At 53.1% G+C, this 275,539-nt stretch overlaps 19 protein-coding genes and 5 long non-coding RNA genes across 48 annotated transcripts in view; 11 read left to right on the top strand and 13 right to left on the bottom strand.

The window, feature by feature from the left end:
• UBE2S (ubiquitin conjugating enzyme E2 S) overlaps window positions 1–4,030 on the bottom strand; it is a 4,883-nt gene extending 853 nt beyond the window's left edge. The window contains exons 1-3 of the mRNA XM_032487927.1: window positions 3,598–4,030; window positions 2,880–3,027; window positions 1,251–1,441 (exon numbers count right to left, since the gene is read on the bottom strand). Coding sequence (XP_032343818.1) covers window positions 1,251–1,441; window positions 2,880–3,027; window positions 3,598–3,600 — 342 coding nt within the window. The 5' untranslated portion in view covers window positions 3,601–4,030. The remainder of the gene's footprint in view (window positions 1–1,250; window positions 1,442–2,879; window positions 3,028–3,597) is intronic.
• A 12,445-nt stretch (window positions 4,031–16,475) lies between these two features.
• Window positions 16,476–30,280, bottom strand: SHISA7 (shisa family member 7). Of its 2 annotated transcripts, none has more exons than XM_006187023.3 (6): window positions 30,236–30,280; window positions 22,784–23,502; window positions 21,117–21,271; window positions 19,552–19,617; window positions 18,961–19,110; window positions 16,476–17,744 (listed from the first exon to the last, which is right to left on the bottom strand). In XM_006187023.3, exons 2-6 carry the CDS (start codon window positions 23,467–23,469, stop codon window positions 17,101–17,103), a joined length of 1,701 nt encoding a protein of 566 aa, XP_006187085.3. In that variant the 5' UTR covers window positions 23,470–23,502; window positions 30,236–30,280; the 3' UTR covers window positions 16,476–17,100. The 2 variants fall into 2 exon arrangements, with proteins under 2 accessions (XP_006187085.3, XP_032343656.1); XM_032487765.1 differs by having other exon boundaries at window positions 22,784–23,520; window positions 30,236–30,269.
• A 306-nt stretch (window positions 30,281–30,586) lies between these two features.
• On the bottom strand, window positions 30,587–37,131 carry ISOC2 (isochorismatase domain containing 2). Of its 2 annotated transcripts, none has more exons than XM_006187021.3 (6): window positions 36,975–37,131; window positions 33,683–33,820; window positions 33,224–33,433; window positions 32,838–32,908; window positions 32,576–32,693; window positions 30,587–30,997 (listed from the first exon to the last, which is right to left on the bottom strand). In XM_006187021.3, the coding sequence occupies exons 2-6, from the start codon at window positions 33,815–33,817 to the stop codon at window positions 30,917–30,919; spliced, it is 615 nt and encodes a 204-aa protein (XP_006187083.1). In that variant the 5' UTR covers window positions 33,818–33,820; window positions 36,975–37,131; the 3' UTR covers window positions 30,587–30,916. The 2 variants fall into 2 exon arrangements, with proteins under 2 accessions (XP_006187083.1, XP_014416669.1); XM_014561183.2 differs by having other exon boundaries at window positions 30,591–30,997; window positions 33,683–33,838; window positions 36,975–37,114.
• A 95-nt stretch (window positions 37,132–37,226) lies between these two features.
• On the top strand, window positions 37,227–58,982 carry ZNF628 (zinc finger protein 628). Of its 4 annotated transcripts, none has more exons than XM_032487645.1 (2): window positions 37,227–37,349; window positions 55,676–58,982. In XM_032487645.1, exon 2 carries the CDS (start codon window positions 55,681–55,683, stop codon window positions 58,855–58,857), a length of 3,177 nt encoding a protein of 1,058 aa, XP_032343536.1. In that variant the 5' UTR covers window positions 37,227–37,349; window positions 55,676–55,680; the 3' UTR covers window positions 58,858–58,982. The 4 variants fall into 4 exon arrangements, with proteins under 4 accessions (XP_032343536.1, XP_032343534.1, XP_032343533.1 ...); XM_032487643.1 differs by lacking the exon at window positions 37,227–37,349 and adding an exon at window positions 52,119–52,317; XM_032487642.1 differs by lacking the exon at window positions 37,227–37,349 and adding an exon at window positions 52,119–52,330.
• NAT14 (N-acetyltransferase 14 (putative)) lies at window positions 37,227–62,234 on the top strand. Of its 4 annotated transcripts, none has more exons than XM_032487943.1 (3): window positions 37,227–37,349; window positions 60,162–60,277; window positions 61,082–62,234. In XM_032487943.1, the coding sequence occupies exons 2-3, from the start codon at window positions 60,206–60,208 to the stop codon at window positions 61,628–61,630; spliced, it is 621 nt and encodes a 206-aa protein (XP_032343834.1). In that variant the 5' UTR covers window positions 37,227–37,349; window positions 60,162–60,205; the 3' UTR covers window positions 61,631–62,234. The 4 variants fall into 4 exon arrangements, with proteins under 4 accessions (XP_032343834.1, XP_032343831.1, XP_032343832.1 ...); XM_032487940.1 differs by lacking the exon at window positions 37,227–37,349 and adding an exon at window positions 59,654–59,792; XM_032487941.1 differs by lacking the exon at window positions 37,227–37,349 and adding an exon at window positions 59,724–59,802.
• LOC116666017 (uncharacterized protein C19orf85-like) lies at window positions 37,356–44,306 on the bottom strand. The gene is made up of 2 exons (XM_032487939.1): window positions 43,955–44,306; window positions 37,356–38,788 (listed from the first exon to the last, which is right to left on the bottom strand). The coding sequence occupies exons 1-2, from the start codon at window positions 44,125–44,127 to the stop codon at window positions 38,329–38,331; spliced, it is 633 nt and encodes a 210-aa protein (XP_032343830.1). The 5' UTR covers window positions 44,128–44,306; the 3' UTR covers window positions 37,356–38,328.
• On the bottom strand, window positions 58,983–59,658 carry LOC116666031. Of its 2 annotated transcripts, XR_004322882.1 has the most exons (3): window positions 59,573–59,658; window positions 59,242–59,413; window positions 58,983–59,108 (listed from the first exon to the last, which is right to left on the bottom strand). It is a non-coding gene; the product is annotated as an uncharacterized LOC116666031 (long non-coding RNA). The 2 variants fall into 2 exon arrangements; XR_004322881.1 differs by lacking the exon at window positions 59,573–59,658 and having other exon boundaries at window positions 59,242–59,535.
• A 151-nt stretch (window positions 62,235–62,385) lies between the features above and the next one.
• Window positions 62,386–83,559, top strand: SSC5D (scavenger receptor cysteine rich family member with 5 domains). Its single transcript, XM_032487637.1, is given in 14 exon segments — window positions 62,386–63,272; window positions 63,716–63,742; window positions 64,033–64,118; window positions 64,120–64,342; window positions 65,026–65,145; window positions 65,338–65,451; window positions 65,809–66,117; window positions 67,738–68,055; window positions 68,298–68,423; window positions 70,153–70,470; window positions 71,601–72,167; window positions 72,249–72,563; window positions 72,726–72,893; window positions 81,600–83,559. Coding segments are annotated over 14 exon segments (4,980 nt in total). The 5' UTR covers window positions 62,386–62,839; the 3' UTR covers window positions 83,456–83,559.
• Window positions 83,560–90,114: 6,555 nt separating this feature from the next.
• On the bottom strand, window positions 90,115–99,302 carry SBK2 (SH3 domain binding kinase family member 2). Of its 3 annotated transcripts, none has more exons than XM_032485469.1 (5): window positions 94,965–95,118; window positions 93,873–94,127; window positions 92,502–92,528; window positions 91,597–91,799; window positions 90,115–91,280 (listed from the first exon to the last, which is right to left on the bottom strand). In XM_032485469.1, exons 2-5 carry the CDS (start codon window positions 94,123–94,125, stop codon window positions 90,699–90,701), a joined length of 1,065 nt encoding a protein of 354 aa, XP_032341360.1. In that variant the 5' UTR covers window positions 94,126–94,127; window positions 94,965–95,118; the 3' UTR covers window positions 90,115–90,698. The 3 variants fall into 3 exon arrangements, with proteins under 3 accessions (XP_032341360.1, XP_032341361.1, XP_032341359.1); XM_032485470.1 differs by having other exon boundaries at window positions 94,908–95,047; XM_032485468.1 differs by lacking the exons at window positions 92,502–92,528; window positions 94,965–95,118 and adding an exon at window positions 99,170–99,302.
• On the bottom strand, window positions 95,894–101,145 carry SBK3 (SH3 domain binding kinase family member 3). The gene is made up of 4 exons (XM_006177131.3): window positions 100,614–101,145; window positions 99,897–100,047; window positions 99,170–99,372; window positions 95,894–97,751 (listed from the first exon to the last, which is right to left on the bottom strand). Exons 1-4 carry the CDS (start codon window positions 100,656–100,658, stop codon window positions 97,065–97,067), a joined length of 1,086 nt encoding a protein of 361 aa, XP_006177193.1. The 5' UTR covers window positions 100,659–101,145; the 3' UTR covers window positions 95,894–97,064.
• A 9,126-nt stretch (window positions 101,146–110,271) lies between these two features.
• On the top strand, window positions 110,272–134,053 carry ZNF524 (zinc finger protein 524). Its single transcript, XM_014552772.2, is given in 3 exon segments — window positions 110,272–110,292; window positions 132,997–133,527; window positions 133,529–134,053. Coding segments are annotated over 3 exon segments (828 nt in total). The 5' UTR covers window positions 110,272–110,289; the 3' UTR covers window positions 133,823–134,053.
• On the bottom strand, window positions 115,234–118,441 carry ZNF579 (zinc finger protein 579). Its single transcript, XM_032485466.1, has 2 exons — window positions 118,288–118,441; window positions 115,234–117,335 (listed from the first exon to the last, which is right to left on the bottom strand). The coding sequence occupies exon 2, from the start codon at window positions 117,331–117,333 to the stop codon at window positions 115,660–115,662; it is 1,674 nt and encodes a 557-aa protein (XP_032341357.1). The 5' UTR covers window positions 117,334–117,335; window positions 118,288–118,441; the 3' UTR covers window positions 115,234–115,659.
• On the bottom strand, window positions 126,545–130,784 carry FIZ1 (FLT3 interacting zinc finger 1). Its single transcript, XM_032485467.1, is given in 4 exon segments — window positions 126,545–127,421; window positions 127,423–127,890; window positions 128,775–129,125; window positions 130,638–130,784. Coding segments are annotated over 3 exon segments (1,509 nt in total). The 5' UTR covers window positions 129,087–129,125; window positions 130,638–130,784; the 3' UTR covers window positions 126,545–126,692.
• Window positions 134,054–135,611: 1,558 nt separating the features above from the next.
• ZNF865 (zinc finger protein 865) lies at window positions 135,612–145,664 on the top strand. Its single transcript, XM_032487497.1, is given in 4 exon segments — window positions 135,612–135,792; window positions 141,959–143,034; window positions 143,037–143,175; window positions 143,178–145,664. Coding segments are annotated over 3 exon segments (3,198 nt in total). The 5' UTR covers window positions 135,612–135,792; window positions 141,959–141,984; the 3' UTR covers window positions 145,187–145,664.
• A 1,581-nt stretch (window positions 145,665–147,245) lies between these two features.
• Window positions 147,246–150,506, bottom strand: ZNF784 (zinc finger protein 784). 2 transcript variants are annotated; one of them, XM_032487599.1, is made up of 3 exons: window positions 150,362–150,506; window positions 148,342–149,147; window positions 147,246–147,755 (listed from the first exon to the last, which is right to left on the bottom strand). In XM_032487599.1, the coding sequence occupies exons 1-3, from the start codon at window positions 150,437–150,439 to the stop codon at window positions 147,584–147,586; spliced, it is 1,056 nt and encodes a 351-aa protein (XP_032343490.1). In that variant the 5' UTR covers window positions 150,440–150,506; the 3' UTR covers window positions 147,246–147,583. The 2 variants fall into 2 exon arrangements, with proteins under 2 accessions (XP_032343490.1, XP_032343491.1); XM_032487600.1 differs by having other exon boundaries at window positions 147,716–149,147.
• A 5,432-nt stretch (window positions 150,507–155,938) lies between these two features.
• LOC106728727 lies at window positions 155,939–158,073 on the top strand. Its single transcript, XR_004322835.1, has 3 exons — window positions 155,939–156,404; window positions 156,929–157,012; window positions 157,131–158,073. It is a non-coding gene; the product is annotated as an uncharacterized LOC106728727 (long non-coding RNA).
• A 5,799-nt stretch (window positions 158,074–163,872) lies between these two features.
• ZNF580 (zinc finger protein 580) lies at window positions 163,873–168,976 on the top strand. Its single transcript, XM_032487601.1, is given in 5 exon segments — window positions 163,873–166,651; window positions 166,654–166,713; window positions 166,716–166,766; window positions 166,769–166,818; window positions 168,006–168,976. Coding segments are annotated over 5 exon segments (1,011 nt in total). The 5' UTR covers window positions 163,873–166,332; the 3' UTR covers window positions 168,537–168,976.
• Window positions 168,977–169,106: 130 nt separating this feature from the next.
• On the top strand, window positions 169,107–171,173 carry ZNF581 (zinc finger protein 581). Of its 3 annotated transcripts, none has more exons than XM_032487616.1 (2): window positions 169,107–169,294; window positions 170,085–171,173. In XM_032487616.1, the coding sequence occupies exon 2, from the start codon at window positions 170,104–170,106 to the stop codon at window positions 170,695–170,697; it is 594 nt and encodes a 197-aa protein (XP_032343507.1). In that variant the 5' UTR covers window positions 169,107–169,294; window positions 170,085–170,103; the 3' UTR covers window positions 170,698–171,173. The 3 variants fall into 3 exon arrangements, with proteins under 3 accessions (XP_032343507.1, XP_032343508.1, XP_006195800.2); XM_032487617.1 differs by lacking the exon at window positions 169,107–169,294 and adding an exon at window positions 169,317–169,361; XM_006195738.3 differs by lacking the exon at window positions 169,107–169,294 and adding an exon at window positions 169,371–169,504.
• On the top strand, window positions 170,718–176,609 carry CCDC106 (coiled-coil domain containing 106). Of its 7 annotated transcripts, none has more exons than XM_032487604.1 (7): window positions 170,718–170,896; window positions 171,884–172,752; window positions 173,433–173,508; window positions 173,620–173,727; window positions 173,815–173,991; window positions 175,061–175,273; window positions 175,680–176,609. In XM_032487604.1, the coding sequence occupies exons 3-7, from the start codon at window positions 173,478–173,480 to the stop codon at window positions 175,994–175,996; spliced, it is 846 nt and encodes a 281-aa protein (XP_032343495.1). In that variant the 5' UTR covers window positions 170,718–170,896; window positions 171,884–172,752; window positions 173,433–173,477; the 3' UTR covers window positions 175,997–176,609. The 7 variants fall into 7 exon arrangements, with proteins under 7 accessions (XP_032343495.1, XP_032343497.1, XP_032343500.1 ...); XM_032487606.1 differs by lacking the exon at window positions 170,718–170,896 and having other exon boundaries at window positions 171,312–172,043; window positions 172,686–172,752; XM_032487609.1 differs by lacking the exon at window positions 170,718–170,896 and having other exon boundaries at window positions 171,312–172,043; window positions 172,686–172,756.
• Window positions 176,554–177,234, bottom strand: LOC116665992. The gene is made up of 2 exons (XR_004322841.1): window positions 177,100–177,234; window positions 176,554–177,002 (listed from the first exon to the last, which is right to left on the bottom strand). It is a non-coding gene; the product is annotated as an uncharacterized LOC116665992 (long non-coding RNA).
• Window positions 177,235–178,088: 854 nt separating this feature from the next.
• U2AF2 (U2 small nuclear RNA auxiliary factor 2) lies at window positions 178,089–193,505 on the top strand. Of its 2 annotated transcripts, none has more exons than XM_032487593.1 (12): window positions 178,089–178,287; window positions 182,058–182,193; window positions 182,865–182,909; window positions 183,200–183,303; window positions 183,580–183,731; window positions 184,980–185,096; window positions 185,264–185,402; window positions 188,895–188,974; window positions 189,074–189,196; window positions 189,483–189,569; window positions 189,803–190,051; window positions 192,743–193,505. In XM_032487593.1, exons 1-12 carry the CDS (start codon window positions 178,239–178,241, stop codon window positions 192,875–192,877), a joined length of 1,416 nt encoding a protein of 471 aa, XP_032343484.1. In that variant the 5' UTR covers window positions 178,089–178,238; the 3' UTR covers window positions 192,878–193,505. The 2 variants fall into 2 exon arrangements, with proteins under 2 accessions (XP_032343484.1, XP_032343482.1); XM_032487591.1 differs by having other exon boundaries at window positions 189,483–189,581.
• Window positions 193,506–194,037: 532 nt separating this feature from the next.
• On the top strand, window positions 194,038–208,323 carry EPN1 (epsin 1). 3 transcript variants are annotated; one of them, XM_032487563.1, is made up of 12 exons: window positions 194,039–194,298; window positions 195,932–196,031; window positions 197,117–197,446; window positions 202,226–202,475; window positions 203,711–203,835; window positions 204,166–204,240; window positions 204,694–204,777; window positions 205,443–205,746; window positions 206,142–206,252; window positions 206,363–206,449; window positions 207,378–207,632; window positions 207,719–208,323. In XM_032487563.1, exons 3-12 carry the CDS (start codon window positions 197,219–197,221, stop codon window positions 207,925–207,927), a joined length of 1,728 nt encoding a protein of 575 aa, XP_032343454.1. In that variant the 5' UTR covers window positions 194,039–194,298; window positions 195,932–196,031; window positions 197,117–197,218; the 3' UTR covers window positions 207,928–208,323. The 3 variants fall into 3 exon arrangements, with proteins under 3 accessions (XP_032343455.1, XP_032343454.1, XP_032343453.1); XM_032487562.1 differs by lacking the exon at window positions 195,932–196,031; XM_032487564.1 differs by lacking the exons at window positions 195,932–196,031; window positions 204,166–204,240 and having other exon boundaries at window positions 194,038–194,298.
• On the bottom strand, window positions 206,949–240,717 carry LOC116665994. Of its 2 annotated transcripts, XR_004322844.1 has the most exons (5): window positions 240,290–240,717; window positions 238,310–238,427; window positions 210,438–210,586; window positions 208,531–208,651; window positions 206,949–207,069 (listed from the first exon to the last, which is right to left on the bottom strand). It is a non-coding gene; the product is annotated as an uncharacterized LOC116665994 (long non-coding RNA). The 2 variants fall into 2 exon arrangements; XR_004322843.1 differs by lacking the exons at window positions 206,949–207,069; window positions 208,531–208,651 and having other exon boundaries at window positions 208,811–210,586.
• Window positions 240,718–263,530: 22,813 nt separating this feature from the next.
• On the bottom strand, window positions 263,531–273,927 carry LOC116665995. Its single transcript, XR_004322845.1, has 3 exons — window positions 273,116–273,927; window positions 272,270–272,380; window positions 263,531–264,641 (listed from the first exon to the last, which is right to left on the bottom strand). It is a non-coding gene; the product is annotated as an uncharacterized LOC116665995 (long non-coding RNA).
• Between the last annotated feature and the right edge of the window lie 1,612 nt (window positions 273,928–275,539).

The following is a 275,539-nucleotide window of genomic DNA, read 5'->3' as shown; positions in this document are numbered from 1 at the left end:
GTGTGACCAGCAGCCCCTGTGGCTCTTCTAAGGTGGCCCCTAAGCCACTGTGTTCTACCTCCACTTTTTTTCTGAAAAGGAACCCTGAACATGCCTGGCCTTGAGCAGGTGAAATGATCTCTCGCCTGTAAATGGGGGTGGTGACAAGATGCCCCCAGGGCTGTTGTGACACACGCAAAGCACCTGGCACAGCAGACACCACTGATGATCACAAGGGACCCAGGATCACGCCCTAATCCTGACCACTGCACCCCCAAACAGAGGTCTGGCTGCCAGTCCTTCCTGCAGCTGCCCTCCCACAGCTGCGCCCAGCCTGGGCCCTGCACTGCAGGCCCCGGGGCTCACTGGGGACACCTAGAGTTATTCTGTGAGCTCATCTCCCCTGTCCCTGGCCGCCACCACTGACACTCCAGGGAGAGGAGGGGGAAGTTTGGGGTCTGTTTACCTTGGTGCTCAATCCTCCCCAGGGCCCTGCAGGAAACCCCAATTCCCCTTCCTACCATCTGCCCCAGGGGCTAATTAGAAATTCAGTTTTCAACAAGAACTTAAATTTGTGAGGGGTGGAGGGGCAGTCGGTACCCTACACACTAGACACCCCACAGTCTGGTGTCCCCACCTCACCTGACCCGGGCCTGGGTGGTGCTGGGGGGTGGGGCCCTGCACTGCAGACTGTGCAGCAGCTTCCCTGTCTCCCCCCTGCAGGTTCTGGTAGCACCCTCAGCTGTGACAACTAAAAATGTCCCCAGTGGAGCAAAAGCACTCCTGGTTGAAAAGTAATGGTTTATGAAAATATTCTGGGATTACCAGTGATAATAGCTGCAAAAGCTGTAACTACTGAAACACCAATGAACTGCATACTTCAGGACACTGAATTTTGACACATAAATCATATCTTAACCCTAGCCAGAGTGGGGGTGGGTATAGCTCAGTGGCAGAGCGCATGCTTAGCATGCATGAGGTCCCAGGTTCAATCCCCACTACCTCCACAAAAAAACAAAACATCATGTTAACCCTAGCCAGACGCTTGTCTTGTACCTATCAGAAAGTCGTCCCACTACACAAACCCATCACTTGTTCTGCAGGGAAGATGCCTGGGGAACTGTCCACTGTTCCTTCCAGAAAAGCTGGAAACCTGGATTCTTCCATGGAAGCCCCCAACCACTTGAGTTGATTTTAAAAAAGAAACAAGGCTCTGTGGCTGGGACATCATTGGGAAGTCAGGAGGGAGGCCCAGTCCCAGCCAAACTCACCAGCAGCACATGCCGGATGCCCAGCTCAGCTGTCCAGTCCCTCTTGAGCACATTGACACAGATCTCACCGTTGGCGCCCACGTTTGGGTGGAAGATCTTGGTCAGGAAGTAGCCCTTGGGCGGGGAGGCAGGAAAGTCCTTCCCCAGGAGGAGTTTCATACGGAACAGGCCTCCGGCGTATGGGGTCCCCTCTGGAATGCAGGGAGGGGGACTGGGTCAGGAGGCTTAGGACTCCCAGGCACCCCGAACAACCCCAAAGCCCAGTCTCCACAGTCTGGCCCTGAGGCAAGTGCCCCACTGCCTCTTCCACCAGACTGGGGGATTCCTGAAACCAGGATGGGGCTAGGCTTCCAGAGGGTCACAAGCACACATCCCCACCTGAGTTAACCCTTTAGACTCGTGTCACCACCAAGCCCTGGTCTCCACCCGCAGTGCCTATTCACTCCTAAGCAAGGCACGGTCGCACACCCTTCCCAAGAGACACAGACACTGCACACCCTCTCATCTTCCTGGAAAAACGTCTACCTGGCAGCCTCTCAGGCCCATGTCAGGACAGTTCTGTGAACTCCACGGTCTTCCCTGCTGCAGCTTCTCATTCACCCACTTGGATCAGGTCAAAAAACCGTGGGGAGTTGTTCCAGACCCATGGCTATTCCTCACGCCCCAGCCCCCACATCCAACCAATCAGTAGCCTGGGCAGCTGAGCTCCAGGTCCCCTCCTGAATCAGACCCCACCTCCAAGTCCAGCCGAACGGCTTTTCTCACCTGATGGCTGCCAGCAACGGTCAAGGGCTTCCTGACCAGCCTCCAGCCAGCTTCTACCCCAGCCCCGTCCCCACTGAAGTCAAACTCTGAAGTGATCTGTTACCCCTGCTTTACACCCACCAATGGCTTCCTTTCCAAACTCCTTGAAGAGGCCTACAAGTCCTAAAAGCTCGTCTTTTTTCTCCTTTCTGTTCTTATAAAGCACACACTGCGCCTGCCACGGGCCTTGGGGGATCCCCACCCTGCCACCCACATCAAGGCCAGCAACTCTGAAGTCTTCCCTGACCCACACCCCAACAAACCCAACTCCAGACTAGGTCCTTCATCACACACTCTTGTAACATCTTCGCTTAAACTGTAGAAATTCAACTGTTAGCAACGGAAACGTAGTGCGTGAAGTGACACGCTGAACCACTCTGCATGATCACGTGTAATCATTTGGCTATGGTTGGTATTTCCCCTAAGTCGGCAGCTGGCTCCTTCTCGGTTTGGTCCCCAGAGCCTCGGACACTGACGGCAGGAAGGAGTTTGAGATCATCCAGCCTGCCCTCCAGGCCTTTGCTAATATGATTCTCATCACCTGGCACCTTCTTCCCACTCCCACACTTCAGGACTGAGGAACACCCAAACCCAGGTAAGGCCCCCATTAATTATATTCTTTCCTGGCCCCCAGGATTTTCTCACAACACTTACAGGAACGTATACACAATTATTTGTCATTTCTCATGTCCTTCCCTGCACACCATGAGCACAAGGACTAACAGGTGTGCCTGTCATGTCCACTTATACTGGGGGCCCCTAGCCCTGCTCTCAAGATGACAAGGATCTAGGAAGTGCCCTCCTGCCTCTCGTTCCCACACTCACCAGGGCCCTCAATGGTGACTTGCAAGTCGGTGAGGTCTTCCTCGTTGGGAAAGACCTTGATGCCATCAGGTGGGTCAGCTGTCAGCGTCGTCACCTCCTTGTACACCAGGCGGATGATGTGGGGGGGCAGGTTCTCCACGTTGGAGTTCTGGGTAGGAGAGAAGGGGGTGAGCCGCGGGCAGAGCCGGGGCCCAGGACCTTCCGCAGGATCTAGGATGCGGTGGCAGCCCTAGTCTTGTCCCTGCAGGCCCAGGCTGTCAATCACCCCCAGCTCCCAGATCCCCTCAACCCGGGATGCTTCCGGCGACCGTCTCAGTCTGGTCTCCCACTAGAAATTGGGCGGATTTCCGAGGGGCTTGAGGATGACTCCACCTTCCCCAAAAGCCCCCTCGTAGCCCCTCAATGATTCCGCGTAGGGCGGAGGCCTATCCTGGTTCCCTTCCCCACCTAACCCTGGAAACCCCAGCTCGAGCATGGAGACGGCGGCGGAGCGTAGTTGCTCCCGGAACACCTACGGGCGGGCCAAAAAGCTTGGAGCATTTCCCGGGGCTCAGCCGGGCCTTCCCCTTCTGCACCGCTACAGGAAGGCCCCTGTGCCCATCCCTGGCCCGGGACCCCCCCAGGTGGATGCTCCAACGCCCCAAGCCGCCCGCGAGAGGCTCCTGAGGCCCCGCCTCCGCCCCCGACCACTCCTCCCAGGCCTGGACACCGCGCTCACCATGACTGCGGCTGGCCGGGGGCGGGTCCCCCCAGCCCCCTTCCTGCGCTTTCCGGCCGCCGGCCGGGGCGGGGGGCCCAACTGCTGCCGCTGCGGCCCTGGCGAGGCCCCAGCGGCCCCGCTCCGCTCCCCGCTGCCTCCGACGCCCGCAGCGTACCGCGGCTGCAGCTCCACCCACCCCGGTCCCCGGCCGCACTAAGCCGGCCGCGCGCGCACCGCCGCCCTTTTATATCCAGCTGCAGGCCACGCCCCCCCCGCGGCCCCGAAGCGCCGCGTCCCGACCCGCGACGTCAGCGCGCACGGTCCTTGGCGTTCGACGCGCTCGCTCCCTTCCCGAAAGCGGCAGGCAGAGGCGGGAGAAGCTGGGGAGGGGGCTCGAAGCAGGCCGGCCAATGGGAGCGCGCAGGGGTCGAGGAAGGGATCCGGGAGAGTAGGGCGGTGGAGAAGGGGAAGTTGAGAGGAAGAGGACGTGAAGAACGACGCGACCGTTGATTGGGCGGTTTGAATGAGACGCCGGCGTACGCGCGCGCGCCCTGACGCCTAGGAAATCGCGCACGCGACTAACGGTCGGCCTGGGAGCCTGGGCGGGGCGAAGGGAGGCGGGACTTGGGGGGGTTTTAAAAGGATGATGGAAGGTACCCCGGCCAATAGGGACGCATATTCGTGGCGTAGCGTCACGAGATGCGCTCGGGCTAATCCTTGACGGAGAAGGCAGTACCAGGTGGTGGGGGCGGGATAGACGGAGAGCGACCAATGGGGACCCTGCCTAGCGCGGACCTAGGCGCTCGCAGCCAATTAAGTTCGTTGGGTTTTATGTATGCAAATAAGTGCGCGCGGACGCCCGCGCCCCTTCCTCAGCCCGCAGTGGTGGTGGGCGCTGGGAATTGAGGTATGTTTGTCAGTGAGGCGCCATTTTGTGCCAGGAATGACATGTGACCTGCGTGCTGTGTCGCGGAGGTTCCAAGACCAGTCAGCACGGCGTTGAAGGATTAGACGCCTGGCCCGCAAATGTGTGACCTATGGCCCCGGCCAGGCCCCGGGCATGACGCCGGGCCTCAGTTACCTCCTGTGAGACGTGGACGCCGCAGTCCCTCGTGGTGCCGAGGAAGAAGGGAGAGTCCCTGGGCCTCCTTTCAGGGCCCGGCCTTGCCTGTGACTGACTGTGGCTTCCAGCCAGTCAGGCCTTCGCCGGGACTCAGTCCCCGTATGGGAAGCGGACACACAGTTGCCTGAAAACGGGCCCGGAACGCCCCGGGCGGCCCGGTGTCGGCGCTTGGAGAGCGAGGACCGGAAGCTGGACCGGCTTTCTCCTGCTCACCGTGCGGGGGGTCGGGGGCCCCTCCCAAGGCCTCGCAGCCCGGCAGGATGGGCCCCAGCCGGCCCCCGCATCCTGACAAGCCCTCGTGGGCCTCAGCTTCTGGAGAAGGAGGCAGGAAGGTGCAGAGACACCCGCAGCCGAACAGTCATAGTAACTAGTTTGTGGCAGATGGGCCTGTGGGGGCCTGGCACACGTGACCTTCAGTCCTAGCACGCAGGGTGCAGATTCTGGCCCGGTTAACACACAAGGACACTGAAGGCAGGAGGGGTCAAGTGACTTGGGACGCCCCCCGTCCCCCCAACTTGGGACAAGACAGAGGTGGTGGTCAGACTGAGCTGTATCACCAAATCCACCCAACAGGCAGAACGATGATGGGAATGGTTATTGTTTACTCTGGGTGGAGGCCCTGTTCTAGTTTGCATGCTTGAGCGCATTTAATCCTGGCAGGTGGATTACCTTCTGGACCCCCTCATTCACTCAGTACGATTTAATTTGAACACCTACCATGTGGCAGGCAGGATGTCTGGGGATATGGCAGAGAGTAAAAGGGGCAAAACCTCTGCTCTCAAGGAGCTTACGTCCTCGTGGGGAAGCCAGACAGCGAGTAAGTATATGCCATCATCAAGTGGGCGAGTGATGACGGCTTTGAAAAACACGAAGTCAGGGTTCGAAGTCAGGGTCCGGGGGATAGAAAGGGAGGGGTGGGCAGGGCAGACCTGTCTGAGGGAGTGTCATTCGGGCTGCAGGAAGGTCTATGGGAAAAGCAGCCCGAGAAGAGGGAACAGCAGGTGCAAAGATCCGGCAAGGGGACCGTGCTGGCTGAGTTATGGGGGCCACCAGGAAGCCAGCCAGGCTGGGTGGGAGGTGCTGAGGTCAGAGGTAAGCGGTCAGCAGTTCCATCACTGGCCTAGGCTGAGGTGGCCAATGTGTTGTTTACTTCAAGCACTAGGGGGCTCCTGGGTGCATTGACAGGGCGGTGGGCAGGCACGTAGAGGCCATGAGCAGGCTGGTGGCAGTGGGGATGGGTGAAATCTACAGGACCTTAAGGTTCTTGATATTGCAGGCCCTGGGGGTTTCTGTCCCAACCTACTCAGTTCTGCTGCCTTAGCCCCAGAGCGGCCTAAGGCTTAAGCATGGCCATGTTTCAGTCAGACTTTGTTTACAGAAACGGGCAGTGGCTGGAGGAGTCAGAAAGGGAGTCCACCCTTTATGACTCCTGAAATCCCAACAGGCCCCACCCCTGCTAAAAAGCTTTCAAGAGCCGCCAACACACTGCATTTTGAATACATCCCAAACTCTCAAAAGATCCATAAGCACTCTCCCTGAGGCCTCCTGGGCCTTCTTTCCATCTGTCCCTGGTATACACCAAGCCTTGTCTGACCTGGGGACATTCGCACGAGAGTGCTATATGCCTGGAGAGCTTTCCACCCCATCTTCTTTCTTCCCCAACCTCCTCCAGTCCTAGGCCCGCCTTAAAATGTCACCCAGAGCATCTTCCCAGTCTCCGCTCCCATACTCTGTTCACTTCACTGTCTGGTCTTCACGACCCATCGAAATTTATCATTATTTGTTGGCTTATGTGTTTGTCTCCATCTTGCCTGATGAGTACAGCCCCAGGAGAGCAGGGCGTCTGTCCATCGCCCCTGGCAGAGTGCCTGACAGAATGAGGTGTTCATTCAACAAACATCGTATTTATTGAGCAGCTACTAAAGGCCAGGCAGCGTTCTGTGTGCTTGGGATTCGTCAGCAAACAAAGATCTTTCCCCTTGTGGGGCTTATGGTGGCGAGGGCAGGCAGACACAAAAGCGAAATGTAATAAGTAAAATACATGGTATGTTAGGAGGCAGCAAGTACCGTAGAAAAAGTGAAAAGTAGAACAGGGGTAACAGGGGTGCCAGGGGTTCAGACGCCGTGGTAAATTTTAAGCTGGGTGTCCAGGGAGGCCTCACTGAGCACATGTCATGTGAACACAAGTTTGAAGGCAGGGAGGCACTGAGCTCTGTGCTTATCAGAGGAAGAGCATTCCAGGCAGCAGGAACAGCTGGAGCTGGAACACACTCGAGGAACTGCAAGTAGGCCAGTGTGAATGCAGCAGAGTGGGCAGGAGCAGGGTGTGGGGAAGTGAGGTCAGAGAGATGTCTGTGTGGTCAGGTTGGGGAGGGGTATCACGGAGGGCCTTCAAGGCCATGGTTAGGACTCTGGTTTTGTCTTTGAGGAAACAGGGAGCCACTGCAGGGTTTTGAGCAGAGGAGTGCTGTGGTCTGACTCTGGTTTTTCCAGGTCATTCCGACTACTGGGTGGAGAAGAGAAGGAAGGGGGATGAGGATGGAGGCAGGGAGGCCAGGGAGGAGGCTGTTGCCCAGTAATTCTGAGAAGAGATGGTGCCAGTGGTCAAAGAAGGTATGTAAAAGGCCAATAAACACATGACAAGGTGCTCAGCATCATCAGCCAGGAGGGAAATGCAAGTCAAAATCACAACGAGATACGACTTCACACTGCCAGGATGGCTGTAGTCAAGAAGTGAGATAACAGTGTTGGAGAGGATGTGGAGAAATAGCTCAGAGAGCCAGTGGGAATAAAAATGGTGCAGCTGCTTTGTAAAACAGCCTGGCAGTTCCTCCAATGGTTAAAGCTTGAGTTACCATGTGACCCAGCAATTCCACTACGCAGTATGTACCCCAGAGAAATGAAAACGTGTCCACACAAAAAATCATGCACAGATATTCATAGCAGCATTATTTATAATAGCCAGTAAGTGGAAACAACCTGAATGTTCAGCAACTGGTGAATGGAGAAACTGTGGTGTATACTTACAGTGAAATATTACACAGCCATAGAAATAAATGAAGTACTATTACATGCTACAAAGTGGATGAACCTTAGAAACACTGTGCTAAGGAAAGGAAGCCAGTCACTAAGGACTAGGTGTTGTATGATTCCATTGATACAAAATGTCCAGAATAGGCAAATCCATGCAGACAGAAAGTAGATTAGATTGCTTGGGGGATGGGGAGGTGATAGCTAATGGGTAGGTTTTCTTTTGAGGGGCGATTAAAATATTCTGAAATTGATTGTGGTGATGACATAGATGCCCAACTTTGACTATGCTAAAATAATTCAAACTGGTGAATTTTATGTATGGTATGTGAGTTATATCTCAGTAAAGCTGTTCTTTAAAAAAAATTGAAAAAGAAGTACTGAGACGGGAGGAACTAAAAGAAGTCCAGAAGGTAGGGAGAGGAGAGAGGGAGAGAGAGCACGCTGAGGGAAGAAGGATCTGAGCAGGAGAGGAGGGCGTGTAGAGCGCCAGGGCACCAGTGAGGAATTTTGTTGGGGAGGTGTGATAGATTTGGTATTCCCATTGAGACTCTAGCTCAGGGCTGCTGGATAGAGAGCTGACTGGAGGGCCCAGGGTGGTAGCAGAAACTCTAGAGCTGGTTGTGGCTTGGGCTAAGGGGGTGGCCATGGGAGAGAAATGGGTGGCTTTGAGAACTCCTTGGGAGATGGCCTAGTGATGGGCCTTCCCAGTTAGTTTGGGAGACTGGAATTGGCAGGGGATAGGCTGGGGAAGGGGTGTCCTCCCTTTGCTAAACATTGGAGAACCAGAAACTTAGTTCTACTCAATGAAAGCCAGATTGTCCCTTCGGCTGGAATTCTAGCTTCAGAAATGAATCTTCCTTTCTTTTTTTCAGCTGTATTAACTTACTCAAGAAATACACGCTTGGAGGGAAGTTTGCGCAGTTACTGCAGTGTGAGAAGTGAAAGTAGGAGGTGCAGCTCTAGCCCTTCTTCACCTCCCACACTTGCATTCCCTCCCCCTCAGGTATCGCTGTTAACCTCGTTAACCTCGCTAACCTCGGGTGTCTTCTTCCCCACGCCACTTGGACGGTTACGTTCCCACACATCCTCCCTGGGCAGCCTGCAAATTGGCTGCTGCGGGGCAGTGGTTTCTAGTATTCTCCAACTGCCAGGCGTTTCCACCGGGTCCAGTCTGCGGCTCAAAGCTGCAGTGAGCATCCTCCCAAATTTGTCTTTGGGCAAAGGTGTGAGCTTTTCTGAAGGAGAAATTCCTAGAAGTGGAGTCGTAGGATCAAAGGGCACGTGTGCTCACAGTTGTGCCAGGTAGCCCTTGGCAGGGCTCTGCTTAATTGGATCTCCACCAGCAGGATCTGACCCATTCATTCAGCAAGTATTTATTTAGGACCAACTGTTTGCCAGGGATACACCAGTGACCAAGAAAGGAAGCAAGACATCGCCTTCCTAGGGCTTCTGTTCTGGTGGAGAGACAGGTAGTAAACAGTAAGCATTAAACCCATGGTGGCTGACCATCCCAGGTTGCCTGAAATGCCGGACTTCAGTGCTGATGATGGGAAAGTCCAGGGCTAAGTGAGAGAAGCGAGAGAACTAGTTTTGTGGGTATCCAGAGAAGAGGAAGCAGCCGATGTCAATGTCCCGATGCAGAAATGAGCCCAACTGTTAGCAGTCTTCAGAATATGTGCCAGTCGTGGGCAAGCCAGGGTGCCCTATCTTTCAGCTGCATTTCCTTTCTTTCCAGAGAGGCTGAGCATCTTTGCTTGGGTAAGTGCTTCCATCTTCATTTCTGAGTCCACAGTCTGTGGTTGCTGACATGTTCCCCGCCCCTTCGTGGCCTTAATACTTTTAAGCTCGCCACCTGTACGTGCCATCGACAGGTAATTAACAAGAACCACTTTCCTTTTTCCCCTGAGCAGAGGTTAGCGCTCTCCTGGCGGGAGGGACCCTGATTAAGTGGTAACCGTGCCCTGCAGTGGACCAGGTGCTCCCTCTAGTGACGGACACAGCCTCAGTGAAACGCACAGCCCGTCTCACACCCCAACTCCAGAAATGCAGGGCGGAGTCTTCGCACAGGATGAAAACATAGTTTAGCGTGCTGGGGGCTTCCTTTAACCAAAACCAACACCTCTGATGTACATCAAGATTGAATAGAGTAAGGCCTGATGCTGGCGAGGTGGGAGCAGGCGGCCGTCCTCACATACAGGGACTGGCATGGCTTTCAGCATTGCATCTTGGCATCGTGTAGCAAAGGTCTTAAAAACACCCCTACCCCCAGAATTTCACCCTGCTAGGAGGTCATCCTGGGGGAGAAAGTGAACGCTCCATGTGGTGTGCAAAAGATAGTCCTCAAAGTATTGCTATAGTAGTGAAAATCAGGAAAAAACCAAACGTCTAGCGGTAGGAGCTGAAATAAAAATTATGCTGCGTGGACTCCAAAAACATCAGTGTTAAAGGAGCCCCGAGAGACTCAAGAACCAGATGCAAAACCTAATCCCGGAGTAGCAGCAGCTGAAAAGAAAATTGCTCCAAAGGACAATATTGGGACAGTTGGTGAAACTTGAACATGGACTTCACCAATGTGAAGTTCTTGATTTTGATAACTATACTGTAGCTGTGTGAGAGAAAGTCCTTGTTCTTCAGCAATGTCCCTTAGGGGGCGGCCTGCTCTCAAGTGCCCCTGAAAAAAAAAGAATATTTATATGGGAAGAAAATCATAAAGCAGTGTGATGAAACCTTAACAAGTGGTGAATTGATGAAAGCTGTACTTGAACTTGAGAACTATTTCAAAATATAAAGTTAAAAAGAAATTAAAAGGGAGAAAAGGCAGGTGCACAGAACATCTGGTATAGATTTCAGGAGTTTGCAAGCCCACCCTGTCAAACGGCAGTTAAAAATAGCTGCTCAGAGGCTGTATTTATCAACACGGAGCTGCACACTGAGCAAGTGTTAGGGTACAAAGGCAGAAACACTTATGCCAAATCTTATCCTTGACTTGCCCACCAAAGCACAATACATATGGGGGCCCGATTGTTTTTTTTCTTGGTTGAACAGAAATGAAGTAGTGGACAGGCACGTAGAGGCCGTGTTGAATGAAAAACGCATACATTTCAGCCCTGGCTTTACACCTCAGAGTGGAAGCTAACCACCCTGCATGCGAGAGGAGTGAGGCTGGCGTCTCCCTGTCACGCTCTCCCTGGGCATATGCTCGGCGAGGAGAATGGCAGTCAAGTCCTGCACCGTTTATGTTTAAATTTAAGCTTTACTTAAAAAAAATAGATACTACACCTACACAAGAACTCAGAAGTACAAGAGTGTGCAGCAGAAAGCTCCCCCTCACAGGCAAGATGCACCGCCCGGGAGGGCTGCACCAGCCTGCAGTAACAAGTGGCCCCAAGGCCCCAGGGGTTAAAGCAACAAGGGTTTATTTCTCGCTCGCGCTACCTGTCCATCGAGTGTTGGCTCCGGCCCCTATTTGGTGTTATCCTTACTCTGGGGCTCAGTTAACCTACTTGGGACCCAGGCCAGAAAGAGTAGCCCTTCCCTGAAATATCACCAGTGACCATGGCAGAGGGCAGGGAAGAGCATGGGGATCCACACACCGGCTCCCAGACGCTTCTACCTGGAAAGGCACTTCTGCTCACACCGCCCAGAGGCCATCTAACCTCTAGGGAGCAGGGAAGTAGGGTCCTACTGTGTGCCCGGGAGGAGCGGCTCCTCAGTGATCCCATACTAAGAGGCATGGCATCACCACCCTCCCTCCCCACCCACCCCCAATTATCTGTAGACTAAGACTCCAACACAAAGAGGCAATTTCTGAGGATGTGCAAACTACCGTCACATGCACCAGGAGGGGGCACTTCACAAATGATCCGAACACCAGTACTTGAATGCACCCCGCCATTAATCTACAGTCAAACAAATGAAACTGAGCAAGTGAAATCTAGCCAGTGGTGAACACTTAACTGCACTGAAAGGGAGGAGGCTTTCTTAACCCTAGATCACACTCCTTCCTCCAGCAAGCACCTCCCTGCCGGGATGGTTAAGCGGCCAGGCTACCATCCTTGGGTTCAGACACAGCCCAGGTGTTGCTGTGAAGGTATTTCGTAGATATGATTAGCCTCTGCAGTCAGTTGACTTTGAGAAAAGGGGATTCTCCTAGCTCATGTGGTGGGCCACATCCAATCAGTTGAAGGCCTTAAGAGCAAAAGCTGAGGTTCCCTGGAAAGAAGGAATCCTGCCTCAAGACTGCAGCCTAGAAAGCCTGCCTGAGTTTCCAACCTGCCTTACAGACTTTGGATTTGCCAGACCCCACTGTCACATGAGTCAGTTCCTTAACATGCATCCATACCCACACACCCTGTTGGTTCTGTTTCTCTGGAGAACCCCAGCTAATACAGAATAAAATCCAGTATTTGGGAAGCAGACACTTAGTGCACTAGAGAGGAAGCAGCTTTCTTAGCGATAAAATTAATGCTGAAATGCCCTGCACACACAACCCAGAGGGACATGTAAACTGAGGCTTTGATGCAGAGTGAGTCTGCAGTTCACAGACACTTAGATGCTGCTAGAGGAGAGCTGTCCTAACATTTCTAAAACCAAGCCTTAGAGGCACCTTCTGAGAAACGTGGGGTGGGGGGGACTGTAGTCATCACTATACAAATACTGTAGTGCACTGGGTGGGAGGAGAGAGGTGGGGGAAATGCCTCCTAGCTATAAAAGCTGATACTTAGACTGTATCCTGTCATAACCCCTGTTATGGGTTGAGTTGTGTCCACCCCTCACAGAGATGTTGAAGTCCTAACCTCCGGGACCTGTGAATGTGAAATTTGGAAATAGGATCTTTGCAGATGAAATCATTGGGGGTGGGCCCTAACCCACCATGACTGGTGTCCTTATAAAATGTGGAAGTTCTGACAAGGAGACACACACACAGGGAAGACGCTGGGTGGAGGAATGCCAGCACGGCCACCAGAAGCTGGGAGAGAGGCGCAGACAGATTCTCCCGCACAGCCTCTGAGGGAACCAGCCCTGCCCGCACCGCCCTCTCAGGCTCCCAGCCTCCAGCACCTGGAGAGAAGACATTTCTGTTCAAGCTGCCCCAGGAAACTGATGCATACCCCCTCCCCCCACCAACTTCAATGATATTCAGCCAAAGAGTTCGAGGATAAGGAGGTGCCAACAAATGGAATCTGCAAACAAATGCTTACATGCTCAGAGGGAAGAGAGGCTTTCTTAGGAAGAAACCAAGGACTTAAAGGCACCTTCACAGGGCATCACCCCCGTGCCTGACTCCTCTCCTTGCTTGGTGTCAGCCGGCACAGCCATGACCACCTGTGAAAGACACTTAGATGCCTGCCCCTCTTGACCACAAAGGGGACTCCACAGTGACCTGCAAATGCAGAGGTGGAAACCCATCCCTTCCCAACAGTAAAACTTGAGACACGGGATCAGGAAAACATCTGTTTATTCAAAAAAATACCAAGTTGCAGCTCAGCCGGCTGTTCTCACCTAGGAACTGGGGCAAGAATTTGGTGTTGGGGGGAGAGATAAGGAAGGAGGCAAAGCTGTGGAAGGTCTTTTGGTCCAGAATTGTTTATCTTCTCCTTTCTGTACCGCCCTCCACTGCCCGCTCACCAGAATGGGGGTGGGGCTTGCACGCAAGATCCTGTGTCTGTGTTTATCGGGCAGCAGGGGAAGACTCAGATGGTGAGGTCCCAGCTCTGGAAGCATCAAGGGGACCTGGCAGGACATGCCCACTTCCTCACCCCCTTGAGACCTCTCCCCACTATGGCTTATTTGAGATAAGAGGTCAATGCCCCAGGATCAGGCAGCCTGTGAGGAGTGAGTCATGAGTCGGGGGGGGGGGGGGAGCGAGGTACCTGAATCCAGGCTGGTGAAGAGCAAGTTGAGGGGGGCATACAAAAGCTGAAAGGCCCCAAACCCCCCCAATTGTGGGGGCTGGAGAAAGCTGAGTGCTCCTTGGGGGTGGTGAGCAGAGGGGAGGGGGTCTGGGAAGGGGCAGGCACCCCAGCTGGCTCCGCTTGGGGGAAGTCACAGTCTGCCATAGGGGTACTGGGCAAGGTGAGGCCTTCGGAGGGACTGGGGGAACCCACAGGAGCAGCTGTAAGCGTGGATGTGAAAAACTGGCAAACTGGCACTGGGGCCATGGTAGAGTCAGGGTAACACCCCAATTTCCTCCGTGTGGTGGGAACAGAGGCCAGTTACCTATCCCAGGCGCCCGATGAAAAAAGATGAGCTGAGGTGCCAGTATTTGGGGGGAGACAGGAGACGGAGGGGGACGGCCCAAAAGAGGGAGAAGAGGCCCCCGCACCCTGCCCTGGGGGCCGGGGAGGGGGCATGTAGCCCTTTAAGAGTCGGGGAATGGCCGCCCCCCACATGGCTATGTACAAGGAGAATTAGGGGTAAATTGTGCATTGGGTATTGGGGAATCCCCGAAACCCTAGAGGCTCCCTAGTGTGTGAGAGGGACATGAAGGAGAGAACGCTGCTTCTTTGCCATCTTGGGATGATGCAGAGCACCACCCTGCCCCCACAGATGGCACTGGCAGTGGCCATGGCCCTCCAGATGTGCCTGCCCCAGGACCAGGCCAGCAGAGCACGTGAAAGCCCCAGGGAGGTCGGCAGCTATTGGCCCAGCCCACAGGGGTCTCTGTGGAGAGTTTGGCCCAAGCCAATGGAGTGCTGCTCTGGGTGGGGATCCAGGTGACAGGGATTAGGCAAGGGGCAGTGACATCACCTGAGGACTGGAAAGCTACCCTCTGGTGATGATAAGAGGTCCCTGTGTTGACCCTGTCACCGACCAAATGGTTGGGTGAAGGGCAGTGAGTTATCAGGAGGGGTCCAGGTGCCCTCACCAGGGGGTGATGGGGGGCCGGCCAAGGCCAAGTCTGTGGTGAGGTTGATGCAGGCATCAGCCTAAGTTGGGAACAAGGCAGTGACATCATCAAGAAGGGCCAGAATAGGATGATGTCATCGAAGGTGGCCCTCCCCACTCTGTTTTTGAGGGAATGGGAGAATAATGTGTATTGTGCTGGTTCCCCTTAAGGGAACAACTGGAAGTGACCCCAGGAGACAGTTGAAATACAGCTGTCATAGTGCTTGGCCCCAAGATGATGGATACTGGAAGATGGTGATACATGGCTGAAGTGGATCCTGGTAAATGACACTATCATTGGGTGTCCTGGATCCTGGGAGTTGATGATGTCATGGTTGTGGTGGATCCTGGTAGATGGCACCATGGTTGAAGTGGATCCTGGGAGATGATGATGTCATAGTTGAGGTGGATCCTGCGAGATGATGACACTATTGGGTGTCATGGATCTTGGGAGATGATGATGCCGTTGTTGAAGTGGATCCTGGGAGATGATGATATCAGGGTTATGGTGGATCCTGGGGTGTGAAGACATGGTTGAAGTGGATCCTGGAAGATTGATGACACCAGTTATGGGGGACTATAGGAAATTTTGGCATGATCAGTCCTAGTGGATCCTGGTAGAAGATGTTACCATCAGCTATAGTGGATTCTGGAATGACATCATTGGTCATGGTGGATTCTGGGAGATGATGACATCATAATTGTGGAGAATCATGGAAGATGGTGACACCATTGACTATAGGGAATCTTGGGAGAAGGTGACACTATAGTTATGGTAAATCCTGAAAGAGAATGATACCTTAGTTGTGGTGGATTCTGGGAGATGAAGACACTATAGGTCATAGGGAATCCTGGGAAATGATGTCATCATTAGGCATGGTTGACATTTGACCCCAGGTGCAGTGCCATCAGGAGTGGTGGAAGTCTTGTGGTGCTGCTGATGTCATCAACTAGAGCAGCAGCAGGCATATCCTAACCTCCCCCCACCCTGCAGCCGGAGGCCAGGACTTGTTTACAGAGGCGATGGTGTCTGTAGTTTTGGCAGAGAGAAGTGGCGCTAGCCTTTTGGCCACCTATGAGTCTGAGGACTCCAGGAGCCTGGTGGGCCAGAGTGGCCTCATTGGGAGCAGAAGCCAGTCTGGGAGTGCTGTCCTCCGGGAGTCACACAGGAGGTGACCTCACTACACAGGGGTAGGACCTGTGGCCCAAATTCCCTTTAGGGGAAGGTCTGGTGGAGCTCCTGCAGGGCATGTCCGTGGGGTCAGGAGAAGGAGCAACCAAGCTAAGTCACGGAGGGACAAGGCAGAGACCGGCGATACCATCACAAGTGACGGCCTTCCAAAGCAGGCGGTGTCTCTGGGGATGACATCACAGCGCTGGGGCAGAGCCTCCAGTGGTGTGGCGGCTCACTACCAGCAACCCGGAGACAGACCGTCATCTCTGGCAGAGACCTCTCCAGATGGGGCAGCCTTCCCAGTGATAACATCCCTCAGATGACATCTCAGGCTGGGGCACTTTCTCTGGTGCCCCCAGGATGGCCATGGCCTCGGCATCCCCTGCCTTTCTGTGACATGGCAGCAGCAGTGGCGGTCTCCTGGTGATGTCTCAGAGCAGGCAGAGTCATCTCAGAGATATCGCAGAAGGGGCCTCATCCTGGAGATGTCCCAAAAGCAGGCTGTCATCTCCAGTGATGACATCATGGAAGAGGCAATCCCTCTCATGACATCATAGGGCAAGGCACCTTCTCTGGCAATGGCATCACAAAAAGGAAGCAGAATCTCTGTGATGATGTCATAGAAAGGAGGCCTTATGTCTAGTGAGGACACAGTTGGCCAGGCTTTTTCCCCTGGGATGTGTCCCAGGAAGGTGGCTTTGTCTGTAGTGATGACATCACAGACAGAGGCATCTTCTTTGGAAGAAAATATTTTCCTGGTGATGATGTCAAAAGAGGACTTCTGTTGCCAGAGATGACATCATAGAGTGAAACTTATCTATGCAGTGACATCATAAGACGGACTCTCTGTATCTAGGGATGACATCATAGGACAAGGCATTATTTCTTTTATGACATCACAGGAAGGAAGTCTTTGTGATGACATCATGGAACATAGACATAGCCTCTAGTTAAGTGTGGGCCTGTTCCTCTGTGATGACCTCATGGGAAGGAGTTTTTGTCCCTGTGATAAACACAGACATCTTCCATAGTGATGACCTCACAGACATCTTCCTCTGTGATGACATCACAGGAAGGAGGCCTTGCCTCATACTGTGATATAGAAAGAGGGATCTTGTCTGCCATGACATACAAGAAAGAGGCTTTGTCTCTGGTGACGATTTCATCCAAACAGTGTCCTTGAAGGCAGCCCCCTACCACCTCTGATCTGGGCTCCAGGCCCCTGGAGTGTGCTGGGGGATGCAGGCTGGAATGGGGGCCCGGGAGGCTGCAGCCCCCAAGCCCCGGGCCCGGCCTCAGACACTCAGACAGTCACCTCATTCTTGCTGGCAGTGCGCAGGTGTTGGGGCAGGTGATGGCCGGGGATGAACTGCAGCTGCTCCAGTGTGCCCTGGCGCTGGAAGGGCGGCCTACGGGCCAGCGTGCCGCCGCCTCCGCCGGTGTCTGACATCCAGGCGGGCTGCGGCGAGCCGTGCAGGCCGTGATGGTGGTGCGCGTGCAGGCTAGGTGGTGGAGGCAGCCCGTGCAGGGGGGTGGGGGGCCCCCCGGGCCCCAGCAGCAGATTGGAGTGGGAAGCGGCCAGGCTGGCACGGGCGGTGGGCTCCGGAGGCAGAGCGGGGCTGCGCGGGGGTGACAGGAGGTGCTCGCGGCTCTGGCGCAGGGCCTCCGGTGAGGACAGAAGCAGGTGCTCCTGGGACACGAGGCGCGCTCGCGGCAGTGTGAACTCGTAGCGCGAGCGGCCCCCGTCACCCAGCAGGTGCTCCTGGGACATGACACGCCGCGGGTTGGGCGCAGGTGCCAGGCCCAGTTCCTCAGGGCCACCCCAGCCATCCATTCGATAGCCGCCCCCTGTGCCAGGTCGCCGAAGTGTGTGCAGGGGCAGCGTCCCGCGGGGCATCTCCGCCAGGTGCCGGCGCTTCAGGTAGGCCTCATCCAGATCCTTCTCGGCTGGGGGAGAATGGAAGAAACCACAGAGGTGGGCCCACAGCCAGCCCAGAACCTGCCCCTCCTCTAGGGCATCCTACCCCAACACTGACTCCCACCCTCACAAGGACCCCAGACATCACCTGGAACTTCCTGGTCATTAGCCTGGGCAGAGGCACAAGTTTAACCAATCAGAACATTCAAGCCAGCTAGGTAGCCAAAGTGCAGATTCCGAGGCCCAGCTGGCAGTGCTAGGATGGAAGATGGGGCTGGACTTCCTTTTTTTTTTTTTTTGGCCTGGAAACATCCCTTCCTTTGGGAGTAGAACCCAACTCTTGCTTTTGAGGAACTACTTTTCTTTCCCTCTCATCCTCTAGCAAGTATTTTTCAAACCTGGAGATTTGACCCATTCGAGGGTTGTGAAGTCGATTTTGTGAGTGGTGAGTGACCACCATTTTGAAAAGTGAAACAGTAGAAAATGATCAGAAAGTGTCCCATAATAAGAGGATAATAAGTTTCAAACCTTTCCTGTAATTAAAAAATGTGCATATATATGTATATGTGTGTGTCATGCGCCATAATATAAACATAATTTCTTACTGTGGATCTCAGTTTTAAATGCTTGAAGTCTACTCCACTACCAGGGATGGGCCATTGACCCAGAAATGTCCAGTCAGAGTCTCAGTGATTGGTTCAGGGACAAGCATGTGACCCATTTTTGGTATCCAGGCCTGGGATTTTTGCTGGAATCATTGGAAGACTCCTCTCCTGGTAGAATGGGAGCCTGAAAATTCTCAGGGCCATCATTGCCATCATAAGGGGAGGGTCTGTCTGAAAATGAAATCAGCCCACTGTTTAGGAGAGCTGAGAGATGTGGAATTCTGGAGACACTTTTGAGCATCTGGATTCAGCCACATCTGAAGCTTGTGGCCCATAGACTTTCCATTATCAAACCAGCATTGTTACCTTTTTTAAAAAAAAAGTTATATTTCTATTAATTGCAAATCAAATTCTGATGAATACAATAGATCTTGTGGGGAGCACCATGAATTTGCATTTTAAAAAGGCACCCCAAGTAATTCTGCTACAATGTTACCTCAGGTAATTCTGGAGCAAACTTGGAGGAAAAAACTAAGGGCAGAGCTAAATCTTTAAAAGGCCATGGGCCACTGTCCACGGTCCTGAACCGAGGCCCTGACCCGACCCCATCCCCCACTCAGCTTCCCTTCCATGGACTCACCCAGCCTCTTGAGGGAGGAGTAGCGGTTGAGTTCAGATTTCACTGCGGCCTCGTAGGATGGGGGCAGATGCGAGAGGTTGTGGAATGACCGAGAGCAGGACAGCGTGGAGTAGTGCAAGGAGGGGCTGGGCGGTGGAATGGCCCTCCAGTCTAGGGCAGAAGGACAGGGCGGGGGGGGTGGGTGTCAGTCCAGTCCCTCCTCTGTCAGACCCAGCAGTTCTTGCCCTCAGTCCCTTTAGGACGTTAGAAATCTTAGACTCCAACCCCTCAAAGCTCCAGCAGTCCAAGCTCCCTCTGCTCACTCCCCCTACCCACTTAGGGGCTCTTTGCTGGGAAGAGGAGGAGGAGGGGCTCAGCACCTACTGTACACCCAGCCCCAGGCTAGGAGGGGTGCACTCTGGGTAGGAGAGAGATGACTACTTCTGGCAGACACGTGAGGAAACTGAGCCTCACTCGGTTACCTGGCTAGACTGTGAGGACTGGCTCACAGAGTCTCACCCCTGCTCTATCCCGGGCACCTGACTCCAGCTCAATATAAGGGTGGGAAGAGAAGGAGTCCTGCCCTCCCTGCAGCCCTGCCCTGGTCCATACCCAACGTGGCAGCATGGTGTTTGGGGCTGTTGACGTTGAGGTGCAGGTAGTTGTGGTGCAGATTATCTGTGGGGATAAGAGAGGAAGTGGATCACTGCATTGTCTGCTCCCAGCTGGCACTGCTGTCCTGGTCTTTTGGAAGGATCCCCACTCATTTCAACTTGGTCTGCAACTCTAGCCCCTCCTGCCTCCTGATTCTTTGCCCTGACTTGCTTCTCCCTCCTGCATCATCAGACCAGCCTTCTGGCCACCTGGCCAGCCCACCTCCAAGGTCAGCTGCACTCTGGTACTCCTGACATGTATACCTACTCCTGCCCCTTAGCTGCTCGAACTCTTCCCAAGAGACACAGTTTAAAGTGGGGATGGTGTTTGAGGCCTGTGTGATTTGGCTTCCAGCTGACATCTGCAGCCTCATCTCCCATCCCTCCCCTCAAGCCATGCTTCTCTCTGATACCCAAATGAGTCAATCTCAGTTATGCCACCGGGCCTTTGCACATGCTGTTATGCTGTTCTCTCTCCTTTGAATCCCTTCTTTCCCTGAAGAACTACTCATCCCTCAAGATCCAGGTCAGGTGTCTTCCTTATCACTACTGTTCAAACCCATCTGCTCCCCTCCATTCCTGACTGCAGATCAGGCCCTGTATTTACTGCCTGCATCATCATCTCAGCCTCTTCCTGAGCCTTCTTCTGCTCACCTCTCCCCCTTCACAGGGGTTCCAGTGAAACAGTTCTTCCAACCTCTTCTGACTTGGCTGCTCCCCTGCTCTAAACTTCTCCATGGCTCCCCATTGCCCTCAGGACAAAGGCAGAGCTCTTCAGCTCAGCCTGGAACTCATGGGACTTCCTGAGGTATCTGCCCACCCCCTCCTCTGCCTCAGCTCTCTGGCCACTTCACAAGCTGTGCTCCAGCCACTCAAAGCTCCTCCTGCCCAAGAAACTTCCCTCACCTTCCCAGCCACTGCTCCAGCATCACTTTCTTTGGGAGCCGCCTCCCCCTCACACCAGATGAGATCCTTTTCACCCTTTCAGCTACCTGGACTTCTCCACTTCTCCATCATAAGCTATAAGAATAACCATAATATGAAATGAATACTGTTATGATTCTCATTTTATGGATGAGGAAACTGAGGCCCAGAGAAGTGAAGTCACTTGCCCCAGATCACAGTGGTAGAGTCAAGATTTGAGTCCAGGCGTCTGGCGCCCAATAAATTCTCATTAAATTACTAAATGTGTCCTTATGTGTCATTGGCTGTTGGGTGTTCTGACATGAATTTCTCAAGTGCAGGGGCTGAGAATGTCCAAATCTAAATCACCGTGGTGCCCATGGGGCCCACCCAGGGGGTCCACTGGAGGGCAGCGGGGAGGTCTGGCCCACTGCAGAGTCCGGTGTATTACCTGGAAGAGGTCTCGGCCACAACGGTTCAGGGAAGGCAGGGGCAGCAGGCTGAGGCTAGGGGTGGGGCCTGGGCAATGAAAGGCGGGGCCATCCGTGGTGGGCGGAGCCACAGGGACAAGGGGCGAGGGCAGAGGCAGAGGCTGCAGCCGCAGTCCCACTTCCTGCTCACCGAGATTGGAGGGCTTCACTGTGTTGTAGATGTTCTTGGGCGTCCTCGGAGGCATGCTGTCGGGACCCCCGACCCCCGGGGTTAGGGAGCTGCTTCGTGCCCGGTCCGGGCGGGTACCAGGCCCCGACTGATGCCTCAGAATGTCCACCAGAGCCCTAGAAGCGGCAGAGGAATGGTCAATGGCCTGAGTGCTGGCGGTGGGGGTGGGGAGAGGGCGAGCGCAGGCCTTTTTCCCCTCCCTGTTCTCACCTTTCGGGGTGTCTGTTCGCTCAGCTCTGCTTCTCACCTTTGGCCAAGCTCTTTGCTAATGTCAATCTGAGCACTGCCCCACTGCCACAAGGTCCCTCCGGCCACACTTCCGGCTTGAAGCGCCCCTTCCCTAGTTCATTTGGACTACCCCTTCTGTGGTCCCTCCCACATCGTCCTCCCTGTGGCTCTGTCCCACCCTGAGCCTGGAACCTCAGTCCTCTTCTTTTTGCTGGCTTCCCCATGGCAATAAAGGGTGCTATGTGGACCCCAAACCTTAGACTCACTCTTGACTCCTCTTTTTTTTTTTTTTTTTTTCCCTCCACAGCCCTCAGCAATCCTGTGGATTCAACCTCCAAAATCTATCCCAACTTGGACTACTTCTCAACACCTCTACTGCTACCAGCACCATCTCTTACCATCAGTGCTATAGTCTCCTCACTGGCCTCCCGATTTCTGCCCTTGTCTCTTGCCCACTAGTTTCACACGCACAGCCCAGGAATCAGATGGTGACACACGGAGCTCAGGCACTCCAGTGGCTCCCTCATCACAGTTAGAATAAAGCTGGCTTCTGCCTGCTTCTCGCCCACTGCACTACTTCTCCTTCTCAGCTCTGGCCCACTGCACTCCAGCTGTACGGACCTCTTTGCGTCCTGCAGACACTCCACCTCAGGGCCTTTGCACTTGCAGTTTCCTCTGTCTGGAATGCCCTTCCCACAGACATCTACTTGATTCTGCCTTTCCCTTCAAGTCTCTGCTCAGAGAGGCCTTTCCTGAGTGCTCCGTGTAAAACAACACCTTCTCTCCCACTCACAGCTTGTTATGCTGCTTTGCTTTCTTCGCAGCAGTCATCAGTATCTAAAGTATATTGCATATGTGTTTGCTTGCTTACTGTCTTGGTAACAGTAGCCAACATTTGTTGCGGGCTTACCATCCAGGACGCCACATGAATCAACCCAGTTAATCTTCATTACAATCCGAATGAGTGGAGAACAATTATTAGCCCCATCTTGTAGGTAAGGAAACTGAGGCACAGAGAGGTTAAGCAACTTTCCCAGGGTCACACAGCCTGCAGGCAGCAGACCTGGGATTGGAAACCAGGTTTATCCATTAGTGCAGGGACTTTGTTTTGTTCACTACTATATCCTCAGCTCCTGGCCCACAGAAAGTGCTCAGGAAATATTTGTTGAATGAATGAAGGCCTGAGCCTACCCCGTCACTCTGTAGCCTGCCACTTCAGTTACATGCATTCTCAGGCCCCGCCCATCTCTCTAAAGCGTTCACTTCTGCGCTCCTGGTGGCTGCCTCCTCCGTCTCCAGCCACGCCCGCAACATTGCCCAGCACTCCCCAATGGCTCCGCCTCCCGTTGCCCAGGGCCCGTCCCCAGACTCCTCACCCTCGGGCCCCAGAGCACACACACCTGGGCACGTTGATTTCCCGGTGCGCCCTGGGCGCACGGGACGCCTTGCTGAATGCCACTTTGGCGCCGACGCCCACGGCCAGGGCGAAGCTGATGACCCCGCACACTACGTAGGCCGTGCTGCCCCCGGGGCCCTCGCCCCCACGCACCCCGGCGCCCCCCGCCCGGCCCCCTTCCAGCCATCCGGCTTGGCCGGGCCCGGGACCCCCGCCCGCACCCCCAGCGCCCCCGGCGCCCCCGGCCAGCGGCGGTGGCGTGGTGGCCCAGCGCGGAGTGTCATAGTTGGAGCAGGAGGCCTGAGCCAAGCGCATGTGGCGGTGCTCGCAGCAGAAGCGGTAGTGGCAGGTGCCGCAACAGAAACGGTAGGAACCAGTGCTGCAGTTGAAGGTGGCGTCGTACTGGCCCATGACATCGTAGTAGCCGTGGCAGAGCTCGGCAGGAGGGGGCGCCCGTGCCGCCGCGCCCGGCCCACTCTGGGTGCTGGTCCTGGTGCCGGTGCCATTGGCGCCTGGGCCCGCTGCGCCCCCGCCGCCAGTCAGCGCCCCGGTCAGGCGCCGCAGGTGCGCCAGCAGGGCGGGCAGCGGACCCGGGGGCTCGGCGCTCGTGGCGTTGGACGGGAGTGCCCCCGCCTGGCCGGTAGTGGAGGCCAGGAGCAGGAGGGTCCCGAGGAGCAGGAGGGCTGGCATGGGACGCGCAGGAGGTCGGACCAGGCCGCCAGGCTGGAGGGAGAACGGAGGCTGGAACGGTGGGCAGGAGAAAGATGGACAGAGACGGAGAAATGTGGAGGTGGGCGGCGGGAAGGATGAGGAAGGAGGGCCAAAGGAAGGTAGAAGGATGGAGAAACGCGAACCAGAAGACAGAAAGGATGGAGGGAGGGGAAATGCATGGGCCCAAAGTTGGTGGTCCCAGCGGCAGTGTACGGTGGTGGGGAGCAACAGAAATGTACGCAGACACCGCAGAAGGAGAATAGAAATGATAATGGAAGGACGGAGAAAGAGTCAAAGCAAGTGATGAATGGGAGAGGGAAGCGTGGGAAAGTCGTCAGTGACGTCAGGGATGCCAAGAAGTAAGAGGTGGACCAAAAACCAGCGGAAAGATGTGGTGGAGGGAGAAGAAACCACGGAGGCAGGTGAGGGAGAGAGGGTAGAGGGGAGGGTAAGGGGTGAGATGCGAGTGAGCGAGGGCAGAGATGCAGAGAGTGAGAGGTGGGCAGAGTGGGGAGGAGGTTGGGATGGGCCAGTGGGTGGGGGGAGGGAATGAAGGGAGACACGTGGGGAGGGCGAGGTGGGAGGAGTCAGGAGATGAGGAAGAGAGAGAAAGAAGAGTGGGTGGGGGGAGGAGAGAAGGAGAAAAAGAGATTGGAGTTGAGAGTCTGAGTTTATAGCCCAAGAGGGGTGAAGAGGCAGTGCAGGGTTTCTCAACCTGGGCACTACTGACATTTGGAGACAGAATGTACTTAGTTGTGGGGGCTCATCCTGTGCACTGCGGGATGTTTCTCAGCATCTTCCATGCCGGGAGCTTCCTCATTCTCCCGCATTGCGATAACATAAGATGCCTCCAGGAATTGCCAGATATCCCCCTGGGAGCCGCAGTTGCCCCGGGTTAGAACTGCTGGCTTAGACCCATCTGGTCCTCAGTTTCCTCCAGTGCTCATTTCTCTCCTTTGTTTAGGTCTGGTAATCAAGGGATCTCGAGCCTCAGCCCCCTCACCACCACGTCCACACACGGACACACACACTTGCCCTCTTAGAGTGTCAGATCTGAAGTGTCTCCTTGCACAGCTGGAGAGTCAGGGTAGCAGTGGTTTGTCTACAATCTCCACCACGTGCCAGGTGCCTGACACTGGACAGGCTCTTACCTAAGTCCCCATGTGCCTCAGTTTCCCCCATCGATGGGGATAAGGATGGCTATCAGTGGGTGGACAGAAGGATGAACTGAGTTAACATGTGTGGAAAGTTTAGGACAGTGCCTGGTCCAGCGCAGCTGCTATACTTCTATGAAAGGAGGGTGACACAGGATGAGGAGGAGCCACATGGGACAGGTCTGCCCAGCTGTTTCTAGGCAACAGCCCAGTAGGCGGGCTTCCTTCAGCCCTGTTTACTGAGGCTGGGGATGCAGCGGTGGATGAACCACAGGGCTCCACCTGTCTTTATGGGGTTTGTGTTCCAGAGAGGGTAGACAGCCAGTACACAAATCAATGGGATGCATGTTGAAAACTATTCTGACGAAACATTAAGAAATTATGAAGGGAGTCATGAAGGAATGAAAGCAGTATGGGGGGTGTGAGAGAGGGTGGGTGGGTGGAACTAGTTTAACAAATGTTGTTCGTTATTATTTTTATCCTTTGTTCCTTTCCGCCGAGTGCATGTGTAGCTAGGCACCACACCGTTATCAACAAAACTGCTGGGGGTTGTGATGGGGGGAGAGTTATGGGGAGCTGGGGCTCCCAAGCCTCAATCCGCCTCTACCCTCTTCCACATGGGGCCTCAAATTTCCTTTTTGGCTCTGCCCTGGCCCCTCCTCTGAACTCCCCACAAGATCGCCTACTGGATGCCTCCAGTTGGTGTCAAAAGAGCATTTTGGAAGTGGCTTGGCCCACACTCTGCAAAGCAGTTTGGCAGTTCCTTAAAAGTTAAACATAGAGTTACCACATGACCTAGCAATTCCACTCCTAAGTATCTTTCCCAAAGAATTGAAAACATGTTCACACAAAAACATGAATGTTCATAGCAGCACGACTTATAACAGCCCCAAAGTGGAGACCACCCAAATGTCCATTTGTTGAAGAATAGGTCAACAAAATGTGGTCTATCCATACAACGGAATAATATTCAGCCATGAAAAAGAATGAAGCACAGATACATTCTACATCACGAAGAACCTCAGAAACATTAAGAAAAGCCAGACACAAAAGGTCACATAGTGTATGATTCCATTTATATGAAATGTCCACAACAGTCAAATCCATGCAGACAAAGCCAGTAAGTGTTTGTCTGGAGCTGGGGGTTGGAGGGAGGAGTGGGGAGTGACTGCTGAATGGGTTCAAGGCTTCCTTTTAGGGTGAAAAATGCTCTGGAATTAGATAGTGGTGGTAGTTACACAACATTATGAATTTATTACATGCCATTGAACTGGACACTTAAAATGGTTAAAGTGGTAAATTTTATGTTATGTGTATTTTACCAGAGATTTCAAAACACCACTTACATATGTCAGTTGATGTCACTACTCCCCTGTTCAGACCACCCACTGGCTTCCTGTCACATGAGAATGAAACCCAGACCCTTCTCCCAACTTCTTGTTCCTTCGTGCCCTCCTAGGCCCTGTGCCCAAGAGGCTCCCAGCTTCCAGCCTTTGCATTTGCTGCCCCCTTTGCCTGGGACCCCCTCCTGCAGATGCTGGTCTGGCTATGCCCTTCCCTTCCTCAGATGTCCCTCACGTGTCATCTCCACGAGCCTCCCCTGCCCTGTCTAAATGGCCCCCCAGACACTTCCCACTTTTTCACAGCTCCCATCTCAACTGGCCACATTACATGTCTTCCCCACTAGATTGTAAACTCCACAAATCAGAGATTTTTAGACAAAAATAGTACGTGCTCTGTAAGTGTTTGTTGCATGGATGAATGTTGAAAGAAGTGTGAGAGGTTGATCTTCTCTCTCTTCCACACACACACACACACTTCAGATGAGGATGCTAAGGTTCCAAGAGGTCCCATTATTTGTCTGAGCCCCTCAGTGCAATAGAGCTGGGCTCTGAACTCAGGCTTCAGGGCACCACTCATAGACATGGGTGCCTTTATCCCACACAGAGAAACATGAGCTGACAAGCACATGGACACACCTCTTCCCAGAGTGACACATGCACGTGGTGATATGGATTCTTTCATTCATTGAGGGCTGCTACATATGGTTGGGCAGGTTGTGCACTGCACAAAGGGGTCTGGCTAAGAGGCTGGAATTCAGCTGGGCTCTCCTTCCTAAGGCATGCTGGTGGGGCTGCATCCATCTGCAGGAAGGGGCACGCTTTTGAAACATACACAAGGGTACCGTCTGCCTGCTAAATCATAGATGCTGGGGAGCTGCCTTGGGCCAGGAGAGCCTTTGTGTCGTCTGCCCCACAGGGGCTAGCAGTTTGCCTGCTCAGTTCCCATGCTGTGCCAAGCCTTCAGCACAGCACAATTTCTCCCTTGGCCAACAGAGTCCCAATATCTCTTCCAACTGCACACAAATGTGCATGCCCAGGGAGACACAGCTCCAGGCCATTGACAACTCCGGGGAGTGAAGCAGGTGGAGAAGTGGTATACATCCCCTCAGACCCAGCAACACACCCAGACACAGCACACACACACACACACACACATGGCTCCTCTACCATTGGGGATCCCATAGCCTCCTGCCCCTGCCCCATACCTCTTGACATAGTTGCTGATCCAGACACAAGGATACAGGGCATCAGTTCTTCCTTTATCTCACACAAAACTCTGCACAGACACACAACAGAGCTTGTATACACAGTGACCCAGAACACAGGACATCCACACAGTGTCCCAGACACAACACACAATGACACCCAATATCATCCTGGTGGCACACCTGAGCCTCCTCCCCACATACATGGACATGCACAGAGCTCCATGTTGACACACAATCATGCCTTTTTGGGCATTCCCACCCACAGTACACAAGACCCAGATACAATCTTAGACATCCTGACACACCAGGACCACACACAACTCCAGAACATGGCCAGGGGCCTACCCCAGCTGGCTGCACATGGACACGCCATGGCACACATCACAACCCACCTCATGCAACCATGGGCACACACACCAGTGGGAACTGAGCTTTGTTGAGTCTGGGAGTAGGCATGTGACCCTCCACAAGACACGCCCAGATAGCCCCGCCCCCACTCCACCCCTACCCTTCCCCAACCCCGATCTCACACATCCAAAGGCATTGTCCTCCTCCATGGCTGGAGAGAAATGGCCTCCCAACCCCAATCTCCTCCCTCCCGCACCATGCACACCCAGCTGCTCAGGGCCAGAGGTCTGGCTCTGCACCCAGCCCAGCCCAGAACCTGAAAGATACAGATGTGGGTACAGAGATCAGGGGAACCAGTGTGAGGAGGGGTCCCAGGTTAGGCCCCGCTGGGTCCCTGAGCTCCTGGAGAACCCCCTTACCCACCTGCTCCCCTGAGCAGCACTGTGCCCCACCTCTACCCCTATCCCTGACCCTCCTCTGGACCCTGCCAGTGGGGGGTAGGGGTGGGGCTGAGGGCTGCCTTCTGAGATGCCTGGGAGCAAAGAATGAGAGATACAGCAGGACCCAGGAGGAAGGGAGACTCAGGCCAGAGAGAAGGGGATAGAGACCCAGGGAGAGGAACAGAGACCCAGGGAGAGGGGGACAGAGACCCAGAAGGAGACAGACAGAGACCCAAGGAGAGAGGGAACAGAGACCCAGAAAGAGCGGGACAGAGACTCAGGGGGAGGGGGACAGAGACCCAGAAGGAGGGGGACAGAGATCCAGAAGGAGGGGGACAGAGACCCAGAGAGAGAGGGACAGAAATCCAGAGAGACTCAGGGAGAGAGGGATGGAGACCCAGGGAGAGAGGGACAGAGATGGAGAGAAGGGGGGTGTACAGATACCCAAAGAAAAGAGCACAGAGACCTGGGAGGGCAGAGACCCAGTGCGAGAGCAGTCGGGGAGCATTGAGGGAGACAAATTCTGAGAGGAGGGTCAAAGACCCAGAGAACTGGAGTTCAGAGTTGGAAGGAGAGAGAGAGGGAGCGAAAGAGAGAACCAAAGAGGGAAGGCAGAGACCCGCAGAGGGGAGGAGACCGAGTCAGAAGCCCAGATCTCAAGCATCGAGGGGCTGGAGAGGGGTCCACAGGTGGCGGCGGGGTGGCGGCTGATGGTGCACGGGTGTCTAGGTAGAGAGGGAGAGGCCACGATGCACGGGGTCCGAGTACAAAGGGAGGGTCTTCTAGGAATATATCCAGGGTTGAGAGTGGGTTTGGGGTAGGGCTGTGGAAAGCGGGCAATAGGAGGCGTGATTTGGGTTTAAGAGGAGGCGGACCCATCAGGTGGAGGAAAGCTGAGGGAGAAGGGGAGGTGTCCAAGTGGGGGCGGCGATCCCAGTTCTGGGCTGGGGGAGGCTGGGTGGAGGGATCCTGCGCCGCCCCCAACTTGCCACCCGGGAGGCGGGAGGCGGGGACTGAACGGGAGATGTGGACCCTCCCCACGTACTCCCCGCGGCCCGACCCCCCACCAAGTCCCTAGGCCTTCCTGTCTCTTGTGTCTCTGTCTCTGCGAGTCTCTGCGCCTCCCAGTCCTTCCTTTCTTCCGGGACCCCACCTCTCGCCACCCCTCCCTCGGCCCGCCTGCGGGCCTCTCACCTCTAACACGAGGTGCCCGGGTCACGGTCTCTGCCTCTCTCTCTCTACGTGTCTCATCGCATCTCTGCGTCTTTGAGTCGCTGCCCGACGTCTCTGTCTATCGCTCTCCCCTTTTCTGAGTCTCAGTTTTCTGTGCCAACATTCCCTCCTTCCCTCTGCCCCTTCAGTCTCTTTCTCTACATCTGTGTCTGCACCCTGTCTCCATATCCCCATCTCTCTCTACCTCTTCGACTCCATGTCTCCATCGCTGTGTGTCTCTTTGCCAGGTTTGCTGTCTACAGATCTCTGTCCCTCTGAGTGTGTCTCCCCCGACCCCGGAACCCCAGTCTCCCTCCCTGGGCCCCCCCACTCTCACTCAGGCTGAGGTTGGAGGGGCGGGGTGGGGGGGCGCTGCGGCGGGAGCTGTGTGTTCTCAGCGCAAAATAGACTCCTGTTGCCATGGCGACGCGAGCGCGGCCTCCGAGACGCGAAGCTTCAGGCTGGGGGGTGAGAAGGGGGGACACCTGGATCCGGAAGGCGGGGGCCGGGGGCCCCGATGCCCGCTCCCAGGGGCTCCTGGAGGAGGGGTGAGGCTGGGACTCCTAGGTCCCTGCAGAGAGACGGGGGGTTGCTGGGAGCTCTCATGCCGAGGTCCGGTGACCTGACCTTCTGGGAGGGGTATGGGATCCAGGGTGGGGTGCTCTGATTCTCTGATGGGTGGCAGTCTGGCTGCGAGCTCTGACGCCTGGGTCCCTGAGGGAATCAGAGATTGCCTTTCTCAGCCCCCAACGTTGCGGATCGGTGTGGGGACTGAGATCCTGAAGGGGCTGAGAGGCTCTGACAGGAGGGTCCATAGAGTCCCGACTCCCAGATTTCCAAGGGGGCTGCAGAATTCTGGGAGCCCCCATGTGGATCCCCGGGCTTCTGCGTCTTAGGGAAGCAGGGACCACTCTGATGAAGCTGTCTCTCCTTCCCATCCATTCGTCCATTCATCCGCATGCTTGTCTCTTCCTTCCTCCCCGTCCCTAAGTCCCTCGAGCCTCAGTTTCCCCCTCCGCACCGGGTGCGGTCACGCTCACCTCACTTTCCGGATGCGGGACCCTGGGGGAGTCGGGGTGGCGGCGGCGTCGGGGGACGGCCGGGGGAGGCAGAGCGAGCGCGTGTCTGCGAGCCAACCCGGCTGGGCGTGCGCGCGCGCTGATAGGGGGGCGGCCGGCAGTGTTGGGCGACCCCAGGCCGGCAGTTCTTTTCCGTGCAGATGTGTGCCGGCTTCGGTGCAGACGTGACAGTCACCGGCCCTTGCTGCCTTTGCCTCGCACGGGCTTGGAGCTGGGAAGAGGCACCTCCCCCTCCACCTGCTGGGGTCCCCTCTTCCCCACGCCTGCAGCCCCAGGTCGCCCCCAGGATACCCCCCAAGCCCAAAATGGTTCAGTCCACAGTCACATCAATGTTTATTCTCTGAGTCCGGGTCCCACACAGTCTGTGACACTCCCTCCCCCTCCCCTTCCCGCCCCTTGAAGTGGCCCGGAGCCAAGCCCCACCTCCAGCTCAGCTCAGCCAACCCCTGTCCAGCTTCCAGGAGCCTTATTTACATTTCCGGGAGCTGCTGCCCAATAGAGAAGCAGCACCCGCCTCGCCTCCTGAGGGGGCGGTACTCCCAGTGGACTGCACCACTCTTGGGATCCAAGGATGGGGGAAAGCGCTTCCACGAAGGTCCCAAAGACAAGAGGGTGGTCTCCCTTCAAGGCAGGGTAGGGAGTTCAGTGGAAGAGGGGGTTCTGGCCATTGAAGAGGCCCAGCAGCCCGCTGTCTGGGGTGGGATCCTTGATGATCTTCTGGATCTGTAGGGGGAAGAGGGGGAGTCAGGAAGAGTCAGGGGTCCCTGTCTCCATAACAGATCCATGACTTCTCCATTTTCATCTCCCTCGCCCTTTGGCAGCAACTGGCCAAACTAATCTCTTCCTCTTTGAAAACTTTACCTGGGGCCTCCCTTTCACCATAACCACCAGGGTTGGTTAGCTCTTGGTCCACCTTGCTGGTTTGGATCACTAAGGGTGAATGGCTCTGTCCTGGGGCTCCTTGTCTGTACCTGCTTCTATCCCTCAACTCTCAAATCCAGCCTGCACTTTGCCCCTCAAATCTGGGCTCACTCATCCAACTGCCTCTTAGCTGTCAGTTGCCACTTGACCTCTCAACGTCATCGCCCCACTCCTACCCCCATCAGCAGACAGCTTGAGCATCTGTGCTCAAGCTGCAGCCTCCCTCTAGGCTGCCTTCTCACATATTGCACCCATCAACAATGCCTGTCATGCCTGTAACCTCCAGAAAGTAAAAAGTAAAAATAAGCAAAGCCTGTATCCCCTCTGCCTCCACCCTGATCTCCCCTCCTTTCTGCTACATATCCATTGGCCACCCAGCACCAAACACAGATCAGACAGTGGTCATCTCCCCAGCGCAAAACCCCCATGGCTGTCCCTCCCCACCACACCAAAGTCTTTGGGAAGACTCTGCTCTGGCTCCTCCCTGTCTCCGCTCCTGTACTCAGCCAGGGCTCACCATGCCTCACTATGGTTCCTGGAATAAGTCAGGTTTAGTCCTACCTCCAGGCCTTTGCCCTAGCTCTTTCCTCTGCTAGGAACACTTTTTGGATGACTGGCTGCTCCACCCCTTCCAAGAGGTGCCTCCCTGCTGCCAGCCACCATCTGATTTCTCACACACTCCACACATTCCCTCCCCAGCTTCAGGGTGCAATGTATAATTGAATGCAGATGCTTTTGCTATTGCCCCTGGACCTGCCACAGTGGCTGGCACATAGCAGTTGCTCAATAAATGCTCAACAGAACTGAACCAAGAGGATGAGAATGGACAGACCTCAGAGGATCTCAGAGGAATTTGATATTCCAGGACGTCCCATTACCCGAAGGGCCAAGGGTGTGAAGCAGCAGAGGCTACCTGGTCAGACCTGGGTACTAGGAAGGCCACGTGGGTGATGGGTGTGGAGGCTGGACCTAATAGCCACAGATTGGAGGGGTTGGGTGGGTAGGGGTCAAGGGCTCCCATCTGCAGGGCCCCTGCTAGACTGTTCTTTCCCCTGTCTGCCTGGCTCCCACTCATCTTCAACTTGCTCTAAAATTGCCTTCTTCCAGGGGGCCTCTGGACCACCCTAGGCACCCCCTCCTCTGCACACCTTGCCCCCTCCCCTGATTTATCTCTCTCTCCAGTCCTCATGGCCGTAGTACAGCTCCCTTCACTGATTTATGATGTTGACCCACAGTCTCTCCCACTAGAACTTAGCGCCACTGGAGGGGGCAGCCTGCTATGTTCCTGGATGTATTCTGCAAATATGCTACGGGTGCTAAAAAGATACCTGCCCTTTGCCTGGGGGGTCAGGGAGGTGTCGGGAACAGGGGGGTCAGTACCTCCTTGAACTGGGGGTGGGCGGCATCACCCACGAGCTGCAGAATGAGTCCTTCACTGGTGGAGAGGAAGGCACCGCTCTGCCGCATCCGGGACAGTGCCACCAGCCGGTCCACCTGGCTGCAAGCGGGAGGGAGAATGCCAGCAGTTTGATCTAGACACTCAGACACCTGGCAAACTCAGCAGGGATCCTGCCCACTGGTTCTTCCTGGGTGCCCCAAACCCACCCCACATGCACCCCACCCTTCTGGGGGACCCTCTCACCTGCGGGAGGTGCAGGCATCCACCACCACATGGACCTGCAGACCCCGGTCCAGGAGGTCCAGGGCCGTGTGCTAAGGACAGAAAGAGGTCAGGGCCGACCCCAAACAAGAACAGGGGTCCTGAGTGAGTGAGTGGGGAACCAGGATGGGGATGAGGGAGGCTTGGATCACAGCAGGAGGTCCCTAGATTACAACATGATCCTAGGAAGGATGGGAGCCACTGGTAAAGAGAGGGGTCCTGAAGGAAGGTGAAAGTCCCAGGTCCAGAGGGGAGTCATAGGTCAGGAAGGGGAGGACAGAGGGTTCTGGGTCAGGAAGGACATCCTTTTTAGGTTGGGGAGGTCCCAGGTGTGAATGGAGATCCCAGCGGTTCAGTTGGTGTCTCACCAAAATGCAGGCCTGTGTTTCCAGGCCACAGAGGAGCACAGAACACAGCTGGGGCCGCATGTCCAGCTCCTGCTGCACCACTGGCACCATGCTGAAGCAGGTCTTGGGCCATGGCTGTAGACCCTCAGCCCCCAGCTCGGGCACCGTGGGGCCCAGGCCTTGTGGGTACTGTTCAGTCAGCACGGCTGGCACACCTAGCAGCCGGGCCACCTGTTGGGGGGCAGGGAGGAGGGGCTGTGGGATGGACTCCCAGGTCTGAGGGAAGAGGGGTTGAGGGTCTGAATCCCTGGGTGTGAAGGAGGAGGGGCTGGGGGTTGGATCCCTGGGTCTGAGGGAGGAGGGAATGGGGAACTGGACCCCTGGGTCTGAGGGAGGAGGGTCTGGGGTCAGGACCCCTGGGTCTGCGGAAGGAGGGTCTGGGGTCTGGATCTCTGGGTCTGAGGGAGGAGGGGGCTGTACCTTGAGCATGCGGGCAGCCACAGAGACGATCTGGGGGAAGTACACGGTGTGGCGGAACTTCTCCTGCATGTCACACAGGAACAGGATGGATGATCCAGGGACAACTCGCCCCAGGCCGGGCCGCACAGCTGCCATGTCCTGGGGTGGGCAGAGGGGCTGAAGGAGTGGGATCAGGCAGGGAGGGCGATTCTCTGCATGTCCAGGGTCCACACATTTAGACCCTAGGCTTCAACTGTGATCTTTCCCCAGGGGGAATCCAAGGTCTTAGTGGTGAAGTGTCCCGCCCAGGGGCCCACTGCCTGTGAAAGGGAGCAGGATGTGAGCCCTGAGGCAACAGGAGCTGCATTCCCCCAGCTGCACCACCTCCCTCTTTCCTGTCCTAGCGGCAGTGGCAGTGACCTGGGATCCATCAGTCTGACTGCCTTCTCTGCGACCAGTTTACCCCTGTGTAAAACACACCGAGCAGAACTCCCCTCCAGGTCTTAGAAAGGCTGGTGTACCCATACAATGGAATATTATTCAGCCATGAAAAGGAGCGAAGTGCTAACACATGCCATAGCATGGGTGACCTCACCATGATGCTTGGTGAGACAGCCCAGTCACAAATGACCCCACCCAGGAGTCCATTACATGAACTGTCCATAATGGTTGAGTCCATGAGGACAGGAAGCAGGCTGGTGGTGCTTCCACCTCGGGGTGAGGGGTGGCGGAGGTAATGAAGGGTAACTGAAAGGGAGTATAGAGTTTCCATTTGGGGAGATGAAAACATTCTGTAACTAGATAGTAGTGATGGTTACACAATATCATGGATATACTAAATGCCTCTAAATTTTACACTTTAAAATGGTCAAGATGGTAAATTTTAGGTTATGTGTATTTTACTGCAATTTTTTTAAAAAGAAAGAAAAAAAATTAAGGGGGGCTGGTAGAGCCACCTGACCAGTAACCCTTTTAAAGGGAGGGACACTGACTCCCAGGGGTCCTGCATCCTGCAGGGATTAGAGGCATGCCTGCCTCCCTGTCAGAGCATCTGAGCATCTGGACCCTGGACTCGAGTCTCGCATGTCCCAGCTCATGTACCCAGGAGTCTTGTGTCCTTGGGTCCCCAAGTTGCTGCACAGATGGAAGTTCCAGCTCCCTCTCTGCATACTTACTCATTTATTTATTAATTTATTTAGGAAACAGAGACTCTGCAGACCCAGTAGAGAGCAAACTAGATGACACTCCTTCCTGGCAAGCTTTAAAGCTGAGTGATGAGTCCCTAAGATGTTTGTGATTGTTCTTTAAACTGAACACATCTACCACTGATAATGTTTTCTGTGTGTGACATAGCTAAAATTTAAATAAAATCTTTGAAAATCCAAAGCTGACCCTATTAACCCCACCACCACCACCTCAGCTCTCCTTAACACCCCCTTGGCTTCCTCAGGACTAAGGTGTAAGCTCCTCCCACAAGACTCTGGGGACCATTCCAGCCTCGATGGCCCAGTCCCACCTCAGGGCCTTTGCCCATGCACTTCCCTTCACCTGGAGTGCTCTTCTCACTCCCTTCAAGGTGTTAACTCTTCAGGAGACAGGAGGGACAGGGTCAGGTTGGGGAAGGGGAGGGATGGAATGTTGGAGAGCCTGTGACAAGTGTCTGTAGTAATGAAGAGCTCCCCTATGGGCTGGTAGGAGTGTGGACTACAACAACCCCTAGGGATAACCACATGGCCGCATATCTCAAAATTACAGAATCACAAACCCTGTGACCCAGGGAACTCACTCCTAAGTATTTATCCTGCAGACATGTGACACAAAGTTATTCATTATGGGACAAAGTCATTCATTACAGAACAAGGTTATTCATTATGGAACTCTTCCCAGGGCAGAGGACTAGAAATAAATCTAAACATCCACATTTCAGGTACTGGTTACATAAGTTATGGTATATCCACACTATGGAATTCTTTGCAGCCAGGAAAAATCACAAGGAAGATCTTTAAGTAACAGTGTGGAAAAGTGTCCAAGAGATGTTAACAGTGAGGGGAGAAAAAGCACATAGTGTGTATAGCACTGCTCCCATCTGTGCCAAAAAACAAAAGTTTCTTAGAAGTTCCAGTCTATGTCTGCTCTCTCTGGAAGCCATTTAAGGAGCAGGCTCTTCCTGCAAGGACAGGCCTCTGAGGGGCAGAGTGTAAAGGACATTTGATTTTCACTGTGTGCAACTCACAATTTTGGACAATGTGTAACAAGTTGTCTAGTCAGGAATAAATACAAGAAAAAAAGATTTACATAAGGTGAGAACCTATCAAAACCAATCTGTGGAGTTAAAGTTATGATAATGGTTACCCATGGGGGGCAGTGAGGAAGGAGGTACAAGGCAGGCATCTGGGGTGTGGGGGATGTTCAACCTCTGGATGGATGCTGCTCACACCAGAGCGTTCTCTTTGTGAAGTTACTTGAGCTCTGTACCCGTGGTTTGTATGTTTTCCTATGTCTGTGCTATATATATACCTCCATAAAAAGTTTTCAAGGTATAAAATGGGGAAGACTCGCTGGCCGCCATGGGGCTGGACTGGAGGTGGAGGCCAGGGAGAAAGTGGGGGCTGGGATCCAGGTGGTCAAGGGTGAGGCCTGGGCTCCAGTTTAGGCAGAGAGGACAGAGAAGGGCAGGAAAGGGAGCTTCAGGGGGCAGATGGGCCTGGCTGTGGGGGAAGGAGGAAGAAGGAAGATCCTTAGGTTTTCGTTTGGTCCGAGGGTGGCAATTCCCAGGGACTATTTGGGGACCTGGAGAGGGGAATTGACTTTAGGGATAGATTGAAAAATTTGGGGGGGGGTGTGAATGTGAGCAGGGGGTCTGGGCTGGAGACAGAACTAGGGGTTCTCTCGGGGAGTGATGAGAAACCAGAACGCACCTCTGAGTGGAGGGAGCCCAAGGCCGGAGGGGGAGGGGCGGCCCGAGGTGGGCGGCAACCTGAGGAGCGAATGGGGCTGTTTAGATCCCCACGTGGCCTGAGGAATCCGGTTCTGCAGCCAAGACTAGCTGTGTGACCTTGGGCAAGTTTCAGGCTCTGTTTGAGCCTCAGTTCCCTCCTTGGGGTCAAACCGACCCACCACGCAGGGATGATGCGGAAACTTAGCAGAGCGGGCGGAAGTGACCCGGGGGTTGGCCGCGGCCGGGGAAGTCCTGGCAGTTTCCCCACCAGCCTGGGGGGAGGTCGGTCCCAGGCAGCGCGGGAGGGGCCTCACACCGAAGGCGCCGGGATCGAGCCGGGCCCGCCCTCCGTAGGTGAGGCCTGGAGTCACTCACCTCTCGCAGCCGGGACTTCAGCGGCTCCGGTCCTCCCTCGGGGTTCCCAGGCCGGGTTACCGCTTCGCACCGAATCGAAACTTGCCCCGCCTCCGCCCAGCTCCGTCTGCGTCCCGCCCACCCAGGCCGAGCCGCCCAATAGGCACTCGCCTCGCTCTGTTCAGCCCCCTCTCCCAGCCAATCCTCAAGCGTCGCTACTTCAGCCTTGTTGGAGGGGATGTGTGGGCCCCACTGAATGTCCTGAGAGCATTATTGATCCGCCGGTGGCGCGGCGGGGAAAGAGCGTGTCCGGCCAATGGAAAGTCGTGAGAGGCGTGAGAGGCGGGCCTAGGGAGGAGTGGCACTGTGTGTACGGAGAATGCGGACTCGAGCTGGGTGAGTGCGTTGCCATCTGACCAGCTGTAAAGTTGGACTGTTGGGGCCGGGAGAGAGGGAGGAAGGAAGGGACCGTGCCCAGGGCAGGGGCAGGTCTAGGATTCGAACCCTGGCCCTTCAGTCTTTAGACAGAAACTTACAAAGAGACCCAAGCATTTTCCGGGAAAGTGTTAAAAGTGCGAAGAAGCTACGAGCTTAAGTCCCTCCCTGTCTGCGCCCGTTAGTTCTCTGTGCAGCCTCAGTTTCCCCATCTTACAGCACCTGCCCCCCCAGTGTGATGTTTGCAGTATTTAGACTGTGCTTGGAAATGGGGTTGAGAGAGAGATGGAGAGAGAATTTCCCATCAGTCTTGGAATAAAATCCACACTACTCCCAATTCATGTTCTGCCTTGTCAACCTTGCGTCCTCACCTCTTACCACTCTTTCCCGGCTCACTCCACTCCAGCCACACTGGCCTTCTTTGCTGTTCCCCCAACAGCCCACCTCAGGGCCTTTGCACATGATGGTCCCGCCGTCTAGAACCCCAGACCTTCCCAGGGCCAGCTCCTTATCATTCAAGGCCTTCCCAGACCACCCTTCATCAAATAGTCACTCGATCAGGTCGCTGTTTTATTTTCTTCACAACACTAATTACAATCTGAAATTAGAAATTTATCTTGTGTTTAAAAAACGTATGGATGTAGTCATTTATTTTCTATTGCCCGCCCCCCGCCAATTTTCCCTCCCCCATTCCAAATGTGAACTCCGAGAGGGCAGAGATCTTGTCTGTTTTTATTCACTGCTGAATCCTCAGCACCTAGACCCAGGCCTGGCACGTAACAGGTGCTCAGCAAATTTTGGGGAATAAGAAGAGACCAGCACTAGGCAGAGATGAACCAGGGTAAGACGGAACTGGAGGGATAGTCACCGAAGAGGTGGGGCTGGGAAGAAAGAGTGAGAAGCAGAGTAGGGAGAGAGCAAGGCCTTCCTTGATTGAATGTCATGGGGGACAGGTCCCCCCGCCTTCAAGGGTCCCCTGAGAATGGCAAGCCCAAGGCGTCTCCCACCTGCCTCCCCAACCCCCATGGAGAGCCAAGAGCTCCCCCGCTCCCCCCAGGGCATGCGGGGTAGGGAGCAGGGGATCACAGAAGTATGGGTCCTGCCTCAAGTCTAGCTGGCCTGGCAGTGCACAATGGGACTGTTCAGATGGCACTGAGGGACACTCTGGGGTGAGTGCAATGTCATCAAAGAGGTCGAGGGTGGAGGCATCCAGGGCAGCGAGACTCAGGCTGGGGCTGGCATAGGGTGCCTCAGTGGGGGCCACAGCACAGGCCACCCCCAGGAAGGGGGATGGAGGTGGTGGGGGTGGCCTTTGGGGTGGTTGTCTCCGGGGAGGTGCTTCCTGGGACAGGATGGACATGGTTAGGCGCTGAGTGGCAGCTTCAATCTTGGCAAACTGCCTGCAGAGAGAGACAGGCATTAGCCAGGTGACCACGAAAGAGTCCCCTCCTGTCTGCCATCCCTTCTCTCCCTTCCTACTTTTCTTCTCTGTGCTAGTCTCCCTGCCCCTGGGTCCATTTTCTTGAGTCTGACAATTCAGTCTTTCTAACCCCATTCATCAGGAAGCTCTGAACAGCATGGAGTTTGTGCACTGGACTAGTCCAGCACTGTGCACATTTTTGAGATTTAGATTTATTACTGACCATATTCCAACATATAAAAGTATAAAATGTCTTAAGGAAGGGGTGCCTTTAAAAGAATTCTCACACAAAGGCATGAACTATGGAATAGCAGTGCATCAGCAACGTGGATTCTGCTTCCTGTTTTAAACAGCTGTAAATCTGCATCTCCACCAACCACTGGTTGAAGTCTCCAGCCTCTCCCACCTGGATGACTACATCAGCCACTGCACGGCTCCCCCCTCCCCAGCATTCCTGCCCCCTCAATTAACATGACAGATGGATCTCGCAAACTCCTGTGGGATGAATTGTGCCCTCCTAAAATTCCTATGTTGAAGTTTTAACCCCTAGTACTTCAGAATGTGACTGTATTTAGAGATAGGGTCCTTAGAGAGGTGATCAACTTAAAGTGACATCATCAGGGTGGTCCCTAATCCAGTAAGAGGAGATTGGCACACAGAGGGATGACCCTGTGAGAAGTCTAGGAGAGAGGCCTCTTGCTGCCTGACACCTTGATCTCAGACTTCAGCCTCCAGAATTGTAAGAATGCACATTTCTGTTGTTTAAGCCACCCAATCTGTGGTGTCTGATTATGGAAGTTCTAGCAGATTAATATAGAAAACATAATGTTGAGCAAAAGCAGTGAGACTTAGAATTAGTGGCTCAGTAGTAGAGCGCATGTTTAGCATGTACAGGGTCCTGGGTTCAACCCCCAGTACCTCCATTAAAATAAATAATAATTTTTAAAAAGTAAATAAATAGATAAAACTGATTACCTCCCCCCCAACACAAAATAAAACAAAACAAAAATAGAATTAGTGGCTGTGTGACTCCATTTAAATAAAGTTCCAAAACAGCCTAACTCGGTTGACAAGGAAGTCAGGATGGTGGCTTATGGGAAAGAGACACCGTGAGGGCCTTCTGGGCAAGGAACACCCTGTTCCTGGATCTGAGTGTTGGTTACTTTAGAGGGCTCCCTTTGGGAAAATTCATTAAGCTCCACACGGAGGATATGTGCCTTTTTTGGTACTATGTTGCACTTCCAGGGGAAAGTTTATTTTAAAATGTAACTGATATTGCATGATTCCGTTTATATGAAACGTCCAGAATAGGCAAATCCCTGGAGAAACATAGAGCAGCTTGATGGTTGCCAGGTGCTGGGGGGAGGGGAGCATGGGGAGGGCCTACTGATGGGTACAGGGTCTCCTCTGGGAGTGATGAAAACATTCTGGAACTAGATAGAGGTGATGGTTGCAAGACGTTATGAATAAACAAAATGCCACTGAATTGTACACTTTACAATGTTTAAAGTGGTTGAATTTTATGTTATGTGTATTTTATCACATGAAAAAAACATATATATCTGGCTCTTAAATAAATTAGCGAGAGCTGCCACTCTGAAGCTATCTTCGATGCCAAGGAGGATAGTTATGCTCTGAGTGCCCCAGGGAAAGTTTTCAGTAGTGGGAGGTCAGGTTAAATGATGGAGAGAGAGAGACTGACAAGATCCACAACGATTTCATGCCATGTATGGTCCTTGACTTGAACAAACTAAGTATAAATAGCATTTAGGGCTGAAGAGTTGTGACATTTGTGATTTATTTTAAACTATTTAAAAAATATAGATGAAGGAAATATGCTAAGATGTTCTGGACAATCAAATCTAAGAGATGGATTACATTAGGTGATTCGTGATCCTCAAGCCTGCGGTTCTCAAACTTGAGTGCACAACAGGACACCCAGGGGGCTTGTGGAAACACAGGTTCCTGGGCCTGTGAGCTTCTGCTCCTGCAGGTCTGGGTGGGGTCTGAGAATCTGCATTTCTGACATGTTCCCAGGGGAGGCTGAGGTGCTAATACTGCTGGTCTGGGGACCATCTACCTTTTGAGAACTGCCGCATCAGACAGCTGTCTTGACTTTTCTGGAGGTTTGCAAGTTTTCACAAAAAGTTAGAAATCCATAGCATGGGTGGGAGGGGGTTCTTGAGGGAACAGGGCCTGAGGGGACCTGGAGGGAGAAGGAGGGCGTGGGTGGGAAGATGCTGAGGAGAACTTGTCTCTGACCTGGATCTTCTCAGGCCAAGCCTAAGTGCCCAGGGGAATGTGCTTCAGAGCTGCTGGGCTGCCCTCAGGGCCACTGGTGGGTGGCCGGGGTCTCTGGGGAGCATGTGGCAGAGCCAGGCATAGGGGTGATATCTAGGATGCTACGACAGAGAAGCTGGCCCTGGGGAGCAGGGAGGAGAGACAAGAAGCCTGGGAGATGAGAAGCTGACATTAGCAGAGGGTCCAGATCGGGGAAGGACGGCTGAAGAGGGGGAGAGGTCCTTGAGCAGTCGATGGCGAGGCTGAAGAGGAGTTAGGAGGCTAGCTCTGGAACATGGGGCTGGACCCTTTTTGGGGGGAGGTGCCTGTTTTCCTCTGCAGTGGTGGGTGGGTGTGGAGGGTGGTGGTGAGCATTCTGGGCGTGGCCAGGGCCAGGCATCCTGTTGGAAGGTGGCTTGCGACGTATGGGGGCAGTGGTTAGGCTGGACCAGACTCCCATTTACTCAAATCTGGTTCCAAGACCTCCAGGAGCAAGGACCTGGGCTGGCTGGGAGGAGCAACCTACTTAAGAAAAGCAGGTCCTTGGGCAAGTCACTCTATCTCTATGTGCCTCAGATTTCTCATCCGAAAAATAAGGATTATAATAGTGCCTATCTTTCCTAGGGTTCCTGTCAGGCATTAATGAGTTCATACTCATTGTGAGTATTGTGAGTTAAAATGAAAGTACTTAGAATAGTGCCCAGTACATAGTAAGTATCAGATGCATTTCAGCTACTATCATCACCATCACCATTGTCACCTCCATCACTGTCACCATCACCATCACCATCATTATCATCATCACCACTATTGTCAGCATCACCACCATCACCATCATCACCACTATCACCACCATCACCATTACCATCACCACCATCATCATCATCACCATCATCACCATCATCATCACCACCATCATCAGCATCACCATCATCACCATCACCATCATCATCACCACCATCATCATCACCACCATCATCAGCATCACCATCATCATCACCACCATCATCAGCATCACCATCATCACCATCATCATCATCACCATCATCATCACTACCATCATCATCATCACCATCATCACCACCATCATCATCATCACCATCATCACCACCATCATCAGCATCACCATCATCACCATCATCACCACCATCATCATCATCACCATCATCATCACCACCATCATCAGCATCACCATCATCACCATCACCATTATCATCAAGTCCCCGAGATGCTGTATCCAGTTAGGACTGCAAAGTGGTCCAGAGCATGGGCTCTGGACTAAGACTGCCTAGGTTTATATCAGCTCTCTAGCTGTGTAGCCTTGGACAAGTTATTGAACTTCTCTAAGTTTCTGTAACTACAACACAGGGAAAAGACGCAGGTTTGTTGGGAGCATTAAGTAATACAGCCCATGTTAAGGCCTTAGTACAGTGCACCTGGCACACAGTAAGCTCAAAAAATGGTTCCCATCAAGGGGAAGGAAAGCACAGGGCAAGCAGGGGTGGAGCTGGGTAGGGTGTAAGAGGTAGGACAGGCTGAACAGAGACCTGAAGGAGCAGAGGTCTCCATCCACACTCTCAGAGACATGGAAGGGCATTGCCCTACGAAGGGAAGAGCATGTGCAAATGTTCAGAGGCTGAATGGTGAAGTGCTGGACGGGGAGCTGAGGCTGGCAAGGGAAACAGGTGCTGATGGGGCAGAGGCTTTGTTCTGAGAGCAATGGGGAGCCACAGGAGGTACTTGAACAGAAGAGGGGCTGAGTGTGGTGTGTGGGTTAGAAAGGGCTGCTTGGAAGCTGCTTTCCAAAGGTCCCAGAGTCAGGCCCCATCTCTACACCCCCTACCTGATCCTGGTCTGAGCCACCACCATCCCTCACCTGGATTACTGCAGTAGCTTCCTCCTGGTCTCTCATGTCTGCCCTCGCCCCTACACAATCTCTTCTCCTTTAAGATCCCACCACATCCCAGCTCAGAGCCCAAGTCCCTCCAGAGACCCCCCAGGCCAGGGCCATGTTTCCTTTGAATCTAATTCCCTCCCTCTTTCACTCTGCTCCAGCCACCCCAGCCATCTTACCTCCTCCAAACACACCAGGGATGTTCCTGCCTCCGGGCCTTTGCACTTGCTGTCCCTTTCCTACAGTGCTCTCCCCTCAGGTATCCACAGGGCTCCTTCCCTCCCCTTCCTTCCTCACACCTTCCCTAAAATAGCAGCCCTCCCCCAGCGCGCCCTCTGCGGCACTTGGCACCTTCTAACCTACCATAATTGTAAAAAATTGGGGTAAAATTCACATCACTTAAAATGAACCATTTTAAAGTGTGCAATTCAGTGTCATTTAGTCCATTCATGATGTTAGGCCACCACCACCTCTCGTTAGTTCCAGAAATTTTCATCACCCCAGAAGGAAACCCCCTACCTGTTAGCAATCTCTCCCCCACCTCCCCCAGCCCCTGGCACCCACTAATCTACTTTCTGTCTCTGTGGATTTGCCTGCTCTGGACATTTCACATTAACAGAATCACACGATACATGGCCTTTTGTGTCTGGCTCCTTCCACTCAGCACATCTTCAAGGTTCATCCACATTGTAGCATCATACTATAACTGTCACTTCTTTATTTTGACTGTCCCTTAGCTGCCTCCCCACTGGAACACAAGCTCCACAGAGGCCGAGAATTTTATCTGCTTTGCACTATGGGTCTCTGGAGCTGGCACACAGATGGTGCTCAATAAATGCATGCTGAGTGTTGATTGCATCCAGCCCTGGGGTCCACGTCTCCCTGTTCTGTCTGGGCCTGGTCTCCCCCCATACTGAAGGCTCAGGCCCGTCTCTGCTTCCCTCCGCCCATCCTCACCCCACCCCACCTCACCTGCAGATCTGGTTGTGCAGGAACCTCCTGTGGTTGGGCCTCCTTTTTGGGGGCCGGGTCCGACGGGGGTGCAGGGTGCGCAGTATGTGGGCAGCTGCCCCGCTCACAAAAGCACACAGCTCCCGGGGCCCTGGCTCAGAGATTCCAGGGGCTGCAGGAGCCCCGGGGTGCATGGCCCTGGTGATCTGGAGTAGCTCCCCACAATATTCCTGCCAATCTGAAAGCAGCCCCCCAAATCTGTGAAGAGAGAGGAGCAGCAAGGGCTGGGGCTCAAGGCTGGGGAGGGGGACAGGGCTTTGGGAGGAGCAGGTGGATCTGTGGGGAAGGGCACTACCTGGGCTGGCGGAGGCAGGACACAGGGAATTAGGACAGGTCGTCCCACCTCTGCCCTAGCCCAGTCCCTGCCTCCAGTGAGCTGGACTCCAAGCTTTGAGGAGCCCGTGGGCGGGGGGGGGGGGGGGGGTTGGGTTTCCTGATATAGGAAGGCAAGGGGGCAGGGAGGGGAGGCGTCCAATTAGCACATAGTTGGACCTGGGATCTGGGGCCTGGCAGCGTATATGGGGGGCCAGAGAAAAGCGCCTGGAGATGGCCAATTAAGGGGACAAAGCCCTCATTAGGGAGGCGAGGCCAGGAGCCGAGTCAACCGCAGCGATTAGTGTGGAGGACCTTTAATTGCAGTCGCGGGAAGGGGGGGTGGGAGGCTTAGGTGCAGGCTGGGAGAGTGGGGAGGTGGCCCCAGGAGGCACGCTGGGAGCCTCCAGCTGTGGGGCAGGCACCCACATCCGCCCACCCACCTGCAGACACACCTACCTGTGCCTCCCTGCCTCCCTCCGCCCCAGGCCCAGCATCCTGGGGAAACTGAGGCTCAGAGAGCAGCGTGCTCATGCTCAAGGTCTCCCGGCCTGCAAAAGGGATTAGCTTCTGGGGGGAGGGTTGACTTCCAAACCCTGCGTCTCACATCCAAGCTTCTGAGTGAGCAAGGGTGAGGGGAGGGGGAGCACCTAGTTGCTCAGGCGGTTGACACAGGTGACAGCCAGGCTGTGGCAGAAGGGGAGGAGGAAACATGGGCATGGTTTCCCCCAAGGCATTTTACTGAGGGACTAGGGGACCCCTGGTGTTTGGGGGAGGCAGAGAACAGACTGGGAGGTGGCAGGGGGAGGGGCTGGCTGCCAGGGCTGGGAGTGGGGTCCTCTTGTCTCCGGCAGAGTGTTGGCCCAAGTGGGGGAACCCAGTCTGGGCTGGTGAGGGAGGCAGGTGTCTCCGTGTCTGCTCTGAGAAGACCGCATTGGAGGTTTGTGTTGGGAGGTGTCTGTGCCCTATGGATGCAGGAACACGTTACCACAAACCTGGCAGCTTAATACCATGTACATCGATTCTCTTGGAGTTCTGGGGGTCAGAAGTCCAACATGGGTCTTATGGGCTAATGTCAAAGTGTTGCTTCTGGAGCTTCTAGTGAGGAATCTGTTCCCATGCCTTTTCTGGCTTCTAGAGGCCACCCACTCGAATTCCTTGCCTTGTGGCCCCTTCTTCTGTCTTCAGAGCACATTACTCTGACCTCTGCTTCTGCTGTCCCATCGGGTCTCTAACTCTGACCCTCCCTCTTATAAGGACGCACCAGGTAACCCAGGGTAATCTTCCCGTCTCAAGAGCCTTAACTCCATCACACCTGCAAAGTCCCCTTTGCCATGTTAAGGTCTCAGTCACTGCTTCTGCAGATTAGGACGTCAGCCTCTTTGGGGGGCCGTTATTTAGCCGGCCACAGAAGGGGAGGCTTGGCCCCAGCAATGGCTCCTCCCAGGTGGCCCTCAAGTCCATATTAATGGGGCCAGTTGTTCCCGCTGCTGGGGCTGAGCCTGGGGCTGCCCTGGTTGCCTACAGCATCCAGGCGGGGAGAGACACAGACAGAACAGTGAGGACGTCCCCTGCGGCTCCCCGGTGCCCAGGCCCTGCACCTGACGTGCTGTGTTTCGAGGAGGCCCCCCTCCCCTGGGCACTCACAGGAAGACATTACTGTCCCTGTTTCTTGAAGGAGAAACTAGGGTTAGGGCACACCGTCACCCAAAGTCCCAGTAGCAGAGCTGGGACTTAACCCTCATAGGGAAAAAAAATGGAGGCACACTAAGAGCTTTCTAAAGGGTCTCATAGTTGTTAAATACTAAAGTATGTAGTTTCTCACTACACTTACAAATATTATCTTCTTTCCGCCAAATGATACCCTGATAAAGTTATCAGCAACAAATTATTAAAGACTGGCAGAAAACCACCTCTGGCTCCATAAGAGAAACGAGAGCTACCAGATGTGATAAGGTGTAATGTTATGGAATTAAAAAACCAAAACCTCAGTGCCACCACTTGGGGGATTCTGTGTCCTGACCTGAGCATCCGTCACCTCCCTGGTAAATCAGGGTGGCGCAGCAGCCCAGGGGGAGACTGTGGCTTTGCGACTTCCCCGAGCTCACGGAGCAGCTGACAGCAAAGCTGGGGTCTGAACATGAGTTAGCATATGCTGGAGACCACGCCTTTGCTTCCCAGGCCTGCTCATCGTCCAGCAGTGCCACCCACCAAGGTCAGCACAGCGGTGGCAGCCTAGAGGGCGGGCGCAGGGCTCAGGGTGGGGACCACCAGGCGGGCCACGGCAAGGCAGTAGTGGGTGCTGAGGGGCGGCCTGCGTGGTGAAGGCTCCCCATGCCAGCGATATTGCCAGGGGTACACTTACCTATGAGCATGTTGTGAACTGTGGCCACTGAGGCCAGCAACAGCAGGTCGACCAGATGTCCAATGTTGCCCTCGCTGGCCTCAGCTCCAACACATGGGCTGTGGTCCCTCCCACACCCAATGTGCCACGACACAGCCAAGGATAGGGCAGCGTGGGCACAGGTGTGGGGACATCGCAGGCCTCACCTGTCCATCTTGGATGCCCCCTCACTGGCCTCCCCTCCTGGCCCCCGGCGTCTCTCACTGCCATCTGTCTGTGATTCTCAGTAGCTCCAGGGCTGTCTCTCCATCGTGCATGCTCTCTCCTCTGCCCCGCTGGTTTTTCTGCCCCTCCCTGGGTTGTCTGTAGCTCTTTCCTCTTCATCGTGTCTGTGACTATGCCTCCCACCATTCCTGTGCTTCTGAAGGCTTCTCTCACCATCTCTGCCTATTTCACCACCTCTACAGTGTTTCTCAATGTTTGTCTCTCTGACTTTGAATGCATGTCTGTCTTGGTCTGGGCGGGTCAATTCCACACATGTGTATGTGTTTGTGTGTATCAGCACATGTGTCCTGGACGTGCATGTGGTGTTGTGGGATGGCCTGGAAGGTTTCCTGTCTCGTTACTCTCAGGCCAAGAAGGAAGGGTCCAGGGTCCCTTAGCAAAGGGCCAGGGGCGGGGGGAGAGGACCCCCAGGTCTATGGAGGATTGGAGGTCAAAGCTCAGAACCCAGGACAGGCAAGGGGCCACCCCTGCATGGCAGGGGCATAACCTTTGCTAACCCAGCTCCAGAAGCGGGCTCACATCCAAGCCACCAGGAGCCAAGGGCAACATCTGCTGGCCATCTCTGTCCCACTGCCATACCAGCAAGGAATACATCTGGGGCCACCCACTGGCAGGCTCTGGTCTGGGGATGCTCCACCAGGGGGCGCCAACGCCCTAGGCTGGTGCTGGGAGGCCCTGCTGGAGTGGCGCTCAGGGTGTGTGGTTCCCCACTTCTGAGCCCTTCTCTGCCTGTCTCCCTGCTTAGTAAGAGTCACCCACAGCTGGGGGCTGGCTTCATCTGATGTTTGTGGAGGACCTGCAGTGCAGGTATTACAGGGTATTCACAGGCTCCTTTCTCCTATCCTGGCCCTTGGAATTGGGAGTTGGAGGACACATTTAATCATTGAACAAGCATTTGTTGAGCACCTACTGTGTGCAGAGACTGAGGTTGCAGTGGCAAGCAAGACAAAGACAGTCCGTCCCTGTTGGAGTCTGGAAGGGGGACAGCTGTATAAGAAATGGCCAGTTGGGGATGTACTGTGAAGGTGCTCAAATTGGACAGAAATTGGAGGCTGGATGGGGGAGGAGTGCTGCTTCGGCCAGAGACACCCTCCCTGAGGTGATGGTTGTCCTGCATCCTTAATGGAAGAGATGGCAGCCAGGAGCTTCCCAGGCGGAGGGCATAGCGGGTGCAAAGGCCTTGAGGCAGGAGCAAGCTTGAGGTGAAGTCAGAGAAGTGGACAGGGGTCAGACCCACAGGGCCTTGTAGGCCAGGTAGGAGCTCAGTTATGAGGGCAAGGGTGATGGGGAGCCACTGAGGGTTTGTATGAGTCAGGGTTCCCCAGAGAAACAGAACCAAGAGGATCTATATGTATCTCTGTATCTCTATCTCTGTCTGTCTGTGTAGCTATCTCTATAGAGAGGTTGTTTATGTTACATTACATATATAAAGAGATCCACTATAAGGTACTGGCTCATGCAACTATGGAGGCTGAGAGGCCTCACGATCTACCACCTGCAGGCACCCAGGAGACCTAGGAGAGCCAGTCGTGTCATTCAAAGGCCTGAGACCCAGAGAGTTGATGGTGCAGGTTCCAGTCTGGGTCTGAAAACCTGAGGACCAGGAGTGGCAAAGGCAGGCAGACATCAATGCGCCAGCTGAAATGGTCAGGCAGACGTTGAATTCAGCCTTCCTCCACCTTTCTGTTCTGTTCAGGCCCTCAGTGGATTGGGTGAGGCCCACCCACACTGGGCAGGGCATCAGCTTTACCCAGCCTACTAATGCCAGCTCTTCCGACAGCACCCTCCCAGACACACCCAGAAATCATGTTTCACCAGATATCTGGGTATCCTGCAGTCCAGTCCAGGTGACACGTGAAATTAACCATCACATTTCCTTTTAAAAATTTTTTAAATTTGCATTCATTTTTATTGAAGCATAGTCAGTTTACAATGTTGTGTCAACATGACATTTCCTTGTGATTAACTCGAGGTCAGCTCATTAGGACCCTTGATCGCACCTGCCAAGACCCTTCCATTTTGCCATGCAGCAGAACCTGTCACAAGAGTGAGGTCTACTGGAGAAGAGGGGCTTGTTATACAAGGGTGTGGGTCACTGGGGATCATCACAGAAGGTGGCAGCCTCTCTTGGGCAGGGGATTTGGTGTGTATCTATCCCTGTTCAGATTTCTGTACTTAAAACAGAGAGATCCATTTTCCCCACACAGATGGGACCCTCTGAACTGTCCTCCAGGGAGTCTGCCCTGGTTTCCCCCTATCCCGGCTGGCTGGGACGTCTCCTCTGGGTCCCTTGCCCTGGGCAGCCTCCAGGGGCTCCTGACCATGCATGTGAAACCTGCGAGATGGTCCTTGGATGGAGGTGGACTCTGGGCTGGATACACTCCCAGTTAAATCACTTCCTGGTACAGGATGTTACATCACTTCTGGCTCTGTGCCTGGCCAAGAGACTTCAGAGAGCCTTTATTTACTGAGCTCCCCCCACCCCTACACACCAATGAACTGGGGATGATGCCCCTTCCACGTGGAGAGGCCTGGGAGGGCAGGACAGGCTGGAGGGCCCCATGAGAGCCCCAAAAGATGTCAGAAAGGAGCATCCTTAGGCTGTGTGAGGCACAGGCTGGCCCTATGGCTCCCTTCTCCTGGGACAACAGACAGCAGTGACCTGGGGACTCCTCTGTCTGCCTCCTCCCTTATTTAAAATGTATCTCTGCTCTTTTCACTCTACTTGTGTGAAAAAGGATATTTTATTTTTGATCTCTGGCCCTGGGAGTTCTGCCTGCTCCAGATACCTCCTTTGTGGGGTGGGGTCGGGGGTGCTCCTGGGAGAAGTGTCCCCTCTCCCCAGGTCACCCCAGGCCCTAATCCTGTCTTCTCTAGTGACTGCAGGTTGTGCTATCACCAAGGTGATGGATTGAATGGCCAAAACCAGAATCAAACGTCCACACAGCAGGACACTCGACCTCTCCCTTCCAGAGGGAAGGGAGGTTGGTTGGGGGGTTCAGGCATCTGGGGTCCCGGAGCATTGGAGGGGCAATGGTGAGTGGGACATGTGTTCCTCCTCGACCCTGTAACCCTGTAATCAAAGGGGGCAGGGCCCAGACTCTAGTCCTGGCCAAGCCACGTTAGAGCTGGATCCCAGAAGCCTGGGACACATGCCCCAACCTCCAGAGTGTGGCTGGCAGGCTTGCGGGGGAGGATGTGTGGGGAAGAGGAAAGGGCCAGTCTCCCCAGCTCCTTCCAGGGTTTCTCTCCCCCTCCTTTGACAAATTCCTCAAGATCAGGGTGCAGACCCTTGCCAATCCTCTTTTGGATGACAGCTCTAGGATGGGGGTAAATGGAGAGACACCCCCAGATGCACACAGGGCCTTTGGGGCATGTGACAGCCTAGGTCCCTGGGCAGGGTTGTGTAGGTCTTGGCCACCTTCAAAGACTGCAGTCCCCACCCCAACCCCGGCCCCTAGGGTGGTGGGGCTCAGTGGGACTGGAGCTGGATGAGACTCCTCATCTAGTTTGGAGGGAGTCAGTCCCCCCAAAACCTGGGGTGGGGTGTTGTTGGCCAGAAACAGGAATACTGGAGACTGGAGAGGCATATATCCAGTTGTTTGCTTGGTCCCACACTGAGGCTTCACTGACTGCCTCCAGCCCTGGACATACCTCCATGCCTGTCTCTCCTGTTTTATTTTTCTCCCAGACACTTAGCAGCACATAGCATGGGACATGTGTTATTTATTATGCCTTGTTTATTACCACTCCTTACCCCCTACTGCAGATTTTGTAAAGTCACTGGGACTGGACTTCTGTTGCCCCCTCCCCGGCCCCCCATCTCTATGTCCCAGCTCCTAGGGCAAGACCTGAGGAGGGTCCTGGGTCAGGACTGAGGATCTGGAAACTACAGGGTCCTAGGAGTCTCTGAGCACTGGCCTGAGCGCCTCAGATGACTTCTTGTGATATCTGTGTCAGCTGCCTGTCTGTGAGAGGGCCCATGATGTCCCTCGCAGGGCCATGCAGAGGATCCCACATACAAGGCCTGGAGACTTCATAAAGACCCCACAGGGCAGGAACAGGTCCAGCAGCTCAGAACACCCATGAGTCCCAGCCTGCCGGGGGATGGGGTAGGGAGGGCAGGCCTTGGGAAACTATGGGAGGCTGTAAAAATTCACTTATTCAACAGAATACCTCCTGCTTGTGATCAGGCCCCTTGTTGGTTACTGGGGACACCCGGGTGGCAAAGAGAGACCCTATCCCTCTGTGATGGAACATAGATGAGTGCCGCTGAGCATGTAATGGGACCCCTCCTAGCGTAGGGGCTTTCCAGTAGGAGTTGAAAAGGGACAGGGGTAATATGCAGTGTGGCCCTCAGGCTGAGGAGGATTGTCTTGGAGCAGCGGTTCTCACCAAGGAGCTTGTGGCCAGGTCTGGAAATGGCCAGCCGTCCTAAGATGTGGTGGAGGTGAGCTCGGGGACAAGGAATGCTATAGGCCTCTAGTGGGTGGAGGCCAGGATGCTGCTAACCGTTCTACAAGGCACAGGACAGCCCCCATAGCAAAGAACGATCCGGCCCAAATGTCACTAGTGCCATGGTTGAGAAACTGTTGGATGACCCGCAGAAAAGTCAGTTTGGCTCAGAGGCCGAGGCTGGTGAGGAATGATCGTGGGAAGGAGGGAGAGTGGATCAGAGACAAACCCATCTTCCCCTAAGCCCCAGGCTGTGGAGGAGGTTCGGGGCCCCTGGTGCTCTGGGAGGGCCCCTGCACAAGCAGGGCCCAGGTTTCGGAACAACTGCACTCTCGAGCAGTTGGGACCTGGTCGGGGCAGGAAGCACTGAGGGTCTCGGTTTCCCAGATGAGGGAAATGGGAGCCCCGAGGGCCTGGGCATGGGGGCCAGGACAGGAGTGACCACAACCCTGGTGGGCGAGGAGTACTCGGGAACCGCGCTGTCCAGGAGATGTTCTATCCCAGACGAGAGGGAATCGGTACTAATAAAGGGGAAAATGCGACCCCGCGTCTCGGCCTGGCTTTCCCCAGCCGTGGGCCAACCCCCGTGACCGACCCAAGGACCGGGCGGTCAGGGTCCCGGGAGAACTACAATTCCCAGGACACCTCGCGCCGACAGCTCCGGGGAGCGCCGCGACGGCCGGCGGCCAATGGGGGGACGGGGGCGGAGCCTCGGTGCACGTGGCGTCGTGACGCACCGTCGGCGACGCCGGGGTTTGTGTGCGCGAGAGGCCGCCGATAAAGGTTGGGTGCCTCGTGCCGGGGGCCGTTGGGAGGGAGCGCACCCCCGCCCCCTCCCCGGCCCCCACTCCTGCACCGCAGCTATTGGGGCCCCGCCTTCCCGTCGGCCCCCGCGGGAAGGCCCTGGGTCTCCCCATCTCGTTCCCCGGTAAGGGCCTCAGGTGAGAGACCGGAGGGGTGGGGGCGGGGGGAGGGACCGGAGGGCGGAGACGTTGGGGAAACGGCGAACGTGAAACCGGAAGGGATGTCTTAAAGGGAAGGGCTCTATTTCACTTCCGACTCGTGTCGGCCGGGCTGGCTCCGCCCTCTTAAAGAGCAAGGGGCTGCTTTTTAAAGGGGCGGGGCAGGGTGTGCAGTTTACAAGTGCTTCACGCATTTTCCCTCGCCTAAGAATGAATTATCTCTTTAAAGGCCAACGACAGTGTTCCAGGCACTGAAGGAAAAGTATCTGAATCCTGGTGGCTTCAAAGCAGTTCCTAGTTTAGCTCAACAAGGTGGAGACTGGTGTGCTTTAGCAGCGTCCTCTTAAAGGGGAAGTCGGGCCGATGGAAGGGTGTGGTCCGGCCTTTTGAAGTGTGTGCTCTTTATTGGTTAAGATGGGTCCGAGCTCTTCCAGACCACGGATGTCTCCTGTTTAAGGCAAGCCGGCCTTCTGAAAGGCACGTGCTTGTTCCCTAGGATAATCACTTAAAAGGAGTTGCTTACATTTTAAAGGGAACGCTCATCTTTTTGAAGGGAATCTTTATAGCCTGTCCAGAGGGGCTGCCCAGCTTTCTTTAACCCAGGATATGTTCACTGAGCGTTCTCTCTGTGGCAGACGTTACTCTAGGCGCTGAGATGTAAAAGTGAACAAGATGCCTCTAGTATCTGGTGGGCATAGGTCAGGGATGCTGCTAAACAACTTCCAAGGCAGCCAGCCCCTGGACGCTGGTCCAGCCCCAAATCTTAACAGTGCTGAAGCTGGGAAATCCTGATTATAAAGTAGGTTAGACGGTAGTTAACCCTATGGAGAAAAAAATAAGGCAGAGAAAGACAATAGGGAGTACTGGGAGGGTTTGTAGAGTTAAGTAGGGTGCTCAGGGGAATACCTCCCCGAGGTCACATTTCAGCAGACTGGGAGGTGAAGGAGGGAGCTCACTGGACATTGGAGGGAAGGGGGTACTAGGCAGGGAGTCGGTGTGAGGGCCGCAGGTGAAAGCAGGTGACTAGGGTGCTGTGAGGGATGGAGAAGCTATTGGAGGGCAGTCAGGGAGGGGAGGAGGTCGTGGGGCTCGGGAAGTCTGTAGGTTCTTGTAATTGATCTGTCTTCTCTCAAATGAGAGCTGTGGAAAGCTTTTGCACAGAGGAATGAAATGGCCCATCCTCCGTCTGTTAGTAGTTTGGATTCAGCCTGTGTGTTAGGAACAGACTGGGGGTGGGAAGAGTAAGGGTAGAGACAGGGAGATCTATCAGGAAGCTGTTGCAGCTGCCCAGGAGGGAGATACTGGTACCCTGGACAAAGGTGGTACTGGGGGACTTGGTGGGAAGTGGCCAGATTCCAAGGATGCTCCTGCTGGAATCGGGGAATCGGCTGACAGACTGGTCCTGGAAAGTGAAAGAAAGAGAGGTGAGGATGCCCTGAGGAAGAATAAAGGTGTTTCCAGAGATGGAGAAGACTGTGGGTGAAGGAGCGATTTGGCAGGGACAGAGGGGTGGGGACAGAGCAGGAACGAAAACAGGAGTTAGGTTTTGGGTATGTTAAGTTTGAGGTGTCTATGAGGCATAGTCTGGCAGGGGTTTAGAGTTCAAAGGAGAGGTGTCAAGTAGAGATCAGTATTGGAATCACCCCATTTATAGACTGTGAAGTCCCAAGAGTGTGTGAGGGCTTCCAGGGAGAATGTGGACATAGAAGAGGAGGGTTGACAGAGCCCTGGACTCTCCTACCTTCACAGGTAGGGGGACCAGAAGGACTAGCGCCCGAAACAGAGGAGGGATGGGAAGTGAGGAGAGCAGTCTCCCAGAAGCCAAGGGGAGTAGGGGAGTGGCTTAAGGAGAGGGAGCCTAAGGCACCCACTGACCACTGAGCAGAGACCACCGGACTTAGCTCCACGGAGGCCGTGAGAGGAGGAGGAGGGAGGATCTGACTGATGGGGTTTGAGATGGGAAAGAGCATGTACTGACAGCACTTTTGAGTTGCTGTGCTGCAAGGAGATAGAAATGAGGCCATAGCTGGAGGAGAAAGTGGGGTGAAGGATTTTTGTTGTTTTAAAGATGGGAGATCTAGCTTTTGGGTACACTGATGGGAATGGTCCAGGAGATGAAGAGATCACTGTAGGTGGGAAGTCAGAGTCTTTGGGCCCAGAGGCAGGCAGGTGGGGAGGGGTAGTGCTGAGTTTCTTGGCTCAGCACCACTGGCATTTTGGACCAGTTCTGTGCTGGGGGGGTCGCTGCCCTGTGCACTATAGGATGGTGAGCATCATCCCTGGCCTTCACCCACCAGATGCCAGTGGCACCTGCCCCACCAGTGGACAACCAGACAACGAAAACAGTCTCCAGGCATTGCCAGATGTCCCCCGGCGTTGGGGGCGTGATGGTGGGGGAGATTCCACTGCCCCGTGGAGAGCCACCAGTGTAGCGGTTGGAACGTGGGACTCTTCTGGTTGCTTTTATTTTCCCAGTGACAAGATCAATGGCAGGATCACCTACCTGCTAAGAGCAAGAGGGGAAAGGAGAGAGGTCTGAGGGGAAAAGAAACATGTGGAGTATCACCTGGTATGGGTGGGTGAGTGGGCCAGAGGAATGCAGTACCAGCATGCAGGGCAATGGGGAGGGAGCTTTGAGGTTCGTGGGTGTGAATGCAAAAATTGCCAGTAACCAGCAGCATCTATTGGGGGGGGGGTAAGGGGGGAAGTGAGGACGTGGATAGGGGGTGGAGGGTGCAGAGCTTGCAGGATCAGTGGATCATGGTTCTGGTTGAGCCCAGGGATTTTGGGTTAGGGTACCCAGGGGGAATGGTCAAGGGGATGGGGTGCGTGCAGAGTGGGGTGCTCACAGAGCCTTTGTTTATAGTGAAAGGGTTTTAGGATACGGCAGCGGGCATGGATATTGAGGCAGGAAGGAGGGGGAGGTCTTCAGAGGGAGTGAGGTGAAGGATCTGAAGCCATGGTGCTGGAGACCGCAGCCTGCTTCAAGAGCACTGCCTATCTTTAGGGGAAGTGAGCCCTAAAGGCAGTGCTTGGCCTCTTAAAGGCCATGTCCAGCCCCCTAGAGGAGACAGCCGGCATCAGGGGGGTGACCAACTCCTCTCAATTTGCCGTATGTTAGTTACCATTTTAGCACCTGAAGTCTTCCATCCTGGGCAGCCTCTCAGTCCAGGGCTGACATGGGCCATAGGAAGCCCTAATCCTAAGAGAGGTGCCCCTTGCCTCTTAAAGGGCCAGCGTGTGGGTTTGGGGTTGAGAGAATTCGGTGTGTGGGTGGAGGTGGGGGGAGCACACGCCCTCCCCTGACCCGGAATCCCTCGTCAGGTGTGATGGTTGGATCCCACGCGGACATGGCGCCGGCCTCTACCGCAGAGGGGGCTGGGGAGAAGCCGGGACCCGCGGCTCCCGCTCCGACGGCCCAGTATGAGTGTGGGGAGTGCGGCAAGTCCTTTCGCTGGTCATCCCGGCTCCTGCACCACCAACGCACGCACACGGGAGAGCGGCCCTACAAGTGCCCCGATTGCCCCAAGGCCTTCAAGGGCTCCTCAGCCCTGCTGTATCACCAGCGGGGCCACACGGGCGAGCGGCCCTACCAGTGCCCCGACTGCCCCAAGGCCTTCAAGCGCTCGTCACTGCTGCAGATCCATCGCAGCGTGCACACAGGCCTGCGGGCCTTCACCTGCGGCCAGTGCGGCCTGGCCTTCAAGTGGTCCTCGCACTACCAGTACCACCTGCGGCAGCACACGGGCGAGCGGCCCTACCCTTGCCCGGACTGCCCCAAGGCCTTCAAGAACTCGTCCAGCCTGCGGCGCCACCGGCACGTGCACACGGGCGAGCGGCCCTACACCTGCGGCGTGTGCGGCAAGAGCTTCACGCAGAGCACCAACCTGCGGCAGCACCAGCGCGTGCACACCGGCGAGCGGCCCTTCCGCTGCCCGCTCTGCCCCAAGACCTTCACGCACTCCTCCAACCTGCTGCTGCACCAGCGCACCCATGGCAGCGCGGCCGCCGCCCCGGCCGCGGCCTCCGCCTCCGCCCCTCCGCCGCGGGAGCCGGGTGGCAAGGTCTTGGTCTCCGATGCCTACCTGCAGCGGCACCTCCAGCCCCCCAGCCCGCCCGCGCCCCCACCGCCTGCGCCCCCGCCCGTGGTGCCCGAGCTCTTTCTGGCCGCGGCTGAGACCACAGTGGAGCTGGTGTACCGCTGCGACGGCTGTGAGCTGGGCTTCGGCAGCGAGGAGCTGCTCCTGGAGCACCAGCCCTGCCCTGGGCCCGAGGCGCCGCCTCCGCCCCAGGACGCGCCCACCGAGCCGCCCAAGGCTGACCCTCCCCCGCCACCCTCTCTGACTCCGTCGTCCCCCCTGCCGCACCCCCAGCCGGGCGTCGCTGCCGCCCCTGGCTTTGCCTGCCTCCCCTGCGGGAAGTCCTTCCGGACGGTGGCCGGCCTCTCCCGTCACCAGCACAGCCATGGGGTGGCTGGCGGGCAGGCATTCCGCTGTGGCAGCTGTGACGGCGCCTTCCCGCAGCTGGCCAGCCTCCTGGCACACCAGCAGTGCCACGTGGAAGAGGCCGCGGCCGGGCGCCCGCCTCCCCAGGCTGAGGCTGCCGAGGTCACCTGTCCCCAGGAGCCTCTGGCCCCCGTCCCCGCCCCGCCTACTCCCGCACCTGCCCCGGCTTCTGCCGAGCGACCCTACAAGTGCGCTGAGTGTGGCAAGGCATTCAAGGGCTCATCCGGGCTGCGCTATCACCTGCGGGACCACACGGGTGAGCGGCCCTACCAGTGCGGTGAGTGTGGCAAGGCCTTCAAGCGGTCGTCGCTGCTTGCCATCCACCAGCGCGTGCACACGGGCCTGCGGGCCTTCACCTGCGGCCAGTGCGGCCTCACCTTCAAGTGGTCCTCACACTACCAGTACCACCTGCGGCTGCACTCGGGCGAGCGGCCCTACGCCTGCGGGGAGTGCGGCAAAGCCTTCCGCAACACCTCGTGCCTGCGGCGCCACCGGCACGTGCACACAGGCGAGCGGCCCCACGCCTGCGGCGTGTGCGGCAAGAGCTTCGCCCAGACCTCCAACCTGCGGCAGCACCAGCGCGTACACACGGGCGAGCGGCCCTTCCGCTGTCCGCTTTGCCCCAAGACCTTCACGCACTCCTCCAACCTGCTGCTGCACCAGCGCACCCACTCAGCTGAGCGCCCTTTCGCCTGCCCGATCTGCGGCCGCAGCTTTGTCATGGCCGCCTACCTGCAGCGGCACCTGAGGACGCATGCCCCCGCCAACACTGCTTCTGGCCCCGCAGCCCCGCCTGCCGGCCCCCAGCCTCCTGCCCCACTGGCTGCCGCCCCAGCCCCCTCTGCCACCCAAGATGTCCACGTCCTCCCCCACCTCCAGGCCACACTCTCCCTGGAGGTGGCAGGGGGTACGGCCCAGGCCACACCCCCGGGCCCAGCAGCCCCCAACTCCCAGACGTTTCTCCTGGTGCAGACTGCCCAGGGTCTCCAGCTGATCCCCAGCAGCGTCCAACCCTCCACACCCCCGCCCCCACCTGCACCCCCCAAGCTCATCTTGCTGCCCTCCAGTACTGGTGGTGGGGGCAGCCATGCCAGGCAGGGCCCACGAGCTGGGGGGAAAGCTGGTCAGGGGGCTGGAGTAGTCTGGCTGCCAGGCCCTGGAGGGTTAGGGATGCAGGGAGGGAGCAACACCGGGGCCAGCACGGGAGGGCAGAGCCTCATAGTTCTGCAGAATGTGGGGGGTGGGGAGACAGGGCCGCAGGAAGTGAGTGGGGTCCAGCTCCAGCCCCTTCGGTCAGCCCCAGAACTGACCACGGTCCAGATCCAGCCAGCCCAGGAGGTGACCACAGTCCAGCTCCAGCCAGCACAGGAGGTGACCACGGTCCAGCTCCAGCCAGCACAGGAGGTGACCACGGTCCAGCTCCAGCCTGTGGCAGGTCAGCTGTCCAGTTCCAGTGGCGGAGCCATGACTACTGAGGCCCCTAACCTACTGGTGGTTCAGAGTGGGGCAGCCGAGGAGTTGCTGGCAGGCCCTGGCCCCGGGGAGCCTGGTGATGGTGAGGCCAGCACTGGTGTGGTCCAGGATGTGCTCTTTGAGACCCTGCAGACGGATGAGGGGTTGCAGAGCGTCCTGGTGCTGAGCGGGGCTGATGGGGAGCAGACCCAGCTGTGTGTGCAGGAAGTGGAGACCCTACCCCCAGGGCTGGCTGAGCCGCCAGCCCCTGGCCCACAGGGACAGAAACTGCTCATTATCCGCAGTGCTTCAGCCACAGAGCTGCTGGAGAATGGCAGCGTTGGGGGAGGTGCAGCCGCGCTGCAGCTGCTGGCCCCACCACCACCTAGCCCGGCCTCTGCTCCTGCGGGCCTCCCTGCGGCTCCTGCCTCCCAGATGGTACAAGTGGTCCCTGCAGGAGCTGCACCTGGTGGCATGACCTCACAGGGTCTACCCTCTATCCAGATTGTCCAGACTCTGCCCGCAGTCCAGCTGGTGCACACGTTTTGACTAGAGCCACTGTTACCTCTTCCTGCCCTACACAGAGACCCGGACGCACTGTCCACCATGGCTAAGCTAAGATCGGGGGAGGGGAGCTGCAGGCTGGACTTGCTAATAAAGACCAGAATCTCCTCTCCTGTGTTTTTGTTTTATTAGTGGGGTAGGAGGTCAGTGTTAAGACTCATCTCTTGCTTCCTGGTTCACAGGTGACTTGCTTTGCTTCTTGGGGCCAGCCACTTCTGTGTGGGGTTCTGTTTGTCCTTAAAAAAAAGGGGATGCAGTGGTCACTATACGGGGAGGCACTGGAATCTAGAATCCTGGTTTTGTCACTTGTTCCCTGTAAGTCACCCCACCCATCCCCTCACGAAAAAACGGGTGGCTGCGAATGCTTACCCTAAAGGTCACTGAGAGCCCGGGTGGGTTGGGGTGGGTGAGTTTGGGAGCTAGAGAGCTCAGGATGCGACGCGGCCCCTCCCACGAAGGCCCGGGAGTCTGAGAATTGATCCATTCCCTTCGTCGCCCCGCCCCACCCCCGCGCTCAGGTTGCTCAGCAACAAGGGGACTTCTGGAAGGTAGCTGGCTTTCAGCGCGTGCGGTTAAGTACCGCTCCTCGTCCCCACCCCTCCGGGTCTACTGATCCCATCCTCTCCCTCCTGCCCTCTACCCCGCCAGCGTCCGTGTGGGTCTTCCTACCGGCCCCCTTTCTCCATTGCTCCCCCTCTACCTCACGTCCGTCAGGGTCGCGGCTCCCTGCCCTGGTCTAGTCCCAGCCCAGGCTAGACTTCCTCCACCCGCCTCCAGAAGTGTGACAACAGTTGCTAAGGCCGGGTGCAGGCCCCGCCCCGCCCCCCGGCAGCGCGCGAGTCTGACGTCACTTCCTTCGGCGACCCCTTCCCGACCCTGCCCCCCCCAACCCCTTGTCAAAAGCAAAGCGACTCGCAGAGGTGCTTGCGGGTCCTACTTCCCGCGACGCCGTTCGGGGGTGGTTGGGCGCAGAGAGGCTCTGGGCACTGGGGGTCAGAAGCGCGGTCCCTTCCCCAGGAGCCTGGGAGGGAGCCCCGTGTTGCCAGTTGTTGACGTGCACGGGCCGTTCAGGCGTAGATCGCTGAACCGTACGGAGAGCCTGGGGGCATCCTGGGAGACTTCAGAAAGATCGTTGGGTTGGGAGGAAGCCTGCCGTGTCTCGACCCTCGCTTGGGGGCCGCGAGCGTCCTCAGTGACCTATCTTGGACATGCTGCTGCTTGTCCGCAGCTCTGGGGTGCTTTGGGCACCAGAGGTGCCCTCCTGACGCTGACCTGCTTGTTTTCGCCAGGTGCACGCCTGCTCCCTTGGGGGCGCGGGAGCCTGGGGGCTGCAATGGCCCCCAGCCACTTGTCGGTGCGGGAGATGAGGGAAGATGAGAAACCCTTAGTGCTGGAGATGCTAAAGGTGAGAGCGGGCAGGGCCGTCAGTGAGCCTGGGACCGGGCGCCTGTGAACCTGGGTGGGTGGAGGGTACCGGTGAGGGACACCAGGGAGCCTGGGAACGGGGCGGGGGCAGAATGGGGGACCAATAAGCGTGGGGGGGCGGGGACACCAGAGAGCCTGGGAGGGGCAGGGCCGGCCTAGTGAGTGGCTTCGGCCACCTTCCTGAGGCAGCCCTGACTCCTGGGGAGCCGCCTTTTCCTCCTAAGAGACTTACTAGCTTGGCCCTTTCTCTCTCTAGTACCTTCTCCCTATCCTGGGGGTCAAGAAGGGTTTTAACAGCTGGAGGGCTGTGGAGTCGATGGCACACCAAGTCTTTCCGTAGTCTGCCCACTTCCAGTCTGCTCTACACCCCAACTTCCTGCTCTTCAAAGCAGAATCCCTGGGCCTCAGCTTGGCATTCGAATACCCGTAGTACCCCTCTAGCGTCCTCTCTTGCTGTCGAGAGCGTGCTGCTACTCTGGCTTGGGGCATTTCCTCTATCCAGCCTTCCCTGGTGCCCCGCACCTGCACCTGCACTGAATGGGGAGCCCCACAGCTCCTAATTCACCCATTCACTCACTCAAAGCCTGGTATGCCAGCCCTGTGTTCCTTCATGCCCACAGCAGATGTGGTCCTAGCCCCTCTGCCACAGGCCCCAACTCACTACCTGCCTGCCTTCGCCTCTAGCAGCCCCCACCCCGGATCCTTCCTGGGCAAGGTCTGCCTCCTCTCCTAGTCCCTGCTGCCCCTGGGAGCCCCCCACTCTGACTGTTCCTCCTGCCCACAGGCTGGTGTGAAGGACACAGAGAACCGCGTGGCCCTCCACGCCCTGACACGGCCGCCAGCCCTGCTCCTCCTGGCGGCAGCCAGCAGCGGCCTGCGCTTCGTCCTGGCCTCCTTTGCCCTGGCCCTCCTCCTGCCCGTGTTCCTGGCTGTGGTGGCCATGAAGCTGGGCCTGCGGGCCCGGTGGGGCTCGCTGCCCCCACCGAGCAGCCTGGGGGGCCCCTGGGTGGCTGTGAGGGGCTCGGGCGACGTGTGCGGGGTCCTGGCCCTGGCCCCAGGCTCCAATGCTGGTTATGGGGCCCGGGTCACCCGCCTCTCTGTCTCTCGCTGGCATCGCCGCCGAGGCGTGGGCAGGCAGCTGCTGGCCTTTGCTGAATCCCGGGCTCGAGCCTGGGCGGGCAGCATGGGGGAGACCCGGGCCCGGCTCGTGGTCCCGGTGGCTGTGGCGGCGTGGGGTGTGGCAGGGATGCTGGAGGGCTGCGGCTACCAGCCCGAGGGGAGCTGGGGCTGCATGGGCTACCCGCTGGTGAGAGAGTTCGGCAAGGACCTGTGACTCCACAGCCCAGAGGGAGGAAAACCAACACTTAGTGAGCATGTGCTGTGTGCAGGCACTTTCACAGCCTCCCTCCTTCTGTGGATTCCCCAGCCCACCCAGGGCCCAGAAACTGAGGCCCACAAAGGGCAGGAGACCCCACCGCAGCCTGACATCTGTCTGCAGCGTTTGAACTTCTCAGAGAGGTCGACCTGTCCAGCCCCTGCCTCTGGTTCTGTCTGCACTGAGAAATTTCCCCGTCTGTCTGTCTGTCTGCCAGGCCATTGCCGCTCGTGCTGCGGGCCTGGGAGAGAGACGTGGTGGGAGGAGAGGAGGCCCCTCCACCAGGGTTAGGGCTTGCTGCAGGGGCAACCCAAGCGGGGAGCAGACCCCCGGGAATGGGATGGGGATCGATGCCTGTGCTTGGAGGGGTTGAGTCTGCAGAGGCAGAGAGGGGGTGAGCGGAGCCTTTGCTGAGGAGGGTTGTCTGTGTAGAGAGCCCCCCCGGGGGGGGAGGCACAGGGTTGCCCAGCTAGCCCCTCCCCGGAAGGTGAGAGCCGGGAGGGGCTGTCAGACCCATCTGGTTTTTCACACCGGTTTGCTAATAAAGCCTGAAACTGCTGTGCGCCTGTCTCCCTCTCTCTGATGCCTTTTCCAGTCTGTCTCGGAACCCCTCCTTCTGTCTGACTCCTCCTTTCCCAGGGTTGACATTAATTGTCAGCGGTAGGGGTTCTGGACTGGGAGCAGGGTAGGCAATGAGCTCACGGCAGCCCCGCTCCCTGCCAGAGCTCTGACTCACGCTCCCCATTACCAAATTTTTTCCGCCTCACAGCTGCTTAGTGCAGTGTGTGTGTGTGTGTGTGTGTGTGTGTGTAGTACCCCTCCTCCACCCAAGCCTTGACCCTTAGTCCTTTCAACCCCCGACCCGTTTCCTAAGGAGACACACAAGTTCAACCACCGGTCCCTCAGACGGGGCTGGGGACTTTGTGCACAAATCTGCAGGGCGGGGGGGAGGTGTTGGAGAGAGGGGTTTCTCAGTCTCTTTTTCCAGTCCAGGAAGTCCTTCCTGGTGTCTGGCTGCAAGCCCTCTTGCTGCATCGTGAATCCCAGATGTGCTAGGTCCCCAGCCCCAGGAGCTGATGTGAATTTACCCTCAATCCCCTGTACTGTGGTCCCACCACACTTCCCTGGCTGGACAAAAGAGGAGGCAGATGGGTGGGCGCCCCACCCATGGCCCCTGCTGTCCCCCCAGGCACACCCCTGTCTGGATCCTTCCCTGCAGCCTGCTGCCCCTTAAGCATCTCTAAGTACAGCACGCCTGGCCAGCGTCTCCCGTGTGGGTGTTTGCAGTTGGACACCCTCCCTCCCGCCTGCCACCGCCCTCCTCCCCAGGCCTCAGCCGAGGGCCAGCCCCCTCCCCGCCCCCCCTCCTGTCCCCTGCTGCCTCCTCGGCAGCCTCTCTTCCTCCTGGCAAAGCGTCCAGCCCCTGCCTGCTCCTCCGCGGGTCCGGGTCCTGGGCGCCTCCGCAGGCGAGTCCCTCCCTCCTTCTCTCCCTCCCTCCCAACAGTGGCCACCACCTCCTCCCCTCTCTCCTGCTCCTGTCCCCTTTCACCCCATCCCTGCCCGGACTCTGCAAACATGAGGGTCTTGGCCTGCCTCCTCGGTGAGTGACCCCTTCTCCTCCGGGACTCAGGGGCCTAGGCCCCACCTTCTGACCCCTGAGCTCATCCACTTGAGAGACTCAGACTTTTGGGGCCCTGTCCCTGTCAGCTTGGGGAATACGGGACATCTGGCTCTCCTTGCCTGATTCCCCAATTCCCCAGGGACCCAGCCTCTGGCATACCCCATCCTACCCTTTTAGGAGCCCTAGGGACCTACCTGCCCCCACCAGAAGCCCTGACCCTGTTGGGGGCACCCCCCATTTGCCCTTTAGCCAGGCCCCTGGGGGAGCGCACAGCCCTGACCTGTGGCATCTGGAGCCCCGCCCATCTCTAGGACCTGAACCTGGCCATGCCTTCGGCCCAGACTTCTGCTTCCAGGGGCAGGGTTTCTGGTGCAGAGGCGTGAGGCCCTCACTTTGTCCCACTCCTCCAACCTCCCTTCCAGTGGCTCTGATGGGGATCCAGGCTGTTGGTAAGTGGCCCCGAACAATTCTGTCTGGCCTTGCTCAGCTCCAAGCCCACCCCATGCCCAGCCTCACCCTCCACTGGGACCCTGGCCCCCCCATCCACCTATGACCTCGGGCACCACATCCCCCAGAACCACCTGGGTGTCCAGCCTCCTGCTTCCTATGAGGCATCACCGCTCTTCTGGGCACCCAGGAGTTGGGCTCCCAGTCATGCCCTGCAGGACAGCCCCCAGCCCCTGCCTACCCCCTGCCCCAGGGTCTCTAGGATGTCACAGCCTTTCCTCTGTTCCCACAGAGCGGCTGCGTCTGGCCGATGGCCCCCATGGGTGCGCTGGTCGCCTGGAGGTGTGGCACACTGGGCGCTGGGGGACCGTGTGTGACTGACGGCTGGGACCTGCGGGATGCCGCCGTGGCCTGCCGGGAACTGGGCTGTGGTGGGGCGCTGGCCGCCCCTGGAGGCGCCTTCTTCGGGGAGGGCGTGGGGCCCGTGTGGCTGAGCGAGCTGGCTTGCCGGGGCAGTGAGCGGCAGCTGGGCCTCTGCCCCCACCGCGGCTGGAAGGCCCACATCTGCTCCCACGAGGAGGACGCCGGCGTCGTCTGTGCAGGTAGGGGACCCTTGACCCCCTCTGGGGGCACTCCTTCTGAGATGGCACAGGGACCCAAGTCCTCAGCTCAGTAACTCTGAGAATCCAGAAGTCCATACCCCCTGACACCACCTACAAAGCCAGGACTTACCACTGCCCTGGAGAGCCCAGCCCCCACCTCACTCAGGGCCTTCCCTCTCCATAGCATCTGGGTGTTGGACTGTGGAGATGTTGAATAAAATTCTCCAAACAGAGAAGGAACTTTGAACCAAAAAACAAAGCAGGCAATTAGGAAGTTTATTCTGGGGAACTCACAGGCAGGAAAGATCAAGAGGATGGCAGACTGGAGGCCTTAATTTGCAGCCGGGCTTCACTCCACCGAAAGGGTTGCAGGGAGATTAAAGAGGACCACAGCTAGAGGTAGATCTGACTACCAAGGGAGAAGCATGTCTGCACGGTTGGGAACTGGAGGTTTTCCTCCCTCCGGGGGTCTTATGACCATTATTCCTCATGAGTGGTTAACCTTGCATCAGCAAAAGGCATTCTTCCTGTTTTTACATCGAAGGAAGGGAAGGGTAAGAGTTGATAGGGAACCTATCTGGCTTGGGCACGTTCCTCGTGGTAGGCTAAAACTCAGCCATGCAGAGAGGGGTGGGGTAGGACCATGGGCCTGAAAAAATGGATCAGTGTGACGTCTCCTGAAGGTCAGCGTGTGGCCGACTCCAGGGACCAGGACAACACACCTTCCATCCTGGATGGGGACCCCTGGCCGGGGCTGTCTGGGGAGCTGAGCCCTGGCTCTGAGGAGCCCCCCGTGACGCATGGTGAGCCCACCCCGCCCGTTCCCTCTCTCCTGCTGCAGCTGGGAGGGAGAAGGGGCAGACAGAGGCCCATCTCCAACACACTCCTAAGGGCCTCTGCCATGGCCCCCTTCAGACCTTTGTGGACTCTCAGGGCTGACCTGCAGCTCCAGGAGGTGCAGCCCTGATCTCCCTCTCTGCTGTTTCCTCGCCAAGCCCCCCGCCCAGCCGGGACCCCCCAGAACAGCTCCCGGAAGAAGAGCCCCCGGCCGCCCAAGCAGGCCAAGTCCACTAGGGCTCCTTTGCTGACTGCTGGAGCCCCCCGCCAGGGTAAGTGCCCGCAGGCATCCCGTCTGCAAATCTGGGTCGGGGAGGCCCGAGGTCCCACTGGACCAAACTGGGGAACTGCCCCCTGGGTGCTCTCCTCTTAACCTGTGGCCCCAGCAGGGCTCCAGCATGCACCACATCCCCGGGGATTCAGTCTGGCCCAGGCTCCCCATCATGTCCCTGCACCTTGCCTGGTCAGGAGACCCGGTATCCATGGCTGCTGGCGGCCGATCTTAGGCCTCTGCCCACTCCAGGGCTCAGTTTCCCCAGATTGAGAACGAGGGTGCTGTAATCTGCATGGCCTCAGCTGCCTCACACGAGTCCCCTCACCGTCCCCCTCTCTCCCTGCTGTCCCCCCAGAGCGGCTGCGCCTGGTCTCCGGCCCCCATGGGTGCTCGGGCCGCCTGGAGGTGTGGCACGGCGGACGCTGGGGGACCGTGTGTGACGACGGCTGGGACCTGCGGGATGCTGCTGTGGCCTGCCGGGAACTGGGCTGTGGGGGTGCTCTAGCTGCCCCCGGAGGGGCCCGATTCGGCCCGGGTTCAGGGCCCGTGTGGATGGACGACGTGGGGTGCGGAGGCGGAGAGCAGGCCTTGCGGGACTGTCCCCGAAGCCCCTGGGGCCGGAGCAACTGTGACCACACAGAGGATGCAGGGCTGGTCTGTACCGGTATGTCTGTCCCCTGCCTCCCCAGACCCCCTCCCGCAAGGGCCAAGCCCCACTCCCCACTCACTGACATCACAACACCTGCTTTAAGGAGCTCTCCAACCCCCTTCCCTCCTTCTCTCCCTCCCCTCCTCCCTTCTTCCCTCCCTTCCACACCTATTCATTAAGCACCAGCCCCTGCTGGAGACAGACACAGCACACACCTGAGACCCTGTCCTGGCTCTCATGACTTTCTGTTCGGGTGCTGTAGGACACAGCCCGCATGGGGCAGGGATGGCCCACAGGTGTGGGTTGGGACATTTCAGGGGCTGCAGGCTGACAGGAGATGCACCCCCAGTCAGGGGTGCAGGAGATGCCTAAGTCAGTGGACAGGAGTGGAGAGAGGGTGAGGATTTCCACCTGAGACCTTGCGCCATGCTAAGTGGCAGTCGGGAGCCGGCTCTAAGCCTCACCCCTGCTTGGACGGGCTCGCCTCACCTTCCCAGATGCAGACTGAGATGTAAAGCAAATGGCCTAGAACCTGACCCGCCGGGTCTGTCCCGCAGCACAGATGGATCTGGGTATCTGGTATGCAGGGAGTGGGGGGACAGAGACCAGGGGCACACAGGTTGGGGCTCAGGTCGGTGGACTGGAGGCAGTAAGGGTGACCCCTCCACGTGCTGTTATATTGTGGAGAGCTTGTGAGGACGGAAGTGGCATCTCTGGATGCCCAGTTTCTGGGAGGTGAGTGGAGGCTCCAGAGGAGGTCAAGTTGTTGTGGGGAAGAAGTGAACCCCACTGAGGGAAACAGGATGGTAAGGAACTGTGGGTTTCTTACCATCTTTGCTCCTCAGGGCAGCCCAGAGAGGGAGCTCCCTCTTAAAGCGGGGAGATTTAGGCCAGAAGTATCTCAGCCTCTCTGGCCTGTCCTCTTCTCTAAAACACCAATGGGGGTGATTTTGCACCACCCCCCCAGAATGGGGGCTAGAGAGACAGACTCCACACTCCCCAAAGGTGACCCAGCTCTCACCCTAAAAGGACCCAATGGAATTGTACTCCCAGACCAACTAGAGTTTGGTATCTAGACTAGTGGTTCTCAACCTCGGGGCGATTCCCCACCCTGCTCCCCAGGGGACATCAGCAATGTTTGGGGACATTTCTGGTCATCACAACTGTGGGGGGAGTGGGGGTGCTTCTGGGGCCCAGGGACACTGCTGGACATCCCACTGCATACAGCACGGCCCCCACAGCAGAGAATGATCTGACCCCTGATGTCAGTGGTGCTGAGGCTCAGAAGCCCTGCTTTACTGGCCTGGGGAAGGCAGCTGGGGAGTGGGGAACCACCTGAGGAGTTAGGGGGGCGGGTCAAGACCAGTGTTGTCCCTGGGGAGGCAGGGACGATGTTGGGAGGTAGGGGGTGTGGATAGACCCGAGTTGGACTCTAGGTGAATGACTAACCATCCCGGAGCCTTTTCGTCCTTTGCAAACTGAAGGTGGAGGGCCGACTCCAGCACCATCTCAGGCATGACGCAGGACCCCATGTAGCCGTGCCTTCTCACCCATCCTGGGTCCCTGCATGCACCTAGGTGCCGGCTCATCCATCACGGTCTTCCCTCTCTGCTCTCTCCCCCTCCCCACATCCAGGCCCGGCCCCTCGGCTGCGTCTGGCCGATGGCCCCCATGGGTGTGCTGGCCGGCTGGAGGTGTGGCACGCCGGGCGCTGGGGGACAGTGTGTGATGACGCCTGGGACCTGCGGGACGCTGCTGTGGCCTGCCGGGAGCTGGGCTGCGGGGGGGCGCTGGCCGCCCCCGGAGGCGCCTTCTTTGGGGAGGGGGCTGGACCCATCCTCCTGGATGATCTTCGCTGTCGGGGAAACGAGACAGCCTTGCGGTACTGTCCGGCGAGGCCCTGGGGCCAGCACGACTGTCATCACCGGGAAGACGCCGGGGCTGTGTGTGATGGTGAGGGGGAGAGGCCAGAGAGGTTGGGCGTTGGGGGATCTCAAGAGGAGGGCAAGAACTGGGGGGGCTCGTGTATTTTCCTGATTATACCCCGCGTGTCCCACACTCCCCCATCCCGACTGCCCACCCGCCCCATGTCGTGCTTGCCCCTGAACCCTCCCCTACATTGGGGTCCTAGGCCACGCGGTGTGGGGAGCCGCCTACAGCCCAGCAGTGGGTGCTGATCACCTCTTCCGGCCCAGGTATGCCTCCCGGATACGTCCCTCCCACGGCCCTGCCCCCCACGGCGAGCCAGGCCCCTCGGACAGCAGGCATTTCTCCTCCACCTGCCTCCCCTGCTGCCCCTCAGGAACCTGGGCCGGAAGCTGGTGAGTTCCTTCTGCTCCCCCAGATATGGGCCTTGGCTTCTATTTCCTGCCCCCAGATGCCCTCCCTCCCTGCTCAGACTGTCTGGGGGTAGGGGAGGGTGGAGGGTGGGAGATAGCCCACACTCAGAAGGGCCCCTGCTGGGCTTAATGCTTTGCTCTCACAAATCTGGAAGGCACTGGGTCAGCGATGGCTGTTCTTTTAAAACACAGGCTTCATTATCAGTCAGGTAGGGGGAGGCCAGCAGATGAGGAGACGAGTGTCATTGGAGAGGTAGTTGGTTTCTCACCGTCCCCAAGAGGAGGGGACACAGCATGCCACACGGCACAGGGCCACATGAAAAAGCACAAGGGTCCCTCAGGAAGTGGAGGCACTGATGGGTGAACGTGGGCAAAGCCTTGAGTGCGGCTTCTCTGGGGAGGACTGGACACGGCAGGGTGGGCAGGCCTAGGATGGGCTGGTCTGAATCATTCCGGCTGGCTCTGGAGCGTAACCTGCCCCCAGGTGGGGGGGCGGGCGTGGGCTCTGGGTGGGTCAGGTTGCATCTGAAGGGCACACTCCCAGTCCCGTAGTTTCCTATGTCTGGGGGTTAGCAGTCCCTTCAGAGCAGCAAGGCCCCAAGATGTCAGAGCATCAGGTACAGCAGATACAAAGCCACCATGCATACAGCTATCTCCTCAAGGCTGGAAAAGGCTGAAAAAAGCAGGAACTTGATCACCATTACCAGAGGCCTCCTTCCCCCTTTTCTGAATAATAATAATAAAGCAACTGCCATATACTCAGCACTCACTGGCTCACGTGACCAGTGCTGTTCCAAGCCCCCTGTGGATGGCATCGCCAGGCAACGCTCCCAGCCACTCACGCCATAGGTACCGTCTGGTTTCCACGTTAGACATGAGACTACACAGCTCAAAAGTGGGAGAGCCGGGACTTGAGAGTGCAGCCAATTTGTTCCAGAGCACACTTTCTTTTTTTTTTTTCCAAATTGTAGTAACATATGCACAGAAAATTGACCATTTTAACCATTTTTAAGCATACAGTTCAGTCGTATAGAATACATTCTACAGTGCTGTGTAAGCATCACCACCACCACCTCCAGAATTTTTTCGTCATCCCAAACATACGCTAGACCCATTAGCACTCACTACCTGTCCCCCATCTTCCCAGCCCCTGGCACACACCAGTCTTCTGTCTCTCTGCATCTGATTAGGTACTTTATGTATAAGTGGAATCCCGCAGTGTTTGTCCTTTTGTGTCTGGCTTATCTCCTTGAGCATCATGTCCTCCAAGTTCATCCATATTGTAGCACATGGCAGAATTTTTTTCACGTCTGAATAGCGTTCCACTGTATAGATGGACTACACTTTGCTTATCCACTTGTCCATCGACGGACACTTGGGCAGCTCCCGCCTTTGGCCTGTTGGGAATGACGCTGCCGTGGACGTGGGTGTACGGGTACCTGACTGAGTGCCCATATCCACTTTCTTGTGGGCATCTCCATAGGAGTGGGGTTTCCGGATCGTATGGTGATTCTGTGTTGAGCTTTTTCAAGGAACCGCCCTTGATCCCTGACTCCGTGGCCCTGTGCCTGACGCAGACACTGGCCTGGATGAGTGCTTCCTGCTGGGGAGGAAGGGTGGGTGCATAGAAAGAAGGTGGAGGGAGGGTGGACAAAGACTCAGAGCCCGATGGCCTCCCTGACTCTCACTCTTTGGGTGTCTTCCACCCCAGGGTCCCCCCGACTGCGCCTGGTGGCCGGGCCCAGCAGGTGCTCAGGCCGGCTGGAGGTGTGGCATGCCGGGCGCTGGGGGACCGTGTGTGACGACAGCTGGGACCTGCGGGACACGGCCGTGGTCTGCCGGGAGCTGGGCTGCGGGGGGCCTCGGCAGCCAGACCCTGCTGCTGGCCGCTTTGGCTGGGGCGCCGGCCCCATCTGGCTGGATGACGTCAGATGCACAGGGACTGAGGCGTCCCTCGCCAACTGTCCCGCCGCCCCCTGGGGGAAGCACAACTGTGCTCATAATGAGGACGTTGGAATCACCTGCACTGGTAAGGAGGCCCTGGCCACCAATGGCTCCGGGAGGGCTTCCTGGAGGAGGGAACAGGAACAAACATTGGCACTAACATTGATTGAGTACCCACCTCCTAAGCCCCTGCCTTGGGCTGGCTGTTTTTGCACGTGATCACATTCACACCTCACAGTAAGTCCAAATTGGTAGCTGTTATGCCCGTTTTACTGACGAAGATGCTAAGGCACAGAGAGGTTATGTAACTCACCCAAGGTCACACAGCAGCTAAGTGGCATAGCCAGGATTCTTTCTCCTCCTCCTGCTCCCCACAAGAATCAAGGAGGTCTCCTACTTAGAGAGGAGCTGTGTCCACCCCAAGCTGAGAGGAGGCAGGCACAGGGGCACAAGGAGATGGCGAGAAGCCAGCGTGAGGGAGAGCCAGCTGAAATAAGCTCAGGAACGGCTTGCGCTGTTCATTCGCCATTATTTATCGAATGCCGGACACCGAGCTGAAGCCTGGTCCTCAGAATGCAATGGGCCCAGCCCTCGCCTTTGACACTTACATTTCACCGAGGGAAAGATGCACCAGCAAATCGTTGCAAACGCACCTGACATGTGACCATCTGGGAGGGTACCAACAACACCCTTAGCTTCCACAGTTTTCTAGAAGGACTTACAAAAATCAGAAAAGCTGTCCAACTCAGAAGCACAGTTTACTGCAGTGAAAGGACACAGATTAAATCAGCCGAGGGAAGAGGAGCTGGGCGCGGGGTCCAGGAGTGACCCTCTCAGGGCTTCCAGGGCAGCCACGCAGACAGCACTTACCTCCCCAGCAATGACGTGTGGCAACACACGTGAAGTGCTGCCGACCAGGGAAGCCCTCCTGGCCTTGGCGTCAGAGTGTTTATAGGCGCTCCGTCCTGAGATGTGGCTGGCTGCACGCTGGCAGCCCATACGTCACATTGTTAGCAAAGGTTATCAGGGTGGTCCCGCCCCCCAGGAAACACTGTTCCAGGCAGGACATTCCAAGGGCTTGGAGAGCCCCCCTCCCCAGTAGCCAGGGCAGAGGGCCAAACCTTTCTTTGGACAAGGCTAACCCACGCACTGCATCGTTAACTCTTGGCATCACAGTGTCTGCCATCGTCCCTGTCCTCCCCGCCTGTCTTCCAGGAACCCCCGGCCTGGACTCCATCTCAGACCCCTTCAGTTGGAGCTGGATCCCTGGCCTGGGTAGAGACCCGGATGCCTGGCTCCCAGGGGAGCTGGCCACCAAGCCCCCTGCCAGACTGACCCCCAGTGTGCTGGAGAAAACCACCAAGGCCCCAGGGAAAATGCCCAAGAGCACAAAGAAGTGGGTGACCAAGACTGCAAAGAGACCAGCCACTCAGCCTCCCGTGATGCCGACCACTAAACACTCCAGGGTCCAGGGCACTCGGAGTCCCCTAGAACTGACCTTGAGGACCACTACCGCCCGGACCATGGAGGCCTCTCGGAGACCAACCTCTGAGTTTACCACAAGGCTGACCACTGAGACCTCTCACATGCTGACCTCACACACTCCTGTGACTCGGACTCCCCGGGCCCCCCGGGAACGGACCTTTAAGACTGTGGCAACACCGACCACTCAAGGCCCCCAAGAAATGACCTCTGAGGCCACCGTGGAGCCATCGGCCAGGATCCCAGAAGGTTCTCCAGAGTCATCCAAAGACCCAGCCCCCTCCCCCACTGGGGGATCAGGTGAGTGGAAGGAGGGAGAAGAGTGAGGCTGACCCTCCTGACCCCCGCTGGCCCCTCCTGACCTGGGCCTTCTACCAGTAGGCCTGTTCCGAGTTCGTCTGGCTGATGGGCCCAACCGGTGTGCTGGCCGGCTGGAGGTGTGGCATGCTGGACGCTGGGGCACCGTATGCGATGACAACTGGGACCTGCGGGATGGCACCGTGGCCTGCTGGGAGCTGGGCTGTGGGAGAGTCCGGCCCCGAGTGGGCAAAACCCACTATGGCCCTGGGACCGGGCCCATCTGGCTGGATGACCTGGGCTGCAAGGGAAGCGAGACCTCGCTGAGCGACTGCCCCGCAAGGCCGTGGGGACAGCATAACTGTGACCACGAGGAGGACGTGGGGCTCACTTGCACTGGTACGCCAGGCGGGGCTCAGCAGGGCAGCCGAGGGCATGAGGTCAGGGTGGCAAGGGAGTGGGGACCCAGAGCCGCTACAGGAGGTTCCAGAGGGGGAGTCTGGAGCAGCGGCAAGGACCTGAGACGGGACCGGGCTCTCCCCTTCCCCACTTTCTCCCAAGGCTACACAGACGAGGAGGATTACCCACCATGGACCTGGGACCCCACGTCGGGAGAGGACCTGGCCAAGAGGACCACCACCGCAGGGATGCCTGGACACATTCTCTCCCGGGGCACCACCGGGCGCCCAGGGGTCCCCTCCCCAGCAACGAGGCGCCTTCCTGGCACAGGTGAGGGGCATAGCTGGGGTGGGGAGGGGGCCTCTGGAAACCTCTGTGCACCTCCCTGCCGGGCTTCCAGAAAGACCCTCCTAAATGAGCAGGCCTGGGTCTCAGAGACCCCAGACGGGTTTTCCTCAGCTCTGGAGATCCTAAAAACATTCCCTCCTTGGGCTCAACCAAACACTGTCCTCCAGAGCCGAGAAGAGACCCCCTCCCCCACCACTGTTTGAAAACAGACCCAGCTCAGCGGAGCCCAGCACCCACCCTCCAGAAAAACCGACTGGAGCCCGTGCCCCTCAGTCCACAGCCTTGATGGAAATCCCTCCAGACCCTATGGCTGAGGCCCACCCTGTCACCACAGACCCATTCTCCCAGAGCACGCTCTGATCTGGGTTGGGCTATGGCTCAGAGGCCCGGTGGGGACATCTGGATGGAGGGTTCTGTTCCCAGCCTGACCTCCTTCCTCTGGCCAGTGGGGGCAGCCTCTGGCCCCACAGCTCTGTCCCCCTCTGTCTCACTGTCACCTGTTTCTCTCCTCCCATCTCTGCCACCTTGACCCAACTCAGCCCCACGTTGCCGGTTTCTCTGCCCGTGTATGTGTATGTACGTGTGCATGTGCATGTGCATGTGCGTTTGTGTATATGTGTGTATGTCTGTATGTGTGTGTATCTGTGTGATCTCTAGTCCATCCCTACTCAGGGTCTGTCTTGATCCACCGCTGATCCCACCTCACATTCTTTTTTCCTTTCAAGTCTCACCCTCATCTCTGTTTTTTTCACCGTCAGTTTCTTTCTCACCATCTTGCTCTTTTTTTTTTTTTTTCTCTCCTTGTCAAGTTCACAGCCCCATCAATTCTATTTCTCTGTGTTTTTCCACGGTCGACGTTTTGCCTTTCCCCCTCCGCGTCTGGTTCTTTTTTTCTTTCATTTTCCGTTTCTCACCCCCTCCTCTATTTCTATTTTTCTTGGTCAGTTTCTCTTCATCTCTTCTATGTCTTCCACTTTTTCTAGTTTCAGTTTCTCACTCGCATCTTCTCTATTTCTTACTGTTTTCATCTTTTCAGCTCTTTCTCTTTCGCTGTCTCCCCCCGCTCGTCTCTTTGGCTCATCAGTCTCACCAAATTTCTGATTTTTTCTCTCCTTACCAAGTCCCCACTGCCATCTCCCCTACTTCCCACTGGTTTTCACGGCCCGCTTCTCTATCTCCCCTCCGCATCCTCCTTTTTCTTTCACTCTCGCTGCCGCGCCCTCCCCGCTGTTTCCCACTCGACCCCCGCCCAGGCTCGGCTCTCCTCTCTCCCTTTCTTCATCCTCTGAGTCTCCATCGCGCCATCCCCTCTCCTGTCTCCCCCTCGCTCCTCTCCCTGCCTCCCTCCACGTCTGCATGGAGGCTTCCTCCCGGGTTCTCCCGACCCCTTCCCCGTGCGGCGGTCGCCCCCTCCCCCAGGCGTCGCAGGTTCTGTTCCTCCTCCGCCTATCGCACCAACTGTGCTTCTCAGCCCTCTCCCTCCCCGTGTGTTCCCTCCATCCTCCCCTACGCCTCGGGGCCGCGTGGGTCGCCCCGCGCCCCTCCGCTCGCCCCTTTCGGCCCCCCGGTTGGACCCCGCCTCTCGCGCGCGCCGTTTCCCGCCTTTTCCGCACGCTCAGCACGCATGCGCACTCTGCGGGCTTCGGGGAGAGGGTGGAAGGGCAGACGTCACTCCGCATGTGACGTCACAGACGCGCTGCGCCTCCTGATTGGCTGGCTGATGCACACCCCGGTCATAAAGGCGGGTGAAGTGCACTGCGGTCCCGCAGGGCGGTGTCTGTTTTCGGTCTGGCTTCGTCCTGGCGGGGAGGGGCGGGGTGGAGAGGCCTTGGGGTCTCTGCGGTTTGCGGTGGGGGCGACCGAAGTTGTGAGTTAGGGCTCAGTTTCCAGAGGTGGTGCAGCACACTGCACGTGTGGCCGGGATTCCAGAGCCTTTGTTCTCGGCGACCCGGCGCCGCCTCCCTATCCCGTAGCGCCCCCTCGTGGCGGAGACGGTCAGACGCTGGGCGCTCGCACCGCTGAGGACGGCCAGGTCCCGCCCTCCGGGAGCCCCTCTTCCCGGTGGGGGAGAGGCGGTACATGAGCACAAATAAGTGCAGAACGACAGACTGCGCGATGGAAATCTCAGGAGTCGCATGAACAACCTTAATAATGGGAAGACTTGGTCAGGGAAGGTATAGCTCAGTGGTAGAGTGCCTGCTTAGCATGCACGAGGTCCTGGGTTCAATCCCCAGTACCTCAACTGAAAAAAAATTAATAAACTTGATTACCTCCCCCAACATGGCCCTAAATTAGGTGCCTTAATAGATCAAGAAAGAGACGACTTGTAGGGAGGGGCAGGGCAGGGCACGCGGGAAAGAAACGACAGATCTGAATTCCTGTCTTCATTAGCAAGGTGACCTTGAAAAAGTACTCTCCTTTGAAAAAAAAACAAGAGCTCCAGGGTCTCTGAAAGAGTCAAGGAGTGCCAGGAACGTATGATTCCACCAACTGGATGGTAGATCCTGGTGTTGACCCTGTGTTTCCGGTGGGAAAAATGAGGCTCAGAGAAGTTAAACTTCAACTCAGGAGCCACGAGTTAGATCCATTTTAAACGATTTCACACACGATTTGCTCATTGGGTTGGGAAAGATGACTGAATTGCTGAAGTAATTAACAGCGTGAGTAATTAACAGCGTGAGTTCTGGAGTCCAGCTCCCTGGGTACCAGATGTGGCCCCACTGGGATTAGAAGTAGCTGAATGACCTCAGGTCCTAATCCAGTGAGCCCAACGTGTGTGAAATCATTTAAAACCGCAAAATGTTGGTTGTTAAGAGTTATTTACTGTAAACGAGCAACAGCTGCATCATCCCAGGGATGGAGTGATTATTTCTAGTGAAGCAATCAGGAAAAACCTTGTAGAGGAGATGGTATCGTTTCCACCAGCAGATGCCAGGATGAAGGGGATTCTCCGAGGAGCAAAGGCTGGAGTTGAGAAAACTGCATTGCCCATCTAAGGCACGTCATCTCTGCAGACACTTAGCTCTCTTGTGTTTAGCTGTGTCAGTTTCTTTTGCTGCCATAACACATGACTGCACATTAGAGGCTTAAGACAGTAGGAGCTTACTATTTTGCAGTTCTGGAGATCAGGAGTCCTACAGGAGTCTCACTGGCTAAAATTAAGGTGTCAGCGGGGCTGTGTTCCTTCTGAGGCTCCACAGGAGAATCTGTTCCCTTGTCTTTTCCAGCTTCTAGAGCCCCTGCATTCCTCACTGTGTGGCCCCTTCCTCCATCTTCAAAGCCAGCAACATTGCAGCTCTCTGGTATTTTTTTTTTTTTTTTTTTTTTTTTTTGCCTTTTATATCTTCTGTCACTCTAGCTGGGAAAGATTCTCTAATTTTGAGGATTTGTGTGATTAGATTCAGTCCACTCAGATTAATACAGGGTAATCTCTTCACGTAAGGGTCTGGACCCTTAATGACATCTGCAAAGTCCCTTTTGCCACATCAGGTAACATAGCCACAGGTTCTGGGAATTAGGGTATGGACATCTTTAGGGAGCATTGTTCTGTCTACCATGGGATCTGTGTTGTAGAGACATAGTGGAGACTTTTTTTACATGTTTGTTGAGTGAATGAACAAACAAAGGAGTAAGAGTTCACCATGTAAGTCAAGAGAGTTGGGGGAGGGTATAGCTCAGTGGTAGAGTGGGTGCTTAGCATGCATGAGGTTCAATCCCCAGTACCTCTATCAAAAATAAGTAAATAAACAAAGAAACCTAATTACCCCCACCCCAAGACAAACGAAAGAGTTGAGAGGGAGTGTACAGAAGATGAAGCTGGAAGCTTATGAAGTTTGAATTCTTTGGTTCACTGAAGCAACACTTTTTTTCCTATTTTGTGACGGGGAGGTAATTAGGTTTATTTATTTTTTTAATGGAGGTACTGGGGATTGAACCCAGGACCTTGTGCATGCTAAGCAGGCACTCTACCACTGAGCTATACCCTCCCCCTGAAGCAACATTTCTTGAGGCTTCCTGGATGATGGAAGTTGGAGATGCAGACATTAACCAACCCCAGGGAACATAGCAGTGGAGCAGAGCAAGGGAGGGGAAAAGGGAGGGGCTGAGTTGTAACTTAAAATATGAGAGTCAAGAGATGACTTACTAAGAAAGTGCCATTTAAGTGACAGACTCAGGAAGGAGAGGGAGGAAGCCATGCAAATATCTGTTAGGAGAGTGGTCCATAGGGAGGGAACAGCATGCGCAAAGGCCCTGAGGTGGGGGTGTGTGCTTAACTGGTTCTAGAAACAGCAGCAAGGTCAGTGGGACTGGAGTGGTTGATGGGGATGAGGGCAGGAGATGAGGTCTTTGGTCCATTGTAAAGATGTCCCCTGTGAGGGGGCTAAAGGAGCATTCCAGGGAGACGGGGTGCACACGCAAAGGCCCTGTGGTGGGACTTTCGGAGGACAATAAGGATGCCAGCATCGCTGGAGTGGAGTGAGCCAGGCAGGGTGAGAGTGATAGGAGGTGAGGCCAGAGTCTGGGTTTTATTCTGTGTTCACAAGCCCTTGGTGGAGCATTTGAAGCTAGGAAGGTCATGATCACATGTGCACTTTCAAAGGAGTCCCTCAGGATGTTGCCAGGGGAATGGGTGTAGGAGCAAGAGTGTGTGCAGGGAGGGTGTAGTTCAGTGATAGAGCACGTGCTTAGCATGCCTGGGGTCCTGGGTTCAATCTCCAGCACCTTCATTAAAAAAACAGAAGAGTGAATGCAGGGAGACCAGGAGGTCCATGGAGAGGTGGCAGTGGAGATTGAGACAGGTGTGCTTGTTCAAACTATATTCTGGGGGTTGAGCTGATGGGTTCGAGTGATAAGTTGAGGAAAAGGAGGTGGGGGATGGACCAGGGAACACTGCAGGGTGTGTCCACAGGATCTAGAATGGGGATATTAGAAGCTTCATTGGTGATGTGTTTGACAAACCCAGGCGGAGACACTGGATGTGCAATCCTGGAGCTCCGAGGAGCGCCTGGGCCGAAGACATAAGTTTACAGGATGGAGTTTGCAGCTGCGGGAATGCATGAGGCTCTGCAGATAGCTATGTCGAATGGAGTTCCCACATGCAGCGGGGAACGTGGGATGACTCATGGGTGTGGCATATCGCTGTAGGTTATAGCTGCGCAGAGGGGAGGGCATCCAAGATTAAGTGCCAGATTAAATTTAGAGGTTGCATGATAAAAAAATAACAATAACAATAATAATTGCTAATATTTGAAGTGCATCACATAGTTTAACTCACTTCCTGTGGAGCGTTATGAGATAAGGACTGTCCTTAACCTCATTTTACAGAGAATTTGAGGTACAGAGAGGTCAGGACAGCAAAGGGCAAGAGCTTAGATTTGAACTCCAGCATTCACCGTCTTAACCACTCCAGTCACAGAGACTGGGAAGGAGCCCGTGACAGAATTAGGCCTGAAGAACCCAGGAAGCATAGAGCTGGGCGTGGCCTCTTCAAAGCGGAGAGGGGAGAGGTCTTTGAATCAAATCCCAAAGGATGAATAAAACCAGGGAAGGAGTGGAGTAAGGCCAGGAGATTTGTACTCAGAGGGAAAGAGATCCCCATTTAGAACCAGGTAGATCTGCCAGGTCTGAAGCCCAAATGCTGCTCCTTAGTTGTGTGACCTTGGGAAGATTCCTTGCCCTCTCTGGACTTCAATGTCGTCATCCGTAGCGAAGCTGCAGCTTCTTCACCCACCCGCTCCCCGTGAGATTACTAAAAATTAAAATGTCAGACAGCAGCAAGGATGTAGGATAAAGGTGGATGTGAGACTCTGCACCTACTTGGGAGGGCAGTCTGACAATATCTAGGGAGATACATCTGCCTTCCACAAAGCAACTCCACAATCAGGTGCTGAGGAATTCTCACTCATGAAGAATTCACAGCAGCCATATTTGTAACAGCAAAACTGCCCGTCGGCGTGGGCATAGATAAATCGGCGGTTGTATATTCATATCCTAGAATATTATACAAAGTTAAAAAGAAGGAACTAGACTTATATGTATTTAATTAAAAAAACTGCTCATCACCTGCCAGCCCTGCGACCCCACCGTGCTACCCATTTTAAAGATGAGGAAACAGAGTCATGGAGAAGTTGGGTGACTTGCTCAGGCAGGGACTGAGCCAGAAAGCAGGCGCTGAGAGGGGTGTGCCGTGTGCAGGTATTCGCGCCATCTCCCTAGCTGTAGGAAGCTGAGGCATGCGGTGACAGTATAGCAGCAGGGAGTCCCACGTGTGCGGCTGAAATGAAAAGACATGTCTGGGCACTGTAAACTGAATGCCAGGCAGCGGCTCCCCGACCAAGGGCAAGGGCGGTTTGGCCTCACAGGGCCTGCCACTGCAGTGCTGCTGCTTTTTGCAATGTATACTTTAATGAAAAACTTGAATCGATCACAGACTAATGGACCATGAGCATGTGGCCATACCTTAGAGGGCATTTCAAGTACACGCAGACCCAAGGAGCATGCCTGCACTTGACGGGCCGACATTTTACCAAGATGACAGCTGCAATCTGTGTTCTTGACAGAGTCCTCCTAAACCCAGCGTCTTGGTCTTGGGGAAAAAATCTTTAGTGATTCATTGCTAATGGGTTTTCCCCCAACCTTTTTTTTTTTTTGTCCATTTTTAAATTATCACTGCTGATGGTTTTTAAAATTCCTAGTGTGTATGGCCATTGGCAGGATTTCCTAGCTTTCCTCTTAGGGTATTTAACAGGCATGGGAAAGGTATTTAATTAAGAATGGTGACTAACAGGAAACCACAGCCGAGGTCTCCGCAATGCTGGGCATCAGGGTGGAAACAGACTCTTGTTCTGTTAGCGTGAGCATGTTAGCAGGTGGCAGAGCAGGGGTTTCTGCCACTGGAATGGCTGGCGGCAGAGTTCACAGTGACCACGGCTGACATGCCTGGCATCGCGGACACCATTCTTCTGCCTGGTTTTCCATGCAGAGTGGGAAAACGTCTTAATATGCTCGCTTGGCTAGAAAAATAGAGGGGGAGGGAATTCCAGGTAGAGGAGACGGCACAGACAAAGGCTCAGAGGTGCGGACAAGCTTGAGAAGCAGGTGTGGACAGCACGTTGTTTGGGAGAAGATGTGGTAAGGTGATTCTGGGGAGATGGGCAGGGGCAGTTTATGAAGGAAGATGAGGAATGTCCCATCTTCCATGGCTGTACAACTTCATGAATGTACTAAAAACCACTGAACTGCACATTTTAAGTAGGTGAATTGTAAGGTATGTGAATTATAGTTCAACAAAACTGTTGTTAAAATAAGTCTTTGGGCCAGTCAAGCTAGAAGAGGAATCATCTTTTTATTCTCCCTGTACAAAATGGCATATATAGTAAATTTATATGTCATATAAAATTGTTGCAATGCAGAGATTATCGAAGTGTATTAAGCCAAAAAAGCATAGGATAGATCATGTTACAGAAATGTTCCAGGTAGTTTATTATAGGATTTTTCCCCTCTTGCAAAAAATACAGAATGAGCAGGTCAGGGACCTCAGGAAATTGAAATAATAACTGTCCTTATTATATAAGCTAGTTTAGTCCCAACTCCTGTAACTGGTAGCTGAGAGAATCCCACTGAATCACCAAGGTGCCTGTGAGGTCAGGGAGAAGATTGGGGTGATGGTCCAGTTGAGTCAGGGTGAGGCTGGAGCGGGGGCCCAGCAGGAACAGAGGGTCAAAACCAAGAGAGGTGAGACTCAGTTCTCATATCTCTCAAGGTGACAAGGATGGTTATGAGTCTTCCTGGATGTGGGGACATGCCTTTAGGAGGGGTCCTGGCCAAGGGGACCCCCACTGCAGGCATACCTGGACCCTGTGCCACCACTGGCACCACCAGGAGCCCAGGCCATCCCTCTCTAGCTCCAAGATCCCATGGGGACACAGGTGAGGCATGTAGCTGAGGTGAGGGGGTCAGGGTGTTTGTGTGGTGGGCTGGAGAAGTTGACTCCAAATTTCCCAGTGGTGACCCAGCTTTCACCCTGGAAAGCCCCAGTAGAAATGTATTCTGGGAGGAGGGTAATAGCTCAGTGGTAGAGCTCATGCTGAGCATGCAGGAGGTCCTGGGTTCAATCCCCAGTACCTCCACTAAATAAATAAACTTAATTACCTACCCCCCCCAAACAAACAAAAAGGCAAAAACAAAAAAAGGCATAAAATTATTTGTCTTGATTCCCGAGATGACCTTTCTGAGACCTCCTGCATTCCCCCTCATGCTTCTGCGCCTCCAGCATCTGCTACCGTCTTTCTCTTCCTTCACCCATCTCGGCCCATCGGGCCCCCTCCTGCACCAGGTACCCCTCCACACCCCTACATTCCCCATACCCTCTCCTGCTTCCTCCCCCACCATCCTGCACCCCCACCACGTTTGCACTTCCTCCTGCATCCTAGGGTACCCCGCCAACGTCCCCCGCTCCCCAGCCCGCCCATCTCCGCATCTCCCCCAGAGGGGAGGACGCCAGGTGGCGCCTGGAGACATCGTTGGAGACGGGGAGGTGGGGCACTAGGGCCGGGCGAAGTCTGCCGGCGACCCGTGACATCACGAGGCTCTCTGCCTTCTCATTGGTCAGTCCGTCCCTGGAGGGCGGGCCGGGCCTCAGAGTGGGCGGGGCAGACTGACCTCGGCCGTCCGTCTTTCTTCCTCCAGGTTCCGCAAGGAAGCCGTGTATGGAGCGCCGCCTGCAATGGCCCACTGTGGCCAGGACGGTGCCCCCCGCCCCTTCCTCAGCTCCCCCCGCCTCGTCGGGGCCCCCGGGCCCTCTGCTGACTTCTGACTCCACGCCGCAGTTCATCCCCGCCGCCACCGTTTCAACACCGGAGGTGACCTCTGACCTTCCTGCCACCTTGCCACCCAGCCCAGAATCGGCCTCCTGGGTGAACTCTCACCACACCTTGACAACCCCTGGCCTTATCTTGTCCACCCCCGATGCCACCGTAGTTCCAGCGCTGACCCCTGGGCTTCCACCCACCCTACCGCCCACCCCTCCCAAAGAACTGACCTCTGACCCCTCTGTACCGGCAGCGGTGACCCGCCTTTCTCCTACCTCAGAGCTATCACCGGAATCTCACACAACCCCAGGCTGGGACACAACTCCATACCCCAGCACAGTCCCAGAACCTCCCAGTTCCCCAGACCCCTCCACAAGCCCTGACCCCACAGCCACCATAACGTCTCACGCTGCCACTACCTCTCACCCCACTGCCACCCTTTACCCCACCACGACCTCTCACCCCACCACAACTGCTTACCCCACCACGACCTCTCACCCCACTGCCACCCTTTACCCCACCACGACCTCTCACCCCACCACAACTGCTTACCCCACCACGACCTCTCACCCCACCATGACCCCTTACCCCACCACGACCTCTCACCCCACCACAACTGCTTACCCCACCACGACCTCTCACCCCACCATGACCCCTTACCCCACCACGACCTCTCACCCCACCACAACCCTTTACCCCACCACGACCTCTCACCCCACCACAACCCCTCACTCCACCATGACCTCTCACCCCACCACCACCCCTTCCCCTCCCCCCACCCCTCATCCCATCACCACTGCTCACCCCAGCACAGTCCCTCACCCCATCACAACCCCTGAGCCCACAACGACGTCTCGCCCTGCCACAACCCTTCATTCTGCCACAACCCCTCACTCTGCCACAACCCCTCACTCCACCACAACCCCTCGACCCACCACAACCCCTTACCCTTCCACAGCCCCTCATTTTGCCACCACTACTTACCCCACCATGACTCCTGACCCCACCTCAACCCCTGTGATCACTACCAAGTCCCTTCTAACTTCCTTGGGAACAGAACTTCCCTCTCCCTCTCTGGCACCAACAGTCAAGCCCAGCCTGCACCCCCAATTGACCTTCACAGGGGCTCCTCTCCCCTCCACATCCGAGATATGGAGCCCAGAGCCCTCTCCAGCGTCAGAGCCCAGCCCCTCCAGGCCCTCTCCAGTCCCAAGCATGGACACACTGTCCACTGAGAACTTCACTCAACCTAGAAACCAGAGCCCCAAACTAACGTCTCCACCTACTCATACTCCACACTCAGCCTCTGACCTCACTGTGACCCCTGACCCGCATCTGCCCCCTATTGCTCACCCCTTGGATCAACCTCCTCCTGACCACCTCACCCTAGGGCCAACTCCTGGCCAGAGCCCAGGCCCCCTTGGCCCATGTGTGGCCCCAGTGCCACCTGTAAGGGTCATGGCTTGTGAGCCACCTGCCTTGGTAGAGCTGGTGGCCGCTGTGAGGGATGTGGGTGGCCAGCTGCAGAGGCTGACCCAGGCCCTGGAGCGGGACCAGCAGGAGCGCCAAGCCCTGGGACTGGGGTTGGCCCAGCTGGTGGAGGCTGCCCAGGGTCTGGGGCATCTGAGTGAGGTTGTGAAGAGACTGGCAGAGGTGGCCTGGCCCCCCACCACATCTGCACCAACCACTACCACCCCAGAGGAGGAGGAGAGGCCTCTGAGGGGAGATGTGTGACCCTACCTGAGATTTGAGAGACTTAAGACACTCCCAAACCAACAAAGGAAAACCAAAGTATCTAATTAAAAACAAAACATGAATGATGTTTCTGGAGGACTGGGGCAGATGGAGTCTTGAGATTGATCTATTTGTGAATACCACAGTCACCATGCAAGATGGCGATGATGATGGTGAGGATGATGGTGAAGATGATAATGGTGATATTATGATGAGGATAAAAGTGATGATGGTGATGATCATTATGATGATAACAGTGGTAATCATGGTGATGATGATGGTCATGAAGATCATGGTGATGAAGACCATAGTAATGATAATCATGATGGTGATGATGGAGAAGTGGTCATAGTGATGATGGAATGATGGTGATAATGGTGATGAAGATGCTCATGGTGATGATGGAGAAGATGGTGATGAAGATGGTCATGGTGATGGTGATGATGGAGATGATGGTGATGGAGGTGATGCTGATGAAGGAGATGATGGTGATGGAGATGATGGTGTTGATGGTGAAGATGCTCTTGGTGATGATGGAGATGATGGTGGTGATGATGGTGATCATCATGATGGAGGTGATGATGGCAATGATGAAGCTCCACAAGGGCAGCAGTCTGTCTTGTTCACAGATGCATGCCTGCCCAGCTCGTGGAACAGAGCCTGACCCGGAGTGCACACTCGTTAATACCTTCTGATGGACGAGCACGTAATAATCATAGTAATGACTAATATTTGTCGGGCACCTCCTCCGGGCCAGGCTCTGTTCTGAGGGCTTTGTGTGCATGATGTTACTTTACCTTCACGAACACCTGCCAAGGAGCATATGGTCAACACAGCTCAGCAGAGGGAGTGAGCTTTGGGGCCTAAGTGCCTGAGTTTGAGCCCCTGAGGGCATGACCCTGTGCCAGTGACTTCCCTTCTTGGTCTGGAGTCTCCCCAACTCTAAAAGTGGGAATAACAGTAGCACACACCTCCTGTGGCAGCTGCGGTGGTGCGCTGACGGGTTAACACGGATGCAGAAGTGCTTGGGCCAGGCCTGGCTCTCGAGTGCTTATTATGTGATCGTTGTTATTGTGTGTGTCCCCATTTTACAGACCAGGGCACTGAGGCACAGAGACACTTGGTCACTCAGGGAACACGTAGTAGTGTCATGACTGGTACCCAGGCCTGTCTGACCCAGAGCCCTTGCTCGTAAGAAATTACATGCCCAAGTCAGATGATCCTGGATTCGAGACCATGTTCTGGCTGTGGGACTCTAGCAGTTAATTTCCTTTCTCTGAGCCTCAGCTTTTCCACCTGCACAATGGGGTTAGTGATTGTCCCTGCCTCCTGGGGTGGTTGCGAGGATTAGACGAGTTCACACAGGTAAGGAGCCCAGGCCCCCTTGGCCCATGTGTGGCCCCAGTGCTCAGTTAACAAGAGTGACCGTGATCTCTCCTAACTCTGCTTCTCTGTGCCCGGCCCAGTGTGGACTCTTAATGCACCACATCCCACCCTCGGTATAGCCCGTGGAGGGAGGAACTTGATCCCTGTTTCAGAAAAGGCCTTGAGGCTCAGAGAGGGCAAGCCCCTTGCCTAAGGCCACAGAGCAGAACTGCGGGACTCAGAATAACACAAGGCAGATTCCCCGGCTCCAAGCTTGGCCTGGGGTTCCAGCTTGGGACTTCCATGACGACCCCTCGCTGAGGTAGACCCCTCCTCTCTCTGGGCCTCAGCCTGCAAGCTGGGGGCTGTCTTGGAAGACCCACAAGTCCTGTTCGGACTCCTGCAGAGTCAGGCAGCAGGAAGCTGTTCCCTCCTCCCCCTCCCCCCAGACTGGAGCCCGGCTCAGAGGCCCTGGAAGGTCACGGAGCTGGCGCCCCCGCAGTCCGGCAAAGGCCAGTGGGGTCTAGTTACTTGCTGGGGGTGGGGAGGGATATTGTCTGGGGGTCTTGATAGATGAACTGCCTTCCCCTGCCAGCAGGCAGAGGAGCATGCTGGGAACCCTGTCCCCAGGTCCCATTAAGCCCTAAGACTTAAATAACTGCTGACTGGTAACCTGGGGAAGGCTGTGCCTGCACTCCCCTTGCCGTCCTGGGTAATCAGGGCTCCGAGGATGGCACCCCAACTTGGAGGCAAGAGGTCTCCTTTTCCATTTCCAGGAGGGAGCAGGTGAAGCCCAGCTCTGAGTCACCACAGAGTGCCCCACTGGGGTTTCAGGCTTCTGGCCTCTGCAAGCCAAGGTTGAGGGGGGGCTATCGGGCACTCGGGCCCAAGGTCCCTCCACCCTCTGCCACCTTCTGCCAGCCCCAAAGAAGCGGGTGCTTAATTATCCGGTTACTCTATCCCCACTTGGCCAGGCAGCTAAGCCCAAACATCTGGCCCCTGGGCCCGTGGCCAGGATGGGCAGCCAGCCCCCACCAACGGCTGGTCCTGACGTTGGACACCTCCCACGGGACATCTGAGCCCAATCTTGTGCCTGCCAGCTTGCAACAAGCCCAGAACAGTAGCTACAGAGGCCTAGCAAGCTTGCCACAGAAAAAACGTTTGACAAAATTAACCCCCATTCATGGTTTACAAACACGTTCACAACACATACACACGCGCACGCGCACACACTTTGCTAAGTAGGAGCAGAGGGAAGCTCCTTAATCAGATAAAGGGTGGAAAGGAGGGCACTGATCTATTTCCCACGGGCAATGTGACCGACCATACAGAAAACCTCCAAGAGTCAAGTGGACCAGTGTTTAGCGTCAGTAAGAGTTTAGCTAGAATTCGAGAGCAGTACTGTAAAATCGTGTTCTCACAAAACCTTGCACCTCCAGGTGTGACCCATGGACCAGAAGCATCGGCCTCACCCAAGAGCCGGTTAGAAAAGCAGAATTTCTGGTGCCACCCCAGGCTTGCTGGATTGGAATCTGCATTTTAACAAGGTCAGGGGTCGGGGAGGTGGTGGGGAGGGGCGGGAGTGATGCATAGCTGCACAGGAGCAGAACTAAGAATGTCCACTGCAAAGGATGCCGTCTCTGAGCAGCCTTGTCAGGCCAGCCCCCTTCTGGGTCCTGGGTGAACTCTTCCCCACAAGCAGGCTGTGGTTTGGGTGCAGCGCCATGGGTCTGGTGCTCTGTGGTCAGTAGCCATACTGACGGTGCTTCGTGATTTTGGATGTTGTATTTTGCAGTTGATGATTCTGTATTTTGAAGTTGATGGGACAATGGAGCATGCTCTGGGTGCTTCCCCAATAGGTTCTGGCGGCCAGATTCCCGGCTGTCCACCCTCGGGCAGCCTCCACGACTCCTCACCCCCTTGAGGGTCAAGATTATCCTGGTGCCCAGGGAGTGTGACATTCAATAGCACATGGGGGTGGTGCAGGGAGGGAAAATTTTTTTTTTAACAAGAAATTCCAAGTTTGCATTTTGCACTGGACACCTACAAATTTTGTAACTGGTCCTGCTTGCACACTTGGGGTTCCCCCACAGAGGGGAGGTGGGTAGCCAGAACTTCCTTGGTGATCATGGGCCCAGGTACACTCTGAGGGGCTGAGCTGGCGGTACAGAACAAAGACTTCGGAATCAGGCGAGAGCTGGGTTTGAATCCAGACTCTGCCACTGTTTGTCTTGAGGATCTTTGGAGAGTAGGGGCCTCAACAGTGTCTTCTGTCCAATGGGGAGAGAAGTGTGCGGGTCCTGGTGGTGAGTAGGTCCTGCATGCAGTGCTATCAGAAAAAGGGCAGGGCTTTTCCCTTTTCCTTCTCTTTTTAATAGGAACTCAGATGCTCAGAGACGGGAAGGAACACAATCAGGGTCTCAGCATGAGAACCTCAGAAATGCCTGTGGGTTTTTTGTTTTGCTGTTGTTGTTTTTGTTTGGTTTGTTGGTTTTTTTATACACCCTCATGAAGATAAAATTGACATGCCATAAAATTCACCCTTTTTACACATACCATTCGATGATTTTTAATACCATCAGAGAATTCTGCAACACTCAGCAAATCTAATTTTAGAATGTTTCCATCACCATCACCACCCTCTAAAAGAAAACCTGTACTCATTAGCAGTCACTCCCCATTTCCCCGGGCAATCATTAATCTCTCTTCCTCCGTGGATTTGCCTGTTCTGGACATCTCACATAAATGGACTCCTACAGCAGATCGTCTTCTGCGGCTGGCCCAGCTTTGCATCGTGATTTTGAGGTTCATCCATAATGCAGCGCTTGTCAGTGAGTCCTTCCTTTTCGTGGCTAAGTAATACTCCACTGTCGGAAGAGACTGCATTTCTTTTGTCTCTTTGTCAGTGGACACTTGGGTCATTTCCACCTGTTGGCTATTGTGAATCATGTTGCCGTGGACATTTGGGTGGATGCATGGTTTTATTTCTCGTGGGCATATACCTAGGAGTGGAACTGCCAGGCCATACGGTAACTCCATGTTTAACATTTCAGTCCTCCAAAGCGGCTGCCCCACTTTTTATATCCCACCAGCCCTGGGAGAGGGCTCTGACCCCTCCACCTCCTCACCAGCACGTGTGACTCTCTGTCTTTCCATTATAGCCACTGCCTGGATCTGAAGGCATTTCAACTTTCCTTTTCTATCGTCACCATATAGGTGCCCCAATTCTGGTCTCCAACAAGGAGGGGACGGCCACTTCACCGGCACACAACCACACGCCCACACAGCTCTCACCTGCACTCACAGTCTCCCACACTCACTCCCACATGTACAACTACCCGCCCTTCCCAAACGTTGCTCGCACTCACACTGTCACACTCATGCCCTGCCACGTCCCCACCTGCAAAGAGTAACACACTCACACTCATCCTTGCTCTGTCACACGCACACCCATGCTCACACACATGTGCTTGTGCCCCTGCCCCGTCCCCTCAAGGCCCCGCCCGCAGGTCCTGAGGGCAGTGGGATACGCCTGCGGCTTCAGAGCGTGGACCTTGGACAGGAGCTGACTTGGGTTCGAATCCTCCCTCTGCCCCACCTGCTGTGTGAGCTCAGGCAGGCACCATGGCTGCTCTGTGCCCCCTGCATGCACCCTTGAAGTGGGAGCATCTTAGGGACCCCCTCCAGTGCCATCAGCAGGAGCCGCCTGCTGGGAGCTGCTTGTGGGATGAGCAGCTCCCCTGGTGCGGAGTATCACGATTAGTCCTGTGTGTCAGGTAATTAAGCAGCTAATACTTAATTAGCCCCGTTCGGGCCCTTTCTCCGGCCCTGTTGCTGGGGCCAGTCACTGAGTCATTATCACCTCCCAGTTAATCCCCAGCTGCTGCCACCAGTTAGCACCCTTTGTGGCCTCCCCCTGCCCTCATTCAGCTCTGCTCCTCTCTCACCCAGCTGCACCCCTGCCCCTGCCCCCTCCAGCTTTTTTGGGACACATTCTTGGCCTCGCTGCCTGGGCTATTTCAGATTCACGGATAAGGTAGCAGCAGGTCCTGCTCAGGCCCCCCCTACTGCACCCACCATCTCATTGTCTCCAATGACCCCCTACTCCAGGAAGCTCACCTGGATTGCCCAGGACAGGAGCCCATGTCTTCAATTCTCTGGACTGAACTTAGATTGAAAGGGTCCTTGAGGTCACTCCACACATGCTGCCACCCCTTCCTCCACTAGGCAACACCTTGTTGGTCACAGCAGGGGCCCTGGTGGCAGGGGTGATGCAGGGGCCAGGGACACACGATCCAGCCCTGAGTTGTAGCCTTTCTCTGGGCGGGTGGCCAAGGAGGGCACAGAGAGGAAGAGAGAGTGTTTGCAAACAGGGCTGCTGCCAAGAAGGGGCCAGGGCGAGAGGGGGGAAGGTGTGAAGGAGAGAGGGGCCCAGCTGGTGACTGGCAGCCACGCCTGTGGGACTTGTCATCCCAGCTACACACACACACACCACCCCCCATGCAGGTTCAAGGTCTCACAGGCACACAAACAGGGATCCGGTGTCTGCACAGAGTGAGATACACTCAGACTTCCATCCCCCACCACACACACCCAGTCACACAATTACATGAGCACACGGGGGCTCAGATGCCCGGGGACACTCAAAATGAACGCACTCCTGTCATTAACATTCAGTGAGACACGTTCGAGCCCTCACTGTCTCTCTCTCTGTCTCACACACACACCATTACTTGTACACACACATGGATTCAGACCCTCACAGACAAACAAATACATAGAAATACACACTCCAGTTCCCATCCACAACCAGCTGGACGCTTTCAAGCGTATCTGCAGAAATATGTGCAAACAGTGCCGACACAGCATGGACACTCGCCCCCAGGCACACTCACACACGCACACCCAGCCTGCATCTCCCACCATCACCCTGCGCACCACTTCTGCATTCTTTCTGTCTCTGTGTGTGTCTCTCTCTGCCTGTCCCTTTCTGTCTCTGTTTCCCTTTCCCTCTCTCCTCCTCATCTCTGTCTCTCCTCCAGGACACGGTCTCCTGTGCACACGCACATACGCGCTGTCCTTCCAATGCCAGTCTGACAGACCAACAGCGTCGCAGGGACCTAAGTGCCAGATGGGCTTTATTTGCAGAGAGCGGCTCAGGCAAGAGAGATGAGACAGCAGTTATCAAGAGGGCCTGGACCCGGCACGTGGGAGGGGCAGAGGGGGTTAGGCAGGGAGCGAAACCCAGCAAGAGAGAGACCACCAGGGCAGAAAGACAGGCATACGCGGAGGGAGGCGGTGCAAACCCAGATGGGTCCGTTTATTGAGCAAGCATCTGTGGACCACCTACCCGGGGCGGGATGGGCCCTGCTCGGCGGGTCTGTCAGAGAGCAGGGCAGGCGGGGATCCCTGCCCTCCTGGAGCCCACCTTCCAGCAGGACACACAGAATAACCACTGATGAGCAAATAAATCTATCGGACAACTAGAAGGGAAGGAGCGTCATAGGCAAAAGGGGAGTGGAGTGGATGGGGGGGCTGGGAGGGCAGGCTAGGCCCCTGCAGTGTCCCTTTGCCGGTGGGGAGGCTGGCCTCATGGAGGGAGGCTGGCAGGAGGTGGCGGATGAGCCAGTCACACCGCAGGCCAAGGGAATAGCAGGTGCTGTTCCAGGGGAGATGGAGAAGGCCGTGGACAGATCCGGGGTGCTCTCAGAGATCACACATATGGCCAGGCATGGGGAATCAGAACAGGGGACGTGATGAGGCAGAGACGGACAGACAGCAGAGCAGCCAAGAGCCACCCCGAATGCTGAGGAGACTCCGGATGGGGTCCCTGCTTCCCTTCCCAAGTCTCCCCGGAAGGGCTGGGCCCCAGCCTCCCTCATTCTGTGTCTCCCTTGTACACCTCCTCTGTTTCCCCCTCCCGCTGCCTCCAGGGTTGCCCAAGGTAGCCCCGGACAGAGCTCACGGGGCTCCTCCTTCGGGGGTGTGGGTCCAGCAGCCCCCATAGGAGAGTGTCTGCCACGGGCGTCAGGCCAAACCAGGGCTGGGGACGGTCCTGGGGTTGGCCCGAGGCCTGCCAGATGACAAAGTCCTCATAGAAGGGGTCAGCCTCGGCCAGGGGCTGGTCCCAGGGGAAGTAGCCAGTGAGGAGGCAGAACAGCAGGACCCCCAGTGCCCACGCGTCCAGGGCAGGCTGGATGGGCAGGCCCTCCGGGAGGGGCGGGGGGCCGCAGAGCTCGGGCGCCGTGTAGGGGATGGGCGGCCCGGCCAGGCGGAGCAGGGTCCCGCGGGGCCGCGTGTGGCCGAAGTCGGTCAGCTTGACCCGCCGGCAGGCCGGGTCGCACACCAGCACGTTCTCCGGCTTGAGGTCCCGGTACACCAGGCCGAGGGAGTGGATGTGCTCCAGGGCCGAGGCCAGCTGGACCGCGCAGCGCTGGGCCGCGGGCTGCGGGAGGCCCACCTGCGGGGCACGGGCGTCAGCGCCCACCGCACCTCCCCGGCCAGCCAGAAGGGAACGGGCTGGCGGAGCTTGTCCTCGGCCCCAGGGAGCAGCCCAGGGGAAAGGGGGATGGCTGGTGAGGCCTGAGAGTCCTGGGGCCCTGTGTGAGCCCGCGAGGGCCGCTGAAGCTGGGCAGGGCACGGTGTTGATTCCGTGGTGGTGAACCCCACAAGAGCCGTGCGCCCCGCGCGTCACTGTGCAGTGCGCGTGATCCCTGAGGCCCAGGTTGGCGGGACGTTTGAGTGGGACCCCCTGAGGCTCTGGGAGGCCGACCCACCTTGGGCTGGATGAAGGCGATGAGGTCCCCGTGCAGGACAGGCTCGGTCAGGAAGCTGTAGGAGTCGGCTGACTCGACGCCAATGCCGTAGGCCGCCACGATGGCCGGATGGGGGCCCAGGGAGAGGCCCACACAGAACTCGTACAGGAAGCCGCGCAGGGAAGTGGAGGCCTTGGGGAGCTGCTTCAGGGCCAGGGTTGTGCCTGGAGACACAGGGACAGGTGTGGGGGAGTGTGGGAGAGCCCTGCTGCCCCTCAGCCTGGACCCTCTCCAACAGGCCATCTCTACCTCCTCCAAATCCTGACCCCCACCAAGCCCACCCTAAAATAGCATGGCCACCCAAACATACCAATGGTAGTAATAATAATATTAATAATAGCATTGAGTGAGTTCCTACCCTGCTGTCTTGGAACAGGTGGAGGAGGACCACGAAAACTGAACTACAACTCCCCATGAACTTGTTGGGCCCCTCGTTCTGGCAAACCCATGCCAAAAAGCCCTGCTCGAGGCGACTGGGGAAAAGACACCGTGCACTGGGTATGAGACCCCACGAAGGAATTATTATGAATTTTGCCACCTGCAGAAATGACTTCCTAGAATGGAAGCTCCCAGAAGGCAGAAACTCTGGTTTCTTCAATTTTTTTTTCTTTTCCATTATGGTCCTTAAAAAGCTAAAAATAGAGTTACCATAGGATCCTGCAATCCCACTCCTGGGCATACATCCAAAAAGACAAAAACTCTACTTTGAAAAGACACATGCACCCCAACACTCATAGCGGCACTATTTACAATAGCTAAGATGAGGAAACAACCTAAGTGTCTATTGACAGATGACTAGATAAAGAAGTTGTGGTATATTTATGCAATGGAATACTACTCAGCCATAAAAAAGAATAAAATAATACCATTTGCAGCAACACGGATGGATGGACCTAAAGATGATCATACAAAGTGAAGTCAGTCAGACAGAGATAAATATATGGTTTCTTCAATTTTTGAATCACCAGCTGCCAGGAGCCCAGGCTTCCCACTAAGAGGCTGTGTGTGATGGAGGAAGGTGGTCTCTGTGCCTGAAATGCTAGCCATCCCCAGCTGGGTGCAGCAGGGCCTCCTCTGTGCATCGAGAGCACCCTGAGTTCCTGCCACTGTGGCACCTGCCACCAGCTATTTTGTCATCTGTTCTCCCCCCATGCCATGAGCCTCTCGGAGCGCTCTGTCTTCATGCCCCAGTGCTGCCAGGGAGGGCATCTAGGAGGCCTCAAGGTGCACATTAAATGAAGCGCAGGTGGACGAAGCCTCCCAGCAAAAGCTGTTCCCTGTTACACGCGTGCCTCCAGGCTCTCTGACGCCCCAGCTCTGCGTCTCTCCTTGCATCCTTCTCTGTTATGGGCTGACTTGGGTCCACCACCAGCAGCCCTACCCCCGCCCCCTGCAAAACTCACACGTCAAAGTTCTAACCCCCCGGGGCTCACAGACTAGGGCTGTGTTTGGAGATCGGATCTTGAAAGAGGTGAAAGGAAATCATTGAGGTGGACCTTCGTCCAGTAGGCCTGGTGTTCTTATAAGAAGAGGAAATTTGGACACAGACATGCACCCAGGGAAGACCACACGAGGACACAGGGAGAAGGTGGCCATCCATAAGCCAAGGAGAGAGGCCTCAGGAGAAGCCAGCCCTGCCAGCACCTTGATCTCGGACTCCCAGCCTCCAGAACGGTGAGCCCAGTCTGCGCTACTTTGTTATAATAGCCTTAGGAAACGTACGGCCTCTCCTCCTGCAGGCTGAGAGCTCCCCGAGGGCGGGGCTGACCTCCCTGGGTGTCCAGCCCACCCCAACCCCAGACAGGGCTTAACCCTCCAGTCTCCTTGGAAGATATTGACCAGATTGGGGTCGGGGGAGCATGCCTTGCCCACCCACTGGGTGCTAGCCTTGCTGAGAGCCTGGCAGACAGCATGGCTCTGAGTCTTCCCCACAGTGACCACTAAGCCAGCCACACGTGAGGGCCATGGTGGGGGCTCTATCTTCCTCCCCGTTGTCGCCAACAACTCGAGCCAGTGACATCTCCTGGAGAGTCACAGTTCTTTCAGAGAAGGAATCTTCACCCACTTTCTCAAAGGAGGAGGCTGAGGTTCAGAGAGGGTAGGGGGGTTACCAAGGACACACAGCCTGGAAGGGGCAGAGACAAGACTTGATTCAGGTTTACAGACACCCCAGCCTTGGCTGGCTTCTGCCTGGGCTCACGCTCCTGCCCCCCAGCTCTGTCTCCAGGCCCTGGTACCTTTCTGACGGTGAGTGACCAGCAGGACCTGGCCGAAGCGGCCCTGGCCCAAGGGACGCACTTGCTGGTAGAGCTCATCCACCTCGGCTTGGACCAGGGTCTGGGCGCTCAGGGCCATCGTGTCCTCCAGCACCAGGGCCGCCTTCTGGCCCTGACGCAGCTCCTCTGCCGTGAGGCTCCCCAGGTCCTCATCAGCTCTGTTCTCTGCAGACCCCATCGCCAACTGTTCCTCATTTGAATGTTTGCCAGGCATCTCTGCAAGGGCAGAGGAGAGAGGGTGACCAGGACTCAGGTCCTGCCAGACCAGGGGTCAAGGGAGACCAGGAGGAGGCCTGGACCCCTGGGTCTGAGGGAGGGGGATGGAGGATCATTGGCACAGGCCACTCTGACTCAGTTTCTCTCTTTACTAGAGGCGTCTGTGGAGCAAGGAGACCAGTCCCTGGTTGGGGTGAGGTCAGGCTCGAGGCCACAGATGTCCCTCACCCCGCCCCCACATCCCTGCGCCATCTGATGGCCTGAGGATGAAAGATGAACCAGATAACTCGAGACACCCCCCCACCTTGTTTCCAAAGCAAACAGACTTGGGCCCTGGGGATGGATGAGCAGCCTCAGTCTCCTAAGAGGAAACAGGTGCCCTCTGCCTGCAGGGAGAGCGGGCTGCACTCACCAGGGCCCAGGGCATGCCTGGGCCCTGGAGGGGAGCAAGTGCTTGGGACCCATCCCCAAGCCCTTAAAAGGCCTGGGGTCCAACTCTCACAACCCAGCCCTTTTGCCTCAGACCTAGGATTCCGGGACCCCAGCCCCTCCTCCCTCAGACGCAGGAGTTTGGGCCCTCAGCTCCTCCGCCCTCAGACCCCCGAGGCCTGACATCCAGCTGACCCCTCTGCTGGGACTTCATACAACTCACACGTTGTGAGACCCCCAGACCTTGTGTCCCTAACTCAGCCCCTCTGCAGTGTCGAGGTCTGCAGACGAGCCCCTGAGGGACCCAGGACTCTGACCACCTGCCTGGCTTCACTCTCAGGTGCTGCCTACCTCAGGCCATTTGACCCTTGCCTCCTCCTGACCCGCTCTCCAACCTCCAGACCTCACCTTCTCCAAAGCTTGCCTGACCCTTCGGCTGCCCGCTGTGGTCAGTGCCCAGTACTAAGAGCCCATGCCAGCAGAGGCCTGCCCTGGAGCAAGACCCCGCCCCCACCTAGGGGGTCGTAGCCCCGCCCCAGGCCTCGCCCCTTCCACCTCACCCGGGGGAGAGCGACATCGTGTGTTATCTCCCAGAACTGGCTGTGGCCAGACAGATGTCCCAACCAGGAAATCAGACCCTCTTCCCTCACACCCAGGGGCCCAGGCCCCCAGGTCCTCCTCTCTCAGACCCAGGGTCCAGACCCCCATTCGCTCCCTCAGACCTAGGACAGGAGTCCAGGCCCCCAGCCCCTTCTCCTCCAGACCCAGGGGTCCAGATCCCCAGCCCCTCCTCCCCCAGACCCAGGGGTCCAGATTCCCAGCCCTTCCTCCCTCAGACCCAGGGGTCCAGACCCCCAGCCCCTCCTCCCTCAGACCCAGGGGTCCAGATCCCCAGCCCCTCCTCCCTCAGACCCAGGAGACCAGACCCTCTGTAGGGGATGAAATCATTTCCCTAGCTTGCCCCTGCCTTGACCCCACCCAGCTGCCCCATCAATGCCCCATTGACAGGTCAGACACAAGTGTTTGGTGAGGGGTGTCCAGGGGCAGAGACACTGGGGTCCTGTTTGGGGAAAGGATGAGACAACAGGATTCCAGAGCGATGCAGTGAGCGATGACCTCAGACTTGGGGGGGCAGAGAAGCAGGTGGTGCAGCAACTGGGAAGTGAGGGGCCTCAGGGGAGGGGGCAAAGGGAGGGGAGTCCACGTTCCGAGTCTGCAGACTTCAAAGTGGGTGGTGGGAGCAGGCAGGGACTCCCAGGGCTGAGGGAGGAGATGGGGGACCTGGAGGGCCACACTCACCCCCCAGGTTTATAGCTAGATGACCGGTATGAATTCAGTTCTTTTTAAATCAACTTTTTATTTCAGAATCATTTTTTGATTTACAGAACAGCTGCGTTGGGCTCCCATGTCCCCTCACCCACTCCCCACCAGGTTAATACCTCCCACAGCCACCGGTGCCTTTGTCCAAATGGAGACATTAACTGTCAAACCTAGTTCTGGTAAGATGTGGAGGAAGCAGGTCCCGGTAACTGACCCTGTGCTGGGTGCTGGGGACACGGCCCCTGACCCACGTGGCCCTGCCCTGCAGGAGGAAGCCTCACAGGCCAGGGGTCTGTGTGCTGTGACGGGGGAGGCGTAGGGCCAGCCCGGGTCACCTGGACATCCCTGCACACCAGCCGTGGCCCTCACATGCACGGTGTGCATGCTCTCAGGGAGCTGGACAGGAAGCTCGCCATGTGGGAGCAGGACCCGAAGGGAGGAATGAAGAAGCCCAGGTCCCTCCTGGACAGCCTGAGGGGGAGAGGGAAAGGTGGAGACGCAGATCACTGGGCTACAAGCTCCAGGCAAGCCGGAGAGGCCCCGGGCCGGGGCCTGGTGTCTGGAGGCCTGGAGTTGGGAAGAAGGCATCCTAGGGGAGAACATGGGACGTGTGAATGTCTGCAGGAGCGTGCGTGTGTGCACGTGAGCACTGAGCGTGTGGAGATTTAGGTCTAGAAAGGATGAGTGGCTCCCTCAACGCCGCCCGGAGCCCAGGGCAGTGGGAGAGGTAGGGGGCGAGGTCTCCGTCTCGGTGCCACGGACCGTGGGGGTCGCCTGAAGTCTCAGAGGAGAGGGGTGACTGCATCGGAGCTCCGTGAAAAGCACCCAGCATGTCCCCACAGTGCAGAAGTGTGTCTGTGGGGGAAACGGCACCTTCCTTCAAGAGGACACATTCAGGACAGAAGAGGAAGGGTCCTTGAGGGAGGAGGGGGCTAGAACCCCTGGGTCTGAGGGAGGAGGAGATGGGGTCTGGAGTCCTGAGTCTGAGGGACGGGGTACCGGGGATCCCGGATTCCCAACTCCTCAGCTGGGAGGCATTTTGCAACCAAGTCCAGCCTTCATTTGGGAGAGGTGCAATGTGTTCTGTCTCTGTCCTCCCGGGAGCAGCTGTCTCTCCATCCAGGTGGCCATGGGGGCTGGGGGAAGGGCCTTTGGCCCCGGCTCCGGCCACCTGTCCCCATCACCTGGTCAGGGCTCTCCCCCATCTGTCCCCATCCTCCCACCACTTTTGTTGCCATCCTCCTCCTCTGACCACTCTTCCAGGCTTGCTCCCCTCTCTTCCTCCTCCTCCACATCCTCACTGGACATCCTCCCCAGGCCCCTAGCTCTCTCTTTGTTCCCCGTTAACCCCCAGTCATCCCCCAGGAAATCCAGGACAGTCAGTGGGGGACTTCTAGTCTCAGGATCCAGGTCCAGAAGCCCCTGGAGCAATGCCAGAGCTGGGGGCGCAAACTGGTCCCAAGGGGGGGGTGGTTGAGGTGGCTGGGGCTTGGTGGTCATCCAGCCAGCAAAGGCCTCGAACTCAGGGTCAGGGGCCAGCGCCACATCCCATGGGAAGCAGGCAGTGGCGGCGCAGAAGAGAAGCACCCCCAAGCCCCAGGAGTCCACTGCTGGTCGCAGGGGAAGGGTGTCAGGTGGCAGCAGGAGGCAGAGCTCAGGTGGGGCGGAGGGCAGTGGCCCTGGGGGGGCAGGGGTTGGACTGCCCTCAGGCCGGGTCAGACCCAGGTCACCCAGGGCCACACGGCTGCAGACTGGGTCAAAGACCAGCACGTTGTCTGGCTTGACATCTGCGTGGACCAGCCCCCGGCCGTGGAGGAAGTCCAGGGCTCCAGCTAGCTGGGCCACCACCCGCTTTACCAGCAGTTCTGGGAGGGCCTGGGGTCAAGGAGAGAGGATGAAGGTCAAACTGCCTTGGTTCCTTCTATGTTTTGTTTCTTGAGGTTCAAGAATCCAGAATTCCAGACCAGAGATCTCTAGGGTCCCCACAACATCCCCCCGGGACCTTCTCCAGATCGTCCTCAACCACAACCCGCCCCCACACCTGTGCTCCTGCAGGCCGGTGCCCAATGTTTTCCTCACAGGAGCCCACATCTCACTGGGCTACCAGAAGCTCCTTAAAAGCTCATCAGACTTTCTCCCAGCACTCAGATCCACTCCTTATATTTCTTATCTCCTCTAAACTGACCACTCAGATCGTCAGTGAGAACCCAAACCCCACACTTAACCCTGATCTTTGTCCTGTACCAATACAGACCCCATCTCTAACTCAGGCCTGGTTTTAAAGTCCCGCAGTTTACTTCATCAGCTGATTGATAGGTCTATCCATCTAACTAGCCAGGCAGCCAGACAGCAATCCATCCATCAAAGCCGTCATCCAGCCAGCAGCCTCGACAGCAGTGTTTCTACTCAGTATCCATTCAACCAGCCAGTCAGCAATTCAATAATTTATCCAGTTATTTAGTATCCAACATCCATCCATTCATCCCTCCTTCCTTCAATCCATCCACACATCCATCCAAAATCCATCTGTCCACCAATCTTTCTGTGTATTCACCCATCCATGCATCCATGCATCTACCCATCCACCAATCTTTCCATATATTCACCCACCCATCCATCCATCTACCCAACTATCCATTCATCCACCCATCCATCCATCCACTCGTCCATCCATCCATCCCATCCATCCATCCATCCCACTCTCTCCTTCCTTCTCTCTCCCTCCTTCGTTCCTTCTGTTTATCCTCAACCCTATCTCAAATCCAAAGTCTATTCCTAAAGATGGACTCACCATAAATTCAAACTCAGCTATCTCCAGAATATCCAGGATTCAGTCCTGGTGGTCTTTCTAGAGAGAACTCAATCTCTACACACATCTTCAATCATTCCTACTTCGTGCTGCAGCCCCGTCCACACTCTCCTCCACACCCCTTACCAATCTGTAATCAGCCCTAAACTCGACTCACCCACCTGCCCACACCTGCTCCCAGTCCCAATACCAATGGAAGTGCATCTCTTTCTCCATCCCCACGCCCTCCATCAGACCTGATCCATCAACCCCAGCCCCAGCTCCCTGCCCAGGCAAGCTCATGTCTGGACGGTTGGATGGATTAGGGTTAGGGTTAGCCATGGAATTGCATTGAGAATTAGAAATAAGGAGGTTGTTTGGGGGCTTAGGGAGGAGCTGGGTTGGGCACTGCTTTGGGGGGTCAGGGTTGGAGACAGGTTTGGGGTGAGGGGCACAGTCAGATCTGGGGTGAGCAGTCCCAGCCTGCATCCCCTGCCTGTCTCACCCGTTCCTGCAGCATCCCGCTGAGATCCCCACAGGGTGCATACTCCTGGGCGAAGGCAAAGTGTCGGGGTGTCTCCAGGGGGCCCGGCAGGGTCTGGAGCAGGCCTGGATGAGATGACACACAGCGGCCTACGCAGAACTCTCTCAGGAAGGTGGTTCTCAGGACCGAGTCCCGAGGTAGGAGCTTCAGAGCTACAGCCGGACCTGCTAGGGAGGTGGGGGCGGAAGACTTCAGGGTGCTCTGATCTTGCTGTGGGGCCTTTAGCAAGTCACTTAACCTCTCTGAGCCCCAGATGTCTCATGCATGATACAAGAAGGGCAGGGTATATTGTCTGACCTCTCTGTGCCTCCTGTTTCTCCGTCTGTAAAGTGCGGGTTGGAGGGGACCTTCCCTGAGGACTCTTCCTGCTCTGACTCAGGCTGCTGGGTGGTCTCGCACAACTGCCTTACCCTCTCTGGACCTCAGTTTCCTCTCGCCTAAAGTAGGGGACGTGGCGACTTGAGTTTCAATCCAAGCTGTGCTTCTGCCTTGCTGTGTGACCTCAGGCAAGTCTCTCGCCCTCTCTGGGTGACCTCTGTTTTATGGAATATCACTGAACTCTTAACTGTCTGACAGCCCCATCAGGGGTCCTTGCCAGCTATCCGCAAGGACGCTCCCTGTCTCAGTGGCTTCCTAGAACCCTATTAGGAGGACGTCCTGGAGCCTTTCCTTTGGTGGCCAAACTCACCCCCTTGGCGATGCCGGGCAAGGAGCACGCGGCCATAGGAGCCGGAGCCGAGTTTTCGGATGAGGCGATACTGAACACGCAGATTCCTCACTGGGGTCACCCTGGTGGCCGTCAGCTCCACGAGCCGTTGGAGGGCCGTGGCTGTGTCCTCCTGTAGGAGAGGGACAGAAGTGGGGAGGGGGTGAGTCCAGGGCCCACTGAGAGCAGTGGGGAAATTGGAGGCCTGGCCCAGGGCTGATGTGGGGAGCTGGGGGACGGGGTCACTGTCCCCAGAGAGGAGGATGAGTCACAATGACTCACCCAGCCTCAGGCCACCTGTTTTTGTGTCCTGGCGGGGTTATGGGTGATTGTCTCAGTGACCCTGCCCATTGCCATCTGTTGGAGCCACCAGAAGCCCCCAGCCCCAATTGGGGCTGCCTCCTCAGCCCGCACAGCCCCCCGGTGCACTGTCTCTCTCTCCACCCTCCCCTCTTCCTGTGTTTCCCGCTCTTTGCTTCTGAGTACATTTCTCCGGGGGCCTCGGTCTGGCTGTGTCTCCTTGGGTTTGCCTTATTCTGGGTCTTTGATGTTTCTGTTTCCCTGTCTCTTCCCTTTCTTTCTGTGTGTCTCTCTGTGTCTGCCCCCGGCCTTCTCCATCTCTGTCTCTGGCTCCATTTACCTGCATCTCTGTCTCTGACTCTGTCTCAGTCTCTCCCTCCCTTGTCTCCCATCTCTCACCTCCGGGTCCCCATCCTCGTGGTTCTTGGGGTCCCTGAGCTCCATCTCGGGGTCACCTGGTGTCAGCTGGCTCTCAGGTAAGTGCCCCTTACCTGAGCCCCACTGCAACCAGCCCACTGAGCCCCACTGCCCGCCTTGGCAGAGCCCAGGCCGAGGAGCTCATCCAAGAGGGTCTGCCTCTGCCTCCCTCTGTGTCTGTCTAAGTCCAGAGGTTTCCCTGACTGTCTCTCCTCTCTCTCCACACCCTCCCTGTCCCTGTCTTGCTATTGTTCTGGCTCCTGGGTCTCCAGGGTGAGTCTCCCTGTGCTGTCTCTTGGTCCCTGGCCCCTCGCCCTTGTCCCCACGCTCTTCCCGCTGTGGCTGCTGTCTGCCTGTTTGTCGTTCAGGATGTCCGGGCTCTGTCCCCCTCTCTGGCCTCCTCTCCCCAGTGTTTCTCGGTCTCCCTCCTCCCGTCTTTGTTTCTGACTCTCTCTCAGAGCCTTTTGTCCCTCCCTTTCTCTGGGCCCGGGACAGGGGTGTGTGTGACAGCTCAGAGACATCCTGTCCCCCTCACCCCTCCCTCACCCCCTCTGACCCGCTGCCCCCCTCCCTCCCCCTTCCAAACTTAGACCAGCTTGGACTCTGGGCTCTGGTCCCAGGACAGAGGGGACAAAATATATCATGAACCCCCAAGAGCCGGGCCTGAGAGCCACAGGAAAAGGGGAGACTGGCCCCTTCACACACCTTACCTGGGATGGAGACCCAGAACTTTCTGCTTCCACCTTCCTCCATGGGCCCGGAGTGCTGGCCTCCAGGAACCAGGGAGACCATTCCCAGAGCTCCTTAATACTGAGTCTCCACCCCCAGCCCCTCCTCCCTCAGACCAGGGGTCCAGCCCCCAGCCCCTCCTCCCTCAGACCCAGGAGCCCTTAATAGCCATGAGACACTGGGGGAGAAGGCTTCTTTCGTGTACTCAGCACAGCTCTGAGCCCAGCTCTCTGCTGAGGCCTTCACGCTGGCTCTTCCCAGCCACCCAGAAGCATGGGGATTTATCCCCAGTTTACAGAGCAGGAAACTGAGGCTCTGCAAGGCTGCGATCAGCTTACACGAGGTCAGAGGGGAGGAGGTGTCGGGGGATCTGGGCCAGGTCTGTGTGACTCAGCGGGACGCCTGCCGCACCAGGTTCCCACTACTACTACAAACTGCTATTAATAAAAACACGGCTAGAACAGTGACCGGGCCTCTGGAAGGATCCCCAGGAAACTGGCTCCTCTGTTGGCCCTGGGGAGCTGGGCAGGGCTGGGGTGGGCAGAGGGAGATTTTCCTTTGCTCTTGGGCTTTCTGAGGTTTGTGCAAAGTTGCAAGCACAGATTGGAGGGGAAAAGCCCCAGTGAGCGCCTCCAGCCCAAAGCCAGGCTTCACGAATGTTATTTTTTGCATATCGCTTTCTCTTTTCTTTTGGGGGAACGGGGTATTTTAAAGTAAATTACAGCCCCCACAAATCTTTGGGGTGAAACGATACGCTGCGTGGTGTTTGGTTTCACATACGCCAGCGGGAGAGCATCATGCCCGCGTGAGGGCGGGGCGCCTTGCGGCCACAGCGCAGTGTTGCTGCGGACGAGGAGGTTCATTTTGCTCTTTCTCTTTGATTCTGCTGGAAATTTTCCCTCATAAAAAGCTAAAAGTGGCCCAATAAACGACAGACATTGTGACAAATTGTGCCCCAACACTCAAGGTCACGTCTCTATCAAAGTAAGGAAAATTTCCAGCTCAACCACAAAACGTTCATCAGTCACATCAAACGGCGCTAAAGGTTATCCCTTAAAATGAGGTAACACCCAGTTCTTGCTCTGCGTCCCGCATTTGCCCAGATGAGTCTTCTGTTGCTGCTTTAGTTGAGTCAGTAATCCATGTCAACACACGGCTTTTGGGGAACTTTTAATTCACATTATTTGAATTTCCCCCACAGCATGCGTTACCTATTCAGAAACTAAAACTAAAATGAGCTAATGCAATGATGCTTATCAGGTGTAAGGCCCTGGTTTGCTCTCTCTCCCTTTTTAATTAATTCAAGGCTTTGTGGAGTCCTTCCTACAAGGCTTGGACAAGCCAAATGATGGCTCCCAATTTCCTAAGGGAGAAACTGAGGCCTGGAGAAGCAGAGGCACTGGTCACCAGCCAGCGAGAGGCAGAGCCAGGGTCCCCGAGGCTCTGGGGACCCCAGGCTGCCCCCTTACCTCCCCACCCAGTGCAGGCTGGAGCTGATCCTTCTTGTGGGGCCTGAGGCTGCTGTGCATGTGCAGGGTCCCCCAGGAGGAGGGTGAGAGGGGATGCTGTGGGCCTCCAGCCCTCCCCAGTCGTCCCCCCCACCTCCAGGCTCACTGATGATCCGGGGAGCTTTGCACCTCCCCATTTAGCAACATTGCCCTGCGGGGTCACCCAGAGTGACCTGGAGAGGCAGGTGTGGTAGGAGGGCCGGGGGGAGGCTCAGGCCCTGGCCCGGGGTGCACACACCCCTGGTTAAAGCTGGCCTTCCGCCTCCCCATCATGTCTCCTGCTCTCCAGCCTCCAAGAGCTCCTCCTGTGACCTTCTGCCTCTGTCCCCCTGGCCAAGCGAGTGCTCCCTGACAAGTGTCCAGCTGCCTCTGAGCCTCAGTTTCCTCATTATGAAATGGGACTAACTACAGGACCTACCCAGAGTGTTATTCTTAAACATTTCTCATGTGTAATATATTACATATTTACAATATATAATTATTATATCAATACAATAATAAATACACTCCACATTACCTTACATATAACTATATGATATATTATATATGCTATGTATTACAGATAGTATATCTCTTACACGCTATTTATGGATTTTATATGTTTTTCCAAATAAAATAATACTAAAAGATCACATAAAGAATTAACTTGCACTTCAAAGGTTGTGTAGTTGATAACTTAACTCACCTGTTCTCCCACCCCATTGTTGGGCCGAAAAAGAGATGCAAAGAAAAAGAAAAGAAAAAGCTGTAACATTACATCAAAACGTTTTGTCTGGAAAGAGTAGGGTTATAAGCCAGTCAGTCAAATCTCAATGCTTAGTGGTATCACGGTGCATCGTGATGAAAACTGGGCTCCCTCCACTTGTGTGTTCACAGTATTGTACCTGGAAGGCGGGGGGCTTTGTTCATCCATACATTGAATAAATACTGTTAAATAAAAGAATGGATGAAAACACTAAATGTAGCACCTAAAAGAGAATGATTGCTTAACTATCATTATTATTAACAAATACACTCATGGCAGTTGGAACAGACCAGACACTCTGCTGGGGGCTTTATACAACCATTCAGGATCTCACCAAACCCTTGTGATCTATCTATGATAATAGTTCTATTATTTTTCAAGGCACAGACAGGCCACACGTGCTGTCTCACACAGCAGCATAAAACTTCGCTATGGTTTGTCATGCAAAAGAATATTTCACTGAAAAAGAACCTGAAAACAAATATATGTATATATATGCATGACTGGGACATTGTGCTGGACACTAGAAACTGACACATTGTAACTGACAGTACTTAAATTAAAAAAATAATAATTCATCATCTTGTTAAAAAACAAAATAACAATGAAAAAGAGACTATTTCAGGCACACCCCCCACCAAATATCCCAAATAACCATCCTGAGTGCCTACACATCCAGCCGAAAATATAAAACTTTTAAAATATAATTGGAATCCTCTGTGTACTTACCCTTCTCCAAATCCTTCCCTTCCCTCCCAGAAGTAACCACTATCCCCAACTGAGGTGTTTGTTATTCCTCCTGTTAAAACAATACTTTTGTTACATATGTATCAATCTGTAACTGCCATAGAGTATCGCCTTGCATGTGTTTAAAGTTGTATAAATAGCAGCATGTCCCTGACCTCTAGCTCTGCCTTTGTCCTCACCAGCTCAACCCCGTTTGCAAGTTTCATCTGTGTTGTTATATGGACCTCGGGTTCTTTCCTTTGCAAAGATGTTCAACAGTCTAGTGTATGGACATAATGTATTTTGTGGACCCGTTCTTCTGAGCACAGACATTTTATTTTTCTCCAATATTGTGCTCTTACAAGCAGGGGTGCAGAGAATGTGCACATATTCGTTGACTTGTGCTAAAGGGTGCACTTCATGCGGCACTGGCCACAAAGCGGATTTCTTGGTGGAAAGAGTAATAATGTGCAGCTTTCTTAGATATTGCCACACAGCCCTCCAACGTGGCTCTATCTGACATTGCTTTATTTTTTTCCTTCAAGTTCCTAGGTACCTTTGAGAACCTGAAGAAAGCTATGAAGACTTGCACTGTCTGATACAAAAGCCACTAGCCATGTCTGTGTGGCTTGCTGGCACTTGAAATGAGGCTGGTCCAAACTGAGATGTGCTGTGAGTACAAAATAGACCCCGGATTTCAAAGACTTAGCACGAAAAAGAGAATGTAAACTATCCGTTGGTGATATTTATATTAATTACACGATGACATGATAATGTTTTGGATATACAGCCAGGCTCATCATGGGCAGATTCTGTATTTGCAAATTCGCCTACCCACTCGAACGTGTCTGTAACCCCCCAGAATTAACTATCCAAGTGCGTTCACAGGCATGCGCAGGGCGGCCAGCAGTTGCAGTTTGACACATGTCCCCAGCTAAGGTTGGCCGAGGTGACACTGTGCCTTCTTGTTTCAGCTTTCAGAGTGTCCTTTTTTCAGTATTGTGCTTTTTGTCGGTGATTTGGCAGTTTTGAACATAGCACAGAAGTGCTGTCTAGTGTCCCAAGCAGTTAGGGGGCTGGGATGCGCCTTAAGGAGAAAATGTGTGTGTTCTACCTTTGCTCCAGGTGTGAGCTACAGTGTTGTTGGCTGTGAGTCCAATGTCAGAGAATCAATGAGATGTACTAGACAAGATTTCTTGAAACAGAAATACACAGAAAACAAGCTTATGAACTGATCTGTGAACAGAAAAATCGTGACCAAAGTCTCGCAGGAAACTAACGCCATGGTCCCCCCCAGGGACAGTGGCTCAGTATCAGTGATTCAGTGTCCCAGGATGTCATAGGCCGTCAGTTCGGTGACTAAGGAGAATCGACTGCACACTGTATCGAGTGGCAAAAAACATTGTCAAAGTGATTTGCACCTTCTTTCTCTTTTTACTTTTGTCAAAATGGAAGCACACCATTTGGCAGAGAGCATGCAGGGTTACAGACTCCGCTGGATCTCTCTAGAAGTCTAGAGACCACGCGCTAAGAATTGTGGCATTCTCCTTGTCCCGGTCCCATGGGGACCATCACCCCAGCCTCCTGCCCACCTCTAGTCTCTGCCCAGAGTGTGCCCCTCTCCCTCCCAAAGGCATCTTTCTAACATTCAGAGATAACCTGTGTCCCTCAACTTCTCAGTACCACCCCATGGTTCCCCATTGCCCTCGGGAAGGACTCCAAGCTCCCCAGCCTGGCCTCTGAGCCCTCCAGGGGAGCTGGCCCTTGCTTCACCTTATCTGCCGCCCCACCCCATCTCACCCGCCACTCCAGTCACAAGAAAGGACTCACAGTTCCCCGAGGCACCCTGGATTCCTCTCTCCCTCTCCTCGGGAAATGTGTGTGGGGCGAGGAGGCTGACGGCCGGCCGAGTGAAGGGCGTGTGTAAGGGCTTCGTAAATCCCGCGTGATTAGCGATAATTATAGCCAGTATTTACTGAACTCTGTGTATTACCATCCCCTGTGTTAATCCTCGCAGCGGCTGGGGAGAGGTAGGTCCTATTATTAGCTCTGTTTTATAGTTGAGGAAAGGGAGACTCGCAGAGATTAAATCTCTTGCCCAGTGTCCTGCTGGGGGTCAGCGGCAGAGTTGGGACTCAAACGGGGACAGTCAGGCTCCACACTTCATGCCCCGGGGGCCTCTCTGCTGTGCTAGGTGTCTGCGGGCCAGGAGCTGGGGTCAGATGTGTGTCCAGGAAACTGACTTCTCATTTCCATCCAAATGCTACACACAGTTTCCAGGGGTCTGAGATGAGGCAGGTAGATTCTGTCCCTGGCAAGGAGGAGTCTGGCGGGTATCAGGCAATGTTGCAGGTCCTGTGGGACACATCAGAGAGCAAAGTGGATAACTCCCACCGTCAGAGCCAGATCTGAGACAGGGAGGTGATGAGTGGCTGCTTAGGGGGTTGGGGACGACACCTACGGGGTGCGGTGCTTCTTTGCGAGGTGATGGAGATGTTCTGAAATCGATCATGGCGATGCTCACACAACTCTGTGATGACCCCAAAAACCTCTGAGTTGTACACTTTAAATAGGCACATTGTGGAAGAAGGGAATGATATAGCTCAGTGAAGCTATAAAAAAATCCCTGCCCCCAGGGAGCACACATTCTAGCCAGAGGCCACAGTGGCATCACGTATTAGAACCCCCAGGTCAGTTAACGCTCCCTTCCTCCTGTAGTAACAGAATGGTTTTCAGCCATTATCATGGAAGAGCCAACAGCATCCTTCTTTTCTAATTTTTTTAAACTTAAAAAAAATGTTTTTGTTTTGTGGGGGAAAGTAATTAGGTTTATTTATTTTTAGAGGAGGTACTGGGGATCGAACCCAGGACCTCGTGCATGCTAAGCATGTGCTCTACCACTGAGCTAGACCCTCCCTCCCCATCAGCATCCTTCTTGATTTGTGTTTTTTTAGTTTTTTTTTTTAATTAATAAACTTAATTTTTTAGAGTTGTACCCTGGAAGATGATGCGTGTGGGTAGGGATGGTGTTATGGGCTGAAGTCCTAACCCCTGGCACCTCAGAATGTGGCCTCATTTGGAAATAGGGTCATTGCAGATGTAGTTAGTTTAAGGAGGTCACACTGGAGAAGGTGAGCCCTGATCCAGTATGGCTGGCGTCCTTACAGTAAGGTGGCCACATGAAGACAGACACCCGAGAGAACACCGTGAGACGATGAAGGAAGAGGTGGAAGGGATGAATCTAACCAACCAAGGAAACCAAGGAAGCCAAGGATTGCTGGCCAGCCCCCAGAGGCTGGGAGGAGGCAAGGGAGGAGTCCCTTGCAGGTTTCAGTGGGGGCACAGCCCTGCAGACACATGATCCTGGACGTCTAGCCTCTGGAGCTGTGAGACAATACATCTCTGTTGTTTTAAGCCAGCTCTTGGTCCTCTGTTAGGGCATCCCCAGCCAACCAGTACAGATGGAGGGACCTGAAGCAATGAAATCATTAAAGAAGCCAACTTGCTTTGGCAGTGAGTGCCCAGTAAAAGAAACGAAACAGAGAGATTGCATTTGTTTTCGATGTATGCTCAGTAACAAATCAGCACAAATGTAGCAGCTTAAAGCAGCACCTGCCTGTCAGCTCACAGTTCCTGTGAGTCAGGAGCCTAGGGAGGCAGAACTGGGTTCTCTGCTTGGGGTAAACTGGGAGGTTCCTGTTTCCTTGCTGGCTGTCAGGCAGAATCCAGTTTTAAGAGGCTCTCTACATTCCCTGTCATGGGGTCCCCTCTGCCTTCAAAGCCAGCAATAAAAATCTCTCCCGTCTTGAACCTCCCCTCATTCTCTGAGTCTCTTTCTCCAGGAAGAGCCCCGTCTCTTTTGGGGGGGGTCACCTCATTAGGCCAGGCCCACGGAAGATTGTCTTCCTACCCGAGATTTGGAACCTTAATTCCAGCTGCAATGACCCTTCATGGCGGCACCTGAATCCGCATCTTATTGAATAGTTGGGCGGAGGTGTGTGCTCACCCAGGAAGCAGGGCTCTTGGGGGCCATCTTAGAATTCTGCCAAATATTGGGATGATGGAAATCATCAAAAACTGATTTATGGTGGAACAGCTTGGTCAGCTGACTAAAAATGTTGCTGAGTTGCACGTTTGTAATGGGCCATGTCTCTTTGTCACCAAACTGCAAAGCAGTACAACTCAATACGTTGTTTTAAAAGTTAAAAAAAAAAAAAAAAGAATTCTACCACCAAGAAGGGATCCACAGAGAAAGACGGATGTAGGGCGAGGCTCCTGGGGGCGGGGTCTGAGGGGTCATTCCAGGCGAAGAGGATCGCCTGTCCAAGGCGAGTGGCGTGCCTGACACCGGCCAATGGGCAAGATAATAAGTGGTAGCTACACTTAGTCTCCTATTATCAGAAGTCTGGAGACGGCCCAGCTCCCCCACGGCCCCCACCCCTCTCTCTCTCATTCTCTGCCCCCCCCCTCCCGGTGACCTTGGGTGGGTCACTTCCTTGGTTCCACATCTGGGTCCGCCAACGGGCCCCTCCCTCCTTGAGATAAAAGGGCTGATTCCAGGGGAGGGCAGAGGAGGGCAGGAGGGCAGCTGGGGCTCGGGCAGCCGAGCGAGTGGCAGCAAATATTTATGGAGCTCTAGTCGGTGCCAGGCGCCGTGCTGGACGTGGAGTGATAAGGGGTTGCAGGGATTTGGCCTCGGAGGCTGAATTCCAAGCGGCCCTCCCGCAGGGCCGCGAGCAGCGGGTGGAAACTGCCGTGTGTCTGGTGCCCGGGAAAGCAGGGCGCAGCTCTGGCTGTGCCCCGGGCAGGTGGCCGTCCCCTTGGAGCCTCAGAGCCCCTCAATGCTCAGCTCCCTCGTTCATCTGGGCCGTCTCCAGTTATTCCTCCTCAAGAGCCCTCCTGGGTCTCCCGGCTGCAGTCCCCTCCCCCATCGCCCGCTGCCAGAGGCCCCCGCTTGTACCGCAGAACCGCTTCACTCCCTTTCTTTCTTTTCTTCTTCTTCTTTCTTTTTTCCTTTCCCTTCCTTCTTTCTCTGTCCTTCCTGTTCTTTCTCTCTTTTTTCTCTTTTCTCTTTCTTTTCCTTCTTTTTCTCTTTTCTTTCTCTTTCTCCTTCCTCTCGCTTTTCTATCTCTTTCTTCTTTGCTTCTTCTTTCTATTCTATCTTTCTTATTTGTGTCGTCTCTCTTTCTTCTTCTTTTTCTTTTTCTTTCTTTCTTTCTTTTTTCTTTCTTCCTTCCTTCCTTCCTTTCTTTCTTCCTTTCTTCCTTTCTTTCTTCCTTTCTGCTTTTTTGTTGTTGTTTGGTTGGTTTTTTTAGGGGAGGTAATTAGGTTTATTTATGTTTAATGGAGGTACTGGGGATTGAACCCAGGACCCCCTACACCCTCCTTCACTGTCTCTTGACAGCAGCCAGCAAACAGAGCCAGGCTTCAATGCAATAAATAAGGTCGCACAGGACTAGCATATATATACTATTTATAGGAGATAACGTGTTTGACTATCGTAAAAGAAAACACCTGTGAATCCATACAGGTATGAATAAATAACTGAATAAATAAATCAACAGGGGAAGGCGAAGGGACAGATGAATGCCGCCAAAATGCATCGGGACACGTCCCCTGCCAGCGGTGGCGCCTACTCCCCCTCCCCTCCACGTGGGCTGCACTTAGTGACTTGTTGACAAAGAGCAGAGTTTGGAAATGGGGGAGGGGTCGCTTTACAGCGTGGAGACCTGGCGAGGCCTGGTCTCCCGCCAGGTGAGGCAGGTCAACATCCCCCGTGACGGTCCCGGGGACCACACGCAGCCCGGGAGGGGATGCGGCGGCTGGCGCGCTGCAGGCATGATTTCTCTTCCAGGGACTCCTCGAAACGGCCACTGTGAAGACCAAGGCAAGCCGTAGGCATGGTCAGAGGCCAGTGGGAGGTTCAGAAGGCAGGACATAAGCACGTCATATGGTAAGTGGGACCCTGGACATTACGAAGGACACTAGGGAGAATGACTGAAATCTGAGTAAGGGTGGCGTTTGCTTGGCAGCAATCTGTCCATATTGGTTTCTTGGTTTCCTGTGGTCAAGGGAGGTGATAACATTAGGGGAACCTGGGTCAGGTCCAGGGGGCTATCTGAGCAACTTCTCTGCACATCTGAAATGATTCCAAAAGAAAAGGGTTATTTAAGAAGAAAACCAGTGGGCTTAAGAGGACTTTTGTTCCCACTCCCACCAGCCTGTTCTCTAAACAGAAACCAGAAGAAATCTCTTCAGTCAGGAGAGGAATTTGTGCCCCTCAGGCGTCCGTATCTCTCAAAATGTATCGAATGGTGACACGTAACTGGTAGGCAATTCACTGTGTTTCAATGTGACCAAGGACAAGAAGCTCAGAGAAATATTTGATCTCTTGTTTTGGTATGCATGCTGAAGTGTTTAGGGGTGATGTGGACTAGTGTTTGCAAATTGCTTTAAAACAAATTTTTGAAGGATAGATGTATAGAGACCGTCTGGAATTTTGGCTCAATTTTTCAGTGAACCCAAAACTGCTCTAGGTAGCAAACTGTATTCGTTTTTAGAAAGATGGATGATGGATAGATGGATGGAAGGACGAAAGGATGTCTAGATGGGCAGGTTTGTTATGAAGAAAGAACCAAGCAAATACAGCAAAATGCTGCTTGTAGCCTCTAGGGTGTGAGTCTAGAGATGTTCACACTGCAGTGCTTTCCAAGTGCTGTAAGTGTTCAAATCCTCCTAAGAAAATGTTAAAAGGGAAGCAAACCGTGCCAGCCTCTCCACGAATCCCCCCGGGGCTCCCTCAGCATTTCACTTGGCGGAAAAACCGGGGGAGGATAATAGCTCAGTGGTAGGGCGTGTGCCTAGCATGCACAAGCTCCTGGGTTCAATTCCCCAGAACCTCCACTAAAAATAAAGTAAATAAAAACCTAATTACCTCCCCCTCACACACACAAAGACATTAAAAACAAAAAAATTAAGAAAGAAATTTCTCCCCCTCTCAGGCAGCAGGCCTCTGCTCCCTGCACACACCAGTCACAGCCCCACACTCAGGACCGTTGCGTCAGCTGTGGCCTCCTGGGAAGTTCAGCCCCTCCCTCCTTCCTACCACGCGTCTGTCACTTACTCGCTGTGTTTCCTCCCCCGGGAATGGAAGCCCCACGTGAGGAGGGGTTTGCATCTGTTTCATTTAGCCAGTGGATGGTGCCCAGCACAGGGTAGGAGCCTAATCTAAGTATTTGCTGAATCCATGTCCCGAGCATATTTGTTTATCTGCATCTCCTACCAGAATGTTTATCTGTCTACTGATGTTTTTCCTCCCTCTAAGCACAGGGGGCTCAATAAAGAGTTGAGGATGAATGAATGAATGAACAAGGTGAGGGTGAATCCTTGCTTAAGGATTTGGGACCACAGTGCCTGGGATCATATCTGGATCTGCTACTCATGAGCAGTGTGACCATGGGCAAGTCAGTTCAGATCACTGTACTTGAGTCTCCTTCTCAGGAGAATGGAGACCCCTGGGGGAACCCTCATGTGTCACTGGTGGGACTGTAAGTGGGAAATAGTCTGGCACTTTCTTAAAAAGTTCATTATCAACTCTGCACACACACCAGCAATTCTGCTCCTGAAAATCTGCCCAAGAAAAACCAAAACGTACACCCACAGGAAGACTTGTACACACATGTTCATAGCAGCCTTTTTTATAACAACGAAAGAGTGGATACAACCCAAACGCCCATCCATGGATGATTGGACACACAAAATGTGGTCTAGCCATGCAATGGAATATTATTCAGCCATAAAAAGTAATGACATGCTGATACAATTTACAACATGGATGGAATTTGAGGACATTATGTTAAGTGAAAGGAGCCAGAGATGAAAGGCCACATATTGTACGATCCAGGGACGTGAAATGTCCAGAAAAGGCAAATCTATAGAGATAGAAAGTTCTTCAGTGGTTGCCTGGACCTGGGGTGTGAAATGGGAGTGACTATAAATGGGGTCTTTCTGGGGTGATGGAAATGTTCTAAAACTGAATTGTGGCCACAGTTGCAGAATCCTGTGAACTTACTAAAAATCATTGAATGGGACACAAAATGAGTGAATTGTGTGGTGTGTACGTGATACCTCAGCAAAGCTTCTTAAGGAGGGAAAACAGAGCCCAATGATAGTGCCTATCTAAGGGTGCCGTTGCGACGACCAAGTGGGCTCATCCAGGCGAATCCCCTTAGGAGGAGACAGAGGGTGAATACTCAAGAAGCGTCCTCTGTATTTTCATGAACAAACGTGATGGAGATCTTCTGTGTGAAATGCTCAGCGCGGGGAGAGACCAGCAGTAGGGTTCAACTCACAAACAGCACTTCTGTTACATCCTAACAATAACAATTGTTGGGTTATGTTATCATTACCTACATCTGTCCCTCGTAGGTGGGCGGTTTTTTCAGTATTTCTTTGAATTTATTTAGGTGATTGCTAACATCTTTCAGCACACTTTTCAAATAGTCTCCATAAAGGGAATGCACATTTTTTGTTAAATGTATTCCTGGTACCATTTATAATAGCAACAAAAATATAAAGTATTCTCATCTGCAGAATGAGAGAACTGGGTTGAATCTCCAAGGCTGTTTTCTTGCTGTAGGGTCTGTGTTTTGTTCTAGGAATGTTTTTCTTTGGATGTAGCAGATCCTTAATGATGAGTGAGCATGGGGGTCGGGGACGGATGCCAGTAGTCTGGAGGGGAGGATGCCTTGGGGCTTGGAGAGCAGGATGTGTGTAGGGAGGGGCCCTGAAAGGTGGCTTCTGTGGCTGGGGGCTGATTGTGAAGGTCATATGGTCCTGGTGTAGGGTTCAGGCCATGGAGTTGCTCCTGCCTGGGTTCGAATCCCTCGTCTATCATTTTCTAGCTGTGGGTTCTTGGGCAAGAGACTTCTGCTCTGAGCACTGTTTCTGGCTCTGGAAGATGGTGAGGATGTTTGCTAGTTCCCAGTAGGGAACTAGGGTTCCCTGAGATCACATCTCTACCCACCTGGGAGAATAATAATAACCAAGCAATGACATCAGTGACTTCCTCCCAGGTGCCAACTATTGACTTCAGCCCTTTCCACAAAGTAACCCTTTAATACGAAGTGCTCCATTCGTGGTAGAGGTCACAGAAGTAAGACAAGGGACTTCATAGCTTTAATCCTCAGTTTGCCCCTTCTGTAAATGGGGCTATATAACCACCTCCTTCAGTGAGTTTTGTCCATGAGATTGTGCTGAAGGTGTCTGGTCCACCTTCAGATGCGGTACTAGGGAGCCACTGAAGGTTCCTGGGGAGGGAGGTGACTTGCATGTAAGGAGAGGATACCCCAGCTTCCCATTCTCCCCAACACCTGAGGTTTAGTTACAGTTTCTAGTAGGATCTAGAACACTGGGGAAACTGGCCTCATTTGGAAATCTTAATTTATTTTTGGCAACATTTGATTGTTGTCAATAGACAACTGGTCCTCACTGGTCTGTAAGCTTCACGAGGGCAGGTGCTCAGCTGGTCTCTCAGCACTCTCTCCACCGACATCTAGCACTGGGTAGTGAACACAGGAATAATCAAACAGGCTAGGACTCACCGAGTGCATGCTCCATGCCAGGCAATGTCACAAGGGCTCAGCTAAGATGTGTTAAGTCTCAGACGGAGGGAATTCTGCAAAGCTCTGGCTGGTCATCACCTCCCCTCCATGACTCTCAGCCAGCGCTGTTCCAGCTTCCCTCCCGCCCTCCGCCTGCCTGGTGTTTTCATCACACCAGGGGAGCAACCTTCCCTCCTGGAGCCTCAGGGCCTCGTTTTCTGCCCTGGAAGACAAGCACGACCTCGCCCCTCTCTCACCTGGCCTTACAGGCGGGAAGATACCTGAGTAGTCAGTGTCGTTGTGTGTGTACAGCAAGAGCCGTTGACAAGCACGGGGCGAGGGCAAGGTGCCAGTAGGAAGGAAGGGATGGGGTTTAAGGAGGGTTGGCTTGGAGACGTCCTGCCTGCTCGCCACTACGAGGACCCAACCAAAGGAGTAAACAGCAGAACAGAACACCTGGAGGATCTGTGGAAAAGTGATGCTTCCCACCCCACCCCCAATTCCTTGTAGTTTCTCAAACATGTAACACCCACACACCTCACACACAGCCTTTGCCCGCGCTCTTCTCTCCCTCTGCCTGGTTCTTCGTTCAGGTCAAAAGGTCAAATGTCATCTCACCAGAGGCCCTGCCCTCCCAACGGGCTGCATCATCGCCACGCTGGGTGGTTTTCTTGGGAGCCCTTATCAATACCTGACGTCACATTGCGGATTGGTTTATTATCTAGGGCAGCGTGGTCCAGGGGGACTTTTTGTGATGTGGAATGTTCTAGATCGGTGCGGTCCAATAGGGTAGCCACCCATTACAGGGGCATATCGGGCCCTTGAAAGAGTGACCGAGGATCTGAATTTTTACTCTCCTTCAATTTTAATTCTTTTATTTTCAGTGTATGTACTGGTTCTCAATTTAGATGGAAACCCCTCCCCCGTGGCTTATGGCAAACCGTATGAGGCTGTACGGATCCACAATTCCAGCTCCTTAGAGTGGCTTTCTTCTTCTCGGCATCCCCAGGGCATAGCATGGTGCCAGGTAAATGTCTGATGAATGAATGCACACGGCGATCCCACAGGAGGGCCGCGGGGATCCCTGGAAATGCCCCGGGCAGATGGTGATGGTAACTTTTCTCCCACCCTTGTTTCTTCTCATGAGTTTCTTGCTTGGCTGAGGACCCCGTATTCCCTGATGTAGGTATCTGCATCCTTCCTGCTCTGAACCCCAGGTCAGAGCCTGTGGGACAATTCCCTGCTCCCCCTTAGCCAGCCCTCGCCCCCACAGACAGCCTCACTCTCTTGGGTTCCACGAACTCACATTTATTCAGACAGACAAAGGGACAGGGACAGACCTTTGCTCACTGGGGCCCCCAGGGTCTGGCAGTTCCAAAGAGGTGATGGTGTCCAGTGTGTATATTGGGGGACAGCCAGCCTGGGGGTCCCCCTCAGTCTCCATCCCTCTTGCCAATGTCCTCCACCTTATTTTCTGAATTGTCGTCCTGTCTTCAGACATGTGTTGGGGTGAGCAGTTTCCAACCAGCATCAGGGGGCCTGGGGGTGGGTGATGGGGAGGGAGGGGCAGTCCAGGCCCCCGCCCCCACCCCCCGCCTTAGTGTAGAGGGCTGGGAGGGTAGGGGTGGGTACACAGAAGAGGTGCCTCTCCTTCAACTTCCCCTCTCCATATTGCAAACCGGGGAGTCAAACGGAGGTGCTGAGAGTGGGTGTGAGGGTCAGGAGGCCAGGCCGCCCAATCCGCGCAGGTGAGCCTTGCTGTCAATCTCTTCTTCCTCCATCTCGAAGGCTGAGTGGTCTTGACTGTCGAAACAGGAGGCGCTGAGGAAGACAGGGGGAGCCGGCGGCGACTGGGGTGGGGTTCCCGGGGAGGGCGGCTCTTCCTTGATGCGTGCGATAGGCAGCGGGAGCCCTTCCTCCTCTTGGCCGGCCGGGGGCGGCGGGGGCGGCGGGGGCGACGGCGGGGCCTGGGCCTGGAGGGCCTGCTGCGCGGCGGCGGCCCTCTCCAGCTCGGCGCGGTGGCAGCGTTGGTGGCGCAGGAGGCTGTAGGCGCGCGAGAAGCGCCGCGAGCAGTGTGGGCAGGGGTGCGGGGCCGGGCCCCCCGCGTGGACCTGCGCGTGGCGGGCCAGGTCAGCCAGCCGCTTGAACTCCCTCTGGCATCGCACGCACTGGAAGGGGCGCGCCCCCGAGTGGGTCACCCCGTGCTGCCGCAGGTGCGCCCGGCGCCGGAAACCTTTGCCGCACTCGGGGCACCAGAAGCGGGGCTCCCCGGCGGGGGGCCGGGCCGGGGCGGCATCCCCTCCGTTCTGCCCGCCTTCCCCACCCTCGGAGGCGCCCCCGCGCTCCGCCCCTTCGCCCCCCTCGGGCCCTTTCCCTGAGTTCCGGCCGCCTGATGCCTTGTCGTCCTTCTTGCCTGGCAGCGGGGCCAGGAGGCTGAGGGCGCCGTGCACGCGGCGGTGCTGGCGGAGGTAGGAGGCCAGGCGGAAGGCCAGGCCGCAGTCCGTGCACACGAAGGGGCGGTCGGTGGAGTGGACCAGCCGATGGCGGGACAGCGACCAGGGCCTGGCGAAGGCCTTGAGGCAGATGGAGCACTGGTGGCGCTTGGGGCGGGGCGGGGGCCCCCCTTCGCCCTCCTGTTCGCCCTCGGGGCGCAGACACGGGTGCGCTTTGAGCTCGCCCTTGGTGGCGAAGGCTTCGCGGCAGCGGAGACACAGCAGCGTCCAGTCGGCCTGGAGCAGGACCTGCTTCTCTTCCTGCCGCCCGGCCGCCAGCGCCAGCTCGGCCCTCAGCTCGGCCGCTCCGGCCTCGGCCTCCTCCTCCTCCGACTCGCGGGGCTCCACGCCCGTGGCGGCCGCCAGCGTGGCCGGCTCCCCCGCGGACCACGCATCGGGCCGCGACGCCTCCTCCTCAGTGGCTCCCGCGGCGGCGGGCTGCTCGGCGCCCTTGTCCTGCGGCGGGCCCCAGCCGGACTCGGCCGCCTCCTTGGCTGCCCTCTCGATGGCCAGCTCGACCCCGCCGCCTGCGTGCTCCTGGGCCAGGTGGCGCCTGAGCTGGGCGGGCTCAGGGAAGGTGCGGGGACAGGCGGCGCAGCGCAGCGGGGGCTGCGGCCCGTGGCCACGCAGGTGGCGCGAGAGGTGGGCAGGCCGGCGGAAGGCCTTGGGACACAGGGGGCAGGCGTGGGGCCGCAGGCCCGAGTGGCTCAGCCGGTGCCGGGAGAGGTAGTAGGGGAAGCGGAAGAGGCGGCCACAGGTGGGGCAGGGCAGGGGCGCCCGCGGAGCTCCGGCGCCCCCCCTGCCACGGCCGCGGCCTCTGCCACGGCCTCGGCCCCGGCCACGGCCCCGGCCACGGTGAGGTGGGCTGCCCTGGGCTGGCGGAGGGGGCTGCGGATCCATACCTGTAAAGAGAAAGGGGAGATGCAGAGATTGGGTGTGTGTGTGCAGAGAAAGAAGCAGAGACAGAGAGATGGAGATACAGAGAGGGTCAGATATTTAGGCGGGCACAGGCGAGACAGACGGAAGAAGGCACAAATGAGAGGCAGAAGACCAGGAGAAACAGGATGGTGAGTGGCAGAGCGCCGGAGAGAGACGCGGACACCCAGCAGAGACAGAGATGAAGAGAAAACAAAGACGGGTAGGCAGAGACGGTGCAAACACAGAGATCAGAAGAACCGTGGCAGGAAGGAGGGAGGGAGAGACAGGGAGACAGAGAGACAGAAGAGGAGACTGAGGCAGACAAAGTCAGTGAACTGCCTTTTTCTCCAGGGTTCCCGCTGGAACGTTTTGGGAGGGGCTGGGAACCAGCCCTTGGTGCCGGAGTGGAGGGGGTGGGATTCAAAATCCGGAGGCCCCGGAAATGGAGTGTGGGTGCCCAGACGCCAGGGGCTGGGAGAGGCCAGGAGTAGGAGGGCTCAGACTCTTGGGCAGGGAGGGGGCTAGGGGCCCGGATTCCAGGGGCTGAGGTTGGGGCCTGGAGGAGCTTGGGAGATGACTGGGATCCAGCATCTAGACTTCTGTATGTGGGGGGCATGGATTTCTGGGTCCCAGCGATGCAGAGTGCTGGGGGGAGGGGGCTGGGCTCCTAAGACAAGGGAGAGGAAGGGGCTAGGGGCCCAGCTGCTGGAAATCTCCAGGGAGGAAGCGGCTGAGGGCCATGCCCGGGCCCCTGAGGAAGGCTGCTGGGGGTCCGCAACCCTAGGACCCCAAGGGGGGCCGACCTCTCTACTGGGCCCAGCCTCTGGTTCCCCGCAGGCATGATCAGCAGAATTAGGGCCGCGGGTGGACGCCTTGCAGATTTGTGAGCCCAGGGCCTAGGGGCTCGGCCCTGATGGCCGGGCGCCCGGTTCTTACCTCCGCCTCCTTTGCTCCTTTCTTCCTTCACCGCGGCCGGCCGAGCGCGGACGGTGGTGGCGGGGAGGGAGGGCCCCGAGCGTGGTGGGGGGTGGAGGAGGCTGGGCTCGGTGTCACCGCCTAAGCCTTCCCCCCGGAAACCCGGCCTTTCGTCCGAGTCTGAAAGAGGAAAGACTGGCTGGGAAGCCGGAAGAGGGAGGACGAGGGGACCCAGGGGGCAGAGAGGGAGGGCGGGTTGGACTCTTGGGTCCTGTAAGAGAAGGGGGTTGGGGGCCTGTCTTCTGGGCTCCCGGAGCGAGGAGGGGGCTGGGGGCCCTGGGGGCTGAGTCCAGGCCCCCTCCCCTCCCTAACAGACACACACATTCATTCATTCCTTCAACAAATACACATTTATCAGGTCCTGCCTGTGCCAGGCACTGTGCTGGGCAAGGGGGGTGGCAGGGAAAGATGAATGAGGCAGTGACAGAGGCTTCAGGGAAAGTACCGACTCTGGGCTAGAACCTGACTCCAGCCGGCACTCAGCTGCCTGAGCAAGCGCCTTTCCCTTCTCTGAGCCTGCGTTTTCCCCTCTGTGATAAAACCTGCCTGCATTCACTCGACTCTAAGAGACTGATTTCTCACTCTGCTACATTGGTTCACTCGAGCCTAAGCCATCAGTATTTACTGAGCACCTACTATGGGCTAGCTCTGTCCTTGGTGCTGGAGCCACAGTGATAAAGACAGAGTCCCTGTCCACAGGGAGCTCACAGCCTGAGGAGGAGACAGACAGACACAGATCCAATTGCCCTCCTGGAGAGTGTGCTTGGATGCAGGAAACAGGATATGGTGGGATTACAGAGATCAGAGAAGGCACTGAGTGAGAGTGATTCACGAAGGCTTTCTGGTGTCAATGATGTTTCAGCTGAAACCTGCAGGATGAAAGCCAAGGGTTAGGGGTGGGGGTGGGGGCAAATAGAAACAGGAGAGAAATGTACCAACATGGCCACATCTCAAACCCATAATGCTGAGCAGAAAAGGATGTATGTTGCAGGAGTATGCCCGCAGCTTGACGCTGATTGTTTAAGGTGAGATACACTCTAAACGTTGTTGGCCAGAGCGTGGGAAAGAGAACCTTTCGTACGTGGTTGGGGCGAGTAAAATTCGGAACAGTCTTAATGAGCAAGCAATTCTGGAACTTATCCTTCAGATAGATCTACTGAGAAACATGCCACAAGTGGTGTCTGAACCAGGTTTATTGCTGCAGTATTGTGCATCACAGCGAAAGATGGGAAAGGCTCTAAATCCCCGTCAGTCAGGTATTTGAGTGCTAAATCGTGATTGATCTACCCAGTGGAATGCTATGTGTCCAAAAAATAAAAATGAAGGAGTTTGCTTGTAAAAATACGGAAAGGCTCCAAGTGATAACATGAAGGGGAGGAAAAAAAAAAAAAAGAAAAAGGAGGTGGATCACAGCCTGTGGCCTGTTCTATCTGTGCTTATCAGTGGGTTGTGTCTGGGAGAACTGGAAGAAGAGAGAAGAAACTAGCAAAGTTGTCTAACTCCCAGGACTGAAACGGACTACACTCTATCCTTTTGTACTTTTGGAATTTGAAGGCACGTGAATGTGGTTTTTCAACAAAGTAAAGGAAAAAGAAACAAATGGGGGATAATAAAAATACAGCAAATGAGAGCTTACCCTTGTCAGTGCTTTACAAATACAAGCCCATTTGTTATTCCTTATGTAAAGAAGTTGATAACTTTTATTCTCTTACTTCAAAGAGCAGCAAAGTGAGGTACTAAGAAGCTTCAAAGCTACTGAGTCTAAGTGTTCACATTTCACAAAGAGATGGGAGAAATGACAGTAGGTCAGGAGCGTGATTTTAAAAAGCTCCTGATTGATTACAGTATATTTTAAAGGATATATACACAGGGAGCAAAAGCCTGAACACATCCATGGAAACAATAAGCACCAAGTTCAGGGTAAGGGCCACCTTTGAGAAGGGGTAGGCAATCAGATCTTGGAGGGGGGTTTAATGGGGAGTCAGGTGTATCTGGTATGCTTGCAAGCTGGTAGTCAATGTAGGAGTGTGAGTGTGTGTGTGTGTGTGTGTGTGTGTGTACTTTTTTATTTTTTAAAAATACATGTAGGGGGAAGTTGTAGCTCAAGTGGTAGAACACATGCTTAGCATACAAAAGGTCCTGGGTTCAATCCCTAGTACCTACTCTAAAAATAAGTAAATAAATAAACCTAACTACCTCCCTCCCCCCCCAAATAAAATAAATTTAATAAAGAAATAAATTAAAATCCCATTGAAAATAAAATAGAATACACATGACATAAAATTTACCATTGTAACCATGTTGAAGTGTACAATTCAGTGGCATTAAGAACATTCATAGAGGGGAGGTATAGCTCAGCAATAGAGTGGGTGCTTAGCATGCACAAGATCCTGGGTTCAATCCCCAGTACCTCAACTGAAATCAAGAAATAAATAAACCTAGTTAATCCCCCCAAAACCCAATCAATCAGTCAATAAATTTTCATAAAGAACATTCATGAAACTGTGCTGTCATCCCCACTATGTAGTTCTAGAACTTTTTCATCACCCCCAAAAAACCCCCAGACCCGTTAATCAGCCATTCCCCACTACCTTCTTCCAGCCCTGCTCTTGGCAACCAATAATTGTCTTTCTGTCTCTGTGGGTTTGTCTACAGTAGATTCTTCATATCAATTGAGTTATCCAGTATATGGCCTCTTATGACTGGCTTCTTTCACTTAGCGTAATGGGTTCGAGATTCAGCCGTGTAGTAGCGTGCATCAACACTTCATTCCTTTTTTATGACTGAATAATATTCCATTGTATGGGTATACTGTATTCTGTTTATCCATTCATCTGTTCATGGACATTTGGGTTGTTTCTACCCTTTGGCTATTGTGACCATTACTGTTATGAACATTTGGTACGTATAAGGTTTTGTTTTAATGGCTATTTTCAGTTCTTTTGAGTATATACCTAGGGTGTGTGTGTTATTATTTTATTATCTATATTTTAGAGCCTTAAAATACTTTTTTTTTTAAATAAAATAAATAAACTCTTTCAGGAATGAGGGTGATGACAAAGAAATTTCAGAGATCAGCATGTTGTGTGTGTGTGTGTGTGTGTGTATGTGTAGGCGGGGCTGGGGGGGTGGGAATCGTGTCTTGGGGGAGATTTGTGGCCTTGGATTGGGGCATCAAAGGCGGACAGCGTGGCAGAGAGAGGCCAGAGCCGCACGAGCAACTATGTCCGGCCGACTAGTCCAGGCTGAATGCTAGATGCTTTCCGAGTGTACTGAGAAGCCATTGAAAAGTGTTTAAGCTGGAGAGTCACATGATCCGATTAGTGTTTTAGAGAAATTCCTGTGGGACCCGCGCGGAGGCCGGGCCGGATGCAACGGGGAGACGGAGGCGGGGAGCATGGAGGAGGGGGGGCGCGGGTCCAGGTGAGAGAGGGGGTCTGAGCCTGGCGAGCCTCCGGCTGCTCAGGGGGCGGGACCTGGCGCTGATTGGCTCAGGGCCGCCCTCCTGGATGTAATTCCTACCTCATCCGCCTCCTCATTGGCTTTCCTACTTCCAGGTCTGCTCCCTCGCGTTCAGTCTCTGGCACCCAGAAATCTCCTTACTCCTGCGCTGAACACCCTCCCGTGGTTCTCACCTCTCCCTCCTCACCCTCCTCACCTACACCCCCCACACCAGCCAGTCCCACCCTACCTGTCTGAACCCTGGAGCCTCCCTTAGCTGGTTCCTGTCTTTCTCCCTCTGCTTTGCTCTACTCCAGCCACACTGACCTTTTTGCTTTTGGACTCAGGGCCTTTCCAAGGGCCGTTCATTGCCCGGAATGCCCTTCCCCTAGATTTCCGTGATGTTTCCCTTACTCCCCTCATTTCTTTCAGATCTCCTCAGAGATACCTGTCCTGTCCGCTTAGCTGAAATAGCCCTCCTGTCACCCTCGAGTCCTTGCTGTGCCTTAAATTTTCAACATTGTGCTCATCGCAAACAAACGTTAGGCTGCTTGTCGGTTACCCACTGATTGCCTTTTCCCCTTCCACTGGAATATAAACCACCTGCGGGCAGGGGGCTGCTTCGCCTTTTTGCTTAACTGCCCTATCGTCAGCGAGTCTGGCTCGTCTACCTATATTTGTGAGTGAATAGAGGGACGAGGGTGAGGAGGAGCGAGGCTTCAGGTTTTGGAGTGGGGGATGCCCCCGAAGGGGAGAAGACTCTGGTGGGTGGAAGGTGCGGAGCGCAGGTGCGCGTGCAGTGCAGGTGGCTGGCTTCCCCCACCCCTCACGTCCGTCCGCGCGCCGGAGTCAGCCCCGCCCACAGAGGCGTGGGAGTCGCCAGCGTCTGGCGAGTAACTGATGCTCTGGAACAGTTGAGATTGCCCCCAGGGTAAAATCCTCCCCCTCTGCCTCCGAACCTCAATTAGCACGTTGATGAAAATGGGGCCACGGTGTCACGAGTTGGGGACGAGGCCCAGCCCACCGCCTGGCACTGGGGACCCTTGGGAAAGGCGATGAGTCCCTTTCGCTAAGGCCTCAGAAGGGAAAGGATTGGAGTGGAGGTGAGGTAGGTGGGAGGTCCCTATTCATTATTCCACAGCCAGGCGGCCATCGCCATGACAACCTTGGCACCTTTCCAGGCCCTCGGCTCTGGAGGCTGAGCTGGTCTCCAAGTGGGCGGGTCTCGTCCCTGGGGGCGGTGCCTGTATCTAAGGAGGCGGGTCTTGTTTCTCCAAAGCAGGAGATACGTTTTTTACCCCAAAGAGGTGAGTCTGGTTCCCTCTTCCTGAATAGGGGTGGTCGAGTGGAGAGGACTGTCTAAGGCTGCGCATTTCCAGGCGCGGGCCTGGGGCCTTTTCAAATAAACAATTTCAGATTTCTAGGCAAAAGATGTCTTCCGTGAATGCCAAACTGTTAGTTGTCTATCTCCCCCCAGATATGTCTCCCTCCTTTAAATGTTTTCCCTTGTGAAATATAAGACGTATAGATTAAAAGGGCGAGACCCAGACGCACGATTTAACAAGTGATTATAAAATAGTCACCAGATTTAGAAACAGAATGCTGGCCGCCACCCCAGAGCCCATAGAAGGTCCCACCATGTCCCATCCCGGGTTTAACCCTTCCAACCCCACTGTTCTGAGTTTTATGGGGCGGGGGGAAAGCTTTCTTGTGTTTCGACATGGTTCACTACCCACAGTGGATCCTGCACAATATTACAGTTCAGTTTTGCTTGCTTTTTGAATGTTACAGAAACGGAGTGATACTCTGTGTATCTGGTTTCTTGTGTCTCGCTTCTTTGTTGTTTTTTTTTTTTTAATTATTTTTATTTTTAATGGAGGTACTGGGGATTGAACCCAGGCCCTCACGCATGCTAAGCATGTGCTCTACCACTGAGCTATTACGCTCCCCCTGCCCCACTTCCTTATAACTTTCACGTAGTTGTGTGTATCTGCACTCATTCTTTCTTGTTGCTATATAGAATTCCATGGCATACTGCAGCACCATGTATTTATCCACTGTACTGTTGACGAACGTCTTAATCCGATCAGGCTGCTATAACAAAATATCACAGACTGGGTGGCTTATAAACAGCAGAAGTTTATTGCTCACAGTTCTGGCAGCTGGGAGGCCCAAGATCAAGACGGCAGCGTGGTCACCTTCTGGCGAGGGCCTTCTTCCTGGTTCCTAGCAGGCCATGCCTTCTGGCTCTGCCCTCACATGGTGGGAGGGGTGAGGGCGCTCTCTGGAGCCTCCTCCATAAAGGCACTAATCCCCCCCATGAGGGCTCCACCCTCAGGACTTAAGCACCTTCCAAAGGCTCCACCTCCAAACACCATCACATTGGGCATTAGGATTTCAACATATGAATTTCAGGGGGACATAAACATGCAGACTGTAGCAATGGACATTTCAGTTGTTCTGAGTTCAGGGTTGTACATTTTGCTGCTGTGAAGCTCTTCTATGTGACCCCTGGTGCAGGTCAACATGAGTGTCTCCAGGGTTCATGTCCATCAATGGATGTACACACCTTTGGCCTTATTAGAGCATGCCAGTCTCCTAAGCATCTTAAATTGAAGAAGCTCAAGATGGAAGTCCTGATCCCTCTAGCCTCTCCCCAGACCTCTTCTCTCTCCATTTGCTGGTCTTAATGCAAAGCATCACCACACAACCAGCCCCTCCTGATTCCTCCCTTTCCATTAGACACACACACACACACACACACACACACAGGCTTGCACATTCCGCCTCCAGAACTCATCTTGAGCCCACCTGTTTCTCTCCATCACTCTGCTCCAGGCCCCCACACCTCTCTCCTGGTGGACAGCAATAGCCTGATGCATCTGCTTGCCCCCTCCAGTTTTCTCTCCACTCAGCAGCCAGAGGGGCCCTTGTAAAGTGCAAGAGTGGTCACATCCCTTCCCACTGAAAATCTGGCTTGCCATTACCCAGAAAGCAGTCAAAAGTCTATCATGGCCCTCCAGGGTCTGTAACCTGGCCCCCTCATACCTCTCCATCTCCTCACATCTCTCCCTCCTGTGCCCATCCACGTGTCCGCCTAGCCGCCCCCCTCTTCTGGTCCCAGGTCAAATACCACCTCTGCAGAGAAGCCCCCCTGCCAGCTCTGGACCACCCGATCTAAGGTGTCACAGCCCAGTCCCTCGTTTTCTTCACGCCCTTCCTCGTTTCTTTCGCACAACTCATAACCATCCGAAATTACCTTCTTTGTTACTTTGATTACTCTTTTCTCCACCCCATCGCCCACACGCTAGAATATAAACTCCATGAGGAGTTACTTTGTTCACTGTTGAATTCTCAGAGGGGATTACAACGCCTGACACAAAATAGGCACTCAGTACCGGAATGCAATCTAGAGCGTAGGAGACAATTTGGGGCCCGCACATTCTCAGATGGGCGGATCCTAATCTAGGGGTAGGAGGTAGCGACAAGGGTACCCGTCTGATTGCCTGGGAAATAGAGTCTAAGGGGCGGGGCCCTTTTCTAGGGGGAAGAAATTGGCCGTAGGGAGACAGTTGGTTTTTAGAGGGCGTGTCCTATGGGATTGAGGGTTTCTAAAGGGTGTTTCTGGTTCTTAGGGGGCGTGTCCCCTCCGTTGGAGGTGGATCTTGTGTTAAAGGGACAGGGTTCCATTTAGATGCGATCTAAACCATCTCTGATATTAAAAGGATCATGCACTATCTAAAGGACTTGGAATTTCTCAGGAGGGAGGAAGAAAGGATCTTCTATTTAAGGGGCCTGTCCTAAGTCAGGGAGGGAGGAATCTCCACCTCCCCAGAGCCAAGGATCAGGACATGAGACGGCAGTGACTGACAGGAAGAGGTTTATTGGGGTCCAGGAGACGTTGGGGAGTGGGACAAGGGAGCGAGGTCGAGGCTCACAGGGAGAGCCCCCCTAACCAAATCCCCTTCCCCTTGGGGTTGGGAGGAACACAGAGACAAACTGACAGAGATGGAGAGAAAGACCAACAGGCGCTACAGAAGAGCGGGAGGGATACCCCAATATCCACCACTTCCCATTCACGAGTTCACAGGATGGGGAGTGATGTGGACCAGCCCACACGCTACAGGAAGGAAGGAGTGTCTGTGGTATTCACTCTAAGGAGGGTGAGGTGCAGGCCTGGGCCAGCCCACTCCAGTGGAGGAGGGGGGCTACGTGTTTCTGGATCAGTCCATCCTACTGGGCGGGGGAATTTTGAACCAGCCTATTCTAGTTTTGGAGGGTGGGGAAGATCTTTAGGGTCGATCCATTACGCAGAACGGGAGGGAGACCTAATTGGGGAGGGGGGTTGAGGGCAGGGGGCAACTACCCTGGTCCTCTTTCAGCATAGAGAACGATGTGGGGGGAAAGGCAGATTCTGGCTGTATCTGTCATCTGGGGGCACCAGTGAGTGACTCTGGTGGGTAGCATTTGGAGGGGTTCCAGAGAAATCCAGGGACACAGTTCCCCCACATTCTCCAGATCAAGGTTGTTGGAATGATGGCTCTTAGGGAGAGGGGCAGTCTTCCCTTGGGGGAGGGGGTGCCCATCTTTCTTATTAGGGCCCTTAATATGAGAAGTACGTGTGGACACCCATTTCTCATTCCTAGGTCCCCGGAGCTTAGGGGCCTATTGATTTGGGGGTGCCTAGCACGCACTCCAGGGGCCTCGAGTTCAGGAGTCTCTCCACAGATCTGGGATCCTCGAGCTGAGGGGTCTCTCCATTTATTTGCTGTTCCCCAGCTCAGGGGCCCATGTAGGTCTTTGTAGGTGGCCTCTGGATTTGGAGGGCCTGGGCCTCCCTCGTAGTCCCGAGGTCCCCTGGCCCGGGCCCTGAGCCCAGCCCCCAGAAGGGGTGGTCTGGTGGAAGGGTGCCCGGCCTGGCCACATCAGTCCATGCCCCGGTGCAGCTTCAGGTGCCTGGAGAGGTTGCTGAGCGTGATGAAGCCCTTGCCGCAGATGTGGCAGGGGAAGGGCCGCTCGGTGCCATGCAGCAGCCGGTGGCGCTTGAGGTAGCACTCGTGGCGGAAGAACTTGCCGCACTCCAGGCACGGAAACGGCTTCTCGCCCGTGTGCACCAGCACGTGCCGCTCCAGGTCTCGCGGCGAGCGGAACAGCTTCTCGCACTCGGAGCAGCCGAAGATCTTCTTGCTGCGGCCCGAGCCGGACGCAGGCTCTCCAGACGCGGGCTCCCCGCCTGGGGCCGGCGCCGTCGCCTCCGCACCGCCTCCCTCGCCGTGGCTGGCGCGCCGGTGCTCCTCCAGGGCCGCCAGGGCCGCGTACAGGGCCCCGCAGTGGCCGCAGCCATAGGTTGCCGGGCCCGAGTGCGCCTCCAGGTGGCTGGCCAGCGCCGCGGCCGACGCGAAGAAAGTCCCGCAGTCGCACTGGTACAGGGTGTCTTCCGACGGCTCGGCCGCGGCCGCGGGCGCAGGGGCCTCCACGCCGCCCTCGGGGAGCAGCGCCCCCAGCTCGGGCAAGCCACCCCCGGCGCGGCCCGGGAGCAGCTCGCCGTCCCAGGCCGGCCGAGCGTCGCCCGCCTCCGCAGCGCCGCGCTCGCCGGTCGTCTCGGACCCTGCACCCGCTCCCGAGGCCCAGGCCTGCGCGGGGGGCGCGCCGGGAACCCTGCAGGTCGTGCGTCAGCTTGTGCCGCTCCAGGAGGGCGGGGGCGTTGAAGTCGCGCTCGCAGCGCGGGCACTTGAAGGGCTTCACGTCGGTGTGCGCCGCCCAGTGGGCCGCCAGCTCGCGGCCCTGGTCAAAGCGCCGCGCACAGGCGCCGCACGCAAACGGGGGCAGGGAGGCCGCGGCGGCGGCCGCGGCCTCTGCTAGCCCCCAGCTCCCCGCGGCCGCGCCTACCCCTTCTGGGCCCTCTCCGCCGCCGGCCCCCGCGCCCCCGCACACCGAGCAGGGGCCCACGTTGCAGCAGACAGAGCAGGGAGCGCTCAGGGTGGGCAGGCCTGGGCCAGGCTGCAGGGGTGACGGAAGCACCCCGCGGTGCTGGCGCTTGAGGTGGCGGCCCAGGCTGGAGCGGGAGGAGAAGCGGAGCTCGCAGACTAGGCAGCAGTAGGGCTTCTCACCAGTGTGGACAACCTGAGAGGGCAGGAGGAAGAGCCCAGTGTCAGGGCTGAGGGTCTAGCCCTCGGGGCAGATTCTTGGCCTCCCTAAGGGATGAGGGTGAGGCTCCCTACCAGGCCTACAGGGCCAGGATCTAGCTTCTCCCCTTTCATTCTCTGCTTCCAGCCACGCTGGCCAGCTTTTGGTCCCTCTAGCCTCAGAACTTTTGTACTTCCTGTTCCCTCTGCCTGCAATACTGTTCCCATGGTGGATTCCTGCTGATACTTCAGGTCTCAGCTCAACTATCACCCTGCTCTGCCCCTCCCCTCCTTGCCTGGTAGCCCATAGCTCTCCCCTCTTTACTGCTACATATCAGATGGTTATTATTACTGCTGCTCTTCTATCTTCCCGACACTTCTTTTCCAGATCACCCTTGCCTGTGTATTTGCTTTCGTGCTGATTTTCTACCTGGGGATGGACCACTTTCAATGGAACGTAAGTTCTCCGAAGGCATGGGCTTTATTGATTTCACTTTGGTATCCCAGGTCTTGGGGCGGAGAAAAAATTCAATAACCACTAAATAAAGGAATTAAGTATATACAGTGTAAATCTATCTTTAAAAATAGTAAGGGAATGATGAACACAAAGTTGCAAATGCTGGCGGTGTAAGCAGGGGCATGGGAGGGGGCAGGAACTTTTATGTAGGGCAAATTTACTATGAATGTATGAATGTTTTAGTTTCTGTATTTGGTGGTGACTGAAAGAGAAACACTCATGCTTTGACTGGTCAGGGTGCTTTGATGGGGAGGGAGGGATAAATTTTCTTAGGGGAGGAGGTCGGTGAAGGGCCTTGGGCCAGCTGTCTGTTGCCCATAGTGGGTCCCAGGGAGGCCAGCCTGGGGCCGGCCTGCAGGACTCACCTGGTGGTGCAGCAGGCCGGTGGAGTCTCGGAACCCCTTGGGGCAGGCAGAGCAGCGGTAGGGCCGCTCACCAGTGTGTGAGCGCAGGTGGTTGGCCAGGTTGAAGCTGTGCTTGAAGCCCTTGCCGCAGCGCGGACACGCGTGGGGTTTGAGCGCAGTGTGCCGAGCGAAGTGGCGCCGCAGGTCCGAGCGGTAGCGGAAGCTCTTGCCACACTCACTGCAGTGAAACGGGACGCGGGGAGCAGCAGCGGGTGGAGCCGGAGCCGGGGCGGGGGCAGGGACCGGGGGCGCTGGCAGCGGGGCGTCATCCATGGTGGCCTGGCGCAAGGGCAGTGGCGGGTGGGGGTCTCTCTGGAGCGGGGAGACATGGAGGGTGGGGTGAGGGAGTCACCCCCTCATTAGTCTCCCCTATCGGGCTCCTTGGACTCACAGATCCGCCACCTGTCCCTGGGAGCCCCGCCCAGTACCTTCTAAGCCGTGCCCATCCACCCAAGCCACATCCACTGCTCTTTAAGCCCCTCCCACTATCCTACAACCGCTCCCCCCATTCATCTGCCAGTCTTCCTAATCACTTCCAAATCGCTTCTGTGCCACTGTTTTCAGCCTCCCCCACCCTTTGCGAATGGACTCCCTGCTTCACTCTAAGCCCCACCCACTGTGGTTAAGGCCCGTCCGCTCGCGTTCAGGTCCCGCCTCCTCTTCCCAAAGTTTCTGCGTTGTTCCTGAAGGCTCTTGACAAGCCCCTTCCCTCCAAAAGTCACTCCCACTCTTTGAAGATGAGAGTCACCTTCAGATGAAGATTCACATTTTTAGCCAATGAGAGGACAAAGATTTGGGGCTATAGACACTTGAGTCAACCTTCCAGGGCGACCAGAACTAGTCCTGGAATCTCGGATAAAACCAACTGATTCTCTTTACATCTGCAAAGTAGGGATAATACCTCAGGGAGTGGTGATGAGGACTGAGGAGAATCGTGGCCATGTGTGCTGCGTGCTTTTTAAAGCCTGCTCACAGCAAAGACTCAACAGGTAAGCTGTATTGATTACAACTATGTGCTAAGTTAGTTCGAGTTTCTTCTTGAAGTCCCACCATCTTTTCCCTACCAAGATCCGCCTCCTAAACCCCACTCAATTTTTCCTTTAAACTCAGCCTTTAAGTAAGCCCCAAACTTTCAAAGACTCCCTCCACTCAACATACCTCGCTTTCTCAGCCCTTCCCCTCTGAGCATCTCCCCATCCTAATTCATTTCACCTTCACTGTAAAGGCTTGCCACTTTCACTAAGATGCCCCGAAATTACACGCTTAAACCCTATGCCCCTCACTATGCCCACCACTTTCTGAAAGACACATCCCTAGACAAACCCCTCTTCTCTAAGCTCCTCGCACCTCCACACAGAACCCCATTACCACACTCAGCCCAAATTAGGATCCTTCAACTTAGGGCCCTCCTACTAGTCTCACTGAGCCACGCCCCTTTGTCAAACCTCTCCCCTTTACCTAAACCCCTCCCACTTTCCGCGACAGTCCCGCCCATTTCCACTCCAAACCACGCCCACCAAGGCTCCTCCCAGCAGTTGCTCCGCCCCAGCCATCATTAAGCCCCGCCTCCTCCCCACCTTGATGCCCGCGGGGTTGGCCCCCCCACCCGGTCCGCTCGAGGACCCAGGCCCAGAGAGCCAGCCTTTTGTGCCCCTCCCCCCTGTCCCTAAAAGGTGCGGCCCCGGGCGCCCGGGGCGGGGGCAGGTCAGGCTAGACCCGCAGCCGGGCGAGTCCACCTCGCTCGTACGGAGCGGGGGTTCTGGAGCCCTGAGGCGGCCCCGGGAGGCCGGGAAAGTCAGTCGGCTTTCCTCTTTAATTACTTACACCTCCCTCTGGGCGCCGACATTTTGGGCAGCGGGGGTAGCGTCACTTCCACCCAGGGGGGCCCCCCGACTTCCGCCTCGGCTCCCTTCTCCCCCGCACTCCCCCTTCTCCCGCCTTCTTGGCTTCCCTCCTCCCCGCCTTCCTCCTTTCTCCCTCTTTCCCGTCCCTTTCCCAGCTACTGGAGGTTAGAGAAGCCAGGGTGGCGCCATCTTGAGTGAGGGCACGGGAAGAGGCGGGGCTTAGGGTGACCTCCGGCGCCATACAGACTAAGGGCAACAAGCTGAGCGCGCGCGGCCTCCTCTCCTCGATGCTGGAGGGTGTTAACATAGAAGAGGGCAGATTTGATTCCCTTTTCGTAGCCTCAGGCTCCTCCTGGGTAGGATGTAGAGTTTCATGAGGAGAAGAGAGAAATCGAAGTTCGCCGACTGCGATAGAGATAGGAGGAAAACGCAGGCTCCATCTTGTGCTTAGCCCTCCAGTGGGATTTGAAGCCCATCAGGCGCCATGTTAATTACGGGAACGAGCGGCCATTTTCCCGCTCCTCATCCTTTCGGTACCTGTCTTTGATTGGGTCGCCCAGCTGGGTGTTTTGGGGGAGGAAAGACATTTCTGTGTGTTTAGGATGTGTTGGTGGGGTAATTTCCCGCTCGGGACCAGCGAGGGCGACGGGTGCGCAGGCGCGGTTTGCCGGTGGGGAGTGACCGGTCCCTAGGACCCAGCGCGTCCCCTTTGTTCCCCGCGGGCGCGGGCCCGACGGGGACGAGGAGGGGAAGGAGGGAAAGGAGGGAGGGGCCGCCGGGCGTCCCCTCCGAGGGGCGGGGCAGTCCCGCACGCGCGCCGCCGAGGGGCAGGGCCCCCTCGCCCCCGCCCCTTCCCACGCGCCGGCCCCGCGCCCCCGCGCGCGCACACTCGCGAGCCCAGGCGACATGCAAATGAGGTACCCGAGAGGCGGGGGGCCCGGGCGGGGGGAGGGGAGCAGAGGGAGGGGAGGCTTGGGGCCGCGCACTCTTGGAGCGCGCCCCCCACCTGCTCCTGCTCCCGCGCTCGCCGAAGCGCGCGCGCCGACCTCGCGCCCCATGGAGCCGGCCCGCCTGGGCGCGCGCGCGCAGACCCCCTTCCTGGAGGCCCTCGCCGTCCGCGGCCCGGCTCCGCTCATTGGCCGCCGCCCCCGCAGGGCCCGCCCCGCGCGCTCGGGGCTGGCGGGCACGCGCCTGCACGGGGTAGAGGCGGGCGAGGGTCGGGGGCACTGTTGTAGAGACCCGGGTTCTAGTCCAGGCACCCCCAAAGGAGCAAGCCGTGTGATCATGGAAAAGTAGTTACCCTTCTCTGAACCTCAATCTGTATGCCCGTTACAAGGGGGTGCAGTGGCACCTGCAGCCCCTAATCTAAGCTGCACCTGTTTCCTCCCCCTCCCATGGTCCCAGCATCTGCTGCTGGTGGTGGTGTCGTGATGGTAGTTTATTGAGTGCTTACTATATGTCAACCGACAACCCTGCTATATCCATTTTCCAGAAGTGGAAACTGGCTCAGAGAGGCAAAGCCACTCCTTAATTAACAGCAGATCTGGGGGACACTAACGCGGGACACTAAGTGACCCCATGATGTCTCTTGGGTTCATTTCTTCTCACTCCCTGAACCATTGGGGTCTTCGAGATCTGGTTCGAGTCCTGGCCCTTCCACTAACCGGCAGAAGGAGCTTGGGCACCTGAGTTGGCTTTCCTGTGCCTTGATTTCCCCATTTGCAAAATGGAGGTGATATACCCTTATTCAGAGCATGGGTGTGAGGCTTACCTTCTCACCATGATAGAGTAAGTGACAGACTCGGGAATCGAACTCAGAACCTCTGACTCTACTAGCTCTGACATATGACCTCATCCATAACTCAGGACCGGACATCAGCTGGGACCAGCCCTTTTATTCTTCCAATCCTGAACCCTCTCCCCCATCACTTCTGTCAGTTAGGAGTGGGGACAGAAACATTTCTGAGGCCTCTGTGGCTCTGGGGTTTGATGGTCTCTGTTTTGAGGATCAAAATACTGGTTTGCGCCCTCAGTTGGACCCTATCCTCCGTGGAAGGTTTTTCTTTACTTTGGTTCAAGTTTTCCCTGAGTGTCTAAATCCAAGGGAGGGGTTAGGGAGGCCTGGGAGACACCTGTGGGGCCCAGGGCAGTGCCTGTTTACCAACTGGCACAGAAGTATCTTGCTACTTTACCCACTAGCATAGCTTTAACTGTGTGTCCAAGTGAATGTTGGCCATGCCCAGGTGGAGAAACTCTGACCCAGGGATGGCGAGGTTTTGGGGGACAAGGGGTGCTCCAGGCCCTCCCTGCACTGACGGCTGCCCCCTCTCTCCTCTTAGCCCGGCTCCAGTGCCCAGACCCAAGCCCCCCACTGCTCCATGGACACCCCCAGCCCAGACCCGTGGCCTTCGCCTTTGCCCGGGGAGGAAGAGAAACCTCTGGCCTTACCTCCTCCTGTTCCCCGGGGCCGCCGAGGCCGACGTCCCGGGGGGGCCTCCTCCTCCAATCGGACACTCAAGGCCTCCCTCCCTCGCAAGCGGGGCCGCCCTCCCAAGTCAGGGCAGGAGTCCCCACTGGCGCAGGGGGTGACAGCCCCAGTGGGCAGCGGCAGTGGCAGTGACCTCCTGTTGATCGATGATCAGGGTGTGCCCTACACAGTCTCTGAAGGGTCAGTGGCAGGCGGGCCTGAGAGCTCCGGCCCTAAGAAGGCCCCGCATTTCTGCCCGGTGTGCCTTCGGGCCTTCCCCTACCTCTCCGACCTGGAGCGCCACAGCATCTCACACTCAGAGCTGAAGCCTCACGAGTGCAAGGACTGCGGCAAGACCTTCAAGCGGTCCAGCCACCTGCGGCGGCACTGCAACATCCATGCCTGGCCTGCGGCCCTTTCGCTGCCCACTCTGCCCCCGCCGCTTCCGAGAGGCGGGCGAGCTGGCCCACCACCACCGCGTCCACTCAGGGGAGCGCCCCTACCAGTGCCCCGTCTGCCGGCTGCGCTTCACGGAAGCCAACACGCTCCGGCGCCATGCCAAACGCAAGCACCCCGAGGCCATGGAGACACCCCTGTGTCCCCCGGACCCAGGGCCTGAACCACCGTGGGACGACGAGGGTGTCCCGGCCACAGCAGGGGCCGATGAGGAGGAGCTGGAGGGGAAAGAGCTGGCCTGACCCACACCCCTGGTCAGCGCTCCCCAGGCCAGGTTTAGAGCTGGGAGTTCAGCTGGTGCTGGACCTGGGCAGGGAGCCTGGAACACCCTCATGTTTGGTGGTCTTCCCGTTGTGGGAGGGGGTTGAGTGTGAGGACACAAACATCTGGGTCCTGCTGCCTTCTGCGGCCCTCCCCCGGACTGACAGGCCCTTGGAGGCGGGGGCTGTGGAAATAAATCTCTGCCTACTGGCTTCTTGTGTGTGTTCCGTGATGGTCCCAGGGCTGGCCCTCCTCCCTTCGAAGATCCTTCCGCCGGGAAACCACCCCGATGGGACGACCTATGTTACGTGACCCATGCCATGTACCTCATTACCCTGGCACTAAAGACTGGCTTGAGGGAGCTTTTGATCCCTCTCCCATCTCCAGTGGACCTCAAAGCACTCCCCCTAAATATCCACTCTTAAGTAAAACATTGACCTTTCTGTGCAAACGTGAGTCTAGGTCCTCCTCCCCAATTCCAGCCAGATTCCCAGAAGTTCTGCAGCCACCACTTTGACCCATCTCTTTGTCCTGGCGCTGATTGCAGGGAAATAGCTGAGTTGAGGGTTGCATGCAGGACTGCAACTTTGGTAGGGCTCAGGCAGACGGGGGCGGGAGGCGGGGCTAAGGACTCCGCAGCCAGGGCTGGGACTGAGGGGAGAGCCGTGTTGGGAAGTTAGGTGAGAACTGTGGGCAGGGCTTAGGAGAAGGGGCTGAGAACTGGTGTGAATCTTAGACTGGTGTAGAAACTGGCAGGCAGAAATTGAGAGAGCATTTAGAGGGAATGGATAGGGTTTATCTGAGGGGAGGGACTTCAAGGGGAAACTGCGGCTAAGCAAGTTTTAGGACAGATGGGACTTAAACTGTTAGGATGTTGAGCTGTGAGTATGACTGCTATACAGACCAAGGGGAGAGAAAGAGGGACTTAAGAGAGGAGTAACAAAGGAAAGTCCCCGAGAGAGGTGGAGCTTAGTAATAAGGGCTGAGCAGAATTGGGCTTAGCAGCTTGAGATGGGACAGAGGTGGGGGCGAGGCTTAGGGAGACTACACAAAGGAGGCCGTGTAAAGTGTGGTAAAGCTGTGCTTTGAAACTTCATCCTGCATCAGAATCAGTTAAAGGGTATTTTAAAACGCAGGTCCCTAGGCCCTACCCTTAGGGTCCCTGATCAGTGAATTTGGGGCAGAGGGTTTGAGAGCTTAACATTTATAACAAATTCGCTGGTGATGCCACTGCTACTAGTCTCCAAGTCATACTTGAGACCCACTGACTTCAGGGAATGCTTTGAAAGTGCGAGGCAGAATTAATTTCGAGTGAAAGTTGTGAGAGGCGGAGCTTCAATGCTATGGGAGGAAGGGGCGAGGCTTAAACGCAGGGGCGTGGTTCAGCTTAAGAACCTCTGAGAGGCGGGGCTTATGAGAGGGTGGAGTTCTAGACGGTAGGGGATTGGAGGCGGGGAGGAACAGGGAAAACCATGGGGCTGGGATTCTGAGACGAAGGGCGGGGACTATGGTAATTAAGCTCTGAAATAGGCGTGATTCGGGATAGAAGAGGGGGTTTAAACGTTAAATTTACATAAGGGGCGTGGCTTATCCGGATGTCCGGAGCGTGTGGGCGGTGCCCTGAGATGAGGCGGGCGCACAGAGCGCAGGCGCACTTTGCTCTACTCATCCACCGGAAGCGGCCGAGGCTCTCCCCGCCCGTGTTCCCTAGCCAGTGCGCAGGCGCACTTCCCCTTCCCGGTCGCCGCCGCCGCCTCCTCTTTCCGCTCCTCCACGCCGGCGCCTCGGAGACGGGCGCGATTTCCGCTTCCGGGCGGGCGGGCAGGCGGGCGGCGCGGGGCTGCCGGGGAGGGGGAGGGGGCGGCACTTCCGGTCGGGCCCTCGGGTCTCCCCGGAGCGGCGGCGCCTCCTCCGCCTCCTCGGCCTCCTCCCGGCGGAGACCCCGGCGCCGGTGAGTGACGGGGCGCGTGGCCCGGGGGCCCGGGGGCAACGTGGGCGGGGGGCCCCGCCCTGGCCGACCCTGGTCCCCAGAACGTCTCCATCAGTGCTTCTCCCGGTGGGCCCTCTCCAGGGGCCCCCAGTCACTGCTCCCCCGTAAGACTACTCCAGGTATCTCCCACTAATGCCCCCATGCAGGACAGCTGCCAGGGCGCCCTCATTCGTGGCGATTCCCTAAACTGCTGCCAGGGCCCCCTACTAATGCTTTCTCGTAAGGTCTCTTCTCCAGAGCCCCCCGTCATTGCTTCTTCCAGGACAGCCCCCAAAATGCATTGCCCGTCCCCATGCAGGGCAACTACCCATGAACCTGCATTTAGTATCCCCTACAGGTTGCCTCCAACGAATGTTACATTAGTGCTTTACAGCAGGTCTCTCCCCCATTTTCTCTGTCCACGGACAAAAGCCCCCAAAGCTCCTAGCCATCGCCCCCCCCCCATACCCTTTCTGTTGGTGTAAAAATACTTAGCATTCTGGTCAGCGGCCAAGAATGCCTTTTTTCCTTCTCCATTTCCCCTGCCCTAATAATTCTCCTTTAGAATACTCCTTTGAACTCAGCGACCTCCTCCCCTGCCAAAAACAGCTCCGTCTAGAGTTGTGCTCTCACACCCGCATTCTCTCCCTCTTCAGGTAGAAATAGCTGCCAGTTTAGCCCCAGGCTCCCATGAAACACTTCTGTCCCACCTCCCAACCCACCCTCCTCTGGGTCAGCTCCTGTCTGCTGTCCTCCCACAGAACAGTGCCCTGCATGAGGCTTTTCTTCTTAGAATGCCCCTCTCCCCCAGTACTAACAGCTCTCATCCTGTCCTGCCTCTTCTCATCCAGCTCTCACTCCCTCCTCCTGGACAAAGTGAAGAAGACTCCCAGCTTCACTAGGGCAAGACCTCTTTTTCCCTCTAGGCAGTCATTCATTCGCATGCATTCGCTCTTCACTGAGCGAATATTCATTGTTCTAGGTCCAGGGCATGCAGCCGTGAAGGAGAGAGAGATACACACAGTCTTTGTTTTGTGGGTCTTTATAGTCTAGTTGAGGAGACAGATCAAAAGCAAACAGATAAACAAGATCAATGGTGTTCTCTGGGTTTTCTGACAGCCTTAGGAGCTACTTCAAAGGTGAAACCTGAATTAGCAGAGGTAACTTAGTCATGTAAAGTAGTGGGTGAACTGTTCTAGGCAGAGGGAAGAGCAAGTACAAAGGCCCTGAGGTGGCCATGATCATTGTGAGGGGGATGCCAGTGAGGCTGGAGCAGAGGAATTGAAGGGAAGAATAAGGACAGGAGGTTTGCCCTCATAGGGCATTGGAATCAATCATCTAGCCTTTGTCAGCTCCACCAAGCCAAGAATGTTCTTCATGAATATTCTTCATTCATTCTTTTGTTCAACAACTGTTTGTTTGATGAGCATCTACTGCACGGTAGGGATGCAGCAGAGAACAGGAGACAAAAGCCACTGTCCTCAGGGAGTGCATATGCTAGTTCATGGCGCAGAAGATTAGAAAGCAAAATACATACATGCGTGTGAAGAAAATACAGCAGGATAAGGGCATAGACTTGCAGGGTCCCTGCTGTCAGAGGGGGTGGCAGGAGGGCCTCTTTCAAGAGATTCTGATGGTATCTTGTCCCCCCAGAAAGCCCTGTGCCAGAAAGTTACACCTGTGTGTAAAGCCCCCTCCTGGACAACTGTGACTCAGCAGGGGGCTGCCTTAACAGCTCCCCTCCCCCAAGTGTGAAATGGTCAAGAGGATGAGCCCAGGGTTCCACTAGCATTCATATCTCTGAGCAAACCACTCCCCCTTTCCCTAGATTCATTCATTCACTTATTTAACAAATATTTGTCGAGATGGGCACTGTTCTCGGTCTTGGGGATAGAACAGTGAACAAAACAGATAAAAATCCATGCCTGCTTGAAGCCCACCTCCTCAAGGGGGAGGCCAGCATCAACAAGACAGACACACAGGCTGTATGGTTTATTAGATGATGCTACTTAGAAAGGAGAGAAATGAAGGAGGCTGGGGTGAGCAGGAATGTGGGTCTGGGTGACAGGTGACAGTGGTCTTGGGGCACCTCACTGAGAAGACAGCATTTGAGCAAAGACATGAAGGAGGTGAGGGAGTGAGAGAGCTGCTGTGTACATGGGAGTCAGAGCATTTCAGGCAGAAGCAGCACCCAGTGCAAAGGCCCTGGGGCAGGAACAGAACTGGCACATTGGTGGAGCAGCCAGGAAGCTGCTGGGGCTGTGGAGGTCATCTTTGACCTACTTTGAGCCAGATGGGGTCACTGCAGGTTTTGAGCAGAGGAGTGACGGTGACATGGTGTGGCCTTAGTCCTCCTGTATACTAAATGAGAATAATAGTGATGCTTATCTTACGAGTCTGTCGTGAAGTTTGATTGAGACAGCAACATAAGGCACCTGATCTGGTGCTTGTTAGCATTCAGTAAATGCCAGTGACTAGTCCTGGGGTCGGGTTGCTGGGAAGTGGGTAGGGCAAAGTTTATTTCCAGTATAAGGTGGAGTGAGGGCTTTCCTTTATTTTGGGGAGAGATATTGAAAGCCGGCATGTGGTGAGGGTAACAGCACGTACTCTGTAACCCCACTGCTTGCCTTCAACTTTTGGCCCTGCCACTGGTTACTAATGTGACTTTAGGAGATTAATTGACCTCTCCGGCCCTCAGTTTCTTCCTTTGTAAAATAGAATTAATAATCTTAACCATCTTCTAGAGTTGTTGGGAAGATTCATTGAATCGACACATGTAAAGGATTTAGAAGTGTACTTGGCATGTGGAAAGTAGTCATTCAGTGTTACATGTTACTATATGTTACTATTATTGTTATGAATAGGCTAGAATTTCATCACAAGGCAGCTTTGTTGCAGCAGAGTGGCCCACAGTCCTGGCATCAGGGAGACCTGCTTTCTGCTTCAATGGCTGCGTGACCTTGGCGAAATGACCCTGTCCCCCTCTCCTCAGTTTCCCTACTTACAAAATGGGTCCAGTAAACGGTCCAGGACTATTATGAAGTATCAGAGCGATGGTACATAAGAAACTGGTCAAACAATAAACATGAGTTGGTTGACTGTGACTGTGGTTGCTGTGGGACTCCTGACTCTTTTGGGGGGGGGGGTCCCGCCCACCATGCCACTCTCTGTGTGAAATCCATGACACATCTCCCCTTAGAAAGACAGCAAGTTATGGCTTGGGTCCCCTGAGAGAGGAAATGCCTCTTGTTTCCCAGTGGAAATGATCGTGAGCCTGATCAGTTTTGTCCCCCAGTAATGCCCCCTGCTCCCCTCTGAGCAGCAGCCCTTCAGCATCTGCCCACCCACTCTCAGCGCCCTCTGCATAACATCACTGCCACCAGAATTCGTTCTGGGGCTACCTCACCACTTTTAGCTCCCTCTGCTAAATGTCCTCCTCCCTCCCTCCCTCAGGGAATTCTGGTCAGCCAAGTCTCATCCCTTCACTCATTCAACATTTATCAGTAGGCATTACAGCTATAAATTTACCTCTGAGTACAGCTTTAGCTGCATCTCCTAAGTTTTGGTATGTTGCTTTTCCATTGTTGTTGATCTAATTTCCCCTGTGATTTCATTGTGGATCCACTGCTGATTTAGGAAGGTGCTATTTAATTCCTACATTTCAGTAAATATCGAGTACCCACACTGTGCCAGGCACTGTGTGAGGTGTTGAGGGCCCAGTGGTGAGCAAGACAGGCCAAGTCCTCACTCTCTTAGGTGAGGAGGCCAGACAGTAAACACACAGCAAAGGAAATATACACAGTAAATTGGTGGCAATGACTGTGATGAAAAAAAGCAGGATGAAGGGTTAGTGAGTGATAGAGTGAAGGGTGTCCCCTCTCTTGGAGATGACACCTGAGCAGACACTTGAAGAAGGCAGGGGTGGGAGCCTTGAGGTCTGGGGAAGAATATTCCAGGCAAGAGGGGAACAGTCTCCCCACCTCACTGCTCCATCTGTTCAGGATCGTAACCACTTCCCCCTCCACCCAGCCCCTTGTATAAATGCCCCTCATTGCCCAGAAAGCACCCCAAATAAGGCTCCTACCCCCACAGTTCCACCCTCCCCTTCCTCCTCAGGGAACAACCCGATGGGAGGAGGCGGGCGTTCCAGCCACGGACTTGCTCTGTGACCTTGGCTGAGTCACTTGTCCTCTCTGTGCCTCCGGTGTGTCAAATGGGGATGATAGTCCCTGTGTTATAGTCTCACAGAGTAGCGGTGAGGGTTCAGTGAGTTAGTATGTGTGATGTGCTTAGAAGAATGCTGGCCCGTGGGAAGTGCCCAGTCCTACATTAGCTGTAAACACGTGCTCTAGTGGAAGCGAGCCAGGGCTGGGCTTCCTTCCTGGGACACCTCCCCTCCCCTTCTCCCTGCACCCCTGCACCGAGAGCTTTCTCCCAGTCCACCCAGCCCACTCCAGCTGTCTCCCAGACTTAGGTTCTGCCCACAGGCTTCCACGAGCACCCAGCCACGCCTCTACTCCTTCCGGAGATGAGATTAACTAAGGGAGCGTGAAGGGCATAGGATGTTGACTCTCATCCAGGGACACCCAGAGCTGGAGGCTAAAAATACTGACCTCCGGGGTGTGGCGGCGAAGGAGACACTCACCTTTCACCTGTCAGGGGAGAAAGTCAGCCAGATGGATGGGGTCCCCTGGGCCGTGGCCTTGGTAAACCCCACTGACCCCTGGAGCATGCTGGGCACAGAGCCAGGCCCCCAACAGAGAGGGACTGATGGCCAAGAAGCAAGCCAGGCTTTGTGGGCCCTTCTCCCAAGGGCTCTCCACCCACTCAGTGGAGTCATTTCCTGAGGCCTCTGGGTGGGTCTGAGGCTCGGAGATCAATTGTAGTAGCTGAGGTTTGCGGGGGGTGGGTGTGGACAGACATGGACAGCTGCAGTCTGGAATGAAAAGTCCTGTCAAGGAGGTGCCCAGAGAAGAGGGGGCAGGAAACCCCCACAGGGGCAAGGACAGCAACCCATGCTCCCTAAGCACCTGCCGTCAGTCTCTGCCCAGGTGTGTGATGTCACTGAAGGTACACATCGCTCCTGGGACTGAGCGAACTGTGCCAACCAGTATGTTGCCTTTCGTCCTGCTTCAGCCCCTTAAATTCCCCTTCCTCCTTGGGGTTACTGCCTGCTTTTAGCCATGGAGAGAGTGTGGACCAGGAAGGAACTGGGACTTGAACCCAGGTCTGCCCAGGCCCAGGGCCACGTGTCTCCTGCTGTCAGGCTGCCTGCTTTCAGTGCCAACCCCCCTGCCGCAACTCGTTTGTGCCAGGCAAGCAGCGTCTCCTTCCGACCCTGTAGTGAAAGAACGCGCCCCTCCCTGCACTGACTTCTCTCCAGCTCTCTTGCTTTGTCCTGACTTTCTAGTTGCACTCCTGGTGGTGAGAGTGAGAACAGTGTGACTCCTCCACTTAAGGAAGCGTCCACCTGAAGGGCCTTGCGTACATAGCCCTGTGCTGTGGGGATGTGCTTTGTCACCTCCGTTGGTAGATGAGGCACAGAGAGATTCAGGAAGTTGTCCGTGGCCACACAGGTAGAGAGCGGCGGGTCTTAGATTCAAAGCTAGCATTCAGGCTCCAGAGGCCACCCTCTTAACCACTCTGAGAGGAACTATTATTGTCATTTGACGAAGGCGAAACCTGAGGGGATTGAGAATGAGGGCTGGGGTGTGTGTGTGTGTGTGTGTGGTGGGGGAGGTGGGGGCACAGAGCAGAGGGCCTAGGACCCGGGTGCATAGAATTGAGGCCTGAGAGGGTTTGCAAAGGGGACTGAGACCAGAGACCAGGGGTGCGGAGAATTAGAATCTGAGCAGAGAAGGTCGAAGGCCGGCAGGCAGTGTTGGAGGTAGAGGGTCTGCAGGCCGGTCAGAGATGTGTGAGGACCCTGGTAAAAAGGGGATGAAATGAAAGGAATTGGAGAGGCCAGGGGAGACGAGGAGCAAAGAGGACCCAGGAAGGAAGCGATTGGCTGAGTGGGAGAGGTCAGTGGGGCCAGCGAGCCAGGAGGAAGACTGCTCTGTGGGGTGGAGGGACAGAGGGACAAGACTGGACGATGAGGGAGACCCGGTGCTGCCCTGCTTCCTCAGCCGCGTCCTCTTCTCCGCAGGGTCCCCGGTCTCTCACCCGCCCAAGATGGAGGCCAACCCAGCGGGCGGCGGCGCCGGGGGTGGCGGGAGCAGCGGCATAGGGGGCGAGGACGGGGTTCACTTCCAGAGCTACCCCTTCGACTTCCTGGAGTTCCTCAACCACCAGCGCTTCGAGCCCATGGAGCTCTACGGGGAGCACGCCAAGGCGGTGGCGGCGCTGCCCTGCGCCCCGGGGCCCCCGCCACAGCCCCCGCCGCAGCCGCCCCCGCCGCAGTACGACTACCCGCCCCAGTCCACCTTCAAGCCCAAGGCGGAGGCCCCTTCCTCCTCCTCGTCCTCGTCCTCTTCATCCTCGTCGTCGTCCTCCTCCCAAGCCAAGAAGCCCGACCCGCCCCTGCCGCCTGCCTTCGGGGCGCCCCCGCCGCCCCTATTTGACGCCGCCTTCCCGGCCCCGCAGTGGGGCATCGTCGACCTCTCGGGACACCAGCACCTGTTTGGGAACCTGAAACGCGGAGGGCCGGCATCCGGGCCTGGGGTGACGCCCGGGCTGGCCACTCCCACGGGGACCCCCGGGCCTCTTCCCGCCCCCTCGCAGACCCCGCCGGGACCCGCCGTCGGGGCGGCCTGCGACCCCACCAAGGACGACAAGGGCTACTTCCGGAGGCTGAAGTACCTGATGGAGCGGCGCTTCCCCTGCGGTGTGTGCCAGAAGTCCTTCAAGCAGTCCTCGCACCTGGTCCAGCACATGCTGGTGCACTCAGGGGAGAGGCCATACGAGTGCGGCGTCTGCGGCCGCACCTACAACCACGTCTCCAGCCTCATCCGCCACCGCCGCTGCCACAAGGACGTGCCTCCGGCCGCGGGGGGACCACCACAGCCCGGCGCGCCGCTCCCGCCACTGGGCCTGCCCACGCCCGCGCCCATCGCCGGAGCCCCCGCCGCCGCCGCCGCCGCCGCCGCCGCTGCCACGTCGGTGTCCTCTGGCCCTCCGGCCACGCCCGCGGCGCCCGCCGCCACCTCCACCGACGGGAACGCGGCCCCCGCCCCGCCTGCGGGTGTGGGGGTGCCCCCTCAGGCGGCGGCAGCGGCGGCGGCGGCGCCGGGGGCGGTGACGGCCCGTTTGCCTGCACGCTCTGCTGGAAGGTCTTCAAGAAGCCCAGCCACCTCCACCAGCACCAGATCATCCACACGGGCGAGAAGCCCTTCTCCTGCTCCGTGTGCAGCAAGAGCTTCAACCGCAGGAGAGCCTCAAGCGGCACGTGAAGACGCACTCGGCCGACCTGCTGCGCCTGCCCTGCGGCATCTGCGGGAAGGCCTTCCGCGACGCAGCCTACCTGCTCAAGCACCAGGCGGCCCACGCGGGGGCGGGCGCGGCGGGGCCTCGGCCCATGTACCCCTGCGATCTGTGCGGCAAGTCCTACTCGGCGCCCCAGAGCCTGCTCCGGCACAAAGCGGCCCACGCGCCGCCCGCAGCCCCTGAGACGCCCAAGGACGGGGTGGCCTCCGTCCCGCAGCCCCCGCCTACCTTCCCCCCGGGACCCTACCTCCTGCCCCCCGATCCCCCGGCCACAGACAGCGAGAAGGCGGCGGCGGCCGCAGCGGCCGTGGTGTACGGCGCCGTGCCGGTCCCGCTCCTGGGGGCCCACCCGCTGCTGCTCGGCGGGGCCGGGACCAGTGGGACTGGAGGCTCCAGCGCCAGCGTCCCGGGAAAGACGTTCTGCTGTGGCATCTGTGGGCGCGGCTTCGGGCGCCGCGAGACCCTGAAGCGCCATGAGCGCATCCACACGGGCGAGAAGCCGCACCAGTGTCCAGTGTGCGGCAAGCGCTTCCGCGAATCCTTCCACTTGAGCAAGCACCACGTGGTGCACACCCGCGAGCGGCCCTACAAGTGCGAGCTCTGCGGCAAGGTCTTTGGTTACCCGCAGAGCCTCACCCGCCACCGCCAGGTACACCGGCTCCAGCTGCCATGCGCCCTGGCCGGGGCTGCCGGCCTCCCCACCACACAGGGCGCGGCGGGGGCCTGTGGCCCAGGCGCCTCGTCCACGTCGGCGGGGGCGGCCGACGGACTGAGCTATGCCTGCTCGGACTGTGGCGAACACTTCCCGGATCTCTTCCACGTCATGAGCCACAAGGAGGTGCACATGGCAGAGAAGCCCTACGGCTGCGACGCCTGCGGCAAGACCTTCGGCTTCATCGAGAACCTCATGTGGCATAAGCTGGTCCACCAGGCTGCTCCCGAGCGCCTGCTGCCGCCCGCGTCTGGCGGCCCGCAGCCCTCGGATGGCTCCAGCAGCACCGATGCGGCCAGCGTGCTGGACAATGGGCTGGCTGGAGAGGTGGGGGCGGCCGTGGCGGCGCTGGCAGGGGTGTCCGGGGGCGATGATGCGAGCGGGGCGGCAGTGGCCGGGGCCGGTGGGGGTGCCAGTTCGGGCCCTGAGCGCTTCAGCTGTGCCACCTGCGGCCAGAGCTTCAAGCACTTCCTGGGCCTGGTGACTCACAAGTACGTGCACCTAGTGCGGAGGACCCTGGGCTGCGGCCTCTGCGGCCAGAGCTTTGCGGGGGCCTATGATTTGCTCCTGCATCGCCGCAGCCACCGGCAGAAGCGGGGCTTCCGCTGCCCGGTGTGTGGCAAGCGCTTCTGGGAGGCGGCCCTGCTGATGCGCCACCAGCGCTGCCACACGGAGCAGCGGCCCTACAGGTGTGGCGTGTGTGGCCGAGGCTTTCTGCGCTCGTGGTACCTGCGGCAGCACCGCGTGGTCCACACGGGTGAGCGGGCCTTCAAGTGCGGCGTGTGCGCCAAGCGCTTCGCGCAGTCGTCCAGCCTGGCGGAGCATCGGCGGCTGCACGCGGTGGCCCGGCCCCAGCGCTGCGGCGCCTGCGGCAAGACCTTCCGCTACCGCTCCAACTTGCTGGAGCATCAGCGGCTGCACCTGGGCGAGCGCGCCTATCGCTGCGAGCACTGCGGCAAGGGCTTCTTCTACCTGAGCTCAGTGCTGCGCCACCAGCGCGCCCACGAGCCGCCGCGGCCTGAGCTCCGCTGCCCCGCCTGCCTCAAGGCCTTCAAGGATCCCGGCTACTTCCGTAAGCACCTGGCAGCCCACCAGGGCGGCCGGCCTTTCCGCTGCTCCTCCTGCGGCGAGGGCTTCACCAACACCTACGGCCTCAAGAAACACCGCCTGGTCCACAAGGCTGAGGGCCTGGGGGCGCCTGGAGCAGGGGCCGGCACCTTGGCCGGGAAGGATGCCTGACCAGGGGGGGTGCTTCCCATCCTCCACTCCAATCAGATGTCCTTTTCCAGACTTGCCCCTTTTGGACACTGATCAGACTCTTCCCCCTCCTCTGTTGCCCCGTCCATCCTCCAGAACTTCAGACAGACTAGCCTCCATCAAGGCCCATGCCATGCAAACTCAAGACTGAATCACTCCTATCCCAGACCCCCCTGGCCCTCCTCTCGTCCTATCAGACACTGAACTTGATCCTCCGTCCAACCCCATTTTGTAACCCTCAGCCCCCTGCCCCAGCAGCGTTCTGTTACCCAATGAGCTCAGTGGAGATGGGTCTGAACTGCCTCTCCCCCTTCCTTTGGAATCAGGCTGGACAGCAGAGTATGAACGGTTTGGGAGGGCACAAGGGGGGACTGGGTGCTCTTGGATTGGGGGGGGGCGGGGGGTGGTGTGGCAGACGCGGCTTGTATAGAGCGGAGAATAATAAATCTTATCAACAGGGCTGCTGGAGTCCTTTCTTGCATCCCAGGGGAAGGGGATTTGGTGCTGACAAACAGAAGGTTGGAAACTTTTGTCTCCTGGAATTTCGATTCCCCAGCACCTACTGCCTCCCCCTCACTCTTTCTGCTTTTCCTCATTCAGCTGGTAGGTACTGAGGGTTTACCATATCCAAGCTGGACATGGAGCACCGGAGGACGTGGAAGTATCACCGAGGGCTGAGAGCACGAAGGAGTCACCTTATCAGACTGGGAGGGCTGACCAAGCTTCCTGGAGGATGATGCCTGAAGGATGACATAAAGCCACAGGAGTTAGCCAGGTAAAGTGGGCAGAGAATTCCAAGTGGAGGGTTTCGTGTGTCATAACTAAAGCCAGATATTCCATAGAATTTCAAATAGATGAATGTGACTGGCGAGGTTGAGGTTGGGAGACTGAAGGGCCACAAATTCCAAATAGCAGAGCTTGGATGATCTAGTAGGTCAGAGGCTGGTACCTGGCAGCTGCTGGGTAAAAACCACTGACACGTTTTGTTCCACCCGTGCATTAAAAAAAAAAAAAAAAAAAAAAAAGTTGACTTAGTTGGCAACCTTGGAAAATTTTTTTAAAAAAATTACGTAACAGTAACTAATGCAACTTCTGAAAAATGTGGAAGATGTAGCGATATGGTTTGCATCCTCCGGGGCTGAGGTCCTGTTGCTGTTTGGATGTGGTATACGTTCTCCAATCTGACACCAATTCCCTCCAAATCCCAACACTCAGCCCAAGTGTCGGTGGCCGTATTTCACCTTGTAGGTGCTGGTGTTTCTCCCTCAAATCCGGCCACCTTCTTTACTTATTTATGTTGCCACATGGTTCCTCTAGACACTTTTGGAATCTCTTCGCACAGCCACAAGGAGCTGTGAGTTGGTGACAAGGTTAAGGTTGGGATCGGTGTTTCTGAAGGATGCATGTGGCCACAGGATGGAGAATAAGGAGGGCAGGGCCTGCATGGGTGAGATGACGGTTGGCTTGGTCCATGAGAGTAGTGATGATGAGGGGGAGAGTATAGCTCAGTGGTAGACCGTGTGCCTAGCATGTACGAGGTCCTGAGCTGAATCCCCAGCACTGCCATTAACGGTAAATACTGTTAACCTAATTACCCTTCCCCACTCTCCAAACAAGTAGTGATGATGAAAAGAAGCATTCAGACTCCAGAGATACTTGTTTCAACAGCAGGAAATCGACAAGGAATTAGGGTGAGGTAGGCAGCTTGAGGAAACTGCCAGTTTCTAGCTTGGGTGGTGATGCCAGTGACAGGAAGTACTTTTCTTTGGTGAAAACAGTGAATTCTGTCTGTTCACCTTATGAGTTGTCTATGGGATATCTTATGGGGGTGTTGGGTGAGCAGGTAGGGGTGCAAATCCAGGGCTGTCCCTCCTCAAGAAGCATCCTGATCACAGGAGTCCCTTCATTTTGCTAAACTTCCCTGACCCTGATGAGGAAACAGAGGTTTGGAGAGAGGTACGCGGCAGCTCACAGCTGCAGGGCAAGACCACAGCGTGTTCCTTCTATTCCCACCCCTGAAACACGAGACCAACATAGAGGAAACCCTTCAGAAAGTCCTTTAATAGGAATAGAACTGGAGGTTTCCCACCTCCAGATCCCATCTCCTCTTGCCCCCTACCACTGTAACTCAGCTATTCCACACCCACCAAATGCTGGCCAGGCCACCATGCTGCCATCCACGAAGCCTTTTTGGGGACAGCCTGGGACCCGGCAGTAAGCTGTCTGCTTCAAATTGGGAGTAGAGGAAATCAGAGAAACTTGAGGCTACTTTGTAGACCTGGGGGACCATGGTCTCTGAGCCAAAGCTTTAGGAGGGGGCTTTAGATGGCTGTTTGCAGTCCGGGTTTTCAGTTTCCTTGGAAGAGGAGTCTGGGTGGCTTAAGGAGGGACCACCATGGGAACGAGGGTAGCCGCTCCTGGAGTCAATATCCTTATGGTCGGGCTTACATCCTTGAGACTGTTGAGCGCTCTAGACTGTGACTTGGGGACCCTCTGGCTTTGAGGTGATGGGATCCCAGTCTGCATGGAGGAGCTGGTGGACGTCTTCTGCCTGAGGATGGGTAGGCATCTCATGTTCAGTGCAATCCAGTGAGGTAGGCAAAAGATTAGGCCCCAAGGTAGTCCAGGTTCTGCAGATGAAGGGCTGGCCCAGGCTCACTGTGGTGCATTCCCGTTCTGCCCCTTCTGCTCAACTCGGGCCCCCACCCCCACCCCACAGTGCCCAGACTCTGCTGTGACAAGCTGTGTCTTGCACGGGGACAACCCAGAGGGGAGGCAAACGGAGCAATGAAATCCAGCCTGTGCCCCTCCCATTTAGATGCATTAGTACCTTTCTCTGAATCTCATGGAGGTGCTGTGTGGGTTTGTGAGGGTCCTGAACCTGGTTCTCCCTCTGCTCTCCCACCTGGCTGCTCACTGCCATCTGTGTTAGCTCTTATGTCATCTCTGCCCCAATTGCTCCTCTTCGTCCCCAGCCTCCTTTTCCCACCCCCACCCTGCCACCTGCCTCCTACTTCGCCTGATAATGCTCCTTTGTGCCTGCTCTCCCAGACTACTGGTCAACCTCTGCCTTCACTTTGGCTCTCTCCCCACGCCCCTCTTCCAGAGTGTTTCCTGCCCCACACCCACTTCCTGACCTCTCAGCCCCCGATGCCAGCTGGTTTCCAGAGTCTCCCAGCCCCGGCCCCGGCCCGTGGAAGTGGGTGCGCTGGTGCTTGCGGAAGTTGGAGGAGTTGTTGAAAGTGCGATCACAGAGGGTGCAGCGGAAGGGGCGCTCGCCAGTGTGGATGCGGGCGTGTCCGCTCAGCACCGAGGACTGGGTGAAGCCCTTGCCGCACACGCCGCAGTGGTAGGGCCGCTCGCCTGTGTGCACCCGCTCGTGGTCTCGCATGTCTGAGGAGCGGCGGAACGGCTTGGCGCAGAACCTGCAAGCGAAAGGCTTCCCCACCGCCGCGCCTGCCGCTGCCGCCGCCATCACCACCTCCGACCTCTCCTGGGGCACCCCGGGCAGCTGTTCTCGAGCCGCTGCCGCCTCCGGAGGCCTTTGAGAGGTCCCCGCCTCCACCCCATGGCGGTGCTGGTGCCGCAGCAGAGGCGCCAGGGCCTTGAAGGCTCGGGGGCAGAGTGGACAGCGGTAGGGCCGCTCTCCCGTGTGCAGGCTGTAGTGGGCACGGAGGCTGGCGGGTCCTGGACAGCTGTGGCCACACACGTGACACCGGCTTGGGTCCCCACCCTGCCCACCACCCTCAACCCCAGCCAGGTGGCCATGTTCGTGGAACAGCAGCTCGGAGACCAGCCGGAAGGCAGCTGGGCACAAGGCACAGTGAAGAGAACCTGGCTCCGGGGGCTCAGGTACCAGCGTGGTGTCTGTCACCTTCACCACCTGGATCTCAATGAGGTCACTCGGGGGGGTGGCCGGGCGGCCATCATCAGGGACCAGGACCTGGGTGAGGGGGAAAGGAAACAGAGGAGCCTGTGGACTCCACCTCAAGGCCTCCCCAACACCCATCTCCTTTGTTGGGTACCAGGCCCCTCAGTTTCTAGATTCCGTTCTCCATCCTCCAGGATTCTGGCATATGCCCATCCAGAATTTCCCTCCTATCCAAAAAAGATCACAGATCCAGCCATTTGTCTCCTCCACTGCAGTTAAAAGCCAATCATTTCTTACTGTGACAACTGCAGGAGTCTCCTAAAGCTCTAAATGCCTCTGTTCCTATGCCTGCATAGGAGGAGGTACCCCACCTCCCCACAGCAGCCTGAATGGCATTTTGAAAATGGAAACCAGATGGAAATCATTTTCCCACCCGAAACTCTCCCATGAATCCAACCGCACTTAAAATCCAAAACTGTCATGTAATATCCATCACGATCCGGCTCCTGCTTATCTCTCTGACCCCAGTGTAAATATAAGCCTGCACACAGCTGACTTCTCTCGTCTAAATTTAGCTCCCCTACCCCCCACTCTATCAGCTCTTTCTCTACGGACCATAACACAGTAAGTCTCGTTTATTGTCTCTCTCCCCTACTCGACTGCAAGCTCCAAGAGAATACAGTTTATCTGTCTTGTTCACATCCCCATCTATCCAGCTCAGTAAATGTCTGCTGAATGAATGAGTGTCCTCAGATACTCTCCTATCCCGACTGGGGTTCCAGAGTCACCTGGAGCAGTCATTTCTCCCCTCTTTCAAATCCTCTCTTGGGCATGGAGATGCATCACTTAGACCCTTGCAGAATTCATCCCTCCACCCCAACGTGGGTGCCCCAACCATAACGCCACACCCCTGTCTTTCAGGGTCACCCTTCCAACCTTCCAGTCAGGTTCACTAGCCCTAGAATTTCTAAGGCCCTGCCCTCTGAAGGCTCCGCCCCCTTATTAGACAAACTCAATCCCTGGGAGGCCTTTCCCTGGACCCCTCTCAGATTCAGATGTTCCACCCAACCCCCTCCTCAGGCTCCACCCACACAAGCACCGCCCCTCCGACCTCATAGGCTCCTCCCTGAGCCCCGCCCCTCACCTACCCCCGAGAAGCCCCGCCCCCAGGACCGGAGCCCTAAATACCTCCCCCGCCCAGTCCTAAGCCCCGCCCTGGCTCCGCCCCCGCCCCGCGACCTCCTGCCGCCTCGATCCCCCTGCCTAGGCCCCTTCCTCGCCCGCACCAGGTCCGGAGGCTCCGGGGATCGCGGCTCCGGGGCCGCTGAGCTGGGACTCTGTGGCTCCGGGCGTGCGGCAGCCATCTTGTGCCCAGGCCCCGCCCCCGAGGCCTGTGGTCGCTTCTGGAGGGGGTGGGGCCCGGGCTGGCGTCAGAGTCGCCGCGCAGGCGCACTGGAGGGAGGGGCGGGGCTTTCAGGGAGCCGGGTCTCCCTCTCCTCCGGGAGAAAGCGACGAATTTTTTCCCACTGACCTGTCAATCCCCGCAGGAGACAGCCCGCGTGGGGCGCTGGCTGGCTGCGAACTAATTCGAATTTCTTTCTAACCTATATGAGTAGGCTCTGGCAGTCAGTTGACCTCATCAGAATTTAATAACCTTTGTTCTGTTTTCATGCTGCACGTTTTTGTGGGCACGTCCTCTGCATGGCTGGTGATAACGTAGCGAGGTAAAGTTCATAAACGTAAGGATTTTTAAGTCCGTTTGCAGAAAGATATTCAGCAAACAGCAACACTGGTGGTACTGGGATTTACTAGCAAAAATCCGCAGGCTGTGTGACATTTGGGAAACGCTCCTTTGGAGAAAAGAGCCCAGAAGACAAGGGTTTTCGGCAGCACCAAGGACAGGGCTGAGGTCTTAGCCGGCAGCTTTTTCCTTCCATGGCCTGGCTGTGTGGCCTTAGAGAGGTCACTACACTCCTCTGGATTGTGCCTGCATTTTCTCATGTATAAAAGTGTAGACGTTGTAAAACCCAATAAGAAAAAGATATGTAAGACCTTTGGAACAACCTTAAATTGTTTTCTTGGAAGGATAGGCGATAACTAAACATGATGATCAGTCCTAAGTTCTTTGTTTCTCCTCCTTATGGGAACATGATAACATGTCTTTCCTCTGCAGTTAGACCATGGGAGTTTCTTTGCCAGTGAAATATAAGTGGAAGCGACGTGTGTCAACTTCAGCACGTTGTAAGAGCCAGCAAACTGTTTACCACTTTCCATTCCTGCTGTTCACGCTAGGGAATCTGTTGGGTGAAGTGAAGCTTCTATCAGCCTGAGTTCCAGAGTATCTACAATGAACAGAACTTGGTGCTGATCTTCCTTGCATATATAGCATTTAAACTAAATGTTTCCTGTGTTAAGCCACTGAACTTTGGGGTTGTTTGTTACTGCAGCAGAACCTATTCTATCTTGACTGATAAGCATAGAGTGTCTTTCATTAATTTTATTATACACCATTTCTGTGTACAAAAAGTATTCAGAATCATATAAACAGCTCCCTCTGCTCACTAACAGTCTATACAACCTTACCTATGCAACCTAAGCCCTCTGTGTTTCCCTATCCATTCGCCCCTCTCTCTCCCCTGACGTTGTTAGATTTCGCATTTTCTGTTTATCATCCCCACACATATCTTTCTTATTTTTTACGCGTATGAAGTGATGTGATACTGTTCTGCTTTTGTTAACATGTTTACAATAAGTTATATCATTTCAGTGTAGCCTTCTCTAACCCCCTTGGCATTCATATTTCTATTTGTAAACATTGATACCTGTAGTCTTGTCACTCATTGTCAATGCTGGTGTGATATCCCAATTATGATGATGCCACATTACATTTATTTATTCTCCTGTTGATGGCCATTGGGTTGGTTCCAAGTATTTTTCCATTTTATTGACGTATAGTTGTTTAAATACTGTGTTAGTTTCAGGTGTACATACCCTCTCCAGCATTTATTATTTGTAGACTCTCTGATGACAGCCATTCTGACTGATGTGAGGTGATACCTCACTTGTAACTAATTTTTTTTTAAATTATTTCAAACGATACTACCACGAACAATCTTCTTTACATCTCCTCAAAGCTGCATGGGAGTTTTCTCTAAGTTATACAACTGAGAGTTGAGTTGCTGGATCAAAGGACATAAGCACCCCCAACCTTCTTCTTCAGTTTGGTAAATATCGCCCAACTGCTCTTCTTACTAGTACCGCCATCTACTGGCTGTAACTCTTGGGTAAGTTCTTTACCGCTCGCTGTCTCCAGTGCTTTCATGGGCCGTGGCCAGTTTGTGCCTTTGTCGGTCCTTTCGTTCCAAAAGGTATATTTAGCAGGGAGAGTATAGCTCAGTGGTGGACATATGCCTGGTATGCACAGTGTGCTGGATTCAATCCCTGGTACCTCCATTAAAAAAATAAATAAAAACCGAATTACCACCCCCCCAAATTAATTTAAAAACCATGAAATTATTTAAAAAGAAACAAAAACCCCCCAAAAAGTATCTTTAAAATTGTACTTTATGACTGTGTTGGTATAAAGACAAACAGAGCCAGCTGGATTACATTATTTTCTTCTTTTTTATTGAAATATAGTTGGTTTACAATGTGTTAATTTCTGGTGTACAGCAAAGTGATTCAGTTACGTGTATATATATATATATGTATATATATATATATATATACACACACACACATTGCTTTTCATATTCTTTTTCATTATAGGCTATTATAAGGTATTGAATACAGTTCCCTATGCTGTACATAAGATCTCTTTTTTCTGATTTCAAAATTAAAAATTTTTTTCATTGTCCCCTTAAAAGTGGCCTCAGGCACACTCTGTGCTTGCTGTGTCTAATAGAAAGTTAGCCTTCTCTGTCTGTTTCCTCATTTACAAAACAAAAATTATACTAGTACTTATCTGTGGGAGGGAGGGCATAGCTCAAGAGGTAGAGCTCATGCTTAGCGTACACAAGGTCCTGGGTTCAATCCCCAGTGCCTCCCCTGAAAACAAACAAGTAAGTTAGCCTAATTACCTCCCCTCAAGTTAAAATAAGTAAATAAGTTAATTAGTTAAAAAAATTGTACTTACTTAACTCAGCTTCATGTTAGGTGCTGTGAGGGTTAGTGAGTCATTATCTGTGAAGTGTTTTATGACACGAAGTAGCACTGTGCATTAGCTGTAATTGCTACTGATTTACACTCCCACCACCAATGGATGGGCTCTCCTGTCACTAGACAGCCTTCAGAATATTTGTCAGACTTTAAATTTTGCCAGTCTGATTTGTATGAAATGGTGTTCTACTGAGACTCCTTTTATTAAATGAGACAAAACCCTCACAGCATGGAGTCCAGCACACAGAGCTTATCCTCTGTCCCCCCTTCTAAAATTAATTATTTTAATTTTTATTATTTATTTATTTATTTATTCATTCTTGGGAGTGGTAGGTAATCAGGTTTATTTATTTATTTCTTTAATGGAAGTACTGGGGATTGAACCCAGGACCTCGGGCACGCTAGGTACGTACTCTACCAATGAGCTACACCCTTCCCTTGTCTCCCCCTTTTTTGAGAGAAGCATCAATTCCATCTCTACACCCACAGAGAGGAGGCATGTAGATGCCTCACTCACTGAATGGTTGGTGAATGACTGAACAAATGAATAAGTGAATCAATGAATTAATGGAGATAGAAGATTGAGATTTTTGAGAATATTAATATTGAAATATTAAATATTTGAAGAGGAGGGCACAGTTCAATGGAATGACACTAAGCTGTCAAATCAGATGAACCCAGATCCAGAGCCATCTGTCCACCTGCTCTGCAGCTTCTGAGTGTCTGGCTGTCCTTTCTCAGTGTCCAGCTATCGTCAGCACACCAGGCACCATGGCGCTAATTGGTGAGGCTGTAGTGAGCACGCCCAGCTTGAGAGCACTGTGGGTCTAGCATAATTCCTGGAACTAACTGGTGCTCAACAGATTGAACTCCTGGCCTTTTCCCTTCTTGTCTGTTTCCCTCAGGGGCTGGCACTCCACTGACTGTCCATCACATGATCTGAGGCTAGAATTCTGGCTAGATGGAACCACTAGAAAATGGCAGTAAGGGTCCTGCACTTGGAATCAGAAGACAGCATTCCCATATGACCCAGCAATTCCACCCCTAGATATGTGTCCAAGAGATAGATGTCCACACAAAACCTTGTAAACCGATGCTTTTAGCAGTATTGTTCATAATAGCCAAATAGTGGAAACAGACCAAAATGTCATCGATTGATGAAGGGATATAGAAAATGTAGTATAGTTCCATACAACGGAATATTATTTGGCCATAAAAATGAATGGAGTATTGATACATTCTTCAATACAGATGAACCTTGAAAATACATGTTAAGTGAAAGAAGTCCCTCCTCCCTGCCCTCTCCGCACTGATCACCATGAGTGTGTTTTCTGTATCACTGAGTCTGTTTCTGTTTTGCTACATACGTTCATTTTATTTTTTAGATTCCACATATAAGTGATATCATACAGTGTTTGTCTTTCTCTGACTTATTTCACTAAGCATCATATTCTCTATGTCCATCCATGTTTCTGAAAATGGCAGAATTTCATTTCTTTAATGGCTGAGTAGTATTCTAATGTATGTATGTAGTATGTACATCTTTGTTATCTTTTTGTCTATTGATGGACACTTGGGTTGCCTCCTATCTTGACTATTGTAAATAGTGCTGCCATAAGCAATGGGGTGCATGTATCTTTTTGAATTAGAGTTTTGTTTTTTCTGGATATATATCCAGGAGTGCAACTGCTGGACTATATGGTAGTTCTATTTTTAGTTTTTTGAGGAACCTCCATCCTGTTTTCCATAGTGGCTGCACCAATTTATATTCCCACCAACAATGTAGGAGGATTCTCTTTTCTCCACCATGATTACCATCCTCACCATTTGTTATATGTAGATTTTTTTTGGTGATAGACATTCTGACAGATGTGTAGTGATATCTTATTGTAGTTTTGATTCACATTTCTCTAATAATTAGTGATATTGTGCAACTTCTTATGTGGGGTTGCGAAGTTTGTACAACTCATAAAAAGAATACAAAATTTAAAATACAAAAAAAAAAAAGGTATACAAGGGAACGTTTATTTAGCATAGAAAATAAATTCCAACCAATTACAGAATTAGAAGATGACAATTACCATGCACGACCCCCAAATTTAAAAGCATGTATGGTACAGTATTTTAATTGGTTGACTACCTGACTCCGCCCTATAATACTTGAACTCTATTTTCTTTGATTGGCTTTTTATATGATAACAACTTTGTAATATCATTTTCTATAGAGAGAATAGAAAGATTACCTAATCTCTCCTATCACGTGATCAAAACTTTTTTACTATTAACTTAAAGTTTCATTTCAGGTTTACAATTTTTTCAGTATTGTTGTCAAGTTTGGGAAAATTCGGATCAAGTTTCTTTCACCTATGAATTTAAAGTTACAAGGCATTGCGAGTTGTTGTTTTTGAGCAGTGACTATCTGAAGCACTCTTTGAATTGTGGACACTCTGGGAAGGGCTTGTGCAAGCGCGGAGGCTCTTAAGCGTCATTAGTTTCGTGGTAAATCCACCTCTGCAGTTTTGCTTAACTACTTTTAAAGGAAAGAATTAGATCTGTTTTGCTTCGTGTGAAGGAGAATCCTTGTAGATAGGGCTGGGAATCGGACTGGAACCTGACTGTGAAGGCCCTGCACGCCTCTTTTAGGAGCTCTTCTGTTACTATCTACCTTCACCTATTTTAAAACAGAAAAACACTTAAGTTCCGGGAACTGGGAATCAGGGGACCCTGGCTGGAGTGCCATTTGGTTCCTGGTTGACTCGTTTTGAGCGTGTTCCTTCCCCATTCTTGGCCTCATTTTCCCTGGTCTATGATATGAGGTGGGCATCTCCCAATTTCCTTGTCTGTCTCTGATGCTGTCAGAATAAAAATGGAACGAAAGACAGGAAACTCCTACAGAGTGATCCTTTTGGGATCCCACGTTATCAGAGAGGGCCCAAACGCAGAGCGGATCCTTCCTCTCTGTGCCGCGTGTTTCCAGTCGGAAATATTTTCGCAAAGGACCTAAACGCGCAGCTGCTACCCAGGGTCCCTCCTTTCCCGGGCTTTCTGTAAAAGCACTTCCCCAGGGGCCGCCGTTTGCGCTCGGCCTAGCCAGAGAGGCCGCTCGGAGAACGGATCTCATTGGGCGCGGGAGGCTGATGGCCAAGACTGAGGCGTTTAGAGAAGGAGCTGGTAAGTTGAGAACGATTGACGAGGGCGTACCATAGAGGAGTTGGCGGCGGATAGAGGGGCCAGGGTGGGAGGGAAACGAGAGGAAGCGCGTGGGTACAGGGGTGGGAGGGGGAACCACAGAGTGTGGCGTGGGCTAGAAGGGCCATGGTGGGCGGGGAAAACGAAGGGAGGTTGGGGAGGGGAAGTGGCCTCCGAAGGCGGGAACTGAAGACCTAACAGAAAAGGCTCTTGGGTCGAGGGATGGGGGTTTTGAAATTGGGGGTGTCAGGTCCAATTTCCCCACATCCTCATTAAAGTCTAGTGTCTTTGGGTTCGCTATACAGCCGTTTCCGTCAGGTCCTGCAGCATCTCCTGCTTGGACTCAAGGCTTTAGTACATGCGAGGTCTGGAAGCCCCCGCTTCATCCATCGAGCTTTCTTTTCTCACCCTTTATATCATGCCTGCTTCTCTGATTCCTTTTTTTTTTTATGGAAGGGGGAGTAATTAGGTTTATTTTATTATTTTTATTTTTTTATTTAATGGAGGCACTGGAGATCGAACCCACGACCTTGTGAAAGCTAAGCATGTGCTCTACCGCCGAGCTATCTTCCCCTTCCTTTGGATTCTTGGTAAGTACATTAAATTGGGGGACACTTTGGTAGGGAAGTATCTGACCATGTTCACTGTTAGAAAGTCAGGTGCTAGGATGGAGATTGTGTAACTGTCTCTGCTTTGCTCTTTCCATAGACTGAATGTTTGTGTCCCCCCGACCCCCAGATTCATATGTTGAAAGCTAGCCCCTGATGTGATGGTATTAAGAGGTGGGGATCTTTGGGAGATGATTCGTGCATGAAGGTGGAGCACTCATGAATGGGATTGGTGCCCTTATAAAGAGACGCCACAGGACTACCTCACCCCTTCCTCCATGTGGCATTATCATCAGAACACAGCCATCTGTGAGTCAGGAAGCAAGACTCACCAGACACAGCATCTGCCACACCTTGACCTTGGACTTCCAGCCTCTAGAACAGTGAGGAATAAGTCTCTGTTGTCTATAAGCTGCCTAATCTGTGATACTGTTGCAGCAGCCTGAGCAGACCGGGACAGCAGTGTACCATGAACAAGTCACTGAGTGCTCCTAGATCTCAGCTTCCTCAACCTGCCCAGCTTCCTGCGTGGCCATTGACAATGAGAGCTTCCCTCAGCTTAAAAATGAGGGAAATCTTTCAATAGATATTTCACAAAAGAAGATATTAAGGTGGCCAGTAAACACAGGCAAAGGATTCGACATCATGAGGGGTTAGGGAGATGTGAAATGAGATTCCAGTTCACACCCACTAGCATGGCTGCAAGTAAAAGGACTTTCAGTATCATGTTTTGGGAAGCATGTGCAGCAACTGCAGCTGACATTGCTGACAGGAATGTAAATGGGTACAGTCCCTTAGAAAACTGTTAATACCTGCCAAAGCTAAGCAGACATACAAGCTGGGACCCAGTGCTTTCATTACCAGATAAACACTCATAAGAAATGAGTCCATCAAACACATGTGCAAGAATATTCCTTGTAGTTTTACTCATAATAGACTAGAACTCAAAATATGTCTGTCAACAGTTGGAAGGAAGGAAGAAACAAACTGTGGGATAGTTATTCAATAGAACACACAACAATGTGAAAAAAAACCTATCAATACACAACAGTGTGGATGATCTCACAGATGTAAAATGTGGGGAGGAAGAATTCAGTCTCAGAAGGGTGCCCACGGTATGATTATGTTTAAATGAGGCTTAGAAACAGGCCAAAGTAATCCTTGAGAATAGAAATCAGAATAGTGATCACTCTCGGTGGGGGCTGATAGGGAGACTTCTGGGGTGCTGGTTACACGGCTGTGTACAAGTGCAAAAATTCATCGCCTGTAACTTTAAGACTTCTGTACTTTAATCAATGCAACCGTCGATGCAAACAATCAATACACAACCTGTAATAGGAATAGAAGAGAGTTTTATTCAAGCCAAACTGAGGACTGTAGCCTGGGAGACAGATTCAGGGAGCACTTGAATTGTGTTCCACCTGACTAGCTTCATCCCTGTAGCTCTCAGGGGCCATAGAACAACTTCCGCAAAATGGAAATATTGGGATAAGAAAGTGTAAAGACCTCCCCGACGCAGGCTGTAGTCCTGGCTCTGGCACCCACTTGCTGTGGGATCATCAACGTCTCCCTTAACCACTCCGAGCCTGTTTCCTCATCTAGGAAGGACTAAGGCTGAATTTGTGACACCTTGTAGGAAGTTCTCCTCTCAGCCTATATAAGATTCTTTAGTGAAGGACTTTGTCCGTGGTTGAATTTCTCCTGATTGTCCCTAACCTGCTCCTCCCAGGTGTCGAGAAGCGGGGAGGCATGTCAATATTTTGGTCTCTGTCGCCCTCAGGAGGCTCAGGAGAGTTCTTGGATGCAGTAGCTGTCCAATGCATTTAACGTTTGTTGCTTCTAAGGTAGAGGAAGTCAGGGACTACCTCTGTTTGGTTGGCTCATGCTTTTGTCCCCAGAAGCTGGCATATAGGAGACACTTAACAAATGTTTGGTGACCTAATGACTGTGATACAGATCAGCAAAACAAAAGGCTGTTGACACCTTCCTTTGAGGGCGTGTGCTTCCAGCCAGAATGCTTTCACATGGACCTGGTCCCCCTCCTTGCTGGCCGCAGTGCCATGGCCCCCTTAGGGCTCCAAGAAAGTCTAGTCTCTTCGCCTCCTGTGTCCTGGGGATCAGACTCCTGGGAGGCGGCTTTGGAAAGGGATGGTGGGGAGGTCGTGGAATAGGTTGAATGCAGACTCTCAGAGATGAGAGACTTCCGGGGAGATGGGAACGCTTAATTGGTGTCGCAGGACAAGCATGAAAGGAAGAGGTCTTGGAGTTGGGGAGGAAAAAAAACTTGAGGACTTGAGGAGTATGGGGACGTCTGAGAACAGAGGAGGGTTACTCTGATGAAGAGGAATGGAGATGCAAGGAAAGGAACCCCCCACCCCAACACACACACACACACACACACACACACACATATTCTAGGGGCCTGTAAGCCGACCCTCAGCGCACATCTTAGGGATTGGTTGATAGATGCAAGAGGCCTGTGCAAATTCAGGGAGCATGGAGAAGTGGTAAAATTAGAAAGTCTAGGGTTTGGGCACATAGAGGACCAAGAAAAGCCCCCCAGTCCCTTGGAGAGATGAGGCTGGGGTGGAGGGGTTTAAGGAGAGTGTGTGTGTGTTGGGGGTTGTTGGGTGACATATGTAAGCAAAGAATGGGGGATGCAGACAGGTCCTCTGGTCACCTCAAACCCTAGCTTATGTCTTTGCACCTTCAGTCAATGTAGTTTTCCCTTCCTTTAGCTGCTCCTCTGGATTCAAAGATGACTATGACTTAATTCTCATTGTGGGTGGATTCTCCTACCTTTAGCCTCACTCAGGAGGCAGGGACCCTGGGTTTTAACTGCACAGCGTGGCCTCAATAGCCCCTTTGTAAACTAGGAATGGATTCTCTCCTCCCTGTTAGCAGCCAGATGGTAGTGATTTGGCAAATCTGCTAAGACATCTATCAGCTTGTCTTGTTCTTTTTTGCTTCTAACTCTCAGTTTTAAAACTGGGAAAGTCTGGAATGCATCTCAAACCAGGATGAGTTGGTCACCGATTTTGTCTTCAACTGTGCCCCCCAAACTCAAGTAGTCACTTGTTGATTACCGTGGGGGTGCTCTGCACACATCCTTCTGTGGTTGGAGGAAGCAGTTCAGGACTGTGCAGACGGGTGGGCCAGCTTCCACTGGGCTTCCTCCCTTTGTGCTTACAAACCTGTAAAAACCTGCACTCCCTCTGGCAGCATCGTGTCTTGCACTCGGAACTCCGGCCCTAAGTGTGTGGCCCCTGCGAGAAGACATTCAAGTGCTCCAGGAGTTCAGATGTATACCAGACCCGGATTTCACTTCCCTCCACCACTGCAGCCCTGTGGAGGGGCTGGCATCATACTAGCCAGCTCTGACTAGCTGTGTGACCCAGGGCCAGTGACTACCCCTCTCTGTTCTTGGTTTTACCACCTACACGGAGAATGATACTTGACTCTGTTTTCTTGCTAGGTAACACGGTAAGTCACAAGGCTGGGGTTTCCTCAGCAGTCCCAGAGGCTGAAAAATTCTGGCCATTTGCTGTGTAGCAACAGACAAGTCACTAGCCCTTTCTAGTTTCCGTTCCTATTTGTAGATAGACACTATATTTTCTTTCCTGTTGAAGGAAGTCTTTCCTATTGTGGAACCATTGGTTCCTTCTCCAGCCCAGAAGGATAAAGTGACTTTTTTAAAGTCACGACTTTTCGGATAAAAATCCAACCCTTTTGTCTCCCATCCCTGTGCATCTATCACGTCGTCAAATAGTGGCTTTATATTACACCCCCGTCCCTCCACCGCCCGGTTGCAGAGAAGTGAGGCGCGCAGACACGCGGAACCCTTGTTCGGAGGTGTTTGTTTCCCGCCGGGGCGGATTTCGAGGGACACCCCCCCCCCCCCCGTCCGGCCGCGAGGGCGGCGGAAGCCGGGCTTCAGGGTCTCGGAGTCCATCTCCACCTCGCGCTGGACGCTGCGGCCGCCCCTAGAGCCGGTTCCCGCAGCGCTCGGCCCCGAGAGGCCCCCGCACCGCGAACCGGCGCCAGGAGGTAGGCGCTGAGCCCCGGGCGCTGCCGAGGCAACATGGGCCGGCGCCGCGGAGGCGTCTCCGGGCGGCTGGAGAGGCCCCGAGCGGGGCGTCCGCCGGGTGGCTCGGGACGCGGGATGGAGAGGCTTTGAGGCTGGTGAATTCTGTGGAAAGAACTTCATCTAATCGCCCGTCTGCCCTTCCCTCAGGCTCCCAAAGTATACCTTGTTCCCGAATCTCTCTAGAGGCCATGGGCTCCTCCCTTCCTAGGATGGGTCCCCCGCCTCTTAACCGGCTCCCGCTTTTTCCACGTCCCCGCCCCAACTCGCGGCCTGTCCCCTCCTCCAAAGGGCCGTCATCTGCTCACTGACGGCAATGGTGTTCCCTGTATGTGCACACGGAGGAGGTCCCCGGCGGAGTCCTAGCCCCCAAGGACTTCGGTTGTCCTCCGTGTTTCCAGGTCTTCAAGAGCTGCCCTCACCGGAGGAGCGACAGCATCACCCCACTCAGAGCTCCGGCCCTACGTCTGTGGGGGAGACCTCCAAGCGCTGCAGCGAGGTATCCCTCATACAGCAGCCCCGGTTTGGTCGGTCTCACATCTGCCTGCTCTGTTCTGGCTTTGTAGGATGCAGGGTAGATGGCGCGGCACGTCCAGGACCACTAGGTTGGAAAGAATTTCCTGGGCGGTGGAGAGACCCCAGGGGCTCTGTGGAATCTCTCGTTTCTGGTACAGAAGGTAGAGGTCGGGGTTTGGCCTTGCTGCTGCTTACTTGCTATGTGTCCAGAGGCAAGGGGCTGCCTCTCTGGGCCTGGGTTTTCTCATCCTGAAATATGGAATGGCTTGTGGTCTCCAGCCATCCTCACCAGAGGTGAGAAGCTGGAGTCTCTTGTTGGATCCCTGACTCTGCCACAGCCTCTCTGTAGTCTGGGGTCCATCACCACCCCATTCTGGACCCCCAGTTTCCCAATCTGTAAAATGGGATGGAACAGTGAGCTACAAACATCAGGTGCTGAACGTAGGTAGCAGATATTGCCCCCTCACTTATTTGTAGCAACTCACGATGACTGCTAAGACAGGCTCAAATAAATGTTTGTTAGTTTTGATTCTTCTTTAATTGCGGGGGACCCAAGTGAGGTAGGAACCTTCCTTTGGCGGGTGTGAGTCTCTGGCTGGAGTGCTCCCCTAGGGGCACTTCCGTCTGCTTTGGAGGTTGGAGCCATCCCAGAACTCATCCCTGCAGCCCTTTTCTGACTGGTATTGGCTGTACCTGGGTCTGATGGCCGGGCTGGGGGCTCAAGGGAGGGGGATTTGCAGGAGACATAGATAGTTAGAGTCCTGCTCAAGGGAGTAGTGAGGGCTTGAGGTGAGGTGAGGTGAGGGACTTGGGGTGTGAGACTGAGAAGGCCTGGAGGGAGGGTTGGGGGTACCCACGGCCGGGTACAGACAGCAGGCCAGAAAGCCTGGTGAGTGGGTTACTTGGACCCAAATTGAGCCCAAGGCACAGACTTGGCAATGGCTTTATTCTCCAAGGAGGGGGAGGGCTTGTTTCCTGGGGATACAAGCTAGCTTGGGATGGAGGATGGCCGCTGACAAGAGGGTAGTCCAGGAAAATTCCAGAAGGAGGCAGGGCTCAAACTTTGGGCTGAGGAGGGTTTGGGCAGCCATGGGAAGTGAGGGTGCCGGAGCAGGGGCACCAGTTTGAGTACTGCCTCTGCACTCGGGCTGGAGGCCGGACCAGCCTCCTCTTGCCCTTGCCCTCAGGGGCTCAGTGCTCCTGGTCGCTGCCTCACTGGATTGTTGAGAGGATAAGCGAGGCCCTGGATATTAACAGGCAGCACGAACTGAAGTGGGGGGCACATGAGTGAGTCACATGTTGCAGAAGATTCTGGATTGGGGACCAGGCGCTGATTCTGACTGGGGACCCAGGTGCTGATCTGACAGCTGGGGAGGCTGGGGCCGGAATCCCAGGCAGCGTGAGCAGAGGCACAGTGTTGCCAAGTTCGAAGTGTGGAGTGAGAGGTCAGAACGGTTCACCGTGGGGCCAGTCAGGGTGGGTGAAGGGCGGGTGATGGGGAAAGGTGTTTGGGGCAGATGGGGAGAGGCCTTGAGTGCCAGGCCAAGGGGTTTTGACTGCAGGCAGAGCCATGGTGGAGGTCCATGGGAGGAGGGTGTTAGAAGGACGCCCCTGGACCTGGTGGACTAGTGGTGTTCAGGAGATGCCTCGCCAGCTTGGGAGGTCAGGACACACAGGATTCCAGGAAGCTGAGGAGGAGGCTGCCCGCAGAGGCAATGGGGGAGTTCCAGAGGGGAAGTACATACTAAACCTTTGCTCCTGGAGCTGCACAAGGTCTAGTCAGGGTCTGTGAGATGCTGTGTGTGATTGGGGTGGGGTGAAGTGGTAGGCCGCCTAGTGGAGGGCCTCAGGTCCCAGGACTGAGGAACCCAGGGACTTGGTCCTGAGGGTCATGTTGAGGGGGGGAGTGTGATAAAATTTGAATGGTGCAGAGGTCACACTGGACACAACTGTGAGAAGAGTGTCAGGCCAGTGGGGCAGGAGAACTGGAGGACCAGGATACCAGGGAGAAGGCAGGGCTCAGGTGACTGGAAGGGGCCAGAGCTGGGGCTTGGAGAGTGGTGGGAGGCAGATCACCTTCAGGATGAGGGAGGGACAGAACTTGGTGCCTCTCTGGCTTTGGGGAGTGCGGAAGTCGGGCGGGGTGAGGACAGTTGAGGTTCCAGACTCGTGTGGATGTGAGGGCTTCATCATGATCCTGTCCCAGGAGAAAAGCAGGTGTGTGTGTGTGTGTGTTGGGGGGGTTGTGGGGGGAAATTATGCTTTACTTTTGGATGGGGTGATTGAATTCATTCATTCATTCATTCAACCAGTGCTGCCTCCAGCCCCTACCCTCTCCCCAGGCCTTTGCTAGATTCCAAGGCTAGAACGTTGCTCAGGACAGAGATGACAGGCAGGCGGTGACACAGCCAGTCAGTAAATGAGCAGGAGCACCACAGACCGCAGTCCAAGACGCGAAGGAACTAACTGGTAGCCTGACCAGCCAGCGGGGCCTCACTCCTCACCTGCTTGACCTCTAACACGACCAGCCAAGCGTCAACAATGACGTGTTTATTTGAGTCAAGACCTGAATGGCCAGAAAGGATTTTGTCCCTGTGAGGGGCTGGGAGGAACACCCCAGAGAGGGGAACAGCAAACACGAGGGCCTGGAGGTGAGAGGTTGGCAGGGCGGCACCTAGGTGATGGGGGCCAGTCCACACAGGGCCCAGGGCAAGGAGCGCTGGTGGCGGAGGCAGTTGGGGGGAGGGGTGTATCTGAGTTTTAGTCTATGTGCAGCAAGGAGGGTTTTAGGTCAGGGAGTGACATGATTATCTGGGTTTAAAAAATATGTTTATCCCTTCCCACCCTCTTCCCTCCCTTAAGGGGTAAATTGGTAGTTCGAGATTTGCAGATACAACAACAGTAGCAAAATATATGTATTGCTGCAGTATTCCCACCGTAGAGAAACGGGCAGAGGAGGCAGAGGGGTGGGTGGGAAGGCTGTCACTGAAGCTGGGGTGGCAGTGGCAGTGGGTTGGGGAGATGTGGGAGGTGCTTGCAGACAATGGTCATGAGCTCTGATTCAGGGGTCAGGCGGAAGTAGGTGCTGTCCTGGCTCTCCCAGCCCGCGATGGATGACCTGGGCCCATCACATGACCTCTCTGTGCTTCTGTTTCCTCATCTATAAAGTAAGGATCCTTGTGGCATCTCGTCCTGGGTCCGCTCTGAGAAGTTGGTGCATTTGCGCTGACTGGCCCTATAGGAAGGCTTGATAAATGTTGGTCATTGTCACTATTTCCAGAGATGGGAGTGGGATGGCTTTCATGTACAAAGCCAGTTATTCGGATCTGAAACTCAAGAAAGGGATCTGGGTGGGAGACTCATGGGAAGTTTTCAGGATCCACGTTAAAATTAAGTAAATTTTAATAACATACTTTACTTAACCTGCTATACCCAAAGTATCATTTCTGAATGTAATACACGTAAAAATCACCCAGGAGACAGTCTACACTCATTCGTACTAAGTCCTCAGGATCTGTCGGGTGTCCTGCATTTGACACATCTCCTTTAAGACTGGACTCATGTCAAGCGTTTGAGAGCCACATGTGGGCCGGTGGCTGCTCTTTAGGACAGCATAATTCTAGAGAATCTTTCATTTTAGCCTAATATTACAACTCGTGTCATCTGGGGTTTCATGAAGGTTTTCTGAAGAATACTTCATCAGATCCAACTTAATGTTGCTACATCTAGAGACTTTTTTCCAAGTGTGCCTGGGAATTTGTCGGTGCATTTTCTGGCTTTTAAAATATTGCCCAGTAAAACATTAAAAATTATCTTGTGATCCAAACCAAATATACACTGAGCTTTTTCTGGCCCGCGGGTCTCCAGTTTTCAACGGTTTGAGGGTGGTTTCGGAGACCTACGGTAAGGTGGGCAGCCACGAGCTATGGCTATTTAGATTTAAATTAAGAGAAATTAAGTAATATTTAAAATCCAGGTCCTCAGCCACTAGCCACATTTCAAATGCGCCATAGCCCCACGTGGCTGGTGGCTGTCGCACCAGACAGCGCGCAGATCACAGAAGGTTACCTACAAAGCAGAAAGTTCTTTTTGGCCCGGCTCTGGCCACTCCGGGGTCCTGGGGCTGGGCGTGACAGTAAGGCCGGTTCTCTGCCCTCTGTGCTCCCAGCTGCCCTTGCGGCTGCCCGGCTCTTGTCCCCGCCGCGCGACGACCTGCTCGTGGACACGCGTGGTGCGCGACTAGTTCACCGCGCAGCTGGGGACGAGCTGCGGGCGCCCCGACTGGCCGATAGTCGCACTCGACGCTCCAGCCCTCCACGTGCGCCGCCTGTGGCCGGCTTCCCAGCGCCCGGGCCACCCGCACAAGGTTCCGGACCCGGCCTGTCTGCCCTGCCCCTCTCTAGGTCAACCCTGCAGCCTGGCCGCCGCTTCCCCTCTGCGCGCAGGAGCGTCGCGTCCATCGCGCTTCTTGTGGACACCACCCAGACATTCGCTACTGCTCCTTGCGCCTCAGTTTCCCCACCTGCCCGATGGGAAGAGCCACCCTTGCCCACCTGTGTATCTGGCCAGGTGTGACCTCGGGGCCAGAGGATAATGGCGCTGCCACATCAGAGCCAACGGCTGGCCTCTGGCCCTCGGTCTCCGCATTTGCTGATCGGACAGAAACGACCCTCCTCCCACCCTCTGCCTTGCTGGGCAGGGGATGCCGGCGGGACAGCCGGTGGGAAGAGGACAGATTGGGCGTGCCCATTCCTCATGGGACTTCGGGCAAAGACAGCCTCGCCTGACCTCGTCTACTAATCGATCTCCGTTCCAGAGACCGACGGTTCCCGTCGTGGGTGGGAACGAGGCAGGGGGCAGGAGGTGGGCAGCCTGTGTGGTTCCCGCGCCCTCGTCCCCCTCCCCTCTCCCCCGACAGCTGCTCAAAAAACGCGGATCGTTAGAGCTGCAGGCTCAGGGGCGGCGGAACCTTCATTGCGGCGCGCGCGTTTCCGGCCGGCGCCTTTTCCCAGGGACGCCGCCGCCCCTCGCGCCCCCGCGCCCGCGCCCCCCGCGCCCGCGTCCCCGGCGCCGCCGGCCCGGAGCTCCCGGAAGCCTCGGTCCCGCCGCCGCCGGCTCTCGCGAGGGGAAGACCGGGCTGCTCGGGACCGCTGCCCGGTCCTCCGGACCCGAGAGGCCGCTGCACGGGGTACGGGGGCCGGGATGGAGGGAGGAGCCTGGCTCCGGGACGACGCGAGGCCGGCGGGGCTTGGGGGAGGGGGCTGGGGCACGGCCGGGAACGAGCTCGGGGGATCAGGGCGGCGGGGACAGACTGGAGGGAGTGCGGGAGCGAAGCGGTCGTGAGGGTGTAGCGGGGAAGGGGCAGAGGAGCTCAGGGGCCCTGGGGTACAGAAGGAAGCGGAACAGAGGATAGGGATGGAGAATTAAAGATGCCAGGTGCGCACAGAAAGGAGGGAGAAGGGGGCTTGGCAGAGGTTGTTCGGGAAAGAGACTCCAGAGGCTCTGGTGTGTGTCACGGGGAGTGAGAGGAGGCCCCTGAGGGGTATAGAGAGAAATAGTAAAGAAGTCAGCGGCTTATACTTAGGGACTGGGGAGAGGGAGGGACCCTTGGGTGGGGCTCTTAGCGGGTGGCAAGATTCATGGGCCGTGGGCTACATGGAAATCAGGCAGTTGAGGCGTCCTAGGTGTGCACACCTGAAATTTCGAGGATTGGTTAGATAGTGGGAGAAGATGCTGAAACCTTGAGGTGCTAAGTATAGGCACAGGATAGAGGCGCCCTGTGTGAAAAGTGGGGAATTGGGTTAGTGGGGCTCTGGGGATGTACCTAGAGAGGAAATTAAGAGAGGCGGCGGGCGTATCTTGATATGGGAAGGCTTCCAGGGAACCTAGTGGGGACAGAGATCTAGGAGGGCTTGGAGACCAAAGAAAGAGGCTGCTGCGGTGGTCCTGGCGGGGAGAAGATGCAACCTGAGCTGGGGCTGGGGAGAAGAGGAAGCGACCCATTAAAGAAATTCCGAAGGCAAGGGCCCTGGGTGGGATGAAAGAGGCATGAATACGTGAAGAGGGGAAACACACCTGAGAGTTGACTGGCTGTTGGAGAGTGGGGAGAAGGGAAGCGGCCGGACGATGCCCTTCAGTCTGGCCTAGGGAAGAGGAGGACCCCAGAGAAAGGCCAATTGGAGCTGGGCGATGCTGAGCTCAGCTGTAGGAGCCTCCGAAGCTGCTTGATGGAAGTAGAGCGGGCTGGCCTGGAAGCAGTCTGTTTTCTGTAGGGGACGCAGGTCAGTGGTACAGGGGGGATAATAAGAGTGAGAATGGGGACACCTTCCCTAGGAAGGGGTGATTTTAACTTCTGTCCCCTTCCGTCGCTCCCAGCTGCCGCTCCAGATGCTGCTGCTGCCGCCGCGGCCACCCCACCCTCGGTCCTCCTCCCCGGAGGCCATGGACCCACCGCCCCCCAAGGCTCCCCCTTTCCCCAAGACGGAAGGCCCTTCCTCCACTCCTTCCTCAGCCGCAGGGCCCCGACCCCCGCGGCTGGGACGCCACCTGCTCATCGACGCCAACGGGGTTCCCTACACGTATACGGTGCAGTTGGAGGAGGAGCCCCGGGGTCCGCCCCAGCGCGAGGCACCGCCGGGAGAGCCGGGCCCTCGCAAGGGCTACAGCTGCCCGGAGTGCGCCCGTGTCTTTGCCAGCCCTCTGCGGCTGCAGAGCCACCGCGTGTCGCACTCGGACCTCAAGCCCTTCACGTGCGGCGCCTGCGGCAAGGCCTTCAAGCGCTCCAGCCACCTGTCGCGGCACCGTGCCACGCACCGTGCCCGTGCCGGCCCGCCGCACACCTGCCCGCTCTGCCCACGCCGCTTCCAGGACGCCGCGGAGCTGGCGCAGCACGTGCGCCTCCACTAAGTTCCAGACCCGGCCGGTGCTACCCTGCCCCTCTCTGGGCCACCAAGGCTGACCCACACAGCGTCACCCCCCCACCCCACCCCCACACACTCCCTTGCTCAGCTGAGGTTTCTGCCTTGCACTGGGCCTCAGTTTCCCCAACTATCTAGAGGGAGAAGCATTCCTTCCTTTCCTTCCTCTCTAGCTGTGTGATACAGACCAAGTCGTTGCCCCTTCCTGGGCCTAGGAGCCAGTCGGAACCCAGTTCCAGCCCAGCTGTGCTGTGCGAGCCTTTGTAAGTGGCGTAACGTCTCTGAGCCCTGGTTTTCCGCTTCGAAGCGGTGAACGGTTGTCTGCGTGGAAGATTTGACAAAAGAGCACAGCACGGTCTGGTTTATTTCTGTATCTCCCCCTTGCGCCCACTACCCTCACCCTCTACTCAATAAACATTCCGCACTCCATTTTAGGGCTCTTATTTGCGTACGGGGGCGAAGGGCAAAGCAGCGGAGTTGGGGGTGGAAACTGGACCATTGGCGCCTCGGAACCTTCTTCTCGGCGTGTGTTTCTGGCCGGAGCCGTTTCCCGAGGGCCCAGGCGCCCCGCCCCCACCACCCTCCCCTGGACCCTCTCCTCTGTCCCCTGGCCCTCTCTTCACTTACCCGACGCCGCCAGCTCCTGGGGGACACCCAGACGTTCCCCCAACCCGCCGCCAGCTGCAACCACGGGGGTAGCCCGGGGCCGTTCCGGAGTCGCCCGGACCCGACAGGCTGCAGCACCGGGTACGGGGGCCGGGAGGCGGGAGGGAGCCGGAGCGGGCCGTGCAGAGGGGCGGGGCCGGGAGAGCGGGTACCTGAGGCGCCGGGCGCGGAGGGGCTGTTCTGAGGGCTCGGAGAGGGCGCTACCGAGAACTCGCGTAGAGGGGCTCGGAGGCCGGGGCCGCGGACCGGGGGTGGAACCCTAGAGAGCGCTGGGACACTAAAAGAACTGGGGTAGGGGGAGGTGGGTGGGCGTGGACTGGAGAGAACCTGCTGGTAGCCAGGCGAGGGGAGGGGGCACGGAGGTGTTCCAAGGGGTGACTAGCGGCCGTATTAGGACATGGGGGTCCTAATGTGGCAGCCCATTTGGGAAGGCTTGAGCAATATAGAGGGGGTACAAAATGTAGGCTGGACGGACGCCCAAACCGGGGTCAGTGGCGTCGATGCGGGAGAGACCTGGAGAGCTATCGGGTGGGCTCTAGAGACGCTCTGCCGAGTGGCCAGAGTAGAGGGGCAACCCACGAGCCGAGGAGGGCACAAAGAGGGAAGGTAGAGCGAGGTCCTGGTCTTGCTTAGAGGGGTACAGAGACCCCGCGCCTCATTGGGTGGTGGAACAGAGGATAGGAGAAGTTCTCCAAGGAGAGAGCCCCTGGGAACCTTACAGAGGGCTACAGAGTCCAGGGTAGGACTGGAAAAGAGAAGGAGGACAGGGGATGCAGTTCTGAGCAGGGTACATAGAGGAGAAAGAACAGTGCCCATGAGGCTGAGCTTCCCTCCTCTATGTAACCTTCTCATCCTCTCTCCCATCCTCCAGGCCTCAGCCACCCCTCCGGATGCTGGTGCCGCCAGCCCCCTGCCCCCAGTCCCTGGCGCTTCCCTCTGCTGAGGTCATGGAGGCCCCTCCCCCTCGGACAGGCCGGTCCCCAGAACCCGGACCTTCCTCTTCCACAGGATCTCCCCAGACTTCATCCCCTTCGAGGCCCAGGCACTACCTGCTCATTGATACCCAGGGCGTCCCGTACACCGTGCTGGTGGACGACGATTCTCAGAGGGAGTCCGGGCCCGATGGGGCTTCGGCTCAGAAAAAGTGCTACAGCTGTCCCGTCTGCTCCCGGGTCTTCGAGTACATGTCGTACCTTCAGCGACACAGCATCACCCACTCGGAGGTGAAGCCCTTTGAATGCGACACTTGCGGGAAGTCATTCAAGCGGGCCAGTCACCTGGCGCGGCACCACTCCATTCACCGGGCGGGTGGCGGGCGGCCCCACGGCTGCCCGCTCTGCCCTCGCCGCTTCCGAGAGGCAGGTGAGCTGGCCCAGCACAGCCGGGTCCACTCCGGGGAGCGCCCGTTTCAGTGCCCGCACTGCCCACGTCGATTTATGGAGCAGAACACGCTGCAGAAGCACACTCGGTGGAAGCATCCGTGAGCCAGGCTGCAGGGTACCCCAGGTACCATGGGCTTCTGGGGGGAGCATGGACTGCTGTTGCACTCAGACACCCTGCGAGCACCAGAGGCTGGGCTGCGGGGCCCTGGAGACAGACACAGACCCATCGAGCCGAGTCCTAGACCGACCCGAAGGAGGAGCCCACCAGTAATCTTCGGGTCCTCTGTGTTCTGGAGATAAGGTGGGAAAGAGACCTCACATTAACAGAGTGGCGTCCCCTAGCCTCAGAGACATCAGCTATTCCCTGGCTGAGCCCTGACTGGAGGGGTGGAGGTCAGAGTGCTATGTGTTGAAATTCTCTGGCTTGCAAGCCATGGTTGGGGGGCCATGAGGAATCTGCACCTTCTTCCAGAGGTTTCCCTGTGATGTTGAGGGAAGGGGCGGGGCCCCAGACCTGCCCTCTACTCCCCAGCCAGGGCCTGAGACTGGACATCCAATAAATACATTTTCCACTTTGAGCAGGTGAGGTTTGTTTTGGGGGACTGTGTCTCTGCAGAGAGACAGCCTCCATTTGGGACTTGGCTCGCCTGGCTGGGGAATGAGAAGACTGGCCTGCACTGGGGTTAGTCCAAGCTTACTCCTGACCACCTGTGTCATCTAGGCAGAGTGTTTTTAAACTTTTCTTTCTTTTTTTAAACCATGATCCATTGTAAGAAACACGTTTTGTATGGCATCCCAGTATACCGATACACAAAACATGCGAAACAAAAGTTTAACAATAGTTATCTCTGCCATGTGTAGGCCTCAATTTTTTTCCATCTTTTTTTTTTGAAACTGCCGATTCCAGATTTCATTCAACTATACGAAATTCTCTGCACGTGAACCTGTAATTTGAAAAAACCGATCTAGGGCAGTGCCTCCCCCTGGACAGTTTTGACCCAGGCTGGATTTATTCGTAATGTGAAGTGGGTAGGAGTGTGGCCACAGCTTTCTAGGTGGCGCAGACACTTAGGTTTTCCCACTGCACGGTTGACGCATTGCTCTCCTAAGGGCTGGCAAAAATTCCAGAGCGCGGATGTTACTGGGAGAAGAAAGGGCAGGTGGAGCTGGGCCCAGCGCTGCATAAACATCTGCCCTCTTAATGAATTTTCCTTGCGCGGCCGTTTTGTGCCAGGCGTTGTGCGGAGTCTCATTTCTTCTTCCGACCTCTTTTTCGGCGGAAGAACAGATCCGCTGTCTCTACTCCCACCGTCTGACTTCGGATAACCCCAACAGTACCCATCTGGAGCCTGACTACGGTCAGGCGCTGGGTTGAGCGTTTTGAGTGTGTCACATCATTGTATCCTCACGACGAACCTAAAAGGGATTATAATCTCGCTGCTTTACAGGTGAGTAGACTTGAGGCTGCGGAGGAGAAGCGGCCAGGGCTGGGATCTAGGTCTCAGTGTTCCCAAGCCAGTTCTTATTCACTAACACTGGGGTGACGGTGCCGAGGTGGGGAGGATTGTGGTGGGGTTCTAGGTCTCTGTGTCCACGGAGGGGTAACTCATTCCCCCACGATCCTGGGAACCGAGGCTGCGCTGATGCTCTGTGGGAGATGAAGGAGGTCCACACTGGCCAGGTCCCAGGGTATCGCCTAAGGCGATTCTCCCAGTGCTTCAACTTTCCTGGCAGTTTCCTACATTACCCCGCTTCTCCCGGGCCGATTCAGCGTACCGTCACTCACACGGGGGACCCCCGGAGCCGCCAGCTCTCCAAGAATTGGGAATTTCGCGATGTTCCCTGCCCAGGCTTTGCGGAGGGCGGGGGAGTGGTGCAAGGGGCCATCGCGCAAGTGCGGCTCCGGTCTCCACCGCAAACGGCGGGCCTCACCTGGGGCCGGAGATTCCCGGAGAAGGCACGCCAATAGGCGGACCTGGCCGTCCTGGCGTCCCGGCCCTCCCGGTCGCCCGGCTCGGAGACTCGCCGCCCCTGCCGACCCGCCTGCGGGTGGGTGGTCGCTTTCCTCCGCTCCCCGTTTCTCTTTGCAGACGCTCCCCGGCGCTGGGAATGGGCGCCGCCGCGGCCGTCGGTCCCCGGGCCAGAGTCCACGCGCGGGTGGGTGAGCACGGGGCCCCGGCCACTCCGACCCCGGGCACCTGCGGGCCGTAGGGGTGGTGGTGGCCGCGTCGCCACGAACGGCCCGATGCCTCCCCCGCTGGGACTACTTGCCTCCATCGCTTCCAGTCCCACCCGCGGGACAATGGGCGGGGGCGGGGGGCTCATCTCCACGCATGACCTTCCCCGCATTGCGCACGCGCCCAGCCTCTCTAGGGGGCACAGGCCCTGCTCGCCCACGCGAGTGCGGGGGAGGGGCGTGAAGTGTCCCCGGTGGGGGGAGGCGCTGCGTGTGGTCTAGATCCCCACCCTACGCCTGGAAGTTGGGGCACAATCTCCCTCCCCCGCACCTCTCACTTCTTTTGGCCCCGAGGCGACCTGTGATGAGGGGCCGTCCTGTGATGAGGGTCCGTCCCATTTAGGCCAGGATGTCCCCGCTCTGTCGACACCCCCGGGAACCCAGCTCCTTCCTCCTCCAGCTCTCTCGTTGTCTAGGAGTCTAGGAGTTCATAACCCCAGGCGTCCTCCCTCAGTCCTGAGGGATCTGGGTCCCCTCCTCCCTCAGACCGGTAGCCTTGGCCCTCAGCACCTCCCTCCCCCAACCCAGTCGTGAGAAGTTGTGCCCCAGCTCCCCCGCGATGTCCCAGTGGGGTCCATCTGTGGCTGCTGTTTCTGTCCAGTGCCCCTGAGGCGCTCAGCTGCTGGGGTCTGCAGGAGGCCACACCATGAATGACCGAAACAGCCGGAGGAGAACAGGTGAGGAAGCCAGGACCCTGCTTTTACCCTTGCTCCAACTGCTGCTTGATTGAGGGCTGGTCCAAGGTGCCCAAGGACTCCCCTGGGGTGACACTGGCCTCTGTTCTCCAGTGAAGAAGGACAATGAGACCTTTGAGATTTCCATCCCCTTCGATGAGACGCCCCACCTAGACCCACAGATCTTTTACAGTCTGAGCCCCTCTCGGGGAAACTTCGAGGGTGAGTTGATGGGGTGGGGGCATCGAGTCCGGTGGGGTATGGGGCCCTTAAGGCCTGGGGGTGACCAGGGTCCCCTGCTGTCCCTAGAGCCTCCGGAGCCTGCATCCCCGACCGTGGCCCTGATGAACGGTGTCAGGGCCCAGCTGCACATGGCCCTGGAGAGGAATTCCTGGCTGCAGAAGCGCATTGAGGACTTGGAGGAGGAGAGGGACTTCCTGAGGTGTCAGCTGGACAAATTCATCTCCTCCGCCCGCATGGATGCAGGTGAGGGGGCGAGTTCCTTCCCCATCTCACTCCTGGGTACCCGCACCGGGCCTTCCTCAGGGACACAGGGCCCTTCTCACCCACATTCATCTTTGATGGCTCAGGGGGACCTGGCATCTTTGCCCTCTCCTTGGAATGAACGGTGGAGTCTCTGGGACGCCAAGCCCAGCTTCCTTCCTGCTTGAGTTTATCTGCTAATGGGCAGGACTCTGTTCCCTGCTTGTCCATGTATTTTGAACAGTACCCCATTCCCCTTCCCCAGAAAGGGCTTTCCTTTGTCAAATCTTGTTTGTGTTTTGGAGGAACCAGCCTCTACTCTCTGCTTCGTGGCATTCAGTCCCTGGCTTGGCTCCTTCGAAAACTTCTGCTTCTCTGTGAATTCAGTTGAGAGTCTGGGCTAGGGGCCTGCATTTTTTTCAACACCGATGATATTGGGGACCCCTCTGCTCTGGAGCTGCCTCTAGCCTGGGTTGCTGGGACCTACCACTGTCTCCCCATGCTGATGGGAACCTACCTAGGATGGTCAGGCCCAGGGGCCTCTGGACTTTATCAGCAGGAACCCCAACACTGGACCCCCCCAACCCACCTTTTGGAAGGCCCTGCATCAGAGCCTCAGCTGCTCCCTCTGTCTGGGTGAAGGTGGGTGCCTGCCTTTACCAGTGCACCAGACCCAGGGCCTGAGGTTGCTCTCAGGGTTTGAACCCCCTATCCCAATCTGGAGACCCCACTGGGTCCCCAGAAAACCCCTCCTCCACTGTGGGAACCCCAGTAAGTTTCAGACTCTCCAGAAATCCCCTTCCCCAAACCTCTTGCCACCCAGTTTAGGGGTCAGCGGAGCATCTTCAGCCCCTGCCCCACTCAGTGGCCTCTGTCCCCAGATCCTAGCTGATTGTACAGTATTCAGCTGGTAAGGAGCTCAGCATCTACTTAGCACTTTCTGTCCCTCTGTTTCCTTGGGGATCTCTGTGATGGGATGCCTGTCCCCACCTTGCAGACAGACCTCTTGCCTCCTCCTCCTTCCTGTTCCTGCAGTTCATGCATGCTCCTGTCTCTTCTCACCTCTCTCCAGAGGACCACTGCCGGGTAAAGCCTGGGCTCCGGAGGGTTGAGGGGGACGGCCGAGGTGGGGCTGGGGGTGAGGCCTCAGACCCGGAGTCGGCTGCCTCCTCGCTCAGTGGAGCGTCTGAAGAAGGCAGTAACATCGAGAGGAAGAGGCAGAAGCAGAAAGGAGGCACCGGCCGGCGGCGATTCTCGAAGCCCAAGGCCCGGGAGAGGCAGCGGGGTGAGCAAGGCACAGAGGGTGGGGGCTCCAGCAGGGGCCTGGGGTAGGGACTTGCAGGGGTGACCTCCAAAGAGATCCCCGTCTCTCCCCAAGCCTCGGTCTCCACACCCCATCTGCAAACAGGCCAGACCTGCTTGTCTGTAGCAGCCTCCATGTGTGGTCCTGGTTTACAGCCTCTACATTTTGGTTCACCCTCATTGCCTCCCCCTCCCCTTTTCCAGTTGGTTCTCCTGGTCTTCCTGTACTGGGCTCCTCTCTGCTCCTTGCCTGTCTTTGCCCTCCTTGTGCTCATCTTCCTTCTTTATCCCCAGTGGCTGCTGTCCCTTTCTGTCCCACTCCTCCCTCTCTGTCGCCTCACCGCGTCTCTCTCTGCCCCCGTGTCTCTCCCTTCCCCGGGGCCCCGCAGTGAAGGACGCCGACGGGGTGCTCTGCCGCTACAAGAAGATCCTGGGCACCTTCCAGAAGCTGAAGAGTATGTCTCGGGCCTTCGAGCACCACCGCGTGGACCGCAACACGGTGGCGCTGACCACGCCCATCGCAGAGCTGCTCATCGTGGCCCCCGAGAAGCTGGCGGAGGTGGGCGAGTTTGACCCTTCCAAGGAGCGTCTGCTGGAGTACTCTCGCCGCTGCTTCCTGGCCCTGGACGATGAGACCCTCAAAAAGGTGCAGGCCCTCAAAAAGAGCAAGCTGCTGCTTCCCATAACTTACCGCTTCAAGCGGTGATCCCGCCCCGGCCCTGGTCCGGGACACGCCCTCCGGCCCCCAACTCCCTCCCCCTCCACCCGCCTGGCACCTGGTACCCCGAGCAAGCAAGCAAGCAAGCGCGTTCAAGAGTGGTGCACCCCTCACGAGGGTATGGGGTAGAGTGGGTGGCTTGTTTCTGCGTGTGCCTCGCTCCCTCCCCTCCTGCGGACCGCCACTCCCACCCTAGGTACTCTGTGTATAGATTTGCCTTCCTTGCCTTCCCCATTCCTAGCATCTTCTCTTTCCTCAGCATTCCCTGGGTTGAGGGGTGGATAGATCCTGACTTTGCCAGGCTCCCAAGAACTACTGTCCAGGGGCTGGTTTCTACCCTTTCTTCAACACTGGCACCCCCCCCTCCCACTTGAGCAGCACCATCCTGTCCTCACTGGGTCCTTCCTCCTGGGAAAACTGCGGGACTTTGCCGGCAGGGGCACTGTACATCCGCCCCCAGCCCCGTAGAGAGGCTGGCCCACCTGCCCGCCCTGCAAGGAGCTCCCCACCCGCATTCCGGGACCGCCCCAAGTCCAAGTGAGATAGAGAATTATTCAGAGAATTTAAATTAAAAAGAGACGATAAAATTTGGAATAAACTAGACCCTGGCCTGTTCCTGAGAGGGGTGGCCGTTGCCACGGAGACGATGACGGAGGCCTTAGTGGGTTCCGGGAAGCGGACGGTCATGCGGGAAACGGGGAGGTTGGGGAAGACAGGGTGTAATTAGTCTCCCGTAGGTAAGGGTGGAAGGGGGAGAAGCTGTGCTCTGGGAAGCTTGGAGGGGCAGAGCTCCGGAAAAGAGGCGTGAACACTACTCGCTGGGCTACTTGGACTAGAGGCATGGCGGCAGGAGGCGAGACTCAATGACCTCTGGCGAAGGCGGCCATCGTGGGGAGCGAGGCATCCCTGGGCAAAGGCATCCTCTTGCCCGCCAGGAGGCGATAATGCGAGCTTATTTGCCTCCTGGAAGCGCCAGCTACGTCGTCTTCTGCGCCTGCGCGGCGGGAGAAAGGGGGGGCGGCGACGCTCCTGTGAGGTTGCCGCGGCAACCAGGAAAGGGCGGACTTGCTTAACGGTTGGGAATGCAGTACCTTCCCGGGACGAGGAGAGAGTCTCGCGCACGCGCGCTGTGGCTCTAGAACCCGTCCATCTCCCGGAGCAGTAAGAAACCTCGTCGCACATCGGCCTCTACGCAGGCGCAGAAACCCATCTCGCTTCCCTCACCTTTCACCCTGCGCAGGCGCACAGAGCCGCACTGGCAACCTCCGCAGCGGCCGCGCGCACCCTTCATCCCGCTGGCTGCTTTTGTTTCTCGCAACCTTCTTAGGCCCTCCGCAAGATCAGCCCTTCTTCTTCTCCCCTTTCCCCACCCGGAGAGCCCGGTGCCGAAAGCCGGGACCCTGCCCCTCTTCTGTTTCCCTTCCCCTAACCCACCTCGCCTCCGTTCTCCCTCCCTTTTCGGTTCCCGAAGCCGGAAGGAGCCGAAGCGCTGACGGAAAAAGCCGAAGCTGTTTCCAGTGAGCGAGGCCTTTCCGAAGCAGCGGCGGAGGGAACCGAAGCTCTCCGAGAGGGGAGGAGTGTGCTATTGGAATCTCCGGAAAGAGCCGAAGTTTGGAAACGAGCTTAATCTCTGGCTGGGTCCGAAGGTGAGCGCCGGAAACCTTCGGAAAGTGCCGAAGTCCGGGACGGTTAGGATTGTCGGAAGTAGCCGATTGCTTGGACAAGGCTGGTGGAGAAGAGCGGGGAGAGTCTGCGGAAGACACCAAAGACTGGGACGATTTGAATTTTCTGAAGAAGTCGAATTCTTGGTAGGGGGGCGGTGCTGGGCGCAGAGGAACGCAAGGACCTACGGAAACACCCGAAGCTTGAAGAGCTAGTATCCGAAAAGTTACGAAAACCTGGGAAGCCGGCGAAATCCTCGCTTCGGGTGTTTTCGGAAGCAGCCGAAGCCGCTGCTCCCTACGCTTTCCTTTACGGTCCGGAAACAGCCGACGCGTTTCGGAGCCAGGCCCTGGGGGGAGGGGCGCCTCGCGGGAGGGCTAGTGGGGAGAGGGGCGGAGCCGGGGCGGGGCGGGGCGGGCGGCCGGGGCTTGACTAAGTAGGAGGCGGCGGAACGCCGGCGGCGGCCGGAAGTAGCCGAAGCAAGCGGCGGAAGTAGCCGAAGTAGCCGGAGCAGGCGCGCGGCAAGGCGAGGCGAGAGCTGCACAGGGCCCTACGCGGCCGTCTCAGCATGTCGGACTTCGACGAGTTCGAGCGGCAGCTCAACGAGAATAAGCAAGGTGAGGGCGCGGGGCGGCGGGCGGGGCGGCTCTTGGCTTCCCTCCGTGTTCCCCCGCCATTTTCCCCCCCTCGCTTCCCCCTCTCAGGGCCGTGCGGCGCCCCCCCTGGCCGCGGCGCGCGCCTCGTTCACGTGACCTCCCGGCGTGCCGGCGCGCGGGAGGGGAGGGGCGGCAGGCGCTGGCCCGGGACGCATGCGCGGCGTGCTCTGTCCCGCGGCCCACGTGGTCCCCGGCGGAGGTGGCTCGGCTTCGCGAACTTCGCGAGGTGTCCCTTCGCGGACTTCTTTTTAATCTGTAAAGGGGATTATATGGATGGGGTCCTGCAACCCCTCCCTTTTCTCCCGCTACCTGGGCACTTCCGCTTCCGGCCGAGCCCGCGGCCCGAATCTCCACGCCCCCATTGTTCCAAAATGGCGGTTGTGCGCCCCCTTCACGTGGGCGCGGGCAGGGCCAAGCGTGGGGCCATCCTCGCACCGCCGTCTTTGGGCCTCTCCCTGCGGATCGGCGCGTGTGAGGCGGGTCCCTCGTGGAAGAGGGTCGCATTTTCGTGTTAAGCGTGTCCCCGCCGCGTGCGCACAGTCCCCTTACCCGGGTCTTTGCAGTCCCGACGATCACAGTATGGCGTGTTTGCCGCCCAGCTCTCCGCAGCGGGAGGCACAGACTCCACATCCTGTTCGATCCCAAACTCGGGGCGCCTAGAACTACACTCATGTCTTCTCGGCGTGGAGATGGGGACCTGGTTCACCCGGGAGCCAGGGAGACAAGTTCCCCCAGGCCATGCCGAGTCCAGGCTCCGGGCCGCTCTAGTGTTGATGCGTGTGGTACTCCCAGAATGTTAGAAGTCGGGGAGAGAAGATCGGCGTTTAAAACATTTCTCTTGTCTTCCTATTACGGCTTATGAGTGAGGAACCTTAGGCCTTTGGGAAGGTGTCGGGCTTGAGTCTTAAGCTGTCCGTGTTCAGAGGGTCCCTGGGATTCCCTTTCAACTCAGCCTAGAGTTGGGTAGAGGGTGGCTAGGTTAGGAGACAGTCCTGGAGAAGACGTCACGTTTCGGAGTGCCCACGGGGTGTCTGCTCATGATGTACCGCATAGCAGCACAGGCTGTGGAGGTGAGCAGACCTGGGTTCTGGTTCCCAAGTTTTACTTAACTGTGATACTTTAATATTTCGGTGCTTGTTTTCTCGTGTAGCGACTGTCATTGTTTTGGTTGCTGGGTTTCTGGAATTAACAGGGTGAGAGTAATGATAGTTGGAGTGAAACTTTGAGCACATGCCTTCCTTGTGGCAGGCACTTTGCTAAGCTTTTCCTTAGTTTTTCTAAGTGGATTCTTGTAATGACTCTTAGAGGCTGAAGTAATTTCTTTCCTTCTCCTTGCAGAAGAGGAAACAGGCTCAGGAAACTTAAAAAAACGTTTCTAGGTTTCAGCTAGTCAGAGACAGCTGGTATTAAATGGGGTAACGTAAAAGGGTGGCTTGGCCTACATTAAGTGCCCAATAAGCAATATTTTTTCTTGTGAAGTAATCGCTGGTGTAATCTCTTGCTTGGAAGGAAGTAGACAGGCTGGCCTTTAGCTCAGATGGCGTAAGAGTTCGGAAAGGGCAGGACAAGGTGTTTTCCAAACGGCATTCTGCCAAGTTCCACACCTGGGGGTGGATGTGAGCAACATTTCAAGAAGAGAGAACTAAGGTTTAAAGGTTAGGTTGCTGTTGCGTGGTTTTATGCAGTTGGTAAGCCGAAAGGCTGAAACTGATCCTGAGCCTGTCTGGCTGCAGAACCATGTCCCGCAAGGCTGGACAGGCAGGTAGAACTGACGGAGCCTTCCTGGGGGCACTTGGCCGATGTGCTGCTTGGTTTCTCCCTGGGTGTCTGCACTGGTACTGGAAGCCCAGCCTTCAGCCCTGGCACATCCTCTGGGATGGTGGAGTTGTTCCAACAACAAGGTGGCCACAGCATTTTAAGCAACCGAAGCTGTCATTCTGTTCTCGTCTGTTCAGTTTCAGTACGTGTGTTGGGGGAGCTACTTTCGCCTTAAAGGGAAGCTTTGCATCCGTGTTGCTCTGCCCATGGGTTTTTGTCTCTGTGGTCCAGCCTCCTCCAGGCTTCAGCCCCTACCTAGTGCCCCTGTGTGTCCAGGGAATTAGTTTTCTTGAGTGTGTCCTAGGCACCCAGCAGGCACCACGTTTCCTGTGTGTCTGTTTCAGAGTATAGGGTGCAGGAAAGGGTCTCAGGTTCACAGCCTGTGCCTCTTCTCAGTGTGGAGCCAGAGGCCCAGAGCCTTGGGCCAGACAGAGCTCCGTGCCATGTTCCTGTGCTTACCTACTTCGCACTGTTGCCTGTTCCCTCTTGTCCCCTCCTGGCTCCAGTCTTTGATTTTTTTGTGTTTAATCTTTTGTTTTCAAGGAGGTAATCCCACTGTCCCTAGGGTTTCCAGCCAGACCCGTAGTGTCTGCCCGTGTCATGTTCAGGAGTGTTGCCTGATGCTTAACTGCACTTGCTGACTCTTCAGGTTTCACGTCTAGGCTTCGCCATTCCCTTGCTTTTTGGCCATGGGCAAGTCACGTGACCTTCCTGTGCCTCAGTCTCCCCATCTGTTATGTGAACCCCTAGCAGTGTTTTCTCAAAGTAGTAGAGATTAAGTACCGGTAAAACTAGCACAGAATGTGCTTTTAGGAAGCATCCTAACGTTTGCTACAGCTTTTTTCCTTTCTGAGGTGTATGTTTTTACTGCTTTAGTGATTCTGGAGTTGAAGTTCAATGCACAAAAAGTTCACATTTAATTGCATCAAAAAATGCATAAGATAAAGCAGCACAGAGGAGGCTAAAGTCTGCTCTGACGTCCCCTCCTGTTGCCTTGTCTTTCCCCGTCCCCAGACACATGGTAAAGCTTGTGAGTATGTTAAGACACGTCTGAGGGGTACTTGAGGAGTCAGTGCAACTTGAAACTAAAAAAATACAGTACAACGTGGTGCTGGAGCTGCACCTCCTTCAGAGGGTGAAAGGTCTGTTGGGAGCAGAGGTTTCTGTGGTTTTGCTGGCAAGGCTGTGCTCAGTTCGTAGGCACCACCTTCAGGGCAGGTGGGGGGAACCAGCTGCGGCTGGTGGGGAGCTCTGGAGAAGGCCCCCAGCCCAGCTCTTGTCCTTGGCTCAGAGAAGGTGGGGGTGTGCGGGGTGGGCGGGTCAGAGGAGCATGGTGTCTCCCCCTTCGACCCAGATTCAGAGTCGCCTTTCCAGAGGAGGGTATTCTGCATTATTCACCTGGTGGGGAAGGGATGGGTTGGGTTTCCCTGCTTCCCAGGCACATGGGAGCCTTCCTGGCACCCGACCCCGGGGCCTGATGGTGGGCTGTGGGGGCCAGCTGGTTGAGGATGTCTTTCCTGAGGGGTTGCTGGGTCTCTTCAGGAAAACATCATTGGGTCTCTTGATTCCCCAGCCTCTAGCCCTGCCCCTCTCAGGGACGACCCTGGGGTCAGGCCCCTCAGCCCTCGAGGGGGACCAGGAGCCAGCCTCCTCTGTCTTCTCTGGCTCCCCAGCTCCTCCTGAGCATCCTCAGGTATCTTACACCCCAGGGCACTTGCAGGCCCTGTCCCCTCAGGTAACCAACTCCCACCCCTGGTCCTGCAGGGTCCTTGGACTCGCTGTGCTCTGTCCCCTCCTCCATCGAGCCCCTTCCCCTTGGGGGTGGCCTCCCCCGGGCTGGGGCATGGCCACCAGTGTGTGCGGGTGGGTTGGGCCGCGTCCTCCCTCAGCTCATCCTCCCCCCCCTCGCCCAGAGCGCGACAAGGAGAACCGGCACCGGAAGCGCAGCCACAGCCGCTCTCGCAGCCGGGACCGCAAGCGCCGCAGCCGGAGTCGCGACCGGCGCAACCGGGACCAGCGGAGCGCTTCCCGGGACAGGCGGCGACGCAGGTACCAGGGCGCGGCCCGGCTGCGTCAGCCCGGGGAGGGGACGGGGGCTGCGTCCTGGAGCTCCGGCCGAGCTGCTCCTCTCTGCGCATCTGGGGGAGGGCTCTGCTGCCGTCTGTCTCCTTCAGTTTTCCCGTTTCTGGGGTTTCCTTTGGTTTCTGGGGGGGTTGTTGGTACAGCAGGTTCCAGGCGAGTCTGGAGACAGGGTGTCGCTCTGTCTCTTCCTTTGTGAGGGGCTCCCTCCTCCCCCGCCTCCAGCCTGGGTTGTTCTCTGTCCCCTCTGTGCTTCTCTGGGGCTGTCCAGGAAGAGGGAGTCTTTGGAGCGGGGCAGCGCCTCCGTCCTGGCTCTGGGATGGCAGTTTTCTTTTCTTCTAATGCCTCTTCCCTCTTTGGCGCCCCTCTGTTCTCTCTGCCCCTAGGTGAGGAAGGCGGGATAGGTGGAAGTCCTCCTGCCTCCTCCCACCTCAGTCTCTCCAACTAGAGAGTGGTCTGTCTGGCCCTTCCTCCCTTCCTTGTGTTCTCCTGCCGGGGGTGGGGTCTGGGGGAAATGAAATGGCAGGGCCGAGGGGGCCTGCCCCAGCCCTGGGGCTCAGTGCCCTTGGGGGGGTGTGGCGTGTGGGGAAGACAAGGGTCCCCAGTCACCCCTCCCCATACCTTTCCCTCCCACCCCCCAGCAAACCTTTGACCAGAGGCGCTAAAGAGGAGCACGGTGGATTGATGTGAGCTTCTCTTCCTGCCCCCTCACCCCGACGTCCATGCCCTTGGCCTCCCGCCCCGCGCACCCTGCCCCGTCCTCGTCCAGCCCTGGCCCAAGCACTGGGGAGGAGAGTCCACCTGCCTTGAAACAGCACCCTCCCGGGGCCTGGGCGCGGCCCTAACCCGGATCCGCTCCCTCCTGGAAAGGGCTGAGCTGGGGGGGGGGACCGAGGGGAGCCTGGGGGTGCTCGCAGGCCCCCCTCTGGTCAGACTGAGGTTGCCCTGCCCCGCTCTCCCCTTCCCCCTCCCCCAGTCGTTCCCCCCGCCATGAGAAGAAGAAGAAGGTCCGTAAATACTGGGACGTGCCACCACCCGGCTTCGAGCACATCACCCCCATGCAGTACAAGGCCATGCAAGGTAGGCTCTGGCTGTGCCCCGCCACCCTTGGGCCCCGTCCTTGGGGTTGAGGGGTGAGGTTTGCACCCTGGGTCTTCTGCCCTCTGCCTTTTGAAGCTCTCATGGTAGGGTTGGGGCTGGGAGGAGGCCAGGGTGATGGCCTGGCTCTTCAGAGGCAGTGGTGGCCAGTGTTTGATGGTGCTGCTGCCAAGTGGGCCCATGGGGAGTGTTGAGGGTGTGCGGGGCAGGTCCAGGCTCACCCTGATGGCCTCCAATCCTGTTCTGTCCCTCCTGAAGCTGCGGGTCAGATTCCAGCCACCGCCCTTCTCCCCACCATGACCCCTGACGGTCTGGCTGTGACCCCAACACCGGTGCCCGTGGTCGGGAGCCAGATGACCAGACAGGCCCGGCGCCTCTACGTGGGCAACATCCCCTTTGGCATCACTGAGGTACTGCCCTCCCCTGCCCTCCCCCACCCCTACCTCTCCCTATCCCCTACCTGTTCCTCCCCTTCCCCCATCCCCCCCCCAACCTGCACGGGTCAGACTCCGCTCCTGCAAGACCCCCCGGCCCCCTCCCAGACGGACCGATGGAGTTGAGCCAGCCAGGGGCCGGGCTGCGGGTGGCCCTCTCCCTCCTTCCTCTTCCCTCTCCCCTCTCCCCTCCCCTACCTCCTCCAGCCACCCAGGGATCAGCACACAGAACGTTCCTACGAGTCCACGAATCCGAATCCGTGTCGAGAGAGACAGAGAGGGAGACTCGGACACACACACACACACACACACACACACACACACGCACGCCCCAGTTTTCTGACACGCCTCTTATTCTCTGCCGCCTGTCCCCATCCTCTTCCCACCTCCCTCCCATGGTCGCTATTCTTTTATTTTTGATCGCCCTGACCTTCCCCACCTTCCCCACCGCTCCTCTCCCTTCCCCTCCCCCACCCCTTCCCGTGGCACCCCCGAGAATCCCGAGATCAAAGAGTTGTTTCCATTTCTCTTTAAAGTGAAATATTGTGGGGCTGAGATCCCTCGTAGCAACAAAAAGTTTGCTACCATCGTTGAAGGCAAGTAAGGTCCATTCTGACTTTCTCAACCTGCACTTTGCTACATTTGATAAACCAGCCCCCGGACTCCAGGGCCAGGTCCCTCCACATCACTCTTTTCTCCTCCCCTCCCACCCGCCCCCCTCCCTCCCTCCGCCCTGCGCCCCCCCTCCGCCCTGCCCCTCTGCCCCCTGCCGCCCCCCCCCCCACTCGGGCTCTCTCTGCTGTCTGCTGCTCTTCTTCTTTTCTGCTCTTTTCTCTTACTGTCACTGTGGGCTGTCTTTTCTGTACATGTTCCGCCCTTGTTTCCTCTGCCGTGTGTTTCTCTCCTGTCCCTGTCGTGGCTTCCCTGCATCTCTCTTGAACACTTTCTCCTCCCCTCCTGCCTGGGGCCCCATGGCCCTCCCCACACCCCCGGCCTGCCTCCTGGCCCCTGGCTGTCTCCCTCTGCTGCTGCCCCATCTTCTCTGCTCTTCCTCCTGCTTCTGTTCCTGCTGTGGATCTCTGCCCCACCCATATTCCACTGTCCCTCCCCCCTCCCCACCCCTCTCCCCTTACTCCCCACCCCTCTGTGTCTCCCTCTCTCACCCTCCCCTCCTCTCTCCACCTCCCTTCCCCCGCCCCCCCCTGTCTCCTCTTCCCTCTGCAGGAGGCCATGATGGACTTCTTCAACGCCCAGATGCGCCTGGGGGGGCTGACCCAGGCCCCCGGCAACCCCGTCTTGGCTGTGCAGATTAACCAGGACAAGAACTTTGCCTTCTTGGAGGTGAGCTGGGCATGTGGTGGGGGTCAGGGAGGTGTGTGCTTGTTCCCTTGTTCCCACTCGGCCCTCCCACAGTCCGTACTCCACAGGTCACTGTCCCAGAGGCCTCCGGGTTGGGTGGTTGGACATCATTCACCCTGCCGCTCACCACCCCATTTTCTTTTCTTCAGTTCCGCTCAGTGGATGAGACCACCCAGGCTATGGCCTTCGATGGCATCATCTTCCAGGGCCAGTCGCTGAAGATCCGCCGGCCCCACGACTACCAGCCCCTGCCTGGCATGTCGGAGAACCCCTCTGTCTACGTGCCTGGTGAGTGGGGGAGCGGCGTGAGCGTGGCAGAAGGGGTGTGTTTTCTTGTGCCATCCTCCAGACTACTGGGAGCTGAGTGTCTCCCCATTTGGTAGCCTGGCCCAGAGAGGGTGAACTGTGAGCTGCTTGAGGACACACGTCTTGTACGTGGCAGCCAGGACCAGAGCAGAGGTGTCGTGGGACATGAAGACCCTGACTGGACCTCGGGGTCAGTGTGAGGGGCGCAGCATGTATGCATCAGTGCAGGCCGGCAGTTTTGTCAGTGGAGCTCCTGGTGTAGGGTCTGACACCTGGATGTCCTCTCATCTTGGTGTTTCCATGGACTCTTGTCCTTCTGGCCGGTCCCTACAGCTGTGTTGAGTACCGTCCCGGATTGATAGGTAACACAGCAGGCCTGGGGGTTGCAAAGCTTTTTCTGTAAAGGGCGGAGAGTAAGCATCGCAGGTCATTGGTCTGTTGAAACTATTCTGCAGTTGTAACAGGAAAGCAGCCCAGCCCACACCTGAGTGAATGGGTGTGGCTGCGTCCTACATGCTGAGGTTCGTGGACGCTGGTGTAACGTGCATGTGCAGTAGAGTGACCTTTCAGAAAGCTTGCAGGCTGCACAGGAATGGGAAGCGCAGCTTGAGCTGCAGGCTGTTTCCTGACCCCTGCGGTTGACTGGTGGGGTGTCAGTGAGGCTTGGGGCCTGTGGGGTGTGGGGAACGCCAGAGTTGGAGGATCCAGTGCTGCTGTAGCTGAGCTGAGGGCTCAGGTCTTGAGCCCCTGGATTTGTTCTGGCCAAGGAGGGGTGAGCACTGGTGTACTCTGGGTATGAGGGGAGTTGGCCAGGCCCTTGGAGTTTGAGAATGTGGGGCCCACTGGCTGAGGCTTCCCACCAAAGGACACCTTTTAGAAGCTGAGTCAGCTCTTCACTGTCACACAGGGACACGGGGTCCCAGAGAAGGTGGGGCTAAGACCCAGGGCTGGGTCCCTGGCTCATCTCCAGTGCTTTCTACCACAACAGTTTGGGTAAATTCAGCCCTCTTTAAGTTGTAAAGAAACGGAGGTGTCTCTGACGTGATGATTCATGTGTGTATATGCCTGGGACCATCTCCCAAATCAAGCTTCAGGACATTCGTTTGTGCCTCTTCCTAGTAAATTCAGTGTGTTAACCCACTCTTACTTATTCAGGGAGCCCATTCTTGCCTGTGCTGTATGGAAGTGTGCCCTGTGAATCACGTGTTGGTCTTTGTGAATGTCTCTTAGTATAGTGTTGGGCAGGTGTGGCCGCTGCCTGCTTTTTAAATAAAGATTTATTGGCACAGAGCCACTCCCACTTGTGCATGGTTGAGGCTGCTTTTGTGCCACAGTGGCCCAGTAGTGACAGAGACCATGTGGCCCACTGACTGAAAATACTTGCCACCTGGCCTTTTCCTGCTGTGGTGTGTGCAGAGGGGACAGCGAAGCTCGGGCGAGATCAGTGGGGTCCCGGGCGAGGTAGCTGGACTCCAGACTCGGCCTCCCTGCCTCCCTCACTGTCTCCCATGTGTCCCCTTCCCCCATGGACATGGAGGTATCGCAGGTACAGGGCCAGTGCTCGATCACAGGCTCTGTCACTGGTGAAGCAACAGAAAGATCATTCGCTGATCTTCTCTCTGGGATTTGCCTGTCCAGAGAGGCCTAGGGGGTCCAGCGCCAGTAGCCAGGCAAGTCCATTCTCCCCTTGGGCGTAGGGGGTGGCAGGAAGCCTGATTCTGCCTGCAAATTAAATATCTCTGGTTTAACTTTCTCTTTTTCAGTAATAAAGTTAATGTTTTGATCTTCTGTCGTTCTACTCTAAAAGAAAAAGTCAGTTTTACTGATTAAAGGGGAAAAACATGGTAAAATTCAGCAGATGTTACTGGTTGGAAAAGAAGCAGTTGGGCAGTGTGGCAGGTAGCTTCCTCACCTTGGTGAGAGTGGTGACGCAGAGCTGGGAAAGCACCTCATTGGGCACGGGGAGACCTTGAGTACACTCCCCGACGTCAGGCCCTGCCGTCCAGCGCTGATGTGGGCTCCTGGTCGTTCCTTCTGAGACAAGATGGAAATTGGGAGCAGGGAAAGCCTGTCTTTGGAGGCCAGAAGGTGCAGTCATCTTTGAATTTGTGTGTCCAGCATAATGCTGAGTGTCTACCCTGTTCCAGGCTCACCCCTTGGTTCAGGAATGATCCCACTCTGCCTCCGGAGGCTTCTACCTGTGGGGCCATCCCAGCGTGCTCAGCAGGCTTGTAGGGGCCAGAGCACAGCAGTGTGTGAGGTGACCCTGCAGGGAAAGAAAGATATCGTGGTCTCTTGGTGTCCAAGGTGGCCTTCAGGGTCTGTGGCCCTTGCTCCCACAATGCTGCTGCTCCTCCCTCCTTGGATGAGCCGGGTCTCCGTCTTCTGCACACCCCACGATCCCACCCTGATGGGTCCTGGCGGTCAGAGTGGCAGGGTGGGTGCCAGCACTTCTGCAGGGCTGTACGGGCTGGAGTGGGTGGGGTGGCAGTGGGAGAGCGAGCACTTCTCCACCGGCACATTGGCTATGTCTGGGGGTCTTTCCTTCGCCTTGTCCCTCGCCTGTCCTGTCCCAGGGTCAGGAGGAGGTGGAAGGGGCCACCTGGTGCCGCGTTGCCAAGGAAGGAAAGGCCATGCTGCTGGCAGTTAGGGGGCTTTGAACTCAGAAGTCAGGAGCAGGTCAGGCTCGATGGGTGGTGGGTCGAGTTTCCATCCTCTTGTGTTCAGATGGCACACTGGGGCTCTTCATAGCGCACTCCCGATGGGGAGGCTCCAGGAATTGAATGACGGATCTCGAAGCCTGCAGTGCATTGGGCTGAGACGTGGCAGGCGCTGGTCTCCGAGGGCGGGGATGGGGGTGGATGTGCGGTAGTCATTAAACTGCTGAGGTGATGTGACCCCACTCATGGGGGCCAGGGTGCTGAGTGAATCCGGCATGTCCCAGCCCTCATAGGTGTGGAACGGCATGGCCCTTCGAAGGCACACACGACCAAGGGCAGAGAATGACTCAGGGCTAGTTTAGCTGCGCTAAGTGCAGGACCGCAGGGGAAAGGATGGAGGGGCATAATGGGGAGGCCCGATGCAAACAGAGGGTGATGGGAAAGGGCTCTGCATTGAGGTTTGAAGGATGAACTGTGAGTGTCATCATGACCTCTCGCCAGTAGTTTGAGAACCAAGGGGACCTGCCTGGGTCACACAGCAGCAGGTGGCAGGTTTGGGGTGTGAGCTCGTGTCTCTGACCCCAGGGCCCCCAGTGTGCTGCTGTGCCATGCTGGTTTGTCACAGCGCATCCCAAGGAGTGCTGCTGGTGTGAGCCTTGGAGGCTGGGCAGGTCTGGGAGTCGCGGCTGCCAGGGGGAGTGCAGGCCTGTTTTTGCCACTCAGGTGTGACGGGCCTCTCCCTGGAGACTTCCCTGTGTGTGGGTAATGACCTTGTGCTGGGAATCGAAGTCCATCTACTCGCTTCTCTCTTCAGGAGTCGTGTCCACCGTGGTCCCAGACTCTGCCCACAAGCTGTTCATCGGAGGCTTGCCCAACTACCTGAATGACGACCAGGTAGACCCTGCGCCCTCCTGCGCCACCTGGCCCCCTCACTCGCACGCGCACACAGACACGCCCGCGTGCGCGCGCTGACGGGGTCTGGGCCTGCCGCAGGTGAAAGAGCTGCTGACGTCGTTCGGGCCTCTCAAGGCCTTCAACCTGGTCAAGGACAGCGCCACGGGGCTCTCCAAGGGGTACGCCTTCTGTGAGTACGTGGACATCAACGTCACGGATCAGGTGAGCCCCTGGCCCCTGCGCTGGTGTGTCTGCCCTCACCCCTACCTGCTGTGTATCCGCGCTGAGGTCTCCCCTCTTCGAGGTGGGCGGGAGGAGGCCAGCCTGAAGCAGGACCTGGGGGGCCCCTTCCCTGCATTCTGGCTCTTTCCAAGCCCTCAGCTCTTCGCCTTCCTCTCTCCCCCACTGATGCCCAGCTCTGGGTATTGGGGCTTTGGGGAGGTGTCAGGCTTTGGTCTCTGACCTGCACCTCTCCCCTGCGCCCCCACCCCTCGTCCTCCAAATGCAGGCCATCGCAGGGCTGAACGGGATGCAGCTGGGGGATAAGAAACTGCTTGTCCAGAGGGCGAGTGTGGGAGCCAAGAATGCCACGCTGGTGAGCCCCCCGGCACGTCATCTTCCATTGGCTCGGGGGACACCTGGGGGTGGGAAGGGGCTGGGTGGGGCCAGGCGGTCCTCCTAAGCTCTGCCCTGGCTTTCCTTTAGGGAAGGGCATGGTCTTTCCCCAGAACGGCATCTGAGGGAGGCCGGGGGGGCCGCGGGGAGGCAGTCTTGGAGGGGGCGAGGGCCGGGTTGCCCCGTGACGCCCATGCCTCTGCCGCCCCACAGAGCACCATCAACCAGACCCCTGTGACCCTGCAAGTGCCCGGCCTGATGAGCTCCCAGGTGCAGATGGGCGGCCACCCGACCGAGGTCCTGTGCCTCATGAACATGGTGCTGCCCGAGGAGCTGCTGGACGACGAGGAATACGAGGAGATCGTGGAGGATGTGCGGGACGAGTGCAGCAAGTATGGGCTGGTTAAGTCCATCGAGATCCCCCGGCCTGTGGACGGCGTGGAGGTGCCTGGCTGTGGAAAGGTGCGTGCACGCCCTTGCCCCACAGGGTGCCCTCACTCCCCCGACCCAGAGCACGCGAGCCTCCGGGGTGCAGGGCCTGTGGCGGGACTGCCTCGGTGCGCGGCCGAGGACTGGCCTCTGTGTCGGAGCCCCTCTGCTTCATGACTAGCTCTGTTAGGAAATTTTGTAGGGGTTTGGTCTTGTCTGTGCAGTGGGGAGAAAAGTGCTGAAAAGAGTCTCTGCAGCAGCCAACCCTTGGCGTCTTCTAGTGCCAGGTACTCTGCTGAGCTCACCTGTGCTAACCCTGAGCTGTCCCCGCCCCTCCCCAGGCCTTCCTCCGAGAACACGGGCCTCACAGTCTAGGTTTTTGATTTCTGGGGTCTGGTTCTGAGCCCACTGAGTCATGTCGCCTCTGCCACCGGCCAGGTGTCAGCCCCTCACGCCAGCCCTCCGGAGCCTGGGAGCATTCGTGACTTGTGTCCCTTAGCTACTCACCTAGGAAGCCCACACAGGCTGCCCTCGATAGTAGCTGGGAAGGGAGCGGGATCGCCCTGGGGGCTGTTTTTACGTAGGAAGGTCAAGGTGGGGTGTTAAGCAGGCTGTAGTGACACCCAGTTACTGCAGCAGGCTGGCAGGGTCCTGGGTGGCAGGGCAGCCAGCCTATGGGGACATCGAGGAGGCAGTGCAGCCAGAGGGGAGTGAAGCAGAGAGCAGTGGGGGTGGGCGTAGCAGACTTTGGAGGGCCAGGTGGGTCCTAGTAAGAATGTCGAGTGTTCTGAGTGGGAGGGGAGGGGAGTGTTCACAAGGTCTTAACTGGTTGAATGCCTGGCATATAGAGGTGGCCCCCTTGTAATACGATGGGGATGGGACCTGCCTGGCTGGGAGTTTGGAGGGGCGGAGAGGTGGCAGTGGTGTGATCAGTTTCTCTGGAACTTTGGGAACTAATTGCTTGTGATCATCCGGGTGGAAGCTTTCTGGTTGAAAGCAGCGGCAGGAGGACGGAGAGGAGTCAGTGGCCTGTAAATGCCTGGACCCTGGTGGCTGATTTGGGGGTGCCGGGAGTCAGGGGGAGTCCAGTGAGCCAGTCAGACCTCTGGTTGGGCAGAAACGGTAGGGGAGAAGCCAGATGGGAGGGCTGGGGGAGGGGTGATGGTCAGGGTTGAGGGGCTGGCTTTGAGGTACTGAGACACCCCAGCAGAGATGTTGTGGGGCACTGCTTTCCAGGTGTGAAGTCTGGTAGACACACTGGTCCCCACTCTGGTGTCAGGCCGGATGAACTTGCCCAGGGAGCCGTGGAAAAGCATTGCCGGTGGGGGCAGAGGGGCAGGACAGGGCAGGAGGAGGAGGGTGGGGGGTCTTGCCCAGTCCAGACTCGGTCCCGACGTTTCGGTATCCGCTAGAGTGGGGGAGCCTGGTGTGCCTGGGGGCTGAGTATTTGTGGGAAGAAAGAATAGAAAGACCCCGCCTGGTCTCTGGGATCAGCTTTTAAACTTCATTATCATTCTTTTCAAACATACATAAGAGAAGAAAGAAAATGTCATAGTGGTAAAGTAATGTGTTACTTAAGTCGTGTTATAGTACATATATCGTATCATGGTGCACTGTCGCCCAGCTTCAAGTTACCAAAATCTTGTCATTCTTAATTTCTGTATTCAGCTTCCAGTTCCCCCTTCGTTGGCTGAAATGAAATATATCTCATATTTCACCTGAGATATTTAAGAACATTTCTCTGTCTCAGCTACCGCTATTTTGGGCCTGGTAGCTCTTGCCTTGGGGGTCTGTGCTGTGTGCTGTAGCCTGTTTAGCTCCGTCGCCAGCCTCCATGCTCTGGACGCCAGTAGTGTTATGCATGCCTTTGTGCTGGTGAAAAACGCCTCCAGACATTGCCAAGTGTCCCCTGGGGACGTGGTCACCTTGGTTGAGAACTGCTATAAACAGGACTTTTAAACATTTTTAATGAAACCACACAATACTGTTAGTACATTAACAAAATTACCCTTAGTATCTACCTACCCACGCTGTGTTCATATTTCCCTTACTGTCTCAAAAATGTCTTTTTACAGTTGGTTTGATCAAAATAAGGAACTGTACAATTTGGTTTCTAACTTTATTGTAATTTATCAGTTCTGTGTCACCCCCTCTCCCTTTTTTATTTTTTGAAAGCTGTGTTGCTTGTTGAAGCTGTAGAGGCATTTATTTTATAGACTTGGCCTTGTTCTGAATTAGGCTGGTTGTATCCACCCCTCCCTCTACTTCTGTAAACTGATGGTTCACGCAGGATGAGAAGCTTGAGTAGATCAAGGTTCAGGTTTTTGCTTTAGAGTCAGACTGGGCTTCAATACTAATTCTGAGCTTTCCTTACTTCATCCATTGGGGAAAACATGGCCGTTCGGGTGCTTGGTGCCGGGGAGACAGTTCACACAAGTGACCCATCTCCTGGAGCTTGCCCCTGTTTGGTGGGGCTCTTGACTCCAGCTTGCCTCTGCCCTCACTCCATGCCTCTGCTCTGTTCTCTAGTTCTTTGATCTTGGGATGCTGGAGGATGTTTGGGTAGATGTCCCCAAACCTGCAGCGAGGCCCTCTTTCCCTCCATCTCACTCTTTTGGAGTTGTGGGTTTGGTTAGATGCTGGCTGGTTGCTGGGAGTGAGCCAGCTCATCCTTGGAGGCTGAGAGGCTGCTCTGTCTTCACAACCTGCCTCTTGTTCCCACAGATCTTCGTGGAGTTCACCTCTGTGTTTGACTGCCAGAAAGCCATGCAGGGCCTGACAGGTCGCAAGTTCGCCAACAGAGTGGTTGTCACAAAATACTGTGACCCCGACTCTTACCACCGCCGGGACTTCTGGTAGAGGCGGCAGGGGAGGGCAGGGGCAGGGCTGGTTGGGGACTTCTCCCCGCCTGCTCCCCCTCTTTTTCCCCCTCTGAAGACGATGGGCAGAGGAGTGACAGCCGAATGACAACCGGCAGCAACTGGAATGGCAGCAATTAAGGGTGGGGGGTGGGCTGCGGGTTTGGGGCTGGGAGGGGGCTAGGGAAGTGCGCACACAGGCCCACACAGACACATGCACCCACAGACACAGAGGGAAGGGGTTGGGAGGGGTGCACAGCAGGGCAGGGTCCGACCCCCATGGCCCCTTCCCAAAACAGTCTCTCTTCCCTTATACCCCCTTTCTCTTCCCCTTCCCCACTGTGGAAACATAGCGTGTTTATATTTTATGGCCAAACTTTTGAATTTTGTTGTCCGGCCCCTGGTTCCCTGCCCTCTCCCCTTTCAGGACCACAGCTCCCGTCCTCTTGGCCTCTGGTCCTCTCCCCGGTGTCCTCCCTGGTTTCTTACATAGTTGATTCTCTCTTTAGTCTCCCCGGACCTGCCCCCCAGCCCCATGGACCCTGTCCCTCTCCTACTCTCTGTGGCAGTTTCATATTTGCTAAGACGAATTTGCTCATTAAACATTTTGTTGTATTTTACTTTATGGAGCTGCTGTGTGTCCGGTGTATGCAACTCTTCCTTCCCTTCCAGTTTTCGGGGTTCCCTTGGCCCCAGGCTGAAGCTCAGCTTGGGGTAGGGGAGGGCTCAGCTGTTACCAGCGTTGCCCAGGCACGGGCACCGCAGTGCCCTTGGCACGCCCCAAGTGGCACACCCCGCCTGCGTGGCCTGCTGCTCTGGACGGGGCGTAGGGCGTGGCCCCAAGGGGAGGGCGCGGGGGCGGGCAGCCGGCTGGCCTCGTCGACCCAGGAGCTTAGGTCGCCCCGGAGGCACCCCGGGCGGTGGGGGCGTGGTCTAGAGGGCCCCGCACCCTCCCGCTGCCTTCGGCGCGCCGACACAGCTACCCCTTGCTCTGTCCCGCCTCTCCCTGCGCGGCCCCGAGGTCTCGGTGGCGAGCGGAAGTGAGGAAAGCGGTCCCTGGCGACTCGGCCCGTGCGCCGGAAGTGACGCCAGGCGGGGCGGGGCTTCGAAAGTAACGCCTGCGCAGGCTTGCCGCAGGCGGGTTGACCGGGTGGGGTGCGCCGCTATTTCCGCTTCCGGTCCGTCGCCTCCTTCGGTTGCTTCCCGTCCGCTCGGCGGCTCCCCTCCCCCGCCCGGCTCTCCGCGCCCCTCCCGGGCGCCGGGGCGGCGGGGCCGTCGGCGTGCGGCCCTCCGTGCGTCTGCACGTGCGCCGAAGCGCGGCTCCGCGTCCGCCGCCTGCGGCGCGCCCCGCGACACCGAGGCCGAGCGGGGGCTGGGGGCTGCCCGCCATGACCCCCCGGAGCGCGGCGTGAGGGGGCCGAGGTGAGCGCGGGCCGGGCGCGGGCGGGGGACGCGGCCGGCGGGCGGGCGGGTGAGCTCGGACGTCTGTGACTTGTCGGCGCTGCTGGTCTCCGTGGCCTTTGTGTCTGTGCCCTGGCAGCCTGGACTGCTCGCGGCTTCCCGTCTCTCCCGTGTCTGTCTGACTGTGTCAGCGACTCTGTCTCCCGCGGGCCTCCGCCTGGGCCTCGGTGGTGCTCGTGTCTCTGTCCTTTTGGGTGTTTTTACAAAGCTCCTGTCCGCATGTGTCCATCCTGGGTCTAGTTCTGCCTTTCTGTCACGTCTCGGTGTCTGGTGGTCAGGATTAATGTTCGTGTCTCAGTTCTCCAGATGTCCCCAGCCACCTCTCCCTCTGCTCGTCTTCCTGTCTCATTTTTGTCCTGGTACCCATCTTTTCCAGCCCCGAGGCCCTCAGCGGGTCTGTTGCTTGGTCTAGGATCTGCCCCTTCCCCCAGGTTCTTGGGTTTATGTATTGAAGGACCCGGCTGTGGAATCAGCGGCCCACTTTTTGCTAACATACAATATTTTTCAGATGACTTATCTTCAAAGCTTAATTTCCTAGTTTTTAAAAGCAGAGTATGCAACAGTTCCTACATAATAGGGCCGCTGTGCCTGTTAACACAGGTGGTGCTTGTGGCTAACTGGCCCGTAGTAACTGTGTTAACTGCTGGGAGCTCTGGTTTCCATAATCACTTAGATTTTTTTTTTTGTCCTGCACAGTAAACACTTGATGTCAGTCATCTGAGTACCGCTTGGAGAATTTTGTCATGTTATTTGTCTTTTATTTAATCTTTTTGAGTCAGCAACTTAAAAACTTAGTCTTGTTCTAAGCAGTTATCTGTGAAGTCTTAGCTTTGTTGTGGTAGTTGAATGTTTTTTTCTAATGCACTTTAATATAAAAACACGGCGTTAAGGTAGCGTGTCTTCTGATGCCACCCTTTTGGAAATGTCCTTTTTTTTCTCTGATGGTAACAGCAGCCAGTGGTGTTGAGCGTACACTGTCTGTGGGGCGCCGTGCCAGGCACGCTGTGTGCCCACTGTGTTTAATCGGCAAGCTTGCCAGGTAGGAGTGTTTCCCTTCATTTCAGAGTTGAGCAGACTGACTGTCAAGGAGGCCAGAACTTGGACCTAAATCTTGTGTTCCTTCCAGGATAATCCATTTTTCTTACTTCTCATTCCTAGGTTACTGCTGCTGTTTGTTTCAGGGCCTCCGTTTTGTCTCTCCATCTGCCTCCTTGTCTTCCCCCGTTTCTTTCTCTGTGTCTTGTGTCTTTTGTCTGCCCAGGCTTCTCTGTGCCTCTTTTTTTCTCCTCTTTCCTCTTCCTCTCAGTCTTCTCTGTATTTGTTACCTCAGCTTTTTGGGTTAGTGTGTCCGGCTGGGCACCCTGGCCATCTCTTTCCAACTGTTCACATCTGTCTCCAAGTGCCCGGCTGTCCTGAGTTCAAGGCAGGGGCCTGCCGCCTCCCCTGGGGTTCAGGTCGTGGGAGGTCTCAGCAGATCTCTGTCCGCGGGGGAGTGGCAGTGGTCTGTGGTGGTCAGAGCCGGCTCTGGAACCAGGCTGCTTGAGGGGTGAGGCCTGTGTCCCAGAGCGAGGGAGTCAACCACTCTGTGCTTCAGTTTCCTCTCCTGTGAGGGGTCTGACTCATGGAGCTGTGGAGATGAACTGTTACCGTGTGTAAGGCACTCAGAAGCACACCTGGCCCAGGGAACGAGCTGTGTGAGTACTTCCTGTGACTGGCCTCATTTGCCAGCCCTTCTTCTGTTTCTTTCCCATTACCCTCCTCTCGGCAGAGGTTAACTTGGAGCCCAGGCTGGCCTGGGGTTGAGTTTGCGCCGCCTTGCCTAGTCTGTGACCTTGGCTGGGTTATTTAACCTTCACCAGCCCCTGTCTCTTCATCTATTAGAGCCCCGCCCGCAGTGTTAAATGAGATAATGGACATCTCTTGCTCCTTGAGCTCCTGGCTAGGGCCCAGCCAGTGGGCTGTGCTGTTCTTTATCTCTCCTCCCCTGAGCCTCCCCAACCCTTGGGACACCCTGTGCCCCTGGCTTCCCCCTCCCGCTCATCTCTGCTCCCTTCACTGGCCTCCTCCCTGTGTGTCCTTGTTCTGCAGTGGATTTGGCCCCCTCACCCCTGCTCCTGAGGTCTTTCCTGCCCTCCCTCCTTCCCTTCCTTCCTGCACTGGTTTATTGAATGGCTCTTCCGGGCCAACTGCTCTGATGGGAAAAGCCACGTCCAGGCAGACGTGGTCTCTGCCCCCATGGGGCTCTTGGGTCGGCCTCAGCCGCAGGATGAGACAAATGAGTGGAAAATCATGGGGGTGACTGAATCTACTGACAAGTCCACCCCTGGGTGGGGAGCAGCGACGGCGGTTTTGGGGTGTTTCAGGGCTGGGAGGTTTATGCGGAGCCCTATGGGTGAGTGGGAGTGCCCTGGTGAGAGGGTGAGGAAGGGCAGGCTGACCGACCACGCGGTTGTCTGGATTACTGTACGAAACCCCATCTCAGAGGAGAAAGCTGTGGTGCGGGAGTTGCCGGGCTGGGAACTGTTGACCTGGGGTGTACCCTCTGTGGGCCTGTGACCCGCCACTGCGTGCCTCGCTGAGTGGGGGCCCCGAGCAGGAAGGAGCTGGGCACATTTGAGGAACTGAAAATGGATGGGGTGATGAAGGTGGAGGTTGACAAGGGCCAGGGTTGGGACCTCGGCCTGGACCTGCAGGTGGCGGGGAGTGCCACGAGGGCTGGGTTCGGGCTGGGTGGCTGCAGGTCCTGCTTGTGTTTCTAAACGTCTTCTTCCCTCCTCAGATGCGGTGACCTGCCAGCCCCTGCCGCGGCCTGCCTCCTCCAGTCGCCCCATTTCTGCACGCCCTGGGGGGCCCGCCCCCCCTCCCCCCACTGCTGGGAGCCATGTCGACCTCCTCGCTGCGGCGCCAGATGAAGAACATCGTCCACAACTACTCGGAGGCCGAGATCAAGGTCCGTGAAGCCACGAGCAACGACCCCTGGGGCCCGTCCAGCTCCCTCATGTCTGAGATCGCTGACCTCACCTACAACGTGGTGGCCTTCTCGGAGATCATGAGCATGATCTGGAAGCGGCTCAACGACCACGGCAAGAACTGGCGACACGTGTACAAGGTCAGTGCTGGGCTGGGCCTGGGCGGCGCCGGGCTCGGGTGGACGGGCGTGCGCCAGTGCGTCCCCCTTTCCCGCTTCCCAGAGGAGCTGGAGCTGTGCGCCTCTGTGTGAAAAATCTCTTGTTCTGTGAGGGCCACAAATGTAATGTTTTAAGAATTTTGAGCTTTGTGGCTTTTGAAGAAGTGGCATGTTCACAGGGCTGATCTATGTAGAGGGTCATAGTGGGTGCCCAGCGTCCACCCCTCTGCGCCCAGAGCCCAGTTCCCTCTCGGAGGCAGCTGGGTCCCAGCTCTGTCCTCCTCTGCGGGGATCTGTGCACGTAGTTCCAGGACAGTGGGGAGCACCAGGGCCTTTTGGGGAGCCACAGTGGTTACGTGGCTGTACGCAGTTACCAGAACTCAAAACTGCACATAAAAAAGAGTAAATCTTACTATCTGTAAGTTATACTGCAGTTTTAAAAGGAAAGCAAGACTGTCTCAGAGATCGTTCCCATTAGAACGAAAAAAGATGTCACTTTGTTTTTATTTATTTTAAAAAATTGTGTGTGTGGGGTGGTAATTAGGTATATTTATTTTAATGGAGGTACTGGGGATTGACCCCAGGGCCTTGTGCATGCTAAGCATGCGCTCCAGCACTTAAGCTATACCCCCTCCCCCCTATTTTTAAAACAGTTGTGTAACTGTTTCAAATGGGTTGATCACAGTTGATGTCACCAGCTACCTGGTGATGGATTTCTGAGCGGTCTGCAGTATCTTGCTTTTACAAACAAGACTGCTGTGAATATCTGTGTATATTTGCCATTTTCTAGAACTGGAGTTTCTGGGTTAGTGTGTGCCATTCTGATCAGTGTGGTTAAAGTGGCCCTAGTGATACCGGACCCGCCCTAAGCCAGTGAGCAGACGGACATGCCACAGCCTCTGGGCAACGGGAGCTTGGTTTCAGGCGGCGCTCAGTGGGTGGTTTTCCTGTGTGACTGTTGTGCTGGGGACTTGGGGCTGGGTGTCCCCATCTTGGGTCAAGAAGTGGCAGAGGGCATGGCCTGAGGCAGAGGACCAGGCCACACTCCCAGCAGTGTGGCCTTGGGCTAGCCCTGGGGCCTCCCTCTGTGTGAGAGTCAGATGGACGTCTGAGGCCAAGGCTGGCGAGTCAGGCCCGCAGGTGTTGGCGAGTCCTTTGGGTGCTGTTTCTTCAGTAAATGGTGGTTGAGGGCCTGCTCTGTGTGTGGTGCTGGGCAAGGCGGGTGGACCCTGGGCTTGCGGACTGGACTGGAGTCTGTGCTGACTGGGCACTCTGTCCCTTGGAGACAGGGTGGTTCTCTCGATTCCAAGACCAGGAGAGGTCCCGCTGCTTTGGGTTGTCTGGTCCTGGTGGAGACTTGAGGCCCGTTCGCCCTGGCTCTTTCACGCCCCTCCCTCCAGACCAGGCTTGGGGCTCTGATCTGATGGAGTCATTGTTGAGTCAGTCATCCCATCACATCTCGCTGTGAAGGGAAAGGGCAGGGAGCTGGGGAGCCTTGTGGCGGCGGGGATGGAGGGGCCTGGATGGCTTGGACCTGGGATGGAAGCTTTGTGGGGCTGGGGGACGGGGGTGTGAGGGGAGGGCAGGTTCTGGGGAAGTGCTGCTGTAGGCGGAGAGCTGTGGAGGTGCTTCTTCAGGTGAGGAAACTGAGGCACAAAGGCTCAGGCCGCCAGGATGTGCTGGGCTGAGAGCCGAGCCCCCGAGCCAACCCTGGGCTGTGTCACTCAACTTCTCTGAGGCACACAGGGTCTCAATCTTTATTTTCTAAAAAGGGTCAGCGGACCCAAGCCTTTGGCCAGATCTGGCCTCCTGCCCAGCCGTCTCTGTAAATAAAGCTTCATCTCCTGCAGCCACGGTGAGGGTCGAGCTGTCAGGACTGGGACCGCAGGCCCGAGGAGCTGGGATATTATCACTTGGCCTTTTACAGGGGAGTTTGCTGATCCCTGTTGGAAACTGTCAGTTGCATTCTGACGTCCTACGACGTCCTGGACCAGGCTGTTTTGAAAACGAGCAGGGACAGGTTTAAAAACTGTTATATTTTCTGTTGAGGGACAGGTCACGTGTGCCTGCCTCCCAGATGGAGATGGGGGACATTTGCCCCGCGGGCGCCATGCCCTGCTGGCTGGCTGCTGAGATTGTTCTAGAACTTTGTGACCAGGGCTCTTGTATAGCGCGTGGTCCTCGGCGCCTGCTTCCTTTGTGTCTGGGAGGTTGGCAGGCGTGGCAGGCGTAGCAGGTGCCCACTTACTTACGCTGCTGTGGGTGGTGGTCCTGGCATCCGACCACCACGGCTCTTTCGTGGGCGTCTCACCCTTGCTGAGTGTTTGGGTTCTTCCTACGTTCACAATGTTTTCAGCTGCAATTCCAAAGTCCCCTGAACTCTGAAAATGAAAGTTTTTAAAACTCCTTTGGCGACAGGGTCCTATCTGCACAGTGGGGAGTTGGTTTATCTGGTGTTTGTTGGTCCCGTGCAGCGACACTGTTGGTATTGCCTTCCTCTGGGGACTTCCGTTACACGTGGCGTGTGCAGTCTCTCTGGTCTGAACTTGGGAGTGTTCTGAATTACAAAACATCTGGCCCAGGACTTGGTGAAGTCTGCCTTCCTCACGCAGGTGTGATTTTGCTTCTTAACTTTCTTCTCTGAGGCGTAAACACCTCTGGGTCAGCTAAAGACTAATCTCCAGTGAGCGAGATGACTACTGCTAACCTACCTCGGAGGCTGCATCCAGGGGAGATTCTGATGACCCCCAGTGGGGTTCCCTGGTGAATTCCTGAGCTGTGTTCCCGAGCTTACCAGGGCTGCCCACTGTTTTGTTCCACTGTAGACTTGGGAGCCCTGGTGGCTCTGGGAGATTCTGCAAAATAAGGTATGCCCTTTTCCCGAGGGTGGTGGCCATGGCCTCCTGCAGAGCCGTGACCCCTGACTCCAGACCGCCTGGAATCTGAGCTCTGAGACCACAAAGAAAGACCCTGCCTGGGTTGGAGTAGGTGTTTCCCATTTAATTTTAACTTGTTGGAAAGGGTATTTATTCACGTGTTGTAAAATGCAGACAATGCGCTGTGTGTCCTTCCCCAGAGCCCCCGGCCCCATGGGCCTAGCGCCTCCCTCCTGACATCACCATCTTCAGGTTGTCCTGTGTCGGTGTGAGGTTTTACGCTTAAGATGACACATTTCATTTTAGTTTTTCCTTTTTTTAATTTTTAAAAAATTTTTTAGTTTTTAACATTTTTTTTACTGAGGTATAGTCAGTTTACAATGTGTCAATTTCCAGTGTAGAGCACAATTTTTCAGTTGTATATGAATATACATACGTTCATTGTCGCATTCTTTTTCACTGAGAGCTACCACATGAAACTCTTTTTTTTTAGATTGAAGTACAGTCATTTACAATGTGTCAGTTTCTGGTGTACAGCACAGTGTCCCAGTCATGCAGATGCATACATATATTCGTTTTCATAATTTTTCCGTTAAGGGTTATTACAAGATATTGAGCATAGATAGTTCCCTGTGCTATATAGAAGAAACTTAAAAATAAGTCTTATTTACATATAGTGGCTAACATTGGTAAATATCAAACCCCCAAATTTATCCCGTCCCACCCCCTTTCCCTGGTAAGCATAAGATTGTTTATTGTGTGAGTCTGTGTTTGTTTTGTAGGTGAGTGCATTAGTGTCCTTTTTTCTCTTTTTTTAGCTTTCACATATGAATGATATCATATGGTATTTTTCTTTCTGGCTTACTTCACTTAGAATGACGATCTCCAGGTCCATCCATGTTGCTGTAAATGGCATTATTTTATTCTTTTTTGTGGCTGAGTAGTATTCCATTGTGTAAATATTCCACTACTTCTTGATCCAGCCATCTGTCGATGGACACTCAGGTCGCTTCCCTGTCGTGGCTACTGTACATAGTGCTGCTGTGAACACTGGGGTGCAGGTGTCTTTTCAAATTAGTTTTCTCTGAATATACGCCCAGGAGTGGGACTGCTGGATCATACGGTAAGTCTGTTTTCAGTCTTCTGAGGGACCCCCGTACTGTCCCCCACAGTGGCCGCACCAAGCTGCATCCTCATCAGCGGTGCAGGAGGGCTCCCTTTCCCCACAGCCTCTCCAGCATGTGTTGTTTGTGGACTTTTTAATGGTGGCCATTCTGACTGGTGGGAGGTGATACCTCCTTGTAGTTTTGATTTGCATTTCTCTGATAATTAGTGATAAGATGACACATTTCAAACGTCCAGAACACGAGGGAGGCAGTTGGACGTGGCTGGGTACGCCTGACTGTGCTCTAACCAGTGAGCTTTTTGGCCGTGCTGTTTAGGTCCTGATCTTCAGGGATCAGATGCAGGGTGGGCGCCCCGCAGTGACCGCGGGTGGCTGCGGTGATGCGGCTGCCTCCCTGGCTTCCCTGGGGTCTGACGAGGGACACGTAGGTCCCGCCGTGCGGTTCACCCTCTTAAAGTGCACAGCTCGGGCGGTAAGCATGTCCCCAGTGTTGTGCAGCCGTCACCACCATCTAGTTCCAGGCAGTCTTTCTCAGCCCAGAGACCCTGGTCGCTTTGTGCGTCACCCCGGCTCTCTGCGCTCCGATTTGCTGTCTGGGCGTTGCCTGTCAGTGGACTTGTGCACGCTGCTCTTTGGGGCCCGGCTCCTGCTGCTTTCAGGGTCTATCTAGGTGGCACTCGTGCCGGGGCTTCCTTCCTTCCTTGGCAGTGTAGCCCCTGAATGGGGCCAGGGCCGGAGTGACAGCGTGTCCGCCCGCAGGCCATGACGCTGATGGAGTACCTCATCAAGACCGGCTCGGAGCGCGTGTCGCAGCAGTGCAAGGAGAACATGTACGCCGTGCAGACGCTGAAAGACTTCCAGTACGTGGACCGCGATGGCAAGGACCAAGGCGTGAACGTGCGCGAGAAGGCCAAGCAGCTGGTGGCCCTGCTGCGCGACGAGGACCGACTGCGGGAGGAGCGCGCCCATGCGCTCAAGACCAAGGAGAAGCTGGCGCAGACCGCCACGGGTGAGGCCTCCGCGTGCCCTCTGCTCCCCCTACGGGCCCTGGGGCTGAGCAGTGTTGCTCCGCTTCCCCCGAGCTCTGCCTGCCCTGCGCCCCCGGCAGGTGCACCCGCAGTGCCTCACGCTGCAGCCTGACGTGGGGGAGTGTGCTCCGTCGAGGCAGGGGGTGCCGAGCAGTGGGCTGGAGGGTCCTGGAGTTGTAGAAAGGCCCTCGTAGTGCCAGCTGCCTTTGGTGGGTGGCATACAGGAATTGAAGAAGACAAGTTAAAGTAGAGGAAATAGAAAGTCAGGATGTGTCCACGTGATGAGGTCCAGCTCTGTCTTAGGAACTTTTAAGTTTTGTAGATGGTGTGCAGGTCCTGAGCGGTGTGCGGAGGGAGAGGTGTTCTGTCCTTGGACCAGGTGTGTGTCACAGTAGAACCATTCCAGAGGTGGCGTGAGTGTGGCCTGAAGCCGTCAGCAGGTTTGAGGCAAGAAGGGCAAAGGTCGAATTTATTGCCAAGAGGTGCCTGGCAGCTCACAGACAGGCAGGGAAGGCAGGAGTGTAGGAGGCCTGGCAGGTTTACGAGCAGTGGGACGTGAGGGTCAGGATGGAGAGAAGTGAGGTGGAGAGTGTCAGGAAGGAGTTTGCCCCCTATGGGGAGGGCTGGTGCTCCATCCTTGTCTGTTCTCCCTCCATCCTTTCCTCATCCACCCTGGCCTTGTCCCAGCCATGCAGGGGACAGGGTGGGGGCCAGGCTCGCAGCTTCTCCGCCTAACGTCCAGCCCTGGTCCCTGCCAGAGCTGCAGTTCTGACCAGCCCTGAAGACTGAGGCCCCAGGCTCCCCACCTGGGGCTGCTGGGAGGGCCCGAGACACTCAGGGAGTCCCTGGTTCCATAGGGCAGGAGCTCAGGTCACAGGCTCAGAGGTGCCTCAGGGCCCTACTTTTGCTCCTGGGCCAGTGGGACCATCCTTCCCGGTCCCCATCCTTCCTTGGGTGGGGCTGCCTCCCCCCCTCCCTAGGGCTTGAGAAACCCCCTTTAGAGGTGCTCTGCACAACACACCGCCCTCCCGCCCAGGGAACCTGGGGTCTGGGTCCCACCCAGAGAGAGGGAGAGGGAGAGGGAGAGGGAAAGGGAGGGCCCAGCCCCAGGAGAGTTGGGGCATCCTGGGCTCTGCCAGCCGGGCCGCGGAAACCCGCTGCCTGGGCCCTGGGCTTTCCCTCACCGCCTCCTGCCTCAGCGTGTGTGTCCTCGCAGCCTCCTCAGCCGCCGTGGGCTCGGGGCCCCCGCCCGAGGCAGAGCAGGCCTGGCCGCAGAGCAGCGGGGAGGAGGAGCTGCAGCTCCAGCTGGCTCTGGCCATGAGCAAGGAGGAGGCTGACCAGGTAGGGCCGGGCGGGCCAGGTCGGGGTGGAGGGGGTTGACTTTTGTTCTGCCATCCGTCTCCACGCCCCTCCTTCTCCAGCCTCCATCTCTCCGACTCCTCTCTCCCTGCCCTCTGCTCGCCCTCTGGCCCCCTTCTCTCTGGGTGCTTGTCCGGCCTGGCCCCTGCTTATTCAGCTCCGGCTGCACACCCCAGGCTTGTCTCTGCCTGTCGTTGACCAATTTGGGGACTGTGTCTCACCGGCTTGGTCTCTGTCCTTGTGTGTGGGCGTCTCTCTCTCTCTACCCTCCCTGTCGCCTGCGCCCCGCCCCTCACGCTGTCTCTCCCCCAGCCCCCGTCCTGCGGCCCCGAGGATGACGTCCAGCTTCAGCTGGCCCTTAGTTTGAGCCGCGAGGAGCACGATAAGGTCAGAGCAGCCTCTCGTCCTGCAGCTTCCCTAAGGCCCTCCCAGGTCCCCGCCGCCTCTCACCTTCCCGAAGGGCCCCCCGCACTTCACACGGCACCACTTTTGCTGGGTCCCTGTGTCAGGCGGGTGCCCAGACGGATGCCCCAGACGTGAAGCAGATGCCTCGTAGCTGCTCCAGGCAGCAAGGGGCCCTTCCTCTGTCTCCGTCGCAGCCCAGGGCTTCCTTCCCCACCTGCGCCTGGTGCGTCCCAAGCCTGTTAGAGCCACGCTGGGCCACGTGATCCTCACGTCTCTGTTCCCCACTGGCCGCCCTGTGACCCACCCTCCCCGTCCCACACATCGTCCGCATCCCATTTTAATTTTCAGTCACTTTTTTCTGGGTGGGAGGGGGTTCTTGGGGGCTGCCCCAGCACTCAGATTCTGACCCGTCTGCTCCTTCTGGGACCCATCCAGGAGGAGCGAATCCGGCGTGGGGACGACCTGAGGCTGCAGATGGCCATAGAGGAGAGCAAGAGGGAGACGGCTGGCCAGGAGGAGGTGAGCGTCACGCCTGCCCTCCTTGGCACCGTTGTTCGCCTCGGCTCAGGGTTGGGGTCATTCCCATGGCTTCCTGACCGGGGCTGCAGGTAGCTCGTGGCTGGCGGATTGGCCATAGTGGGGCTGGCTTGGTACATAGCCTGTTTGGGCCAGCCTTGGCCAGAGGTCTTACCAGCGCCTGATGCAGCCCCGAAGGGTCCCGGCCCTGTTCCCTTCCTCCGGGGGAGGGTGGTGCAGGTGGGGAACATCTAGAGAGAGCTGCCCCCTGCACCCAGGACACAGATTGGGGAGTGTGTGTGCGTGCTCGTGTGCTGGGCGGCCTGGAGCACAGTGAAGCTTGTTCAGTGTGGTGTGGGAGGTCCAGCCCACCAGTTCCGCAAGGGCTTCTGGAGGGCAGAAGGGCAGGTGCGGGGACAGGAGGTGTGGCTTTGGCCTTTGTCCTCAGTCCTTCAGGGGCTGGTCAGAGGCCCTGGGGCAAGGTGGGAGGGGGACAGAGTGGAGGGTACCAGAGGATCAGGTGGCCAGGCGTCTGCCTCCTCCTGTCCTCTTTCCGGACACTCAGTCCCCTGACCGTGGGTCTGCCTCCCCGTGACCCGGCCCCACTGCCCCTCCTGCTCTCAGGGTTGGGTCTGCCCTGCTCACTCCTCATTCTCTCTCACCGGCAGTCATCCCTCATGGATCTTGCTGACGTCTTCACGGCCCCGGCTCCTCCTCCGGCCACGGACCCCTGGGGGGCCCCAGCGCCCATGGCCGCCGCCATCCCCACGGCTGCCCCCACCTCAGACCCTTGGGGGGGACCCCCTGTCCCTCCGGCTGCTGATCCCTGGGGTGGTCCAGCCCCTACACCGGCCTCCGGGGACCCCTGGAGGCCTGCTGCCCCTGCAGGGCCCCCGGTTGACCCTTGGGGTGGGACTCAGGTCCCAGCCGCTGGAGAGGGGTCTGCTCCTGACCCATGGGGGAGCTCAGATGGTGAGTGCTGGCTGACCACTGCAGCCCCTGCATCCAGGGTGCAGGCTTGGGTATGCCCTGAGAGCAAGTGACAGGCTGCTGTGGGGGTGCTCTGGAGGGGGAGGAGCCGTAGCCAGGCCTTGGGTGATGCACTCAGTGCCCCTTACCCTGGCTGGGGGCTTCAAGGACAAGGAGGGCTTTGCCAGGAGGGGTCACTTGGGCAAAGGCCTGGCCGTGTGAAGGCCCATGGCTGGAGGGTGGGGACAAGGTGGGAGAGGCCAGCCTGAAGCCTTGGAGGTGCCTGGCCTGGCATAGGGCATGGTGGGCTTCTGGGAGCACAGGTTCAGAGGAGACAAACTCTCAAGCACAGGGCAGGTGGGGCTGCCAGCCCCTCATGTGTCTCTTTCCTCACCCAGGTGGGGTCCCCGTCAGCGGACCCCCGGCCTCTGATCCCTGGGCACCAGCCCCAGCCTTCTCAGACCCCTGGGGGGGGTCACCTGCCAAGCCCAGTACCAACGGCACCACAGGTACTGGGTGGGTGCAGTCAGGAGGGAGGGAGAGTAGAGCCCACTCTCGGGTCCGAGTGGGGAGGTGTGGGAGGCCCTGGGGAGCTGAGCAGACATCCTGACCCCCACAGGGGTTGGGGGGTTTGACACGGAGCCCGACGAGTTCTCTGACTTCGACCGACTGCGCACGGCCCTGCCGACCTCCGGGAGCAGCACTGGTGAGCCTCCCTGCCCGCCCGGCCCAGGAGACCTGTCCTCCAGGTGGGGCCGAGACCCTGCAGGGTGGATCACGGGCCCAGTACCCATCTCTTTTTTAACATCCACCCGTCTTTAAGACGACTTGTAACTTTGTGCTGAAATAATTTCAGACTTAGAGAAATGTGAAAATCGCACAAAGAATTCCTCTTCCCAGCTTCTCCAAGCGCTGCCCTCTCTGTCGCCTGGAATGTTTCTTTGCGTGCAGTGCAGACTCCCCGGCTGTTCCGTGTGTGTGTCTGAGAGCCAGGCCCTGAGCCCTTCCCTCTGGGGACTGCATCCCCCTACTCACCTGCCCACTGGTGGCCCGGGTCAGAGGTGGGCCCCCCTTGTCGGCAGAAGTTTGTCTTTGTGGTGTTGGGGGCTCTTCATGGTGTGTTTTCCCACCTCGGGTGATGGTCCCTGTGGCCCCTTTAGTTTCCTGCCTTTTCAAGGGTAGCCGATGTGACAGAAGGGAGCAGGCCTGGCCGCAGGGCCTCCTTCACCCCAGGATTCCCTCTCTCCATCTGCCCTTGGCATTCTTCAGGCCTCTTTTAAATCACGTTTCTGCATTCTTTTCCACCACTGGGAAGGATTCTTAGATCTTTGAGGAAAAAGAAAATCAGGCCTGCCTGTTGCCCAGTCTCCTGGGGTCGCTGGTTACCCTTGGGGACGGTGTGAGCTGCCCGTAAGCAGGCCCGGCCTGATGTCGCGTCACCTGCTGGGTCTGCCCTTGCTGGTCCTTCTGCGAACAGTCCCTGATCAGGAGGGTGTCGGCGGGTGTGCCTGCCTGGTGTTTTTCCTTGGCTTCACACCTGCTGGGTTTGGCTCTGGGCCCTGCCACTTGGTACTGCGGCTTCTGTTTTGGGGTCCCCAGCCTGCCCTCTGAGCCCTCTCCCCCGCTCCTTCCAGGGGAGCTGGAGCTGCTTGCTGGAGAGGTGCCTGCCCGCAGCCCTGGTGCGTTCGACATGAGTGGGGTTGGGGGCTCTCTGGCCGAGGCTGTGGGGAGCCCCCCACCTGCCACCCCAACCCCGACCCCACCCACGCGGAAGACGCCTGAGTCATTCCTGGGGCCTAACGCAGCCCTGGTCGACCTGGACTCGCTGGTGAGCCGGCCGGGCCCCACTCCGCCAGGAGCCAAGGCCTCCAACCCCTTCCTGCCAAGTGGTGAGTGGCCTCTGGAGCAGGGATGCCGGCCTGGCCCAGGCCAACCCCTGACCCGGCCCTGCTCCCCGGCCTTTCTCTCCCTGCAGGAACCCCGGCCGCTGGCCCCTCCATCACCAACCCCTTCCAGCCCACACCCCCTGCGACGCTCACTCTGAACCAGCTGCGGCTCAGCCCCGTACCCCCGGTCCCTGGAGCACCACCGACCTACATCTCTCCCCTTGGTGGGGGCCCTGGCCTGCCCCCCATGATGCCCCCGGGACCCCCAGCACCCAACACTAATCCCTTCCTCCTATAATCCAGGGCGGGAGGGGGGCTTCCCCCATTTCTGCTGCCTGGGCGACCAGTGTTGTGAGTGCATGTGAAGCGGGGGACCCCTGCCCCCACCCAGTACCCTTCCCCCTCCTGGGGCCCACTCACACTACACCCTCTTCCCACGCCCCCCACCCCACCTCCCTGAGAGAAACTGGACATGGGGGATGGGCAGGGTGCTGGCCAGAGGAAGATCCTTCCCATGGCATTAGAAGGGGGAGGGACAGCTGGGGGTCCCCCACCTACTCCCCTTCCCTCCAACTCCTGACTGGCCCCTCAATCAGTGTTTGAGCCTCCTCGTCCCCTTCCACACCCCTCGGTGAATCCTTGGTGATGATTTTGGCAACTTCGGGAATAAATGGCAATTCTCATGGGCACAGTGCTCCCAGGTTCCCCTTGGTGATTCCTGTGACCCCTGCACTGGGGGACCCAGGGCTCCGAACCCACTGGCCTCTTGGGGGCAGCTGGGAGCCAGTGCATCTCAGAAGCCTTGATTTCCCTGACCTTTTGGGTTCCATAGGCGTGCTGTGTTGGGGGTGGGTGGGTACCTGAACCCTGGTGGAGCTGGAGCCCGCGGACGGCCACTCACCTCTGGGGAAGGTCAGGCCTCTGGAGAGCTGGTGACAGTACTCGGGTGCAGGGGCTCCTGACAGGTGCTGTGCCAGTGGCCACCACGCTGAGGTGGGAGTACAGGGTTCAGTGAGATGTTGCTGAGGATGGTAAGAGTTACTGCTGAGAGACGGCATATACTCATCACATGTGCCACCACCACCATTGCCCACGTGGGCGCTGCCCTGTCCCTGGCTCTCCTTGGAACCCTGGGGCAGCCTCTGCTCATCGAGCTGAGGGATCACTAGGTCTGTGTTTTCTCTGAGCCGCCCTGAGGGAATCTGCAGACCATATGGCAAGGTGGCCCCCTGGAACACTGGCTGTTGGCTTGTTCCAGCCCCTGCAGCCCGGTGTGGGTGAAGGGGACCTCTGGGGCGCCCTACAGCACTTGTGGGGTCAGATGCCAACTGTGGTTTGTTCTCTAGCAGTTCCTTTACAACTGGCTCGGGCCCGGGAGGGGACCCTTTCCCGTGGGCTGGGGCCCCTGAGATCAGCTGGCCTTCGTTTTTTCCCAGGAGATGTCCCGGGCACTGGGTGAGGGAACAGGCAGGCGCGCACACCTAGACCCAGAGGCCAGAGGGAGCGTGGAGCTGGCCTCCAGGATGGCCCGTGCTGACTGACCCCAGCTGTGCCCCAGAGAAGCCCCCTCCCATGGTGCCTAGGGCAGACATGGGGAGGGGGTGGCTGGAGGGACTCAGGAAGAGGCCCGGCGGGTCCTTGGGGCACAGGCAGTGGGTGGTCACTGGCCCTTCTGGCAGAGAACAGGTCAGGCTGGGCTCCCTCCTGCACACCCCAGGTGACTGGAAGGTTGTCGGGGCTGGGCAGACAGAAGGAGGGGCCACCACCTTGCCTTGAGGAGGGCCAGGGCCCACAGGACCCCGCTGCTCAGCTGGTTCAGGACTCAAGGTGCCAGGAGGCCACCTCACAGGTTACTGGAGGCGTGGGCTCGTGGGTCCATCCTTGTTCAGGCCTGGGCTGTGGGAGTGAGGGGACAGCTGGGGAGGCAGCAGGGTGGCGGCTAGGGTTGGCGTGCCATCCTTGGGGGTGGTCCTGGTCACTGCCTGATGCTTGGGCTCCTGATGCTTCCTGCTCCAGTCCCCAGGGTCCCCATGGGAGGCCAGCTCCTGGCCGTGCAGGGAAAGGGGCCCCACCACCGAGGATGGGGCGGATGAACGCGACTCCGGAGGTTCAGTGAATTAAGCACACGGTGTCTCACCCTGCCTGCCTCTTAAAAGCAGAGAAAGGCAGTCACCAGCGTGTCGGCCTGCTCTAGTGGAAGGGTCAATTTAGAGGCCTGTGTTTTGGCGGTTTCCTTGTCTGTCAGAATGGAGGAGCAAACAAACAGCACCACAACCCTGCAGCAGGCAGGAGGCCGGGGCTCAGCTCGCCAGGGCCTTGTGGGCTGGCACCTTCCTCTTCAGTCCTTACAGCATGAGGTACCCTGGAGCTCCAGAACCTTGGGTCTCCTCCCAGATCCTCATTCCAGAATATTCTAGCCACCACTTCTCAATAGGAGCTGACGTCTGAGGGCGTCGTCCCCTCTGTTCCAGCACCCCCCCCCCCAGTAGGCCTGCACACTTGGTTCGTAGTGACCGGCCCCCAGCGGGGCGCGGAGCGGACGCAGCCATCCATTCCGGCCTCGGGGGCCCACTCCCCCTGAAGAGGCTCCCACGCCCGCTGTGGGTGCTGGGCAAGGTCGCGTGTGCGCCTCTGCCCGGGGCGGGGCGTCTGTCCTGGGGGCCGGGGGCTGAGGGCCGGGTTAAGGTCTAGGGTCGGGGCGGCGTGCGGGCCCGGAGCCACCAGGTGGCGCCAGAGACTGAGGCGGGCGGGCGCGGGGAGCTCGGGAGCCTCCGCCCCGCGCGCACTCACCTGCGCCTGCGCACTCACCTGCTCAGACGCGCACCTCCGCGCCGACCGCCCCGCGCCGCGCACGCTCGCGGCGTTCAGTGCCGCCCGTGCCCTGGCGGTTCTCACACGGAAGGCCCCGGGGGCCGCACAGCCCCCGTCTCAGTTGCCCCGCCTTTGCCTCTCGTTCCCTGTAGACCAGGAATGAGTTACTTCCTTCAGGACCGAGCCCCCTCTGCCGAGTGCCCGTGGGCTCCTGTGGCCCCCGCTGCGGTGCTTCCGGCCACCTCGGGACCAGCACCCCTGCGCGCCCCCCCCCCCCCGTCGCTGCAGCGTGCCCTTTCCTGGGCGAGGGGCGCCCACTTCGTAAATACAGCTCTGTCGGGGTGAGCCACGCCACCTGCGTCTCCAGAGGCGGCTCGGAGCGGGCGTGACGGACGCCCTCTGGCCTGAAATACTCCGTCTGAGGCTTTAAGAAGGGGTTGCCGGGCACCCACCCATCCCGAAGCGCAGCGCGCCCGCGCCCCAGAGACAGCCAGAGGTTCCAAAGGCGCTTTCACTGGGAAGCTGCTCTTTGTGCTGTCTTTCGTCTCCTAATGAATGTGCCTTCCTGTTTTTAATTCTACTTCGAAGGCTAGTTTTGTTTCATCCACATTATTTCTTCTTGAATATTTATAATTTACAAGAGTAGTATTTAACTTAAAATATAACCCTAAAGTTTAACGGCCGTTTTTATGCACACAAAACTACAGACACGGGGAGCATCACCCACCTACGCACACCTCAGGGACTCCCCGTCTACTTCCAACCACCGTGTACCTTGAGCAGGTCTCCTTTCTCCAGCACACCCCTCACAGGCCCGTCCCCGGGACAATTTAAAAGTGATACTTGTACCCTGGCTAGGAACCATTTGGTGTCAGTGGTTAAGAGGTGTAAGATACAACTCTGATGCATTTATGGGGTAACCGCATGCATTCAAAGGGGGTGAACAGTAGGCTCATGACATGAGCTGCAGCATCGCTTCTGTGTTGCCCTTTGGAATATTCCGACCAACCACCTCAGATCTCCCCACTCCAGCTGCACAGGCAGACCTGATGAAGCACCGTTCACCTCAGTCATCATAAAGACAAATAATGATTACTCGAGCATGTGAACAGAACCAGAAGTACCGGAAATGGCACCATGCTGGATGGAGTCGGATCTCCACTCAGATCTCCTTTACTGGACGGCACTGTCAGCCCCGCCTGCAGCGACAGACGCCCCAGGCTCTAAAGAACTACTCTGCCGACAGCAGCAACCTGACAGACTACAGGCTGCTGGAATGTCTCTGTGAGTCTCATACTGAAAGGGCCCCACGTCCAGAGTTCATAAAGTACTCTGAAATGCTAGCAGCGAAAACCAGCCCTGTCCAGAAGCGTGCGAAGGGCGTGCACAGACATTTCTCCAAATGCACGCAAACTGCCAGCAAGTACTTGGAAACGATGCTCGGCATCGTTAGTCCTGGGGAAACGCACATCAAAACCGCAGTGAGGCACCGCGCACACCCGCTGGATGGACACCGTGAAGAGACGGAAAGTAACAAGCGCTGGAGAAGGCGTGCAGAAGCTCGAGCGCGCTGCTGCTGGCGACGGACAGCGCTGACGCAGCCGTGGGAGATGCTCGGATGATTTTTTTTTTATGAGGTTACGTAGGAACACCACACGACGGCAATTTCACACCTACGCGTGTGTCCGACAACGTGGAAAGCAGGGACTAGACAGATACTTGTGCGCCCGTGTTCACAGCAGCATTACTCACAACAGCCAAAAGGGGGAAGCCTCCCGAGCGTCCATCAGCAACCGAATGAATCAGCAAAATGTCATATACGCATGGAGTGGAGCAGACTGCAGTCGCAAGAGTGAAATTTTGACATCTGCCACAATGTGGAACAACTGCGAAAACACCATGCTTAGATGCAGAAGGACAAATACTGTATGACTCCACTGATGTGAAGTACCCAGCACAGGCAAGTCCAGAGAGCCAGTACAACAGAGGAAGCCCTGGACTGGCGGAGAGGGAGGGGCAACTGATTCTTCTAATAAAGCCAAGTCTTGGGTATGGGGGCCGGGGGTGGCTGCACAACTGTGGCTGTGTTTAATGCCGCTGGATCGCACACTGCAGAACGGTTAAAATCTTAAGTATGATGTGATGCACATTTTATAAGAACAAACATTTATAAAGTGGGTAACTGGCCAATGATGAGTAAATACAGGAGTCATGGACGGGATGGAAGCTGACTTACATAGTCACCCTTTCAAGAGTGATTTCAACAAGTCAGGAGCAGAACCTAGGAAATCTAGGACCTCTAAGGAGCAGCAGGAAGGGGCTAGACGTGGGGAAACATGAAGCCGAAACATGCGCGATCTGCATCAACCAGAGACGAGACCCTAAAACAGTGATATAGAAAGTGAGAACGGAATCCAGCACGTAGAAGATGACACAGGTGACCACCAGCAGCAGGACGGTGTGGGCGGCTCTGGTCTCCAGGGGACATCTGTGGTGGCCAGTGGGGGTGTGGATGTGCTGCACTCTCTGGTGGTGTCTGTGCAGGAGAAGCACCGTGGAGCCACCGGACCAGACCACGAGGCCAATAAACATGGCATCACGAAATGACCACAGGACGACAGCGCCTGCACTGAGTTGAGGCTGAACAGAACCACATCCCTTGGGTGTCAGTGTCACTTCCTGCGCTCTGTGGACCTGTGACTGTCACAGGAATATAGACATTCATTAAGACACTGATCATCCAGCAGGTGCAACAGGAAGGACCAATGACCTTGGCTCTTCCTCTGAGCACCATCCACTCCACCGTCCTGAGGATCAGAGTGACAAGCTGATAGGTGCTCAGGACACAGGTGGAGCACAGGCTGCTGCTGCGGGCCACTCTCTGTATATAATATACAAACTTACACCCAAGACTGGACAGGGGCTTCCTCAGAACAAAAGTAGCCATTGTGTGGGGAATCCTAGAGGAGAGAAGGACCAGAAGATTTGCTACAACCTTGTGGGTGAGAATCGTGTCTGTGGGTCTTCTCTTGTGTCCAAACAAGATACGAGAGAGGTTGCAGAGGAAAAGAATGACACTGGCCAGAGACCCAAGCATCATCTGTAACAGAAAGGTGGTTTTCACGGCCACGCTACCCGCCCCCCCCCCCCTTGGTACCTCAGCTCATTTTTGTGAAAAGACAGAGAGGGTTCAGGGGGGCCCAAGCGACAGGAGGCCGTGCTGGTGACGACAGCGGTCTTCTTACAGAACCAATGTTGAGAAAGGGTTCTCTTTTCCAGTCCCTAGAGGGCAGATGCTCTCACACTCCACAGGAGGGGCCCAACCTCGAGAACATACACGTGACTGCAGTTACCCTTTTCAGCACTGTTATTTGTGTTTGTCTTGTGTGTTCTGATTCTGCACCTGCACGTAACGTCCACGAACTCAGGAACCATGTCTGTCTTGTTCAACAATACGGTTGATACATTATAGGTCCTACAAGGTATGTACTGAGCAAATGAACACACGACAGGAGACTAAGACTAGGATGTGCTCTACCCTCTCCCGTTAGGATTTACAATCATCCTGTCTATTGTAATGACATACTAACGTAAGGAAGTGAAGTGGAAAATGCGAATACATCATTGAGATTATAAGATTGTCTGACCAAGTTTAACACAGCCTCGAGTGAATGAGTTGTCCACATTTGAGGACTCACATGTCATCCAAGAGACAAAATAACTTAAAAAGAAATGAATTGTGGACCTCAGGTTTTCGGTTCCTCACGGAAGAAAGTTGGAAGTCACCACTCCATTCTAACAACAAGTAAAACACTGAACAGACCTGAAAATTCTTGCATCAAAGAGAGAGGAGAGAAACAAATGGGACATAGTTAAACTTACAAGTTTTGGCACAGCAAAGGAAACCGTAAGCAAAACAAAAGGACAATATAAGGAATGGGAGAAAATATTTGCAAGTGATACGACTGACAAAGGTTTAATATCCAGAATATGTAAACAGCTCATACAACTTCAAAACAAAACAAAAAACCCAGACAACCCAATCCAAAAATGGGCAGAAGACTTGAACAAGCAAGTCCCCAGTGAAGAGAAACAGATGGCCAACAGGCACATGGAAAAATGCTCAGTATTGCTAAATGTCAGAAATGCAAGTCAAACCCGCAGTGAGGTATCACCTCTTCCTCTCATTGTCTGGGACTCCAGGGCACAGGGATTTGCCGTGACCCTCATGACTCTGGTCCCACTCAGAAACACACCCCAACACCCTCCCCCCTCCTGCCTGCCCAGCCAGGGCACGAATGGGGCACTCAGGGCAAGGCAGGGGTAGCACCTGTCCCACCCAGTGGTGCCAGCAGCACAGCTCTGAGCTCCCCTCCTGTGGGAGAGCCCTTCCCCCTGTTTTCTGCCCTGAGGTTGAACACAAGGGAGCACTCACCTGCCTGGCCTTGGCCCCACAGCTCTGTGCAGGGAAGTGTCGCTCAGGACGGGCCACAGTTATAGGGACAGGGTCCCTGGACCTGACCTCCCCACAGAGGAGCCATTATCATGTCATCTACAGGACAGGTGACACTTCTGCATGGAGAGCCTGGGGCGTCCCCAGTGAGGAGCAAATCTGACCCCCAGGGCTAATTCCCCTCGTCCACTCCTGGGGATTAGTGGCAGCTCCTGGCAATTACCTAGAAGGTCTACACAGCAGCTGAGCAGAGGATACAGAGAGTTTTCTACATTCCCTGTGGGAGATTCCAAGTTGAGAATGAAAGTCATAATTGGGGGAGGAAGGGACACTCAAGACTGTGCCGGGGGTTCCCTTTACTGTAATTTCTGTTGGGCACTCTCCCTCATGGTCTCACTTTTACAAAACTGTTGCAAAGTCTGTTCACACTAATCATCAGTATAGGATCTGGAGGCTGGTCTGTCTGCTGACTTTAAGTTCCACAACCCTTGCTATTTATGACCTCAGGTCTGTTTAATGTAGAAAATACCCCATTGGAAGCCAGGGTGTCCCTCCTCAGATTCCTCAGTTCTCCCTCATATCCATGTGACTCTGCAAGGAGATTTGTTCTAAGTCACCGTGGAGCCCCCTCCTTGAGCTCCTCATTGGACCACCAGCCTGTCCCTGTGTTCTGGGTAATTAGCACTGGAAACAAGCATTCTTGGATGTACAGACAGGCGTTAAGAAGCAGCAATGAGAAGACAAACAGCCAACAGGCACATGAAAAGATGCTCAACATCGCTAATTATCAGAGAAACGCAAATCAAAACTGCAATGAGGTATCACCTCCCACCAGTCAGAATGGCCACCATTAAAAAGTCCATGAACAATAAATGCTGGAGAGGCTGTGGGGAAAGGGAGCCCTCCTGCACCACTGGTGGGGATGCAGTTTGGTGCAGCCACTGTGGAAAACAGTGTGGAGATTCCTCAAAAATCTAAAAATACACTTACCATAATGACCCAGCAATCCCACTCCTGGGCATATATTGGAGGGAACTCTAATTTGAAAAGACACCTGCACCCCAATGCTCACAGCAGCTCTATTTACAACAGCCAAGACATGGAAGCAACCTAAATGTCCACTGACAGATGACTGGATAAAGAAGATGTGGTGTATTTATACAATGGAATACTACTCAGCCATAAAAAGAATAAAATAAAGCTATTTGCAGCAACATGGATGGACACAGAGATCTTCATTCTAAGTGAAGTAAGCCAGAAAGAGAAAGAAAAATACCATATATCACTCATATGTGGAATCTAATAAAAGAGAAAAAAAGGACACTAATGAACTCATCTACAAAACAGAAACAGACTCACAGACATAGTAAGCAGTCTTATGGTTACTGGGAAAAGGGGTGGGAAGAGGTAAATTCGGGAGTTTGAGATTTGCAAATGTTAACCACTATATGTAAAAGCAGATTAAAAAAACAAATTTCTTCGGTACAGCACAGGGAACTATATTCAATATCTTGCAGTAACCTTTAATGAAAAAGAATATGAAAACCAATATCTGTATGTATCTGCATGACTGGGACATTGTGCTGTACACCAGAAATGGACACATTGTAACTGACTGTTGGTCAATAAAAAAAAGCTAGAGAGAGGAGAGAAGATCAGGCCATCATTGCTACCAGGATGGGGTAGACAGACAGGTGAGTGGAGGGAAGCCAGGCTTCCTGGAGCAGAGACTCAGGAGCAGAAATCCTCATATGACCCCCTAAGAACTCCCATCAGGGCTCCTCCCTCACCCCTCCCAGTGACTCTTACATGCACGCAGGGCCCCTCACCCCCTGCAGCTCCCCTCCCACAAACATGGTCCATAGTCTCCTTCCTGTGGGACTGAAGGTTTACTGGGGTGAGTGATGTGGTCAAACCTACTGGGCGGACATTCTGTGGGACACAGAGACCGACCCCACAGACAAGGCGCCTCCCTGACATCAACAGTCATGAACCAGAAACGCAGGGGGACTCACCTGCCCCTCCACAGTCCACGACCACCAGCCCCGCACAGTCGCACACGGACACCACCGCAGCCAGTCAGACATGAATCCACGGAAGGGCCCTTGTGCCGTCCCAGGAACCACATCCCAGTGCCCGCCTCCCTCATGAGCCTCTCCCTCACCCACAGGTGTGCGGGGACCAGCAAGGGCAGGGCAGTGTCCATGTACCTGGAAAAGTTGGTGCAAACCATTCTTAAAAAAAGAGTGAGAACACTGAAGCCTTATTCCAACACATTTTCTAGTGACAGCTCTCATTTCATGTAACAAAATGTAAGGCAGTTGTGTCTCTGGTGCCTGAACATTTTTTGCTCCACTCAATTGCTCATACCTTCTCGGGGTTCATAGCTTCTGTTATAAAATGACTAGAACGCATACATAGAGTCGAAGCAGCAGGAATCAATGTGATGCTGAGTCAGGAGAGGAGTGTGTGACTCACATGGGTCAGCACAGAGGTCATCAGGCTGGTGTGTGGAGACCTCTGAAGAGCACGAGAAAACCCTGCTGAGAGAGCTCAGCCTGCAGGAAGATGGACACAGGAGGCAGGAATAAAGCCTGGACCAGAGGGGCACGGGGAGGGTTGGGGAGGGTGGAAGCACTTTGCTCCCAGTGTTGAATCACTAAAACTTTTGCCAGAAATTGCCTTGATTCATCATGCTCTTTGCCACGACCACCACCTGGAGTCCTTTTCCATATTGACCAGTCTTAGTCTGTTTTTGCTGCTGTAACAAAACATCACCGCTGGGTTATAAGAACAGAAAATTATTGCTCACAGTTCTAGAGGCTGGAAATCCAAGATCAAGGTGCCAGCATGGTCCCTTTCTGGTGAGATTCGCTTCCTGACTCAAGGCTGGTGCCTTCTGTGACCTCACGTGGTGGGAAGGGCCGTGCGGCTCTCTGAGGACCTTCATAAGGGCTCTAGCCCCGTTCACGAGGCCCCACCCTCAGGACCCAAGCACCCTCAGAGGCCCAGCTCCTAACGCCGTCGCCTCTGGAGATTGCACGGCAGCACACACGTCTTTGGGGGGACATGCGCTCTCTGGCCACAGCGTGGCCCCAGGTACATTTCATGGTTTTTTCAAATAAAAAATTCAATGTTAAATTACCACTGATAGTATTATTCTAACTCCATATTTACAGTTAAAAAAACAAAACCCCAGCATGCATTGCTTATTTTCCAACACCCACACCATTCAAGCCGGACAGAGGGGGCACGTCATTCCAGCGGGGACACAGACATGAGCAGCACTCCCGCACAACGTGAAAGCAGAGGCCCCTGCTTTCTGAACCCAATGCAGAGGCACAGTGACCCTGGCCACACAAAGTCTGGCAGAGATTTTAAAGTGACCCCACTCCTCTTTCCCTCACTGTCTGGGACTCCAGGGCACAGGGATTCGCCGTGAACCTCGTGAGTCTGGTCCCACTCAGGAATCTAAATGTGTTTCTTCATCTTATACAGAGTTACAGCTAATCCAGCTGTTAGGTTTACGGTCAACCGCCTTTGTCCAGCACTTCTGGGTTACCTCGCTGGACTTCTCCACTCTAAGGGGCTCATGGGTAGCCCTTAGGAAGTTTATTCTCGGAAAAAGAAATTATAGCTCTGTTCAGGCCCCTAGTGACATTACTGGGTGGGACTCCCTCGCCTGGCCCATTCATACCTGCTCTAATCCGGGCCGCACGTATGAATGTTACTCAAGCAAAGTCAGAGCAACAGGAAGCCACCGGAAGCAGCTGACCAGACAGACGGTTCTAGAGGAGATTTGTAATTTTAACAGTGTGACCCTAGACCTGGGAAGAAGCAACAAGAGGGAACATTTTCCTGGACCATAACAGACCAGTGAGGCAGGTGGGCCAGAGGCTTCCCGCTCCCGTCAGGAAGGCCTGGTCTCACAGCGGCGCAGCGAGCGGCCTGTCAGCGGGCCCCTCACCGGCCTAGGAGCGAGCCCCCGAGCACCGTGCGGCGAAATGGCCGTGCAACGCCTCCCAAGCCGTGGTTGAATTTACGACCGTGAGGGCACTTGCCATCAGTCTCCACAACGGTTAAGTCACGGGCCGCTGCGGTCGCCGCTCTTCAGGGCGGGAACCAGGGGTGAGGCGCTCCGTGCTCTGGGAAAGCGCAGAGCAGGCCTTCACACAGCTAGATACGTTCAGGAGATTTTATGAGCCCACATTCTTGCGTCTCCTCCTGTCTAGAAAAGCACTCAGCTCACTCACGCTGACGTCTGCTTTGACCGCTAAGGACAGCTGTCCTGCAAAAACCACATGGCTCTTAACACGCCACCCGAGGGGCCCGCTCGCAGCGCTCACGTCCCCAGTGAGTCAGCTATGACGGTGCTCATAGCAAGCGCATCGCTAGGCGAGGACTCTCTGACTGGTTCTCCAGAGCCTTTCCCTGGATACCTGAGGGCTAAGGCCTTCTCAGACATCCTCAGCTTTCTTCCGTTTTTCTGGGTTCAGCTGTTTATCTTGGTGCACACTTCTGTGTTGGGTTCCTCTTACACAAATGATGGTCTCTCTTTGAGGTCCAAGAACTTAGGGTACACCCCTCCTACCAAGATTGCCGCCACGAACCAAGCCACCATCCTGCTGACGCAGCCCCTGGACTCCGCTGGGCTCTCCTCCCACTCCCACCTCGAGGCTGCAGGGATGTCAGGGCCCCATCACCCCGGACAGACTGGCAGGTTAGGCAGGGACAGCGTGGCACCCACAGTTCAGCAGGAAGTAGACACAGAAGAGACCTTCGCCGCTGTTCCAAAGATCTGTCGCTGCCAATCTGTTGGGGGGAATGTTGGGTCCACTGACGTCCTCCAAAGTCCCATGGCCCCCATTCCTGGGCTCGCAGATGTCTGCCTGAGGTGCCTCAACAGATAAAGTACATTCTTTACTGGGCGTGTTTCCCCTGACAAACTAATAGCCCCAGGTAATGCCTAAGCTCACAACAGCTCAGGCTGCCCTGTTTCAGCCACCTTATCAGAGTCATAAACCCCAACACCCTTCATGGACCCTAAACCAACCAATCAGAGACTTGCACACAGCTGCTCAGCCACCTTGTGACCCGACCTTATAAAACACCCCAACAACCGGCCCTCGTTGCTCACACGTTAGCCTCTCACCTGCTGTTGTCTATGGCAGGGTACCCTAATAAACTCCTTTTCTATTCCTCTCCCCACAGAAAGAAGATACACTGCCCATCTTCTCTTCCTCTGCATAGTGATTCCTCCTGTCAAGGTACCAGGGAACCCAGAGCATCAGTGGCCCCCAGAGGTCTTGGATACTTAGATGCTCTAGATTATCTTTACTGTTGTAACCGCTTATTTTGGAATAATTACACATTCACAGGAAGTTATAAAAAAAAAAGCACAGAGAGTCCATGTATACCCGTCACCTACTTTCTCCCAGTGACTGCATCCTCACAGCTCCAGTACAATATCAAGACCAGGAAACATCCCCCAAATCCATAGGTCTTATCAAATTTAATCAGCGTACACAGACTAGCCTGTATGTTTCTACACAACTTTATTACGTACGTAGATTCATGTAATGGTACTACAATCAAGGTGTAGAACTATTCCGTCACAACAAACATCTCCCTTATCCTGCATCTTTGCAGCCGTACCCACACCTCTCCAAGCCCTATCCTTATCTCCAAGCAATCACTAATCTGTTCAACACACTTACAATTTTGTCATTTTTTTGAATTTTTTATGAATGGAATCATATAGGATGTCACCTTTTGACAGTATTTTTCTTCACTCAACATATTACCCTTGAGATACATCCACATTTTCACACGTATCCATTTTTCACCCTTTTTATTGCTGAGTCATATAGCACAGTATAGATGCACCACTGTTTAGCTATTTATTTATGAAAAGACATTTGGAGTTTTTACTTTTTTTCTTGCTGTTACACATCTGCTGCTGAAAGCCCTTTCCCTAAATTCAGAAGCAAGACGTGAGTGCCCACTCTCACCACTTCTATTTAACATGGTATTGGAAGTACTAGCCACAGCAACGAGACAAGAAAAAGAAGTAAAAGGCATCCATTTTGGAAGAGAAGAAGTAAAGCTGTCACTATTTGTAGATATGATATTATATATAGAAAACCCTAATGTCTCCACAAAAAACTACTAGAATAAATGACTTTAGTAAAGTTGTAGGATGCTAAATTAGTATACAGAAATCTGCTGCTTTTCCATACACTACTAATGACCTATCAGAAAGAGAAAGCAAAAAAAAAAAAAAAACCCATTTAAAATCACATCAAAAAGAATAAAATATTCAAAATTGTAGAATAGATAAACAAGATTATACTGCATAGCATAGGGAAATATATACAAGATCTTACGGTAGCTCACAGAGAAAAAAATTGACAATGAATATATATATGTTCATGTATAATTGAAAAATTGTGCTCTACACTGGAATTTGACACAACATTGTAAAATGATTATAAATCAATAAAAAATGGTAAAAAAGAATAAAATATGTAAGAATAAACTTAAGCAAACAAAATGACAATCTATGGGATGGAAGAAAATATTTGCAAAAGATGAGATTGACAAGGACTTAATTTCCAGAATATATAAACAGCTCATACAACTTAATAATAAAAAAAACAAACAGCTCAAACCAAAAGTGGCCAGAAGACCTAAACTAGAAATTCTCTGACAAAGACATACAAATGGCTAATTGGCACATGAAAAAATGCTCAATATCGCTAATTATCAGAGAAATGCAACTCAAAACTACAATGAGGTATCACCTCACACCAGTCAGAATGGCCATCATTCAAAAGTCCATGATTGATAAATTCTGGAGAGGGTGTGGAGAAAAGGGAGCCCTCCTACACTGTTGGTGGGAATGCAGTTTGGTGCAGCCACTGTGGAAAACAGTATGGAGATTCCTCAAGAAACTAAAAATAGAGCTACCATATGATCCAGCAATTCTACTCCTGGACATATATCCAGAAGGAACTCTAATTTTAAGATACACGAACCCCAATGTTCATAGCAGCACTATATACAACAGCCAAGACATGGAGACAACCTAAATGTCCATCCACAGATGACTGGATAAAGAAGCTGTGGTATATTTATACAATGGAATACTACTCAGCCATAAAAAGAATAAAATAATGCCATTGGCAACAACATGGATGGGCCTGGAGACTGTCATTCTTAGTGAAGAAATCCAGAAAGAGAGAAAAATACCATATGATATCACCTGTGGAATCAAAGAAAAAAAAAAGACAAGTAAACTTACTTACAAAATAGAAACAGAATCACAGACATAGAAAATAAACTTCTGGTTACTGAGGAGGAGTGGAAAGAAGTTAGGAAGGGATAAGTTGGGAGTTTGAGATCTGCAGACACTATCTTCAAATGTATATATGAAACATATAAAATATATAAACAACAAGTTTATACTGTATAGCAAAGGGAAATATATTTAAGATCTTGTAGTATGGTAAAAAATATGAAAATGAATATATGTGTGTTCATGCATGACTGAAGCATCATGCTGTACAGCAGAAATTGTCACAACATTGTAAACTGACTATACTTCAATAAAATATATATCTACAAAAAATGATAGTCTCTTCCATCAGTTTGCTGGGAAAAATGGACAGCTGCATATAAAATAATGAGATTAGAACATTTTCTCACATCACATACAAAAATTAACTCAAAATGGATTAAAGACCTAAATGTAAAACCTGAATGCATAAAATGCCTAAAAGAGAACATAGGCTGAATGTTCTTTGACACAAATTGTAGCAACATTTTTTGGGATATTTCTCCTAAGGCAAAATAAATAAAAATTAAATAAGCAAATTGGATATAATTAAAAGCTTTTGCATAGCAAAGGAAACCAATGAGAAAACAAAAAAGCAACCTAATGAATGGGAGAAAATATTTGCAAGTAATATGTCTGATAATTGGTTAATATCCAAAATATATAAAGAGCTCATACAACTCAATATCAAAAAAGCAAATAACCTGATCGAAAAATGGTCAGAAGACCTGAATAGGTATTTTTCCAAAGAAAACATACAGATGGCCAACAGGCACATAAAAAGATCTCAATATTGCTAATCATTAGAGAAATGCAGATCAAAACCACAATGAGATAGCCATTCTGACAGGTGTGAGGTGATATCATCAAAATGTCTGTAAGTAAATGTTGGTGAGGAAGTTGAGAAAAGGGAACTGTTGTTTACTGTTGGTGGGAACTTAAATTAGTGCAGTCACTATGGAAAACAGTATGGTGTTTCCGCAAAAAACTTAAAATAGAGCTACCATATAATTTATCAATTCCACTGCTGGAGGGAAGTCCAAAGGGAAAAAAACCCATGAATTTAAAAAGATAAATTCACCCCAATATTCAAAGCATAATTATTTACAATAGCCAACATATGAAAGCAACCCAAGAGTCCATCAACGGATGGATAAAAAAGATGTGGTATATATGTACAATGGAATATTACTCAGCCATGAAAAAGAATGAGGTTCTGCTACTTGCAACAATGCGAATGGACCTACAGAGTACTATGCTTAGTGAAATAAGTCAGACAGAGAAAGACAAATACTGTATGTCATCATTTATCGTGGAATGTAAAAAATAAAATGAATGTATATAACAAACAAACAAAAGAAACAGATTCACAGCTATAGGAAACAAACTAGTGGTTACCAGAGGGAAGGGAGGAGGAACAGCATAAGGTTATGGATAAAGAGATACAAAATCCTATGTATAAAATAGGTAAGCATCCAGGATATATCATACAACACAGACAGATATAGGCATTATTTTGTAATAACATTACATTGAGTATAATCTATGAAAATATTCAATCACTGTGCTGCTGTACACCAGAAACATTAATATTGTAAAGTAACTTAACTTTATTTAAAAAAATAGAACTGCCATATGATCCTGCAATTCTACTTTTTTGTACTTATCTGAAGAAAATGGAAACAGTAACTTGAAAAGATACATGCAGCCTATGTTCGCTGCTGCTTTATTTAAACAGCCAAGATATGGAGGAAATCTGTGTCTATCAATAGTCAATGGATAAGGATGGTGTGGCATATATACATATGATAAAATATTTTTCAGCCATAAACAGCTATCTCCATTTGCGACCACATGGATGGTGGTTGAGGGCACTATGGTAGGTAAAATATGCCAAACAGAGAAAGACATAAAGACAAATATATGATCTCACATGTGGAACCTCAAAACAAACAAAGACAAGCTTATAAAAAAAGAGGTTTAGCAGACTGGTGTTTGCCAGAGGCAGGGGTTAGGGGTGTGTGAAATACATGGAAGTGGTCAAAAGGTACAAATTTCCAATCGTAAAATAAATAATTTTGGGGATATGGTGTGCAGCCTGGTTACTATAGTTGATTATACTATATCGCATATTTGAACGTTGCTACATGAGCAAATCTTAAAAGTTTCTCATCACAAGGAGAAATCTGTTAACTGTGTGGTGATGGATGTTAACTAGACTTATTACTACTCTGTAATATATACGCACAAACCGAATTGTTATGCTGGACACCTGTGACTAATATTGTGTCAATTATATCTAGTAAAGACACAAGAATTATAAATAACATGATCATTGTATAACAGTTCAAATTTTCTGCATTTTTCCCTAAAATAATGGTTCTTAAACTTTGTCTCGGGAAGACTTGATCTTCTTAAAAAGCAACTGAGAAGCCCGAAGACCTTCTGTTTCTGTCTCACCATTATCCATATTTACCATACTGAAATTAAATCTGAGAAGTATTTCAAAAGCTATGTATGTCTGTAACAATTTAAAACCCATTATATTTTAACAAATATTTGACACAAAGTTGTAAAATGATTATAAATCAATAAAAAATGTTAAAAATAAATAAATAAAATTAAAAAAATAAGATATTTCATGTGAAATAACTATTTTTTAAAAAAAGCCTCATAGACTTAGGAAGTAAACTTATGGTTCCCAGGGGAGGAAGGGGAGGGGAGGGATAAACTAGGAGTTTGGGATTTGCAGATACTAACTACTACATATAAAATAGATAAACAACAAGGTCCTTCTGTGCAGCACAGGGAACTCTATTCAACACCTTGTAATAGCCTATAATGAAAAAGACTATGAAAAGGGATACACGTATGTATGTGTATGGCTGAAACATGATGCTGTGCACCAGAAGCTGACACAACACTGGAAACTGATTACACTTCAATTAAAAAAAATTAAAATATTAGAGGAGATGCCATTGTTTTGCCCTTTTACGTATCTCTTTAAATATGGCTAACAGAAGACATCTGGGTCCTCCTATCGACTTCACGTTTAAAATAATGTGGTATTTTATTTTGGTCGAAGTTGATGGATAATTTCAAGCTGCGTAATTATGTAGCTAGTAAGGAGAAAAGCATTTTACATTCTTTTCAGATAATTTTGGATAATCCTCTTTGCTATTATACCAACACTTGAGAAGTGCTGACTTGAAGAAAAAAAAAAAGATCAGTCCTACTGTTTAATGTCATGTTCAGTGGATGGGAGAAAATGTTTTCAAACTATTAAAACTAATTAAAGATATGAATATAGTCAAATGGCATTAGCAAGTTTTCTTTAAATGAGCATGATAGAAGTGATTTCTTTGCAATTATTGTGTCCATTGAAAATTATTCATTTCTTAATTAATATTTTAATTAAAAATTTTTGTACAATCTTTAAGGGTAACCTTCCATTTACAGTTATTACAAAATATTGGCTACATTCCCCGTGTTGGACAATACATGCTTGAGCCTGTCTTACACCCGTAGTTTGTACCTCCACTCCCCTACCTCTATATTGTCCCTCCTCGCCTCCCCACTGGTCACCTTTGTTCTCAATATCTGTGAGTCTGCTTCTATTTTGTTATATTCACTAGTTTGTCATGTATTTTCAGAGTCCACATATATGTGATGTCATATAAAATTTATCTTTCTCTGTCAGACTTATCTCACTTAGCCCTCTAAGTCCATCCACGTTGCTGCAAATGGCAAAGTTTTGTTCTTTTTTGTGGCAGAGTGGTATTCCATTCTGTGTGTGTGTGTGTGTGTGTGTATGTGTGTGCGCACACACACGTTGACCAGACGTGGGGAGGTGACATTTGGGTGTAGGCCTCTGATCTTTGTGTGACATTGACATTTTCTTGTTATGTGTGGGGACTTCAGATCTGGTACTAGGTGGGTGTGAGCACCCAAGGGGGTCAACCAGTTGTGTGTTTTGTCTTTCTCTGATGGACCAGGTGTTTTGTGGGGGTGAGGGTCAAGTTTGTGACTCACATCACTGCATGATGAGGACTTGGCTGAATTATGAGAAAGAAATTTGTGTCCAGTGCTAGTTGGGTGACGAGAGCTAGTTTCTGTCTGTGCAGCTCCAAGGTTACCCAATAACCAGACTCAGAAATTCACCAGATGACAAAAACGGCACTAGTCCAACTTGTGGGTCAACTATATTGCTCTCCCAAGGGCTTCACTGACCAGTTGGCCATCGAGGCACTGGGCATGATAAACAGAGTGCTGGGGGCCTAATGTTTGCTGAGGGCAGAACTTCAAGCAAATACTGGTGGGGGTGGGGCGGGTAAGGGAGCCTGGAGCAGGAGTCCAGCCATACGGGGCTCCTGGCCAGTGCATGGGCATGGCTGAGGTGGGCACGGGCCTACCTCATCACTCTTATTCATCAAAGTCCCAGCTGGAACAATTAGGCAGGACAGAATTTCATACAGAGAAAATCCTAAAGACTCAGCGAAAAAACTGTTAGTACTAATCAACAAATTCAGTAAAGTTGCAGGATGCAAAAATCAGTATATAGCATTAGTCACGTCTGCATTTCTACACACTAACACCGAAATGTCTGAAAAGCAAACTATCCTATCCACGATAGCATCAAAAATAATGAAATACTTGGGACTACATTTACCTAAGGGAATTAAAGATCTATACAATGAGAATTATAAGAACTTGATGTAAGAAGACATGGGTAAGTGAAAAAATGTCTCATGTTCATGGACTGGAGAATGTTGTTAAAGTGTCCATATTGCCTGAACTCATCTAGAAATTCAACATAATCCTTATCAAAACTTCAATGGCATCACAGCAAAGGAAACCGTAGACAAAACAAAAACACAACCCACGGACTGGGAGAAAATACTTGCAAATGATGAGACTGACAAAGGCTTAATCTCCAGAATCTACAAACAGCTCTTACAATTTAATAACAAAAACACAAACAACCCAATCCAAAAGTGGGCAGAAGACATAAACAAGCAATTGTCCAATGAAGACACACAAATGGCCAACAGGCACATGAAAAAATGCTCAGTATCACTAATTATCAGAGAAATGCAAATCAAAACTGCAGTCAGGTATCACCTCACTCCAGTCAGAATGGTCATTATTAAAATGTCCACAAGTGATAAATCCTGGAGGGGATGTGGAGACAAGGGACCCCTCCTTCACTGCTGGTGGGGATGCAGTTTGGTGCAGCCACTGTGGAAAACAGTATGGAGGTTCCTCAAAAGACTAAAAATAGACTTACCATATGATCCAGCAATCCCACTCCTGGGCATTATAACTGGAGGGAACTCTAATTTGAAAAGATACATGCACCCCAGTGTTCATAGCAGCACTATTTACAGCAGCCAAGACATAGAAGCAACCTAAATGTCCATGGACAGATGACTGGATAAAGAAGCTGTGGTATAGTTATACAATGGAATACTACTCAGTGATAAAAAAGAATACAATAATGCCATTTGCAGCAACATAGAATGACAATCTCCAGGTCCATCCAAGTGAAGTAAGACAGAAAGAGAAAGAAAAATATCATATGATATCACTTCTATGTAGAATCTAAGAAAAAGACATGTGAACTTATTTACAAAGCAGAAACAGACTCACAGACACAGAAACCAAACTTACGGTAACCAGGTGGGGAAGGGGGTGTGAAGGGATAATAGGGAGTTTGAGACTTGCCAATACTAACATACATATAAAATCTATAAACAACAAGTTCATACCGTATCGCACATGGAACTATATTCAGTATCCTGTAGTTGCCTATAAAGAAAAAGGACGTGAAAGGGAATGTACGCATGTATATGGATGACTGAAACATTGTGCTGTCCACCAGAAATTGCCACAACATTGGAAACTAAACTTCAATTAAAAAAAAAAGGTAAAAGCATTTCAATGGCATCTGTCACAGAAATAGAAAAAACATTCCTAAAATTTGTATGGAACACAAAAGACATCAAACGGTCAAAGCAATCATGAGAAAGGAGAACAAAGGCAGAAGCCTCACAGCTCCTGATCTGATGGCCCGAAAGCAACAGGAACGTTGGCAGCATGGTGCTGCCAAAACGCAGACACACTGACCAACCGTGCAGCGTACAGGGCCTGTGAATAAAATCACACGCACATGGTCAGGTAATATTTGACAAGGGAGCCAAGAACACTCACTGAGGAAAGGACAGCCTCTCCGACAAATGATGCTGGAAAACTGGACAAACGTGCAGAAGAATGAAACCGGACCCTTATCTTACACTAATCACAACAACGAACTAAAAATGATTAAAGCCTTAAGCGTAAGACCCGAGACCACAAAACTCCTAGAAGAAAACAGGGGAGAAGCTCAACACTGGTCTTGGCAATGAGGTTTTGAACATGACACCAAACGCAACAGACGCAAAACTCAACAAGAGGGACCATGTCAAACTTAAAAGCTGTAACAGCCAAGGAAACAATATGAAAAGGCAACTTACAGAAAGGGAGAAAATATTTGTAAACCATGTATCAAATAAGGGGCTAATAGCCAAAATAAATAGAATTCACGCAACTCAATAACAAAATCCCCACAATTTGAATAAAAAAATGGACAGAGGAGCTGAATAGACGTTTTCCCCAAAGAAGACAACCAAGTAGCCAACAGGTGCCTGTGAAAAATGCTCAACATCACTAATTAGGGAAACACAAATCAAAACCACAGCGATGTACTCTGTCAGAATGGCCGTCATAAAGACAAGAGATCAGGGTTGGTGAGGGTGTGGGGTAAAGGGAACCCTCATACACCGTTGGTGGGAACATTATTGGTCTAGCACTATCCAAAACAATATGGAGGTTCCCCCCAGATTAAAAAATAGAACCACCGTATGATCCAGTAGTCCATTACCGGGTGTATATATAACACAGGAGGCCGAACAGTTACCTGCACTCCATGTTAACTGCAGTATTATTCACAACAGGCAAAATGTGGAAACTAAATATCCATCAACAGATGAATGGATAAAGAAGAGCGGCATATACGCACGTATATATGAATATTATTCAGCCAGGAGAAAGAAGGAAGCCCTGCCATTTCAACAATGTATGTAATGTGACAGTTACTAGCTAATGCGATGGTGGCGCTCGTATTGCAATATATAAATGTGTCAAACAACACACGCTGTACACCTTAAACAATTTTATATGTCAGTTTAAAAAGTGAAAAAGATCATCATCATGGGTTTGTGTCAAAAATCTGGTTTTCAGTGAAGAACTACTGAACAGTATAATTATGGCTATTATTGTAGCTGACTCCATGTATTTAGATTCTCAGTCATTTTCAGCAATTCAAGGGCAGGAGCGAAGAACTCTAGGATCCTGAAGAATCAGCAGGAAGGGGGAAATAGTAGGAAAACATGAAGCCAAAATATGAGAGGTTTGCATCAACCACAGATGAGTGTCCACTAAAGCAATGACATAAAAAGCGAAAACAGAATCCAGCACGTGGAAGATGACAAAAGTGACCGTCAGCATCAGGACGGTGTGGGCGGCTCTGGTCTCCGGAGGGCATGTGTGATACCTGTTGGGGGTGTGGCTGTGCTGCACTCTCCGGTGGTGTCTGAGCAGGAGGAGCACCGTGGAGCCACCACACCAGACCACGAAGCTAATGAACATGGCATCAGAGATTGGCCACAAGAAGACAAAGCCTGTGTCAGGATCGACGTTGAGCAGAACCACCTGCCTTGCGTGTCCACATAGCTGTGCATGTCCTGTAGGCTAGTGATTTTCTCAGGGACACATATACTAATCAAGACACTAAATATCCAGCAGATGTAACAGGAAGAGCCAGTGACTCTGGGGGCGCTTCCTCTGGGCATCGTCCACTCCGCTCTCCGGGGGATGAGAGCGATAAGCCAGTAGGCACTCAGGACACAGGTGGAGTGCAGGGTGATTCTGTGAGCCGTTTGGTGGACGTAATGCACAAGTTTACGCCCAAGACTGGGTAGGAATTGCCTTGAGATGAAAGTTGCCATTGTGTGGGGAATTCCAGTGGAAAGAAGAACCAGGGAGTTGGCCACAGCCATGTGGATGAGAATCGTGTGTGTGGGCCTTAGCTTTCGTCCAAGCAAGACTGGGGAGACGCTATGGAAAAAGAGGATGCCGTTGGCCAGAGCCCCAACCGCAATCTGTAACAGAAATATGGTTTTCAGAGTCACTTCCCCTGTGGGTCTTGGTTCATCGTTCTGAAAAGACATCAACAGGGCTTCAGAGTGGCCCAGCGCAGGCACGAGGACTCTTCTTAGGGACAGGCCCTCAAACAAGGACCCTGGGCCTTTTCTTTTCCTGAAGAGGGAGGCACTGTCACATTCCACAGGAGGGGCTTAACTTGGAGAACATGTCACTGATGCCAATCACATTTTACCATTATTACTTTGTACTAATTTCTTTTTACTTTCATGTTCTGACTCCTCAGAAAAATGTTAGGGACTGTGCCTGTCTTGGTCAGAAATACGGGTGACACATCACGGGTGTTAAATAAATACGTACTTTGTAAATAAATAAAAGGAGACAAAGAATACACCATATCATCTTTATAGTTCATTATTATTCTTCCTGCCATTATAACACATTAAGAAAGTGAAACGGAAATTCAAAATAATACACAAATTATAAGGTTATCAAACTAATTAAAATTTAGGAGAATAAATTTTAAACTTTTGAGAACTCTCAACATTGAACATTAGAGTGACAGTAAACAGAAAACCTACCATAAAATCGGTCACCCTTTGAATATGCGAATGTCTAAAATGTCCTCAGATATTCTATTCATTATAAAAAAAAAACCCCTAGTGGCGAAGTAATTGTAATTATTAATAATTCCACAGATGTTAACTTGTTGAGAAGTCAGTTAATTGAGAGATTTTTCAAAGTGGTCTCCAGCTTGTCTCAGTTCACATGAAAACATAAACATCATGTTTTACAACTTTGATATGTGAACTTTATTAGTCAACTAAACCTCAATCAAGCTAATAAAATAAAACACCTCAATCATTAGACCCAATGCATAGAAAATTGCTTTACCTATCCATTAGTTTTTGAGCGTCTGTGTTTTGTCTGACTCATTACTTGGTTCCGGATTTTATAAATAAGAACAAAACTAGGTGCTTGAGCTCAAAACCAACTGTAGCACAAATGGGCAGCACATTATAGGAATGAAAAAGAAGGTTCTGTGTCATACAACACAAGAATTCGCTTATTGTGGTAAAACGTGTGAAGTCTTCCAAAGGTAATTATTTTAATTATTACCATATTATTCAGAAGCCATTATCAGGTGGAGAAGGGAAAGGTAAATTATATTAAAATAATAAATTTTGAAATAAAAAAATTTAAAGCCCAGAGTTTATATCGAAAGTAGTAATTTAAAAAATTAAAAATAGCCCAGAATTACCAAATTTTTGTTCTTCCGGAACGCCGGGCCCACCATAGGAAACCACTCTGTAGGTGACACAGAGAGCAGCAGGCTCGATGGCTCCTCACTAGCTTTAGGGTCACCCCACACATTCACGGTGACTGACGGGGCTGGAGGGTAGAACCCACACTGACCTCTGATGACCTTGCTCCCTTCTGTGTGATCTGGGAGTAACAGTAGGGCCTTGGGTTAGGGGTTGATGAGCAGAATAAGATTCCATCCTCTGCACTCAGAAAGCTCTTGTTTTGTGACGCAACCACCCTTCTCATTTGCTCTGATTTCGTGTCAGGCTCGCTCACTTACTTGCTTAGTCTCACCTGGGGGATTTTTACTGCTCCGTGTGTCTGTTTTCTCACTTAAACAGTGAATGTTGCGTTAAAACAGAACACAGTTCATAAGGCTAGTGCGGAAAACGAAGGTAGGCTTCATGTTAATCGTTTATCAACGGCTGGAAGAGTTTCCTCTCTCTGAGTGATGGTAGAAATTATCGTTCTGGCCGGTGCCGTATCTTTCTTTGTGTGGATTAGCTGCCCCTGCCAGGGGTATGGAGAGAGAATAGTAACGTGTATTTATATGGAAGGCGCAGATCAGCTGTATTCTGCCACTTGCAGTATTCTGTGTTCTAGCACTAATTTTTCCTCTCTCCACCTGCTGCCTCAGGTTAAAATAAAACAAGGATAGAAGGGCCCTTTCCCGTCAACTTACATAAAAATATGAGCACTACTGCTTCTTTCAATTACAGACAGATCAGTTCAGACAGAAAATCAGTAAGGAAACCTTGATCTTGAGCTGCATTTAGACCAACTGGACTTGGCAGACATATCCTGATCATGCCACCCAACAGCAGCAGAGTACACATTCTTCTTGGGCACCAAATACTGAACATTCACCAGGGGAGATCCTGTGTCAGGTCCCAAAGCAGACCTAACAGATTTACACGATTGTAACAAGACTTACAGGATTGCTATCGAGTATCATTTCTGACCACAATGATGGGAGATTAGCAATCAGCAACGGGAAAGCTGGAGAATTCATACATGTGTGCAAATCAAACATCACACTCCTGGATAACCAATGGGGTAAACGATAAATCAAAAGGAAAATCAAAAAATATCTTGAGGCAAACGTAAATGCAGTCAGAACACACGAAAAGTTGCGGAATTCAGCAAAAGTTGTTCTAAGTGGAAAGTTTAGGGTGATAAATGCCTACATTAAGAAAATAGAAAGATCTTTGGCAGTTGAGTCTTCCCTGCTCCCCAGCAAGGATCGGAGCAACCTGGTTTTTCCTGCTGACGTGCAGAGCCTCAGCCAGGGGAGGCAGAATGCAAGGAAAGGAAGAGAAAGGAAAATGGGGATGCTGGCCTTCTCTAGGCTTTGGAATCCTGGATCTATAACACAGGGGGACTTGAAATAGCCAGATGCCTTTTATAAATTAATGAAGCAATAAAACTTTTTAAAGATTTTGGTTAAACAATCTATACAGGAAATTAAGAAAAGATTTCCATTTATAAGACCATCAAAAAGAATGAGACACTGAGGAATAAACCTAAACAAGAAGTAAAAGGCTTAATACACTGAAAACCAGAAAACACTGATGAAAAACATTAGAGAATTAAATACATGGAAAGACATGCTGTGCTGATGGACTGGAAGACAGTGTTGTTGAGATGTCAGCACTACTCAAGCGATGTACAGACTCAGTGAAATCCTTTCAAAATCCCATCAATATTTTTTGCAGAAATAGGAACATACATAAAACCTGTAAGGAATTTCAAGTGACTCATAAATACTCAAAACAGTCTTCAAAAAGAACAAAACTGGAGACCTCACACTCCCTGATTTCAAAACTTACTGTAAAAAATTACTTATCCAAACAGTGTGGTGCTGTCACGAAGCCGGACAACGGGGAAGATGAGAGGGCCCAGAATACACCCTCCCGCATATAAGCAAGTGGATTCAGCGAGGGTCCCAGGCCTTCTCAGCGGTGAAACAGTCTCTTCCACAATAACGCCGTACAAGCTGGATATCCACATACAAAGGAAAGAAGGTAGACACCCGCGCTGCACCAAATACAACAATTGACTCAAAATATACTTAAGATTTAAATGTAGGATTCATCAGGTCCAGGTGAGGATGAGGCTGTTGGATTCAGAGCCTCCTTCTCCAAGGACCAATCGGCTGGAGGATAGTTAATCCCACCCCCCATCTCCAACACTCAGCATAAGGCAGTAAGGCAGGGACGGGCTACCCAAAGCAGACACTCCCACTCAGAGAAGAGAGGCTGGGCCGGGAGGACGCAGGACTCATGCCGGCACGGCAGTTCTGAAGTCAAGCCTGCCGCAGATCCGCAGATCTGCCCCAAATCACCTTCCTTTTGCATGAACCTTCTCCTTGTTTGCAGCTCAGTTGCTCTTAGGTACCCGCTCACAGAACCTTGGGGTATAAAATCCTCCTTCATTCCATATTGCATCTGTTGATTTTTTTTTCAGCCTTGTGGGTTACTGGTGTACCCGTTTATAAGCCATTATATTACACAAAAGCCGTGTCCACACATCTTAGAGATAAGCGCCTCTCTCCTCGCTGAGGCTGCTGTGGGACAGCAGTCCTCAAGATTAGAAAAGAGGGTTGTAGGCTTAAACAGAAGACTTGAAACGGCAGGTGTGTCCCTGGGATGCTTAACACACCTGCTGCTGCTTCAGAGGGCCCGTGGCCTGCCCTGAGCTCGCTCTGAAGATTCAGGAAGGACTTTCACAGTCACACCCCTGATTTGATCTTTCCCTAAAGCCTTCTCATGGGTACCCTCTATGGTCAAAAAAGCCTATCCTGATCGTCATAATTCCTCTAGAATTCTCAGAGACTTAACAGTTTATCATTTAGCTCATGTTTCTGTCCTAACCTCTCATTACAAGCAGAAGAAACCGAGGTTACATCTTTATTCTACCAGAAATATCCTCAGCTTCAAATTCATAATGTGCATTTTCTGCTTTACACGCGACTTCAGGCAACCATCCTGCTAAACTTTCCACCATATACAGCAAGTGATTCTTCCCCTCCACCCTCTGATAAGGTTCCTAACATGCATTTAAGCTTCCACTGAAAGCTCTGTTGAAAGCTTCCTCAAGGCCCTTCAGGCTCATCTGTTAGCTCTCTGCCCCAAGCCCAGAGCTGTATGTTTTAGATTTTTTTTCCCCCTTTCTTTTTAAGGTAGCAGTCTATTTGCCTTACACCATATCAGAAAAAAAAAAAATTAAAATGTATTAAAGACTTAAACATAAGTCCTGAAATTGTAAAGCTCCTGAAAGAAAGCATAGGGAAAATATTTCCAGATGTTGGTCTTGGCAGTGATTTCTTGAAAAATGACACCAAAAGCACAGACAAGCGAAAAAAGACAAGCGGGACTACATCAGACTATAAGTGTTTGAGCAGCGAAGGGAACCACCAACAAACTGAAAAGGCGGCCTTCATAATGGGAGAAGGTATTTTCAAACAATGTATCTGATGAGGGGGTAATACCCAAAACATATAAAGGACTCAGACAATTTAGTATAAAAAAAAAACCTCAATTTTTTTTTTTTAATGGGCAAAGGACTTGACTAGCCGTTTACCCAAAGATGACGTGCAGATGGCCAAGAGGCCCACGAAGAGACACTCAGCACTAACCACTAGGGAAATGCAGCTCGAAGCCAGCACGATATGCCAACGCACACTGTCAGGATAGCAATTAGTGAAAAAGGAAGAAAACAGGCGTGGGCAGGGTTGTAGCGAAGCTGGAACCCTTCTGCACGGTTGCTGGGGATGTGGAAGGGTGCAGACACTATGGAAAGCAGTATGGGGTTTCCTCAAAAGTTAGAAATAGAGCTATCATATGGTCCAGCAATCTCACCTTTGGGTATACATCCAAAATGACGGGTCTCAAAGAGGTATCTGCACTCCTGTGTTCACTGCACCGTTGCTCACAACAGCCAAGAAGTGGAAGCAACACAAGTGCCCATTGACAGATGAATGGACCAAGAAAAATGTGGTATATACATGCAATGGAATATTTTTTAGCCCTAAAATAAGGCAATCCTATTATGTGCTAACATGATGAGCCTTGAGGACATTTTGCTAAATGAACTAAGCCAGTCACCAAAGGACAAATACCGTATGTAAGTAGAATCATGCACTCTCTAAACTGTCCAATTCAGAGGAGCAGAGAGTAGAATGCTGGTTGTGGAAGTTAAGGGGCAGGGGAACCAGGGAGTGGGTGTTCAATGGATGCAAAGTTCCAGTTATACAAGTGAGTAAGTCCCAGAGATCTGCTGTAAAACTAGTGCGTATCAGCCACAGAAAAGAATGCAGTAACGCCACTGGCAGCAACATGGATGGACCTGGAGGTCGTCATTCTAAGCGAAGTCAGTCAGACAGAGAAAGACAAACACCGTATGATATCACTCATATGTGGAATCTAAAAAAAGGGAAAAAGAGGGCACTAATGAACTCATCTACAAAACAGAAACAGACTCGCAGACTTAATAAACAATTTTATGGTTACTGGGGGAAACGGGGTGGGAAGGGATAAATTTGGGAGTTTGAGATTTGCAAATGTTAGCCAGTATATATAAAAATAGATAAAACTCCCAAACTTCTTTTGTACAGCACAGGGAACTATATTCAATATCTTATAATAACTTTTAATGAAAAAGAATGTGAAAACGAATATACATATGTATATGCATGGCTGGGACATTGTGCTGTACGCCAGAAATGGACACATTGTAACTGACTGTACTTCAATAAAAAAACACTAAATGATAACAATAATAGTAATAATAAATAAAATCCAAGATTCAATCCAAAAAAATAATGTAAAATACATAAAGAACTCCTACAACTTAACAAAAAACAACCTGATTAACATATCCACAAAGATGTTAAATAGACATTTCTTTAAAGGTGATATATAAATGGCCAACCAGAATGTGAAAATGTGCTTAAAATCACTCTTATTTGGAGAAATGCAAATCAAAACCCAAATGAAGTGTCATCTTCAGCACGTCAGCATAGCTACTATTAAAAAAAACCACATTGAACTAAAACCCAGAAAGCAACTGTTGATGAAGCCACGGAGGGATTCAAATCCTCGTGTACTGCGGCTAAGCTTACAAAATGAGGCAGCCACCATGGAACACAGCACAGCAGATACTCAAGAAATTGAAAATACAACTGCCATATGAACAAGTTTAGGCACATATGCAAAATAATCAAAAGCAAAAGACTTGGAAAAATTTCGCAAATTCATGTTCAACGGTGAAGAGGCAGAAACAACCCAAGTGTCGGCCTTCAGATGAACAGGTAAGGAAAGTAGGAGACACACTCACAAGGGAATGACGTCCGGTGTTTAAAGTGAACTCCTTTCACAGGAAACAAGAAGGATGGACACTGGGCACGATATGCAAGTGACACAAGCCATTCCCAGACAAGAGATACTTTAGAGCTCCCTACACACGTGATATGTAAAGCTGCCAATTTCAGAGAAAAACGAAGTAGAACGGTGGACACTGTAGGCCCCCAACTGTGGGAACCAAGGAGCGAGCCTTGGGCCGGAATGGTAAACAAGTTATGAAAAGCTGCAGCTCAGAGGTGAGAAGGCTGGGTAGCCGAGGACGGGTGAGACCCCCAGAGGGGGGCGACCCAAGACAGGCACAGCCGCCTGAGGCCAAGAAGAATGTTGTGAAGCAGCCGTGTCTCACACGTTCCGCCCTGATAAGCTGTAAGGCTGCTGGTGCCAACACGAACATGATTTACCAAAACATAAAGGGTCTTCTGACCCTGAGCCAGATGCTGCCTGTTAACCATTTCCCTTGTCGTTCTTCTTTGCTTATATAAGACCGTGCAACTTAACAAAGCCTCAGAGTAGCCATCGGCTCTCTCTGCAGACAGTGTGTGTGTGTACATGGTATCGCGACACCGACAGGTACCAGCGGCTGGGGGTGGGGGTGGGGCAGGGCAGGGGGGCGGTGAGGAATTGTTATCTGAAGGGTATTTAGATTAGTTTTGCGAGGCAGAAGAGTACTGGAGGTCTACCACCAGCACGGACCTGATGGCCGGATCAGCACAGCAAAACCGTTCATATAGTAAACTTACTCTATGATTTTTTCAACAACAAAGCATTTCTTACATAGATTTTCAACAAAATACAAGTTAGAACGATAGAAAACATTTCTCAAGGTGAACTAAATAGGTTTCGGGAAAAAATTCTGGAAAAAAAGCACAATATTGTTACTTATTTCCAGACAAGTTCCTGTGGATATGAACATAACCCTGTGCTTCGTGCTTTGTTTCCATTTACTGATAATGAGAAGTTTGGATATTTTTTTCCCCTACAGTTTAAAATACAAATTAACATTTTCTGTAAAGAAACAAAGAAAAAGATCAGTAAACAACCTAACTTCATACCTCAAGGAACTGAGGAAAAACAGCCTAAAGTGTGCAGAAGGAAAGGAATGACAGAGATCAGAGCAGAAGTAAATGAACTGGAGACCAGAAAAGCAACAGAAAAGATCAGCAGAACTAAGAGCTTGTTTTTAGAAAACAAAAAAAAAAATTTCGCTACTTACTACTGGCAGGAATGCGAGGGAGGGTGATAACGTTCACAGTCGAGCCCCCAATGGCTGTTTCCATCTCAGGACTCTTCTTTCTCTCTGTTCTCACTAGATCCAGCTGGATGCATTTTTCCTTGAAAAAACAAGACGCACATGTTTGTTTCATTGCAGTAGTTCATACCCTTCCCTGTTCCAGAAATTCCCCTCTTCCCCTCACTTCAGGTGTTCCTTTCTCTGCCTCCAGCCCACTGGATTGTACCTGCTCACAAACACCTGACAGGCATCTCCAGTCACCACAACCGATTCGCTTCATCTCAAAATGAAACCCATGCTTTTTGGTTTGTTTTTTGACTCTTTATCCTCTCTGTTCCTCATATCTTGACCACGAGGTGAGGACAAGAAGTAACCTCCTTCCTGACTGATACTCAGTGCTACTCTGCATCTCCAACAACAGCAGGAAGAAACAGACACTTTATTCTGCTCTCTCCTTTGAATTATAATTACTAGCAAATTTACTGACAGTACAGGGTGCTTGGTTTCATGGTAACTTCAGTGAATCCCCTAGAACCTTCTTTACTGGCAAAAAAAATCTTACTTGAATTTTTGCCCAGTATATGCTCATATGACCCCACTAGAAACCCCACTCCGTTCTCCCTAAATCAAACTTCCACTCTCTAGAGCACGGGTGTGGATGCTCGGAGTGAGGCAGGGCCAGCGTGCATCCTGCCCAAAGTCAGCCCACAACCATAGCGCCAGGATCCTCTTCTGCTGGAGACCCCTTCCGTCCTGCTTTTTGCCCTGGTACTAGGAAGCACTCACCTGACTGACCGGTCTTTGCTACAGAGCGCTGTGCAGGGAAATGCCAATCAGGATGGGTCAGAGGCTCTTGAGTCCATATACAAAGGGACGTGGTCCCGGGACCTGCTCTCCCCGCAGAGATGCCATGACCACACCTTCTGCAGTATTGGGGCGCTGTCTGCGTGGAGAGCCTGGGGCGTCTCCAGTGAGCAGCACATTTTATCCCCAGTGCAATCATCATCTTCCTAATCAGGTGACTAAGAACAACTTTTGGAAATTATAAAAAAAGGTCCTAATTGGTACTCAAACAGCTGACAGAAAAAGTTCTGTGCATTCCCCGAAGAAAACCGTAGTTCAGACTCTAAGTGGCAATCAGGCGTTAACGGGACACCAGAAGCTGCTCCCTTTACTGTGTTTCCAGTTGGGCGTGTTCCTCAAAGCTTTTTCATCTTTCCAGAACACTGGGCATCATCATTTGATCAGAATTCTGGTCTTCTCATGACTTAAATTTTTTTTTTTACTGCACATATTTTTAAATTTACTAAATCCTTTCATTGTTTCTAAGAACGTTTGGAGCTTTAGCTTTTTAAACTTACATAGTTATCCAAGGAATAAAGCCAACCACAAAATAAGAATTAATTTAAAAAGATAAAACACCCCGCTATTAACAGCAACGTTCTTTATAGCTATGCCTTTAAATTCTTGCTATTTTGGCCCGAGGTCTTCCTCATCTGGGAAATACCTCATCTTGAAGCCACCATTCCCACATCAAAATACCGATTATCCCTGAAGTCCACATGGCTCCTCGGCAAGGTTACGGCTTGCCTCCTGTGTACCATTCAGCCCAGCCTCTTACTGGGCAGCCAGCTTTCCCCCACCTCTCGTCCTGGATTATTCGCCCTGGGATGAAACATTCCTGAACCTGTAGACGTGACTTAGGGCAAAGCCACGCGAAGAACAGAGAGGGCCTTGAGAATTCTGTAACACTGATGAGAGGAGCGATGTCACTGAAAGTTGCAGAGTAGGGAACGGGAACAATTCTCTCTACTGAAGCAACAATTAAACCAGCAAGTGCATCAGAAGTCGTACTGGTTTAACTCTAGGATCTACAGAAACACGTTAACAGCCAGGGGAACACTCACTAAAGAAAGAAACTGCTTAGTTTTGGTGACAGGGAGCTGTGGCATTTTAACTTACCCCCACCAACCTCCACGGCCCTCGTGGCAGCTGCTGTGAAGGCAGAACGCCTACCCGTCACCCGTGGGGAGCAACCGAACGCCGTTCTTAAAGAATTGCGGCTCAGTGTCTTCACCTGCTTAGTGCCTCCAGGAGGACCGGCTCAGGGCTGCCTGCGTTTCACCTTCCTCCCCTGAAGCAGCTTCCTGCGGGGTGGGGCTGTTGTTGAGAGCATTTAAAGACAAATACACTAATTGAAGTAACAAGGCGAACCTCAGGTAGATTGAAAATTCTGGTAAGAAGGCGGCTGCGAAAGGCGGCGCGCGGGGAAACGAGGGCTTGGAAAAGCTTCCAGGTGCCAGGGACTGAGCCGGTCAGCGCCCGTCCCCGGTACTGATGTGTGACCCCCACAGACCTGAGAGTGAGGCGGGAAGCCCCCTAAAAAGACAGGCAGGACCCCCAGGCAGGGCCACTGCTCTCGAGCGGGAACCATCCGGTTCCCTGGCCCACTTTTGGCCTCTGAGACGGCTTACTTACCCCTAAAATTCTATTGGTTCCCTGAGCTCACTTCTGATTGGTTATTTCCTTCCCTCCTGATTGGTTATTACTCTCACTCCTGATTGGTTATTTCTCTCACTCCTGATTGGTCTATTTCTACAAAGCTTGTTCCTGGTTGGTCAACTTCTGTTATACTTTAGTTGCATATGATGTTGCAAAGTGTAAAACTGGCAGCCTATAAAGGCCTGTGTAAACCTACAGATGGGGTCCAGAACTTGGAGTGCTAACTCTTCTGGGCCTGCTGGTGTAATAAACGTGAGTTCTCCAACACTCTGAGTGCTGCTTGGTCTCTCGCCCCATCCAGGTTGCTGTCACAACTGAGCTGTAACACGAGAGGACCCTCTGCTTTCACTTCTGACTGACCATGCATATCTGTGACAAGGCAGGGGAGCCTAAGCAGATTTATAAACATCCCGACTGAGCCTTGAGAGAGCTCCCCAGGAGAGATCTATCAGCAAAGAGTAGGAGAGAATTTTGAAATTTGGCTCCAGGCATTAAAGGAACTCTGCGTCAAACCCTTAGCTGCCCCCAAAGCTAAGGTAACAGACGTCTGTGCTTAGGGGTCCTTGATTTGCAATCTTTGGACTTGAAAGGGCAAAGTGGCTCAAGAGAAGGAACCGTGGCACATGTAAAGACAGAGCATCCATTGCTAACAGCACAAAGGAACGTATTTTCAAAATCCATACCCCAGAAAACCTCCGTGTGACGCAGCTGGGAATTCACCCGGCTGTCAGCCCGAGGGGCAGAGCTGGCTGATGCGTATTCCTAGTCTCAAGCTTAGTGTCCAGAATCCAAGCTCTGAAGATGCTAGGCGTGTCACTCCTTGTGTAAGATTCTTTGTGAACACCCTGATTACATTCTTTTCTCTCTCCAAGGTCCACCCACCGATAATAGCTGCCAGCAGTGAGCCAAGTGAACCCCAGGGTGTAAACTGTGTGCTGCATCTCCTGGCAGGTGCTTTTTGCTTCTCTTTGGTAGGCTGGTATCAAAGTCTTCTTGAGTCATCAGAAATGAGAAATTCATGGGCTGTGTCAGAGACTCAGTAGTTCAGCCCCAGAATAGACTATTGCCTCACTCATCACTTCTACTGCAAAGGCCCGAAGAGCTCTTCAATGTAGCTTATTTAATTCTGTTCTAATTTCCAAAACCTAAACATTTCCTGGATACTACTGAGGTGGGAAGCCCCATGAAAAGACTAGCAGGACCCCCAGGCAGGGCCACTACTTTTCCACTGATGCCATCTGGTTCCCTGGCCCAGTGGCATTATCTCACTTTTTGCTTCTATAAAACGGCTTGCTTCTAGAAGGGAACTTACCCCTAAGATTCTAGTGGTTCCCAAAGCTCACTACTGATTGGTCCATTTCTGTCACTCCTGATTGGTCCATTTCTATCAACTCCTGATTGGCCCATTTCTAATACCTGATTTGCATATGATGTTGCAAAATGTTGCAGTCTAGACTGGTAGCCTATAAAAGTCTGTGTAAACCCACAGACAGGGTCCAGAGCTTGGAGTGTTAATTCCTCTGGGCTGGCTGGCATAATAAACTTGAGTTCTCCAACCCTTCAAGTGCTGCTTCGTCTCTTGCCAGGATCCAGGGTGCTGTAATACTGAGCTGTAACACACTTTGCTGTAACACAACCATGGACTTCCTGGTTGGGTTACATCATGCTTTATATGTTTTCTAGTAACACATGCCTCTTATTTATAGTAGGAATTCCATTTACAGTAAATCCTGTGGTTATCTGATTAAAGCTTTTTCTTTCCTTTTTTTTTTTTTGGTAAATTGCTTTTTATTTTTTATTGAAGTACAGTCAATAATGTGTCAATCTCTCGGTGTACAGCACAGTGTCCCAGTCATGCATATGCATACATATATTTGTTTTCATATTTTTTCCATTAAAGGTTATTACAAGATATTGAACATAGTTTCCTGTGCTATACAGCACAAACTTAAAAAAGAATCTATTTTTATATATAGTGACTGACATTTGTAAATCTAAGCTTTTTCTTTTCTTCAACATGTAAGGCACATGAAGACAAAGAACACATAGGTCTTTGCCTTCATATCTAGTATGCATGTGTAAGATCTATCAAAGGATAGATATAATGTTGATTTTTTTTGAAGTACAATTGATTTAAAATATTAGTTTCAGGTATACAGCATAGTGATTCAGTACTTTTTCAGATTACACTGAAAAGTTATTACAAGATAATGGCTGTCTCCCTATGCTGTAAAATATATCCTTGTTGCTTATCTTTTTTATACATTGTGGTTTGTATCTCTTAATCCTAAATGCCTAATTTCCCCTTCTCTGCTTCCCTCTCCCTCTTGGTAACCACAAGTTTGTTTTCTATGTCTGTGAGTCTTTATTTTGCATATACATTCTTTTATATTCTTTTTAGATTCCACATTTATGTAATACCACACAGTACTTGTCTTTCTTTGATTTATTTCACTGAGGATAACACTCTATTTCTATACATGTTGCTACAAATAGCAGAATTTTATTCTTTTTTATGGCTGAGTAGTATTCCTCTCTCTCTCTCCACACACATATATGTAGATAGATAGATATATTCACATACATACACACATACACCCCCCATCTTTATCCAAATCATCTATTGATGGGCATTTGGGTTGCTTCCATGTCTTGGCTACTGTAAACAGTGCTGTAACTATTGTATCTTGTAAACACACAATATGTCCCACATTTTCCTTTCTAATGAATGTGTAACATGCACTTGAAAGTGGGTTTTCCAGTTGTTGAGTAAAACTGAACACATACACACTTTTTTTTTTTTTTTTTTTTTTTTACTGTTTATATATGTCTTGTTTCCTCAACATTTAGAAAATCTGTTGGGTCGCATCCAAATTTTTTATTTAGCTGATAACCTCCCTTACACACTAAGTTAATCTTACAGAAAAAAAATTTGGAAATTGGTCTGAAAGTTCAGAACATATCAATTAGAAGAGAAAAATAAACAAGTCCAAAGTGAACAACCATGCCAGTAGTTAATACTGGAAATGTAACTGTCCCTAATTATTATAGTTAATCTGTGTTCATGATTCATGAAAGGTTTTATGCTAATCTGCTGTACTATGGTACCATACGTGCACAAGCAGAAAATTTTTAGCTGCAGCTATGAGCGCTCAGGGATTTTCTATAAAAATTCCTGTGGTCAGAGGTCTACTTGCCTTGCCCAGGTCTCACTGGAGGACTGGCGATGCCTCTATTCACTGCAGGACAGATCCTCAGGAATTGTCCTTAATCAGATTTGCAGGCACAAAAATTGGACATAGTGGCTGTGCAGCAGAAATTTTACTGAATGTAAAAATATGGGATCCATCACTAATGCCACAAGAGAAAATAATTGCAGTGTTCACATCCAGGAAAACCACTACGTGGTTTAATGGTGAGGGGGGTGCTAACTGAGAGATTAGTAAAAGGCGTAGTGCTGGCTGAGAAAAACTCTCTATTTCTCTCACTCACGGTCCAGAAGCCGCGTTCTGAATATGGTAGAATTGTCTGTTGTGAATGAACAGATTCTTTGCAAACACCTACATCTTTCTTAGCTTGTCCCTGTGTCTGCCTTCCAAGTAATGACAGCCAGAGGTGATGGGGACGGAGTGCAGGACACAGATAGAATGACTGAGTTACTGAGCAAGCTCCTTCTTTTTCTGTTTGAAATACCCACATGGTCAGGTCATCAGAAATGATGAGGTGGTTGTTGGCTGTGTCAGCATCTGAGCTCATACCCACTGTGAGAAGAAATAAGTCAATCAACAAACCCACAATACAGACACACTCTCCACTTCTACTGCAAAGGCACAAATACCCCATTCACTTCTGCTTCCCTGATTCCACCTCTCCCCTTAATCAGAATTTTTCCTGGGGAAACTTCTCTGTCCCCTGAAAAGGTGAAATTTTATATACAGATGAATGATTATAATTAGAATGAATACTTCATATGCATAGTGGGTGTTCTCTTTACATTAAGTTATTTGATACTTGATTAAAGATTTTTTTCTCTCAAGTAATATATATGGGAAAAAAAGTCCATGAGTGTTGGTTGTTCTCAAGATTATACAGATTTACACAGATTCTGTCAAAATATAGACATTAAATACATATTTTGAATGACTGAAAATATTTTACTTATTGCAGAATAGTGTTGAAATAATAAAGTTTTTCTTGTCTTCTTTTTTCATTTTTGGAAATGAGTTCCTTATTTCCCGTTGTTGAATAGGTAATTGAATTCCAAGGCCTTTTCATTCTCTGGAGTTGTAAAAAATACAAAGACATAATGCTAGGAATGCTGAGATGAGATGAGTTAGCTCTGACAGTCAAGATAGAGGAAGGGTTTCCCAAGGACATGAGTAGAGCTGTGTTGGGATCTTGCCGCAACTGAGACGTAGGACCTGGTGCTCAGAGGGGCAGGTAAATTGGAGAAGAACAACTGTGTGTATTGGCAGCTTCTCCAAATAACAGTATGATGAGGATGGGTGCGCAGAAGTGCCTGTCCCCATGTGACCATATAGACTGAGCCACAAGAGCCTCAGAAAAAAATCCTCTGGACCAAAGGTCAGTTACTTGACTGGGCTCCCTTAGGGCTTGGTTAATTGGAAGATGTTCAACTTTCCCACAATGGAAGAGGAGCTGTCAAGGAAAAAAGTGTCTGGGACAGGCTACACCATCTCAAATACAAGTTTGCGTGGAATCAGAAGAAAATGATTTGTATTTTTCAGAATGGACACTGCTGTCTGGAATACTACAGAAGCACAGCCAGCACAGCCACCGTGGACGATGCGACCCATTGCAACAGACACAGGGGCTAGAGGGAGGGGGAGCGAGAACGTGCGCATTCCAGTGAGCCTGAGCTCAGGGGTCTGGCCGCTCTGGTTTCATACCCTGACCTGTGTTTATAGCTGAGATGTGCTTATCCACCTTCCCTTTATGTCTCCTAAACTGTGTCACAAATAAAACTGTTAAGTTGTAATTTGAATCAGTCATTGCTTCCTTAATGGTTGGTCACTTGGAAAATTCAGAGCCTCAGAAAAGCGCAGCGTTATAGCATCAGGATCTGCATTTAACGAAGATCCTCACATACTTATGTATATTCAACTTTAATCGGACATGTCCTTGACCAGTCCTGCCCCCCAAAACACAATTTGAGCCACGTGTATCGTTTTAATATTTCTTGCAGACCCATTTCATAAAATAATAAGAAGTATAATTGATTTTAGTAATATATTTTATATTTAATTTTCTATATCCAAATCATTATTTCCACCTGTGCACTAGCCACATTGCAAATGCTCAATACTGTACTAGTGATGGACATTTCGAACAGCACTAGGACATGAACTAAATATTTTATATTCTTAAAATTCCCAAAGTGGTTCTGCTCTATACTCATAGGAGAAATCAACTGTTACTCAGCGAACATGAAATTTTTGTGTGCCAGAATTCAGCTAATGCCCACATTTAATCGATATATATTAATTTTAATTATTATTACTTTAAGTTTTCCAAAAACTTTTCATTAAGCATGGATATATCTATATATATCCATCTCTCTCTCACATATCTTAACCCAATTATCTGTTAATGACCCCTTGGATTGCTTCCATGTGTTCCCTATTATAAACAATGCTGCTATAAACATTGGGGTCCATGTATCTTTTTGGATTAGTGTTTTTTTTTCCTCCAATATATATCCGGGAGCGGAATTTCTGGATCATATGGTAGGTCTATTTTTAGTTTTTTGAGGAAACTCCATACTGTTTTAATCCTTAGTGGCTGCACCAATTTACATCCCTGCCAACAGTTTACAAGAGGTTCCCTTTTCTTTACTTTTTTACCAACAATTGTTATTTGTATACCCTTTGATGATATAAACTATAATACCTTGGGAATCCATGATAGAATGTCTACAAATATCAATGAATACAGTTATATCTTAATCCTATAAATTTTTTAGAATGGAATAATAAAAACACCAGGCTTCCTAAAAGAAGGCAAAAGGAAAAACAAAGACAGAAAAGCAGACAGGTCAAATAGAAAATTAAGACCCAAGTTTCTGTTTTTCAATGATGAGCACTAAACCTTTGAAGGGTAAGTGCTAAGAGGGCAGCCTTTACTCCTTCCTTTATATTACTTCACTCATCCATCCATCAGATTTACTAAACTATGTAAAGAAAATCCAGGTTTAAAGGTGAAACCATCTGTTGAAATGCACTTCTGTGTAGCACTCTAGAATGCTGGAGTAATGTGAGTGAAGTAAAGACACATAGTCATATGGAAAAGACCTCCATTCCTAAGGTTCTTATCTTCACCTATAAACTAAAATATCCACCCACCTTGGAGTAATGTTTATCTGGACCAATATTGGCTCGTGAGCTAATGCATGTCAGGCATTAGCCACACCCACATGGAGATGAAACTTGGGGAAGCACTTCAGACATCCCTGAAGAAAGGAGATTTCTTTCAGACAGCTGCGCTGGTCAAGGGGAGAAGTACCTTCTTCAATAATGGTATTTATCCTTTTTGAGCTGATAATTTCATAGGTTGACTTTCAAAGCACCCAATACAGAAACACTATTAAATTGACCTTCTAAATTTATTGGATTTTTATGTAAAAATTCGATACAAAGTATAAATGTCAAAAAGTACAAACTTCCACTTATAAATAAGCCACGGGGAGGAGGAGCTTCAAGATGGTGGAGTAGATGGACACAGAAGCCACGCTCTCCCATGAATAAGCTAAAATACACCTACATGTGGAACAATTCTCATAGAATTCCTACAGAAATATGACAAAATAGCTCATACAATTGGAAACACAAGGGAAATCTTCAACAACCCAGGTAGGAGAAGAAAAAAGGGAAAAGGAATAAGGGAGAGACCTGTCCCCTGGGGAGGGAGCAGCAAAGTAGGAGACGTGACTTCACCCTGGGATGTCCCCTCTCCAGTGGGAGGTCAGCTGGGACAGAAAGGGAGCACCAGAGGCTTGGAGGATGAAGCAGCAGCCGCTTGGAAGGCAGAGCATAGAAAAGCTGGCACAGAGGGACCATGCAGTCTCTAGCGAGATGAGAGACAGTGGCTGTGGGGTGGGACTGGGTGCTGGAGCTCGGCTTCAGAGGATGGACTTGGGGAGTGGACTGGGGTTGACTGCAGAGGCAGCCTCAGGGGCCTCGAGTGCGGTGTGGGCTGAGGCTGGGAATCTGTGCCGAACAGCCTGGGTCAACCATAGAAATCTCCACTGCTGGCACCTGCAGAAGGAGGGGCCCAACACATCCCAGAAACGTTCCTGGCCAGAAGGGAGTGGCAAGATACATTCAAAATTCTGAAACAGAAAAACCTACAACTTAGGATATTCTACCCAGGAATACTGTCTTTTAGAATAGAAGGAGGAATAGAGAATTGCTCAGACAAGCAAAAACTTAAAGAATACAGTAATAGTAACCCATCCTGAGGGAGATATTGAAAAGTCTTCTCCAAATAGAAAAGAAGCGGGAACCTACAGAAAAGACAAACTCACAATTGGAAATGAGATAAGTACAATGAAGAGCAAAAGAATAAACGTGAGGATGTAAAAGAGGACATCAGAATCGTACAACGTGGGGGAGTGGAGTGAGAGAACATAGATTGTTTTCACTCTTTTTAGGATGTGTTGGAGCGTATACGATTACCAGCAAACACATCTGGCAATGGGTTCGCATACTTGAAAAACAGGGTAACCACAAATCAAAAGCATACAATAGAGTTACACAACCCCAAAAGAAATCAAGTTAAAACAAAAGAAAATTATCAAACCACAGAAGGAAAAAGACAAAAAGAAAAGAACAAAGGAGAAATACAAAAACAACTGGAAAACAAGGCTTAAAACGGCAATAAACACACACCTGTGCATAATTACTGTCAGTGTCAGTGACTAAATGCTCCAATCATCCAATCAAAAGACATACAGTGGCAGACTGGATAATGAAACAAGAGCCTACAACATGCTGCCTATGGAAGATCCACTTTTGGGTGACGGACGCACATAGGTGAAAGGTGAGAGGAGGTGAAAAGATATTCCATGCAAACGGAAATGACAAGAAAGGGAGGGTAGCAATACATATCAGACAAAATAGACTTTAAACAAAGGCTGTAAAGAAAGATAAAGAAGGACACTATATAATGATCAAAGGAGCAACACAAGAAGAGGATATTATGCTCATTAACATCTATACACACAACATAAGAGCACCTAAATATACAAAACTAACAGGCATAAAGGGAGAAATTCATGGGACACAATAATAGCAGGAGACTTTGACTCCCCACTGACATTGGGCAGTTCTTCCAGACAGAAAATCAATAAGGCAATGGGGCTACTAAATGACACAATAGAACAGTTAGACTTAATTGACATTTTCAGGACATTACAATAAAAAATAAACCCACAATATACATTTTTTAAAGTGCACACGGAACATCCTCTAGGATAGACCACATACTCATACACAAAACAAGCTCCAACAAATTTAAGAGGATAGAAGTTATTTAAAGCATCTTCTCTGACCACAGTTGCATGAAACTAGAAATCAACCACAAAAAGGAAAACAAGAAAAAAAACAAAAAGACTGCAATGAGACTAAAACAATATGCTACTAAAATCAATGGGTCAACAGTGAACTCAAAGAAGAAATTTAAAAAATACCTCGAGACTAATGAAAATGAAAACACAACCACACAAAATCTATGGGATGCTGTAAAAGCAGTCCTAAGAGGGAAGTTCACAGTGATACAGGCCTTCCTCAAAAAATAAGAACAATCTCAAATAAACAACCTAACCAACCATCTCAAAGAATTAGAGAAAAAAAAAAAAACCAAACAAAACTCAAACTCAGTAGAAGGAAAGAAATAATAATGGTCAGGGAGGAAATCAATAAAATAGAGATTAAAAAAAAAAAAAGAAAAAATCAAACAAAAAGCTGAGTTTTTCAAAGAGTAAATACCATCTACAAACTGCTAGCCAGGCTCACCAAGAAGAAAAGAGAGCACACAGATAAACAAAATAAGAAAGAAAGTGGAGAAATTACACCAACACCATAGAAATACCAAAAAAAAAAAAAAAAAATCCCCAAACAAAAACATAAGAGTGATATGAACAACTATATGGCAACAAACTGGACAACCTAGAAGAAATAGATGTTTCTAGAAATGTGCAGTCCACAAAAACTGAATCAAGAAGAGGTAGATAATCTGAACAGACCAATCACTAGAAGTGAAATACAATCAGCAATAAAAAAAATCTCTCTGCAAACCAAAGTCCAGGACCAAATGGCTTCACTGGGCACTTTACCAAATATACAAAGAAGAACTTATACCAATCTTTCTCAAACTCTTCCAAAAGACTGAAGAGGAGGGAACACTCCAAATTCACTTTATGAAGCCACCATCACCCTGATACCAAAATCAGACAAAGACACTACCAAAAAAGAAAATTAAATGCCAATATCTCTGATGAATATAGATGCAAATATCCTCAACAAAATTTTAGCAGATAGAATCCAACAACAGTGTATAAAAAAGATCATACACTATGATCAAGTTAGGTTCATCCCAGGGACATAAGGATGGATCAACATAGACCAACCAGCATGACACACCGCACTGACGAAAGGAAGGACAAGGGGGGAGGGTATAGCTTAGTAGCAGAGTGCGTGCTTAGCAGGCATGAGGTCCTGGGTTCAATCCCTGGTAACTCTTTTTAAAAAATAAGCAAATAAACCTAGCTGTCTCCCCTCAAACAAACAAACAAAAAAGTAAAACTAAAATAAAAAAAAGAAAGGACAGATTTTCCAGTCAAGACGGTGGAGTGGTAGAACCAGAGGCTTGCCTCTTCTGGCAACTACAATGAAACCACAACTGAATGATAAACAACCATCAAAAAAATGACTGGAACCTAGCAAAAAAGATCTTCTGCAACTGGTAACATAAGAGGGAACCACAACAGGATAGTCAGAGGGGCACACTTGTGATATAATTGGGCCCCATACCCCCAGGTGGGTGACCCACAAACTGAAGAATAGTTAAGTCGCAGAGGCCCTCCCACAGGAGTGGGAGCTCTGAGCCCCACGTCAGGCTCCCCAGCTCAGGTTCCAGCATTGGGAAGAGAAAGAGACCCCAGGACATCTGGTTTTGAAGGCCAGTGGGACGTGGTGCGGGAAGCCTCACGGGACTGGGGGAAACGGTGATTCCATTCACTTGGGCAATGTACATGGAAACTCGTGGTCACCAGGTCCAAGGGCAGAGGCAGTGATTTCACAGGAACCTGGGCCAGGCCTGCGTGCTGGATTTGGAGGGTCTCCTGGGGACGTGGGGGACGGCTGCGGCTCACCCAGGGGACACAAAAGCTGGTGGTGGACATTCTGGGAGTGTTCATCTACAGGAGCTTTCCTGGAGGCTGACACCTTGATTGGATCATTAGCACTGAGATCAAGCCCCACCCAACACCCTGTAGGGAAGCCTCAGGCCAAACAATACACAGGGTGGGAGCACAGCCCCACCCATCAGCAGGCTTCCTGAGCCACAAAGACCTCTAGACACAGCCCTACCCACCAGAGGTCCAGGACCGAGCTCCGCCCAGCAGTGGGCAGGCCCTGGCTCCTCCTGCCAGGAACCCTACATAAGTCTCTAGTCCAGCCTCATCTACCAGGGGCAGATTCCAGAAATAAGAAAACAATAATCCCAAAGCCTGTGGCAGGAATCCACACACACATAGAAAGATAGACGATATGAGGCGGCAAAGGAGTATCTCCCAGGTCAAGGCACAAGATAAAATCCGAGAAGAAGAAATAAGTGATGAGGAGATAGGCAATTTATCTGAGAAAGAGTTTGAAGTCATGATGGCCAAGATGTTCAGAGAACTCAAGAGGAGTATAGATGCACAGAGTGAAGTCGTTAGCAAAGAGTTGGAAAATATAAAGAACACCCAAACAGAGTTGAAGAATAAAATCACCAAAATGAACAACACACTAGAAGGAACCAAGAATAGACTAAATGAGGCAGAAGAATGAATCGAGCTAGAAGACAGATTACTGGAAATCACCACTTCAGAACACAAAAAAGAAAAAAGAATGAAAAGAAATGAGAATAGTTTAAGATAACTCTGGGACAACATGAAGCCTACTAATATTTGCATGATAGGGGTCCCAGAAAGAGAAGAGAGAAAGGACCTGAGAAAATTTTTGGAGAGATAATCACTGAAAACTTCGAACCTGGGAAAGGAAACAGCCACCCAAGTCCTGGAAGCGCAGAGCATACCACACAGAATCAACCCAAAGAGGAACACACCAAGGCACATAGTCATCAAACTGACAACAATTAAGGATAAGGAGAAAATATTAAAATTAGCAAGAGAAAAGCAAAATAGCATATGAGGGAACTCCCATAAGGTTATCAGCTGATTTTTCAGCAGAAACTCTACAGGCCAGAAGGGAGCGGCACGACATATTTTTAAAGTGATGAAAGGGGGAAACGTCAATGAAGAACACTCCATCCAGCAAGGTTCTCATTCAGTCTTGACGGAGAAATCAAAAGCTTCAGATAAAAAAGCTGAAAGTGTTCATCACCACCAAGCCAGCTTCACAACAAACATTAAACGAACTTCTCTAGTCATCAAACCATAAGAAAAGAGAACAAAAAAGAAAAAGAGAGAGAGAGAGAGAGAGAGACTGACAAAAGACTGCTTTGGCTGTCTGGGGTCTTTTGTGGTTCCTTATAAATTTTGGAATTGTTTGTTCTAGTTCTGTGAGGAACGTGGCAAGTGTTTTGATGGGGGTTGCATTGGATCTGTGGATTGCTTTGGGTAGTGTGGCCAGTTTCATAATGTTGATTCTTCCAATCCAAGAGCACAAGAAATCTTTCCATTTCTTTGTGTCATTTTGGTTTTCAGAGTATAGGTAACCTCCTTGTTTAAGTTTATTTTTAGGTATTTTGTTGTTTTTGCTGTAATGGAAATGTCTCTGCCAGTTATAAAATTCTGGTTTTTGAAGTGAAAAAAAGTGAATGAAAGGCCACAAAAGGCAAAATGTCCTTCTTTTTTATGGGTGAGTTATATTCTGCCACATATATATGTATGCTGCATCTTCATTATCTATTTAACTATTCGTGTGCACTTAGGGTGCTTCCATATTTTGGCAATTATAAATAATGTTGCTGTTAATAGCAGGGTGTATGTATCTTTTTGAATTAATTCTGATTTTGTGGTTGGCTTTATTCCTTTGATAACTATGTAAATTTAAAAAGCTAAAGCTCTAAACTTTCTTAGAAACAATGAACAGTACATATATGTAAATTAAAAAATATATGTGCAGTAAAGAAAAAAAATGAGCTATCAAGCCGTGAAAGACACAGAAGAAACTTAAAAGACACATTACTAAATGCAAGAAGCCAGTCTGAAAAGGCTACAAACTGTATGATTCCAACCAAATGACATTCTGGGAAAGGCACAGCTACAGGAACAATAAAAAGACAGTGATTTCCAGGGGTTTGGGGAGAGGGAGCGAGGGCGGGAGGAATGAACAGATGGAGCACAAGGGATTTTTAGGGCAAGGAAGTTATTCTGGATGATACTATAGTGGTGGCTACATGTCATTATGCATTTGTCAAAACCCACAGAATGTACAACATCAAGAGTGAGCCCTCATGTAAACTATGGACTTTGGTTGATAATAAGGTGTCCATGTGGTTCATCAATTGTACCAAATATGCCACACTGATGAGGGCTGTTGAGGGTAGGGGAGTATTTTGTACTCTTTGTATTTTGTGCTCAATTCTGTGTTGAACCTGAAACTACTCTAAAAGAATAAAGTCTATTAAAAAAAAAAAAAGAAAGGACAAAAATCACATGGTCATCTCAATAGATGCAGAAAAAGCATTTCGTAAGATTCAACACCCATTTATAATAAAAATTCTTACCCAAGTTGGTATAGAGGAAATATATCTCAACATAATAAAAGCTATTTATCACAAACCCACATCCAACATAATATTCAATGGTGAAAAGTTGAGAGCCTTCCCACTAAAATCTGGAACAAGACAAGGATGTCCCCCTTTCACCACTTCTTTTAAACATAGTATTGAAAGTCTTAGCCATAGCAATCAGACAAGAAAAAGAAATAAAAAAGGACCCAAATTGGAAGAGAAGAGGTAAAATTATCACTATATGTGGATGACATGATACTATATATAGAAAACCCTAAAGGCTCCACACAAAAACTACTAGAACTGACAAGTGAATTCAGCAAGGTAGCAGGATACAAGATTAACACACAGAAATCAGTTGCATTTCTTTACACTAACAATGAAATGCCAAAAAAAAGAAATTTTAAAAATCCCTTTTGAAATAACATCAAAAAAATAAAATACTTAGGAATAAATCTGACCAAGGAGGTGGAAGACTTATAGATGGAGAACTAAACACATTGAAAAAGGAAACCAAAGATGACTTAAAGAAAGGGGAAGATACCTCATGCTCTTGGATTAGAAGAATTAATATTGTTAAAATGGCCATACTACCCAAAGCAATCTACAGATTTAATGTGATCCTTATCAAATTACTGAAAACATTTTTCACAGAGGTAGGACAAATAATCCTAATATTTATATGGGACCCCCAAGGTATTACTAAAGCAATACTGAAGAAAAAGAATGAAGCTGGAGGAGTAATTCCCCCAAGACTTCAAACAATACTACAGAGCTACAGTAATCAAAACAGCATGGTATTGGCACAGAAACAGACACTGTTCAGTGGAACAGAATAGAGAGCTCATAAATATTTGCAAATGATGTGACTGACAAGGATTTAATTTCTAGAATATACAAACAGCTCATATAACTCAATATCAGAAGAATAACCCAATCCAAAAATGGGCAGAAGACCTAAACAAGCATTTCTCCAATGAAGACATTCAAATGGCCAATAGGCACATGAAAAAATTGCTCAGTATCGCTAATTATCACAGAAATGCAAATCAAAACTACAATGAGTTATCTCCTCACACCAGTCAGAATGGCCATCACTCAATAGTCCACAAACTTTGGCAGGTGGTCAGGTCATACGGATGGAGCCCTAATGAGTGGGATGAGTAAAAAAAAAAAAAAAAAATCCACAAACAATCAATGCTGGAGAGGCTGTGGAGAAAAGGGACCCCTCCTGCACTGCCGGTGGGAATGCAGTTTGGTGCAGCCACTGTGGAAAACAGCATGGAGTTTCCTCGGAAGACTAAAACTAGACTTACCATGTGACCCAGCAGTCCCACCCCTGGGCATATATCCAGCGTGAACTCTAATTTGAAAAGATACATGCATCCCAATATTCAAAGCAGGACTATTTACAACAGCCAAGATATGGAAACAACTTAATGTCCATCAACAGATGACTGGGTAAAGCAGCTGTGATATTTATACAATGGAATACTACTCAGCCATAAAGATAATAAAACAATACCATGTGCAGCAACATGGTTGGACCTGGAGGTCACCATTCTAAGTGAAGTAAGCCAGAAAGAGAAAGAAAAAAAACATATATCACTCATATGTGGAAACGAGAAAAAGAAAAAATTAATTTATTTACAAAACAGAAACAGACTCACAGACATAGAAAACGAAGTTGCAGTTATGGCAGGGGAGGGTGTGGGAAGGGATAAACTGGAGTTTGAGATTTGCAGATACTAATCCTATATATCAAATAGATAAACAGTAAGTTATACTGTAGAGCACAGGGAACTGAATTCCATGTCTCGTGGTAACTGATGGCTAAAAAGAATATGAAAATGAATATATGTACGATTCTATATGACTGAAGCACTGTGCTGTACACCAGAAATTGACACATTGTAAACTGACTATACTTCAATAATATATATGTAGTTAAAAAAGAGAAACCAAGAGAGACTTTACCTGTTACAGCCACGTGAAAATCTTAGAGAACTCAGACCTATCCTTAAATGGATTAAGGTGGCACCTGGTGTAGAAATGGTACAGTGGAGGGGACACAGTAGTGAATGACGTCACAGTAGAAATGGTCATCGCCTTTGGTGGCTAGAAGTCAGGACTGAAATCAGCTGCCTCCAAAAATCATTTTGAGGCTGAAGTAGAGTGGATCCCTTGAATCTAGTCAAACGGCAGTGCCAGAAAGTTTTAAAAAGCTAGAAAACAATTGCACTTGTTTTATGGTGGTTGCCAAACAATGATGCTCTGCTTCCAATATTCCTTTATATTTCCTACTTCCAAACAGACCCATCTCCCTTTGAATTCTGACTCTGTCACTCTAGCTGTCAATAGTCAGCAAATGAAAGTAGAAAACCAAGGGCCAGCCCAGAATTTTGCACCACTGAGAACGACCTTCAGAGACTAGGGTGACATCTCCACCATTTGTCTCTTTTCATAATTTCTACTTTTCCTGTCATTTCATTCAGCCTCTCTGGGGAAGATGGCGTTGGCGTAGCTTCAGAGGCACATTGGTAGTGGGCTCGCAGCCCCCTAGAGTACCGGGCAGTGTGACAGAAAGCTTGCAAAGCAGCTGTGCTGCTGTGTGACTTAGGCGTCACTGAAGCAGGGACGAGGGTGAAGAGGAGGCAGGACAGCCATGTGAGGGACAGCAGTGACCCACACTCATTGCATGAGGATGCGGAGGGGACTGGGAACAGAGGCATATGAGACAGGAATTGTGGCTATCAGATCAGGGTTCTTAAACACGCAAGGAAAAGACTGAGCAAATAATAAGTATATTGAAATAGATGTAGTCCAGGTTTCTGATTGTTGGAGGAATATTTGTAAACATAGAAAAAGCAAAGGCTAAAAGGAGTCCTGGGGTTGGTTTTGATTCAGACAATTTCTGAATAACTTGTAGCTCCTTGTAAAAATGTATATGTGTATATATGTATGTCTGGGTGTGTTTGTGTGTGTATTTGCATCTGTGTGTGCATGAAACCGAAAATTTATGACTTCTTTTTGCTGAGAGATCCCAGGACAATGGCATACTGACGACAATATACACATCTAATAGCAGATCTTGGTTTCTCAAAACTGATTTTCATTCAAAGAAACCTGCATTCTTTGATGAAAACATAAAAAATAGGAGAAAGCAGTACAAGGTATGTGGAATTCTACTATTCCATATACATAATTCTTGAAATGGTAAACAGCAGTCCTAACTAGAGTATAATACATTAGGAACCTGTGTGTAATGAGTGCCACGTTCAATAAAAAACACATGAGCACCATCAAAATTTTAATGCTACATTGAATGCACCAGACTGTCCCAAAGATGACAGAAAGAAAAACAAAGAAAAAGCTCAGTAGTACAGATGCAAAACTAAAAACATTTTTGTTTTTCAATGATGAAAACTAAACTTGTGAATGACAAATGTGACAACTAGAAAGAGGGCAATTTTGACTCCTTTCATATCACTTCAACCATGTAATCAACTAAAGTTACTGAGGGTCAACCATGTAAAGAACATCCAGGTTAAAAGTCAAGCAATCAATTGAACATCATTGCTTTTTTCTCTATAGCTTTTTGGAAAAACATGAGTTAAATAAAGATTCAAGGTAACGTGGAAAAACACCTCCTTTTATGTACGTTTCATATCTTCATCTGTGAGACGTCTCCACCCTCCCTGGAATTACACTTGCCAGGACTGATACTGGGTTATATGCCAGTGTGTTTCAGGTATTCAGCAGAGCCACACTGAGATAGAAAGTGTAGAAACAGTTAAAATATGTCTTAAGAAAGGAGACTGCTTCCAGACAGTTGTACTGAGCAAGAGACAAACTGGCTTCCTCGATTATTTTAAACTTTCTGTAGCTAATAATTTGATGGGTTGACTTCAGCTACACCAGTGCAGCCAGTGTTATTAAATTGACCTTCCAAGTTCAGTGTATCTTATGTAACAACTTAAGCCTGGTTACAAACATCAACAGGTGCAAATATCTAAGTGTTCAGTAAGTCATGAGGATATAGGGTACACTATGGGAACTGCAGTTCAGGATACTGTATTGTAATCTTTTCAGATTTGCTGAGAGTAAATCTCGTCACAAGAAAACTAATTTTTTATCTGTGTATGAATACAGCAGCTCATCCTTGCTGTGGTGATACTTTACAATAGGTACAAATTCAGAATAATTACATTGTGCCAATTGAAACCAGTAAAGCATTACATGCTAATCATATCTCAAAAATGGCGCTGAGTAAATAGTTACAGAATAGAGTAATTTTGGTTATTAGCAAAGCTGTCTTCTATATATTCTTCATTTCAAATTTAATTTCTAAGAAGTCAAGAGCAGAATCTAGGAAACCTAGGATCCCTAAGGAGCAGCAGGAAGGGGCTAAACGTGGGGAAACATGAAGCCAACACGTGACAGATCTGTTGCAACCATAGTTTGTAATTTAAATGGACAAGGATATAAAGAGTAAAAATGGAATTCAGCACATAGGAGATGACAAAGGTGACCACGATCATCAGGATGGTGTGGGCAGCTCTCATCTCTGGGGGGCATCTGTGGTACCCAGTGGGGGTGTGAATGCACTGCATTTTCAGCTGGTGCCTGTGCAGGAGAAGCATCATGGAGCCACCGGACCAGATCAGGAGACTAACAAACATGACATCCGAGATGGACCACAGGATGACAAGGTTTGTGTGGTGACTTGAAGATGAACAAAACCACTCTCCTTGAGTGTCAGTATCGTTTTTCATGTCCAGTGGACCAGTGACTGTCACAGGAATACAGACATTCAATAAGACACTGAAAATCCAGCAGGTACAACAGGAAGGACCAATGAGCTTGGGGGCTCTTCCTCTGAGCATTGTCCACTCCACTCTCCTGGGGTTTAGAGTGAAGAACTGATAGGTGCTCGGGACACAGGTGGAGCAAAGGCTGGCTGCTGCGAGCCACTCTGTGTATATAATATACAGATTTACACCCAAGACTGGACAGGGGGTTCCTCAAAACAAAAGCTGCCATTGTGTAGGGAATTCTCAGGGAGAGAAGAACCAAGAGATTGGACACGGCCATGTGGGTCAGAATCATGTGTGTGGGTCTCTGCTTGTGTCCCAGTAAGACTGGAGAGATGCTGCAGAAGAAAAGAATGACGTTGGCCTGAGCCCCAGCTATCATCTGCAGCTGAAAGATGGTTTTTACAGCCACCTCCCCTACAATCCTCAGGGCATCTGTATGAAAGGACATGGAGAAGGCTTCAGAGTGTCCTCGAATGCAAATGAGACTGTGCTGGTGATGACCTCAACAGTCTTCTTATGAAACCAACATTGGAAAAACAATCCTTGCTTCTTTCCTCTCCTGAAAAGTATTCTCATTATTTTCTTCTCCTGGAAGGCAGACACTCTCATCCTCCACAGGAGGGGCTCCACATGGAGAACAAACAAATAACAATAGTTACACGATTCACCATTATGATTGTGCATTTATTTAAGTCTGCATAAATAGGCTGATTCTCCACAGCATGGGAGGTCTATGAGATAGGAGCCATGTCCCTGTGTGCAGCAATATGGCTGATGCATAATTGGTGTTGAGGAATATGTACTGAGTATATGAAAATGTGACAGGAGTAAAGGCAAGGATGTAGTCTACCACCCTTGGAATTCATGCCTATCCTGCCTATTAACTTGAGGAAATAATATGGTAAATGCAAAAATATCATTGAGATTATAAGATTGTGAAGCTAATTTTAATACACTTGCAAGTCAATCAGTGGTCATCATGTGAGAACTCCTATATCACGAGGATTACTAGATACCATATAACTTATAATAAACTGTCATGGACTTCTGCCTTCTGGTTTTTCATGGAAGGATCTTGGAAGTCATCACTCTGCCCCACCAAAAAGAAAACAGTGACTAGACTAAAAACACTTGGCTCTCTAAAGAGTTGAGAAACCAGGAGCCATCACTGCCTCCAATATTTGAGAGATAGAAATGTGCGTCGAGGGAATGAAGACATACAGGAGGGGACACCCAGGAGTAGGGCCACCCTGGGAAAAAGCCCTGGGGCTGGAAAACCTGCACTGTACGTATGGATTAATGGGGGCTCATTGCGCAGAAGACCGACAGTAAGAGTCTCCAGGCAGACCAGATACGGTGGGATCCCCACTGTTCCATGGGTTTTGTGATATTTCTCTCAGTTAATATCAGAGAAAAATCGCCCTATGCTCAGCTTTTTCCTAAATACACCAGAGCCCTGTGTTTTTCTTAACAAAGTCTGTCATCTTGAGAAGCTGGTTTACTGGATCCTAACCAGCTGTGAACTTTTGAGGTTGAAACTGACCTGGGTTAGGGAAATAACCAATTCCAGCCCACTCAGGCCACGCTTTCCTATGAAAGTGGGGGAGAAAAGCACCTGAGACACTCTGTGACATTCGCAGCCAAGAGGCACAGGTTCACTGAGAGACAGAGCCCCAGTCGTAGGACTATAGATGGCTTCCTCTTTCCCCAGGCCTCATCAGCACGAGAGTAAATGTTCCTTAACAGCACTTCCTTCTACCTGGAACATCATGCCCAGGAATCAAGGGAAAAATTACAAGGCATACTAACGGGCAAAAAAGCAGTTTGAAGAGAAAGAGCGGGCATCCGACTCGGATCGCGGTAGGAGCGTCGGAACTGTCAGACTGAGAATGTAAAAAGCCCTGTAACTAATATGCTAAGAGCACTACTGAGTGAAATAGACAGTGTGGCAGTGCAGGACATGTTCACGGGGAGGGGGGGGGGGGAGTTCTAAGGGAGAACCAGAGAGAAATGCTGGACATTTAAAACCTGTCACAGAAATAAGAGTGCCTTTGATGGGCTTGTGAACAGACTGGAGGGCATGGATGAGGACAGAATCTCTGAGCCTGAGGATCAATAGGAACCTGAAAACGGAAAAGCCAGGAGAACAGGGACTGAAACAAACCAACAAAAAACCTCAGAATAGAATATCCAAGGTCGGTGGAACAAATACCAAGTACGTGCCTATTAGGATGAACAGCAGAAGAAAGTGAGAAAGGGTGGAAGAAACACTTTAAACAGAATTTCCCCCAAATGATGTCAACACCAAACCACACATACAGGAATCCCTGAGAGTCCCACAGAACGATTAACACAAGCCAAATCTCTGTACTGAGGCATGCAATACTCAAACCACTATATACTCAAATATAAAGAGAAAATGTGGAAAGAAGCTGGGGTGGGAGGGCGACAAACTTTCCTACAGAGGAACAAAGCACAGAATGACTCCCCACTTCTCTTTGGAAACCAGGTGAAGAAGAAAAGCATGGAATGAAATGTGGAGGACTGTGAGGGAACAGAGCACCAACCCAAACTCCGCACCCTGTTTAGCTCCCCTTCAGGAGTGGAGGGGAATTACAGGCTTCCTCACACACTGTAACACTGAGGATGTTTGCTGCCGGTAGACCTGCCTTGCAAGAAATGCTGAAAGGGAGTTCTTCCGGGAGAAGGAAAATGATATAGATTGGAAACTCAGATCTACATGGAGAGGGGAAGAGCACTGGGGAAGATATAATTGAGAGTAAAATAAACACCTGCAGCAACATGGATGGACCTTGTCATTCGAAGTGAAGTAAGCAGGGAGAGAAAGAAAAATACCACGTTATCAGTCATATGTGGAACATAAAAATAAAAGGACACTGAACGCATCTACAAAATAGAAACAGACTCATAGACACTAGTAAACCATCTTATGGTTACCGGGGAAAGAGGGGTTGGAAGGGGTAAATTTGGGAGTTTGAGGTTTACAAATGTTGGCCACTATATATAAAAATAGATTTTTAAAAACTTTCTTCTGTATATCATAGGGAACTATGTTCAATGTCTTCTAATAGCCTTTAGTGAAAAATAACATCAAAATGAATATATGTATATGTCTATATGCATGACTGGGACATTGTGCTGTACTTAAAAATTGACACATTTTAAATGACTTGACTTCAATAAATACAACAACAACAGCAACAACAAAAAAACCCCAAGCAATTTTCTTACTCTTAACTTAAGGGACAAGTTTGTTGTGTTGTCCCAGGAACCACATCCCAGGGCCTGCCTGCCTTGTGAGCCTCCCCCTACCCACAGGGGTGCGGGGACCAGCAGGGGCAGGGCGGTCTCCACGTACCTGGAAAAGCTGGTTCACACCGTACTTAAAAAGAGTTTGAGGACCCTGAAGCCCTATTTCCCAACATATTTTCTACTGGCATAGCTCTCTTTTCATGGAACAAAAGGTAAGGCAGTTGTGTCTCTGGTGCCTGAGCACTTTTTGCTCCATGCGTTTCCTCATACCTCCTGGGGTTTCATAACTTCTGTTACAACGTGACTAAACGCATGCAATACAGAGGAAGCAGCCCGAAATACTACCCGACTCAGAAGAGGAGTGTGTGACTCACCCCAGGTCAGCACAGAGATCAGGGCTGGTGTGTGGAGACCCCTGGAGAGGATGAGACAGCCCTGCTGAGAGAGCTGAGCCTGCGCCCAGGATGACGGACACAGGAGGGGGGAGTAACGTCTGGACGGAGGGACAAGGTGAGGGTTGGGGAGGCTGGAAGCACTTTGCTTCCATTAAAGAATAAGTAAACATTTCTCAGAAATTGCCTCTGATGGTGTCTTCTTGTTCGCCATGACTACCACCTGGGGTCCAGTTGAATACTGGGCTGTCTTAGTCTGCTTGAGCTGTTATATAACCAAATATCACCAACTGGGTGGCTTATAAACCAACAAAAATTACTGCTCACAGTTGTGGACTCTGGAAGTCCAAGTTCCAGGAGCCAGCAGGGTCTCCTTCTGGGGAGAGTCCCCTTCCTGATTCATGCCTAGTGACTGTGTGTCCTCACATGAGGCAAGGGCCATGGAGCGCTGTCAGGACTCTTCTGTAAGGGTCCCCATCCCACTCACAATGTGTCCACCTTCAGGATCTGGCGGGTTCCCAAAAGTCCATCTGCTGATAGCAGGATTACTGGCACTAAAAATTCAGCTTGTTGATGTTCAGGGGACACAATATTTGGATCACAGCTTGGCCTGAGCCCCATGCCCTGGGCTTTCGAATACAGAACGCAGTGTTGAATCAGACCGGACAGTATTATCCTGATCTCACTTCCAACAAGACAAGAGCGTGCGTGCTGTTTTCCAACATTCACACCATTTTGTCAGACTTGACAATTCACTGGGTTTCACCACATTACAAATTCCTTTTTTATTCACCCCGCTTCTTCAAAATAAAGAAAGACAGATGAGAATTCCCTCATTCAATTAGAGAGATACAAAGAGGGACAAAAGTTCCTCACACAACCATCAAACACCCAGGCTGATTACAACTATCAGGCAGAAATGACACACTGCAACCTAATCTGTTAGGTCTTAGGAAACCACCAGACCCGTTTCACAAGATTAAGAGGCCCAGACGCTTCGGTCACACAAGGCTTTGCACAGATCCCAACGTGAACCCACCCCACTTTTCCTCACTTTGAGGGACTCCAGGGCACAGGGATTTGCCGTGACCCTCATGACTCTGGTCCCACTCAGAAACACACCCCAACGCCCTCCCCCCTCCTGCCTGCCCAGCCAGGGCACGAATGGGGCACTCAGGGCAAGGCAGGGGTAGCATCTGTCCCACCCACTGGTGCTAACAGCACAGCTCTGAGCTCCCCTCCTGTGGGAGAGCCCTTCCCCGTTTTCTGCCCTGAGGTTGAACACAAGGGAGCACTCACCTGCCTGGCCTTGGCCCACAGCTCTGTGCAGGGAAGTGTCACTCAGATGGGGCCATATTTATAGGGACAGGGTCCCTGGACCTGATCTCCCCACTGAGGAGCCATTATCATGTCATCTGTAGGACAGGTGACACTGTCTTCACTGAGAACCTGGGGCGTCCCCAGTGAGGAACAAATCTGACCCCCAGGGCTAGTCCCCCTCGTCCACTCCTGGGGATTAGTGACAAGTCCTGGCAATTACCAAGAAGGTCTACGGGAGCAGCTGAGCAGAGGGCACAGGAGTGTCTGTGCCCTGTGGGGGACTCCAAGTTGAGAATGAAAGTCACAACTGGGGGAGGGATGGACACGCAAGAGGCACCAGGGGCTCCCATCACTGTGTTTCCCGTTGGGCAGTTTCCCTCCTGGTCTCATTTGCCAAAACTCTTCCAAAGTTTGTTCACATGGATCATGAGCACGAAGCCTGGAGGCTGGCCTTTCCCATGAGTTTAAGTTCCACAAGCTTTGCTATTTATGATGTCACGTCAGTTTAAGCTTGAAAATAATCCATGTGAAGCCAGTGTTTCCACTCTCAGATTCCTTGTGCCCAGGTCACTCTGCAAGGAGGTCAAATTTGTTTTGTTCACCCATGAGCCCCCTCCTCGTGTCCCTTGTTGGAGCACCAGCCTGTCCCTGTGTCCTGGGTAATTAGCAGTGGAGAGGAGCCCTCCTGAACATATGCACAGGGATTAAGAGGAGGCATAGATTAAGAAACACAGAGGGATAATATGATAATTCTTTAAGTTGCTCATTAGCAGCAGCATTTGATGCTGGGAAACATCAGTTGATAATTGGATTTGGAAACCAGTTTCCTCAGCTGGAAAATAGGCCTGGTGCTCCTCCGAGAGATCACAGAGCAGAGGGGCTGCAATGCTTCCTCCTCGCCAGGCTCCTCAGGTAGTAAGCTGATGGGCTGGGGGCCACGGACACGTCCACATTCAGTACGTGGGCTTTTCAAAACGAGCCAGGCAGACAGGAGACTACGCCTTCGTTGAAGTGTTCAGTCCTGTTCCCTGTCTGGGGGAAAATGTGGAAGTAGGTGTTGAGGGATTACTCATCATGAGGGTCCTGTTCAGACATATTCGAACGTGCATGAACAGAGAGGACGTTCTGTAAGCCCCCGCAGCGCAAGGAAAGGAAGAAATGTGTGAAACACTCATGTCCCCGGTTCTCATGTTTGAAACGCTGGTTAGATAAGCCCATGGGTCATCACAGGACTTTAGCTGATGTGGTAACATGGCTCAGGTCTGCACTGTCCCGCATGGGAGCCCCCGTCCACTGTGGCTAGTGGATGCCTGAAATGGCTTCATCTGAACTGAGGGGCCTGTGAATATAAAATATGCACTGGGTTTCTAAGAGGTATTAAGATGGATAGAATGCAAACTATCTTGTCAAGAACTTTTTAGATTCGATTATAGCTTGAAATGACATTCTCAGAAGATTAAATAATGTACAGTTTCTTTTCACTTCACATGGCTACATATAAATTGCTAATTACACCTGTAGGTCATGTTCTATTTCTATTGGACATGGCTGGTTAGACTCAGAAACTCTTCAATCTCCCAGGTGACCCCCCTGGTGGTGTGAAAAGGCCTGGCAGAACCTGAGACGTTGGATACATCACTGGGGGGAAATTCAGCACCTTGTGCAGCCTGTGAAGCCATGGTGACTAAAGGAAATGAAGACACTGTCATTTCTCCGGCCTGTATATGAAATTCAAAGTCAGCCTACTGCTCTCAGGGCAACGTATACAGCGCTGTGTCCGTGGGCGCGCACGCTGTGTCCGGCACCGAGTTGCCCTCGCACAACACTTCTGAGTAACAAAGGGCTACATTCTACAGACCTTGCCTTTCAAAGCTGCCTTTTGTTGGAATCTGAGAAATCAAGAGAAAATTGCACAAGACTGGACTCATCTCATGTCCACGAGGTCCTCCTGGAGCCCCCACCCGATTCCCCTGACAGTTCAGTCCTGGAGTGAGGTCCCCTGCAAGGGGCTTCTGCTGGAAATGGTCCCTCCTCCCTCCTCATTCACATCTCACCTCTTCTCCTTCACCTGATCAGAATTTGATTTATTTCAGGAATATACAACCCAAAGCAAGCTCCACTTTCAATGCAACCCCTATCAAAATGTCCATCTCATCTTTCACAGAACTAGAGCAAATAATCTCCCAATTGACATGGAACCCCAGAAGCCCCCGAACTGCTAAAGCTACCTTGAGAAAGAACAGAGCTGCTGGAATCACGCTCCCTGACTTCAGACTGAGTTAGAACGCTACAGTCATCCAAAGGGCGTGTCAGTGGCACAGAGACAGACCCTCAGAACACTGGGCCGGAACAGACAGCCCAGGAGTACACCCACGCACTATGCTCAGCCAGCCCACAGCTAAGGAGGCAAGAACACGCAATGGAGAAAAGGCAGTTACTGCTCTACGTGGTGCTGAGAAGGCTGATCACCTGCATGGGAAAGAGTGAGATTAGAACATTAACTGCTGCCACATCGAGAGATAAACTAAAAACAGATTACAGGCCTAAATTTAAGGTCTGAAACCATAAAACTCCTAGAAAGGAACCCAGGCAGGATACTGTCTGACTTTAATCCTAGCAATATTCTTTCATTTTTTATACATCCATTTTATAACATATAGCATTATTCATTATAACCAAAAGATAGAAGAAAGCTGAGTCCATCAGAGGGTGAATGAATAAACAAAAAGTGGCATATACTTCTCAGCGGGATCCTGTTCAGCATTAAGAGGGAATTTCTGACAATTCTGCAGCCTGGATGAACCCTGAGGACATTATGCTCTGTGAGATGAGCCAGTCACCAAGAGACAAATACTGTGTGATTCCACTTACACGAGGGACCTCAAGTAGCCAAAATCAGAAAGAGAGGAAGTGGAGTGATGGTTAGGCACCGGGAGGAGGTATGAATGGGAATTTGTTGTTGTCAGTTTTGCAAGATGAAAAGGGTTCTGGCGACTGAGTGCACAACACTGTACGTGTACTTAACACAACTGAACTGTCTTCTCCAAAATGGTTATTAAGATGGTAAATTTTATGTTATATGTATTTCACTACCATTTAAAAAGTTTAAAAATATACACAAATAAATTACAGTGTGTGATTTCCAGGGTGTTACGTCTAGGCAGTAATTAAATGAGTATTATCAGAGGAGAACTTTGTTTTACTAAGGTTAAAAGATGATTAAAAAAACAAGTTTATACTGTATAGCACAGGGGACTATATTCAATATCTTGTAGTAACTTATGTTGAAAAAGAATATGAAAATGAATATATGTGTGTTCATATGACTGAAACATTATGCTGTACACCTGAAACGGACACAACAGTGATAAACTGACTTTACTTCAATCAAAAATATATACAAAAGGTATTAAATTCTGAGGAATAGACTTAACAAGGAAGTGAAAGATCTGCACGCTAAAAATTAGAAAACCTTGATGGGAAACACTAGAGAAAGCACAAATATATGGCAAGACATCCTGTGTTCATGGATTGGAGGTCTTAACATACTTACAATGTCAACACTACCCAAAGCTATTTACAGATGCAGTGCAACTCCTATTAAGATTCCAACTATACCTCTTTGCTGAAATAGAAGTATCTTCCTTTAAATTCATATGGGATTTCAAGGGACTCCCCAATATTCAAAACCATCTTGCAAAAAACAAAGCTTGTAGTCTCACAATTCCTGATTTCAAGACTTAGTGCAAAGGAAAAGAATCAAAACAGTGGTGGTACTGATCGAAAGACAGAGAAACAGTGAAGACTAGGAGGCCCAGAGATACACCACCACATGTGTGCACAGGACTTTCGACAAGGGTGCCAATACCTCTCACCGGTGAAACAGTCTCCTCGACAAATAACGTGGGTCAACTGGGTGTCCGCGTGCAAAATGCCGTCGGACGAATGAGACTGCCTCAGACTCAAAACTGTGAGTCAAAGGAAGCAATCAGCCAAGTGCAATATAACCTAGAGAATAAGAGAAAACACTTGCAAGTCACAGATCTGATAAGGTAGTGCGATCTAAGTCATGTAATATATGTGTTCCTTAAAAAACTAACAACAGGCTTACCATATGATCCAGCAGTCCCACTCGTGGCCATCTATCCAGGGAAAACTCTAACAGGAAAAGACACACGCACCCCAGTGTTCAGAGCTGCACTATTTACAACAGCCAAGACATGGAAGCAACCTCAGTGTCCATCCACAGATGACTGGCTAAAGAAGAGGTGATACACACACACACACACACCATGGAATACTACTCAGCATAAAAAAGGAAATAATGCGATTTGCAGCGACATGGATGGACCTGGAGATCGTCATGCTAAGTGAAGTAAGTCAGAGAGACAAAGACAAATATCATATGATCTCACTTATATGTGGAATCTAAAAAATGGCAAAAATGAACTTATTTACAAAACAGAAACAGGCTCAGAAAACAAACCCATGTTTACCAAAGAGAGAAGGGGGAGTGATAATTTAGGAGTTTGGGATTTGCAGATAGTACAGCCCAGGGAGCTATACTCAATATATTCTAACAACCTATGATGAAAAAGTATGATACTGGATATAGATGTGTGATGAATCACTCAGCTGTACACCAGAAATGAACACATTTAAGTCAACTACCCTTCAGTAATAAATAAAATATATAACGAACTCCTGTAACTGAACAAAAAACAAATAACCTGATTAACAAATGAGCAAAGATATTTCTCTAAAAGGTGATACACAAATGGTCAATCAGAATATGAAAATGTGCTTAAGATCACTTATCTTCAGAGAAATGGAAAACGGAACCAAAATGAGGTATCATCTCAAGAAAATTAACATAGCGGCTATTTAGAAAAACCTCCAGAAAAATAACAACTTTTGAGGATGGGGAGAAATTTAAACCCTTCTGCACCCTTCCTGGGGTTATACAATGCAGCCACCACCACAGATGGCCGATGTACCCAGGACCGCTGGACTTCAGTGCCCTCAACCCACATGAGCCGCCCGGGAAGCCGGTGCGCAGCACGCGGGGCAGTGCAGAACGTGCAGCCGCCTCATGAGGGCCAGGAGGACCAGGGCCTCGTCAAGGACTTGCCCCTGCAGCGCGTCAAGAAGCCTGGCCCCAAGAACTTCAGAATTACCTACCGCCCTCTGCCCCCTGCAATCTCCAACATCCCGCCCGCCACGACTGAGGGCGACCTCAAGAGCCTCTTCTCCAGTATCAGCGGTGTCATCAAAGAGTTCAAGTTCATCCAGAAGGACTGCAAGATGGCCCTGATCCAGACGGGCTCCATGGAGGAGGCATCCAGGCACTCATCCACTTGTACAACCACGACCTGTGTGAGAACCACCACCTGAGGCTGTCCTTCTCCAAGTCCCCCATCTTGACCCCAGGCTGGGCGCCCAGCCACAACTTCCATCCTTCCAGAAAAAAGTTGAGACAGGATGGAAGGGCGCAGGGCACAGCCACTCAAGGAATGACAGCAATTTAACAGCAAAATGGTGGGAGATTCAACTCCCAGTTGGCCTTGAGGATTAAGTTGGCAGGAGAGCTGACTTCTGGTAGAACTTGAGCTTCATTATATGCTGATTGTAATATATTAGCATGAGAAATAATATGCCTGCAGGCGCCATGACAGTCCCAAGGCTAACAGCAATTCCTGGGAACCCCAGCCCCTTCCCCAGGGTAGTTGGAACGGTCCCACCTGCAGGCCTGTGAAGCTACTGAGCCCAGAAAAACTGGCAACACCAGGCCTAGCCGCTCTTTTCACCCCCTCCTTTTTGGACATGGCCTGCGCTCTGTCTATGGAGTGTGTACCCACTTTTATTTTAACCTAAGCAACCATCTCTCCTTGCCCTACACTCTATGTAGTGCGTATCTCTCTAAATAAATCTACCTTTTCTCAACTCTAGCCCACACTTGAATTCTTTCCTGCATGAAGCCAAGGACCCACACTTGGTGGGGCACATCCCAGGGGCTCAACCGAGACTTGGGACATGGCCCTCCTCATGCCCCACATCCATTTTCCTGCATCAAAGTCATTTTAAAAAGCAGCTAAAGACTGGGTTGGGGCACAGGGGTGGTGGAGGGGAAAGTACAGCACGTGCTTAGCATGCAAGAGGTCCTGGGTTCAATCCCCTGTACCTCCTCTAAAAATAAAACCTAATTCCCCCGAACAAAAAGAGCCAGTGATTACAAACAGCAGATTAAATGACCTTAAAAGACCAGAGAATTTTTAAAGAGATATCAGTTTACCTCTTTTGAAAAAAATTAGATCTAATTCACTTGCTCCCCTTGGGGACACGGGGTGCTGGCGTGGTCGGCACCCCCGCTCCCCGCCCCCTCACCCGTGCCTTCTGCAGCTGCCGGGTGTGCACGCCCAAACCTCCTCTTGTTCCTTAGACCCGCTTCTCAGGCAGGGCTTTCTGGGGGTCGCAGACGTGGAGGGGTTTCTGGGCCTGAGGGGTCAGCCTCCCATGGGATCGGGAGCCTGACGTGGCAGGAGGCTGTGGGTGGCAGGGTCTGGCAGACACTCCAGATCCTTTAATCAAGTATGTGATTCTTTCTCGCCCAGCCCCAGGGGCCCCTCTGGGGACGAGACCCCAGGGCGCGTCCCTGGTGCTTCCTCAACATGCTTTCCTCTGGAATCTCTGCAGCTTCTCACTGGAAATAGTTCCAGTTGACCATCCAAATCTTTCCCATTTATATGCAAAATAGTGTTAGGTGACTTGTTATATAGCAAGATAAAAATGCCATGAATGTGATCTAAGGTTTCTTCCACAAGTTTCTTTTATTCTTTTTGATGGCTGAGTAGTATTCCATTGTATAAATATACCATGACTTCTTTATCCTGTCATCTGTCAGTGGACATTGAGGTTGTCTCCATGTCTTGAGTATTATAAATAGTGCTGCTATGAACATTGGGGTGCTTGTATCTTTTTGAATTAGAGTTCCTTTGAGACATACACCCAGAACTGGGATTGCTGGATCATAGGGTGAGTCTATTTTTAGTGTTTTGAGGAACCTCCACACTGTTTTCCATAATGGCTTCACCAAACTGCATTCCCACCAGCAGTGTAGGAGGGTTCCCCTTTCTCCACAGCCTCTCCAGCATTTGTCATTTGTGGACTTTTGAAAGAATGCCATTTGCAGCAACCTGGATGGACATGGAGATCATCATACACTAAGTGAAGTAAGCCAGAAAGAGAAAGCAAATTATCTCTGGTCTTAACTGCCCGCTTCTGCAGTCAGAAGTGCATGGGGCTCATGTGTGGTCCAGCCCTCCCTCTCTCCCCCACTCCCTTCCTGGGGGCCTGGGCCCCAAGTCTCCATTTCGGGTGGAACAAGGGTGTGATTATTTATCATTTTTTATACCTGTTGTAAATCATGAGGGGCAGCAGATGGTGACACAGATGTGTATTCTGATAATAGCTGTTACAGACTCAGTGTTGTAAGGGGAGCAGGCAGAGTCCACTGGCTGATTCCGGCTTGGAACGCAGAGACAACTGAATTAAAGCAATTTTAAAACAACAATAACAAAGTGCAGCAACCACTATGGGAAACAGATCCCCATAATATTGAAACTAGAACTACTGTGTGACCAAGTTATCCGAATTCTAGGTACACATCCAAAATAACCGGAAGCCACGGGTTGAGAAATTTGTAAGCTGATGTTCACAGCAGCACTATTCACAGTAGCGAAGTAGCCAAACCACCCCTACACTGAGCTTCGGATGGATGGACGAACATGGTCTGTACCCGCAATGGAATATATTTTAGTCTTTAAAAGGAAGGAAGTCCTGGCACAGGGAACAGCATGGAACCTTGAAGACAATATGCAGGGGAAACCAGCCATCCCCACACAAAAAGTGCTTTTGAATTCCACGCGCAGGTGCATATAAAGAGATTAAATATCCGGAATGTAACAGTAAGATGGTGAACACCAATGGCTGAGGAGAGAAGAGAAGAACTTGCTTTGCAGAGCGTGTAGACACCAGCTCTGTGAGAAGGACAAGTTCTGGAGGTCTGTGCCACAGCAACGAGGATTCTGTGCAGGACTGCGCAGAGGAAGACCTGGTTCTAGCTAGCCCATTTGTTTTATGATTATCCTCAACTACAGAAGTTTTTTCAAATGTAGTTTTTCAACATAATTAGTTGGAAAAATATAAATCATCCTTCATGGTATCTGATGAGTTTCTGAAGAAAATTTCCATAAAGAAAAAAGCCATGTTCATGCAACTTACTGTGCATAAGATTAAGCTTCCGTGGGTGCGAACATTAGAACCTTTGTTACCTTGTTACACTGCATCGTTTCCAAACACGAAGTGAAAAATTTCTAAGTACTGGTAGTAAGATTTTTTTCTCTAAAGTTTATAAACAAATACCATTTTATGTAAGAAAAAAAAACAAACCTAAAAAAGAGAAAGAGCTCCATAAACAACCAAACTTCATACCTCACGAAACTAAAAAGCACTAACTAAGGTCAAAGCAACAGAAGGAAGAAAACAGCAAAGACCAGAGCAGAAGTACATGAAATAGAGACCAGAAAAACCACGGAAAACATCGACTAAACTGAGTTGGTTTTTTTTTTTTTTGAAAAGAAAACATCCCTTCGCTCACTTACCTGGGCAGGAACGCGAGGGACATCGGTCACACTCACAGTCGCGTTTCACACCCCAGCGCTGCCCTATCTTCCTCTTCCTCTTCCTCGCTAAGTCCTGATGAATTGGCTTCCCTTAAAAAAATGAAAAACACGTTTTTCTTTCATCACAGCAACTTGCAGTCCTCCCTCTACCTGACCCCCCCCTTCCCATGGCTTCAAGTGTCCTGCTCCTTCTCGGACCCCCGCCCTGCTGATTGCACCAGCTTCTGTCCACGTGACAGTCATCCTCAGCCACCATGTCCTGTTAACTCCCAGTCTCCAAGTGAAACCCGTCCCTTTGTTGCTTCCTTACTCTTCAGCCTCTCCCTAGTGCCCTGAGAGCTGGATGCGGACACGTGGTCTCCTCACCCACGCATCGGGTCTCAGACCACGGCGGCTGGCCGCAGCGAGCATCCGGGGAACACTGGATACTGCTCCTCAGCACTGTCTCCAACAAGAGGGAGGAAATACATGAATTTACTTATTCTGACCTCTGCTTTGAATTACAATCATCTGCAAATTCTCTGGGACTGGAGGGAGCTGGGTTTTACTGGAGCCTCATGAATCACACAAAATCTCTTTTACTAACAAAAGATCTGACTTGACTCTCATGCCCAGTAAATCCTCATTTGACCCTCCAGAAGCCCTGTTCTGTGTTCCCTAAGTCAAAGCTCCACCCTGCCACGGCATCGTTCAGTGTGCATGACCGGTGGGAAGCAGGGTTAGCAGGTGTCCTGCCCAAAGTTACTGCACAAGCAGAGCTCCAAGAGCCTCTCCTGTCGGAGACACCCCCTGTCCTGTGTTTTGCCCTGAGAAGGAAGCACTCACCTGACTCATCTTGGCTGCAAAGCTCCATTCAGGGAAGTGTTGATCAGGATGGGTTCCGGGGCTCCTGAGTCCGCAGTTACAGGGACAGGGTCCGCACACCTGCTCTCCAACAGGAACACCATCATCTGCTCATCAGTGACACTGCACGGAGCGCCTTCGGTGTCTCCCATGAGCAGCCAATTTCATCCCAGTGCAGCCATCATCTCTTCCTCAAGTGCTTAAGGACAACGTTTGGCAATTAAAGAAGACCTGAGAGGCCAAGCAGAGGCCAAAAAACCTTTTCTGCATTCCCCGAGGATAGCTGAAGTTCAGAATCAAAGTGATAATCAGGCGTTCAAGGGACACTCGAAGGTGACTTCTGTCACATTATTCTTAATTGGTCAAGTTCAAGGACAAAGCTTTTTCATCTCTTCAGAATACTCAGTGTCATCTTGGTCAGGAGTCTGTTTCTAATGACTTTAAATTCCACGATTCTTGCTACTTACAGCCTTAGGACTTTTTCCTCTGGAGAATACCCAGATTTGAAGCTCTCTCTCCCACTTCAAAACACTGTGTATCTGATGTGATTCCGTGGGAAGATGGTACCTTTTGATGGAACCGTTGTTGGAATGTTTCATTGGAATGCACCACACCTGTTTTCCTAGTGTGTATGGCAGCTTCCACCCACAAAGGCAGCGTTAAGTAGGTTTGGTAGAGACCATATGAGCCTAAAATATTTCCTATTTGACTCCTCATTAAAAATGTGCCTCTTGCAACTGCGTGTACTTTGTAGGACGTCTAGTGCCCAGCACCCACCCCATGTGCAGATTCATGATGCCCCCAGCCCTCGGGACATCCACACATCCCCATGTGTTTCCAACAGTCTTTTCACTGATAAATTGTTTTTGCTGTCATTTGTTTCTTATTGAGTATGTCTTCTTGTTTTTATTCTTCTTTTAGAGCTCCTCCAAGGGCTTCTCAAGTCATTATACGTGAAGAGGAAGTCACCAGCAGTGTCAGCATCACAGGTGTGTTCACTGTGGAAAGAAAAGATAGAATTTCAGCAAAAGGACACAGTGTAGGCTCATTCCTCACTTCTACTCCAGAAGCCCAAACATCTCCCCATGCAGCATTTTAGTATGTTCTTCTTTCAAAAGTCTACAATTTTCCTGGACTGGGCACTACCTTGGGGGTTCTAATAAGGTCAAATCATATGTTATATGTTTTGTAGCAGTGCGTTCCTGTTATTCATAGGGAATTCCACGTGGTTATTGGACTGAAAACTTTTTTTTTTTTACTGTAAGATAAATGGAGACAAAGACCATGCAGATCTTTGCCTTCATATTTAGAATTCATATTAGTAAAAGACCTACCAAAGTATGGACATATCACAGATAATTTTAGGCAAGGACGTTAATTATATTTAGCAGAGTATAATACTGAAATATAAAACTTTGATTTACTCCACAATTCTCTTTTCCATTTCATCTTGTTGCATTCCAGACACTTGGTTTCACAGTGCTCTAAAAAATAGAGAGATAGTGGTAGGAATTCTGGGAGGAGTTGGCACAACGCTAGGGCAGTCGAGCCTAAGAGTGGGATTCACTTGAACTTCAAGTCTGGATCCAACAGTGACACAGAGGCTCCAGCGCAGAAATTTTAGTGAATGTAGAAATACTGGCTCCATGGCTAATGTTACAAGATGAAATGATACTAGTATTCATAGCCTAGTCTGTTTAAGCGGGACTCATGAGAGATTAGTCAAAGGCATAGTGCTGGATGAGAAAAAGACTCCATTTCTATAACTCACTGTCCTGGCACCAAGTTCTAAAGACAGGAGGATTTTCCCATGTGAATCAAGAGATCATCTGCAATGCCTACATTTCTGTCCTAGCTCGTACCTTCCAAGTGCGAACAGCCAGAGTGGAGCCGAAGGGAGCGCAGGACACAGATGGCAGTGCTGAGCCTTTCAGCACGTGCCTTCCTTTTTGGTTCCACTCATTCACTTTTCTTTCTTTCTTTTTCTTTTTTTTAACTTTTTTTTTTATTGAGTTATAGTCAATTTACAATGTTGTGTTAATTCCCAGTGTACAGCACAACTTTTCATTTATACATGAACATACAGATATTCATTGTCATATTCTGTTCTGCTGTGAGCCACCACAAGGTCTGGAGTATATTTCCCTGTGCTGCACAGTGTAGTCTTGTTATCTGTTCTACATATGCCTGTCAGTATCTTCAAATTTTGAACCTACTTCAAAAAGACACCTGCACCCCAATGTTCAAAGCATCACTATTTACAATAGCCAAGACATGGAAACAGCCTAAATGTCCATCAACAGATAACTGGATAAAGATGAAATGATATATTTATACAATGGAATACTATTCAGCCATTAAAAATGACAACATAATGCCACTTGCAGTGACATGGATGTCCCTGGA

The sequence above is a fragment of the Camelus ferus genome, chromosome 9 (assembly GCF_009834535.1).
Source record: "Camelus ferus isolate YT-003-E chromosome 9, BCGSAC_Cfer_1.0, whole genome shotgun sequence".
Lineage (NCBI taxonomy): Eukaryota > Metazoa > Chordata > Mammalia > Artiodactyla > Camelidae > Camelus > Camelus ferus.
The sequence above is the reverse complement of the archived record's forward strand: the minus strand, read 5'-3'. Positions and strand labels throughout refer to the sequence as shown.

Bases quoted from the DNA above. Each gene is read 5' to 3' on its own strand.
- CCDC106 (XM_032487604.1), top strand. From the start codon at position 173,478: ATGAATGACCGAAACAGCCGGAGGAGAACAG. The intron at 173,509-173,619 runs GTGAGGAAGCCA...TCTGTTCTCCAG, and splicing joins AAACAGCCGGAGGAGAACAG to TGAAGAAGGACAATGAGACC. The intron at 173,992-175,060 runs GTGAGGGGGCGA...ACCTCTCTCCAG, and splicing joins CTCCGCCCGCATGGATGCAG to AGGACCACTGCCGGGTAAAG.
- LOC116666017 (XM_032487939.1), bottom strand. From the start codon at position 44,127: ATGCACCCCGGGGCTCCTGCAGCCCCTGGAATCTCTGAGCCAGGGCCC. The intron at 38,789-43,954 runs GTGAGGTGGGGT...CTCTCTCTGCAG, and splicing joins CTGCACAACCAGATCTGCAG to GCAGTTTGCCAAGATTGAAG.
- ZNF579 (XM_032485466.1), bottom strand. From the start codon at position 117,333: ATGGATCCGCAGCCCCCTCCGCCAGCCCAGGGCAGCCCACCTCACCGT.
- SHISA7 (XM_006187023.3), bottom strand. From the start codon at position 23,469: ATGCCAGCCCTCCTGCTCCTCGGGACCCTCCTGCTCCTGGCCTCCACT. The intron at 19,618-21,116 runs GTGAGCAGGAAG...TTATCCCCACAG, and splicing joins AGTGAAGCCCTCCAATCTCG to ATAATCTGCACCACAACTAC. The intron at 17,745-18,960 runs GTGAGTCCATGG...ATTCTCCCCCAG, and splicing joins CTCCTCCCTCAAGAGGCTGG to CCGAGAAGGATCTGGATGAG.
- ZNF628 (XM_032487645.1), top strand. From the start codon at position 55,681: ATGGTTGGATCCCACGCGGACATGGCGCCGGCCTCTACCGCAGAGGGG.
- ZNF581 (XM_032487616.1), top strand. From the start codon at position 170,104: ATGCTGGTGCCGCCAGCCCCCTGCCCCCAGTCCCTGGCGCTTCCCTCT.
- NAT14 (XM_032487943.1), top strand. From the start codon at position 60,206: ATGGCCCCCAGCCACTTGTCGGTGCGGGAGATGAGGGAAGATGAGAAA. The intron at 60,278-61,081 runs GTGAGAGCGGGC...TCCTGCCCACAG, and splicing joins TAGTGCTGGAGATGCTAAAG to GCTGGTGTGAAGGACACAGA.
- SBK2 (XM_032485469.1), bottom strand. From the start codon at position 94,125: ATGCCTGGCAAACATTCAAATGAGGAACAGTTGGCGATGGGGTCTGCA. The intron at 92,529-93,872 runs GTACCAGGGCCT...GATCATCTTTAG, and splicing joins GGTCACTCACCGTCAGAAAG to GTCCATCCATCCGTGTTGCT. The intron at 91,281-91,596 runs GTGGGTCGGCCT...CGTGCCCCGCAG, and splicing joins TCGCCTTCATCCAGCCCAAG to GTGGGCCTCCCGCAGCCCGC.
- EPN1 (XM_032487562.1), top strand. From the start codon at position 197,219: ATGTCGACCTCCTCGCTGCGGCGCCAGATGAAGAACATCGTCCACAAC. The intron at 205,747-206,141 runs GTGAGTGCTGGC...TTCCTCACCCAG, and splicing joins CCCATGGGGGAGCTCAGATG to GTGGGGTCCCCGTCAGCGGA. The intron at 206,450-207,377 runs GTGAGCCTCCCT...CGCTCCTTCCAG, and splicing joins GACCTCCGGGAGCAGCACTG to GGGAGCTGGAGCTGCTTGCT.
- ISOC2 (XM_006187021.3), bottom strand. From the start codon at position 33,817: ATGGCAGCTGTGCGGCCCGGCCTGGGGCGAGTTGTCCCTGGATCATCC. The intron at 32,909-33,223 runs GTGAGACACCAA...TTCTGTCCTTAG, and splicing joins AAACACAGGCCTGCATTTTG to CACACGGCCCTGGACCTCCT. The intron at 32,694-32,837 runs GTGAGAGGGTCC...TCCCGCTTGCAG, and splicing joins GATGCCTGCACCTCCCGCAG to CCAGGTGGACCGGCTGGTGG.
- SBK3 (XM_006177131.3), bottom strand. From the start codon at position 100,658: ATGGAGCTCAGGGACCCCAAGAACCACGAGGATGGGGACCCGGAG. The intron at 99,373-99,896 runs GTGAGTTTGGCC...CCTCCCTAGCAG, and splicing joins TGCCCGGCATCGCCAAGGGG to GTCCGGCTGTAGCTCTGAAG. The intron at 97,752-99,169 runs GTGAGACAGGCA...CCTTGACCCCAG, and splicing joins GCGGGATGCTGCAGGAACGG to GCCCTCCCAGAACTGCTGGT.
- ZNF784 (XM_032487599.1), bottom strand. From the start codon at position 150,439: ATGGCTGCCGCACGCCCGGAGCCACAGAGTCCCAGCTCAGCGGCCCCG. The intron at 149,148-150,361 runs GTGCGGGCGAGG...CCCCTCACCCAG, and splicing joins CCCCGGAGCCTCCGGACCTG to GTCCTGGTCCCTGATGATGG. The intron at 147,756-148,341 runs GTCAGGAAGTGG...ACCCATCCTCAG, and splicing joins CTGGCATCGGGGGCTGAGAG to GCAGAAGACGTCCACCAGCT.
- U2AF2 (XM_032487591.1), top strand. From the start codon at position 178,239: ATGTCGGACTTCGACGAGTTCGAGCGGCAGCTCAACGAGAATAAGCAA. The intron at 178,288-182,057 runs GTGAGGGCGCGG...CCCCTCGCCCAG, and splicing joins GCTCAACGAGAATAAGCAAG to AGCGCGACAAGGAGAACCGG. The intron at 188,975-189,073 runs GTAGACCCTGCG...GGCCTGCCGCAG, and splicing joins ACTACCTGAATGACGACCAG to GTGAAAGAGCTGCTGACGTC.